At 41.1% G+C, this 288,358-nt stretch overlaps 3 protein-coding genes and 4 non-coding genes across 15 annotated transcripts in view; 3 read left to right on the top strand and 4 right to left on the bottom strand.

The window, feature by feature from the left end:
- POLA1 (DNA polymerase alpha 1, catalytic subunit) overlaps positions 1 to 56,748 on the bottom strand; it is a 293,197-nt gene extending 236,449 nt beyond the window's left edge. For 4 of the 6 annotated variants that reach the window (XR_012504511.1, XM_074358788.1, XM_010961709.3 and 1 more), the window contains exons 1-26: positions 56,604 to 56,748; positions 51,562 to 51,686; positions 49,025 to 49,121; positions 47,652 to 47,732; positions 41,200 to 41,318; positions 40,561 to 40,623; positions 39,612 to 39,704; positions 39,102 to 39,180; positions 38,646 to 38,850; positions 38,378 to 38,556; positions 33,353 to 33,465; positions 32,482 to 32,598; positions 31,002 to 31,076; positions 29,971 to 30,109; positions 29,094 to 29,248; positions 25,553 to 25,637; positions 21,343 to 21,404; positions 19,769 to 19,858; positions 17,719 to 17,835; positions 16,344 to 16,519; positions 14,295 to 14,424; positions 13,687 to 13,806; positions 12,507 to 12,606; positions 10,603 to 10,727; positions 5,326 to 5,475; positions 4,788 to 4,910 (exon numbers count right to left, since the gene is read on the bottom strand). Coding sequence is in view for 5 of the 6 variants with exons in the window: in XM_074358788.1 (XP_074214889.1) it covers positions 4,788 to 4,910; positions 5,326 to 5,475; positions 10,603 to 10,727; positions 12,507 to 12,606; positions 13,687 to 13,806; positions 14,295 to 14,424; positions 16,344 to 16,519; positions 17,719 to 17,835; positions 19,769 to 19,858; positions 21,343 to 21,404; positions 25,553 to 25,637; positions 29,094 to 29,248; positions 29,971 to 30,109; positions 31,002 to 31,076; positions 32,482 to 32,598; positions 33,353 to 33,465; positions 38,378 to 38,556; positions 38,646 to 38,850; positions 39,102 to 39,180; positions 39,612 to 39,704; positions 40,561 to 40,623; positions 41,200 to 41,318; positions 47,652 to 47,732; positions 49,025 to 49,121; positions 51,562 to 51,686; positions 56,604 to 56,646 (2,961 nt within the window). In the remaining variant the exon portion in view is untranslated. The remainder of the gene's footprint in view (positions 1 to 4,787; positions 4,911 to 5,325; positions 5,476 to 10,602; positions 10,728 to 12,506; positions 12,607 to 13,686; positions 13,807 to 14,294; positions 14,425 to 16,343; positions 16,520 to 17,718; positions 17,836 to 19,768; positions 19,859 to 21,342; positions 21,405 to 25,552; positions 25,638 to 29,093; positions 29,249 to 29,970; positions 30,110 to 31,001; positions 31,077 to 32,481; positions 32,599 to 33,352; positions 33,466 to 38,377; positions 38,557 to 38,645; positions 38,851 to 39,101; positions 39,181 to 39,611; positions 39,705 to 40,560; positions 40,624 to 41,199; positions 41,319 to 47,651; positions 47,733 to 49,024; positions 49,122 to 51,561; positions 51,687 to 56,603) is intronic. The other 2 variants (XM_010961710.3, XM_045521715.2) reach the window with 2 other exon arrangements.
- LOC123618728 (small Cajal body-specific RNA 24) lies at positions 11,224 to 11,353 on the bottom strand. Its single transcript, XR_006727194.1, has one exon.
- Positions 56,749 to 72,414: 15,666 nt separating the features above from the next.
- On the bottom strand, positions 72,415 to 72,561 carry LOC123618729 (small nucleolar RNA SNORA12). The gene has a single exon (XR_006727195.1). It is a non-coding gene; the product is annotated as a small nucleolar RNA SNORA12 (small nucleolar RNA).
- A 19,523-nt stretch (positions 72,562 to 92,084) lies between these two features.
- On the top strand, positions 92,085 to 208,868 carry PCYT1B (phosphate cytidylyltransferase 1B, choline). Of its 2 annotated transcripts, none has more exons than XM_074359604.1 (8): positions 92,085 to 92,325; positions 118,140 to 118,239; positions 126,173 to 126,289; positions 144,370 to 144,521; positions 147,036 to 147,114; positions 156,168 to 156,310; positions 158,949 to 159,137; positions 204,992 to 208,868. In XM_074359604.1, exons 1-8 carry the CDS (start codon positions 92,209 to 92,211, stop codon positions 205,202 to 205,204), a joined length of 1,110 nt encoding a protein of 369 aa, XP_074215705.1. In that variant the 5' UTR covers positions 92,085 to 92,208; the 3' UTR covers positions 205,205 to 208,868. The 2 variants fall into 2 exon arrangements, with proteins under 2 accessions (XP_074215705.1, XP_074215704.1); XM_074359603.1 differs by lacking the exon at positions 92,085 to 92,325 and adding an exon at positions 117,118 to 117,646.
- Positions 96,888 to 96,959, top strand: TRNAT-GGU (transfer RNA threonine (anticodon GGU)). The gene has a single exon. It is a non-coding gene; the product is annotated as a tRNA-Thr (tRNA).
- Positions 208,869 to 215,371: 6,503 nt separating the features above from the next.
- Positions 215,372 to 284,665, bottom strand: PDK3 (pyruvate dehydrogenase kinase 3). Of its 3 annotated transcripts, none has more exons than XM_074359601.1 (12): positions 284,348 to 284,665; positions 264,291 to 264,432; positions 260,593 to 260,664; positions 256,645 to 256,829; positions 254,831 to 254,920; positions 243,935 to 244,012; positions 236,152 to 236,228; positions 234,730 to 234,831; positions 234,175 to 234,285; positions 231,220 to 231,333; positions 229,809 to 229,948; positions 215,372 to 225,951 (listed from the first exon to the last, which is right to left on the bottom strand). In XM_074359601.1, exons 1-12 carry the CDS (start codon positions 284,451 to 284,453, stop codon positions 225,921 to 225,923), a joined length of 1,248 nt encoding a protein of 415 aa, XP_074215702.1. In that variant the 5' UTR covers positions 284,454 to 284,665; the 3' UTR covers positions 215,372 to 225,920. The 3 variants fall into 3 exon arrangements, with proteins under 3 accessions (XP_074215702.1, XP_010966788.1, XP_010966787.1); XM_010968486.3 differs by lacking the exon at positions 284,348 to 284,665 and adding an exon at positions 266,682 to 266,962; XM_010968485.3 differs by lacking the exon at positions 284,348 to 284,665 and adding an exon at positions 266,022 to 266,049.
- On the top strand, positions 242,078 to 242,150 carry TRNAT-AGU (transfer RNA threonine (anticodon AGU)). The gene has a single exon. It is a non-coding gene; the product is annotated as a tRNA-Thr (tRNA).
- Positions 284,666 to 288,358: the final 3,693 nt, after the last annotated feature.

The raw sequence follows: 288,358 nt of genomic DNA, 5'->3' as shown, positions 1-288,358 counted from the left end.
CTTGGGCAAAAAGGACAAAACCAACCTTGAGAAAGCAGTTTCCTCTGAGGAAGAGAAAGAAATGAGAACGGGTGGGAAGGAAAGGGTCTTTAGTTGTCTCTACAATATTTTGTGCATTTAATTTTTTAAAATCACACTTTTTAAAGAAAAAAATTGAAAAAGTGAAATTTGTCCTTATTTCCGGATAAAGGTGAAAGTCTCCTTTAGCGCTTAATTCTGCATATTCATTCATTCTCTTTTGCCACTGACATCAACAAAGGGGAAAGCTCTCCGTCCCAGGGCCACTCTGAAGGGCTCCTGACAGCTGCTAGCACATCGCCAAGACTCCCAGGAAAGCTTGCCCAGATTGCAATGTTTTCATGCAATGATTTGGATAAATTTTCTAAATGCACAAATTTCAGTTCCAAACACAACTGAAAGCTAGGCAGTCTACAACAGGTTGGCAAGCAGGCTGGCAAAGACTCATTTCAACCTACTGGGTAAGAAAATGAAAACGCATGGGCTCTACACCCAAACATTAGAGCATACATTCACTTTAAAACGCAATCAGAAATCCAGACCAAAAATTGTTTTCTCAAGGGCACAGAAATAACAGAGTGCAGAAATAAAACAATACCAACGTCAATAAGTACTAATTATTCCATAAAGACAAATATTACCATTATACTAAGGATTATGCAATGAGTATGCTTCTAAGTATAGAGTAAGTCTAAAATCCCTCAAAAACAACCCCAACAAATTCAAAGAGGCAAAATTACATATCAAAATAATTTCAATTCTCTTTAGATTAGCCTGATACTGTGACCAAGGGAGTCATGTATTGTAGCCCCATGGCCAGGAGTGTGAATTTAGCTATTTGATAGAAGAATTAGCTTGCTACGGTATGTTAGATGATTGTTCTTATCAATAAAACTTATTATTCAAGAATCACCATTATTTAAACACTAAACAGATTAGACAATTGCAATCTTTTGGTCCAGAGGTAGTCTTTCTTTAATAGTTTCAAAATTAATAAAAGTCAGAAATTTGGACAGATTTGTGTCACTAAATGGCCTTCACTATTGTTCATAGAATAAAACCCTTAATTGATTAATGAACTCAGGGTGTCTATCGCCATCTAGTGAACGATTACTTCCATTACCACACCAATCGCTTGACAACCGAGTCTGTTTTCTCTGTAGTTTAACATATATGTTCACTTAGTGCTATCAGCTCGCCCAGTACCTTTTTATGTCTCTCTACACATACATTGAGAACAAACACAAATGGAGATGGTTATTTATACAAATTCACTTCTCAGTATCTGTCAACTAAGTTCACATATTACTTCTCTGGAAACACTGAGTTCATTATTTTTAAATAACTTGCACACTATGAGGTCCTTCATACAATTTCTTAACCATTAACTAATTCCTCTACCACCGAGCAATTAAAAATCATTGAACAGTTTAAGTGTGAAAGATCACACCTGGGAAAAGACAATATTGATGTCCATTTGACACAACTATTAGCATTTTTATTATAAACCTGTTTTTAAAAGTACAATTAGTAATTACTCTGAGTACTCTAGCAGCCATAATACATTTGATTACAGAAATTATTAGGTCACCAGAGCCAAACCTGCATGATTCCAAGAAACTGAGCACAGACAAAATAGGCTTAAAAATAAAAAGGGAGGGGGGCTTAAAGCGTTCCCGGACTGTGTATTAATCCATATTCAAATGTAAAATTTTAGACTCTTTTTAGATGACATGCTACCAGGTTTCCTTCTCATTAATTTCCACTTGAACCTTAATCTAATTTCTCCTACAAGGACTTTAAAAGCAAACAACTTCTAGGATTTTCAGGTTATATTACTTTGTCTACTCTATCTTAATACAAAACAGACAAGTTTGAAGTTACAAAGGTATTTCAAAATCTCAGCACGCTCTCATTTTACACTTTGCTCCTACCTCTTTAATAATCAAGAGATGCCTGAGTTCACAGACCTAACAGTATATATGGAAAATGCTAGTAAACCAAAAGTCAGATTATCATATAAAATACTTCCATCTGCCAGTGCTAATAATTATCACCAATATGTTAACAATCATTTTTATTATAGGAAATAATTTCTGTACATGGCTTTGAATCCTCTTCTAGAAAAAGATTTCCAGGAAGCAACTGAGTAATTATTATTTCTCATTAACCTCACATTACTTTAAAGGCCCATTTCCCACAGTTGTTATACATGTTTTTTTTTATTTGTAGGAAGCAGCAAAGGCGTAAGAGACAAGGGGAAAGTAGAAGCCAAGAAATTAAATCACATATGATTATTCCTAGACTTGTATGAAATTCTTTTTTAGTGGAGAGTAGGGTTTTTAAAAATAGTTTAAGATCTGTTATTGTTATATTTTATGTAACTAAAAAAAGTGAGTTTAAATTTCCTATTAAAAATCCAGCTAAACAAAAATATTGCCCTTCAAGTACAATGGATTAGAAGAGTAGGGGAGATCTTTGGACAAATTTGGGGCTTATCATTATCAACAGTGCCCTTTTAAGCTTGTGGATTTCTGAGCCAATGCAGAAAATGTAACAACAGGGATTTCCCAACAGCAAGAGGCACTCTCCAAGGGAGTAAATTGTCAACTATTGCCTCTCCTGAGAAACTTAAGAGTAACCTTGATCCAATCTCAATAGTCAACCCATGTATTATCACCCAGTTGGGGCATAGTGAGTGCATTTCCTAATACAAAAATAAGACGGTATTCTATCAGAAGCCACTGGATACATTCACAGAAATAAAATTTAAATATTTTTAAGGTAAACTTAGCCTAAGAAACTGAAAACATCCTTCCCTCATTTCAGGGAGCCCCTAAAACACTTCTATCTTCTCAGGTAAAAAGAGCCTATGTCTTCACATGAGTATCGAGAAAGACTTCCAGGAATAAGAGGTAGAACAGAAAGCAGAGGCAGTCAGGAGAGAGCCTGAGATAGAGCTGACAACCCTCATGTAGCAAAGGCCTTACAAGCAGGAAGGCCTGGGTTCCCATTCAAAAAAGTCACTTGTTATACTTCACCTCTTTGAGTCTATTAGCCTCCTCACCTGCAAAATGGGAACACTATTAACCTCTATCAACTGATTCTTGTGGGGTTTTAATGAAATGACATATCTGAAAGCTTCCCACATTAACACTGGTCTCCCTCCATACATGTTTTGCCTTCCCCCACTGGGCCGTGAGCCGAGTCTGTGAGATCGGGCTACCAACAGAACAGCTCTGAACATCCTGTTTGTTTCATGCCAGCTAGATCTGCACTGTCCAATACGGTAGCTACATGTGGATATTTGAAGTTAAACTTATTTTAATTATAATTAAGTAAAACTCAAAACCCACTTCCTCAGTTGGTCAACACTAGCCAGTGATCAAGTGCTCACCGGCCACTTGTGACCAGTGGCCACTGCATTGGATAATGCAGATGGAGAACGTTTTCATCATCTCAAAGTTCTATTAGACAGTCCTTGTTTAGACTCCAAAGCAGAGGTTAGCAAACATTTTTTCTGAAAAGGGCCAGATAGTAAATATTTTAGGCTTCGTATTCATGCACATCTCTATCCTGACTACTGAACTCTGCTTTTGTAGCGCAAAAGCAGCTACAGACAATACTTAAACGAATGAGCATGGCTGTGTGCCAATAAAACTTCTTCAATTAAAAAAAAAAAATAGATGGCAGGCTGGATTGGGCCCATGGGCTGTAGTTTGCTGACCTCTACTCTAGAATATTCTGATACCGGCCCCCAACATGAGCATTCTGACCATAACCACTCCTGCCTTAAGACCAAGTTGTCCTAAATCCACTGGCAGAAATCAATAGTTCATTGGAGTTAAGTGGAATTTAATATTTAATGTAACTATTTTTTACAAATTAAGGAAAACCCATGCACGTGGTACTAAAGTAGATGAAGCTTGTAGTGTTTACAAAGGGAAAGGACCTCAAATCCGGCCCATCTTTCTAAAACCAATAACTCTCAATCCATAACTCCAGTCCTGATATATTCCTGAAATTGGGGACTTGTACAGCCAAATGCCTACTTAACATGCCTATAGATCTATTATAAGTCTCAAAGGGAACATATCCAAGATAAAACTCTTAATCCCTCTCCCCCAGATTTCTCCATCTGAATACATGGTTCCACTAGCTAACCAGTTCTAAGACAAAAATGGAGGCATCCTCCTTGATTTCTTCCTTTCCCTCACACTCCACCATCAGCAAAAATACTAGCTCCCTCATGTCACTTAAGTCTCATTCATGTTACCTCCTAAAGCAGCCTTTCCCGAGCAATCAAAACTAGCCAGCCATCTTAACAATCTCTAGCCCACCACCCTGTCTCAACTATCTTCACAGAATTTACTTCTGTCACATTCTCTTACTTTTTGTGTTTGCTTATTCCCTTATTTACAGTCTCTTTTCCCAAACAATCCTCTCCCCACCCCCTACCCTAGGTGGAGTATGAGCCTCAGGACACAGGGGCTTTTCATGTCTTGCTTGATACTCTATCCCCATTGCCTAGAACAATGCCTGCCACATAGTAGATGCTCAATAAATACACACACACACACACACACACACACACACAAAATGGACAAATGAATGAATCCTTACTTAAAAGTCTACCTGTCTCAAATTTGTCCTAAGAAAGGGGTATTTGAAGCTGTATAACTTAGTAACATTTTTTGGCTCTCCCATACCGTAACATGTACAGTTAAAAATACTCTCATTTTTACAGATGGGAATGTTACACCATTTACCTCCCTTCCTTTGTATGTCACCAAAGCAGCCAGTGGTTTGGCGTAAAATCTGCTGTAGGAAAATCCCAGGCAGCCGTACATACTGTTTGCTGTGAGCTTCAAAGCCTTTTGTCGAATGTCATACTGCAGGCCACACAAGGACAAAAGACAAACAAGAGAATTTGCAGACGCTTAGATGTTTTCTAGCTCACCAATAAGAAGTGGAAAACCTCAACAGCCCCGGAAAAAGAACTCTTAACAGTCAACCCATCCTCCCTGACCCATAATTCCCTGACCCATAATTCCCTGACCTCCTAGAAGCAAGTAAACACGGGCTCCACAGCTCCCGGAAATCAGAAGGATCTTGGTCAGATACAGCTTTGCAAATAGAGGGGTATTGTATTTTGAGGCATTCTAGTGTTTTTTTAATGGTTTCCTACCCACAAACTTAAACTAAGCACATGCATTTGCCCACAGCATCATGTTTAAATCACCCCCAGATAATCAAATTTTAAAAGGCAAGACTGTCGCTCAGACGTTGCTCAGTGGAAAGGTCTACCTGAAGAACAAGGTCTGGATTTAAATCTTGCTGTTTCATTAGTTGTTTGACTTGTCTTCTCCGCTCCACCAGTTTCCAGATCTCTCTGGGCAAAATGCCCATTTCTAAGCCTGGGTCTGGCAGCTCAGGAATCTGTTCTTGTTCTCCATCCTGATGAACACACGACAGGAATTTTAGAGAAACCAAGCTTTTGAGAAATGAATTTCAAATATCATATCTTGCAGGAGCTTAACCCCATGATCACATCTTGAAAAGCTACTTTCTTGTCTAAGTAAAGGTCACCAATGCATGAGAGGGTGGCAGAACAAGTCAACACTGCCCTCTTTTCACGCAATTCTATCAGTCCATCTACCTCCCATCCCTGTAGGTACTGACAAATGTAGGTATCATTTAAAGAAATAAATTTTTACACATGCTCCTTTCCTTCCTTCAACAAGACTGGGGAGCAGCATGTCTGGGGAAATTGTTTTTAAAATAAAAACACTAAGAGAGACTACTAAGATTTAAAAAGAAATTAAAAAAACAGGAACTAAACTACTGGTTTAAGTCATGTGTACTACCAAACAAAATGCTATAAAAATTTCTTTGAAACTATGGAGACTCACAGCAATTACTGTAAATGTTTTAGACTGAAAAATAAAAGTCTAAATACTAAATCAGCAAATTTCTTTTAGGAATTTGGAGCCCATGTTTAAATAGGCCATGACATTTCTAAAAATTAATACATATATAGATCCCTTAGTATTTATGTAATATCTTTTATCTATAAATTGCTTTGCAATCAGTAGAATAACAACATTTTAAGAAAGCAACCAGCAGTCTTCTTATATTACAATTTACAACAGGAAAAAGCAGGCAAAGCATTAGACCATTTTTCTTAAGCCTCTATTAATTCTATTAACAGACTGCAAAGAAAAGCCAGGCACATTTGCCCTTTCAGAGGTTCAGAATTAAAAATAAACCTCTTGGCTTAAAGTATGTCGAGTCAATGCCATTTGATAACCGAGTCTTTACAAAGTATCTGATTTTACAAAGATCAATAATTTCAAATGAAAAATCTCACAATAGTAATAGGGACCTATTGTTTTCCAATACAGCAGATGATGATAGCAAACCTATTAAAGAGATCTTGGTACACGTTCCAATTTATTTACAGCAACTACGGAGGTCAGATAAAAAGTAAACTGAAAGGATCGGTCAATTTACAATCCATGCCTGGCCCTACCAGCATTAGCTGTGTGGCACTAGCTGTTCTGAAGACCAAATGAGGTGCTGCACAGGAAAATGACACAGAACCTACAAACTGCTTCATGTGTAGTATTTGCTTAGATGACGTCTAAGGTCCCTTCTAACTCTGAAATGATTCTATTATATATCCAGAATCCAATGTGGAAAGCTCAAATAAACAAAATGGTGGCGGGGGGGGGGGGCAGAGGGGTAGAGGGAGTCAGATAATGTTAATTATCATAACACTGACACAGTAGCAAGATAGAGCCCAAAGAATATTATTAATCAAATGTGGTTACTACTTTTTGGGGATGTCAACCCATTATCTTCCCTGTAAATTTATCCTCTAGTCCCACAGAAAGGCCCATTCCTAGCAGCCACATTTGTATTGTGTGAACCTACACCTGTGGTCACAGTTGATGGACACCTGTGCTCACCAAGAGCCTAGGCAAGCCTCTTAAGATTCACTCTTCTGGGAAAATTGGGATGGAAAAACAGCCCCCAAGCATGTGGTTAGAACTAAAAGACATAAATTCAGGAGCTAGAGGGCAAAGAGACATACTCTGCCACATGTACAAAGAAGCAGAGAAAAACAATATACAGAGATAATATGTTAATTTACATTTTTTACTGCTGGAGAACCAAATCTAATCAAATCCCCACTGACAGTCAATTGTCTAAGCTTTACATATGAAGAACCACGCATTAAGTTATTAAGCCCTACATGAAACTGCTGACTGAATGGTCACTGGTTAGATTAAAATCCATGTGAGATAATTCAAAAAGATTCTTTTAAAAGGCTGTTTAGTGAGTAGGTTAAGAAATGCTTTCATAGCCAAAATTTAAAAGTCTAAAAATAGCAAGTGCTGAAGGAGATGGGGAACAATTCAGATACATGGCTAGTGAGAGCATAAAATGGTACAACTGCTTAGGAAACCAATATGACAGCTTCTTATCAAGTCACTGCCCATAAGACTCAGCAAATTCACTCCCTAGGTATTTACCCCCCAAAAAATGAAGGCACACATCCGCAAAAAGATCTGCACCAGAATGTTCACAGCAGCTTTAATTATAATAGTGAAAAACTAAAAACAAGCCCAATGCTCATCTCAGGAGAATAAAGTATGGAATACTTCTCAACAGTAAAAAGGAAAGAACTACTGATAATGCAACTACATGAACAAATCTCAAAAACATTACACTGAACAAAAAAGCCAGATACAAAGAATATATACTACATCACTCCATTTATATGAAGCTCTAGAACAGGCAAAATTCAGCTATAGTGATAGAAGTCAGATCAATGACTGACTGATGGGGGAGGGGACGGACTATAAAAAGGCAAGTCTGACATATCAAACTTCATGGGATGAAGCCAAAGCACTGTTACTAGGGAAATTTCTAGTTGTAAAAATCCATATTAAAAGAGATCTCAAATCAATAACCTAATCTTCCACCTTAAGAAACTAGAAAAAAAGGACAAATTAAATCAAAGAGACCAAAAAGAAGGAAGTGATAAAGATTAGCACAGAAGTAAATAAGAGAAAAAAATCAAGAGAGAGAAAAAAAGCAAGGCAACCAAAGTTCCTTCTTTGAAAATATCAACAAAACTGACAAACTTTTAGATATACTGACAAAGAAAAAAAGATGACTCAAATTACTATAATCAGAAGTAAAAGAGGGGACATCACTACTGACCTTAAAGAAATAACAGTGATTAAAAGGGAATCCTATGAACAATTTTATGCCAACAAATTAGGCAACTTACATGAAACGGACAAATTCCTAGAAAGACAGAAACTACCAAAACAGAACCAAAGAGAAATAGAAAATCTGAATAGACCTATGACAAGAGACCGAATTAGAAATCAAAAAAAGAAGCCTAAGACCAAATAATTTCACTGGTGAAAATTAAAGAAGAATTAAAATGAATTTCTCACAAACTCTCCCCAAAAAATAGAAAAGGGAATACTTTCCAACTTATTCTATGAGGCCAATATTATTCTAATACCAAAACCATACAGAGACATAAAAAAAAAAAAAGACAACTGCACATCAACAGCCCTTATGAATACAGAAAAAAACTTTCCAACACAACACTTGCAAATTGAATCCAGTAACATATAAAAAGGATTATACACCAAAACCAAGTGGGCTTTATCTCTGGAACACAGGTTGGTTCTACACACATGGATCAATGTAACACACCATATTAAAAGTTTTAAAGGACAAAAATCACATACTCATCCCAATACATGCAGAAAAGGTACCTGGCAAAATCAAACGCTCTTGCATGATTTAGAAAAAAAACACTCAACAAACTAGGACTAGAAGGGAACTTCCTCATACTGATAAAGCCAGCTATGGAAAACCCACCATTATCATCATATTTAATGCTGAAAGATTAGATGCTTTCCCCTAATGTTAGGAAAAGACAAAGGTGCCTGCTCTTGCCACTTCTATTCAACACTGGAGGTTCTAGACAGGGGAGTTAAGCAAGAAAAAGAAATATAAGGCATCCAGATAGAAAAGGGAGAATTAAAACTAACTAGTCACAGATGACATGATCCTGTATATAGAAAATCCTAAGGAATTCACAAAACTATTAGAACTAAAAATGAGTTCAGCAAAGTTGCAGGATACAAGATCAATACAGTTATTTTTCTGTACACTAGCAATGAACAATTCAGAAATGAAATTAAGAAAATAATTCCATGTACAGTAACACTAAAAAGAATGAAATACTTAGGAATAAATTTAATAAAAGAAGTGTAAGACTTGTACACTAAATACTAGAAAACATCTGATTTTTGGGGTTTTTTTAATTTTCAATTAATTTGGGGGGCAGGTAATTAGGTTTACGTATTTATTTACTTTTAGAGGAGGTACTAGGGATTGAAGCCAAGAGCAGGACCTTGTATATGCTGAGCACATGCTCTCTACCACTTGATCTATACCCTCCCCCTAGAAAACATCTTTAAAAGACATTAAAGATCTAAATAAATGGAAAAACCCAGATTTCATGGACTAGAAGACTTAATACTGTTAAGATGGCAATATTCCCCAAATTGATTGACAAGTTCGATGCAATTCCCATCAAAATCCCAGCAGGCATTTCTGCACAAATTGACAAGATGATTCCAAAATAAACAAAATGTGACACATATCCATACAATGGAATATTATTCAGCAACAAAAAAGAATGAAGTACTGGAGGTAGGGGTGGGTATAGTTCAGTGGCAGAGCACATACTTAGCATGCACGAAGTCCTGGGTTCAATCCCCAGTACCTCCATTAAAAAATAAAAATAACAGACAACAAGTTCATACTGTATAGCACAGGGAACTATAGTCAATATCTTGTAGTAACCTATGATGAAAAAGAATATGGAAACAAATATATGTATGTTCATGTATGAATGAAGAATTATGCTGTACACCAGAAACTGACACACTGTAAACTGACTGTATTTCAATAAATTAATATACACAAAAAATAAATATAAATAATTTTTAAAAAAGAATGAAGTACTAATATATACTACAACACAGGTGAATCTTGAAAACAGTGTAGGTGAAATAAGCCAGACACAAAAGTCACGATTCCAATTACATGAAATGCACAAAAATACACAAATCTATACAGGCAGAAAGATTAGTGATTGCCTAGATCTACTAGGGATGAAGGGGATAAGGGAGAGTATGGCTAAAAGGGAGGGAGTATCTTTGGGGAATAATGAAAATGTCCTAAAAATTGATTGTGGTGAAGTTGGCAAACTGTGTGAATACACTAACAGCCATTAAATTGTACATTTTAGATGTGTGACTTGTATGGTAAATGAATTACATCTCAATAAAGCTGTTAAACAAAAAAGACACAGAACCAATCTGATTGTCCTTCTACTCAACCCTCCCCCATTCTTGACCACTAAGAAAGGACATAACATTATTTTTTAAGAGGAAAAATTAGAATGCTGAGCCCTTTGATTATATTCCTTCTTCAAGCACCACTTTTAATGTCAATTTCAAGAGCCCCTAGTTAAATACAAACCTCTGTAACTTTCTGTGCCTCTGAAGCAATTCTTTGCACTGTTGTAAAACAAATGTTGAATTCCTGAATGATGGAAGGATATAAACTGTTGAAGTCCAGAAGCAAAATGAACTTATCATAAAAACCTGCAAGAAAACAGCCCCACGTTACAAAAAGACTTTAAAGTAGATTTGGCAAAACAGCACATTACAAGCACTATAATATGAAATGATCTACTACCCAGAACTCTGAGGTAGACAAAAAGAAAAAAGCAGTGGATGACAACTCCATAAAAATAACTTGGGATAGAGTAAAAATGTCACAGAAGAAAAGAAAAGCGATCCTGTCTTACCTTGAACCCCAGTAGTCCCCAACGTACACCATTATTATAGGCAAACACCTTCCCATATTAACTACTTTAGACAGGTGTCACATCCGTTTCAAAAAAATGTTGTTAAATAAATTCTCCTTTAGGAAAGCATTCTCTCCCATCTACCCTCCCCACCCCCACTCCTCAAATGTTTAGTGATCTGAACCAGCAAGTGGTTCTATATTGTTTTATAATCACACCTTCAAAGGATAAAATGGGCAGCCCATTTATCTGTACACAAACAGCTCAGATGAGACAAGAGATGTATATATAAATGTCAGTAGTGGAACGATCCACCTCTTTTACCTGCGAAGGGTGAACAGAAAGCTACTATATTTCTCTAGGACATTTACAAAGAGTTATCTTCATCTTGAGAAGAAACTGAATGCAAATAAATGTCCACAATTAAGATAATAGTAACAACAGCAAGCATATATTGATAGCTTACTGTGTCTGGTACTATAGTAAACAATCATCTTTATTCCTTAGATCCCTGTGTGGTAGGTATTTTTCTTATCACCATTTTAAAGAACAGGAAACTGAGGCTTACAGAGAGGCAGCTCAAGGTCACACAGCAGCCCAAGATCACACAGCCAGAATTCAAGGCCAGATCTACCTAACACCAAAGGACAACTGATCTGTCTCATTACAACTAATAATAAAATCACTTTTATCAAAAATGTCTTCTACTCAGAGTTCAAGTTACTTGATAAAATTCACATCAATTCCTGTACAACAATGTGAATATACTTAACATTCCTCGACTACACTCAGAAATGGTTAAGATGGTAAAAAAAAAAAAATTTCTTTTTAAGATCCGTTCAGGGGAGGGTATAGCTTAGTGGTAGAGCATGTGCTTAGCATGCATGAGGTCTTGGGTTCAATCCCCATTACCTCCACTAAATATAAATAAACCTAAATAACTCCTCCCCCACCCAAAAAAAAGTTACAAAAAGATCCTTTCTAGCTCTGTGTACCATGAAACATCTTCTTTGCCATTCATGACCACAGGGAAAAGTTATTCTTCTGTTAAAGTTCAATTTGGTAGTTACTGCCTGGACTTTCTTACCTTGCTGTCCAACTGAACTGGCCCTGGTACACTGGGCAGAGCCCAAGAGTGGATGGGAGAATAAAGAGGTGCTCTTACCCCAGGACAAATAGCCATATACTGGACCACAGGTTGGCAAACTCTGCACAGACCAAATCCAGCCTACCCCATTTTTGTACCACTCATGAGCTAAGAATAGTTTCTACATCTTTAAATAGTCAAAAAAAATTTAAAACAGACTTTCATGATATGTGAAAATTACACAAAATTTAAATTTCAATATCCATAAATAAACTTTCTTGGAACACAGCAAAGAAAAAAAATCACATTAATTCCATGTTCGGTGACTGGCAGAAAGATTTTCACATGAACATAAGAAAAATAAGGTCATTATGAAACCTATTCACTAACCTACAAAATACAATTCAATTCTTCTACTTCAAGCCTAGCTCTGCATTAAGAAATGCCTTAACACGAGGGGCAAACCAATTCGCCATCCAGCCTTACCAACTTTGGGGTCCAATACCAAGCCTCCAGAATAAGCTGCTTTCTTACGTCCTTTTTTGTGTTTACTGGTATCTCCATCAATGTCTTCATCTTCATCTCCCTAATATCAATTGGAAAGATAACTTTACCAGCCAGCAACTAATGAATCAATTTAGAAATGTTATGATTTTCCCCTTTCCAACTGAAGTACAGTTCTAACAAACATTCTTTACTTTTAGTTAGTGGTCCTACCTGTGAGGAAAGACAGTGATTGTAGTATGTTCACGAAATCGAAATGAATGCCAAGCATGGTAGTTACCGAAACAAATTACTGCATCTCTGAGCTGATAAATATGTAAATTCTACTTTAAAATGTCTCTAAATTCATAAAACTTCATATTTTTAAATGGACACTACAAATTCATATTATGTAAAATTTGAGGTTGTTAAGAATCCTCTTAAATTCATTACTCTAACATGCATGATGTAAAAATATAAAACATTTTATAGATATTATTATTATTCTCATTATTAATATGCACACCTTAAAATATGTCCACATACTGAAAATTCATTCCCAAGTAGTTTGTTAATGGCAAATTCAATACCTCAGAAGTCAAAATCCTCTAAGTTAATATTTCCTTTACAAATTTTGATAATGTGCATAAAACAAGCAAATGTAAGAGCACGAGACATTTTAACATAAACTCTCATTCTGAATCAACTACTATTAGCACAGATAAAACAGTAGCTAAGTATTACTTCCAGTGTGATGGAGGCCACTTCAGAAACCTCACTGTGGTGATCTTAATCCTACTAGAATATACAAATCCAACAACACAACACAGAGATAAAGGCTCATGGATTCAAGGAAATAAAAGGTTTTATCTGTCATCTAACTTTGGGTGGGGCTAAGGTGGCAAAACAGTTTCCCTGTGTGGTCACCCATCAGAGAGGCCTAATGTCTTCCTCAAAGAATTTCATACTTCACAATTAATTTTTATCTGTCCAGAGGAAGGTAGAGAAGAAAATGGCCACAAAAACACAATGGAACTAACGTGATACAGTTTCTACAGTATACAGGGAATTAATGATTTTGGGAGCAGATGTTATCACAGCAAAACAATAAATAAATAAAGCTATCTAGGTAATAAAAGGCAGGGATAAGAAAAAGCAAAGCACTATACAATTTTGGACCCACCAGTTTTTGCTGAGGCTTTCTGAAAATCTGCTTGTCAGGCACAATATAGTTGTTTTCATAAAATGCATGAAGCAACAAGAACTCATTACGCTCGGATCGTCCACCCATCAGCGTCCTAGACTATTAAATACAATATCTTTTTAAAACCTGAGCTCAAAATCACAATAAACAAAAGCAACTTTGAGTTGGTAAATTTAATCATAGCACCGCCTTCAAAATCACTTCTCATAACAAAGGCTGTTTTAAAAAAAAAAGTACTGAATTATTTCTAGCATTTTCTTTAAGCATTATAGTTAAAAGGAGACAAAGAGAGCTGAAAATACTGACAACTTGGACTATTTCTTTACTCCCAAATGGACCACTCCACAAATCACACATCCAGATGTTAGAGATGATCCTTATGTTCACCCAAATTTCAACAGACTGCACCTGGCTTTCCTCCCCTTCTCCCAAGCAGTTCTTCATTTTACAAAAGCAGCCCAGCTTTCAGAATACAAGTTACTCATTTTATAAGCATGCATTTAGACTCATTATCATATAACAACTACCCCAAGAAAATACTGGATCCAACAGGAAATGCTTTTTCCCCCTTTCTAAGTTAAATTTACCATAATGTTCCCAGCGATGTTAGTGATCTGCAATGCTAATGGAAGAACATTTAGCTCACACATGATCTGCAAAATGAACCTGGCATCTTTCCAGGTGTGTTCCAACAGGTACAACAGATGAGATGATTCACTGTACAGAAAAGTAAGAATAAAACAGAATCAAGTAATTAAAAGAAACAATGACTATAATCAGAACTTCATAAAATATTACAAAAAAAACTTTGGTGTAAGTAACTTCAGAGCAATGGCACCTCAGCTTTGGAAACAATTTAAAATAAGGTCAGTATGAAATTAGGAATTCATTCATACCACTGATTCCCACCGCCCTTCTCTAAAACACAAAAAAATTCCACAAAGAGAAAGTGAAGGTATGTGTTAACTACAACCTGAAAACTACCTAAATCCTTTCATTCCTTCCATCCATTAAGGATGTATTACATACCTACTATGTGCCAGGCATTATTCTAGATGCTGGTTGTGACCAAAACAGACCAAAATTCCTGTCCTCATGGGAGACAGAAAGAAAATAAATAATTTAACATATGATATGTTATATAATTCTAAGTGTTAAGAAGGAAAATTAAGAAGCAACGGGACTATTCAGTGTCAGGAGCAGAGACTGATATTTTAGTTGGGGAACCGGGGAAGAGTTCAGTGAGAATGAAGACCTGGAAGAAGTGAGGGGCGGTATGTGCGGACAGGATCTGAGGGAAGAGCGCTCCAGGCAGACAGAACAGCACATTCGAAGGCCCTGAGCTGAGCAGAAATCTGGCAGTTCCAGTAGCAAGAAGGAGACCAGTGGCTGGAACAGAGAGAATGATGGGGAGTACAGTAGAAGGTAAGGACAGAGTTAATGGTAGAGAGACCCACTGTTTAGGACCTTGTAAATCAAAATAAGCACTTCGGTTTTCACTCTGAATGAAACAGAAAATCACTGGGAGACTAAGCAGAGTGCTGTATCTAACTTAACTTTAGCACAGTTAAGTCTGGTTCCTGGGTTGAGAACAGATAGCAAGGGGTCAAGGGCAAAACCAAGGAGACAGGTAAAGAGGCTAATGTAAGACCCAGTGACCCAGGAGAAAGAGGATGGTGGCTTGGACCAGGGTGGGTCCAATGGAGGGGAAAAGAAGTGGTCGCATACAGACATATTTTGAAGACAGAGCAGACAGGACTTCGCGACATCCAGTAGAACAGGCAGGTGGAGACATGACCCTGGAATTCAGGGGAGATGAAGCTACGCTGGCGGGAGGCATCAGCACCCACAGAGGATTGCAATTCCTGAGACTTGACGGTATCACCCAGGGAGGGAGCGCAGTCCAAAAGAGAAGCAGTCTGAGGACTCAGGAGGAACAGGCAAAGAATGAGAAGTGGCCAGAGGGTAGGAGAAACCTTATTTAAGAAATACCAAGCTCAAAGTTTCAGTTATGCAAAATGAGTAAGTTCCAGAAATCCAATGTACAGCAATGTGACTACAGTTAACAACAATACTGTATTGTATACTTGAAATTCCCAAAGAGGGATAAATCTTAAGTGTTCTCACCACAAAAGAAAAAAAAGTAGCGACTGTGTGAAGTGATGGGTACGTTAATTAGCTTGATTATGTACCAAACTTCAGGTTGTATACCTTACACAAAATACAATTTTTATTTGTCAAATTTGACCTCAATAAAGCTGGACTAAAGAAACAATCTGCAACATCTGCAAGTAACTAAATGATTTCTCAGTTTTTATATTTCTAAAATATTTGCATTAATTTCTAAATTAATGATATTAAGGATGGAAACCTAAATATGACATCAATTTCCAAACTGCTATCAGGAAACATCAAGATGGTGTTAAGTGAGGGAGATATTCCGATAAAATTAGAATAATTCAAAAGGCAAAATAATTCAAATGACTACAGTAATGGAGATGGTGACGCAGACATGAAGACAGACAATTCCCCTCCACAGCACCACAGGCACCTGTCGCTCCAGCCTCAGGATGATTCTGGCATCTTGCTGTTGCTAATTTCAAGACAGACAAATTCTGAAGCATTCAGGATCATACCTGTACATATTTCGTATATTTTCCACCGGGATTACAACCCTTTCTGTTTTCAGAATCTGTTGAACAAGTTCAGACAAATGGTAGCTTTTACAACGAATCAATTCCTTTGCTGAAATTTCCACATCACAGATCATTCGGCCACAGGTAGCATTTCTTTCACCAAATCCACTCCTGCCCTGTAAGAGGAGGACCAAAAGCAAATCCATTGAAGAGCAGAGACTGAGAACATTTCCTTCTAACCTGCTATGAGACTGGCCCCAAAATTAGAAGGATGAAACTCTCACTCTTCCATTCATGCGTTCATTCAGCTGTCAGTCAAACCTTTTTGAACATTCACTATGTATCTGACACTGTTGTAGGCACTCAGAATACAGTGGTGAGCAAAATAGAAAGGATTTCTGATCTCATTTGAAATACACAATAAAAAAAGAAATTATACAGTTTTAGGAGGTAGTAAGTACATGGAAAAGAGAAACTAGAATAAGGTGAGGGGAACAAGGAACTTGGGGGGACTGCATCTTAAATAAGGTGGTCCAGGTAGACCTCCCTGAGAAGATGCCATATGAGGAACCTTGAAGCGGGTAAGGAGTCAGCAAAGCAAGTGTTTGAAGTGTTAACAATGACTCTATCACCTTAAAGACATGAATAGGAAAAGAAGCAAGAGCATCGGCCCCAACTCCAATCAGCGGCAACAGAACCCTCTGGAGAGCATTCTAAAAGGTACAGATTCCAAGGCAGCATGCCATTTTGCTTATAAGCTTTAAGTAAAGTAAGACTCCAAGCACTGAGCAGTCTCAGGTCTAGGAAATGAAGGTGCTTCATACAAAAACCACCAAAACCTCCCTTAAGTGAAGCAAGCAGGTAGGACGAAAAGTACACAAGTTTTCAGAGAGTCAGATGGGGCCTGGGTTCAAAATTTTAGTTCGTCCCTTTACTAGCTCGGAGATCTAGCACGAGTTCAGCCACCCCCGTGAGAACGTGCAATAAACCCGGAGTTGCTGTGAGACAGAATAAACACAGCAGGCACGCAGCCTGTTGCCTTCTTACACACTCAGTGTCTGCCCCCTCCCGTTCCTCCTTCCCACCTCCTTCCTGAATGAGAACAGGATTGCTGAACCCTGCAGCTCTGCTCTGAGGGACTCCGAGTGGAGCTAACACATGTGCTGTCTCTAGATTCTAAGAGTTGACTTTTAAAACTACCAGCACCTTTACCAATAAAATGTTGGAGTCAAAGGAAAAGATGTTTGGTGCCAAAGTTAAAATGTCCTGCCATAAGGTAACCGGTTCCTAGTCAGAGAAGCGCAATGTGCTCCCTGGTAGTTACTCCATATAAAGAAACCAAACAGAGAAGTAAAATTTTCAAAAGTATTATTACCCCAAGCTTTGGCATGTTGGATCGCTTCAGCCGACCTATCTTGGACCAATAAGGAACTTTGCACACGTTAATTCTCTGCAGTAGCACTTCCAGTTCAAATCCATAAATATTATGACCCTAGTCAGAAAAAGAAGGCAGCCAATAACATTATAACAAACACAAATTAGAGGATTTATCTCCATATGCGTAGAATTTCTTTGCCCTTTCTTTTTCTGGTCTCTAATTGAAGGCATCATGAGCTTACCTCCGATTGGGGTCCTTTCTTCTTCAGGAATGTATTCATCAGCGGCGTTCATTAGCCTTGACATTAACAAGGCTGCTAAGCAGATTGCTGGAATAAACTTTATTTTATCCTAATTGATGCAAGGTTCATATGGTGTCTTTTAATTTGCAGCTCATGCCTCACAGTCTCGAAGGCAAATGCAAATTTTAATGTCCCATACTTTTTAGGTGATCAGTAAAAGCTGTATGTGAACAATTCCATTTTACTTCCTAAAAAACCGAGAACCCAGCTGTTTTGCGACAGTTTAGACTCCTTAGAAAACTCGGGAACTGCATCTAGTTTCTTAAAGAATTGAGTTCAAACACTACTGATTTAGACTCAATCAACGTGCAACAAAACAAACATAATACCAACTTGATAGTTCAATAAGAAACTTGTTAAAAACATGGAAACAAAAATTTCCCAAGTAAAAAAAAAATTAAAAAATGCAACCAAATTCTCCATTTCTGTACTGCTAATTCCCATCATGTGAATGATATGGTTCACTGCTTATATCTATTTAAAAAAACTAGATGAAGTTTAAAATGAATCAATAGATTTAGTTGTTATTAATTTTAAATAAAAATACATACCACTATATATTTATGGCAGGTTTGTCTATTAAACTGAGCGATCTAAAGGACATGAGGAAGTCTCATTTCCAAATTATCATGCCCAGGATTAGGGACTCAAATCCGTGTCAGGATTCTGTCTTATATCAGTTTGGATTTCTCACACAGCCTTGGCTTTAACACCCTAAGGCAGGCCAGCTACCTTAGACTTCAAGACATCCCCTTGGGGACCAAGACAGATTGCTAGTGGAGACTGGGTGAGGGCCTGATGCTGAACCTAAGCACCACAGGAGGGCACTGTGGACAGAATCTTCCTGGCACTTTCAAGATGGGTCCTGAAGTATCCTAAGGGAAGTGGGTGCAGAGACACTGAGAACCTACAAGCTCTCAGTACTTTGGCTACACCGTCACCAGTAGAGAAGTCCATGAGCAAAAATGAACACAGAGAAATAGATGGCAAACATTTTCACAAGGTTTCAATGTAACCAAATTACTGAGATCACTTAAAGTACAGGCATTTATATCCTACTTTCCTCCAAAAAAACCCCCAAAGCACAATATAATTTAATTGGTCCATTAACCCAGAAAAAAGATAAAAGGAAGAACTCCTACCAAGGAGTCTACAAAAGAAGGAAGGCCAGAGGCAACAAAGCAAAATGTTGCTTTAGGTAGGATTCTTCCAAACTGGCAAAGACAACACAATGAATTGTTACCACTTACTATTTAGGGCAAACATATTCGGTCATCAAGAGAAAAAAAGATTCCTAGCCATGAGCTCTCAAAGGAGTATGTCATAGAGATCCACTGAGCTCATAAAATTAAAATATTCATACTTTGGGGATTTACACCAAACCAAGAGAATTCACTCCTGTGACCCCTATACAACTGGACCACTAAGCCAAAATTTTGGAGACATTAACAGTTGACATGAGTTTACCTACTTCTGGGCTGCTCTCTCACTGTAAATAACAGGTGTATCCTAAAATTCAACAGTAATTCATGAGTTGCTTTTCTATTAGAGGGGAAAAAACTATCTTGTAGTGGGCTGGGATTTTTTCTCCTTTCTGTAAACAGAAAGTACAGCAATTCTCTACCAGTCCACAGGGTCATTTCACTCTGAAAAGATTCTTTGCCACTCAAAAAGTACCAATCAAGTCACACTGAAAAGAACTAAGGAATGAAGAGCTTCCCCACGACATGATAAACATCTACTCACCACAATGATATCAGGATCTATTTTGTGAACTTTCGCAAGGAAAAAACCTAGCAGTGTTCGTTCTGTTGCAGCAACCTCAACCTTCACATTCTGTTAGATAAAAACATACCAGTCATTTATCTTTACTCTCAAGTACTATACCTCGGCTCCTTGTTCAAACAGGATAAGATTTCTTAGTGTTAAAAGAAACCATCCATTTCAAAACTAAATGCAGCAATGAAATTCCTGATTCCAGATTTTGCAGTAATAATTGCACAAAATCTCTGAAGAGCTCATTCTAGTAATAGCATGTGCATGAAGCAAAATTTTAAGTGCTGAGTACTATCAAGTGCAAAAATGTCCCTCCATAGGGACATGCTTGTGCATCTGGACACCTTTTATAGCATATGAATCAGAGTACCTATCAAAAACATTACTTACTTTCCCATATAATCCCTGACAGACTTCACTGTTTATGTATACACCACATTAAGAGATTCCAAGGATTGTATGAACAAATCCCAAATAGTGGTGTAAAAATCCATAAATAAGAAACTAGACTAAAAACAAACACACATTTAAGAATTCTAAGTATCTTAAGTTATAAATAAAACCTATTTACACACAAAAGGCTTCCACTTGGATTACTCAATATAAACCAGGTATTCAAAAGATCCCCTCTTATTAAGACTCCTAAAATGGAAGTTGATGGCTATGTTTTTGACAACTAGCTCGGCTAAAAAATATCAGTTTGACTCTAATGGAACTTTCCTGGGTCATTTTACTTAGATAGGTATTTCGGGGCACCTCACAAGTAAGAGTCTGATCCAATAGTACCCCAGACTACTCGACTTCTCAAATCAATTTAAAATAAGTGGAACATGGCAAGGTTACTAACTTTTAATTCTGTCAAGTGAGGACATTAAAAAAACAAAGCTACAAATTTACCAGCACAAGCATTTCATGAAAGAAAAAGCATACTCTTCAAAAAAGAAATGCTTTATACTGAATACATTTATCTTTATGAAAAATTACTACATTATATTACTTCTCCTCGCCATTTTATTAAGAACCCATGAAAACTTCTTCATGGAGTGTACTGGGAGACTAGAGATAACTGATCAGTTATGGCCCAGCCCACATTAACCTTTCCAATATACATCTCCTTTAATATACATAATATCCACAGCATTCCCAACTTCTCCTGACTTCCTTCAAGGAGGCGAGGGGAGGACGGGGAGGTAATTCAACACTTCCCCAAAACCGTAATCACGAGATCACGCAATTTTGGAAAAACTTCCAATTAAGCTATCTGAAGGAGGGTTTGAGAACACCCCATCTATTAATAAGGTGTCAAATCCCATTATTTTCACAGGAGGAAACATGTAAACATTGTTAAATAATGTTTCTAGTTTTATGCTTCTAATACATTTTTAATGGATTAATGCCATAGTCCAATCTAGCAAGAATAGATCTAATAAATTAACATATAAAATAGCCTATTTCTACTAATCCACAAATCCACAACATTCTCCCTTTCTTTTTAAACAAATAGATATTTCATATTTAAAAGGAATAAATAATGAGGTTTTTACCTTTTCCTTAATGCTTTCTTTGAAATCATATGGAAAAATACAGTCCTTTGGTTTAGATACAACTGTAAAAAAGGAAAAAAAATAAAGATTTCAACATCCATCATAGTCCAATTTCAAGTACACATACACCGCATGTATCTGAATGGAAACCATCTTAAATACAAATAAATTCCCTCTAATCCCTAAAGAGTCACCAAAACAAACTATCCTAAAATTCATATGGAACCACAGAAGACCCTGAATAGCCAAAGCAATCTTGAGAAAGAAGAAAGAAGCAGGAGGCATCACACTCCCTGATTTCAAACTGTACTACAAAGCTACAGGAATCAAAATGGTATGGTATTGGCATAAAAACAGACATACAGATCAATGAAACAGAATAGAGAGCTCAGAAGTAAACCCATGCATAACATGGTCAATTTATGACAAAGGAGCCAAGAATAAACAATGGAGAAAGGATAGTTTCTTCAATAAATGATGCTGACAAAACTGGACAGCCACATAAGATAATGAAACTGGACCACTATCTTATACCATAAACAAAAAACTAACTCAAAAGGAGTTAAAAGCTTGAACATAAGACCTGAAACCATAAAAATCCTAGAAGAAAACATAAGCAGTAAGTTCCTTGACATTGGTCTTTGCAATGACTTTTTGGATTTGACACCAAAAGCAAAAATAAACATGTGGGACTACATCAAGGTACAAAACCTCTGCACAACAAAGGAAATCATTAACAAAATGAACAGGCAATCCACCAAATGGGAGAAAATATTTGCAAGTAATATATCTGATAAGAGATTAATATCCAAAATATATATTTTTAAAAACTCATACAATTCAATAGTAACAACAAAAAAAACCTCACTAAAAAAATGGGCAAAGGAGCTGAACAGACATTTTTCTAAAGACATATAGATGGCCACCAGGTACATGAAAAGGTCACAAATCAGAGAAGCACAAATGAAAACCACAATGAGATATTACCTCACACCTGTTAGAATGGTTATTACCAAAAGACAAAACATAAGTGTTGGTGAGGATGTAGAGAAAAAGGAACCCTTGTGCACTGTCGGTGGGAATGTAAACTGGTACAGTCACTATGGAAAACAGTATGGAGTTTCCTTAGAAACTTAAAAATAGAACAACCATTTAATCCATCAATTCCGCTTCTGAGAATTTATCTGAAGAAAATGAAAACAGTAAATTGAAAAGATATATGCATCCCTATGTTCACTGCAACATTATTTACAATAGCCAACACATGAAAGCAACCACAGTGTCCATCAGCGGATGAATGAAAAAAGAAAATGTGATATATTTATACAATGGAATATTATTCAGCCATTAAAAGAAACCCTTGCTATTTGTAACAACCTGGATGGATTTAGAGGGCATTATGCTAAATAAGACAGACAGAGAAAGACAAATATTGTATAATCTCACTTATATGTGGAATCAAAAAAACAGGAAAGAAAATGAAAGGAGCTCACAGATAGAACACATAGTGACTAAGGGGGGGAGTGGTACGGGGTACAAAGGCAGAAAGTTCTAGCTATAAAATAAATAAGTCTTGGGGATATAAGGCACAGCATGGTGACTATAATTAATAATTCTGTATTGCATATTTGAAACTTGCTAAGATAATAAATCTTAAAAGTTCTTATCACAAGAAGTTTTTTATAACTATAGTGATGGATATTAACTACATATACAAATACAGCATCATTATGTTGTACACCTGAAACTAATACAATGTTACATGTCAATTATACCTCAATTTTTTCAAAGTTTAAAAATTAAATCTAAAAACAAAGAATAGCAAAGCACAGAACACTAAGTCCCCACCATTGTTAAACTGCTTTGATAAAACACTTGCTAGCAATCTAAGTCAGAATGGAGGATATTTAAGTCTTTCCCAAAGGAAATCCTTACCACAACCAAAACCTCAACCAGCATACAATAGAGGAACTCAGTCCAACCTTCTCAAAGCTAGAAAAGATGACCAAAGCTTCCCCCACTACACTCTAAGTTCCAAGCCATTCACAGGAGCTGCTCACAGTGACATACTCAGAGGTAAATGCTGAAATGAGCTAATGACTGCTCTCTTCACATATTCTCCAAGCTATCCCCATCATTTTGTCCTGCGTACTCCACTCAACTTAAGAGGTAAAACTTCACAATAATAATACATCACCCTCCCTTCTTTGCTCACTTCCCTAGTTTCACTTTCCTAATATCTGGGAAACCAGACAGGAGATGTTGTCCCAGTTAATCTCTGGTTCTGGACTGGAAAAGATACCAGGAAGCATAACAGATCAATAGCGTTATGCCTTTATTGTTTTTTCTTTTAAACAAAAAATGATTACTTAACTGGCCAAGTTCTCAACATGGAATTTTCAGAATCTTCCATGAAGACTGACTCATGGGGGTAGGAGGGTATAGCTCAGTGGTAGAGCATGCATGAGTCCCTGGGTTCAACCTCCAATACCTCCATTAAAAAAATAACTAAATAAATAAACCTAACTACCACCTCCCCCCACCAAGAAAAAACTAAACTAAAACTAATTAAAAACATAAAAGACTGACTCATGGCATGGAGAATTCTGTGGAACAGTTTCACCCACTGAATTTTGTGCCCAGCACAACCCAACTCCAACTTGATATTACTGTAACTCCTCCCAGATAGGTAAACATTCACTTATGCCTTGGCATCTTGTCTCATCACACAGAAAACTTTGGCCAGGCTCCTAATACAGGCTTTTAGAATGACATCATGAAAAGAAAATAGTTACAGCATAATTTTGACCCAGGAAAAAACTACTCCACCACGAGAGTAACCACTGGAACAGAAAAAAAGATACCAAACGTCCGCCTGACTTCTGCTCCTAGAACAAAATTAACCAGCTGAACAGGAGCAACCAATCCAATAAAACTCTGTGTCCACAGCTGACCAAAAGAAACTTCTTTAACAAATAAAAACAAAAACAAACAAATGGAATCTAATCAAACTTAAAAGCTTTTGCACAGCAAAGGAAACCACCAACAAAACGAAAAGACAACCTATGGAATGGGAGAAAACATTTGCAAACAATGTGACCAACAAGAGGTTAATATCCAAAATATACAAACAGTTCATACAACTCAGTATCTAGAAAACAAACAACCGAATCAAAAAATGGACAGAGGACCTAAATAGACATTTCTCCAAAGACATACAGATGGCCAACAGATAACATGAAAAGATGTTAAACATCACTAATTATTAGAGAAAAGCAAATCAAAACCACAAGGAAGTGTCACCTCACACTGGTCAGAATGGCTATCATCAAAAAGTCTACAAATAATAAATGGAGAGGTTGTGGAGAAAAGGGAATCCTCCTACACTGCTGGTGGAAATGTAAATTGGTGCAGCCACTATGGAAAACAGTATGGAGGTTCCTTAAAAAACTAAAAATAGAGGTATCATATGATTCAGCAATCACAATCCTGGGCATATATTCAGAAAAGTTGAAAACTCTAATTTGAAAAGACACATGCATCTCAATGTTCATAGCAGCACTATTTACAGTAGCGAAGACATGGAAACAACCCAAGTGCCCACGGAGAGACAACTGGTTTAAGAAGGTGTGGTACATATATACAATGGAACAGTACTCAACCATAAAAAAGAATGAAATAATGCCATTTGCAGCAACATGGATGGATCCAGAAAATATGGTACAAAGACAGAGAAAGACAAATATATGGTATCACTTATATGTGGAATCTGAAAAACAATACAAATGAATCTACATACAAAACAGAAATAGACTCACCAATGTAGAAAACAAACTTATGGTTACCAAAAGGAAAGAGGGAATAAATTAGGAGTATGAGATTAACAGATGCAAACTACTATACATAAAACAAGATTAGCCACAAAGATTCACTGGATTTATACAGGGAACTATACTTAGTATCTTGTAATAACCTACAATGGAAAATAATCTGAAAAATATATATGTATAAGTGAATCACTTTGCTGTACACCTGAAACTAACACAATATTGTAAATCAACTACAATTCAATTAAAAAAAAACTTCTTTAACAATATACACTAACTGCTCTTGAAAACACTTCCTTTTCAAGTTACTGATCCAACAGCTAGAAAGAAAGTAAGAGAAATTAAAATTAAGCCATTAGTTAACAAGCTAAAAAAATACATACCACAAAAGTGTGACTGAAAGGGAGGCTGCGGGGGGGCTTTATCTAACGCAAAGCTGTGATGCACCAAAGCTGACACAGCAATAATCTACAAAGAAAAGAGAAAACAAATCACTTATCAGACACCACTATGCAGCCGGCATTCTCACCAAAACCACCAAGAACGTAAAGATACAGATTTTAGTCCTTAAGAGTATTTTAACTTTTTATTATGAAAGTATTTAATAAAAAATAATAAAATCACCTCTCATATACCCATCATCCTGCTTCCATTATCAGCTCATCAATAGCCCTGTCTATCCCGCCTTCCCCGCACCGCCCTGTTATTTTGAAGCAAAACCCTTTATCTATCACTTTATCCAGAAATACTTCAGCAGATCTCTCTAAAACAGGGTTTCTCAACCTCAGCACTATGGACACTTAAGGCTGAACAACTCTTCGCTGTAGGGCTGCCCTATGCGCTGTGGAATGTTTAGCAGCATCCCTGGCTGCTTGCAGCACTGCTCCCTATCCCCGCAATCTCCAAGCTGCGACAACTAAAAACGTCCCCAGACATGGCCAGAAGTCCCCTTAAGGGGATTTTGCCCAGCTGAGAACTACTACTTTAAAAGATGAAAAGTTTTTAAAATGCAATATGATCATCTCAGCTAATACAATTAATAGTAATTACTTAAACTCATTAAATATCCAGGCAGAATTCAAATTCTCATGTTTTCCCAACTATCTTAATTTTATTTACCAAATAAATCCATACTTTGCATGTGGTTGACAGGTAAAACTATGAAGTACAATCCCTCCTCACCTATTATTTCTCTGCAGTTTATCTGTTGAAGAAACTGGGTTGTTGTGCCGGTAGAGTACCCCACAGTACAGATTCTACTGCATCTATCCCAGCAATATCATTTAACGTATTTTTTTTCTGTTTCTGTACTGCCTGGATATTCATATGTAAATCTAAAGGCTTGATCAAAATCAGGTTCAAATTTTTGGCAAGAATACTTTGGAGGTATCACTGGTTATCACATCAGGTCGGGTTACCTCTAATTTTAGTGATCAGGGCAGCCACTGAAAATCACTGCCTAGACCCATTATTTCATTAGGGATTGCAAAGTGGTCAGACTCAATTTTTCCTTCATCATTTTTTTTTCCTTCATCATTTATTAACTGGAAACCGTCTATGAAGAGAAACCTCCCTGAATCAACGATTTGGTTACCTGAGGTACAGTATGTGTTCAAAAAAGTCAAGATAAATGCTTGATTCAATTCCTTTATTTACCAGTTTTCAAAGTGAGTTGGTTCCCTAGTTCCCTTCACAGGTAAGCTATGCGGTGCTGTGTTTACACTATCATTATGAACTCCTGTGTTTCAATCTGTTGCAGTTATTCTTACACATGCTCAAATTGTCCCATCTTTGTTGACAGGAAACTCTTCAAGTTGACTCCTGCGTCTTTCTGACATATCTTCAGTGGATTTTAATATTGTCCTTGTTTTCTAGTATAACAAGACATTCCAGGCTTATCTTGGACATTTCCAGCCCCAAATTAGCCATTTCTTCAGAGCTCTATTTCCTTTATTAGGAAATGGTATTTTGAAACCTTACTCTGGCTGCTGGAGGATGGATTTTTTTTTTTAACGAATTAAAATTTTCCCAAACACTTAACTATTAACTGTCTCCTGTATTAGCTATTATTAAAAGATGAAATCACACACTAAAAAAAAATTGCCAAAATGCTGCTGTTAAAAAAGATCCTCAATGTCAAAAGGATTCAGAAGAAAACATAAAGCAGCTCCCAATGACCGAAGAGAGCCAAAGTTAAGCATTAAAAATAGCAATAATTAATGATTGCAATAGATTGAAATATTGACTATATATAAATAAGCCTGAGTTTATAATGAGTCCATAAAAGAGGAAACAAAAATAAGTAACAAAAGTAAATAAACAAATCATTGTTCAACAACACATGTAATGTATGTCCTCAACTTCCTACTCAGAAAACTGGCAAAAGAAGAGAAAGTATGCATTTATTGTTCCCTTCTTATATAAAGTATTGCAGCATAACAAAATAGTGCTGGTTAATAAGGAAAGGGTAACTTTATAGGAAACTTTAACTAATAATCATTCTAATATTTAACACGTTTAATAAACATGGAAGGATGACAGAATTAGAGAACCACATTTTACAACTCCTAATGAAATAACAAATTCAGGCAAAAATCAGATCATTGGGCTCTCAACTGGGAACAATTTTGCCCCCTATGCCCAGGGGACATTTGGAGATGTCTGGAAGCATTTCTGGTTGTCAGAATTAGGGGGCAGGGGTCATGTTTGGCATCAAGTAGAGGCCAGGCATACTGGTAAACATCCCACCATACACAGGACAGCCTCTATAATGAGTTATCCAGCCCAAAACATCAGTGGTTGCGACAGTTAAAAAACTTGAACCTACTAATTAATCATAGCCCCACTAGGAGTGCTTTAACCAGGCATTATGTGCCTGCTGATATGATGCAATATGAATTACACTGTACCACCAATACAGTATTTAGGCCAAAAAAAGGTCAAACCTGAATCTAATCAATTCTGCAGCGCTAACAAGCAGGCGCGGGTGCTTTTTCTGTAAAGGGCCAGGCAGTAAATATTTTAGGCTTTCAGGTCACACGGTCTGTCATGACTAATAACTTTGCTGCCTAGTACAAAAGCAGCTGTAGACAATACATAAACGAATAGATGTACTGTCTTCCAATGAAACTTTATTTACAAAAATGGGTGGTGGGCTAGATTTGCCCACAGGCCATAGTTTGCCTACCCCTGGTATACAGTAAGAAATCTGATGATACAAGGAAGCAAACAAATACAGAAAATGGGTCATTCTTTGAGGCAACCTATAATGATTTTTCATTAAGTGAATGTCACTGAAAAAACTGGAGGGGGTGGAAAGGAGCTGCAGCCACTTAAAAGAGATTCAAGAGACAAAAATTAAACATCATCTGTGGATCTTATACGAATCCTGATTCAAATAAAACAGCCGCTAAAATACATTTCTGAGGAACAGTCATGTGACTATGGACTGGGTATTTTAGATGGTATCAAGGAATCACTGTTAACGTTAATAGGTGTGATAATGGCATTCTATAAGAAAGTGTGCATGTTTTGAGAGATGCGTACCGAAGTACACAGAGGAAAAATGACACAACGTCTGAGATTAGCTTTAAAATACTTCAGGAGGGAAAAAAAGAGAGGGATAAATGAGTGTGACAAAATCTGGCTAACTGGTGAATATGAGTGATTGGTATATAGCAGTTCATTATCCACTTTAAGTTCTCCAAAATTAAAAAAATTTTAAAAACAAAAAAAAATCCAGCAATTTAAGTTTAAAAAAAAACCTCCAACACTAGACAAATTCAATTCATTCTTCAAAATGGAGCTTGGTAGTGAATTAGTTTTCTTTCCCCTCCAAAAAGAACGACTTTCCTTTACAGAAAAGCTGTGCAAGTTCAGGAAGTACCACACCTAAGGCATAAGTACGAAATCTGTCCTATTTACCTCATTCTCATGTGTCTTTGCATTCTGCATTGTCTTCATGCTGAAAGACATGACCACGAGTGGAGGAGGACTGACATCCTTAATTACATTCATCAGGTCTGGTTTCAAGGCCATTGCCTCAACTTTACACCAACTGATTGGCTGACCCAAGAGCTCTGAAAGAGAATAGATACAATAGATCAATAGCTATTTACCGAAAAAGAAAAACTACCAAAATGAAGACATCTGTGATTAACTGAGATGGTCTTCAACCCTATCTTCTCACAAAAATGTCTTGTTACGTCTAAAAATAAGCCACATTATTGGACTGTATGCAAATCTTTGTGTGTGTGTATACATATGTTCACTTCCTTGGGAAAAAGGTCCACAGCCTTCATCTGCCTTCCAAAAAAATCCAGAACCCAAAATAAGTTTTTAAAAACCAAAATAGTGCCTTGGAGGAATCACGAAACAGTTTAAGAGATTCATGAAGACAAACCAGTGTGTGACAGATGACAGTACTGAGAAACATCAGGCAAGAGACCGTGCAAGCACGATCCCCACTGGGCAGTGATGCTTCCCTCCTTCAAAGGTCAGCAGTTCACCATGGAGAAGAGCTGGGCCGCATCAGCCAGGTCGGAAGTCCACACCAACAGCAGCACAATGAAGGATGTACCTGAATGGCCGCCTGGGCTGAGCCCCTCTCCCACTAAAATGCGAAGTATCACAGCAGCAGTCATTCCCCACAAACCCCTCTACACTCACTCAAGGAAGACCTTGAAAAGACCAACATAAAGAAGGAAGCGGACACGCTGAAATAAAGACCAATTCCTTAACTTCTAAAAACCGCATCTATCAGCGATTTACTTAGCACTTTTAAAAGGAAATTTTTCCTTACGTGGATTTTTTACTTCAAGCCAACAAGGTCCTTTGATCTTTCTGTTCATCAAGAACAGTTCCAAGCTGGATGTGTTGGTCCCAAATACATGAGAAAAAGTTTCTCCTTTCAAATCCTGAGGAAGCTGTGGCATTTCAGCCTGGAAAAGGCCCAGAAGAAAAAAAAAATCTTTTTTGTTGAAAACCATTACTTCACATTTCCCAAGTCTGTATTTGAAATAAACAAAAGCCTCTCTGTGAACCACCAGAAGAAACCCCTTTGATATATATGAAATGTAATTTGCCACAAATGAAATCCAAAACAATTCACAGTAGGAAACAAAAACAATTCACAATGACAAAATAATGCATCTTGATGACACCCATTAGAAGAAAAATGGGCCAAGAAGCTCCCCCAAAAGAGGATTTCTGTCCAGAGCTGTACATGCCTTACTGATAAAGAAGGCCAAATAAGTACCACTCCATTAGAAGAAAGAAAGCAAGGGAGTGGAACTCATTCAAAATGCTTCCACGGTATTTTTCATCACCACTGTCAGAAACATTTTCTTAAGTTTCCTTTTTCCAACATCATGAGATAAGAACACTGGAACAGAGGTAAAGAGAGGTTAAGGTCCAGTTAATTAACATCCCGCAGCAATGACCTTGTCTGTCACGGGGGCAAGAGCAGCACTACAACAAGGCTACTGACGCTCTTCCCTCACCTTTCCACTGCTCAGAGGGACACTGTGACAGACTAATGATGTTCAACTCCACCATGTGGCATTCTGTCCACCTGACAAACAGTTGTGCAGTTGTCTCAACTTATTTATTTAAAGATGCATATATGAAAGCAGAGAAAGGTAGTATAACCTGTAGTCTATGTATTTAAATTCATTTTATCCATTGTAATTACTCCTTGCTGTAAGTCCACTTCAACGAACTGGGAGCTTGAGGAGCCCTGCCAGTATTCCTAATTGAAAGCCAGATGAAATTTCAAAAACATAAAAATCCCATTTTCAACCAAAAGCCATTACTCTTCCTTGTTTGACTTACCGAGTATCTAACTTCCAAGTACTCGGATCTTTCTGGAACATCAGGTATCTCAAAAGCATAGTTCTTTTCCACTGCCTGGGTAAGTAGATATTTAAAAATCATTAAGACATCATTAAATCATTAAAAATCATGAAAAACTTCATAAACTAAATTGACAAGCATTACATACATACTGCATGATACGGTATTTAATCATTATGGAACACAAAGGAAAACAGAGCCAAAAAAGCAGCTTTTCCCCCTTTCAACTGGGACTAAAATACCTAGTGACAAAATGTTAAAAAGACTTATTGTGGACACTAGAGAACTTAAGAAATATTTGCATTCAAGAGAGGCAATAAAAGGGGCAGGGTATAGCTCAAGCGGTAGAGTGCGTGCTTAGCATGCACGAGGTCCTGAATTCAGTCCCCAGTACCTCCTCTAAATATAAACAAATAAGTGAACCTAATTACCTACCCCCTCCAAAAATTTAAAAAATAAAAAAAGAGAGGCAATAAAAATTAAAAATTTCTACAATGTTAATGCACTAAAATCCATTTGCTATTCTTTGATACTAAGCAACTCCATCTTGCCAAAAAAAATAATAAACATTGGAATTATAGCTCACAGGTACTGAGTGCTTGCTATATATACATAAGGACTGTTCTAATTACCTAATATGAATTAACCGACTTAACCCTTTCAACAGCTCTTGAAATAAGACCTCATTTATCAGGTGAAGAAATGGGCCCAGAGAAGTCACTCATCACTTCATCACTTGTCCAAGGTCAGACCAGGAAGTGGTGGGGCTAAGACTTAAAGCACAAGCACCTATACTCATCACTATTACACCACATTGCTTCTAGAATTTTAGAGACTTGATCCATCAGCCACAATTCAAAGCTCAAATAGTTAAGACAGTTAGCCTCGTTTTCAGCAACTCAATCCTCCCTTTACTACCATTACTGTTAATAGCCAGTGTGCTGTGTTGAGTTACAGCCCCCACAACGATCCCCAAAGGCATCGATATCTCATTAATATCAAGACAATTGATCAGTATGTATCACATGAATAGAAGAATTTTGTTCAATCAGAAATAGCATCACAGTCCCTGCCCTTTAAAGAAAAAAACTTACTTAACCTTCTGATCAAGACAACTTGGCAATAACTAATACAAACAAGATCAGAACAATTTCTTTTCCATTTGGCATAAAAGCACAAGATACTCTTCAAGTAATGAAAGCAATTACTTTGCTACGAGTTATCTTTTTATTCAAATTAGTGAACATCATTTTATACACAGTTTAAAGAGTAAGAAAAATATTTTTACAAATCTGACATACTGGTTTTATATTCATATCTATGGAATTTCCATTCAATAAATTATAGCCACACACAAGGCATTTTGCACAAAGAAGACATGCAGTAACTTATTGCTAAATCAGCAAATTAACAAACAACTAATAAACAGAGTTAGAAAAAATTATCACCAAATACAAACCTTGGACTTGAATTTCATAATTTTGTATTTTGCTGCTACTTTTTCGTCAAATTCATCATAAACATCCTTCATTGTAACTGGAGTTCCTTTTTCTTTCCCTGTATTTAGATCAATTTTCTGCTTTCCCATGGAGAGGAGAGGGGAGAGGAAAAAAAGGTGTCTGTACATAAGATGTTTTCACCCACCAGAAACCCAAGTCTAAATCAATTTTCATCTTCACTCAAACATTTAATAGAACAAGGTGAATTCAAAGATACAAACAGACCCAAAAATGTACTAAATCCAATGCCCAATTCATCCCAATGGCATCCTAAAAGCAAACCAGAGAGAAAGATGATCGATCCTACATAATGGGAGAATAGTGTTATAAATCCTGACCAAGAGGCTTTACAGTTCAGCTGAAATGGGAAGGGGCTGGGGTCAAGAGGGGAGTGTGGATATTAAGTCCCAGTAAAAAGAAAGAGCAAACAAAACTGATCTTGTTGAAATGACCTTGTTAAATGGCCAGGGAGGACATGGCACTGCTGCCCGTATAGCGAAAGCATGAAAACTGGGCCAAACGCCACGTCGGAATTTAAAGCCATATACTCCCAACCCGGATAATTATGGACATGGGGACTGGAGGGAAAAGATGGCATTATATACTAAAACTCGGGCACTCTGACACTCTTCCTAACAAGTTGAAAAACAGTTTCACTCCATTTCTCTACTTCTCCCAATCTCTAATGGAGCCACTGACAATCAGTGGTCACTAGGCAGACAACAAGACAGAAGCAGCAAGGTTGTAGATAACCCTCAGCCCTGCTAAGGACAGGGTTGGTGGCAGAACACAGAAGGTACTTGGAGTGAGAGGCTAATCATTAAGGTTTACCATTTCACGGGGAAGGAAGTAGAGCGTTCGTTCAATGTTTTTCACCATGACACAACAGCTCACGTGAGTCTTGGCGAAGTCAATCCAAACCTTGCCAAACAGAAATACCACACCTAAAAGAAGAAGGAAAAACTGAGAAAATAAACATTTCAATTATGCCTCACTAAAGGGACAATATAAAAGCTCACTAAATGTGTCCACACATTTATGCTTTCATGGTAAGTCATTTTTTACAGCAAATTTGTACCTGCTGTTCAATCCCCAAGACCAGTCCCTTTACTCAGTACTTATGTCACATGACAATATCACACCAGTAAAACCTGTGACCCCTGGGAGGACAGGGAACAGAATGTTTCTCTAACTTGGGAGAAACATTTTCCCTAGAATTAGAGAGAAACTCCAGGTAAATGGAGACAAACCTCAGTTATTAGGGAGACATTCCAGGCCTGAGTAGACACACCTGGGTAACTACTGAGACACCTCAGGTCAGTGAAGAAATTCTTGGGGAATTAGGGAGCCATCCCAGATCAATGTAGAGATACCTCGAAAATTAGGGAGACATCCTAGATCAGTGTAGGGACAAAAAGAACATTTTCCCTAGAACCAGGATTACCCAGATTAAGAGAAACAAAAAAAGCAAACTATTCTCCAATGAATCTTATTTAAACCTCTTGTGAGTACTCTGAAAATACTAAATTCCTTTTCAGCACCTGTACTTACCAATAAAAATTAATATTCCAGGGTGGGAGTATAGCTTAGTGATAGAGCACATGCTTAGCATGCATAAGGTCCTGGGTCAATCCCCAGTACCTCCACCAAAAAAAAAAAAATTAACATTCATGTGGAAGGATAACTATGCATGATACATCAGTATTCTTCTGTATATAAAATTGTGTTTGAGAAAAAATATAATTCATCTCATATCTTATTCCATGTAACAGTAAATATCTCCTGATAGGGTTCAACTATTATCTCCTATTTCATCCTTTCTAAAACCTCAGAATCCTTAAGACACCTGGCTAAGTAGTGTTTGTCATGTTCCTCTCTCTCTTCTATTTCTGTTTTAACAAACGGTCTAGTAACTAAGTCAGGAGTCAGGCTCCTTTTGAGATCCCTAAGTAATGTATACCACCAAGTAAAACCAAGACTTCCTGGACATCAAGTCATTGTTCATGAAAACTGGCCACCAAGAAAGGACTCCAGAGGTTTGACAGTCAATCTAAGAGACAGTCACTGTGCAAAATCCTGGGCTCTGTGAATAATTAGATGGCAGTAATCAACATAGCCACTCCACAGGGCCACTTGTCTGAGACACTAAGAAAATTCTGGTACATGCAAAGGCTACTGTTCACAAAGCCAATTACTCTAGCTTCACAAGATAGCTCATCAGTGCTTCCTTTTGTCACTCATTCTAGTAGAAACAAGACCATACAGAATTTTCATTTCTGCAGATGATTAAAATTCTTACAAGAGTTGGGTAATTTTCAGCTGGGGTAAGAGACGGGGGTGGGGGGAAGACAGGGGAGAGGGAAGGGAGGCCTGTGGGGATGATTAAAAAAGAAAAAAAAAAATCACAGTAGCTCAGAAAATTAAAAGTCATCCTCACAACAGTTAGAGATGAAAAAATAAATCCCATGCAAAGAAAAATAAAGACCCTAATATTGGATTCAAAGATTCAAATAGCTCATTTTACAGTCAAACTAATATCACACTTCATGCAACACGTTTGACACTGTTTATGCCTCATTTGCCACAAAAAGATCATGGTAAACAAAGATTACATTCCCCTTAAAGTTAGTAGCTGAAACCAGGTGCAGCCAGGATTATTCAACCTTGAAAAAGTCATAATGAAGACAGGATATCTTCCCATATGCAAAGAGTAAGATTCTTTTCATAATTATGGAGCATTCAGCAACAACTGACTGACTTAGAATCTGTAAGAAAGTGAGAAACAATAACAGAGTCTTTGGGAGTACTTCGTTTTTATTAGCACCATTGATTTCACCAAGGCTCAGTGATCATAACCTGCTATCATGATGAAACTGTTTAACCTTCTGAAAATGACAAGACTTTTTTTTTTTTAAAGCCGTCTTATTTAACCCGTTGGCATCAATCACAGAGGACACAACGGAAGAAGTACCATGGAACAGCAGAGCAGACCGAGGGTGAGAAGCCCAGAAGCCTGCCACGGACGAGCTGACCACTGTATCTTTTAGAGCCTCAGCTTCCTCCACCTTAAGTAACTAGAGTAGATCTCTGAGGCCTCCTTCAGTCCTAGAAATTTCCTTTTATTCGAGCAATTAGAAGACAGGCCAATAACAGACTAGTACCTCTTTTGACTGTAAAATACTTCCCAATTGTAGTTGAAAAAGTCCATCATGATGACGGTTAGTAGCAGAATTCAACAATACATGCCATACATCAGTTGCTTAGCAAATATAGACGTGCTTCAACGTGCTTCAATCTTAACCTCCAACATCCACTACTACAGACCAGCAGCAGCCGACAGACAGTTCTGTAACGACAGAATTCTTCTCCATCTGTGTCATCCATGAATACAGTAGCTATTAGCCACATGTGGCTACTGAGTGCTTGAAAAGTGCCTAGTGGCTGAGAAGCTGAACTTTAAATTTTATTCCACTTTAATTAATTTAAATTTAAAGAGCTGCATGTGGCCAGCAGCTACCATAGTGGACGGTGCAGCTCTAGACCCTTGCCCTGCAAAATGATGCTCTGTTTTTTGGTTAGAGTATCAACCAATAAACAATAGATGGAAACAGAAAACTCACTTTCACATAGGAAAGAAAGAGCATTGCTGTTTCCTCAAGTTCCCATTTTCGGCAATCTGATGCTATACATGCAGGTTTACAGGAAGGGGACCATCCTCTTCTGTGTTATCCATTCTTACCTCACATTGCTACAAGGCTTCGAGAGGCAAACTTGCTACCAGCAGCAAGTACTGGTTCTCTGAAACATTCCACATGCATCTACAGGACAGTCACTGTGCAGTTTATTTTAATGAACATTTACTGAACACCTACTGTGTGCCTGGCAGCATGCTGGATGTTGGAAAAAAAGTCCCAGCCCTCCAGGAGTTTAAAGGCTTTGGAGGAAAAGACAACACAGAATCAGATCTTTTCAAAATCATGACAGATGCCACAATGGGTAAGGGTAGGATGGGGTCACAGAAAGGGCTCTTAGGCCATTTTGGAGGACTGGGACAATTCCAGGAGGTAACACTGAGGCCGAGTCAGGCGAGGGCATTCTAGTCAGACAAACACAGTGAGTGAAGGGATACGGTGTAAAGAGCAGCAGGTGCACAGAGTGAACTACTTCTAGGACGCAAAAGTCCTTCACAGAGGGCAACAGAAGACTTACTAAGGAACTGGGACTGTCTGCTGCAGGCAGCAGCCACTGCGGATTTTCTCCAGTGAGGAAATGACACGATCAGTTACCCTCCTGAGCAGCTCAGCAGCAGTGAGGGGATGCCAGCTGAGGGTTCAGTCAGGAGGCTGGTGTCAATCAGCAAAGAGGGCTCAAGGGTGGGAGTTGTGAGAAAGAGAGGATAGCTGGTCTAGTTCAAGAGGAGAAAACTACTAAGCCTTGGTGAGGGAAGGAAGCAAAGGGGGGACCCAAGGCTGGCTTCCAGATTTCTGGTTTTGATAGGACCACTCATCAAGTCAGGGAATAAAACCCAGCGGGGAGCAGGCAGAGCAGAGCAGAGCAGCACTGGGATGCGCGGGCCCACCGCGTCACTCAGCTCCAGCCAGCATAGCCATGCTTCGGGGAGGTCACACAAAGCCCGTGTGCAAACGGTGACCCTAAAGCTGTATGATGGGGCAGCCCTTGGTTTCAGAAATGGATGGGGAACAATCTGCAAGCCTCATGTAATCACACTTGCCGGCCTATCTTGCACCAGTGAGTAACTGGCTTTCTGTGAGTCAGAATTCACCAAATCAGCTCATTCAGAGAAGGACTTGGAAATCAGCCTCGATCCCTCCTTTCCATCAACCCCTACGTCCATCAACAAGTTCACGTTAAAATACATGTTACAGGCGTTCACTTCTCTCCTTCACAGCTGCCCCAAGTGCGTGTAACTGGCGCACCTGTCCTGGACCGACTGATCTCTAGGGCTCCCCAGCTCCTGCCCTGGCCACACACACACACACACACACACACGCATGCTGGTCTCCGCATAAACCAGAGGGTTCCTGTTAAAATGTAAACCCAACCAGGGATCCAACCCCACCCCCTCACCCCTCACCCCACACTGAAAATCCCCAACTGCCCCTACAACTACTCCTGGAAGATCTCAACTCCTTGATATAGCTTTCAAGGCCGTTCATTATCTAGCCTTTGCCTTTATCTCCAACTTCATTTTCAACCAATCTTGTCACTTATTACTCTGCTGCAACCACTCAGGGCCCCTCATTTCTGTCTCCAGGCCTCTGCACTCCCTGGTTCCTCAGGCTGAGATGCTCTCTCCTCAGCTCTTAAAGTGCCTCAAATCTCGCCCAAAGGTCATTTCCTCAGACAGGCCTTCCCTGGCCATCCCCCAAATAACTGCCATTTCACCGTTTATCAACTCACCCTTAGTTACTGCCTCTCTCTCCCACCCCACTAGAACGTAAGCTCCATTAGGACAGGGAATTTGTCCAGCTGGTTCACCCTACCTCAGACCCTGGCACACAACAGGTGTTCAAATTGCTGAAGGAACAAATTAATGACTGATTCCACTTAAAGTCAAGTGCATTTCAGTAAGTTCTAGATACACTGATGGTGAACTACAAAGCACACATTCCAAAACCACATATAACTAGTTTTCAGAATAAGCGTCTGCAAGGACTATTCACACCATAACTCCTCACCATTCGCGTGGCTCACACACTTTACAGTGACTGAGTGTTGCTCTCTTACTATACATGCACATGAGGGCAGAGGCTGTGCCAATTACAATCACTCAAGCACTTGAGGGAAAGGCACTATTCTGTAGTAAAGACGTTCCGTTACCGTATGGATGATTACCTGGTTGGCTATACTGATCTTCATAAGCATCCAGCCAATAAAACTGAAATACTTGTTCATCATCTGCCCCCTTCACCAGTGGGAGGTGATTGGAATCCACTTGAACTTCCGGAGCTGAGAAACTGCTGTCATCCTCCTGCTCAATGTCCCAACAAGAGACATCTGGGAGCAAATTTCCTCTGCAAGAAAAACATGTTTTTCAAAAGCCTTTCAAAATCCAACAGAGTAACGGTAGCATTACTTGCCAGAAGTCATAAAATGCTCTTACAAGTAGGACGTGGTCTCTTTCCCAGGATCGGTCTCCTGCTTCACCCCCTCTGCTGGCTCCCTCTCTTGGTCCCGAGTCTTGGCAGCCACAGGCTCCACATCCATCTCCTCAGCTTCCATGGGCTCATCAAAGTCACCATCTTCAAACTCCATTGCCCCGGACTCCTCGTCATCCGTGCGCAGCGCTGCCAGCTCCCCTGTGGGGGCTGTCACACATTCCCACCACGTGCCGCCGCCGTGAAGCACAGCAGCCCACCCCCTTCCCACACTGTATCTGCAGTTCTCTTCACTCTCCAAATTGGACACCTTTAACTTTTCCTGCTATGGATTCAAATCCTTCCCAAAGAAACTGGCTCTCGCAGTCCCTTCAAATTCACCCATACTTCCTCCTTTGTGGGGCCCCCACCTTTGGATAGCCTTTGCAATTGCTTGCAATTCTGCCTGACATCAGACTTACCGGCACACTGCAGAGGGACAGGAGTTAACGAAGCCTCCTTCCTTGAGACCAGGGAAGCGGTTTTTCCTGAAGGAACTGCCTATAAATGTTTTTAAATGTTTAGTCAGTTAGACCCGCACACTAAAAATACGCGACTGTCCTACCCTGACCAGAGATAATGACAGCTCCCATTATAAAATGACTTTATGTATTGTTAATGTAATAGCTTCAATTATTTTACTGTTACCTAGGTTTACCAAAAAAAACCAACTTGTTTCCAGGAGGAAAATTATTGCATTTAGCACAGCTGTAATACCTATAATAAACACACACTAGTTACTACAAAATTTACTATCAAAAAAGCAGGCACATGCTATTTTTGAAACATAAAACTATATAATGAAATGGAAGTCCTAATTTAAAACAAAATCAAGAACAAATTCAAAGGCATTTCCCTCACATAGAAAAGCAATAAAATAAGTTTTAAGCAATAATATAAATCAAGACTGAAGGTAATTCCACACACTATACCCTGGGGGTGTGTACAGAGAAAGGATTCAGTGAAGCTCCAATGGATCTTTTCTTCTTCGGTATTATTACAGGTGGTGGAGTTATCTGAGATGTCTAAGAGGAGGGATAACAGACATTCACTGCCATGCTTGGTTTACCAGGAGGCAGAAAAAGTACATTTCTTCCCCCACTGAAGCCCAATGAGCAAAGCACTTTTTTCCTTCCCCGCTTCCCCCATAGATCTATGTTCATGCAGTGAGGTTACTATAGCAACAATACCAGACTCACTTGAAAACCAGAATAGATATTGAATCCACCCCTCACTAATTTTTCCTTTTTAAAACTTAACATACTTCTTCCTTCCCCTTCCAGAATATTATGTTTAAAACCTGTCAAGCTCGAGCTACACGGTGTTGGTGTTAGTCATTTTAATCAAGGGTCACTTAGAAATAAATGGGAGCTACGTTTTTCTGTGAAACAGCTCAATTGCAAATTCCAGTACAGCTGAACCTGTCTGCGTTCTCTTAGGGACAGCTCACTGACTCTTCCTTCACCCCCACTCGGAATTCAAGATGAGGCTCTCACGCCTGACTGTGCAGACTGACAGGCTTCAATCTATTTGGGGAATATACACTGCAGCAACTGAGAGCAAGCGGTGTGCCTTCCCAGGACTGAGCGTGTGTGGAGTCTGTTCTTACTACTGCAAGCACAGCCCCATGCAGCCCAACCTACACGATCACAGAGCCTGGAACAGCCGAAAACAACGACTTACCTAAAGTGGTGAGAAGAAACCAATTTGAATGGCTTGGTTTTGGTTTTTGGGGTGTTTTGTTTTGTTTTGTTTTGGTGGTGGTGTTGTCATTGAATTTTTTGTTTTCAATTCTAGCAATAGTCTGTTTTCTATAATCACTGAATTGTTTCTTCAGCCCATGACCCCTGTATATTTAACAACTCCCGGAGGTTCACTTACTTCAGTGTTCAGATCCTGGAGAATGTCACCTAACAGATCATCCTTGGACAAATCAACAGCTTTCTGGAAATTATAAAGGCAAGTAGAATGAGAAAGCTGTGCACTTTGCATTTTCACCCAGACCACTAGTCTGTGAAAGGAAGAACCTATAACCAGTCAGCCCCGCCTCTCCACTCCTCTACTATCCCTAGGTCTTACCAACCAACCGGGTACACCTAACCCCAAAACCCGAGCCCCTGGCCTGTTTTCAGCCTCATTCCGTGATCCTCCTGCTAATCACCAAAATAAACACTCTCAGTCCAGCTTTTCAGTTCAGTTTTCTATCTCCAAGTCACGAGCACTGAGGTGCCTCAATTCACCTAGAAATCGACATCCAACTAAGTGACTGAGAATGGGAAAACATTACTCAAAAATGTGAGTTCAAACATACTGAGCACTTATTATCTGTATAATCAAATGTTAAATATAATCAAATATCAAACACCAATCTAGCCTGGAACCAGGGCACTAGCCTAGCAGCCTTCAAGAGATCACCTTTTTAGAGCTACAGGGAATCTGACAGGAAAGGTGAACTACAAAGAACAGGAATCTTTGCTTCACAAAGGAAGAGACAAAATATGAGAGAACAAGGAGACTCACATCTGCCATCTTCCTCCCAGCACTGGCCATGAACATGGACTTGATATTGTTCGGTTTTGTCACCACGGCCTTCCTGACATTCCTTTTGTCCTTATTGCGTGCTTTATCATCTTTTCCTGCTGGAATAGAAATTATTTAGAAACACGCACCAGCAAAAATCAAAATGGAAAATCAAAAGCCTCATCATCTGCCCTCTGCATATGAGAATTTGACAAGAAAAATGTTAAAAATTCAAAATACACAGCTATGAGATTTTATGCAAGGTACACAGGAAAGAATCTTTAAAATGAGCTGAGTTCAGGAAAACCTGGGCTAAATGTTACGACAAAAACTGACGAAATGCCAGTTTAATATCAAGATGACTTATTAAGTGTGACTGCTTAATTGCTATTGTTAATGTGAATAAAAAGCTTTTTAAAAGGTGCAAGTTTTTTTTTCCCCACAGAAATCAAAGATCAAGCTCATGTGGAACCAGGGGGTGAGCCTCACAGCCTTCATGAGATCATCATTTTAGTGCTATACTGAATCTGACAGGAAACTGGGAAACTGAACTATGGAGAAGTAAGATGACCAGTTACGATATTGTAGAATTCTAATTGCCACTTTATGAGGAAAAGTAACTAGACACACACAGCACATCCTAGCAACACTAGCAGCACAGAGACATTTGCTCAGTAAAGAACAACTTGTGCCATATGTTTTCTCTAACGGCCACGTGGAAACCACCTGCGAACTCCTCTACTGCTGTCAGTTTTACTCTCGCTTTCTTACTCAACCCAGAGCAGTCTCCACCCAAAAAAGGCCTGGAATGAATAGTTAACGTAGTGTGGTAGCAGCATAGAAGTATACAGACCAGATGAAATAGAATATGGAGTCCAAAAAAAGATTCAATTACTTATGGAAATTTAGCAGAAAATAAAGATGACTTCTCCAATCACTGGGGAAAAGATAGACTTTTTAGTAATTAGTTGGTTACCCATTTGTAAAGAAGTAAACTAGTATAAACACCAAACAGATCATAGATCAAAAATTTTTTAATGAATTCATATAGGTACTTTAATAAAAAAGGCAAATTCCTTGTAACTTGGGTACGAGAAAAGTTTAACTATAATTCAAAATCCACCTATAAGAGAAAAAAAAAGGATTTATAAATTCAATTATACCAGAAACAAGGAGAAAAATTTTGCAGTATGTTTTGCAGAGAAAAAAACCAATTCCTTGATATTTAAAAAAAGGCCAAAAACCCAAAAGGAATGTGGGCAATAAACACGAATATACAGCTCAGATTAAAAAATATACATAAACTGCTATTAAGTTTTATGAAAAGATGCCCAACTTCATGTGTAAAAGAAATGCAAATGGAAAACATACTGAGATGTCATTTCTCACATATCAGAGTGGCAAAAATGCAAAAGCTTGTAACACACTGTTGTGAGACCATGGGGTCCAAACAGACACTCATGTTGTTCATGGGAATGTAAAGTGGGGCAACTCCCATGGAGAAGGATTTCGCAGTATCTCATGAAACTTTAAGGTGCATGTACTGTCTGAGCCAGCAATTCTACCTCTAGGAATTTCCCCCGAGGAAAATACCACATATATAGTTATTCAATGCGGTATTATGTGTAATAGCTAATTACTGGAAATCTAAATGTCCATTAAAGAAAACCATTGAATTAACCATGGTACATCCATACAGTGGAATACTATGCAGTGATATGGAAATGAGTAACAAAGAAAGAAGGTTCTCTATGTGCTGATATGAAGTGATTTTCAGGATGTCTTATTAAGTGAAAAAAAAAAAAAACAAAGTACAAAAGTATAGAAAACATCGTTTGTGTAAGAAAGATAAGGAAATAAAAACACACATATATAATTCCATTTCTGGATACATGCTCAAAAGAATTGAAAACAAGTGTTCAAACAAAAATTGGTACACAAACGTTTATAGCACTGTTCACAGTAACCAAAAGGTGGAAACAACTCAAAGGCCCACCAACTAATAAATGAATAAACAGAATGTGGTCTATCCATGCAACAAAATAGTATTCAGTCCTAAAAAGGAATGTACTGAGTCCTGCCACAACATGAATTAACTTTGAAAACACTGTGCTACGTAAACAGGCCAGACACAAATGGTCACATATTGCATGATTCCAACTGTATGAACTATTCAAAATAGGCAAATTCAGAGACAGAAAGCAGATTAGTAGTTGCCAGGGGCTGAGGGAAGGGAGACTGGGGAATGACTGCGAGCTTAATGGGTATGCGTTTCCATCTGGGGTGATAAAATGTTCCACAACTAGATAATGGTCATGGTCGCAAACACTGTTAATGCACTGAATATCACAAATGATAAATTTTCTGTTATGTACTTTTCATGGGCCTAAGACTCTGAAACGATTTGTAGGACATCTGTAAAAAATGTAAGAGAGGAGAATTTAACTTTTCAAAGAGATCATTTGGAGCAGTTTGAAAAGAGAATACAAGTAATGGTCAAAATGCTTCGTAAACAAAATTCAGGTGCCAATAAAGAATATCAAAAGAGAAGGTCAAAGAGGTTTGACTGGAAAGGAGGCTTCATTAAGGGGCTTTAATCTCACCATTGCAGGTTAGTACGATTTAGATAGAAGGACAACAGGAAACAGAGAAAGAACACAGGTTGACATTTATGATGAAATTCTTCCACAATTTCAGTGCTTCTGTTTTTATTTTTTTTAATCCCTTACCACATTTTGGAGGAGGGGGGTCATTAGGTCTATTTATTTACTTATTATTAGTTTTTTGTTTGGTTGGTTTTGATGAAGGTACTGGGGATTGAACTCAGGACCTTGTGCATGCCAAGCATACACTCTACCATTTAAGCTATACCTTCTTCCCATTTTGATTTGTTTTATTCGTTTCCCACTGATTTTTCTTCATTGGGATTTAGTTGGTATTTTTCTGTCTCTGTTCAAAAACAACAGGCCAGAGATTGGATCTACACCGTGAAGGGTTGACCTTTTACTTCTAGGCAGAACTCTACAATTTCTTCTAAGTGTTTAAAGTGGACTGCAGAATTCCATTTCCCTTCCAAAGATCTTGGGACCTGTGGGCTCCTCGGGAAGGACACAGAAACAGTGGGGGCGTGGGCGAATGGTGGCAAAGCATGGAATAGATTTCTCAGACCAGTTCTCCTTCAGAATGTCAAGTCATTCTCATCACTGATGTATTAGTGGGAAGCTATAACATAATGATTATAGAAACACAGAAGAGGGGAGGGTATAGCTCAACTGGTAGAGTGCATACTTGGCATGCACAAGGTCCTGTGTTCAATTCCCCAGTACCTCCTCTAAAAATAAATAAATAAACAAGTCTAACTACCTCCCCCTCCGCAAAAAACAAACAAAAAACATAATGATTATAGAAACAGAGATGGCTCATTTCTTCAATGTAATACTGCATATTTTCTTTGCGCCTGCTATTGTGATCAGCACTGACCAGGACATGGGTCCTTTCCTCAAGAACCTTCCTGTCCAGTCCAGCTTCCTAATTTACAACTGACAAAACTAATATCCAGACAGGTGATGGCACTCAAGATGAGCCAGAACTCGAACACAGGCCTCCTCAGTTCAGGGATGTGAAAAAGCACATAGGCTCATTTCATTCACTTCTTCATGGACTCAGAAAAAGCAGGAATACACAACTAGCCACACTGCTATCAAATGGTAGGTACCAGTGTGTAGAGTCCCTATATAACACAGGTTAGCAGAAACCAGGAAGATGGTCCACATATTCTAATTTAACTAATGAATGAATGAATGAATGAATGAATAACATCCCACATGAAAAAAAATATACATCCTTATTTTCTGTGAAAGGAAACACAGGAAGGATAATCAGAAACTAATAAAAAATGGTCACCTATGGAGACGAGGAGAAATGAAATAGAAAGCATATGGAGGCCAGTAAGGTTTATCTAGTCTGTTTCTTGATAGCATTCTGATTTTTAAGCCATAAAAATGTTGTACAATAGTCAAAAAAGAAAATAAAAACAAAGGGATATTTTTAAAAACCTAAATTTGAATACAAACAAAAACAAATGAACCTGTGCTGTAAACTGACACTGTAGCACACAGAAACGAATGATTTCATGTAGCTTCTGAACACAATACTCTCACAGTACACCCTCAGTAGGATATGTGCCAGGAACAAATAAAACTGCAAAAAAATTGCAAACTTTACTTATAAAGGTTGCTGGGAGAGGTATGGGTTTAGAAAACAATTTTAAAATTTCTAAAATTATTTTGTGCGTATTTTCAGAGACAAGTTTTCACTGGGAGTGAAGACAAACACAAACATAGACTGGGGAAGATGGACAAACACCCTGTGGTGTTACAAGTGAAGCAAGTGTGTCACTGTGAATTCACGGCATACATGTATATGAAATCTGCTAGTTCTGTTCACTGAAAGGGCCGAGAATCCATTATGTCCCAGTAGCAATGAGCACATCCCTCCCCTAGATATGAATACCATTCTCCACTAAAAGGAACTGTGATGCTTAGGAAAAGTGGCTGATTCCAGGTCTGGGACAGGATCATACAGGCAGAACCTAGAACATCTTGCTGGCCCAGAAAGCAAGGAAATGCTCAAACACTGATGGGGCCATATCAAAAGGACACAGGAGTCAGCTCAAAGGGGCTCCCACTGCCAAATTTGGGATAATTTGAACATCAGAAAGAATAAGGATGACAATGGATACAGAACTGTAACAGCAGTTTTGTTTAAACCCATGAGTTTGAAGTGTTAATTTAAAAAAGGAGAAAAAGGATCATCAATAGACGCTGAAAGCACTGAGTAAAAGTTGGTGGGGAAAAGGGATATACACATGGTCTCAAAACATCACCCCTGTGTGCATTAATTACAAAGGCGGAAAGGTAGCTTTCCAAGGAAGAGATCTAACAAACATCATCTTAAACCACATTAAACTTAGCATCACCAGTAATGGGACAAATTGACCTTATGTGCCCCTAAGGCGATCATTGGGAAAGACACGGCTTCATCTAAATTATATTTTTGTCGAACTATTTAACCTGACTCTAAGCACAAAAAAAGCACTCAGGCAAATCCCTGACTGTTACACACTGAACAAAACCACCAGCTTGGTCCCTTTAAAAATGTCCATGTCACAAAAGACACTGGGCCAGAGAGGGAGGAGAAGAGGGATGGTGCTGTTCTACACTAAGTAAGACTAAAGAGACATGTAAACTCAAGGATGAGGCATTTTTTAAAAAATAGCTACAAAAGACATCACTGGGCTAACTGGGGAGATCTTAATGTGGATGATATATTACATGATATCACGAGAACGGTACTGTGGCTAAGCAGACAAGTGTCCTCATTCTTAGGTCACTGCTGAAGCACGCAGAAGGGAAGTGTCATGCTTTCTCACTTTCAACAAATTCACCAAAACCAAAGTCTACGAGTATATGTTTGGGAAGGGGAAAGAGGGAGAAAGTAAACAAATGTTGTAAAATGTTAATAATCTACAAATTAAGGTCCAGACTTTCTGAAAAGGGTTTTAGGCTTTGTGGCCACATACATCTCTCGTTAGCTGCTGCATATTCTTCTTTGCATTTTTTTTCTTTCCTTTTTTTAAATGCTCTTTAAAAATGTAAAAACCATTCTTAGCTTGAGGGCTATACAGTAACAGGTATGATTTCCTTCTGGGGTAATGAAAATGTGAAACTGATCGTAGTGACGGCTCTACCACTGTGACAATACTGAAAGCCACTGAAATGTTCACTTTAAATAGGGGAATTGTATGGTATGTTAATTATATCTCAATAAAGCAGTTCAAAAATAAACGGGCTGTTAGTGGGCCATAGAGTGCTGACCAGTGATCTACCACCTGGTGGCAATAATGAACTAAACCAGAAAAAAAACAAATACTGAAGAGAATTTCCCCCTCTCATTTTCCAGGAACTAAATCAGGCTTGTTTATTCAAAAAACAATTTTTTTGCCAATGATCGTATAGCTAAGAAAATCTGACACATTCATTCACATCATTTTAAATTTTAATTAAACAGCTAGTTGATATCTGCAAGTTCTAAACCTTCTTATTGTACTGTACTTCTATCAAAGAGCTAAAATTCTAAGTACATCACTAATTCTTGCAGCCCTCAAAATCAGCAAGTTTACAATGACCACAGGATTGAAAATTCCAAAGTGAGTAAAAGATTAAACTCTTTGGATAACAGAGAAATGAAACTTCATGTCCTGGTATTGCTTTCGCTTTTCACGTTTAATCTTCTATGTAACTATGCTTCTTCCAATATTAGAACATTTTCTATACTTAAAAACAATTGTTGTTGGTCCTTTTTCCTTAAAGAAACTGTGTCAAAGTACCAAGTCATCTGAAATTCTAGACAATTAAATCTCTAAAAGGGACTCAAAAACAAAATGCAGGTACCTTTCTCATGGGAATCAAGGGCATCGTCTTCAAGGTCATCATCAAAAATCTCTCGGCCATCCTCCACATAGCCAATACCATCTGCAGGAACAAAATTTAATATTGGGATCAAATTTCTGAGAGTGGCAAATAATATTATAGCCATGACAAAAAGATTAAAAAATCCTTTTATATCCACTCAGATGTTCTCCTGGCCCATGCCATTTTTAAGTGCAGCAGAATCCTATTCAAGCAAGAATCAGATGAAACATAGCAACCACATGGGTTTTCTGAGTCACAACCAAAGGATATACAGATGACCCTTGAACAACGCAGGGGTTAATTCACATATAACGTAGAGCCGGTCTTCAGTATTCACAGTCCCCCCGCATATGTGGATATAACAAACCACAGACTGTGTAGCACTGTAGTATTTACTATTGAAAAACAGCCCGTGTAAGTGGACCTGGGCAGTTCAAATCCACATTGTACAAGGATCAACTGTGTACTATGCCTATTTAGGTGAACTATAGGAGTAATTTGGCCTAAAGGATCAAAGTTTGCCATGGTAAGATGCTTTACAGTAGCTTTACTCTACCAGAAGAATAAAAAGTAAAAGAATCAGTATCACCAGAAGTCCAGAAAAGTGCCTTAGTTTACGAGGGAAAGCTAGCAACATACCTGAGTCCAATCATGAACTACTTATTATTTATAACTTATACAACTGATTTCTTGAATATGTGTAAGCACATTTGACTGTCCTTAATGACTGGATTACTGCATTCTGTTCATTCTTATTTTGTGGTTGGCTTTATTCCTTTGATAACTATGTAAGTTTAAAAAGCTAAAGCTCTAAACTGTCTTAGAAACAATAATCAGTACATATATGTTAACTAAAAGAAATGTGTGCAGTATATTATACATACGTATTCACATGCAACATATTGTACATGTGCAAATTTGAACAATTCTACCTAATAAAACTGAAAGAAAAAAAATAAAAATATGGGGACCAGCCTCCACCTGGGGCTTCCCACTGCCCATGGTACTCTTCACAAGTACAGCCACATATAATCCTCACAGCCATTCTGTGAGATAGTTTTTCTTATGCCCACATCACAGGGTACGTGAGTCCTCCCAATTCCTACGGTCATTTCCTGGCGGATTTATACTCCAGCCTGAGGTGTGTGCCCGACTTCTCCAAAATGCCCCTCGATCAACTTTCTACTGTTCTGCTTCCACACTCTCAAATCATGCATTTGAGGAAAACCCAAACCAAAGGGATGATCTTAACAGCGCCTTCCACCTGCCCACACAAAGCAGCAACTCCACTGCATGAGAATCTACGCACAGCAACAGACACGGCGCCTGGCGGGCGGTCTCTTCCCACATACCGTCATCCACAATCCAGTCATCATCCTGGCGGGCCTGAACCAGCTTCGAATACTGTTCTTCATCGACTTCTTCATAAACACTTGTGAAGTCCTCTACCTGCCATCATATAAGTTTGAGAAAGCTTCCAGTGGAGTGAAAGTGTTAAACAATTCTGATGAAAAAACTGTCAAATTCAAAGTGGAATGGCAGCCTGAAGGAGTAGCTGCAACCAAATCATGAGTTCTGACATTCAACACCACTGCAGGGTTTTCCTTAAATAGACATCAATTAACTTAGTATTCCTTTTAGGTGGGTGTTAACATAAGATATTAAATGATTCTATTAGCATAATACACTTGTCACACCATCAATTACTCATCTACTTCATAAAAAAACAAACTGAATTATAGCCAATTCTTCATTAGCTGCTTTGGGGATTATTCACTTGTAATTTTTTGACTGGTTTCTCCTATACTTAGCAAACCTGTAAGACATGCCATCCACCTCTCCACTAGCTGATGGTGCCCTACAAATAGACAACAGTCTTAATAACTGTTCAACCAAACCAAATGGAATTCAAAAGGAAAATCTCCCCCATCCATCACCCTCCAAAAGTCAGCAAAACAAACACACTCTGTTCTACAGGTGCACTAGGAACAGATTTTGAGAGATCCCCATTTGCATTACCACTGATCCCCCATCACTCTCAGGTCTTGAACACTAAGCTATTTAAAGGGCAAGTGCAGAGACAGTGGCAAGGCCTGCAATCACACAGGCTGCCCAACAGCCAGGAGGCCGGAGCACCACGAACTACTGGCACAAAGAGAGCAGACCATCTCAACACAGCGAAAGCAACAAACAGCACACACACCTCTGCCACGGCTGCCGTGGAGACAGGCTTTTACCGTCCCAGAGGGGATCTGGTGGGCTGGGGAGCAAGAACTCAAGAGACTTCGTTAAAAATCCCCTCTTCTCTTGAGAGTTCTGCCTTTTCAAGTAGGGAGTGGAGGAAATGACCAATTCCACCTGAAGAGCTAAGACTCCAGGAAAAAACCCTTGGACTCAGCTTTGAGAGCCTTGTTGGGCAGGGCTGACTGGATTTCTGCCACACTTCCAGAGCTTATGGTAATTACAGGATTAGACTTAGTTTTCGCCTCCTGCTTAATCTACTCTACGGGATCCCTGGCAAATATTGATTTGGCCTTTCAGCACCTGGTAAGAGAAGTTACCTGCCCTACCAAATTAAGTTTTGGGACAACCCAAACAGAAACTAGTCCAATTAATATTACTGTACTGACCAACTCTCTTTTGAGGGGAGAGGGAACTGGCAAGGTTATTTTTGTTGGCTGAAGTCTATAAGACATAACCCGTCTCTCATTTAAGCAACTCACTTATATACTACCAAAAAGACACCAGAAAATTATTTTTTAAAAACATCTTAAGTCATTTTGACTCAATCTCTAAAAACATTGCTACTGCTCAGCATGAACTCTTAGAGCCATGCCATTAACATCAGTGATTAATGGGAAACCAGTCACATTGTGTCAACATCTGAAATGCCCCACCGAACTCCTTTATAGAAGCTTCTACATTAAAAATGGTTTATTCCTGCTTAACTGTAATCCTTTTAGCCACCCTTTATGATCTGGTTGACTCACTTAACTTGAATGAATGGTGCCAAATGATAAAAATCCTCTTCTACTTGCCTAATAGCCCAATACAGAATAGGCCACAGCTAAACATGCACATTCAGAAGCCAGGCTCCGCCACTGTGACCTCAGATACCTCACCTGCAAAATGCTGCTAATCATAGTACCTAACTTTATATGGTTATTGGAAGGATTAAATAAAGGAACATATTTGTAAAAGCACTTAGAACAGTGTCAGCTGAAAAACTGCATCTGTTATGTTTTGTTATTATTATTTTCTGGTATTAATTAATCACTTCCAAGCCCTGAGGCAGTTAAGATTCTCAAGGCACACTGGAAGTGAAGCTAGACAATGTTGTATGGATGGTAACCACTCTGCCTTTCTACTTGCAGGCCATCAACAGTGGGGAGAGGACAAGAGCCAAAAGGGCATCACATTCAATCCCACATGTAGGACACAGCGGAGGGAGGGTCCAAGCCCCCCCCCCACCCCGTGCTTCCCTTGCATATGAGATTAGGAAGAATAATTCTCTCCAAGGAGAAGCAATGTTTAGCTAGACTGCTCAAAACCTTTTGAGTAAAGAAAAAGCATCTCTAAGTTCCCTCAACAAAGCCACGGAACTTAGCAGAGATAGAGTGTGCATAATAACGGGAAAAAGTATACTTACTTTCATTTCAGAATTTTAAAAGCATCTGTAAAGTGCCTTACAGGAACTTTAAGGGTTGAAAAGTCTCCCATAACCTGGAAATCTACCTCAGGCCCAAGTGTGTTCAACATTAAGGAATTACTATAAGAAGCTTGAAACATGCGTATTTCTTAATCAGTAACAAAGTCGACATAAGATTACCTACAGGCTATGAATTAGATAAAGCACAAGAGGAAAAAAAACAGAAAAATGGTTACTTACTTCATATTTATACTTCTCACCAGCTTTAGCCCTTTTCAGTCTTTCTAGAGCTTCCTGTCGCCCTTTCTTTGATTTCTTTTCTCGCCGGGATCGAGAAGCTACAAAACGCCCTGAATCAGACACAGCTGAAAAAAAGCCAAATTTACACAAGACGTTACAAAATTGTCAGCCATCTTTCTTCAAAAACAAAGCAACAGTTTTTAGCCAATAGTAATATACAATTTTAATGTTATACAAATGGATGCTTTTTATAATGTAAATAGTTCACAAACTCATGGCTGAATCTGCGGTTCCTGTGGCTCTTCAGAAATCTTCAGCTTGAAGCAACTGTTATTTTTTTCCTCCAAAAAGAGAACAATTCCAAATTCAACCGATATCCCATGGAGGCACTAAAGAAGGGCGATCTGCCATTAGTCCATAACCTTTCCATTAGAAAGCATAGGCTACAGTAGTTATAAAAGGACAATTCATTTTGTATTCTATTAATCAACATTTGAAAGGCTTTAAGGAGCACCTGCTCTTTGCAAAGTACCAGGCGCTCTGCGAGACTTAAAGGTAAGAAGGGCACGTCCGCAGTCACAGCATTTACAATCTGAGATGAGAGATAACCTGGCATACGTTGGAGAGACTGCCGGCTCGGTTCCAGATCACCACAATAAAGTGGCTTCCCAGTGCATACAAAAGTTCTGTTCACACTAGACTGCAGTCTATTAAGGGTGCAATAGCATTGTGTCTTAGAAAACAATGTACATACCTTAATTAAAAATACGTAATTGCTAAAAAATACTGACCATCATCTGAGCCTTCAGCAAATTGTAGCAGTAACATCAAAGATCACCAAAACAAATAATGAAAAATTTGAAACATTGTGAGAATTACCAAAATGTGACACAGGGACATGAAGCAAATGCTGTTGGGAAAATGGCACCAATAGACTTGCTTAATTCAGGGATGCTACAATCTTCAATATGTTTAAAAAAAAAACCACACAATAAAGCCAAGTGCAGTAAAACAAGGTATGCCTGTAATTAGCAACTAACTCTAAAACTATTTTTAGAATACACGCCCGCCTGAACAGAGCCCGCCTGAATAGAGGTTCAGATACAGTATCTGGAATCTCAAAGGAAAGATAAGTTTGGGGTTGGGAGAATTTCACCAAAATGGCTCTGAGGAGATTCTTGATTCCACCACTGATTTCCAGGCCTCATGCAGTTGGTTATGACATTACAGGATGATGGAGAAAAATGACAAAGATTAAAATGAGTTTTGTGGAAAATTACTGAAATACCAGAGAGCCTCAGTGTTCATTCGTGCAACTTCTGAATTATTCATGCTTTTGGTCATCATAAACTGACCAACTCACACACATCACACATACTGAAAAGATTTTCATCCAGAGAATGAAGACTTTCATTTACTAGCTGTTGAATAACCAAGCCAAGCAAGACAGTACCACCTACCAGCCCGGAGCTGAGGCTTAGCACAATCGCCACCTGTCTTGGGAAATTGAATATTTTATTGTAAATTGAATATTTTTATTTAGTGCTAATTATTTTATAAAAAGGAGTAGACACAGAAAAGGAAAAGTTTTGATAAGAGGCATCCTAAAAACTCTAACCTCAACGGGAACGTCCATAACATTAAGCTGTTTAAGTGTTTGAAATAGAGGATGCATTTTACAGAACATGTACCAAATGCTGGGAATAAACTGTTGAAAACTATATCTTAAAGGTGAGCGATAATTAGAGATCTTACTTTTTTTCTAGCTTTCTGGAAATGGAGTCTCTCTTTATAACATTTCAGTCTATTGTTTGACTTTCACATTTGACTTTTAATTTTAAATCCATTTTCAGAACAGCATTAAGTAAAAATTCAGGAATGCAGGTACTTAATGATGACAGCCACAAAATCTTTGAATATCACTCAAATGATTTCAAAAAAACATGAGCTGGCCTATACGAAAAGGTTTCAGAGATTACTGAACATGACCACTCAGAGTGAAAAGCTGGCCTCAGCGTATTCTCTTTAAGACTCCCTCGTCAGATTATCCTGACAAAATCTATGGGTCCTCAAACAGACTGACTCCACAGGCAACTATGTGCCACTCTAAGGGTTGGGGGTACAATTACAAATAAGACAGAGTTGCCTTTCCTCAAGGGACTCAGTCAACGAAAGCAATAAGACCTGAGGCTCCCACCATCATATAAAGATGGCGCCATATAAGGAAGAACACGGTACTAAGGAAACAGAAAAGAGCTAATTTTGCCTTGAAAATCAGGGAAGGCTTCGCAGGGGAGGTTTCTGAACAGAAAGAGTAGAATTTCACTTTCAGTGGCACAAGCAAAGGAAAAGGCACGAGCCAAATTACAAAGGGATGAAAATGCAAAGTGTATTCAGAAATCGAGAGGAAGTCAACGTGGAAGGTAAATTGAACAGGAGGGCGTAGAGTGCATGGGAGAACGGGAGATTAGGAAAGAGCAGCACAACCAGGCTCTGCCACTTACTGGGGGACATGAGACCACCGGTTAAACTCTCTGAGCTATGGCGGCCAGGTGTCCTGCTGTTGTTTTTTAAGCTGCCCAGCATCTGAATCCATCTGTGAAATCCCACCGCCCTCCCCATGAGTCTTGATGGGACGCTGAGCCCATGTCCCACTGCAGCAGCTGAAAAGGCAGATGATCTTTCCCAGAGACCCTTGCAGCCAGCAGAGGGGCATAGGAAACAGGCCTGCTGATTAGGAACACCTACTCAGACTTTCAATCAGAAGCTATGTAACAAGGAAAGGGGGCGGGCCAAAGGCAGGTTCTAGAAGTAGCAACAGCTTCAGGTTTGAGTACCTAGATCAACAGTGCCAGCAATGTCCCAAGGTACAAGCTCCAACTTCAGATACTTGGCCATGGTTGGCAACAACCTCCTCAATGGACCAGTTTTGTGGCATGATTTTAATTACTATTCCTGGCGAAGCAGCTCTCAGACTGGCTCTCCAATCCTCCTGGAGCTTCTGAACACAGTATCCTTCTAAAGAGTTCCTTTTCTATTTAAATCAACTAGAGTTGGTTCCTGTAGCTTACACCTAAGGACTCTGATTAATGCAGAGCCTTAGGGTCCTCATCTGTGAAATGGGGATAATCATGTGTGCTTCATTAAGTTGTTAAGGATTAAATGAAGATGCCTGACTTACTTTGCACTCAGCAATATAGAAGGGGTGGGGGGGTGCGTGTGGTGTGTGTGGTGGGTGTGGGTGGGTGTGTGTGTGTGTTCATTCATTCACACACACACCCCAACCACCCTCAGCATTAACATTCATTAACATTTGCTTCTAGAAAGCAAAAATAAAGCAAAGCTGTTTTCTCAAAGCCTCAATACAGCACTGCATATAATAATGTTTACCATCTCAACTCCACAAAGACAAAAACCAGTCCAGCCTACCTCCCAATGTAACCCCAGAGCCTGATGGAATGCCCATAACTAGTAGGCACATAATAAATACTTGCTGAATGAACCACTGTACCTGCTTTCTTTTAATCATTAAACTCTCCCTGATCCATCTTCATATACAATAACAGCTAGTTATAGACCATCTTCTAATACTTAAGGGGGAAAAAAGGCCTAAATTCTCCTTTTTGGAGTATGTTTCTAATGCTTCAAGTAGGTAAGTTAGCAAAAAATAAGCATGAATAAAATCCGGTTACCAAAGTTTAAATATTTGGTTCAAAATTACCCTCTGGAGTATCCCCAACCCCTCCCCGCAACAAAGCAGACACTAGCTTGCAATGGCCTTTCAGGTAACAATCTTTCAAAGTCAGCTCTAAAGGAAAAATTTCAGTCACAAGTCCCCAGCCACTACTTAATCAACACCATGACTCAAGAGGGATCTCAAGATTGCACAGTACCCTCTGAAGAGTGATTTCTTGATGTTCACGGATGACGTGTATAGTTTTCAGGGTGAAGAAAGGGCTTAGTGGCACATCACTGATGGAAGGCTGCAAAGACTGTTCACATACTCACATCCTACACTCCATTTGTAATCCAGGCTAGTCGACTCTCCAAAAGAAATTGTCTTAAAGAACCAAAGGCTAGATGAACAAACTGAAATCTGTGATTCACAACTAGGTGAATGCAAAGGAAGCTGATTAGGAAGCAAGTTCTCATTAATGGTGATGTATCTGAGTGACAGGAGATGTGATGCTTGAGCTGTAAGAGTGAAGCATCTGATTGTAAGTTAGAAGTTCACTTAAGTTAAGTCACACTTTAGTAGCACCCTCCTCAAAAATCAGAAATCAGACAAATCTATTTGCATTTTTCTATTCTATTTTTGGAACTAGAAGATTACCACTGAAAATGGAGTAATACAGAGAATCTGAAATGTTGTTGAACTGACGCGTTTTTTTTCAGAAGCTTCACCAGAGATGACTAGATTGTGAACACTATTTCTATGCGGCACTTGAAGAACTTTCCACAGAATTTGAAAGAAATACTGTTAATACATAAAGTAGAAACCCATTACCTAAAAAGACAAAAAACATTTGTATCTTCAGGTGACGGCACTTAGAGCTTGCTTTCCTGCTTAACTACGTTGTGTAACAATCTTCCCGGCAGTTTCTATACAAGGAAGGGCGCACGTCCGTTCTGTCCCAGCCCTCAAGCAGACACCCGGGGCTGGAGTAATAAAATACTTTCAGCCAAGACTGTGCCCCACGGGGGTCAGTCTCAGGAAGGTGTGCCCAGCACGTGGGATGAGACTCACCAAAAGAAATAAAAAGAAAGGCAGGCAAGTGTGGAGACCCACAGTAACAAGAGGCGAAGCAGCCTCCCAAACAAAAAGCCCCGTAGGGGTTGCTCAGGTATGCCAGGACCCAAGGTCCCTGCAAAGAAGCCCTGTCAGATGCCTAGTGCGTCCCAACGCTGGACGCCTGAGGTACGCGCCCAAACGGACCCGCGGGGAAACCCGGGCGAGCGCACCCCTAAGAAGAAATAAAAGAGCCCCCAAAACTCGCATAGCACTCCCAACCCGGGACCCCGCGCGCGAGGACGTCCCTCACCGCTCGACCCCAGCTCGCAGTCATCGCCGTGCACGGGCGCCATGGTCCCGGAGTCTCCCGATTCCGCGCCAAGCAGCCCGAAACTGGCGCCGGGGCCGACACAGGCGCCAGCCTGAAAGCCAATCAGCGGCTCCCGAGCCTGCGGACTTCCGCCCGGAAGGCCACTGACGTGCCGCGCCGCGCCCCGCCCCCGGCCTTCCCGCGGGCGCGCGTTTGGCGCCCCGTGATGACCCTCTCAGGGAAAAGCGCTAGCGAAGGGCGAAGAGAACAGAAAAAAGAAGCGGCCGGGCGCTGGAAAGGAGCCGCCTGGAGACTCAGTGCGCAGGCGCACCCATGCTGATGGGAAACGATTTGGGCGTGTTGGAGTAAGGGCTCTCTGGTTCTGAGGGTTGATTTTCCGAGAAAAAAGGTGCGGGCGGGCATAGGGTAGGCGTGGTTGGAAGGGTTTCCCAGGAGCTTGGGAAAGATACTGCCTCCTGCTGCGCACTCTGAGTCTTGCCGGATACTTTGCTTCTCTGAACACAGTAGCTGTCTGATTTATGGTGACTGCACCAAAAGATCTTAACCAAAAGATCAAAAGTAGCATCACCAATACGGGGCAATCATATACCTCCTGATGTGATGCACTTGGAAAAAGGAACATCACCTACAAGGAACAACATCTTCTTGAAAATAATATTTAACCTGAATCTAACCACGAAGAAACAATCAGATGTATTCAAAACGTAGGACAATCTATAAAACATCTGACTTGAACTCCTGCAAAATGTTAATGTTATGAAAAACAAAAAGGGCGTTAGATTCTTGTGTATGGTACAATGCATACAATGTATGCATCTTATGTATTGCTTAACAATAAAAACAGAGACGTCTGCATGTATATCTTAACTAGAGAGCACTAATTAAACCAAAAACTTAGAATGAGAATTAACCATCTTTGAGTACCATTTTACGTAGAATTAACTTTCACCATCAAGGTCAACGTGTCTGAACCCTTTTCTCAAACCCATTTGTGCGTAATGCTCTTGGTCCCCAAGAGAGCAAAGTTAGATCCATGCCCTCAAGTGATTCAACATGAATTATTGACCAATGGGCAAATCTTTTGTGATAATTGAGCCCTGTCTCATAGCATAAACATGCACTGTCATCATGAATAAAACCTTCCCCCGAAGACAAATAGCTGTACTAACGGTTCAGAATCTTCTCCAGAACCACCTTTGTTGGTTTGGGGCTTTTTTTTTCTTCTTTGTTTTGGTTTTTTTGTTTTGTTTGGTTGTTTGGTTTTTTGTAGTTTGAATATGATGCTCCTACACGTTTTGGGTTTGTTTTTTTTTTAATGCTGGTTTAGCAGCATGAACTAACACTTAGAAATGGTAAACCAGCATTCTTCTGGGAATTATTAGAGGTATTGGAGCAAAGTTAAGAAAAAATTAAGTTAGAACATTGATGTCAGCCAGTCAATAGTGAATTTTAGCAGAGGATGGCAGCATGAGGGTTTCTTAATTTACATACGGCCAGTGCTCTACAAAGCTTAGAGCAGTGGTTCTCAACTTTGGCTGCAAATTAGAATAATCTGAGCAGTTTTTCAGTGTTCCAATGCCCCCAGGACCTATTAAATCAGAATTTCTGAGGATGGGATTCCAAAGTGAGAACAAATTTGAGAGCAAGTGGTCTAGACAAGGCCTTGCTAAACCTTTTAGAGTCACCAGCAGGATGGCTAACCTGGATGCAAATATTCCATCTAATAATATGCAGTCACATATACCTGGACACACCTCTTTCCGTGAGGAAGGAGGGCTTATTTCCCGCCTGTTCTAAAGACTTTTTAGTATTTTATAGCATTTAGTGCCGCGACTTCCTATGAATTGAACAATATCTAGGTTACCTAAAGGACTCTTATGCAAGGCCAGCACGAGGTTTATTAGAAACAATGTGAAACCACCCCCAGTGTTAAGCATCTGCCACCAACAGAAACCATAGTCTGACTGTCTCCGTGGTTTGGGTTTAGGAAATGGAGAATTATTTCGGTTTAAGCAGTTATCTCTTGTTGCTTCATCATTATTACCCTCTGTGTTTCTTCCACAGTAAAGACAGCTTACATTTCATTTCCCTTTAACTACTTATTGAATAATTTCTGCCAATGAGACAAACTTGCCCAAAGAGTCATGAATAGTTCAGGCATAGTCAGTAATTTGTTTTCTAATCACCTGCTTTAAAAGATCATCCTTGAAACACAAAAGGTGTTCAAAAGTGAGACAGGGACATGTCCCCTAATTCAGACATTACTAGCAAGGTAAATCTGCTGAAAAGTTATGTATGTGCATATAAATCTGATACTTTCCAGAGCCATATATCTTATCCTTAGATCAAAAACAAAGGTTATGTCTTGACTGATCTTTATTTTCATTTCCCTCTATGAGCTTAAATAATCAATGGTGAGCTACACCTGACGACTTGCTAGGTTATATCCGTATCTCTTGAAAGCACTGTTTCTAAAAATTCCCATTAATATTCATTTTTTTTACATGTTGTAGTCCACCTTACATTTTTAAATTAAATTTAAATTTTGAGATAGTTGTAAATTCATATGCAGTTATGAGAAATCATACAGAAAAATTCCGTGTATCCTTTACCCAGTGTTTCCCTTTGGTAACATCTTGCAAAACTATATCACAACCAGGATATTGGCATTGATACAGTCAAAATACAGGGCATTTCCATCTCTCAGAACCCCTTACATTGCCCTTACACAGCTCTATCTGCTCCCCTCCCGTTCAACCCCCATCCCATTCTTAGCCATTGGCAACCACTAATCTGTTCTTCATTTCTGTAATTTTGTGTGCAGGTCTTTGTATGGACATGTTCCATTTCTCCTGGGTAAAGACTTAGGAGTGGAATTGCTGAGTCATGAGGTAAGTATATGTTTAACCTTAAAATAAACTACCTAAACTGTGTTTCCAAAGTGGCATTGCGATTTTACATTCCCAACAGCAATGTATGAGAGATTTAGTGGTTCTGCACCCCCAGCAGTACTGTCAGGTTTTATTTTAATTGTCGTTCTAGTGATTATGTATTGGTATCTCATTGTGAGTTTTGACTGGCACTTTCCTGATGACTAATGATGTTGAGTGTCTTTTCATGTGCTTCTTGGCTATTTGCAACTGTTTTCTCCTCGATGCATTTGTTCTTTGTTTCTCTTTGTTCTTTGTTTCTCTTTTCCCCCTTCTTTGGTTTTAATGGAGCATCTTATATGATTCCATTTTATCTCCTCTCTTGGTATATCATTTATACTTCTTTTTTAAAAAACTTTTAGTGGTTGCCCTAAGGTTTACAATATGCATTTTACAGTAAAGTCCACCTTCAAATAACATTGTACTGCTTCACGTGTAGTGCAGGTACCTTAGAAATGAGTATTTCCAAGTCCTCCCTCCCGTTCCTGTGACACGTTGCCAGTGTCCGGGAACTGTTCGTGTGGGAAAATGCCCCACCTACATAGGAAATTGGGTCTCAGAAAACTTATTACGTGGTTTCTGATGAGAAGCCCACTGTAATTCTCATCCTTATTCTTCTATATGTAAAGTTTCCCACCTGCCACCCCCCACCTCTGGCTTCCTTCAAGATTTTCACCTTGTCCTTTGGTTTTTGTTGCTGTTGTTGTTTGGTTAGTGGGTTTTAGGGTTTTTTTCCTTTGTTTGGGGGTTTTTGTTTGTTTGGTTTTTTTTGCAGTTTGAATGTGATGGTCCCATGTGTGGGTTTTTTAATTTGTTTGTTTGTTTATTTATTTATCCTGCTTAGTGTTTTCTGAGCTTCCTGGGTCTGTGGTTTTGTGTCTGTCATATTAATGGTATATCATTTGGAAAGTTCTTGGCCACTGTTACTTCAAATATTTCTTCTGCCCTGTTTTCTCTTTCTTCTCCTACTTTGATTTTGATATTTTCCTCATACTCTTTTCCCTGACTTCAGCAGTGCCAATGTTTCCTCAAAGTCTTGTCCCCTGTTGAATATGGTTGTTTTTATTTTTCCTCAAGTGAAACAGGAAGGCTGGAGAAGGCTAAAATTCCCTTCTCCAAGTTGGGATAATATTGCAACATGGCCCTTTGACAAAGTCTTGCCGTCTGACCAAGTCTTTCCTCAGGAGAGTAAGCCTTTGTGAGAAAGAAGATTCTGGAAGTGTTTCTAAATGGTTATTCTTCCTCTTCCCCTGCCAGGGCCCCCAGGGGATCTTTCTCAGATCCTCAAAATGAGAATCTGGTGGGGTTCTTGGAGAAAAAGCCCAGAGAAGTGTGGGGTCCTCCCTATGATTGCAGCAACTCTCCAGGAATTTCTAAATTTCATGCTAGTCCTTACTCAGCCTTTAGCAATTCATCAAAATTACCATTTAAGTGTTCCCACCAGATTATGGTTCCAGCAGCTTCTATTCCAGATAAGCAGATCTCAGCTGTGATTCTCTGTATGTGCCTGTCTCTCGGATTTGGGGATGCCAATTGGCCCTATTTTCTCAATTCTCTGATGGGTCTAAGAAAAGTCGTTGATTTTCAGTTTATCCATATTTTTCTTGATGTAACAATGGTAGCAACAACGTCCATGCACTTTACATGTTAGAGCAGAAATGAGAAGTCGCTTGGCCATCTCTTGTATACATTCTTTGATGAAGTATTTATTGAAATCTTTTGCCCATTTTTAAAAAATTGAGTTATTTGTCCAATGATTAAATCACAAGAATTTGTATACATCCTTAATAAAAAGTCCTTTATAAATACTTTTTGCTTTTTTTCTCACAGTCTGCAGTTTATTATTTCATTTTCTTAACTGTGTCTTTAAAGACCAAAAGTTTTTTTTTTTGTTTTTGGTGTAATTCAATTTATCCACGTTTTCCCTTTATGGTTTATGTATTTTATGTCCTATCTAAGAAATCTCTGCTTAAACCAAGGTCACAAAGACTTTCTCCTGTTTTATTCTAGGAATTTTACAGTTTCAGGTCTTACATTGAAGTCTTTAATCCATTTTGAGTTGCTCTCATACATTGCTGGAGGGAATGTAAAATAGCACAGCCACTTTTACATCCAGGTCTATGATCCATTTCATGGTTAATTTTTGTATATGGTATGAGATAAGAATAGAGGTTCATTTTTTGCATGTAGTTATTCAGTTGTTCTAGCATCTTTTTAATTTAATACACAATGTAAAATTTACCATCTTAATAATAACCATAATCTTGATAATAACCATTTTAGAGTGTACAGTCCAGAAGTGTTAAGTACATGCACATTGTTGTGCAACCAATCTCCAGAACTTTTTTATCATCTCAAATTGAAATTCTGTGTCCATTAAATATTAACTCCCCGTTCCTCCCTCCCCCTAGCCCCTGATAACTGCCGTTCTACTTTCTGTCTCTATGAATTTGACTACTCTAGGTAGCTCGTATAAGTGGAATCATACAGTATTAGAGGGGACATGACTGGCTTTTTTCACTTAGCATAATGTCCTCAAATTTCATCCATGCTGTCGCATGTCTTAGAATTTCCTTCCCTTTTAAGGCTGAATAATATATACCATATTTTGTTTTTCCATTCATCTAATGATAGACACTTGGGTTGCTTCCAGCTTTTGGCTATTGTTAGCAATGCTGTTATGAATGGCAAGTTTTTCTTAAAAGGCAGGGGTTTGTTTTTGCCTTTGAATTATCTTGGCACTTTTATCAAAAATTGACCTATCGCATATGTGGGCCTATTTTCGGATTTTCTGTTTTGTTCCATTTATTTAAATTTCTGTACTAATGGCAATACCACACTGTCTTGACTACTGTAGCTTTACAGTAAGTCTTAACATCCAGGAGTCTGAGTTCTTCAACACTGTTCTTATTTTTCAAAATTATTTTGACTAATTGAGATAATTTTTAGAATCAGGTAGTCAATTTCTATCAAAAATTTTGCTGGGATTTTGACTGGGATTATATCGAATCTATAGATTAATTTGGAGGAAACAGGTATTTTAACAATTGAGTCTTCTAATCCATGAACATCCCTCCCTTTTTGTAGGTTTTCTTTAATTTTTCTCAGGATTCTTTTATAGTTTTCAGTACACACAAGTACCACAAATTTCATTAAATTTATCCTTAAGTATTTCATGTTTTTTATTCTGTTTTAAACTGGTATATATTTTTTAAATTTCAATCTCCAATTGTCTGTTGCCATCTAAGATTTTAATGCCCAAAACAGATGACCATCTTTCCCTTCCCTCAACTAGGGCAGGTGGCACAACTGTGGGAACAGAATTTTCTTTCTTTGCATTTCTGCTAAAGTGTCTATTTATGCCAGAGAGGAGCTAGAATGCCACTACTAAGCCACTCAACATTTTGTTTCCTTTGGAACCTGGTGTGGAGAGAAGCCAAGCCATTTCTCAATTGGCATCTTGGTTTAGATTCCAAAATGCTGGCACACAGTTTCTTAACTTAAACCTTGATTTATTTCAAGACATTAGAGTTCGTTTTCTTGAATCAAAAGTTTGGAAGTGTTACACTTTCTTCATAGATTTTCGAAGGGTATCTACACATCTTTCTCATATAATCGCCTGTTGCTGCAGTTGCACTGTCCACAGTCAGGAATATTTGGAGGCGGAGTTCTTAGAAATCCTTTGACTTGGTGGCCCCGCCCACAAAATAACTTCTTTAAGGTTCACAGTTGAAATTAAAGACTCCCTTTTGCCTTGGTAGGTGAGAGAATGGAGGCGAAGGAAAAGAAAAGGAGAAAGATACAATAAGCCAGGTTCTCCAGTCAAGCACAGAAATCTTGCGTCATGAAACAGCTGCTGGTAAACAGCAAAAAGCCACGGGGAAGATCAAGGCAATTACAAAATATATCATGTTCTGTTTTTCTCCAGGTCAGTTCTATACCAGGCAGAAAGTCAGTTTTTCCATTAGGAGAAAAATGTCGGCAAAACCTAAGCCATCCATTAAAATAATTATTATGAGGTGAGGGGAAGAAAACAATTTCTGAGTTACTTGGCTTATCACTCTAACATCCTAGGAAAGTTTTATCAATGGCCCAAATGGATCAACAGATACATTTCTTTGCTTGGAGCTCGGTTGTTTCAGCAGGTTACCGCAAATGAAAACTATTATGTGCCTAAAAAGAAAGCTCATAAATTCCAAAAGTCCTGGCTCCCTGCAATTTCTCAATGCATTTCTTTTCTTTGACACAAGCTGTTCTCCAGATCGAAACTCCATCCTCAGGATGATTTATCTGCCTGCAGTCCTTTCAGAAGTACCTCCCACTGTCAAATCAGATTGCTTTGCTTTGTACTCTCTATCCACTCAAAGCCAAATTGTTCAAGAAGAAAATAATGCAACTTTGATGCCAAATGAATTTGTTCATTAACAAAATGTTTACTGAGCACTTTATATGTGCCAGGCCCTCTTCTAGGCACTGAAGATCTCAGCAGTGAAGTCCTGGCCCTCTCATTCTGCTTGGAGAGATAGACAATAAACCAGTACACATAATCTGTCCCTTGGCAATAGGTACCATGAAGCAAAACAAAGCTGGATAGGAGGGAACAGACAATGATGAGTCGAGGGTGGCAAAATCGATTATCTAAGCCATGGAAATGTTCAGTTGAACACACCTTGTATACTGATTTGTAATTCCATGAAGACTGGTACTGCTATAATTGCCTTCATTTTTCACCTGGTTGAGAGCTTGACACAAAGTAGATGCTCAAAAATCCAATGGAGGCAGGGAGGTTATAGCTCAGTGGTAGAGTTTGCATTAGCATGCCCGAGGTCCTGGGTTCAATCTCCAGGACCACTATTAAAATAAATAAATAAACCGAATTACCTCCCTGCCCTAAAAAATAAACAAAATACAATAAAAAATAAATTTAAAAAAGTTTTTTAAAAGTTGAAAAAAGACTTCAAAAAGAAAATAGAAAGAACTCAAATAAATAACCTAACTTTAAAAAAAAATCCAATGGAAAGAGTAATATGCAAAATACCTAAATTTGACACTTGAACATGTCTTGACATCATTGGACTATGTTTTTAGTCCATGCTTTGCATTCCTTCTTTAGAACTGTTGCTAGATAATTCCAGGGCAGCAAGAAAAGCAGCAAGGGAAGGGGCCCCAGGTAGTCACTTTCCTCCAGGGTCAAAGAGGCTGCCATCTCTTCATCTGTTCTCTGGCTTCATCTCAAAACTAAAACCACCCCACCCTCAACACACACACAAAATAGCCTTGGGTGAATTCATCAGTCAAAGAGCTTCTCAGCCTAGTTATCTGGCACACACGCAGCAAAGGATGTCGGTCAGTTACAAAATGCTTCAGGGATTCATTTCTTCATTTAACAATTCTTTTCAAAGCAACTACTATATACCAAGAACTATGCTAGAACTATGCTAGATGGAGCAAATTATTTCACCTCAGTCTAGATTCTAGCCCTCAGCCACTTAGATTCAGGAAATCATATTGTTCACACATTCACAGATGATCAGACTTTTGACAAACTACCTGTAATTAACTGTAATTAAAATAACCAGAAAATGCTAATGAATTCATTAATTTATACAGTGATTTAGAAGACTTCTAGCTGGGCCTGCTCCTAATATTTGTGGGGTTAGGGCAAGACTATAAATGGAGGTCCATATATGCCTAAATATTGAAAAGTTTGAAATCATGCTAACAGATTGTATATATATATGTATACATACACACACACACACACACATACACACACACAAATATACGTATATATGTATATATGTGTGTATATACAGGGAGGGGAAGCCAAGCCCTTCCTCTGTGCCACATCAAAAGGTAGGGCCAGCCCAGACATCCAGATCCTGTTCACGTTTTCCTGCTAAAAACTTGACCACCCCTTGTGCCCAGGGAAATGCAGCTCTGCAGTGAGGTAACCCCCAGGAGGACGGCCCTGAGGAAGAGGCCACTCATGCCCTGGAAGCAGGCTGAGGACATCTTGGCAGAGAACTCCAGAGTGTTCCAGAAGGTGGTTGATGGTCTCCAGGCATGCACCATGTCTCCATGACCACATGGACTTCTCAGAGGAGGAGCGCCAAAGTAGAGCCCTCTTAAACATGGCACCAAAGGCCACAATCCAGGGCACGCCCTGCCCACTAATGAGGTACAAGAAAGCCAACAGAATGCTGCTGGGGAATCCATGCAAAAGGAGGGTGATTTCACCAGCTCTGGAACCAAGGCCCAGTTGACCATCCACGCTTCCTGGTATAAAACACCTCCTGGGCCATGAGGATACTTGTCCCCCAAATTCAGATGTGTATCTCCTGTGATAGGGCAGACACAGTTTTCTTCCCCAACAACATCCTTTTCTCTGAGGGTCAGGGGCTGCAAAGGTTCCCACAGACTGGGAAAATAGGAGCTAGAATTCAGCCCTCTCTCTGCTCACCTTTGGACTGGAGGACACCTCTTTCTAATTCCCACCAGGTGCCCTATAGAGTAGCTGACACCTGTTGCCCACCCATTTCCAACTCTGTGGGCCTGGGCAACTAGGCTCCACCCACTGACACAACTCTCAGAGCTCTGGAGTGCCCCTTGTGGTAGACCATGAGGATGGTTAACAGGGCTCTTCTAAGACCATTTTAGTTGAAGAGACTCTCAAAAGTAGAGAAGACCCCAGAAAGCCACCAATAGGTGTTCAGATAATAGACACCTTCATAATCCAAGGGTAAACGATTTAATTTATTGACCTGACTAGGTCTGTGATAAGAATACAATAAGTAGTTGTGTTGGTAGCCCTGTCTCCATTCTATTGCTTTACAGTCAGAATTAATCAAGCCCTACCCTCTCAACTTTCTCATGCTTATGACAAATAATCACCTACTCTAAGCAGAAATTAACTGAAGGAATAGATTGGCAGTGATTCTTCTTTTGGACGTGAGATAAGAAGCTCGAAAATATAATCAAATGCACTATTATTCAAAGAGATGACAACAAGAGGCAATTTCAAAACTAGCCTCTCTTGTGAACCATTGGGCCTTGATGACACAAGAGTGATTTTTCTGTTATTGAGAAGAGCAAACGAGTGCAAATAGAGGTGGATGGTGTTTTCCTGACAGCTGAACCAGGCTTCAGTTTAGATTCAGGGAAATCTGTTCGAATTGATCTGAGCTGCATAGAGTTGGACCATCATTTCAATGGATCCAGGGAATCACTTGGGAAGAAATAATGTTCCCAGAACTTGTTTTTTTCTTCTTCTTCTTCTTTTAGTTTACTACCTGGAACCCAGCACAGGAATGTAGCTTATCTCTGATTGTCAATCTCAGCCTCTTTGGGGGAGGATCCATGGTGGGTAAGAATGAGGATGAGGGAAACCATAGGAAGGAAGAAGGTAGAGGTATCTGCAAACATGGATCTGAAAAGAAGTGTTGCAAGCTGAGGGCTAAAGGCAACTGGGGGAAGAGATCCAATACAAATGTAACATCTATTTCCTTGGGTTCCCGGTGGCTTCTAGACACAAGTTCCATGGGGTTTTCTCCCTGTTGACCGCTAAACTTCCCCCATGCTGAGGATTCTGTCCTAATAGTCCTTGTATCATTTAGAAAAATAAGTGTATCAGTCCTAGTTCGGTCAGGGAAGCAGAACCACTATTGGCCATGGAGGAAGGGATTTATTATAGAAAATAGACCTGCCCTTTGTGGGAGGGACTGCAGGAGTGGAGGTCTAGGGAAGGTTGGAGGATGGGAGAAGCCATGCTCCTGGCAGTCAGAAGCCCAGGACAACCAGCTGCCAAAGTGAAGAAGGAAGCACATGGGAAGCTCGGGAAAGCTCTGTAGGGCGGCTGCACAGACATCTGATGGTGGTCCAGGGCTGCTGTTGGTCAACAGTGTCAGCAGTTGGGAAGAAGTGGGGAGGGTATAGCTCAGTGGTAGAGTGCATACTTAGCATGCACAAGGTCCTGGGTTCAATAAAAAAATAAATAAACCTTAAATTACCTACCTTGCCATTTAAGAAAAAGACAAACACATACAAAAAACAAAACAACTGGACTCAGAGCGAAGAGAGTGAGGACAAGCTGACACCCACTGTCACCTGCCCTCTGTTCATCACCACACCCAACCACTCTCTGTACCTTCACATTGCTTCGCTCCTGCCTTCCAAACCTTGTGCAAATTCCTCTTCTGGTCAACTCTAACCCAGAGCTGTAAGGGAGGGGATCCTTGGAAATGTGATTCCAGCTCACCAAGTCAGCACAGTATGTACTACCATGCTAGGAAACTAGCAGCAAATTCACTGACCTAGCTCCCCTGCAACCGGCACAGCACCTGGCCAGAGAAAGTGCAGGATGGATGAGTGGGTGGATGGATGGAATGATGGATGGACAGAAAGCTTGAAGGGATCCTTCAACTAATCAGAGCAAGTTTTACCATCCGGAAGATGGAATATGTAAGAAAGTGACTAAGTTTTCCTGCCAGGATGGGACATAGGAAATCTTTATATGATTAAGGGGACTTTAGATGGACAGCAGTTTTTTGGAACTGAATTATAATACTCACATTAACAGTCAGCAGCCAAAGTTCCCATAGCACTTTGCTGCAGCCAGATTTTAAAGGAATTTGTGTTTCAGGGAAAGCCTCAAGCACATGTGCATTTAAAGAGTTCTTGTAACACACAGCTTTATCTGAGGGGAAATTATCTTAACACTCATTGTGAAGATTCAACATTGTTAAAATGCACAAATTCATTGCCAATGGTGCTTAGAATAGCTGCTTGGAAGAGGTAAAATGTTTATTAGACTCTAAGTAAGTTTGAGCGATTTATTTTCTCTATCTTTATTCTCCTATTTAAAGAAAAGTGCTGAGTTGTATATTAACACTTCAAGGTCTTAACCACTTTTTATCTTGCAAAAAAAGAGAGAAAATGTTTGTCATTCCAGGGGCATAATCAGTCGAGCCTGCACACAATGACATAGTTAATTCACCAACGGAATTTGTTGCCATAGCTCCAGTGAGGGACGGGGTAGATTAAACAATGGCCTTTTTCACGAGTGCAGCTTTCACCAACCTGCCTGTCCCCACACAACAGGCTGTCATCGCGCCAGTCCAGAGCACAGCAATTGTCAATGAACAACAGCCCAGAGGGGACAAGAGGAGGCTTGTGGTAAAGAAAGCAAGAGTGCCCGGCGACTGGGATCTCTGCTTATTCAATCACTGGGCTACAACTAGCTCCTCCAAGCTTATCTTTAAGCTTAACCTTTCGGTCAAGTGCTGCCTTAAATCCAGAGAAGGAAAAATTTCACCCAGTGACTCAAGAGAACTCCAGAGTGAAGAGAGAGGACTCTAGATAAGAGGGCCAGCACATTGGGGCAGACATGGTGGGCCACCAGGAATGCACCATGGAAGATGACACCAGGGACAACTGCACTCCCAAATTCTGGCGCGAGGTAATGTCCATGCTTTCTTATTGATTTTTGCCTCTTTGATGATCAAAGTAGGTTCAGAAAGTTAAGTCCTATATATCTGCGAGTGTAACAGACCTGTGATAATTATGAGAATTCACACTCAAAATAGAAATATTATCCTCTCCATCTTAAGGTGATAAAAAAGAAAAACTGTGGCTAATGGTTCTTTATCCCCTTACTGAGGATGCAAGCACCCTGGACAGAGTTGGATGCCAGGAACAAATTCTCTTTCTAAAAAAAAGAAAGGTCAAATCCCTATGAGCAACTGTAGGTAGTTCAAGGCCAAGAATGATGCTATGGGAGCCTGAGGGCATTGGAGAAATGTTTTAACGAAGTGTTCATTATCCTATAAAATGAGAAACTCTTCTAGTGGAGGAGTCACAAAATCCTGATTAGAACATCCATTTCCAGATTCCATGCAATGCAGCTATCATATAAGTCATACTACCTTCTACGGTCTTTTTATTTATTTATTTATTTATTTATTTATTTATTTATTTATTTATTTATTTATTTATTTATTTATTTATTTATTTCAGTAGGGGGTGCCTAGAGGAATGTGCATTTTAGTGGAGCTTTGTTAAACCAAATGAGTCCTAGATGGAAAACGTTCAGGCAGTGGGACAAAATAGTAAGAAGGATTCCAGATGATGTGAAGAAGAGATTAGGACTAGCCATGATGTAATCTCTCTGCTTCATAGTGAAGGTGGTTTCACCCTACTTCTCAGAGAGTGGTGGCTGTGGATGGCTGGTTAAAGCACCATATGCCTCAGGAAATGATCTGGGTCCATATCTACCAGGGACTAGACCTACATGACTGGTAGACCATTTCCCTCCATTGGTCTGTTCCCCTTTCACCTCCGTATTATCTCAGGTTTGGAGAAATTTGTATATTGAAGACTCATGAGTGTTGCCATCTCATTTTATTGAGTTAATGGGGGAATCAGGAGGCATTTTAGTTATTCATTCATTCATTCACTCATTCATGCCTCTTTCTAAAAATAGATTTGAAGTGGTATCAAAACAACCACATTCAGTTCTCAACTGGGGCAGATACGGAAAATTGAATTGATCTTTCTATGTACAATGATGTAGAATTAAATCTGTACAAATATCACTGTGTACTCCCATACCTTTTGTGAGCTGAAAATTAGCCAAAGGCTTCTAACCTCATAGATCTTTTAATAGCATCACTTGTTATCGTAATAGTAGCCGGCATTTTTAGTTCTTAGTAGGTGGCATACCCTGTCCTAAGTACTTTATATGCCTTATTTCACATGATTATATTCAATGAAAGTACTCAAACTCCTAACCGCTAGCCTGTTCTGCTGAGTTGTCCCTCATTTTCTCCTAGTTCAATATTTAATCTCCTTGGGCAAGCAAGATTATTTACATTATTAATTGTAACAATGATAAATAAGTGATCACATTAACATTTTAATCATGCTTTTCTGTTCTCAATGTACTTTTCACACAAAAGCTAATCTCAATTTCTGTAAATTTAACTTTCTGACTGCTAACACTTTTGGGCACTATACATTGATACCCCCAAGCTGACACATGACCATTTCTGGCCATTGCTAATGATGCTGTTTACCAGCTAATAGGTATAAGCATTGTCATTAAATATTATATCTGAACAGAGGGGATAATTATGAATTTGATAACACATTTGACCCTTGACCAATACAGAGGGCCGTCACTCTGCACAGTCAAAAATTCGAGTATAATTTAGCCCTCTGTATCTGAGGATTCAACACAGATGGTGTAGTACTGTGGTATTCACTATTGGAAAAAAAAATCTGTGTGTAAATGGACCTGCACAGTTCAATCCCATGTTATTAAGGGTCAACTATATTTTTAATTGCAGGATGGAAACTCCATTTATATGAAAGAGTTTGTTATTCATTTTCTTTGCATTTAACTTTGCTACTTGATTGAGACTTATTTGGAAATAGGAGAATATCTGAACGTTATCTCAATTTCTCTTACCCCAAATGCTGTGAGGAAGTTTAGTTCCTCAATCACACTAGCCACATTTCAAGTGCTCAATAGTCACACGTAGCTAGTGGCTACCTTCTTTGGACAGTGCAGATAAAGAATATTCCATCATTGCAGAAGGTTCTATTGGATTAATGCTGCTTTAAGCCATAATGTCTCTTTTAGATATGTTGACACGTTTACTCAAAATATATTGCAGTTTTGTTACAAGTAATATGGATTTAAAATTTTACCATAAAATCCCATTCATCTGAAGTTTCTTCATTTGCATAGCACCAAGTTAACTTTGATCTGCAAATTAATAATATAGATAAGAGTCAAGGAGACGTTAAAGCACTTCAGAGACCAGAGATTTTTAAGCACCATCAAATAACTCCAGAAGCACTCACTTAGATGCAAGCAATTGATATGATAATTACACATCACTTTTATTTATTCATTAAAACAGGGATCCCCTCAAGTACCCTGGTAGAAAATAGTGTGGTTAGCCTAGTTCTTTCTAGCAGCCCTTCTGCTATTCCTAAAATCTATGTAAAATCATTTTATACCACTGATTTACTGTCCTCTCTTCCTTTGGTTCATAAAGTAAGTTGGTAGTATAAATCTAATTCCAAAGTCCTTGCTTCTTCCACCATATCTCAATGGTGTGGAGTGCTCCTGTGGGCCCCTCATAGAGCCTGGCACATAGTAGGGGTTCCATAAAAATCTGTTGATTGACTGACAGAGCCAGTTTTTTTCAAGATGTCACACAGTGGAGTCGACTGATTTTCTACAGAGAATTTAAGGCTCAAGATGAAAACTGTATCCCATTTCTTCTTGTCCCTTTACCAGTCTTTGCTGCAAAGTCTTCATGGTGAGAAAAGGGGTTCCTGTTTGCCAGAAAGAGATGTTTTCTGGACATTCAGGCGAGGGGTGGGGGTGGGGAGTGCTATGCAGCCTGAGGATTTGGAAACAAAATCTGCCGGCTCCTTTAGAAGGGACGGCTGTCTTCCCATATATTATGCTGAACACATTTGCCAGGTAACAGGATAGAAGAATAGAATTTTGAGTTATTTAGAGAAGAATGGCACTCGTATTCTTGAATCTTTAGCTGAGGTGGTTTCTTACAACTTCCTTGGTTTTATCATACCAAAAACATCCATCCCTCTTTAGCAAAAATGAAGCTCAATTCCTCAATTTAGCAGTAAGTTGCAAAGAATATGATTTGTCACCTCTTTATCTTCTTGAAGGAAAATGTCTAGTGTGTAGGCCATACGCAAGAAAAAAATGAATAGAAACTATGTAAGTATACGTGGAATATTTAGTCTTTATTTGGAGGGAATTAAACAATTTAGAACCCTCCACATTTCTAAAGTTTAGCTAGCTAAACATTTTGTTTCCTGCCACATGTAGGAGCCAATCTCTGATTCGGGAAAGGCTAGAAAGAGATCTTTTTGTCATTCAGCCTTTGCCAGCTCCTATGTATAACTGTGGCAGAGTCAGGACCATTTGAAAACTTAACAAGTGGGCCAAAAAGAAAACCACCACAACGATCTGAGCATTTTTTAAAGCCACTTAAAAGGAAAGTAGATACTACATTTTTACTTTTTGTTCCAAAATGCAATTAGGCTTTTTTCTTCTCATCCCCTTGTAATTCCTGCACATGAATCCTAATATTACAGGAACACACATTTATTTACACAGCTTTCAACCAACTCAACACAGTCTTTGTCTCCTTTGGAGACTATATGGTAGACAGATCCAAGGGTCATGTGTCCTCCTAACCAATCAGCAGGTGTATAATCACTTTCATACGCTGCTCTGCTGATAGCACGTGCGCCATCCCTGGTACAACTGAATCTGAGTTTCTAGAAGACACTAATATCTCTCCCTAAACTATAGAGCCCCACTCAGTGTGGTCCTCTAAGGCAAGCCCTGACAATCAAGCATCTGGGAACTCTCTCTGGCTCACCAAAATGGCTCAGTGAGCATGCAGAACCCGGGGAGTAAGAGGCTGGACTTGGGAGTGCCTTGTGAAATCTGGGGTTCCCTTGGTCTTTCCAGTGCTGGGAACTCTGGGGAGAAGAGGAATCTTACTGGTTTCTCTTATTTTTGTCCTTTATTCTAAGGGACTTGGAGCCAGCTCTCAAATACCATGGAGTAAAGAATATACAAGAACTGGCATAAAATTAATCTTGTCCATTCTCATGATGAGACCTCATAATGTGAAAACATACTCTTTATTTCAATCTCGCCCCAGATATTAGGACATTTTAGAAGTTCTCTTTGTCTTTCTATGAACTACAAATCCTCTCTCTCTCTTTTTAAAAAAAATGTTTAATTTTGTATTGAAGTGTAGTTGATTTACAGTGTTAGTTTCAGGTTCTCTCTCTCTCTTACACACACACAAACACACACAGAAGGAGAAAAAGAGTTTTAAAAATTGGAAGTATGGCCCAGGACAAAAAGAAAGATAGTATCTGTTTCAAATCTGTCTTCCTCAGTTCCATTAAGTCATAAATAAATTAAAAAAAAAAAACAGAAGCATTTAAATGATAATTCTTTCGAAAGCAAAGACCAGTATGATTTTTAACAGCACCATCATATTTACTAAAAAAAATCAGTCTTTAAGAGTTTGCCCTACATGTATATTTTTGCTCTGTATGTTCTTTGAGAGTGGAGACTATCACATTCATCTTGGATGCTTGGCTTCCTGGCGTATGGTAGGTGCTTCGTAGATGTTTGTTGAATGAGTGAAAGGAATTTAAATCGCTGTTTATTCTATATCCTCTGTGCCCAGAGAGAGTTCTGAGTTTGTCCATTTAAGGTTTTCTCTAGGTCATCTAGGAGAATGGGTGGGTTTCAACTCAGCCTTTGAGACATGGATCAGTGTTGGGTGGACTGACTTCTACTCCAGCCTCTAAACTGATTGACATTATCATAAACACTGGCAACAAAGATGTAATCACTGTTTATAAGGCTCTCCACCCCAAATCCTACCAGACTCCTAGGGTTGCTATAGGTTTGTGAAATCTGAAGGCCAGGTGGAACCTGCTTAGAGATACCAGAGGTGGCAATCTACAACTCTTCCTCAGCCTCCCCTGAGATGGGCAGAGCTACATCAGCCTCCAAGAGAGATGGGTACACAGATCTGTCCCAGAAATTCTTTTCCATGTGGCTACAAAACTTTTCTTTAGGATGGCAATTGAAAGACTTTCTTAAATATCACACAAGGAATTCAAGACAAAAATGGAGCATTAATAAGAGTTTATTAGGGCTTTCTCCATTATGCAAGGTAGGAGAGAGTTATAATCACTAGGAAGCACAGAAGTCTCCTGACCGCATACAATGTGGACCAATAGATCAATTAATTGAAAAATAAAATGGTTATAATGGAGACTTATTTATTTAAATGATACATACATACATTAAACATTATATTTACATTTAAAATAAATATATCATTAATTTGCCAATCCTTTAATTGAGCCGCTGATTAGAACTCTGTTTTCTTTTTCTTCATTAGGCATACACATATGCAATGTTTCTGATTTCCATTTTTGGATTATTCTAAATGAAGTGAAAAGTCAAGATACTTTCAAAACCCTCTGAGTATGCAATCCTAGATTTGGGGGGATTTTGTCCCCTATCTTTTACAGTAGTCTTGTCCTCACCTAATTCAACCGCAATCTTTTTTCAGGCACAATTTTTAAAAGTCACATGACTGCTATATCTTGTCTTTCCAAAACAACTTAGTTACTTTTTAAAAAAACCTCTTTTTGATCATTTGATCAGTTTATATAACATTAAATTATATTATTACAGTCACAAGTGCAATGGGCATAAACAGATTTGGGGAAAAATTCAGTTAACTCTTGGAAAATGTACAACTCAACTGGTGGGAGCAGAAGTGTCCAGGCATTCTCAAGAGTAGCTTATCTACTTAGCCAGAAGCTTTCAGAGTGCTCTTAGAACTCTTAGAGGAAATAGAAAGCATTGCTAAATTCTGTAGGTTGGTTAACTTGCAGCTTTTTAAAAATTACTTCATTTTATTTTAATTATCTTTTTTCGGGGGGAGATAATTAGGTTTACTTACTTATTTATTTTTAGAGGAAGTACTGGGGATTGAACCTGGGTCCCTGTGTATACTAAGCATGTGCTCTACCACTTGAACTATACCCACTTGCCTTAACTTGGAGGTTGTTTAAGGGAATCTCTACTGTTTCTTTTAGGGCATGGAATGTTAATATAATAGTCATCAGAGCAGGAAGGAAATCTTTCTGTCTTCCATGCCTCGGGTGTTTAATTGTTTAATTGCTCATTGTTTAATGAGCACCTACTTTGGGGTAGGCACTCTGGAGACTGAAAGAGACATTCTTTTAAAGACATAACTCACATTTTAAAGTATGTAAGTCAGTGTTTTTAGTATATTCACAGGGTTATGCAACCATCAACATAATTTAATTTTAGAACACTTTCATCATACCCCCAAAGAAACTGCGAACTAATTGGCAGTCACTCTCCCTTCCCTCCCAGTACCCCTGGCACCAGGCAACCACTAATCTACTTTCTGTCATATGGATTTACCTATTTTGGACATTTCATATACATGAAATCACACAATATGTGGTCTTTTGTGCCTGGCTTCTTTTACTTAGCATGTTTTCAAGGTTCAATCATGTTGTAGCATGTATTGAGAATCCATTCTTTATTTGTGGCCAAGTAATATTCCATTGTATGGATATATCACCATTTGTTTCTCCATTCATCAGTCAATGGGCATTTGGGCTGTTTCTACTTCTTGGTTGTTGTGAATGATGCTGCTGTGACATTCATGCACCAATTGTTTTGTGGACATATGTTTTCAATTCTCTTGGATATATACCTAGGCGTGGGATTGCCAGTTCAAATGGCAACTCTACTTTTAACTTTTTTAGGAACTGCCAAATTATTTTCCAAAAAGGCTGCATCATTTTACATTCTCTCGAGCAATGTGTGAAGGTTCCGATTTCTCCATATACTCACCAACACTTATTTCCCATTTTTAAAACATTATAGACATTCTACTGGGTGTGAAGTGGTATTTCATTGTGGTTTTGATTTGCATTTCCCTAATGGCTAATAATGTTGAGCATTTTTTAATGTGTTCATTGGCTATTTGTATGTCTTCTTTGGAGAAATATCTATTCAAATTCTTTACCAACTTTGAATTGTGTTATATGTCCCAAAGACCCATCTTTACCCTAAAGCAAGATTTCTCAACTTTGGCATTACTGACATTTTGGGATGGCTAATTCTTTGTTGTGTGGGGTTTTCCTGTGCATTAGCCATTTGTATATCTTCTTTGGAGAAATGTCTATTCAAATTCTTTGCCCATTTTGGGTTTTTTTGTTTGTTTGTTTGCTTTTAATTTTTTTTAAATGGAGGCACTGGGGATTGAACCCAGGACCTCATGCATGCTAAGCGTGCATTCTACCACTGAACTATACACACTCCTGTTTTTTGTCCATTTTGAATTGTGTTTGTTATGTTTCAAAGACTCATCTTTGCCCTAAAGCAAAGTTTCTCAACCTTGGCATTATTGACATTTTGGGCTGGATAGTTCTTTGTTGTGTGGGGTTTTCTGTGTAGGATGTTTAACAGCATCCCTGGTCTTTACTCACCAGATACCAGTAGCACCCTCCAACTTATGACAATCAAAGCAGTCACTGCAAAATCACAGTGTATGGGAGGGGCACAAAATCTTTCCTAATCAAGAATCAGTGCTCTAAAAGATCCTTCTGTGCATCTAAGAAACACTTACATGGAAATGTAACTCAGGTTTAGTGAAGTGGTGGAGGCAGAATTCAGTGTGAGTGGGTTGAGGATGATGTAGGAAAGTGGATGGACCCTGGGGGCAGGAACTGATCTTACCAAGTCTGGTTGGTGACTTTATTGACAATATAGGAGAGAAATATCAAGGTTACAAATGAGAATTAGGTAACATTATGAGATAAACAATCAGTCAATATAATAGAATAACACAAAATGAGTTGTAAGACTATATATGAAAGTATCAAAAGTGTGGTGTATCTTGAACTACTGATAGGATTTCTGAGAAAGGGAATCGACTGTGAGCTAGTCTCTGGGGCAGAGTGTCATCCCTTGATGCTGCTAGGCATTAGGACTATTAAGCGGCCTTTCCCTGTTAGATAGCTCTCAGCTTCACATCTCATGAGTCTCGTCTCTTGGTGGGGATGTGTACACATCTGTCTCAGACATAGATGGTTGCATTGTAAGGAATAATATGCACTAAAGTTAGCTTTTTCAGTAGGGGGGAAGGCTAAGGGCTGTCTAGTGGAGTCCACAGAAAGCTGAAAAGTAGGCCTCAGCAAGGACAGGAACCAGAGCAGCTTGAGAAGCCCTCAGGAGGGGTCATCTGTGGACAAACTTACTCTACTGTTCTGGCCACGGCTCAGCTCTGGACCCATTGGTTCCCATATCTAAGTTCTAAGTTCTAATTTCTGAAAGAGGGTATCTGAGGATCGGAGAAACCACTGAATGGGCCGTGGCTTGGCTCTCTTCATCGGGTATCCTAACCCAATTCCCTAGGCTACGGGGTGGGGCAGTTTTCCTAGAGTAGATGGGGTGGGGTGAGGGAGAAATGAAGAAATGGGAATCATATCATAGATCCTTAAGCCATCCTACCACCCATACAGATTTCCCCCCACTTTTTACCTTCTATCTTCTTTTTATCCCCACTGCCCCCGCACCCCACAAAAAGACAATGCTACACATCTCACAGAAATGACCTTACCAATGTTTGCCAGTTGAATACACAGCTATCACCGTTTACCTCTTTCCTTCAGTGTCTATGGCACTGTGGTCTTGATCTCAAGTATCCTGATTTTAGAAAGCGGCTGGGAGGAGGCAGATTACCCATAATGTCTTCTGTTTAATAATGACATAGTAGGCAGGTGTCATCTAACCTGAGACGGGCAATTTTAACAAGAGAAATATACCTGTGTGGGGAGCAGTGTCTGAAACCCCTTCGTCCCAGTCCTCCCCCATTGCATAACAGTTGGGAATAAAGACTACCGACCTGTTGGGAGATGGTACATCCTTCCCACTAGTTAATAAAGTAATGCCCTGCCTTCACAGTCTATTAATTAAGAAGGTAATCAGTGCATGCTTCAAGTTTGCTATTTGAAACTCAAAGGCAATAAAATCAGAATACTACTCAGATTTTTGTTTCTCATAAAGAAATGAGTAACAAATTAGGGCCACAGAGATAGAGTAATCACATTTTGAATGATTTCTCCTGAGCATGCCTTTAATAACCTGTATGCGTTGGGTAAAAATAACAAAGAAAGGCAAAGTTAATTATCTAGAAAAAGCTTCATCAAAGAGTTTTAGTCACCCTAGCCCAGGGTTTCTCAGTCTTGGTACTGCTGATATTTGGGGCCAGATAAGTCTTTGTTATGGGGAGCAATCATGTGCATATAGTAGGATTTTTAACAGCATCCCTGGTCCCTAACCAGTAGATGCCAGGAGCAACCCCCTACCCCTACACCCAAGTTGTGACAACCAAAAATTTCTCTAGACATTTTTAAATGTCCCCTGTGGGGCAAAATCACCCTGGATTGAAAACAAATGAATTAACCACATACATTCCTTCTCACCCCTCATCACCTGGATCCCTCCAGGGCTTGCTGTTTTAAACCCTTGGAACCAAACATTTCATACCAGGGCCATCTACATTTTTCAGGGAATTATTTAAAAAGAAACTGACTGGTTCAAAATTACTTGTCCAGATAACAAGAAGGGCTCCTTGCATTTCTGTATTGAAAAGTAGGACACAAAAGGAACAAACGAAGATTTCTAATAAAGGCATTTATTTAAGGCACTCAGCTAAACACTTTACTTACATTTAATCCCTACAAAACCCTCAGGGACATCATTGGCCTTATTTTATTGGTGAGGAAACCGAGGCCTAAAGAGGTAAAGGAATTTGCTGAAAAACAGTTTGTAATTCAGCGGTGGAGCTGGAAGTCTGATGGCAAGTTGGTGCATTTATACATACTGCCTCGGTATAGGCACTTGAAGTGCTAGGCAGCTAATAACGCAGCGACCTAGTTTTATCTTTTCAAAAAATACTTTTATAATGCAGAGCTTCAAACACATGCACAATTAGACAAAACAGACCTTTCCCCTTTGTGCTGTTCATGTACTCCTCACCCCGCTTTAACAATGATCAACTCAGGACCAATCGGGTTTCATCAAGAGCTTCTCAACATCGGCTTTATTGACCTTTTGGGCTGGATAATTGTTTATGTGTGTCCAGTTCACACACAAGACAAGGCAAGACCAAAGCTAATGTTGGACTGTTTCAGTTGGTAAAAATACATGGAGTCGCTTCTGGATTCACACAGTTTATTACTTACGTAGACAGTGAAAGAAACGAAGCCATTTTCCTGTAGTCCTCGTCCCCCACACCAAAAGGACAACTCAGAAACCAAAGAGGCTGGATGACCTTAACTCCCTTTGCCAAGGAGCCCACTGCAGGTCACGACTAACTGGCTTTCTATTTTTCATCTCTGGACCAAAAGAGGCAGGGCAGGAAGCTCCGTATCTCAATAGACCAAGGAGGCGATTAGAAACTGTCTCATGACAGCCTTCAAGAGGACATAGGGAGGCGAGTGGAAGACGGCCTCAGCGCAACTCCTATCAGGCCACCCACCTCTCATGTTCCGGGAAGATCACAGGGCGTTCTGCCAACACTCAGATGAGCTGCAGTTTAAGTCTTTGCTGGGCTGAAATATGTGGTTACGTCAAGGTCGTCTGGGTGCCAGGGCCAAGCCATTCCCCCATAGTAGAGCGCTTTTCCTGTGCACTGTAGGTTGCTCAGCAGCATCCCTGGCCTCCACCGACTAGATGCCTGGACCACCACCTCCCAAGGTGTGGCAACCACAAATGTCTCCAGACATCACTAAATGTACAGTGGGGGCAAACACTGCACCCAGCTAGAGCCCCATCCTCTCCTCACACCCACATAATATAGTTCATCTGCCAATTCTTCAGTATCTATTTCTAAAATAAAGTTTTAAAAAATATAAGCACAGTATCATTTTCCTACCTAAACAAGTTGATAGCAATTCTTTCATCACATCCAGAAAGTGTTCAAAATTCCAACTGTTTCATAAACATTGTAATTTTTTTACAGTGTTTTGAGTCCGCATCCTGATAACAGAGTCTATATACTGCAATTCATTGCTCTGTCTTCTAGATTTCATCTCTCATTTTTTTTGGTTGCAGAAACTAGGTTTGTCCTGTAGAGCTTCCCACAATCCGGATTTTGCTGCCTGCCTCCCTGTGGTGTTGACATACTGCTTTATCCCTTCTGTATTTCCCATGTATTGGTCTTGGATCAAGAGGTGTGGTCAAAGCCAGATTCTGTTTACTTGGTAAACTACTTCACAGGTGGTGCTGTACTTCTGTCAGGAGGCTGTAACATTTGGGGTTGTCTTTTTGTCATGTTAGTAGTTGTTGATGCTCAATGCCTAGATGCAGCCATTCACTAGGCGTTATCAAATAGAGCTAGTCTAATTCATTACTTTCTTCATGCCCTTCACACCTTCATTTCTCATTCTCAGATTCTCGCTTCTTCCTTACTATCTGGTCACCCAGAGGTACAGTCTGTATTGGAAAGGGAAGATAAATGCTTAATTCTTTCCCTCTAGTTCCCAGTTTTCAAATAATGCATTTTGTTCCTTTGCATCTTCCAATGCAGAAACTGAGGTTTTTGGTTTGTGTGGGTTTGGTTTTTTTTTTTTTTTTTTTTGGTAGTTTTATGAACTTATGGATTTAAACATATTGAGTGGATTTCAGTCCATTGCACTTCTTACTCCTGTTGATCTTACCTTTTCAGCTTTGGTTGGCAGGACTCTCTCCAACTTGCCTCCTAAGTCCTTTTGATAATTTCTATCCTTAAAAAAAAAGGATAATAGACTTTATATATGCACATGAGTATTTTTATCTTCACAGTTTTGCTCTACAACAGTGTTAAAGTGCAGGCCTCAGGCAACACCTGTGAGTTGATGGAACATCATGTTGATGGCCCCTACCCTGGCCTACTGAATTAGTATCTCTGGGAACCGGCCCAGCAAACGATAGTTTAACAAGTTCTCCAGGTGATTCTTATGTATATTAACGTTTGAGAATCTCTGCTCTCCAAGAATTGACTTTAGAGTCTTGCTTTGTGTCACTTTCCTCACTTAAGATCTCAAGCCCTTCAGGAATTTTTCACCAGGGTAGACCCCTCCTGTTCTTATTGGGTATCATCAGAGGGCACAATCATCATTGAGGGTTATTTCTGATATTTTTGAAACAACCAAAAGTCAATTAATTGATAGTTTGATAGGTAAATGATAAATCTGGTTAATACCTCTTTGGATCCCAAAATTCCAATATAAGAACTGCTTTTCATAAGTGGCCTTATAAAGTTGCCATGATGTAAATTGCAGAAGAATTACTCCAAAAATGTCTTGAGCAATGATGGTATTATATTGCTAGGGACTGCCGTGGTTTAATGCTGATGGTTTTGCTCCTTTTAAGTTCCTACAGTTGAATGGTGTGATGAGGTTATCTAGACTGTTTTGTAGAAATGAAGGATTATTTTTCTTTGATAGTGCTTATTCCATGCTTGCTTACTTGCTTACTCAGGAGAATTTCTTCTTGAGTGAAGATTGGCTTCTCTGGAAGCACACTGACTCTACATAGTTACTCTCAAGAACCATTAGTGAGTCATTCGACGTAGCCTCTCATCTGACAATTAAGTGGACTAGGTTTAAAATGATTGTTGTTATACATATTGAAGGTTTTTACATAGCCAGCTTCTTGGGACACATGCACTAGTAGGGCTTATTTCTTTCGATGCAAACAAAATAGAGATTCTGGGAAAAAAGAGAGCCTAGAAGTCTGAGGGTCAAAACCCATGTGCTAATAAAGCCTCTCATCATCTCTCCTGCAGCATAACTCTTATTTTGGTTTTATAATTTTTAAAGTTTTGATACTGTGCCCACAACCAATTAGGCCAGAATCTCTAGGGAGTGTGGGTGTGGCCTCAGTGGGTTTGACGGCCCCCCAGGTGATTCTGATGTACAGCCAAGGCTGAGAACCTTAGGAAGCAGAGATAACAAGGGACTTTATTAAGACATGAACTTATACCCCTAAAGTGTTAGGCCTTCTTTTATTCAAGAATAAAATATTTGATAGACTTGGGGACCTTGGGGAAGATCACTTCTCACCCCTTGATGTTATTCATAGGTTGACATTTCACTCACAGAAAAGATATCCTGGTGAGTCCACTTCTGCTTATATTATGAAGAACCATCAGATGATACTTTTTGGAAGATTTATTAGAGGAGGTGGAGACATCATCTTGGATGAGTGTTTCATGATGACATCCTCCATTGGCACCTACTGAATGAGTCAAATATGAGATTTATAGGGGCTTAATAAAAGGTTTTATCTAACTGAATTATAGCATTTAATGTCAAACTAAATGAAAAGCTTTCAGTAAGAAGGCTCTCCAAAGCAAACAAACCGAGCAGAGCATGGGAACTGAGCTACAGCGGCGGCAGACCATGAGCAGGGGCTCTGAAGTCCAGCAGACCTGAATTTGAAACTCAGCTCTGCCACTGACCAGCTCCATGACCTTTTGCAAATGACTTAACCTCTGTAATCACTGATTCTTTCTGCCCAACCTGGTATAAGGCTTGGGCCTGACACAGAGTAGGGTTTCATAAATTACTAAGTATTAAAATGACAGGCAGTGTATTGCTGAATATCTGGAGATGAGAGACCAGGTCCAGCTCATGCTAAGAAAGGTGTTATGGGCAGAATCAGGCCCCCTACCCCCACCCAAGATGTCCACATCCTAATTCCCAGAACCTGGGAGACGAGTTACTTTACATGGCCAAAGGCATTTTACAGAGGTAATTAAACTAAAGATCTTGTGATGGGAGAAAGGAGCCTGGGTTATCCAGGTGGGGCTTATGTAATCACAAGGGTCTTTTCAAGAGGAGGACGCCTGCAGGAGAGTTAGAGAAGATGGGATTACTGAGGCGGGGGCTGGCGTGATGTAATGGCTGGCTTTGAAGGTAGAAGAAAAAGGGGTATGAGCCAAGGAATGCAGGCAGCTTTAGAAGCTGGAAAAAGCAAGGAAACTGATTTTCCTCTAGAGCCTCCAGAAGAAATGCAGCCTTCCTGATACATTGGTTTTAGCCCACTGAGATCCATTTCAGTCTTCTGACCTCCAGAACTTGAAGGTAATAAATTTGTGTTGTTTTAAGCCACTAGGTTTGTGGTACATTGTTACAGCTGCAGTAGGATACTAACACAGAAGATTAAAGCCAAATCTCTCCTTGAGTGTTCAAAGAGCAGAGTATAGATTTTGCAAGATGATTTCAGTTCAGAGTCTGTGCCATTCAAATCAATTATCATGAAGTCCAAGGATTGTAATCATAGTTTCCTTGTGAACAAATTTTTCCACCCTGGCATCGGATGGCCTTGATTACTCACCTGCCAGTCAAGCATGTTGGTAGCACGGTCAGGAGGGCCCCGGCCTGGTCCTCAGGACCCTGCAGTATTTGCTGCAGTGCCGGGAAACTGTGCTTCGTAGGATAGCAAGAAGGAAGGACACTGGTTTATGCCAACTCAGTAACCAAAAAAGAACGCTGGGACTATCAGAAGTGTAGATTTGGTCACCTATTCTGGAGGACAATTTGATAACAGTATCAAAAAACACATATATCAAACCTTAGAAATCCAATTACTCTGACTCAGCAATTTTGCTTGTAGAATTATGTATCCTAGGGGAAAAAACTGGATTAGTATGCCTATCATTCACCTGCTTAAAAAATCCTTTCGTGGTTCCCATAATTGTTTATAGAATCACACTTGGGGAGACTGAAGGGAGACAGCAGTATATCCACTTACATTGGATAATTAAGACTGGCAGGTGTTTGCATGGGCCACAGCTTGGTCTAGACTTGAACCTGGTTAGATTAACCTCAAAGGTCCCCGAGCCACCTTTGCTACATTTGATCTCTTTCATGAAAATCACTGAAATGGTAACTGTGACTCACAGTTCCAGTGTTAAATTGGTGTCTGCCCTTGAACATTTATTATAAACTATCATCCAATTTTGTGACTTAAATAAATTAAAATTTTTATGTCTGTAATTGAGCCATTAAGTGTTGAAAATTACCTATATTCTTACCCACTGACATTCAGATAATATATTTGGCGGGCAAAAGTTGTGAATCCAAATTATGCTCAAATCCAAGTGAGGAATCTTTATTCACTTTAAACATTTTTAATTTTAATTTAATTTGATTTCAGAGTTATTTTTTAAATTGAAGTATAGTCAGTTTAAAATGTGTCAGTTTCTGGTGTACAGCATGTTTCAGTCATACATATACATACATATATTACTTTTCATGTTCTTTTTCATTGTAGGTTACTACAAGATATTGAACATAGTTTCCTGTGCTATACAGTATAAACTTGTTTATTTTTTTATATAGTAGTATCTGCAAATCTCGAACTCCCAATTTATCCCTTCCCACCCCCTTTCCCCCTTCCCCCCCAGTAACCATAAGTTTGTTTTCTATGTCTGTAATCACTTTTGTAAAAAATATACTTTTATAGAAGTATAGTCAGTTTACAATGTTGTCAGTTTCTGGTGCACAAAACAATGCTTCAGTCATACATGAACATACATATATTCGTTTTCATATTCTTTTTCACCATAAGTTACTACAAGATATTGAATATAGTTCCCTGTGCTGTACAGTATATACTTGTTGTATCGAATTTTGTGAGAATCCTCCTATATTTCAAAGTGAGAGACACTCTGCCAGGGTTCAGTAGGTGTTCTGTGCAATTCAGTGGGTTTGTAGATGTAATTCTTGGTGTATTTGTGGGAGAGGGTGAGCTGTGAGTCTTGGCTCAACGCCCCCGTATTCACTTTTTTCTGTTGTATTATCTGTTGCAGTCGTATGTCTGGACCCAAACCCTGTCAAGGAGGGACCAAAATTTACATAACATTCTTTAGTATGATGGCGGCTGCATTCAGAGTTTTGATTAAACTGCTCTACATGTGTGATTATTACTTGTAAACAGATGATTAGATATTAATTAGACAATAAGTGATTGTAAAGCACTTAGAAAATAAAAGTGTTTATAAATACCACCAAGTAATAGCAACAGTAATTCTTTACTGACTACACAGCTGATAATGTCAATAAGAATAATTTATTCTAGCTAAGGGCAACTTTAATTTATGCAAAAAAAGCTGCTATCATATCTGTTTTGCTATAGCAAAACAAAATATATTTACAACTGGTTTTCCATCAGCATTTAGATAAACATGTCTCATTTTGATTGGAAAAAAAAAGACAGCACTTATCCCTTTTAGGACCTTCTCAAACACAGGCACAACCATTACGGTGCGGGGTCTAAGTACTACGACCTGGAGCTCCTTATGGCTCATCTCTCGGACTTATGTCAGATATTTATTTCTTTAAAATATAAGCTGTAAGGTGACATTTTGTCAGTGGCATTTTCATTCACGCAGTAGGTTTGTCATGTCGGGTCTGTGGAGTTGCTCCCCCAGCACCTTAAAACAGTGCTTAATAGACTCAAAAGTTTTGGTGAAATGACTGAGTAAAGGTCAATTCTTTTTTGGTTATGATGGAAGCTGGAAAAAGAAGAAAATCCATGTTAACAAAGTTAACGGCTTTCTTTCTATCTTCCTGATTTTGTTTATCAAAAAAAAGTTCTAAAGCTCTGACTGCTTTTTATGTCCGATCATTATTTTTTTTCCCCTAATGGCCTTTATAGGTTGTAGACCTGTACCAGCCTCATTCTTGACCCACTGGTGAATTTGGCAGTGCATCTGTGTTTATCTTTCTGTCATAAGTAAATTTAAGCACCTACAATGAGTCGAGGTCTGTGGTTTCAGAGATAGGAAATGAACTGAATGCATACAAGTAAGTGTGCTCCGTGTTACATGAATTCAACAGAAAATGGGTGGAGGGGTTATTCTGGATGATGAGACACACATGAGTTAGCTCAACAGCCTTGACAAAGCATATCTAACTATATCAGAATGAGGCAGTGTCGCCTGGTAGAAAACAGAGTTGAACTTCAATTCAGGAGACCTGGATTCAAGTGATACCTCTGCCACTTAATCTGTGACCTTGCTCTAGTCACTTAACCTCTCTGAATCTGTTTATTCATTTGAAAATTTTCAGTTTTAAAACTTGTCAATCCCAGAGTACTATTATAATTCAATGTGTAAAAGAACTAAGTGAGGGGTGAAACGCCTTACACTGAAAAAATTTTTATTACCATCATTTTCCTGGACTGGGTGAAAAGGAATCATTCATGGGTTTTATAACTTAGATGAACTTTTTTTTTCTGGACTATGCCAGTTTTTAGACTCAAACCACCAGCCACACGTAGAAAACTGGGGAACTGGCTCAAAATAGAGCCGTAAAAGTATCAAAATTCCATAGAAGGTTATCATGGTTTCTAGGAAACCTTAAATTCTTCTGTCAACTTTGCCTTGTTCTTTCCATGTCCTTTTCTTCTTTGTAATAAATTCCTTATCTGGTAAATCTGAGGCGATGAGGAAAATTAATAAAAAAGAAAAAGGAATAGATAAACAAGATTACACTGTATAGCACAGGGAAGTACACACAAAATGTTATAACTCACAGAGAAAAAAATGTGACAATGAGTGTGTATATGTCCATGAATGACTGAAAATTTGTGCTGAACACTGGAATTTGACACATTGTAAAATGATTATAAATCAATAAAAAATGTTTGAAAAAAAAAAGAAAAAGGAAACGTGGAAGAAATTGTGGAGTCAGGACTGCTGGTATGAGGGAAGGATTTGGAATAAAGGGGGCTTTACATCTGGCCTTCTTGACCAATAGTAAGAGCAGTATAGTATATGTAGGGGTGTACAAACTGGAGCTAAAAATGTTAAACTTCCAGTATGGTTGACTTAATACTTTTAAACAATAGATATAAAATTTGTAGCAGCATAACGGAAGATTGGAAAATAAAAAGGAAAAGGTATTTTTAAAGAAGAGAAAGTTTAAACGTAATGCCTGCTTTAAAAAAAAAAAGACTAACAGATAGACAATGTTATGGCTCATTTTTAGCCACATGTGATGAGGATATGAATAGCATTTGCCATAAGAGATAGATCATATTTGAACTTTATCACGGGGCACTGAAATAGTATTAGTTGGAGATCCTCTGGAAGCAAACCCTGAGACAAGGATTCAGGTTCAAGTAGTTAATTTGGGAGGTGAGGCTAGGAAACACCCTCAGGTGTGTGGGCAAACGAGACAAGGAAAGGAAGGCAGCCAATGGGGCGCTCTGTCAAGCCAGTTACCACCCTGGGAAATTGATCTGAATCCCACTGGGGAATTCTGGGAGTCGGTGTAGAACATGCGATTCAGTTGGCCCACTTGAGGCCCAAGAGCAGTGCGGTATTTGTACATTCACTCCTCTCAGTCATTGGTTGAGAGCTCTTGGGGTTGTGGGCTGTTACTTGTCTGGCTCTTCAACCCTTTGGGGGTAGGAGGCAGGGGATTCTGATGGCCAGAGAAAGCCCTCAGGCAGAGATGAAGGTGTTGGCCCTTGGCAGCGGGCAGGTGTTGATGACAATGGTAATAAGACCTGAGGGGATGGAGCAAAGCTCGGACAGTTTCTGCTCCGAAGAGATTATTTTAGTTCTTCCCTGCAGATCTTTGGGAATGGTATTTTCAGCGATTTGATGTTGAAGTGAAGACTGCTTGGGGGAAAAATGATGTCACTGGAGGTCTCTTCCAAGCTGAAGCGAATGTCTCTGTGGCTCAGCGTCCTCATCTGCTCAGGTGTTGAGGGGATTACAGGTAGCCCGTGGTAAGCACCTAGCATGGGGCTAAGAACGTACTTGATAAACGGTAGAAAGAAAGCTGATGGTGCTGTGAGGGGCAGCACTGAACTAACAAGTTCTCACCGACGCCATGCCTTACTTGTAGAGGTTACAAGACTCAAGAGCCCTGTCCCCAGAAGTTCCCTGGGGACTTTCGGAACAGCCTGCCTCCATCATGCTCCCTGTGCTTCTGCTAACTGGTAAGGTAGGACTCTCGCAGCTTTGCTCCTCAGTTTCAGCTTTCTTGTTTCTTCTGAGTCCCTGCATCTTTCTATTTGCTCACATGCTAACCTCTGCCTGCCTCACTCCCACCCCAGATCAAGCCCTTGATTCCTTTGGGGAGGAGGGGTAATGTTCATTTTTTCCCCCATCAGGGTAATAGATGCTTCTTTAAAAATACTTGTTAGAGACATGAAAATGTAAAAAAGAAACTAAAACCCCTGTAATCCCACAGTTTAAAGGTGTCACTTAACATCTTGATGTATTTCCTTCCAGTGCTTTGTTTTCTAAGCATGTTCACATCCCATAATTGGGACTGTTTTTTTTGGAATTGTATTTTGTGGCTTGCTTTTCTCACCTGACATAATGTTGACATGTTCCTCTAGGATTAGATTTAGTTAAAAAAATGATACTTAATGCATGTATGACACTATATGACTGTGTTTTATTTTTATTTTAACCATTTCTCCTATTGCTGTAAATTGCTTCCTTTTTTTTTTTCTGGCCTGTTGTAAGTTTGCATTAAGCATCTTTGTATGTAATTGTTTGCAAACTTCTGGTGATTTCTTTGGGGATAAATTTCCAAGGGAATTTATCTGTCAGTAAATCCTGCAGCCTTTAGAGAGTTCATCCCTGGTTCAAAGGGGATGAACTCTAAAGGCTGCAGGATTTACTGACAGGTGTCCTCCATGGAGTTTTTAACAATCTTAACATTGTGTATAGATTTGTGTAACCATTACCATAATCAAGATACAGAAATTTTCTATCACCCCAATAACCTCCCTTCTGCTCTCCCTTTATAGTCATCCTCCCCCCCCACATAACCTCTAGAGGGTTATGAAATACTGAATTCCATATTGTGCCATTAACTGGTCATTCTTAATCATCTTAATAGCACTATGAAGCCCCCAAGTGAAAATAACCCATTCAGGTATTATAAGAAGTTCCTGAATCAGGTTGCAATAGCAGCCGAGACTCTGATCCCCAGAGGGGGTGAGTCTGGTAAAGACTCCTCTCAGAGTGGTGCTGGAAAGTTTATTTCTCCCCATTAGGACTGTGAGATTCAACCACTGGGCTGTGGGGAGAGGGGCAAGAGAAGCCAAGGCAAGGCTGGAGTATGATCAGTGGGAATGGAATTAGGTACAGAGCAGACCCTCAAGGCAGTTAGAAGTCTAAATTTTGAGGTTCAAGGACTTGGGCTGATTATGTGTCAGGTGTGACTTGGATTTAGCCCACAGTGATAGTGATAGCTAGAGGTCTGACTTGGGTGACTCAGCAAAGATACTCATCGTAGGCAAGGCAGCATCTTGTTTCGATGAGACAGGGGAGAATGAAGAAGGGGAAGCAGGAGGCATCTGACCACTCTGACACAGAAGAGGCTGAGGGTGGGGGAGGTAAGGGAATGGTCTAGGCTTTTGGGCAAGAGGGGTTCACAAGGACCACACTAGACATCAGGACGCTGCTAAATCGGCAAGTGCACAGGTGAGCCTCATATTCTAGAAAGGGAATTAGAGGACCAGTTAGGAACCAAGCTGGTAGATCAGACCCAGAACACAGTGGGGGTCAGGGATTAGGTGCTTTCCAATGGGATCATGTGGCTCTAGGTTATGGTTCTCAAAATTTAGCATGTGGCAGAATGCCTCCAAAACCCGGAGGTTTGTTAAAATACAGATTCCTGGTCTCCACCACCAGAGTTTCAGACTTGGTAGGTCTGGGGTGGGGACCAAGACTTTCTGACAAGTTCCCAGGGCTGCTGCCACTGCTATTTTGGGGACTACGCTTTAAGAACCACTATTGTGAAGCAAAGAAAATATTGAGATTAGATGAACAATCTCCCTCTCATATCACCCAGTGCGGATGGGAAAGGGACACCTAAATGTATTGCAGGGCTTGGCTCTTCCAAGTTGAAGGCTTGATAGAGCTAAATTTGCAGTTCAAGGTGTCTTGTGTTTCTAGGAGGGCAGAAAGGTTAGGAAGGTCCCCTTTCAGGTGACCCAATTGTCACTCGAATTCTTGCATCACTGGAGTTCTCTCAAGCATAGATAATAATGGCAATGCCAAGTGATGTCATTCTGATTTAAAGTGGCAGAATCTATAACTGTCAAAGTGTAAATCTCTGCTGCAGAATCCATTTTCTTTTAAGGCTAACCCTCTGCTTATTTGAAGAGTAATAAAAATAATGCTCCGTTACACTAGGATAACACATTCTAATTTACAAAGTGCTTTCATGTGATACCTTATTTGATCTCCCAAATTCTATGAGGGAGGCAGGGCAGGTATTTTTTATCCCATCCTTTGGACTCCTGGTTCTTTAAGTATGGTCCCCCAGCCTGTAGCATCAACATCACCTAGGAACTTGTTAGAAATGCAAATTCCATCCCCACCCCAGACCTACTGAACCAGGTCTTAAGGGGCCAATAATTTACAGTTCCAACAAGTTCTCAGGTGATGGTGATGGTGATGTAGGTGCTGTTGGTCCTCGACCATACTTGGATGAAAACCACTGCTATAGTTTAAAATGAAAGATTTAGAAGCCCAGGGACTTGTCTTAAAAGGACTTGTATCTAGATGCCTTTTCTACCGCTACACCTGCTGCATCCCTACCTGCCCTCCTCCCCACCGTCTTTCCAATCCCAGCTCCACTGCTTATGAGTTTGAGGCCCTGAGCAATTACTCTAGATTGCAATCTTCTCACCTGTAGAATGGGGATAATAATAGGATCGACCTCTGTGGGTTCTTATGAAGATTAAACAAGATCGAGGTAAAGTACTTAGCGCTGTGACCGTGCTTAATAAATGCTAGTAATTACCATGATTTTTATTACTGTTACTTAAAGTGTGATATTTCACTAGAAAGAATAGTTTTGTAAGTTCTTTCCTTTGGGTGTGTGTCTCCAGAACGCCCTCTTAAAATGGTGGTTATTCCTGGGCGATTTAGGCATTAAGGCACATCATCTTTAACACCCCTGCCTGGGATGTTTCTGTGCTTGCCCTGAGCATTTGGCTGAGAGCAGGGTGCTTAGGAAAGGAGAGCAAAGGAAAAATAGACCGGCGTATGGAACAGTGTATATTTATTAAAGGGCAGACAACAGCAAGACTTCACTAAGGAAACTCAGAATAGTTAGAGCGGGGGAGGAGTGGCTGAAGGAGGAAGCAATTGGGGAGGGCAGTGAGAGGTGGGAGGCAGGTGTCGAAGATAATCTACCTCCTTCAAAGTTTCTCCCAGGGCAGCCCCAGTGGTAAGCGCCAGGGCTACCCCGGGCCTCGGGGGATCTGCCAGTGCTCTTGCTGCAGTCAAGGGGGTGGATACTCTGGTGCTCACAATGAATGCCCCGAGAGGCCCTCCGAGGCTAGCTGGTAATTGTGGGCAACAGGGAGTTTGGGCTCAAAAGTGGCTTTGTCTTCGGGGTGACTTCTTTTTAGCAAAATTCTGACTTCAGCACATCAAACACTCCTGTCAGGGACAAAGTCCTTCTTTTAGTGGAGGTCTGCTATGTTCTGTCTCGAGGCGTCCTGGGCCGCTGAGGATGCGGTTTTTTCTTATCTGGGTAGTGCAGCCGGGGACCCTTGCCCAGAACGGACCCAGACCTTTGCAATTGAATTAAACAAGAAACAAAAGCAGCAAGTTCGGGCCCCGTGGGCACGGCCGGCCAGCCAGCCAATGGGGCCCGGCCGCTCCCCGGCGGAGTGGTACTATGATGACAGTAGCCAACCAGAGCGCTCCATGCAAATGAAGTACTGTATCCCGCACCCGCCGCTCCAGTGCCGTCTGGTTGTTATAGTGATAAACTGAGGCCTTGCCTCTTGGCTTCTCGGAGGAGGAAAGGGGCGGGCGGGGGGTGGGGTGGGGGATAACCTCTTCAGTTCCCCCTGGGAAGACAGAAAGAAGGGACGAAGAAGGGGGATGGGTGGGGGAGAGAAAAATACGTGACAAAGAAAACATTCTCTGCCTGGGAGGAGACTCACAGAGGGTGTAGAGCTGAGGGAGCATTCACTGGCCATGCCAGTACTTACCACTGATGCTGAGTCAGAAACAGGTATCCCAAAATCCCTTTCCAATGAGCCTCCCTCAGAAACCATGGAGGAAATAGAGCACACATGCCCACAGCCTCGACTGGTAAGTAAAGACAAAGGATGCAAATGTATGCGTGGCTATGGCACAAAAGAGTTCCTTATGCGCCCGCAGCCAACGATGCTTGGAGGATTTTCATGTAAATGAGAATGGAGCTACCGCCTAATCCTTCTCAGCTGTTTATACTTAGCTTCTATACCGGGTGCTGCTCTCAGCTTACAAAGCATTATTGTATTGGCTGGGTAGGAAACGGGCTGCTTGGGCTATGCTGTGTTTTTGTGCCTTGGGAGGAGGGGATGGTCTTTTTTCTTTTAGGTGTATTCTCATCTAAAGGTAAAGGTCCTACAGTACAATTTAAAAATGGTATTCTTTTCACAAAGCTGGGGACGAGTCCGTTGTGAAGTTCTAAATTTCTAGCTCAGGAATGATTCGGTCTTCAACTAATTTTGGTGCCTAATGCCAGTTCTGGAAAAATGAAGACGACATGGAAGCAAAACTTCCCCATTCGTTTGAAAATTTCAAAATAATAAGCTAAAGGGTCCCTCAGTGATGTATTTAGAAATAACGTGCATCTTAAATGAATTGAAAACATTTCCGGAGCGTGCTTTGAGGGTTTCTCTTCAGGTAGTGGGAAGCTACATTTACTTAGAAAGGGGCTGCATGCCTTTAATAATGAAAGTGTGGAAACGGGGCACTCAGAGCGTCCTTCCATCTCTGTAACTGGTATCCTAAATTTAATCAGCTTCTCTGCCACTGGTCATAATTCCTTAAGTAAATGTGGAAGGTGGTTCTCAACCACCTCAGCATGTATTGTCAAGGAATCAAAAACACCACATGGGTGGTGGGTTTTCCCTGGCCTGAAGTCTTACGGCACTTGGGGGAGACTTCTCTTTGAACCCTCCAATCCAAGCGACCTACTAGTTAGAGCTATCCTCTCTCTGGTGATTTTCCCCAAGTTAAAGGTGCAATATTCTGATTGGCTGTAGCGTTTGACCCTGGGAAGAGGTTTTTTAAAAAAGAATTTTGTTATGTAGCATTTTCTGTGAACTCCCAAAATGAGGGCTCACAGATTCCAAGGCCCATCCCTCATGTAACTGTTACTACTTCGTAAGGGTTAATAAGAGTTCAAAGACTGACTTTTAGGACAATTTTCTAAAACATGAAAACAAAGGAAGTTACATTAGAGCATTGTGGGCTTTTGTTCACTGTGTTTCTATTTTTTAAGATATATTTTCTTAGGGCAGTGTAATAGTAACTGCTCTCCAGTGCTAAAGCCACTTGCTGAATAACATATACAATGTAGTACCTGTGCTCTCAGGGGACCCAAAGCATCCCGCTAAGTTTGTTACTAAGGCATTTCTTTGAGCCACTAACAACTCTTGGTTTAGCACTGCAAACAACGGCAACAACCAAAATCAAAAAACTGACCATTGAAAGCTTGTTACAAGTCACCCAAAATAGATTTTTAAAAGTTAAACTCAGTGTTTACTTTAAAATTTGCATCACACACCTTCTTGACAACTAAAGGTCAGCGGAGAGAGGGGGTCATCCAGTTCCAGTTTGTATCATTTTGGCCTTTCGCGCCCACTTCTTTTCCTTCCCTTTTGCCTTTTAGCAATTGTGCTCCTTGATTGCTTCTGCCTGAGAGGATGGGCAGAGGACATCAAGGGAAGGAAGTTCAAGTGCTTTCCACTTCGACTTGTGACAGCCCATCCTGGAGGTTGACTCACAAGAGCCATGCAAAGCTGGCAATGTTACACCTCCATCTCCCCACCATTTTAGAAATGAAACTGAGGTTCAGAGAGGGTAAGTGACTTCCCCAAAGTCACACTGCTTCCAGGGGCTGCAGAGCTGGGATTTGAACCCAGAGCTCTTCACCCAAAAAGTGGAAGCTCTTTTCTCTACAACACACCTTTAAGTGAGATACATTCTCTTCCCATCTTTTTGGCAGTTGTGGTTTAAAGTGTGTGTGTGTGTGTGTGTGTGTGTGTGTGTGTGTGTGTGTGAAGAATGTACAGAAGTTGAACTGTTAAAGTGATTGATCTACCTTTGATAAAAATTTTCCATGTTATCCGTCATTATTATGTTCTACTGATAATTGGCTCTGTTTAAACATGGACTGCACCCAATTTATAAACCACCACTAAGTTTTTTGAAGCACTTTTCCTCTTATCAAAGTCTGATCATTGTAGGGGTATATTCTAAATTTAGGTTTATACTCCAGAGCCCAACTTTCCTTTGCTACTGATTTTACTTTAATAATTAAGGCACCTGTTAACCACTTAATAACAGTTTGTTGTTGGAGAGTGGCAAGTGGAAATCTTAAATTTGCGTTTCCTTTGATGTGTTTTAGTCATTTCTGTTGATCTTTAGCTTTGCTAATATCTTCCTATTTCAAATGGTACAAATTCTGTTTCTCCCAGTACCCAAAACATATCACCCCAAACTACTCATGGGTCACTGTTGCTACAAGCGTCAGCACATTGAGGCAGTTGAGTTGCTTAGCTAACTTTAAGTGCATGAAAGACTTGAGAGATTCCCCTTCAGAGGACAGGCTCCTTCTCCCACCTGTTACCAATTCAATAAAGTTTAGAGGAAACAGGACTCAATAACAAAACATTATCTTAAAAAAAAAAAAGTAGTTAGCAGAGTCGTTCTCATTGGATTAGCTGAGGCACACACTGATTCCCCAAACTCACTTGAACTGGACCTAGAGATGCGGGAAAGGAAATTTCGGGGTAAAGGACCATAGAGGTTTACTGCAAGTTCTGGAATGTGAGCTTAAGTTCTGAATGTCATTCTCTGTAAATACAAATTTTATTTAAATCAGCAATTATCTAAAATGCCCTTTTTGTAATGAACTGTGCTCTGGGTTTAACATGGCCCTTGAGAAGTTGTGGACAAGTGTTGCTGTCTACATGTGTTTGTCTATATATTACTTACAGTGAAGGTTGTTTATGGTGATCTGGGTTAGCTCTGCCTACCCAGATTGACTGCCTACTTCATGCTGAGCTCTGAGCGCTGCGGTACTTTGTGATCTAGAGATTCTAGAAGAGACCAACCCTCAAAGAGATGGCTTTCATACAGGTTGATAAGGGCACAGCGTGCAAAGCAGGTGTGACCAGGTACAGTGGGGGCAGAAAGGAGAAAGGGGTGAACTCCTTGGGAGCGAGTCCATGTTTGCCAAGGGGATGTTGAGTAGAAACCTGACTTGTCCTCACTTTATCTCTGGTCTCTAACACAAAGCCTGGCATAGCCCTTGAAGGAAAGGACATGGGAAACTTGCATACCTGAACACAGGACTTTAAAGCCGTCTACGCTTTAGATCATTGTAAGGATATTGAGGGTACAATGGAATCATTCAAGTGGGAGTTTTTCTGAAAGGTATACCTGTAGGTTTTCCACCTGCCTTTTTTTTCCCCCATTGGAATAAAATGTAAGAAAGAGGAGTAAATAGAATTAAATAACACTGATAAAGAAATTAGAGAAGAAATTGCAGAAAATTAGCTAGGTTTTATGACAGAGCTTATGTCTTAGGAATGTAATCTTCCTTTGTTACCTTTACTTTTTTACCATGGTGTTTGGGTTTGAGATGTTTCTGAGAATTCATCTTTCAGTTATTACAGTGTTTATTCTTGATCCTTGACTTGTTTTTCGTCCTTTGCTGTTTTCTTGTTTGAACATGATGCTAGGTGACTCATAAAATTGACTGTCAAAAAAGGGAAACTGAATGGCCTTGGGTGATATGGTGTAACAGCCCTCTTTGGAGACCCAACTCTTGAGGGATGCGGACTCCTTGTGGGCAAGGATGTGCCCTCATAAATCCTCAATTCTTAGATGATGCCTAGGCAGACCCTCTGGGCCCAGTAGATACTCCATAAAACCCTTTCTAACAAGGGCCAGCCACCCGGAAAGCTGTCTGCTTAAGTATTTGGTTCATGACCTTGGTCAGGTTCTTCTAGGAGTGCATTCTGCTGTCAGAAGGAAGTTGTAATTCTAGCCCGCAATAGTCACCTCCATGAAGATGGAGGTACCACAGATCAACTGAGAAGGCCTTGGAAACAAAAAAAAAAAGGCTGGTTCAATATGCCTCGTTTGCAGGAGTTCATTTTGGGCTTCACTTCAGAGTGGAGCAGTGCCAAGAGACTGCTGTCTTGCAGAAGGTGCATTATGTCAGTTGGGAGGTAGGGCGCTCATCTGCTAGTGCTTGAAAAGATAACCAGATTTCCGGAGACCTCATTGGCTTTCTTTACTAGCATCACATGTAGTTAGCTACTCACACAGCATACATTTTAAAAGCAAGATACTTACTGTGCTATGTTAGTGGAAATAAACAAACATGAGCTTCCCTGGGCATTTACTGTGGTCAACTGGAATTCTGCCCAAGGTTATTATTAGACATTTTCCCGCTGGTCTTGTTCCAAATGCAACATCCATTTCTTGCAGATTGAAAATAGTCAGGCATATTGAACATGGGATCGATGAACTCGTTTCTTCCATTCTTTTAAGTTTATTTTTTCACTATTCCTTCAACCCCCATTTACCTAATGCTAAACTTTTTATGGAAGCAATTAATGTAAATCAAATATAAGAAGATGGAAGGGGTAGGGGGTATAGCTCAGTGATAGAGTGCGTGCTTGGTATGCACGAGGTCCTGAGTTCAATCCCCAGTACCTCCACTAAGAAACTAACAAAAACGAACAAAGCCTCTTTGCTGTTCTTTGTTTTATTTTGGTATTTGAGTGTATAGAAATGAAAAGGGTGAATGGGTCCTCATTCAGGCAGTGAGGGGGATTTAAAGTATTCAGTGATGCTGGGCTTTAGAAGGTAACTGACAGAAAACTTAGTCCCTGGCCAACATTATCCACAGTTAGCCAGCTGGTTAGCATGTACAGCATGCACAGCAATGCACCAGGTGCTGTGGAGAGAAATAAAAGAAGGAATTCAAAGCCCCTGCCCTTGAAGATCATTTTCATTTAGCAGGAGGCAGTAGTTTGGTTAGTGGAAGCATGCCAGGATGCTGAAATCCCTTAAGAGAGCTGTTTTGCAAGTTTGACTTTAATATATTATACTTTCTACCACTTTTAAGCTATATTTTATCCATTGAGCACAAATACCTCCCAGCAGGGAGAACTCCATTATCCTGATCCCCAAGTTAAGACAAGTCCCTGCATTTGAAGAAAAGATGCAACTTATCCCAAAACATTTTTGGACATGGAAAGGATCAGTTTTTGAGGGGATCTTAAGCCCCTACTGTGAGTGGCACACTCCAGCCTCTAGAGTAGCACTGTCCAGTGGAAATACAGTGTAATTTAAAATTTTCCAGTAGCCACAGTTTAAGAACTTTTCTTTTTAAGAGTGAAATGAATTTTAACACATTTAAGTTAATCTAATATATCTAAAATATTATCATTTAAATGTAATGAATATAAAAATGATTAATGAGGTATTTTATATTCTTTTCTTCCTACCAAGTCTGAAATCCAGTGTGTATATTACACTTGCAACACATGTCAGTTCAGATTAGTCAGTTTCAAGTGCTCAGTAACCACATGTGGCTTTAGAGGGAGCTTAGACACCTGCCCAGCCTGAGCTCTGAGAAGCCACAATGATAAATCCATTTCATGTTGCATAGCACACACATGCATATATTTACTCATAACTAAAAAAAAAAACCTTCCTTCATATTTTGCACTCATATATTCTATGCTCTCCTATTCTGTTTTAGTTAGGCAGCTGTTGCAGTAATCTACATGAGAATTAGTAAGTTTGAAGTTAGGGATGGGATAGTCGAGAAGGAGAGAACTGAATGGATATAGGAGACATTAAGGAGCTAAATGCCCCAGGATTTGTAACTGAGTCTGAGGGTGCAGCAGTATCAGGAAGACTTGAGTTTTCTGGCTCCAGTGTGTACCTTCACTGAGATGGGGGGACCAGGGAATAGCAGTTTGTGAGAATTAACGTTAGGGATACCATGGAGACTTCTATTTGACGGTGTCAATTTTTTTTTATGTTTGTTTTATGAGGAGGAGGTAATTAGGTTTATTTATTTATTTATATGTGGAGGAGGTACTGGGTATTGAACCCAGGACCTCATGCATGCTAAACATGCACCTTACCACTTGAGCTGTACCCTCCCCCTGAAGATGTCTAGTTCATGTTTGGTTTGGGAACTCAGAAGAGAGTTCTGAGCTGGAGCTGCAGATCTGGGAGACATCAGCATGGAAGAGATGGAAGTGAAATTGAGGCAGTGAAATTGATGGGAGCAAAATTGAGTCAGACAGTTTCTGGACTGATGAAAGAAATGGATGGAAATGGTTAACTAGCAAGAGTGCCTCCAGATAATCCTACTACAGGGTAATTCCAGAACATAACTGACCCTGAGCCATCCTATCAGGTTCTTAGAAGGAGTAAAATATTAAGAGCTGTAATTAAAGCTATTAGAAGGCTCCTTATATCTGCCCGTCTCTACATGAAATCTGGTTAAATTAATCTACTCTATCCCAGAATCTTCCTAGGTTGGAGCCCTGAGGAACACCATTTAAAGGGCCAATAGAGGAAGGATCATGAAAAGCCGACAGATACGTTAAATTTCTGGGAGATCGGGGGTGCCAAGGGCAGTGTCTAAGTTCTGTGGAGGGAACATCCAGTAGAACCCAGGGCAGCAGAGAGATCACATGAGATAATAAGGGAAAGTCTCCTTTGGATTTAGAAAGAAGAGGTCAGTGGTGATGTTTCTGTGAAGTGGTGGGAGCAGAGGCCAGATGGCAGTAGGCCTTTGGGAGGCGGGGAAGTAGGTTTGACTGGGAGGAGAAGCATATAGAATGCTTAAGACCCAAAGGTGGATAAATCAGGCTTTAAGATAGAGGCTAGCTTTTCTCTCTTCCTTCTTTCCTTCCATACTTTGCTCCATCCTTCTTTCCTTCCATCCATCCAAAATAAGGCTTCTGGTTGGCTCATTCTTTTAAGATGGTAGCAAATTGCACCTCAATACAAATGAGAAAGAGCCAGTGGGAGGAGGTGAAAGTGATGGGGAAATTGATGAAGGGAACGACTCTTAGACCGGAGAGGTTGGTCTCCAGTGCACAAGTGCAAGAATTGGCTTCAGGTGGGAAAGAGACCCCTCTTCCACTGTGGAGGTGAGGAAGCTGCTCAGAATGTTGTGGATTAAGAGTAAGTTATAAGGGGAAGGCTATGGAAAGTTGAAAGCCCCCCAGGGTATTTCCTCTCCGCAGGCCTCTAGGCGGGGGTGGGGGTGGTAGGGGCAGGTGGAAAGACTGAGTGATTCCTGATGAGATGTGGTATTGATGAGAGGAAATGGATCTGTTCCCTTAAGCCTCTGGGGCTCCACGCCAACCCCACAAATCAAGGCAGATCTAGACCTGTAGCTCCAGGGGAAACTGGACTGGTGCACAGTGAAAGGGCTGGGGGCTGGCAAGACATGTATGCTGCAGCTTAGTCTCTGCTTGCAGGAGCCCACAATCTCAGTCCCACATCAGTTTGTTTTGCCATTCAATTAATTATTGTGTCGTCTTAAGCAAACCACTTCTCCTCTGTGGACCTCAGTTCTATCACCCACTATGAGTTTGATGGATGACTTATGGATGATCTTTTCTGGTTCCAAGACTGTGATTCTAGCTTCCATAGCCATGGAACATGGTTCACCAGTGTGCTCTCTTTGATCTGATGCTCCTATCAAAAATCAGGGCTGCCTTATTCTTCACCTCCTTTTGGTTTTCTCCATTTAGAGTAAAAATAGGTTGAATGATCTTATGGTAAGACACATTGGCTAAACATGCATAACAAACATTCAGAAAATACTTTGAAACTTTATATTAATGTCGTACAAACCACTTTTGTTGACTTCAGCTTTATTCTTCAGATGCTTCTTCAGAAATGCTGAATATATTTGAAATCATATGTTGAATGTTCTAATCATTGTTAAAAGAAACCTGTGTTGAATCTCTTTTCAATGTGAACAGTAGCCTCCTAATTGATCTATTTCATAATGCTGAAGTTCAAAATACTGACTTTTCTTGGAGGCATAGCAGTATGGCGTTGAACTCCAGGGCCCTTTCTCTAAAACGCTGCTGCCCATCTAAGAATGCTATTGGGGGTTCAAGTCCAACAGTGGGTCAGACCATAGTCCTGCAACTCTTGCATCTTTCACTGGTGCCTACGTGAAGCTTCCCAGTGCCCCTTAGTGAACTAAATGCAGAAAGATTTATTCCATCTGATCACTGGAAGCAGGCTGAAAAGGAGAAAGCAAGGAAGAGAGGAACAAACTAAGTCATTGCAAGCTAGGCCTATTTTCTTCCAATAATCTCCCAGGTAACAGCCTCTGCCTTGCTAGGATCTGATTACCCGTTGCTGGCCTCAGACCATAGCATTATTGTTTTAACATTCCTACCTTCCTCTTTATCCCAGCATGAATCAGGTTGTATGGGAGGCTGGGGAAGCTGACCCTGTTTGGGGATAAAGAGACAGTTTAGCACTCAACAATCCTGAAGGCACACTTGATAACACAGTTATTAGAAAATCAAGCAGCAAGCCCTTGTAGTGTGCGACTGTGTAATAATGTGCTGGCCCACACGGGGCTAGCCCATTGAGCGGGATTCATTTTCATATAATCTCCCTCCCGCCCAAGTCTTTGACTTGGCATTTTTTGTTTTCCACTCAGTAATTCATGCACACTGAACCTCATGTCAGTGTAAAAGGATGCTGAGGGCTATTTAAACTGGCATTTAAGAAAAATAACAATAATAATAGGCTAATGGAAACATCATGAATGAGGTGGACAGCCCATTGCCAGCCAAATGTTGTTGAAAGCCCGTTCCTGGTGCTCACAAGCTTCAGTGCTGCATCTCTAGTGGGCCTGAGATCGACTGTGGGTCCAGTCACATAATAATAAATTCCATTGTACCTCCAAATTGTTTAGTTATAAGGTCATTGTTGTATACTGGCTTCAAGGCTAGAGGTCTCACTTATTTTTTCTCATGGGCAAAGGGGGAATTGAACAACTATTGACGAAGCACACTGTGTTCGGCGCTGTGCCAGATGCTTTATATGGGTTATGTCATTTAACCAGGTTGCAGACCTGTGAAATGAAAAGTACTATTCCCCATGCTAGAAATAAACACAGCATTAAGTAATTCCTCAAACTAACGGATAAAGCTGGGATTTCAAATTAGGTTTATCTGACTTCTCACACACCCCCCCCCCCCCGTTTCTACTACACACAATTCTCCCACGTAAGTGAGCAGAGAATCACCTGTTCAAGCTCCCAGGTGAGTCAGAAACAAGATGTGTTGGGATGCACTTTGAGAAGGGCTGTATTTAGCTGTCCCCATGTCACATTTTCTGCTTTTAGGACCAGGAATGGAAACGATCAGATGTCTAGGCTCTTGGTAGTAAATTAAGAAATTCCAAGTAAATATATTTGACCCAGCACTTCTACTCTGAGGAAATTTGTACATCCAGTCACCAAAGACTAGTATTAGGATGTTCTTAGCAGCATTATTCATAGTAACCCCAAAGTGGAAACCACCCAAATGCCCAGCAGAGGCAGAATAAGTAAATTGTAGTATACTCACACAATGTAATAATACACAGCAATGAGAATGAAGAATCTACAACCACCTGCAAAAATAGGAATGAATTGCACAAATGTAATATTGAGTGAAAGAAGCCAGACACAAAATAATATACACTCATGATACCATTTCTATTAAGCATTTTAAAAGTAGGCAAACTAATCTATGATGTTAGAAGTCGGGACAGTGGAAGAAGCACAGGATGTATGCTAGCCTTGGTTGGTTACTTGATGGGGATGTTTTGTGTTTTCAGCTTGTGAAAGTTCACTGTTGCACACTTAGGAGATACGCACGCTTCTGTATGTATATTATTCTTTAATACTAAGTTTAGAGGTTTTCTGACCACTGTAATAGAAAGTACACTCTGAAACATATTTCTCATTTCCAAATAGTTCTGGTGGTCTCTTGGTTACAATCTAAGGAATGGTATCAGATCCTATCTACAATTACAGCTCTTGGCTGCTAAAAGAGCTTCAAATGTGCTTAGTCCTTCCAGGAGTCAGTATACGCAGCCCCAAGGAGAATGTAGACAAACCCTTGAACTAAACTGGCCTTGTTTCTAGGACCATTCCAGCCCTAGTCAGGTAATCTTGTGAATTAAAATCCGTGGGTCCCAGGCTATATGCATTTTCTAACAGTGGTCTACCTTCACAGTTTCTAAACTCAGAAGGAAGTGTATGGAATTGGTTAGTAGCAAGGGTGCCTCAGGATAATTTTGCAAATTGTAGAAAATAACTGACCCTAAGCCAGCCTGCCAGGTTTTTTTTTTTTCCTACCAGGTTTTTAAAGGGAAGAAAACTGAAGAGTTGTAATTAAAGCAATTAGAATCCTCCCTGTATCTGCCTATCTCTATATGAGATCTGGTTTAATTAATCTACTGTACTGTACAGTCTTCCAGGATGTTACCTCGAGAAAAAACATTTAGAAAGTCAATAGAAGACAGGTCATGAAAAGAAGACAGAGAGGTATTTTTCAAATAGATGAGAGATCTGGGTGCAACAGCAAAGCAGTTACCTCATTGGGAGGCACACTTACACAGTTTTTCTGTGTGTGTGTATATATATATATATTTTTTTCTTATTAAAGAAGTCATCCACTTTGCAGAATCAATCTTCCTGGGAACATCTTTGGAAAATCTTTCTTCATTGGAACATCTTTAGTGGCTTAGGGAAAAAAAGGGTTTATTATTGAAACAGAATTTAGTAAATACCTCAAGCTAAGACATGTTAGAAATATCTGTACCTCCATCCAACTGTATAGCAAACCTCCCACACTGCATAATTTGTTCTAATGCTTGTTTCTTCCAGTCTTCAGCAATGTTTTCTATATGTCTTCCAAATATATTTGCTGACAAAGGGATGCATTTTAGTTTGGCATCAATCTTTTCCTACACATTAGAGCAGCCAGTTTTACTGTGGCACGAAGAGCAGGTGCTTCTGCAATGGTATGAGACTTTTGGGTTTTCTCTGAATTGTAGCAACTCGAAAAAGGCTTCTAAACATTTATCGTTACTTGGAGTGGCATTTTGTGAAGGGCGGGATTGAGTATCACGTGTCTTGAAACACTGCTGAAAAAAATCCTAGAGGTTTCTCTTCTTGTTCTGGGTGCTTCATTTTTAAGTATTGTGGGAATTATAATAGCTTCACACCATCATTACCTAATATCTCAAGGTACAATATATGCTCCAGGTGACGTTTAATGCTGCTAGCACATATTTCAAATGGTCTTCTTGTGATCATTTTCTTTTTTAAAAATTTATATATATTTTTCTTATTGAAGTATAGTCAGTTTACAATTTTGTGTCAGTTTCTGGTGTACAGCACAATGCTTCAGCCATATAGGAACATACATATATTCACTGTGATCATTTTCGATTCAGCTGTCTTTTTGTCAACTCTGATTAGGTCGTTATTGTTCACACTTGATAATGCTTCGGATGCAGAACTTATACAAAGGGTCGAAGGAAGGGTCTGCTCTGCCACTTTCTTGTTGTTTGCTGTGCTTCTATTATTTTTGCTTTCCTATTTCACTGCCGGAAATGTTTTAAGCCGCCGGCTGATTTTGTGAGCCTTTGTTGAGTTAAAACTAGGTATCATCCACAAATGTACAGATATGGGCCCAGGTGAACTGTATTATATTTCAGTAAGCTGAAAGTCAATGAAAACGTCGGGGGGCCCAGGCCACCCTTCTCTGTTGGAACAACTTGCATTCTTCCTTTGAATAACCTTGTAGACTTTATGTTGGCAAAGTTGGGGCGCCAGTCTGTTTTCAAATTAGAATTGGGGATTAGCCATCTTTCCTTTCTTGTTTTTTAACATGAAAAGATAAATCTAGGGACAAGTGTTCCTCTCTCATGGATTGTTTTGCCCATCCGACATTAGAAAACCCTGGGCTCCATATTTTAAATCTTGCCTTTGGATCCATCCATGAGGTGGGGAGCTGCATTCTCAGACTGCATATTTGGGCTCTTGTAGAAAGGCTTCTCTGAACTGCTCTTTGGTTCTGGGGCTCCGCCTTGCAGGGAGGGTGTTACAGAGACAAACATCAAAAACAGGATTGTCTTTATCAAGGGACTATCATTGAGTATGTTGGTGTCGCTGTGGCAATGCCCAGCATGCCCATTATAAAGGCACCATGGGAGGAATTTATAAAAACTTGACATCAGGAAATTCTGTGCTTCTCCTCAACTTTTTTTTTTTTTTTTTTTTTTGCTTTAAGACAATATTAACTTTGTCTTCCTCTTTGCTTTGACTCATGGGATCTTAAAGCCATTTTTGTGGCCTGCCCCTCTGAAATGTAGAAGACTGATAGACATTCTTGTGTGCTCATTTCGCCCCTGGCTCTTTTCAAAACCCCTATTTCCACCTTAACCCTACATCTTGCAACTATTATTTTAAACTTTCAATTTCTTAAAAAGTCACTTCAAGTCCTTTAGGGAAGGAAGTGGGTATAAATAAGATATAAGATTATTATTGACATTCACGATAAATTCCTTAAGCTCAATTGCCTAAGAAAAAGATGATTTCGGGTGTGGAACTTTTATCTCTAGGTTAAACTGATTATTTTCTGTTGTTAATAGCATATATGCATTTATTGATTCTAAGACGTCATTAATTGTAAGACTCACCTCCGTTTCAAAGGTGTTAGAATGTTAGAATGTTATAAAATGGCCAACGCGGATTTTAAGACATTTATTGTAAGACCCCTCCTAATCTCAGACATGTTAAAATGTGGAAGGGAAATGGACAGTTTAGAATCAATGTAATGTGGTATTATTTATAGTACTAAGCGTCTTCCAGCTATTGGAAATCCACTGCTGTGGGGTTTGGAAGGTGGCCACATGGGGAGAGTTACAGCTTATGGGTGGTCAGTGTTTTAAGGATGCCCATCTCCCTGGGGCATAATAAAAATTCTAATCCCTGATTGCTGGAAGTGCAGTAATTACTAGCCTGACCTAGATGTGGGTATTCACACATTGGCTTAAAAAATAAAACTCTAGTGAGGGGACTCTAGATAAAGTTGGAAAACATGTTTTTTAAAAGATACTTAACATACTTTTTAAATTGTACTATTGTTTTGCTTATAAGTAACTTCAAAATACTTAATAGAAAAATGAGCCAAGGACAGATTATTCTCAGAAGAAAATACAAATGGCTAATAGACATTTGAAAAATGTTCACTCTTCTTAAATTTTATTTTTATTATTTTTATTTTTTTATTGAGGTATAGTCAGTTTACAATGCTGTGTCAATTTCTGCTGTACAGCACAATGCTTCAGTCATACATGAATATACATATATTCATACTGTTTCTTGTAATCAAAATTCTGTAAATTGAAATAGTGTGATGCCATTTTTGGTCTATAAAATTGATGAAGATAATACTCAGTGCCAGTGAGATGGCAGCAAGATAGGTGCCTTTATACATGTAACGTGAGTGTAAATGATACAGCTTTTATAGAAGGTAATTTACCAATATATGTTAAAATGTTCTTCAAATATTCATCTTTAAAATGTTCATATCCCTGATCTAAGTAATTCAACTCCTAGGTGTCTATTCTAAGGAGACAATCAGAGGTTCACACTTAACGTTTAGAAAATTATTTATATTAGTAAAATATAAACAACTTAATATTAAAGAACAGAAATATTTAAAGAATTTATGGTTTTTCTATTAGCATATTGCTTTATAGCTATCAAAATCAGTGAGAGTTCTACCGGAAATAGCCATGGCTTCTTCTCATTTTACTGTGAACCTAAAACTGCTTTAAAAAAAGTCTATTAATAAAAAAAAATAGGCTGAAGACTATTTAAATGACATGATAAAATAATCATATTGATTGAAAAAAAGATTCCAAAGTTGTTAATATATATATAAAACATATCAGAAAGCTTGAAAAAGAAATGTAGAAAGTGTTAACAATGATTGTATTTGAATTCTTGATAAGTTTTTCTTTCCTCTCTTTATTTTCCCTGAGTTCCCAATAGTATATATGATAAGAAAAAGTTGAGAAACGTGGATAAGTGTATTTATTTTCTTAAGTGAGTTTAATCTTTATCAATAATCATTCTGTCTAATTCTTTCATCAATAATCATTCTCTAGTGACTTTAAATTCCCCCATTCAACAAATATTCATTGAGGACCTTGTATATGCCAGGTACTGCCTTAGGACGTATGGATATAGCAATGAAAAGAACAGACTTAGTGGTCTGTTTCTTGGAGCTTCCATGGTAGTGGGAGAAGACTGGCCATAAATATACATTGTCTCCTCGTCTATCTACCAGGACCTCTCTTCAATTTGCACTCACACCCTCAGCTGAATGAATGAATCTAGTCTAGTGGCTTTAAATATCATTTGTATTCTTACGGCTTTTTAATCTGTATCACTAACTTAGTCCTCTGTACCAAACTCCAGTCTTGTACAATGAAGTGCCTACCTGACATCTCCACTTGGAGATCTAATAGGCATGTCAAACCAAATGTGTGAGAACAGAATTCTTTTTTTTAATTTAATGTAATTTTTCTTCCAGTTTTGTTTGAGATATAATCGATATACAGCACTGTATAAGTTGAAGGTATACAGCATGATGATTTGACTTACATGTTATAAAATGATTCCCACAATAAGTTTAGTGAACATCCATCTTAAATAGATACAAAATTAAGGAAATTAATTTTTTATCTTTTAATTTCAATTTTTTGACTAGTATTCCATTAGATGTATATGGATATATATACCACATCTTCTTTATCCATTCATCTATTGTTGGGGCCTTCAGTTGCTTCCATATCTTGGCTGTTGCAAATAGTGCTGCAGTGAACATAGGGGTGCATGTGTCTTCTCTAATGAGTGTTTTCATTTTCTTTGGCTAGATACCCAGGAGCAGAACTGCTGGATCATATGGTAGTTCTATTTTTAATTTTTTGAGGAACCTCCATACTGTTTTTCACAGTGGCTGCACCAATTTACATCCCCACCAACAGTGTACAAGGGTTCCCTTTTCTCCACATCCTTGCCAACATTTGTTATTTCTTGTCTTTTTGATGATAGCCATTCTGACAGGTGTGAGGTGATATCTCATTGTGGTTTTGTTTTGCATTTCCTTGATAATTAGTGAGGTTGAGCATCTTTTCATGTGCCTGTTGGCCATTTGTATGCCTTCTTTGGAAAAATATCTGTTAGGATCCTTTGCCCATTTTTAAAATGGGTTGTTTGGGGATTTTTTTGCTGTTGAATTGTGTAAGTTCCTTGTGTATTTTGTATATTAACTCCTCATTGGATATATCATTTGCAAATATCTTCTCCCATTCAGTAAGTGACCTTTTCATTTTGTTGATAGTTTCCTTCATTGTGCAAAAGCTTTTTAGTTTGATGTAGTCTCATTTGTTTATTTTTGCTTTGATTTCCCTTGCCTGAGAAGACATAGCCGAAAAAAATATTACTAAGAGCAATGTCAAAGAGCTTACTGCCTCTGTTTTCTACTAGTTTTATGGTTTCAGGTCTTATATATAAGTTGTTAATCCATTTTGAATTTATTTTTGTGTATGGTGTGAGAGTGGTCCAGTTTGATTCTTTTACATGTAGCTGTCTAGTTTTCCCAACACTGTTGAAGAGGCTGTTTTTTCCCCATTTGATATTCTTACCTTCTTTGTTGTAGATTAATTGCCCATATAAGTGTGGGTATGAGAATGGAATTTTTTTTTGCAGTAAAGCTTTTTAATTTACCAATAAACCAAACACTTATTTAATAAAATATCTTAACATTCAAATTTGGTGTTCTATAGAAAATACAATCTGCTTGTGGGAGAATAGAATTTTTTTTTCTAGAGCAGTTTTATTTTATTTTAACATTTTTTATTGATTTATAATTATTTTACACTGTTGTGTCAAATTCCAGTGTAGAGCACAAGTTTTCAGTTATACATGAACATACATATATTCATTGTCACATTTTTTTCTCTGTGAGCTACCATAGATCTTGTATATATTTCCCTGTGCTATACTATACAGTATGAGAATGGAATTCTTAATCTCCCCATCCTATTCCTTCCACCCTCAAACCTCTGCTTCTAATGTCCTCCCCATCCTAGGGAATGGCAATGCCATCTTTCCAGTTCTTCAGGCCAGTAACTTGGGCGTTATCTCGACTCCTTTCATTCTTTCACACTCTACACCCAATCAAATCAAAATTTTATTTATCAAAATCTCTCCAGAATCTGACCACTTCCACTGCCATCACCCTGGCCCCAGCTTCCATCTACTCTGGCTTGGTTATGACACCAGATGCCTCAGGGGTTTTCTTGCTTCTACCTTTGACTTCTTAGAGTTTCTGCTCAATATAGCAGCCAGGCGGTCCTGTTAAAACTAATTAGATCATATCACTCCCTGTTCAAAACTTTCGAATGGCTCTTATCTTCTCAGAGTGAAAGCCAGTCTTTATAGCATCCTAAAACCCCCACACCACTGGGTGCTTCCCATCGCCTTCCTTCTGCCTCACTTCTCTGGCTATATTTCCTACTACTTTTCTTTCTTGCTCACTTCCTCCAGGCATACTGACCTTCTTGTTATTCCTGGAAGAAGCTGGGCATGCTCCTGCCTCAGGGCCTTTGCACTTGGGGTTTTCTCTGCCTGGAGTGTTCTTTCTCCCCATAGCTCAATTGATCCTTTATATATTTACACATATATCAGCTGGCTTAACTATCCTATTTAAAAATATACCGGTAACTCCCTTTCCCTCTTTGTTGCCTAGTTTTTTCTATAGCACTTATCACCTTTTAACGTACTACACATTTTACTATCTTTTTTGTTGCTTATTATTTTTAAGCATCACAAGGGCAGGATTTTTTTATCTGTTTTGTTCCCCAAAGTATCCTCAGAACCTAAAACAGTGCCTGGCATACAGCAAGCACTCACGTAGTATTTGTTGAAAAAAATGAATGGTGGGTGAATACTATGACGGCAATTTAAATTGTTTTTAAAAGGTCAAATGAGTTTTAAACGTTTCACTTACTGGAAATAATGTCATCTAACAGTGAGTTTAGAGATAATGCCTTTTTTTTTTTCAGTACTCTTTTCCTATTACATGCCTTTCCCCTCTCACATTCAGGACCTTTGCTCCTTGATTAAATTTCCTGCATCTCTGAATTCACAGGGGAGGAAATATATCTTTAAATTTATTTTTAAATTAAATACATTCCACGAATGTGTTCTCATTGTAAAAATAAAACAAAATAACAGATATCTATGGCGAAACAATGAAAACATCCTTTCATCTCTTCTCCTAATGCTATCTTCTTCCTCAAAGTTAACCCCCATTAACAGTATGTTTTTTTCTAGGGCAGTGCTGTCCAATAGAACTTTCTGTGCTGATTAGAATGTTCTATATCTGTGATAAGACAGTAGCCACTGTAACATGTGGTTTTTGAGCACTTGAAATGCGGCTAGTGTGACTGAGAAACTGAGTTATGTTATTTAAATTTAACTTATCATAATTTGAATTTAAATTGCCATGTATGGCTAACAGCTACCATATTGGACAGTGCAATTCTAAACTGTTTTGACACAATTACCTATTTCTCTCTTTTATATACATATATATATGTACACACACATATATATATAAATGTGTGTGTTTTTATTGATGTATAGTCAGTTTACAATGTTGTGTCAATTTCTGGTGTACAGCACAATACTTCAGTCATATAGGAACATACATATATTCTTTTTCACTTTAGATTACTGTAAGATATTGAATATAGTTCCCTGTGCTATACAGTATGAACTTGTTTATCAATTTTATATACAGTAGTTAGTATCTGCAAATCTCGAACTCCCAGTTTATCCCTTCACCACCTTCCCCCCAGTAACCATAAATTTGTTTTCTATGTCTGTGAGTCTGTTTCTGTTTTGTAAATAAGTTCGTTTTGACTTTTTTTTTTCAGATTCCACATATGAGTGATATCATATGGTATTTTTCTTTCTTTTTCTGGCTTGCTTCACTTAGATGAGATTGGGCATGTTCAGGATGGTATGGCCGTAGACCTGGCTTACTTCACTTAGAATGACAATCTCCAGGTCCATCCATGTTGCTGCAAATGGCATTATTTTATTCTTTTTTATGGCTGAGTAGTATTCCATTGTATAAATATACCACAACTTCTTTATCAGGTCATCTGTTGATGGACATTTAGGTTGTTTCCTTGTCTTGGCTGTTGTAAATAGTGCTGCTATGAATATTGGGGTGCATGTATCTTTTCAAATTAAGGTTCCCTCTGAATATATGCCCAGGAGTAGGATTGCTGGATCATATGCTAAGTCTATTTTTAGTCTTTTGAGGAATCTCCATATGTTTTCCATACCGGCTGCACCAAACTACATTCCCACCAACAGTGTAGGAGGGTTTCCCTTTTCTCCACAGCCTCTCCAGTATTTATTGTTTGTGGACTTTTGAATGATGCCCATTCTGACTGGTGTGAGGTTATACCTTATTGTAGTTTTGATTTGCATTTCTCTGATAATTAGTGATATTGATAATTTTTTGTGTCTATTGGCCGTTTGTCTTCATTGGAGAACTGCTTGTTTAGGTCTTCTGCCCATTTTTGGACTGGGTTGTTTTTTTCTTAAGTTGCACAAACTGTTTATATACTCTGGAAATGAAGCCCTTGTCAGTCTCATCTTTTGCAAATATATTCTCCCATTTCTTAGGCTGTCTTTTTGTTTTGCTTATGGTTTCCTTTGTTGTACAAAAACTTACAAGTTTAGGTCCCATTTTTTAATTTTTGGTTTAATTTCTATTGCCTGGGTAGACTGCCCTAGGAGAACATTGCTGATATTTATGTTAGATAATGTTTTGCCTGTGTTTTCTTCTAAGAGGTTTATAGTGTCTTGTCTTATGTTTAAGTCTTTAAGCCCTTTTGAGTTTATTTTTCTGTATGGTGTGAGGGAGTATTCCAACTTCATTGATTTATATGCTGCTGTCCAGTTTTCTCAACACTATTTGCTGAAGAGACTGTCTTTACTCCATTGTATGTTCTTGCCTCCTTTGTCGAAGATTAATTGACCAAATGTTTGTGGGTGCATTTCTGGGCTCTCTATTCTGTTCCATTGATCCATATGTCTGTTTTTGTGCCAACACCATGCTGTTTTGATTACTGTAGCTCTAGTATAGTCTGAAGTCTGGGAGAGTTATTCCTCCAGCTTCATTCTTTTTCTTCAGTAATGCTTTGGCAATTCTGGGTCTTTTGTGATTCCATATAAATTTTAGTATTATTTGTTCTAATTATGTGAAAAATGTCCTGGGTAATTTGATAGGGATCACATTAAATCTGTAGATGACTTTGGGCAGTATGGCCATTTTAACGATATTGATTCTTCCAATCCAAGAGCATGAGATATCTTTCCATTTCTTTAAGTCATCTTTAATTTCCTTAGTCAGTGTTTTGTAGTTCTCCACATATAAGTATTTCACTTCCTTGGTCAGATTTCTTTCTTTCTTTCTTTCTTTCTTTTTTTTTTTTAACATTTTTATTGAGTTATAGTCATTTTACAGTGTTGTGTCAAATTCCAGTGTAGAGCACAATTTTTCAGTTATACATGAACATACATATATTCATTGTCACTTTTTTTTGCTGTGCAGATTTATTTCTAAGTATTTTATTTTTTGGTTCCTCTCTCTCTAACCATAAATGATATCTTACTACATAACATGTATACATAGTATACATACTGTTTTGTGACTTGCTTTTTGCATTCACCAAAATGTCTTAGAAATCATTCCCTGTCTGTGCAGATGTATCTGTCTTACTTTTTTTATTGGTGCCTATCATGTCATAATATGTGTGCACCATACTTGGCTAAGTGAAAAGTGGATATTTCTTGGTGCTGAGCTGTGGACTGGGCCTCGTCGTCTTCTGCTCCACTGGCACCTGATCTGAGATTCCACATCATCAGTAACACAGTCCAGGGGTCCAGTGAGTCACATGTGTTGGGCCTACGGTCAGTGCTAAGATCTACTTTTTCTTTGCTGTCTATTTTCAAAAGGCAAAAACATTCTGATCCCACCTAAAATCAGGCCTTAAAAATACGTTTAGTGACAGGTAAATACGACCTAACAGCATGAGACAGAGGGATGAGTTTGGTGCCATCTTTCTGCATTTCTGAATTTGCAGTTCTAAAGCTGCACAGTCCTGAAGCAAAAAGCCTACATTGGTGAAGTCGATTCATTCTGAAGTCCTACTCTTGCCTCTTGCATGTCCTGATGAAAATGTTCTGTCGTTACAAAAGTCTTTCCAACTGGAAGACATTCTTGAGATGGTTATGTATTTATTAACTATGTGAAATTCACTTTTCAAGTGGTTTCTGTGCTCCTAACATGTCTCACCAACACTTGCTAGGTAAATTTATTGAGTCTGCCATCGTACTATTAGGTATACTGTATCAGTCAGAGCCTTGTCGAGATAAAGACAGCTTCCTTGAAAGGGGAAACTTGAAGAGAGCTTAACAAAGGGATGGTTTACAAAGGCATGGGCAGAGTTTAAGGAAACCTCACGGCATAGTATGGTGCCCGAAGCGTAGAAACATTGGGGGGGGGTTGCCACCCCAAGGCATGAAGGGGCAAGGGGAGAATATGGTTGGCAGGACGTCATGGAGCCATGGTTTTCAGTAAAAGGACAGACCAGCATACTGCTTCCCCTCAGGGAGGATGCCGGAGTGATGAATGCCCTGAGCTCACTCTTGTCCTGCCCTCTGCTGCTTTCTGTGCTTCCCTTGGACCCAACTCAACTGGAAGCAGGAGGGCAGCAGGACTCACGGGTTCAGTCCATACAAAAAGCCATCCAGGAAGGAGTAGAGAAGGGTGGGAGAGAGTAGCTTCTGGAGAGGCAGAAGGAAGATAGTAATCACACCTACCGCCTGTCATTTACCCCTCACCGCAGCCTCATGAGGTAGATGATCGGATTATCCTCCTTGCATAGGTGAGGATACTGAAGGTTAGAAAGGTTAAGAATGAGCAATTTTCTGAAGTTCAGTTTTAGAAAATCTAATGGTCAATGATGCATGGAACTAGGATTTGAACTCAGGCTTGTTTGACTGAATAGCCCCACTGCTGTTAAAAACAGCTTAGCTCAAACAAGCAGCCCCGCACTTGGCCATCACCATCAGCAGTCCTGTGCTCAGTTCTGATTGGTTGATTAATTAGCTTGCTGTCTGATTGATCCCATTGTCAGGGGTGCTCATTGCATAAGGAGATGTTCTACTGACCATTTTCCACTCAGGTAATGTGTGTATTGTATATTGTATATAGTGCCTAAAAGCTTTTGGGTTTTGTTGTTGTTTTGTGTTTTTTTAATCAGTTGATTTTTTAAAGTTTTTAAAATTGAAGTATAGTTAACTTACAATGTTGCCTTCATTTCTCATAGCTTTTGTTCTAAGTAAATATTTGACAATGTCCAATTGAACATATTCTGCACGTGAAATGCCCAGTATCTCATCTTCCCCCTGAAAAAGCCCGATGGGAATACGGCTTTGGTGTGGTACTGCCATGCGGTTTACACAACCAGAACTTGCACAAATAGGCAACATGTTCACATTCAATGGCTGGATGTTCTGAAATCTTAAATTAGGTAGAGAGAGGTTTTATTGCTGTCTAGATCCAAGTCTGTGGTCTGGCAAGGCCCTTGCACATGTGAGGTCCAGGGCGCTGGGCCAGGGCTTCTTTACCTTTTAAAATCCTTACTCTATTCTGGTAAACAGGAAACTTTCATGTGTCTTTCTAGCCCCACATTTGGAATATGGCTTCCTAGGTGGGCATTGTCTATCCTCTGATGATCTCTACCAGTCAAAAGGCTTAATTTCCATGACTTGTAAGTTGAAAAGGGTAGAATTTTTCCCCCAAATATAACATTACTGACAATTGAGTATGCCTTTTCAAGCCAACACCTCCTCCCATTCTAAAATGGCTACCCCTTCACCTTTGAAGATTGCTGCTGCAGAGCCAATTCCGTTTTTCCCTTTTTTACTTCCTTCTCCCACCTAATCAACTCTCCAAACAACATCTAGCATCATGTAAAACATATAGCATGTTCTACTAAGCACTTGACTATGTGATCTGATGATTTGGAGTCTAAGCTGAGCCCTGTTTATATGTATCTGACCTACTTCACTAAGTCTAGGTAAACAGGGTCATGTGCTTTTGTTTTTTTCAATTAATTGTTTGCCCCTCACAACTTTTCTAATGAGCAGGGAGTCCTATCTCCTTTTTGAGGCCCCTTGGTCCCAGTTGTCTAAGGATTCTAGTGTTTCCTCAGTTCAAAGGAGCCAAGAAGGTAACTGGGTCTGAGGGATCTACCACTGCTATTGCTTCTTTCTACCACTTGGTGTCACTGTTGGAAACTGGTCCTTTACAGTTCAGTGGAGGCAGCACCTGCCTCACAGAGTTGTGGTACAAATTAAATGAGCGAATACATTTGAGAGACAGATACATGGCACGAAGTAGGCACTTAAAGAATTAGCTATTATGTCATATTATTGGGCCTTGGCTTAATGCCTTATGCAGGGCCTAGACCAGAGGATCCCTGGAACCATCCCAGCTCTGGCAAATGATGAGGAACAGATAGGGGCTGGGCGCCCCCTCCAGGGTGGTAGAGAGCCTGGAGGCTGGGTTGGACCAGTTCCTGCCCCTCTCTGGAGCCTCTGACTATCTTGTTCCCATTGTCCTGAGGTGGGTGTGCCCTTGGTAGGTGGAGGAAACGGAACCTGAATAGCATAGAATTCCCTGTAAATCAAATGACTTATTCTGGCTCAGAGGAGGAGGAGTTCTGGGATGTTTTGGCTGAAGAAATACTGCCTCAGATCACAGGGCTGGTTGGTGGTAGCCGGGCCTTAACCAAGGTCTTCCTGAACGTAGAGCTGGACTCTCTGCCGACGGAGTCTTCCATCTCACTTTGGAAGGCAATGTTCTAGAGAGCAAGGCTGTGGCTCATTTATTTCTGCATTCCTCCCATTCCAAGCACAGTGCCTTATACAGAACAAGAAATACCCCTTTTCCGTGTCAACTGCTGTTAAAGATACTCACAAGCACGCATGTGCACACACAAGCACATGTGGGAATTCTCTCTGCCTTCCATCTCTTTGCTTCTCTTATTTTCCCACCTCTAGGCCGCAATAATTAAGAATAAAATGCACAGTGCATATAAACCTTTTTTTCACCTTTAAGTAACTACTGTTGATTGACAACATTAATTACCAGATTTCACACTCTCTAGAATACACTTTTCTTGGAAAATGGCAATGCCTTGTATCTTTAAACTTTGTGACTAGTACATAAGATTTCCAATGAGTAGTTTGTTTTAGATTCTGTGAAAAAGATTCACTGTCCACGTGTATGAAAGATTCATGGATCATTAATATAAGCTAACTCGATTTGCCAATTCATTTACCTATTTGGGCCGTGTCCTAAAATTTCATTCATGAGTCAGTTTGCTTGTTTCAGTGAGGAACTACACTAGCTATTACTATATCATCATAATGGATATAATTATCATAATCTATAGTATTATAGGTTATGATATGTAACAATACTAATAGCAGTCTAATTGCTACAATTGATTGAATGCCAGGTACTTGACATACATGATCTCTCTTTTCACAACAACCCTGCAAGAAAGTTACCCATTTTACAGATGAAACTGAGATTCAACTGAGTTTAGGAGCTTCCTTTTAAAAACAGGTAAAGGCAGATATTTTTTTTTTCTCCCAAAGAGAGCTCCTGCTAAAGAGGCAATGACAGGCCACCCATGACCTCCCTCGCCACCCCTCCTTCCTTCACGAGGTGCAGCTGGTGGGCCCCAGGGGGCACCTGGCTCCATGTCAGCTATTCCTGGTTGTGGCCTGGTTTGGAAAGATGAGCTTGGCCGATCTGATCCTCCCTTTAGGAATCTGAATTGGGAAACATGGAAAGAAGCAGTATGTTGGTAGGAGCAGGAGCTGGGGCTGAAAGGCTCAACCCAAAGTGGTTGAATGAATGTTGGGAAGGGAGGCTGAGGCAGCCATCCTGGGCCATGTTCAAGCTGAAGTTGATGGCGGGGAAGAAGGAAGAGACTTGAATGTAGTGGAAGGACCTAGAGTCACTTGGAGCAGGACAGAAAGAATCATGTGCAGAGAGCACTCTGGGGGCAGGCGCTGCTGCTCTCCTAGCCCCCCGCCCCCGGCTTCCGTGCCAGGGTGGCTGTAACATAACCTTTCATCTTTTGAACTAACTTTAGTATCAGTTCCTTTCCATCAGGAGAGCCAAATTAGAACACACTGCCTGTAAGGGCTGGAACGGGGATTTGAACCCCCATTTTGTGGTTACAGAGCCTCTGCTCTTGTCACTGCTCCTGCACCTCCTTTGCCACCTCATCTCTGGCCCATCCTGGCCCACAAGGTCACCTTAATGGGTTAGAAAGAGAACCAGTAACAGACTCAAGTTTCCTGGATCCATGTTCCAAATCTTGGTTTGCTTTCAGAGCCCTGAATGGGGTGAGGGCGGGGTTTAAGAAAGTCTCAGGCAACTGAGAGGTCTCCAAACAACTCTAGGGCAGGGCTCCAGCTTCCAGGACGGAAGGTGCTGCAGTGGGGAGGGGGGTGGGGGCAGGGCAGGATGGGTCCTTGGTAGTGCAGAGGAGAATGGGGGCACCTCCAGGAGGTGGACCGATCTTACCTGTGCTTCTGTCCCCAGTTCTAAGATAATGCCGGACTTACTTGAGTGAATGAATGAATACGCAATGTTTACAGTGACTCGTCAGCTGCAGCTCTAAAAATATTGCTGATGATGTAGCGATGACCGTGGTAACAACACAGTTGAAAGACTACACGTGGACAACTCCGGATTGCATTTGCCCTGTTTTCAAAAATACGGCTCGCTTTGCCTTCCTCTGTCTAGAGAGAGTGAGGTTTTCATTTTAAGAGGCTGACTAAAAAATGCAGAGCCACTTCCTGGGCAGACTTCCAAGTGACTACATCTCTCTGACAGCACTCCCCGGAGCCCCAGCCCAAGCGGCCTGGGGCGGGGCCTCCAGCCGTTGGTGGCTGTTGGAGCCCCCACAGGAGCAGTTATCTGCAGCCCGCCAGAAATGCTGTGCTTTTAGGCCCTCCCCGGGTACAGATAACGACTTTGGCCTTTGCGCTGAAGAGACGTCAGAGTTTGTGATTGGCCAGGCCGGTGTGTGTGAAATCCAGATGTCTGCCTCGCTCCTGAGTATGACATTCCTTCCAGCCGAGTACCCCCGGGTGTGGGTAAGTCTCTGCCCTTGTTGATTGGGAAACGTTCCAGGCTGAGCATCGTGCCTTTCCAAGGGCATGACTTAGCATATTTCTTCATCCTGTTAAGCCTCAGTTGCCTTTTCTGTGAAAGAGAGATGGTGGTGTCTTGTGCTGGAGAAGGATGGAAAGCCTATGGGAGGAGAGCAGTCTCTAGCCGTCATCGTAGGGTGCCGTGAGGCCTAGAAGAGAGAATGTGTCCAGAGCATCTCATCTGGTACCTGGCAGATACTGGACACTGAAGAGCTCTTATTTCTGAAGCATCAATCAAAAAAAAAAAAAAAAGATTTCAGTGACTATGTCCCTGTTTTTATTTCCAACAGTACTATATTTCTCTGAAAGACTCCTCAGTGGATCTGTTTTACTTCTTAATCATACCTGCATAGCCAGTAGAAATACAACTTCAGGGGAAGTTAGTGCCAAAGGAAAGTTTGTCCGACTATATTCCCTTTCTCTTTTTCCCTTCTAGACCCTGACTGCACCTGCCCCATTTGCAGACGAAACCAGCTGCCAGTGCCAAGCACCCCATGAAAAACTGACCATTGCTCAGGCCCGCTTAGGAACACCAGGTGAGGCTGTGCTTCTTGTTCTTCGGACGGGCCCTGTCCTGACATCTCAAGGAGCAGAAAGGCCCATCATTGCTTGAGAAGCACTTGCTTTCAATCCGAGAGTTGAATTTAGAGATGTTAGCACAAAGCAAGCCTCACCCCTAGAGTTGCTGATTCAGTCCAACAGGGGTGAGGCTCCAAAATGTGTATCTCTAAGAAGTCCCCGGGTGATGCTGCTGCTGGGGGACCAGGCTTACCCCTGGTAAGTGGTAAAGCTGGGATTTGATCTCAAACCCGTCTGGGCTTGAGCTTGATCTGCCAGCCACGACACTCCACTTCCTCTTTAAGACTAGCTTCAGGAGAGTGAAGTGTGGAAAAGAGCGGGCAGAGTTAATAAGCCTTGTAGTGACTTCTTGTGAGAAAGGCAAAAAGAGGCTTGAGGTGGTAGTTCAGAGCACGTAAACCACTGTGCAAAGGATCGCCTGGTAAGTTTGTGAAAGAGGCAGATGTTTTGTGCGTGTTCCAGCCCCAACATCTGGGGTAGGGCCCAGATACCTGCATTAAAAAAACCAGCCCAGGTGATTCTGAAGTTGATGGTCTACAGACCATACCCTGAGAAATGCTGACCCAGCAATAAATCTAAAAGATGCAGTGAAAGTCCAGGCAGGGGGTTAGGAAGAGAACAGATTTGCTCTCAAGTTAAAGGGTGCCTTTAGGCCTGAGCAGAAAGGACCCTACTTTTCTAGGGAGAGGAAAGGGAAGCAGAACTTACTCTTCCTCTGCTGAGTGCTATGCCCTGTCTGTTCTCTGTTTCATTCAGTCTTTGCAAAAACTGGGTGAGATGGGTATTAATTGTGTCCTTTCTGCCAATGAGGCAAATGAGACTCGGAGAACTTGTCAGATGTCTGCGCTGACTGGATAGAGCTAGGATTCGATCCCAAGTCCCTCTCCCCTCGTGCCCCTGCTGTGTCCACCACAGCGGGCCGCCCTGTGAGCACGCGCCGTGGCAGACCATGGAGCTCAATGAGAGCATGCTCAGACTTTGCACTAGAGAGCGAAGGTGTGTGAACAAGACAGATAGAAGCTGTGATCTTCTGCAGTGGCGGGGCTGTCTGCCTGCCCACTGCTGTCGCATCAGCACCTAGAGAAGTACTGTATGCTCAGTAAATACTTTGTGAGTGAAGGAAGGGAGGAAGGAAAGTTTGGGATAAGAGAAGGAACTTCTCATCTGAAAATAGAATCAGAGAGCATTTGGCCTGATGCTTTGAGCCGGCATCAGGCTAACTGGGGGATACCAGGTGCCTGTATGCTGTCTAACCACCAAGTGGTTTAAGGCCCAAGAATCAGGCTAGAGTAAGATGGTGGTGCATTTTGAGATAGCTATGTGGCGGGCCCTGGGGAACACAGGGCACAACAGTAGAGGTGAGATGGAGCAAAGGTGACCTACAGCTCTCAGACCTTCTCCCCTCTTATCTCAGGTGATGGCACTGGGAAGTTATCCAGGAGAATTTGTGATGTTGGTAGGCGTCTGGCCGGGGGAACTTTTTTATTCAGAACTTCTAACGTCAGTGTTATAATGTGACAAGTTAGCTCTTTGTTTACTTAGAAGGCACATACTCGTCTTAGACCACACTCTAATAATCACTATGATCTTCAAACTTTAGCTTGCCTAGAATTCCTTGAAGGGCTTGCAAAAGCAGACTTCTAGCCCTGCCCCCAGAGGTTCCGATTCAGTCCGTCTGGGTGGGGCTTGAGAAGCTGCACCTCCAACAAGCTCCCAGGTGGCGCTGAGGCTGCCAGTCCTGGGACGGCGCTGCAAGGACCGCTGCTTCAGAGTAACTGTTGGTAGTGGCTGGAGGAGTGTCATGGAGATTAGCTAAATTTAATTGTTGGAGCTTTGTACTGTTACTAGAGAAGCTCACAGAGTTTTAAAAATCTTGCTGTTTGAGTATTATTTAAGATAACAAGAAAAACATTATTTTTTTGAAGTGTTAGTTAATTTGCAAGACTAGGAAGCAATTACTTTTCTGTGGCGCTGTCTTGGGCATTCTATCAAAAAGACAGTAAATCTGTACTGGGGGTTTATAACGTGCTTCAAGGTTATAGTCACACCTGAAGGCTTTCACTGACTCCTTCACTGGCCTATTTTATGACTTCATACAATTGCTTACCTTACGTTCGCCGTCTTAGGTCTATTCACACAGAGCTGGTGTATAAGTTCTAAAAGAGGCAATGACAAACTCTGCTCATAGCTTTTAGCTCCTGGACCTCATCTGTGAGGACACAGGGTGACGAACCTCAAGAGAAGGAACAAGGTAGAGCAATGGGAACTGGCACCTTCGATCTTAGCTCAACCAGTCATTTGCGGAGCTATGAGCCCACAAGGTGGAGTATGTGTCCTGAGACAGGGAGACTTAGTCCTCTGCCTTGAGAGAAAGGAAAACTTCAAGTGATTGTTTTATAGGTTCCTTTTAATTAAGCTGACTCTTTTTCTTAAAGGGAAACTCAGTTCTGCTTTCCTATTTTCCTTCACAAAAAAGGGAATTTGAGTTTTACAAATTCATTTTTCAAGAGCCACCTTAATGAATGTTGCCTTCTGTCTGTGCCACCTGTACTATAATTTACTTAGTTTTTCTTTTTTTTAATTATTTTTTTAAAAAAATCTTGGTTTTTTGGGGGGGAGGGAGATAATCAGTTTTATTTATTTTATTTTGTTTTTAGAGGAGGTACTGGGGATTGAACCCAGGACCCTGTGTATGCTAGGCACACACTCTTCCACTGAGCTATACCCTCCCCACCTCCATAGATTTTAAAAGGTTAATTTTTGTGCCACCTTTTTTGGACATCAGCAGTACACACAAAAAATACTAGTTACCATAATTAATGGGCTTTTAGTAATAGTCTCTCTCTCTTTCTTTCGCTAAGACTCCTTATTGGCATATAGTTTTCTAGAAGGCTGCATGAGTTGAAAGAAAGAGCAATGGGTTTGGTTTGCACACACACTTCATCATAGGTTGATGGTAGGATGTTGGGTAAGCTGCTCAACTTCACTGAGCTTCCATTTGCCCCTCTGTGAGAGGATATTAAGTCCGCTCTCCCCTACCCACCTCACAGAGTTGATGGAAAGATTAAGTGAAATGTATGTGCTTTGTAAATCGTATGTACTTTTAAGGCATTGTTAATGTGCTACATTTAAAGAGCCGTAATCAGAAATAATCACCCTTTTATTGTTGCTTGAATCTGAAACAAAACCAAGAAACAGTACAACATGCCCTACAACAGTGTAAGTTCCGACGTCATGTAGTTGGTGACTGTCGCCTGTCTGGCCGTGTGGTACGTGTATGTGTAACTTTTTAACCAACTGCCAAACTGCTTTCCACTGCGGTTGTACCATTTTACATTCCCATCAGCAGTGTATGAGAGTTCCAGTTGCTCTATATCGTCATCAACCCTTGGTGTGGTCCATCATTTTAAAGCCTTTTTGGCCATTCTTGTGGGTATGAAGTAGTGTCTCAGTGTAGCTTTAATTGTAGTTCCCTAATAACTAATGATATTGAGGATCTTTTCCTGTACTAATTTGCCATCCATATATTTAGTTTCTTTGGTGAAGTGTCTGTTGAACTTTTTTTCTCTGTTAAAAATGAGTTGTTTATCTTATTATTGTGTTTTGAGGGTTCTTTATATATTCCAGATAAAAGTCTTCTATCAGATATCTATTTTGCAAATATTTTCTCCCTAAGAATTGCCTTTTCATTTTTGTAAAAATGTCTTTTGAAGAGTGAAGGTTTTAAATAAGCTTTAATGTATCAATTTTTTTTGTTTTATAGTGTGTCCTATTTGGTTCCAAGAAATTTTTGCCAAACCCAAAGTCACTAAGATTTTTTTCTGTTTTCTTCCAGAAGTTTTTTAGTTCTAGCTTCACATGTAGGTGTGTGATCATTTCAAGTTAATATGCTGTAAGATGTGTGGTAAGCACATCCCCCTTCACTGTTCGATTTACTTTAAAATGCTGAACAATCTACAGAAATTAGGAATGTAAGATCCAGGAAGTTAAAGTATTCAGATTTTACCCACCATAATGTACCATGGTCATTATTTATATCCATGATCTTCGAGCAAATATTAAGCATCATTTTGGTGTTACATGTAGTTTGTTATATTTAAATTATTTGAAGCATGGTAATCCACATGTGGAATACAGACATGCATTTTGTCAAAATATCACATTTATCTGATATATCTTGCTCTGACCTTTCAGGATAAACAGGAATTTACTTGAAATATTTTTTTAAAAAATTTACAATAATCTGTGGGCAAAAAGTCTATATTGCCATTGTATTCATTTTCTATGCTGTATAACATACTGCCACAGGAGCAGATCTACCAATGGTCAAGCTTCTGGATGAGAATGGAGCCCTGGGTGACACGGAAATTATTATTATTTTTTGAGCCTTGTGAAACCCTGAGCAGAGGACTCAGCTAAGCCAGGCTAAAAACAATGCACATTTATTATGTCATAATTTCCATGGATCAGGACTCTGAGCCTGGCTTAGCTGAGTCCTCTGCTCAGGGTTTCACAAGGCTCAAAAAATAATAATAATTTCCGTGTCACCCAGGGCTCCATTCTCATCCAGAAGCTTGACCATTGGTAGATCTGCTTCCGAACTCACTCAGATTGTTGGCAGAATTTATTTCATTATAACTGTAAGACCAAAGATCTAGCTTCTTGATGGTTGTCAGCCAGAGACCACCTTCAGCTTCTAGAGACCACCTGCAGTTCCTTGCCTCGTGGCCCTCTCGAAACAGGGCAGCTTGCTTCTTCAAAGCCACCAAGGGAGAAAGAATGAGTAGGCTAACAAAATGGAGTCTTATATACTATAACATCATCATGGAAGTGACATCTGTCATCTTTGTCATAGTCTCCCAGTTAGAAGCAAGTCACAGGTCCCATTCCCACTTTAAAGGGAGGGGACCGCACAAAGGCATGAACAGTAGGAAGTGGAGATCACTGGAAGCTACCTTAGGGTCTCTCTACTATGGCCATAGGTTAGGTGTCCTCCATCTGTGGTCACTGCCAGACCTCTAGCTTCACAGGCCGGTGGTTCCCAGCATAGACCTTCTGGATAGTCCCTGGATGCCTAAAACGGTGTCCAGAAAAACCTCAAACAAAAGATTAAAACAAATGAACATACAAACTAACTTAAAAAGCCACAGTCTGTTTAAAAAAATCATTAGCAGGGTATAGCTCAGGGGCAGAGTGTGTGCCTAGCATCACAAGGTCCTGGGTTCCATCCCCAGTACTTCTGTTAAAATAAACAAATAAATACATACATACATAATTACTTCCCCCCAAAATAAGAAAATAAATAAAATTATAAAAATTAAGAAGAATTTCAAACATTACCAAAAGTAGAACAATATAGGGAATCTTCATGTGTCCAGCACCCACTCATACCTAACAACCTCCATCCTATGGCCAGTCTTGCCTCATCTACTCTCCCTTCTTGAATTATTTGAAACAAAATCCCAGGCTTCCTGTCATTTCATTCATAAATATTTCTGTATATATTATATGTCTTAATAACTTTTTTTGAAAAAGACATAATCACTATACCATTATCTCACCTAAAAAGTTAACAGTAATTCTTTAATATCATCAAATATCCAGTGTTCCAATTTCCAATTGTCTTATGTCATCATTTAGTTATAGTCTGTATGAACCCAAATCCAAATAATGCCCATACTTTACAGTATGGTGAGATGTTTTAAAAATACCTTTTAATCTGCGAGTCTCCTCTCTATTCTTTTCTCTCTCTCTCTCTCTCTCTTTTTTTTTTTTTTTTGAAGTTTATTTGTTGAGATCAGGGTTTTTTTTTTCCTTTGGTTGATTTTTCTTTCTTTCTTTCTTTCTTTTTTGGTTCTGTAGGGTTTCCCAGTCTGGAAATTGCTGACACACTACAATTTTTTTAAAGTGAGCTTATTGCAAAATCAACTCCACAAATACTCTTCAAAGATTTACTAAATGGCCTTTTTCTCAGTAATTACGACATCTTTCTTCTTTTCTTTCCTCCCTGCTTCCTGAATTTATTTATCTTGATCACCTCTGAGTCAATAACAAAAAGTTCTGCAAAACTGCCATCTGCTTTCCCCTGGGGTTTAGATCTTCAAACAAATTTTCCTCAATTGAATTCAAATTGAATAAAAGCATTGAAACCAAGGATCCCTCATTAGACAGTTTGTTATTTCAAAGTATTTTCTGTTTACTGTGCCTTATTTAGAATACAGCATAATCCTATGAAGGCAATTCTGTTTGTTCAAAATGGTGTATAATTGGGAATAATTGCAATTCCCTATCTGACAAAGTCTCTCGAGTTTTGTTATTAGAGAAATTTAATTTATTGGAAAAATTGTACCAGCTGAATCTATTAATATAATGTTCCTTTTACTTCATGTTCTAAATTAATGAGGTTCTACTACATCAAGAAATAATCACAATTTTAAATTGAAGTCTTAAAGATCTTTCAACAGATGTGTGCATTGATTACTTTTTTAAAAAATTTATAACGTCCATATAATACATGCATGTAGTTTAAAAAGTTAGTAGGACTCAGGCTTATAAAACAAACCAACCAACCAGCAGCGCCTTTCCCTGCCTGGCTCACTCATGATTCTTGTTCCCCGGAGGCACTCAGCACTTGACAATCAACTTTCCAAAACGTTGCTGACATCTGCATCCACTGTCCTTGCCTTTCTTGTTTCCTCTGCCCTTGGGGGGGATTATACCTTTTTCATTCTTTCTCAGTAATTCTTGTGGTGTTTGGGAGGAAGTGGAGATAATTGTGTGTATGTGTGTTCAGTTCATCATACTTAGCTTGTAGTTTGCCATTTTAAAAATTTTCTAGATCCTTTGTCGAGAGTCCAGAAGGGTAGAAAAGTTGAAACCCAAACCCTCTACCTCCCTATGTCTCCCTCTTATTTGAGGGGAGGGATCTCTGGGCTGGCTCAGCCAAAGTGCAGTTTCTAGCTCAGTCTCCTGGCTCCCGGGCAGCTGTACTGAAGTGTGTCCCTCTTCCTCAAGAAATGGCACTTCCCAGAGCACCATATGCCACTGTGAGAGTGTCTGTGGTGGCCCCTTCCCTCTTGACCTTTCTCTCTAGGAAGGACTGTATATGGTGGGTCTCTTGCCTCCAACCCTGAGCACCACCCCCACATGTCACTTTTGCTCCCCGACTCTCCTCCCTTTGGGGCATGAGACCCCACCCACCCACCCCATGTCTCAGGATACCAAAGAAGATAGGGAGTGACCTTTGTGCAGTGATAGGCTGTAGTATGTTTAACACCTGGCCCTCCAGAGGGAAATAAGCCCTGATTTGAGCATTTGCCAATTTTTGTGGTGTAAATCCTCCCACCAAGGCTGATTTCAGACTGCCGTGGTGACTTGGAGTGGGAAGAGGTGCACAGCTGTATCTCTGAGCAGTATGTGCAGACTCCCACGTGGCACAGCGTTTGGGAACCGGACCCGGGGTGAGGGGGTCTTTATTCAGGACTGCCAGATTCAAGGATGAAGCCATTTGTCCTTTTCATCGAACTTCTTAGTCACTCCTGCCTTGATATTTCTGCTGGGCTGACTCTGCCAACCCTTTGGTTGTGCCTGGTCCATCAGAATCTGCCAGCTGAGACACCCGAGACTCTTCTCTGGGTCAAGAAAACTCCCGAGTGTTCTCTGGCTGAAAGTGTGTGTTCGGGTCGATCTTAATTTTGTTGTTTTCACTCTGCTTTGGTGTCCTCAGAAGAACCTCTTGGTTAATTTCATATACTAATATGAAACTCAAGGTACGTAGACATTGTGTCTTCTCCAGGTCAACCTTCTTACAGGGCTATACTGATGGAAGAGTTAGATAACTGGGATTCCTTCCTCTGCACTTCTGTTGATGATGTTTTCTTTCTTCCACAGTTGACAGGCCTGTCAGAGTATACGCAGATGGAATATTTGACCTCTTCCACTCAGGTCATGCGAGGGCACTTATGCAAGCAAAGACACTGTTTCCCAACAGCTACCTGTTGGTAGGAGGTAAGAAGTGCATTTTCTCTTTGTCTAGAAAAATTTTATCATGTGCTTCCTGAAAAGGTCCTCTTTCAGAGTTCTGTCATTAAAACCTCATGCTGTTAATGCTCCCAATTCAGCCCACATTGGGTCACTTGCTCGCTGCCTGAAATTTAAAGTGACATTTAAAAACCCATAGGGGGATTAACACAGTATTGTAAACGGACTATACTTAAGTGAAAAAAACAAAACAAAACAGGGGAAATGGCATCATGAGATGGCACACCACTGATGCCCCGAGAAAGACAGACTAATACCACCAAGGGTAACTGTTCCATGTTTTCCACTAACACCGTTCGTCTTGTGTTTGAGGCATGATCCAATTTCTGTTTCTGAAATTTTCTAGGGTTCCGGGAATATTACTGATTTCAAATCTTGGAGACCTGAGGGGATCCAGGATGATTAATGGGAACCAAGATCATTGTGTATTTCCTTTGTGTGACCCACAGCACTTAGGACAATGTTGTGCTAATAGTAGTGGCTTCCAACAGTCCTCATTACTTGAATTTATGCACAGTGTGTTAAAGAGATGGAGATTTATATACCTAAGTGATCTTGGTTCACAATGTAGGAACTGACTGACTTTGTAACTTGTGGCCAGAGACAGATGGTTAGACATAGACTGAACTTTTCTTCTTCCAGAAGGCCGATAGATTTGAATTTGGGTTAAAAAAAAAAAAAAAGTATCTGACCTGGGAGACTTGTGTCTCATCTTTGTAGCTTCTGGAAGCAGCATTTCCTTTCACCACGATCATTTTTTGGTGGCATTACATGAACTAGACACCATCAACCCTTAGACCTCTACTGTGAGGAAAAAATGTGTTGTAAAAGACTACATATCTGTTTTTTAAAGTACTGTGTTATCTTCCACAAGTTTAAAACTACCTTTTGGATGTTTAAGAGGAGTCTTGCAGATTTTGCTGAGCATGGTGACCATGTGGTTGTTGAATGGCGTTCTTTATCATTATTCTCTTTAAAACAATTGGCAATACTATGAAATATCTTTTAATCACCCTATTCATAAAATTCAGGGTGAGCCTATATTTCATGTATCTCCACTAATTTAATTGTATTCAATTCGTAGTCTGTTAAACAGAATCTCTAACCTCCTGGGTGTAGTCAGATTTCTACAGGGACATGGTATTGGAACTCAAATCCCACGAGTGGCCTGGCTATGGTGAATGCATTTTGGTAAAATTGGCATAAGACAAAGAACAATCTTCCTTTGATGTATATAGCAGCTGCCTTCCTCTAAAATTCAGCATTTATCACAGCTGTTCCTGAAATACTTTGCGAATATATGTAAAACAAAGTTAGGGACTAGATTCAAATAATTTTAAATAATTATGCAGAGACAGTTGGAAATCTTGCAGGATGTTGGAGAATTCTTATGTGGGGTTGCCCCACACATAGCAAGATGTTTAGCATTGTTGCACCCTGCTCGCTAAATGCCAATTGCTGCCTCTAATCGTAGTGACAACTAAAGATGCTCCACAAATTTCCAAAAATGCTTCCTAGGCGATGGTGAAGCCTTTGTTGAAAACCATTGTCTTAGACTAAGGGTCTTCACACTTTGTTCCCCACAATCCATAAAAGAAATTTGAAAAACTATATACCTTCTTACAAATGTTTAAGTTGATATCTAAAATTTTCCATCCTAAATTTAAATAGTTGTAAAAGTTGTAGTTTCTGGAATATTGCAGATATTAACATTTTCCAAAATTATTAAACTTTGTTTTTTTTATTTTTTATTTTTTTATGAGAATAGAAAAGGAGTTTATTAGGGGTGCGCTGCCATAGACCACAGCGGGCTACACAGATGAGAGTTGCCTGTGTGAGCACCAAGGGCCGGTTGTTGGGGTGTTTTAATAAGGTTGGGTCACAAGGTGCCTGATTGGCTTGTACACAAGCCTCTGGATTGGCTGTAGGTTAGGTAAGAAGTTTATGGTCCTTGAAGGGTGGTGGGGTTTCTGACTCTAATAAAGTAGGCTGAAACAAGCCAGCCTGAGCTGTTGCGAGATTAAGTATGACCTAGGGCTATTAGTCTGTTAGGGCAAACATGCCCAGTAAAGAATGTGCTTTATCTGTTGAGGGATCACAGACAGACATTTGAAAGCCCAGAAATGGGGGTCGATGGACTTTGAAGGACGTCAGTGGGCCCCACATTCCCCCCTGACAGATTGGCAGTGACAGATCTTTGGAACAGGGGTGAAGGTCTCATCTTCCGTATCTACTTCCTGCTGAACTGTGGGTGTCACACTGTCCCTGCCTGTTGTGCCAGTCTGTCCGGGGTTGTGGGGCCCTCACATCCCTGCAGCCTTAAAGGTGGGAGTGGAAGGAGACCCCAGCGGCATCCAAGGGCTGCATCACCAGGATGTTGGCTTGGTTCATGGCAGCAGTCTTGGTAGAAGGGGTGTATTGTTCCTAAGTTCACAGATCTTGGACCTCAAAGAGAGACGGTCGTTTTTGTAAGAGGATAACAACATAAAAGTAGGCGGATACCAAGATAAAGAGCTAAACTCAGGAAAAACAAATTTAAGAGTGTCTGAAAAGAAAGACCACATCCCTTCAGGGATCTAGGAAAAGACAATGGAGAACCAGTCGGAGACCTGTTTAGTGACTACTTTTCTGTGAGCATTGACACACCTGACCCACTGGGGATATAAGTACAGCGAATGGGTCCCCTCGGGTGCGACGTTAAGAGCCACGTGGTTTTGTAAGACAGCGCTCCTTAATGGCCGAAGCAGATGTCACCCTTAATGATTTTAGTGCTTTTTTAAATATGAGGAGATGCAAGAATTTGGGCTCATAAAATCTTTTCCTGAAAATATCTATCTGAAGGCCTGTTTTGCCAGTTTTCCCAGAGCACAGAGCGCCTCATTCTAGATCTGCGTCCTGAGCTCCTTTCAGGCTGCGCTGAAGGTCAATGATTTCAGTGGCTTGTGACTTACTCCTTGTAGAGGCAGATGGCAAGTGCCCTCATGATCATAAATTCAACCATGGCTTGGGAGGCATTTCCTGACCATTTCATCCCACAGTGCTAAGGGTGCTCATTCCTAGGTCAGGTGAGGGTTTGTTGACAGGCCACTCAATGTGCTAGTATGGGGCTAGGCCTTATAACCAGTAGCAAAAAGTCTCTGGACCACCTGTCTGACTAGCCTGTTATGGTCCAGGGAAACATTCCCTCTTGTTGCTTCTTCCCATATCTAGAGTTACACTATTACAATCACAAATCTCCTATAGAACTAGGTATCTGGTTAACTGCTTCAAGTTGCTACTTGTTGCTCTAATTGAGGTTGAGTAACTTTAGAAGAAAATTCATATCTATGGCCAGGATCAGAGCAGGTATTAATTGGCCAGGTGAGGGAATCCCACCTACTAATTATCGCTAGAGGCCTGAACAAAATTATAACCTCTTTCCTCTAGAATAAATTTCCTAAAGGCATACCAATTAGACCCTTAGAGTGGAGAGAAAATCCACCAAGGGAACCCCGGAGTACTGGATATAAGTAGTTGACCCTAAACATAACAATTGAATTAACTTTAACTCTGCATAAGATCACGAAATACATTTAGATTACTGAGCTTTAGAAACACACCTAGAGTGTTTTTGTGATAATTCAATTAAACTTTGTAACAATCCCCAGGGGCAGGACAACTTTTTGTTGGCTATGTCTTGTACCCTTTCTCAAAATTTGCATTGTAAAAACATGGATCGTACGTTGAGTATGTTTAGCTTTGTAAGAAATCTCCAAACTCTTCCAAAGTAGCTGTACCATTTTGCATTTCCACCAGCAATGAATGAGAATTGCTTTTGCTCCAAATCTTCACTAGCATCTGGTATTCTCAGTATTTTGTATTTTGCCCATTCTAATTGGTGTATAGACTGTCTGATTGTTGTTTTATTTTATAATTCTGTGATGACATATGATGTTGAACATCTCTTTTTATATGCTTACTTAACATCTGTATATCTTCTTTGGTGAGGTGTCTGTTCAGATCTTTTGTCCATTTTTAAGTCAGGTTGTTCATTTTCTTGCAAGTTTTAAAAACATGGTGAGATAAGGGTTCCTGGAGAAGACTAGGTAGAACATTTGCATCTTATTGTTGAGTTATGAGTTCTTTTATAATTTGGATAATAGGCCTTTATCATTTGTGTCTTTTCAAATATTTTCTCCAAGTCTGTGGTTTGTCTTCACAGTCCATTGACATTGCCTTTTGCAGAGCAGAAGTTTTTAATTTTAATGAAGTCCAGTTTACCAATTGTATCTTTGGTGGATTGTACCTTTGGTGTTGTATCTAAGAAGTCACCGCCATGCCTAAGGTCATCTACGTTTTCTCATATGTTACCTTCTAGGAGTCTTATACTCTTGTGTTTTATGTTTTGATCTCTGATCCATTTTGAGCTAATTTTTGTGAAGGGTATAAGACATGTGTTTAGATTCCTTTTTTTTTTTTTTTGCATGTGGATGTCCAGTTGTTATAGCACCATTTGTTGTAACAACTTTGTTTCATTGTATTGCCTTTGCTCCATTGTCAAAGATCAGTTGACTGTATTTATGTGGATCTATATCTGGGCTCTCTATTCCATTCCATTGATCTATTGGTCCATTCTTTCACCAATGCTACACTTTCTTGATTACTGTAGCTTTATAGGAAGTATTGAAGTTGGGTAGTACCAGTCTTCCAACTTTGTTCTTTTCCTCCAATATTAATTTGGCTCTTCTAGGTTTTTTCTGTCTCCAAATAAACTTTACTATCACTTTATCATTAGCCACAAAATAACTTGCTGGTGTTTTGGTTGGGATTGCATTGAATCTATAGATCAGTTGGGAGGAATTAACATCTTGACAGTATTGAGTCTTCCTGTCTATGACCATGAAACATATTTCTATTTATTTTGTTCTTTGATATCATTCATCAGGATTTTGTGGTTTTTCTCATAAAGATCTTATATGAATTTTATTAGATTTATACCTAGTTATTTCATTTATTGGGGGATGCTAATGTAAATGGTAATGTGTTTTTAATTTCAAAGTCCACTTGTTTGGTGCTGGTATATAGGAAAGTGATTGACTTTTTAATTAACCTTGTTTCCTGTAACCTTATTCTAATTGCTTATTATTTCTAGGAGGTTTTTTGTTGTTGTTGATTCTTTAAAATTTTCTACAGAGATGATCATGTCACCTATAAACAAAAGCAGTTTTATTACTTTCTTCCCAATCTGTATACCTTTTATTTCCTTTTCTTATTTTACTGTGCTAGCCAGGACTTCAAGTACAGTGGTGAGGGGGGCATCCTTGTCTTATCCCTGATCTTAGTGAGAAAGCTTCAAGTTTCTCACCACTAAGTATTATGTTAGCTGTAGGGTTTTTTTTTTAACATTTTTTTAATTGAGTTATAGTCATTTTACAATGTTGTGTCAAATTCCAGTGTAGAGCACAATTTTTCAGTTATACATGAACATACATATATTCATTGTCACATTATTTTTCACTATGAGCTACCACAAGATCTTGTATATATTTCCCTGTGCTATACAGTATGATCTTGTTTATCTATTCTGCATTTTGAAATCCCAGTCTGTCCCTTCCCACCCTCTGCCCCCTTGGCAACCACAAGTTTGTATTCTATGTCTATGAGTCTATTTCTGTTTTGTATTTATGTTTTGTTTTGTTTTTTAGATTCCACATATGAGCGATCTCATATGGTATTTTTCTTTCTCTTTCTGGCTTACTTCACTTAGAATGACATTCTCCAGGAGCATCCATGTTGCTGCAAATGGCGTTATGTTGTTGGTTTTTATGGCTGAATAGTATTCCATTGTATAAATATACCACCTCTTCTTTATCCAGTCATCTGTCGATGGGCATTTAGGCTGTTTCCATGTTTTGGCTATTGTAAATAGTGCTGCTATGAACATTGGGGTGCAGGTGTCATCCTGAAGTAGGGCTCCTTCTGGATAGATGCTCAGGAGTGGGATTCCTGGGTCATATGGTAAGTCCATTCCTAGTCTTTTAAGGAATCTCCATACTGTTTTCCACAGTGGCTGCACCAACCTGCATTCCCACCAGTAGTGAAGGAGGGTTCCCTTTTCTCCACAGCCTCTCCAACATTTATCGTTTGTGGACTTTTGAATGACGGCCATTCTGACTGGTGTGAGGTGATACCTCATTGTAGTTTTGATTTGCATTTCTCTGATAATTAGTGATACTGAGCATTTTTTCATGTGCCTATCGATCATTTGTATTTCTTCCTTGGAGAATTGCTTGTTTAGGTCTTCTGCCCATTTTTGGATTGGGTTGTTTGTTTGTTTCTTATTAAGTCGTATGAGCTGCTTATATATTCTGGAGAAGAAGCCTTTGTCAGTTTCATTTGCAAAAATTTTCTCCCATTCTGTAGGTTGTCTTTTTGTTTTACTTATGGTTTCCTTTGCTATGCTGAAGCTTGTAAGTTTCATTAGGTTCCATTTGTTTATTCTTGCTTTTATTTCTATTGCTTGAGTCGACTGTTCTAGGAGAACATTTTTGAGATGTATGTCAGATAATGTTTTGCTTCTATTTTCTTCTAGGAGGTTTATTGTATCTTGTCTTATGTTTAAGCCTTTGATCCATTTTGAGTTTATTTTTGTGTATGGTGTAAGGGAGTGTTCTAGCTTCATTGCTTTACATGCTGCTGTCCAGTTTTCCCAACACCATTTGCTGAAGAGACTGTCTTTATTCCATTGTATATTCTTGCCTCTTTTGTCGAAGATTAGTTGACCAGAAGTTTGTGGGTTCATTTCTGGGCTCTCTGTTCTGTTCCATTGGTCCTTATGTCTGTTTTTGTACCAATACCATGCTGTCTTGATGACTGTAGCTCTATAGTATAGTCTGAAGTCCGGAAGAGTTATTCCTCCAGCCTCTTTCTTTTTCTTCAGTAATGCTTTGGCAATTCTAGGTCTTTTGTGGTTCCATATAAATTTTATTATGATTTGTTCTAGTTCTGTGAAATATGTCCTGGGTAATTTGATAGGAATTGCCTTAAATCTGTAGATTGCCTTGGGCAGTATGACCATTTTAACAATATTGATTCTTCCAATCCAGGAGCATGGACTATCTTTCCATTTTTTTAAGTCTTTAATTTCCTTAATCAGTGTTTTATAATTTTCCGTGTATAAGTCTTTCACCTCCTTGGTTAGATTTATTCCAAGGTATTTTATTACTTTGGGTGCTATTTTAAAGGGGATTGTTTCTTTACTTTATTTTTCTGTTGATTCATCATTAGTGTAAAGAAATGCAACTGATTTTTGAACATTAATCTTGTAACCTGCTACCTTGCTGAATTCTTCGATTATTTCTAGTAGTTTTTGTGTGGACCTTTTAGGGTTTTCTATATATAGTATCATGTCATCTGCATATAGTGACACTTTAACCTCTTCTTTTCCAATTTGGATCCCTTTTATTTCTCTCTCTCGCCTGATTGCTGTGGCTAGGACTTCCAGGACTATGTTGAATAGGAGTGGTAACAGTGGGCAGCCTTGTCTTGTCCCAGATTTTAGTGGGAAGCTTTTGAGTTTTTCACTGTTGAGTACTATGCTGGCTGTAGGTTTGTCTTATATAGCTTTTATTATGTTGAGATATGTTCCCTCTGTACCCACTTTGGTGAGAGTTTTTGTCATAAATGGTTGTTGAATTTTATCAAATGCTTTTTCTGCATCGATTGAGATGATCATGTGGTTTTTGTCCTTTCTCTTGTTGATGAGATGTATTACATTGATTGATTTGCATATGTTGAACCACCCTTGTGTCCCTGGGATGAACCCCACTTGATCATGATGTATAATCTTTTTTATGTGCTGTTGGATTCCATTTGTTCATATTTTGGTAAGAATTTTTGCATCTATATTCATCAGTGATACTGGTCTGTAATTCTCTTTTTTGGTGGTCTTTGCCTGGTTTTGGTATCAGGGTGATAGTGGCTTCATAGAATGAGTTTGGGAGTATTCCCTCCTTTTCAATCTTCTGGAAGAGTTTGAGAAGGACTGGTATGAGTTCTTATTTGTATGTTTGGTAGAATTCCCTGGACTTTTATTTGTAGGGAGGTTTTTTATTGCTATTTCGATTTCATTTCTAGTGATCGGTTTGTTCAAGTGGTCATTTTCTTCTTGATTCAGTCTTGGTGGACTGTATATTTCCAGAAACTTGTCCATCTCTAGGTTATCCATTTTGATTCCATATAGTTTTTCATAATATTCTCTTATGATATTCTGTATTTCTATGTTATTTGTTGTAATTTCTCCATTTTCCTTTCTTATTTTGCTTATTTGTGCTCTCTCTTTTTTCTTCTTTGTGTTTGGCCAGAGGTTTGTCGATTTTATTTACTCTTTCAAAAAACCTAGCTGTAGGTTTTTTAATAGACACTCTCTACCAAGTCAAGGAAGTTCTTCTCTATTCCTAATTTGCTGAGAGTTTTCATCATAAATGGGTATTGGATTTTATCAAATGCTTCTTCTACATCTATTGATATAGTCATGTGATTTTTCTTCTTTTGCCTGTTGATGTGCTAGATTACATTAATTAATATTTTATTTTTTATTTTTTGGATTTTTAAAAATTTAAGTATAGTTAGTGTACAGTATTATATAAGTTACAGGTGTACAACATAGTGATTCACAGTTTTTAAAGGTTATACTGTTTATAGTTATTATAAAATATTGGCTATATTCCTTGTGTCATACAATATATCCTCATAGCATATTTATTTAATACATAATAGTTTGTATCTCTTAATCCCCTACCTCTGTCTTGCCCCTCCCAACTTCCCTCTCTAAACTTGTAATGACTAGTTTATTTTCTATATCTGTGTGTCTGTTTACCTGGGATAAATCACACTTGGTCACAGTGAAAACATTTTTTATACATTGTTGGATTTGAGTTTTTAATATTTTGTTTAAGAGTTTTATATCTAGGTTCATGAGAGATACTGGTCTGTAGTTTTCCTTTATTGTAAGGTGTTAATTTGGTTTTGGTGTTAGGGTAATGTTAGGGTAATAGAATGAGTTAGGAGGCATTCCCTTTACTTCCATATTCTGATAGAGATTGTAGAGAATTGGTATAATTTCTTCCTTAAAAGGTTGGTGAACTTCTCCAGAGATCCCATTTGGGCTTGGTGCTTTCTCTTTTATTGATTGAATTTCTTTAATAGATAAAGGCCTGTTCATAATGTCTGTTTCTCCTAGTGTTAATTTTGGCAGCTTGTGTCTTTCAAGGAATTGGTCAGTTTCATCTATGTTACCACATTTGTGGCCACAGAGTTGCTCATTTTCCTTTATTATCCTTTTAATGTCCTTGAGATCTGTAGTAATATCCTTTTTCATTTCTGATATTAGTCATTTGTATCTTTTCTCTTTTTGCTTTGTTAGCTTGACTTACCAAGTTTATTGATCTTTTCAAAAAACCAGCTTTTGTTTTTACTGATTTTCTCTATTCATTCCTGTTTTCAGTTTCATGGTTTTCTGCTCTGATTTTTATGATTTATTTTCTTTTGCTTACTTTGAGTTGAATTTGCTCTTCTTTTTCTAGTTTACTAAGATGGAAGCTTAGATTGATTTTAGATATTTATTCTTTTCTAATATATGCATTCAATGCTATAAATCTCCGTCTAAACACTATTTTCACTGTATCCCACAAATTTTGATGAGTTCTGTTTTCATTTTCATTTAGTTCAAAATAGTGAAAAATATTTCTTGATTTATTCTTTGACCCATGTGTTATTTAGAAGTGTATTGTTTAATCTCCAATTATTTGGGGATTATCCAGCTATTTTTCTATTGTCAATTCCTAGTTTAATTCCATTGTGATCTGAGAGCAGACATTGTAAGATTTCTGTTCTTTTAAATTTGCCAAGGTATGTTTAATGGCCCAGATTGTGGTCTACCTTGGTGAATGCTCCATGTGAGCTTAAGAAGGAGTGTATTCTGCTGTGGTTGGATGAAGTCATCTGTAGATGTTAATTACATTCAGTTGATTTATGGTGCTGTTGAGTGCACACACGCACACAGACACATACACATAATAGAATATATTGTTGCTATTATTATTTCGAATATACTGTTACCTGTTAGGTCAATTAAGAGTAAGAGAAATAAAAGTTTTTGTTTTATCTTCACTTGTTCTCTAATGCTCTTCCTTTTTAAAATGTAGATCTGAATTTCTGACCTATATCATTTTCATTCTTTCTGAAGAACTTTTTAAAACATTTCTTGCAAGGCAGGTCTACTGGAAACAATTCCCTCAATTTTTGTTTGTCTGATGAAGTCTTTATTTCTCCTTCCCTTTTAAATGATAATTTTGTATGGTACAGAATTGGAAGTTGGTGGGTTTTTTCTCACAACACTGTAAATATTTTACTCCATTCACTTCTTGCTTGCATTGTTTCCTGTAGTGAAGTCCACTGTAATTTTTTTTTTAATTATGAGTTTGTTTATTGACTATTGGTATTGAGATTAATGTGTTCTTGATACTTTCTGTTCTCTGCATTCTTTTTTTATTGAAGGATAATCAGTTCACAAATATTGTGTCAATTTCTGGTGTACAGCATAATGTTTCAGTCATACATATACATACATATATTTGTATTCATATTCTTTTTCATTATAGGCTACTACCAGATATTGAATATAGTTCCCTGTGATATACAATAGAAACTTACCATTTATCTATTTTATATATAGTAGTTAGTATCTGCAAACAATGTAATTTTTACTCTCGCTCCTCTATAGGTAAAGTGATTTTTTTCGTTTTTTTTTTTTTAACCTCTGGCTTCTTTTGAGATTTTTTTCCTTTCGCATTTATCTTTCTTGGTGTTCTCTAACATTTAAATGAGAAGAGTGAGATGAATTTGTAGATGAATATTTTTGTAGATGAATATGTTACTGCTAGAATGAGATAGGGTTTAACATTGATTTTATTCCTAGTTTTCTTTGTTACAGATGTAAGTGCTGAAATATTTTGTTCACACAAATATTTAGATGGAAATGGAAGAAGTTTGTTATACTGATGCCACTCAATCTTTGAACTCCTGAGTTATTTACCAAATATCACAAAAATAACTTCTTATTGTCATCAAAATAATTGTAATGGTCTATCAAGTGATAATTTATTAAGATCCTCTTTCAAATTTGTTGTTAGCAATAGATCAGAAATTATCTGACTTGCAAATATGTTTCCAAGCTATTAGAATAATTTGTTTTCTCCCTTTCTAGGAAGTATAACATAAAGGCTTTACCAAGACTTTTTAATGACTCTTAATTATAACCCTTAATCTTTTACTTGAAAGCAATCTTTTCAACCAGATACACTTACAAAGGGTTGGGGAAATAGAAATATTGATAACTGCATCGCACCATTGCCAATCCAGTACTTTTTGATAAAATGCATTTGTCATTTTGCTTAAAACTTTAAAAAAACACAAACCTTGGGGCTGCAGTCTTAGCTCACTGAATTTGCAGAAAACAGCATTTAACCTAGAAAGTTGCCATTGTCAAGCCTACTAAAAACCTACGAACTAAAGAAAAGCCTTTTGAATTCAAGTGTATTAATATATTTCAAGAAGCTTTATTAAAAACCACTGAGAAATAAATTAAAGAATCCATAGTATAAAAAAGAATCAGTAAAGGGAGAGGAGGGTACTGTTCAGTGGCAGACCACAGCTTAGCATGCATGAGGTCCTGGGTTCAATCCTCAGTACCATCATTAAAAATAAACAAACAAACCTAATTACCTCTACCTCCCAAAAAACAAACAAAAAAAAGCCCCCAAAATAAAAAAGTATTTAAAAATATTAAATAATCAGTCAAGATTTAAATGATGTAGATCTAATATAACAAGTTACAATCAGGACAAAAAGTTACAAAAATAAAACAATGTCCTTAATTTATAGTAATGCAATATAATTTATTAAAAAATTATATGATATTTATAATAAGAGTAGTGTGATTTTTTTAAAAGGCATTCTTTCTCGAAATACTGGTGTATGTGTGTATTAAACTCTGGTGTTTGGCTTTTGGGAATAATTAATTAAAATCAAATATAAACATTAGAAATAACTTAATTATCTTTATTAGATAATCTGGTTATACTTTTCCTATGAATTTAAGGATAGAAAAATGTATATACTACCAAAAAGTAATTTGGAATAGATATTTATTTTTTGTTATGAGATGGAAAATAATAAACATTTAAAGATGAAATGGGATAAAGATGATCTGTAGGTGAAATAAATGTGAGTTGATACAGTAGATACATAACTTCCTTTTAAAATAATACATATGAAATCTGGAAAAAATTATATAAATGTTTATCCATGTGTTTATTCCAATGTATTTTGAAACATGATAATTCCAGAAAAATATTCCAGTTATATTTCTACAAAGCAGTGGCACCAGCCTATGCAGCTTCGACTTATTGAAGTGATTTTGAAGTGAGCAGCAGGAAAAATGCTTACTCCTTAACTGCAAGAGAAAAGGCATTTTTAGGATTCAATATAAGTATTGAGAATAGCTGGGAAAATGCTTACCCTTCACTACACGAAAAAGCAATTTTTATCATTCAGTATTTCTTTCCAATGCTCCTTTTGCTTTGAATTCCTGGGCCTCATCTGTCAAGATCCTTGTGTCCTTTGATAGTAGTTGGGAGAAGGAAGAGGTAAAGTTGTTAGATAAAAATTTGCATTTCCCCCACTCTACCATATTTAGTTTCTTATGTCCAACTTCACCTGTAACAGAAAGGTGTGCAAGAAAGAAAAAGACAGGAAGCCTTCATTGGTTCATGGTGCTTTGCATAGTCATTAAATGAGAGTCCTGTTTGGTTTGGTCTCAAGATTTAATTCCTTGTCCCTAGCAATGCAGTGTAGTCAGGTTTGGATGATGCCTTTCTTTTGTGAAGTGGAGGAGGGTTGGTTTTGGACACAGAGGCTTTCTTGGATCAATTAATTTTAGAAAAGTGTACCCTTGGAAGTTGAGGATATGGAAATCGATTCCTTTAAAATTACCAGTGCTTGGAAACACTACCTCTTTATGTATCTCCAGGGGTAGTGTACCCGAGTTTGAAGACCATTGCCTTAGACTATCTTTCTTAGGTTTCACAAAAGAACTTACTGGCAGACAATTCCATAGTGAGGAAAGGTAGGGAGCCCTTTAAACTAGGTATTCTGTGTTGTTGGTTGAAAGGCTGGCTCTCGTTATTATGTGTGTAGTGGGCAAATAAAATGCTTACAGAGAGCTGAAAGAACCTGCTGCGCTGACTGTGGACCCCCTTACACCTGCAGGTGGGTTTGTTGTAGGAGTTTCTTTGGGTGGAGCAAGGGCTTTGCTCATGAAACCACCATGGTCGGGGCAAGTGCACGGACAGGTACGGTTGAAATACTTGGTATTTGGCAGAAACAAATGATTCAAAGACCAGAAGCTGTGACAACTGGAGGTGCTACAGTCTACTTCCCAACCTTAGGCAATAACAGATACCAAAACTGCCATAATGACATTGTGCATTATGATTATAACACTTGCATTTTTAATTTTAAAGGATGTAATCAGTAATAACTTAAAAATTTTTTATGCAAGCTTACCCTGTGGGCATTATTTTAGTGAATTGAAACTCTTCAGTTGTAAAGCCCTTTTCCCCCTCTATTTTAATTAAAAAGCTCATGTCATTTAAAAACAAGACAAGAAATTACAATGTATATCAGGGTTTTCCCCCAGAAATTTAAGGATACGAGTCACCACATACTCACTTCTGCCTCACAAGAGGGGAGGAAAAAAATAACAACAATAGAAATGGTATTCCTACTAGAGTAGGCATATATATGTTACTCTGTATGTGTGGGTTTATCCTCTATTGTATTTTAGTTGAAATTAAATATTCCTCTTAGACTCCATTTTGCCTGACTGGTGGGAAGTTCAGTCTCGGTCCTTGCTGGGGTTTCTTCACCTCCTTAGAGTCAAACAAGATTCCAAAATGTTGACAGAAACAGAAGAGGGGCTTGCAGTCTGCCGCCCAGCATCGTTTTTGCACTTCCCTCCTCATCTGAGCCCACAAAATCACTAGGAGGGAGCGAACCCACTGTGCCTGTACAAGGTGAGGCACCTGCGCTCTGTGCCCAGGTGAACCTCAGTGTCCTCAACCCTCCTGAGGCCCTGCTGCTCATGGGATCTGCAGAACTCTGACCTCTTTGTCCTTTGGAGGAATCTTCTGTCTTTATAGAATTCTCCCAAGGAGCTCTAGCTTGGGGAAAACAGCAGCCAGAAAGACAGACAGGCTGCTTCCAGCAGCTTGCACCTCACAGCTTCTGCGGGGGAGTTTGTACCAAGAAGCTGGCCACCTGCTTGGAGTGGGGGCAGGGAAAAGACAGAGCCCAAAACACAAATGAATATCTCCACAAATGGTCCTATATTATTAGGACTATTAATAAGTGGCAAACGTGACTGAGCATGACTCTCTGCTCACACAGATGCTCAAATTTCATTTTTAAAATAATATTTTTTAATCTCTCTTTCTGGGGGGAATTATTTTTTAGTGGAGTTGCTGGGGATTGCATTCAGGACCTCGTGAGCTACAGCCTCCTCCTAGATGATCTAATTCAATTCTCCAAACTTTGTCGTGTTTTAAAGACAGACATCTGAGGCTTAGCTTCAGTAACTTTCCCAGTAATAAGTAGCAGAGCAGGGAGATGAACCCAAGTCTGTAGGGCTCCAAAATTCATCCCCTATGTTATGTTTTCTCTCCTGCGAGGTATTAGTAATATTTCATTTTGAGCACACGGAGCTGCCCACATAGGTTAGCCACAGCGTGGGCTCCCAGACAGCTCAGTGAATTCATCCACGGAATGCCACTGTGCAGAGTTCTCCATCTGGTTGTCGGGGTGCAGTTGCCAAGACTCAAGAACAACAGTGCTGCTTTGGGCGTAATTAATGTTTAGACAATAACTGGCCAGCGTGTTCAGCTGCTTCTTGAGGTCACTCCTGGGATAGGAAAATAGGACCCTGTATTGGCATAAACAGGATGTTTGTTTTCTCTGTGCTCTGAAGGGAGGCCATTATCTCAGTCATCTTGAAGTTATACCAAATTGCTGAGGTGCAGGTTCAAAAGATGGAGTGGGGAGGATATGGCTCGGCCTGGTTTTCTGTTGTTTAAAATAGAAAGTTGATGGATATGAAGTCCATTTTTGCTTAATACAATTCTGGGGGTAGTATTTTAATAAAGTTTTTTAGCCTTTCAAAAATGTAAAGTCTTTTAAGAACACTTAAAAAGCTGTAGATCAATTTTTAAATTGTATAGCTTGGCCCATAAATAATTCCCGTGTATGGAGTCAAAAGCTAATGCAGCCAGTGGATCAATACATCACACAGTCATTATGGTCCTACTACCCACCCTCCCCTAAGCTGGGCATGATGCGTGATTGAAACACAGGCAGGGCTCTTTACTCAAAATGTTCATAATATGCTTCAGGGGCTTTCAAATATTGCATGCCTCAGAATCCTCCCTGAAGCTTTTCAGAAATAGAGCTGCCTGGGACCCACTCCAGACCCACAGTCTTAGTCCATTCGGGCTGCTGTAACAAGATACCACAGTCTGGGTAGCTTACAAACAGCAGAAGTTGATTTCTCTCCACTCTGTCTCCTTCTGGTGAGGGCCCTCTTCCTGACTCATAGCTGGCACCTTCTCACTGTTTTCTTACATGATGAAAGGAGCTAGGAGCTCTCTGGAGCCTCCCTTATAAGGGCACTAATCCCACTCATGAGGGCTCCACCCTCATGACCTGAGCACCTCGCAAAGGCCCACCTCCTAATATCATTATCTTTGGGAGTTAAGATTTCAACATATGAATTTCGGGAGGACACATTCAGACTGTAGCACTGACTGAAGCAAAATCTTGAGGAGAGGGACCTGGACGTGTTTAACAAGCTCCTTAGTTGATTCTGATACTTACCAAGGTTTTTGAGCCGGCAGTGTGGTTGATGGTGTTTTGGTAACATAAACCACTACAATGTTTTCTGTGTCACACTGTATTCTATATGTGTCTATACAACATCACAGGAAGTATGTACAGGAGATATGCAGGCATGCATGTGGGTATTGAGAGGCACACTAGTCTATTCTTTGCATGTATGTGGTTGAAATGTACCTGCAGGTAAATAAACATCTATTATTTTAAATCATAGTAAACGTTTATTGGGCATCTATATGTATCAGGCACTGTAAATTCACTCAACAAATACTTCTTAAGAGCCTACTATGGACCATCAGAAAATGAAACAGACAAACATCCCTGTCCTCAGGGAGCTAATATTTTAATAGAGAAATATCAACTATAAATGAATAAGACAAATGACAGTGAGTGCCATAGCAAGAAGTCAAGTGGGGAGGTGGGGAGGTGATGGGGCCTGCCAGGAGTGGGGGCAGATTCCAGTTTAGAAGAGGAAGGTCGGGGAAGACTTGAGAGGGGAGAGGGAGTGAGCCCTATGGATACTTGGAGCACAAGCGGTCCAGGTTTGGGGAACAGGCAGTGTAAAGTCCTGACCTGAGGAGGAGTATTCCTGGTGGCTTCAGGAAACAGCAAAGAGGCCAAGGGCTGGGACACAATGGGAGATGCAGTCAGAGGCAAGGAATGGGTGGAGGGAGATGTGGGTCTTATAGGGGCCTGTAGGCTGCTGGAGGAGTTTGGCTTTTACTCTGAGGGAGGTGGGAAGTGTTTGGATCCTGGGAATGATATAATCTGACAGGTTTTAATGGGATCATTCTGGCTGATGAGAACAGGCTGCTGGGGACTGGGTGAGGCTGGAATCTGGAGACTAGTGAGGAAGCCACTGCAGTAATCTAAGGTAGACGGTGAATGGGCCGGGAAGGGAGTGTTGAGGCGGTGAGAAGAACGTGGCTTCTGGTGTGCTGGGAAGGAACCAGCAGTTTAGCAATGGTATGGATGCAGAGTGTGAGAGCTGCAGGAGGAGGGTTTGCAAGGATGCTGTGTGTGGCCGTTGCCTGGACTTACTCTGTGGCCAGTTTTGGATCTAGATGTGGCTCATGATTTGGCTCCAAGAAAATGACTCTAGTTTGGTTTTTAAAAGGTATCTTGTACGCTTAAAATTTGTAAGTTTATTGTATGTACATAATACCTTAAAGAAAAAAAACCTCATCTTCAGGAGCAGCCAGGGTAGTCTGACTGGCCGCAGTGAACAGGTAAACTTGGGAAACGGGGACTGTAGCCACAATGACATCTCTTGACATGTAGAAAATCTGCTTTTGCCAACAAAAATATATTCTGAGTATGATATTGAAGAATATTTGTTGCTCACTTTACTTCAAAGCACTTCTATGTAAATCCTCAAATATTTTCTAAGGCCGATAGTGGAGAATATTATCTTACTTGCAGATTGAGCAGCTTGAGAGCTAGAAAGGACAGGATGTGAGAAGGATGAATTCCGCTAGACCAGATCTTCTATTCTGTGACTTTCTCCCCTTGATTGTGTGGTGCAATGTCTAGTGACGACCTCAATCCGGGACCAGAAGTGTGTGTGTGTGTGTGTGCGCGCACGCGCGCACATGCGCGCGTGCATGCATGTGAATCACACTTGAGATACTAAGTACAATGATCTTGTAAAGGAATTGGAATCGATCAAACCTTCTACCATTTCAGGCCTCTCGGTCTCTCTCCTTGCTCTCCCTTTTCTGTCTGTTCATTTTATTTCTGAAGAGTAATTTTCACCGAAGGGTAGGGTAGGGAAATAAAAAGATGGGCAAGTCACATGAAGTAGTGTGGAGAATAATCTTAATAAAAGCCGTAGTGGAGAATGCAGTTGTAATTAGCACGAAAATGAAATTCTCAATTGCCAGTAGATTTCAGCTTGCTTCGCTTTCCTGATCCTTTGTTCCCTTAAAAAACTGAGTTTGATTATGCCTTGCATATAGCAAGGCTGAGCTCTTTGTCTTGCTGAAGAAGCTGTGTCTGTACTGGGATGGCTGTGAGCAGGGTCTGGGCCAGCTAACAGCCTTTAATGCATTTGCTTGCTTCAGTTTGCAGTGACGACCTCACCCACAAATTCAAAGGTTTCACTGTGATGAACGAAGCAGAGAGATACGAAGCTCTGAGACACTGTCGCTATGTGGATGAAGTCATCAGAGATGCTCCGTGGACACTCACGCCAGAGTTTCTGGAAAAACATAAGGTACTCATTCTTCCACATTCTCTAAGTAGCAGAATTAGGGAGTCGTCTGTTTCTACAGCTTATACCCAGAAAGTCCAAAGACATCCAGTTTCTGAAAGAGGTAACTTCAGGGACCGACGTGTGGTGTCATGTGAGGCAGCATCTCTCTTGTGCCCCCGCCTGGGGACTGATAGCCTCCCACTTCCCCGCTGTGGGCTCTGGAGCTTGGCCACTCAGGTCCATGTGCAGCTTCTATCCCTTCTTAACTGGGGGACCTTGAGCAAGATACTGAACTCACTCACCTAAACTGTAAAATGGGTGATATTGCTGCTTTTCTCACTGGGCTGTGTTGAGGATCTAATGAGATCATGTAGTAAAACCCTTGGAACATTGGCTGGCCCATAGCAAGAGCTCCAAAAATGTCATCATCTTCATCATCACCATCGTTATGATTGAGGCTTACAGTTTCTCGGGCATCATTTTTCATGGAACAAATGACCACCCATCTTACCCAGAAGGGCAGGGGCCAGCCTGTAAGGAAAGAACTTTATATCTCTGATTCTGTGACCCTAAGACTCCTACCGATAGAAGATTTTTATTAGTTGAAAACATGAGAAATTCTTTTGATCTGCATCGAATTATGTGCTTTGTATCTCCCTACCAGCCCCACATTAGGAGCTATTCTTTCCTTTTATAACCAGTACAAAAAAATAAGATTAAGCTGTTCTAAGAGTTTTCTTTTCTATTTTTAAATTCACGATACAGAAGAGAATAGAGAATACTGATAAATGTGCATGGGTAATAGCAGAGGAGACAATTTCCCAGCAAGAATAAAAGAAAAAAGGAAAAACTACAATATGATTGACTTCCAGCAATCACTAACACATTTTCACTAAGCACCTATTGTAGCTTCAAGCTGTACGAAGCATTATGGAGATACGGATGATGGTAATGATGCCTGTGGTTTATTGAGTACTTACCATGTGCCCAGCCCGGTGCTAAGTGCTTTGCTCTTAAGGTGAATCACATTCATTCTCATCGTTACCCTGAGACGCTGTTGTTGTTACACATTGGAGAGGAGGGACAACTGAGCTTGAGTACTAAGAATAGAATTGATAATCATAACATTTATTGAGTACTTGCTGTGTACCAGTTATTATTTTTAGCATTTTAAAATAATTATATCACTCAATCCAATGATTCTCAAGTTGGGGGCTCGTTTGCCCCCAAGGGATGTTTAACTGTGTCTGGAAACATTTTTGGCTGTCACAACTAAAGGGATGCTACTGGCATCTAGTGGGTGAAAAGGCCAGGGTTGCCGCTGAGAATCCTACAATGCACCAGAAAGACCTTTCCCCTCCAGCAAAGAATTTTCTAGCTCAAAATGTCGCTAGTACCAGGGCTGAGAAATCTGATATGATCCTTACCACTGATTTGTGAGTTACACAGCTAGTAAGTGATGGGTCAGAAATCTGTACCCAGGAAAAGTGAACTGCTCCTCTAAGCTACCTCTCAAGGTGGAGTGAAGCCTTGTGGTGAAGGGCTCTGAAAGCTAGGCCAGGAGTTTTTTACTTTATGTAGCAGGAAACGGGGAACTGATAAAGATCAGCAGGCTCAAGGATGACCAGAAGAGGACTCTGTTTCGGGAGGTGGCATGTGGCAGAGGGATGGCTGGGAGAGGAAGGAGCCTATAGTGAAGAAGCTCAGGGACTAGTTGGTATTAATAATCCAGGTGACGGAGCCTTGGATTTGGCATAGTAGCAATGGAGAGGAAGTCATGGCCATATGTACGTGTGTGCGCACGCACACACACACAGAAACACAATGGAACCTGTGACACATGTGCTATAGAAGTGAAGGAAGTAGGAAAGATGGCTGATTCCCAGTTGTTTGGTGCCTAGGTAAACTGGGAAGATGGAGGTGCCTTTGAAGGGGCACCAGTTTTCAGGATGAATTAAATTCCAGACAGGTGTTTAAAGTGATAGCTAGGGTGGCAAAAGAGAAAAGGGTGATTTGGGGCAAATTTGACCAGTTTCCTGGTTTCAGCAGCCTTATGCCCCCAAATGAAATCATAATACTTGCCCTATCTGCTTCACAAGGTGGTCGTGAGCATCAAATGAGAGACGTGAATCCATTTCTATGATACACAGTGTGACTTAAGTGTCAGGGAGGACCTCTGGCCACCAGTGGGACAGGAAAATGAGAGTTTTGGTTCCTCATCATAGCAGGGGTGATGAAAATCTGAAGCATCAATGAATTCTCTGAAGGAGACATTTTAGAGGCAGAAGAACAGAGGGCCAAGAAAACCTACTGTCAGAGGTAAGAGAAGAAAGAGGGACCAGCAAGGAGAGAAACCAATCTGGTTCCCATCAGCTCATGGGAACAGAGACAGTTGGGAATACCTTTCCGTCAAGGATTCAGGTCGATATTATAAACTGCTTATTACAACTGCTTTTTTTCAAAAATGTACGTATTTTCAAATCACAGACGTGCACATCTGTCCCAGTGGTGACGTCACTCCTCTCTCTCCAACAGATTGACTTTGTGGCCCACGATGACATCCCATACTCCTCTGCTGGCTCTGATGATGTTTACAAGCATATAAAGGAAGCAGGTGAGGGCTGCTTCTGCGCTTACCTGTCCCTGGCAGCATGACAGTCAGGTTTCATAAGAGACATCTGCCCTGGGTCTGCAGCATATACGTACAGGGCAGAGGGATTTCAGATGTCCCCGAGTAGCCTCTACAAGCCTCTGCTGACATGTGCTAAGCTTCAGCCATGACACTGACGCCAGCTAGGTATTTATATAGAAATTTACCTGAGCACCACAGTACTCAGCTTCCGGTTTGAGGCTTGATTTTAGAGTTCATCACAGGACCCTGTTGTTTAAAGGCCAATCATTTTCCTCGTTCACAATGAAATTACTTTGTACTCCCAAGAAAGTTCCTTCCAGAAGAAGACAGATAATTGGTAACTAACAATCTGGATTCCTTGTCCCCGAAGTCCAGTCCTGCCATATGTCGTCCTATCACATGATAATGATATCCTCAAGTACCAGATGCAGAGGCCAAAACAAAACAAAACAGGATAAATATTTGTGGAATCAGGTAAACTCTTTTCTTCCTGAAACTGTTAACTGCTGTCATGGAAGGCAGATTTGGTGCCTGAGCTTTGGAAGTTGTCTCCTTTGTCACTAAGCATTTCTGTTCAGGTCAGAGACTCTGGTCAGCCCCAAGGATATATTAGGGTGCTGGAAAGAGGGAGGTTTCCTTCCATCGTGGGCTCTGCAGAGTTAATTCCTCCATCAAGTTCTGTTCCTACTCCTGCTATGACTCTAGGGAAATTGCTCTTGGGGCATTATAGTAGGATCTGTGCTTTCTAGCCATAATGGGATTCTCCTTGTAACATTTATTTCCTCCTTTTCCCCTTCCTGCCCGGATTTACCCATAATCCCTTGTGTCCTTGCATCCTTGCCTCGTCTGCATCCTGAGGAAGAGGAGTATGTTTTCCGTCCTAGGCTAATCTCTTATCTGAACCTGCCTTCTCCCTTCCCTGGACAGTGTTTTCTTTCATTCCTCCTCCCTTTGCGAGCCAGGGTTCTCACTCTCTAGTACTTTCTTCTCGGCTTACAAGCATGTGGAAGTCTACAGAAACAAATAAAGCCAAATCCTTCCTTCTGCCCTCCGTCCTGCCTCCTCCTCCACTCACATCTTTGCTTGGTCCTCGTCTTACTGGCCACTGTCATTCCTCAGCCACTTGTGCTCTGACTTCTGTCCCATCTTCCTTCAGTTCAGAGCTGACTTTTGGACCCCCCAATCCAGCGGCCTCAGTTCAGGTCTCTGGGCATAACGACCCTGCTGAACATGTTCTTCCTTTTCTTAGATGCTCTTGTCTTTGCTTCCACTTCTGGGACATTGTATTTTCCCGTTGGTCTCTCTGTCCACTCCTGGGTTTAGTTACCAGGTCTAACTCCTTCGGCCTCACCCAGACTCTTTCTCACCAGCTTCAACTCTGCGCACTGCCTTCCACACGCCCTATGCTCCAGGCATACGGAGTCCATCCTGGTTCCCAGACAGGCCCCTGCTTAGTACCTTTGCTCCAGCTGTTCTCTGGGCTCGGAATGCCCTTCTCCTGAGCATATTTGTCTAGTCGCAGCTGGGGAGCCAGGCTGGACGTGCCCTCTCTCCCTGGGGCCTAATTCATCACAGCCCTTGCCCTCCTCAGATGCAGACACTCTTTGCACGTGGACCTCCTGTGCAGCTCCCTTCTCGTGCCGTCCTGGTTGTGTGTGTGTGTGTGTGTGTCCCTAGCTTGAGTGAAGTGGCACAGGCCACGGCCATATCTCATCCATCTTTGCATCCCCAGCACAGTCCCTGGTACATTCATGGTGCTTGTTAAGTGCTGGCTAAACAAGAGAGTGCATTTATGGACGGTGATGGGGGAGCAGCTTAAGACGGAAGCCTCTTGTCTGCAGGGGTTCTTCCCGCCACACGGGGAATGGAGCCATTTACCTAGGTAGCTTGGGCACAAACTTCTGTCTTGTGGAATTACTCAGATTATTTAGATGTAAGGGTAATGTTTTGGCCTGAATGATAGGGACCTTTATATCCAATTTGTTTGCTTTCCGTTGGTATCTTGGCCTCTGAGTCCCTCGCACACCTCTTTACTGAAAGAGATGTTGGTGACATGGACTAAATTACTCCCAACCAGCCTCACAGCCCAACAAAATCTCATCAGAAGAGGGAAGGGCTTACTATTTGAGTTGTTTCAAAAATGACTATGATTTGAATGAAAGATCTTTGAAATTATACCTATGAATTTGCATTTTTCTTGCTCTACCTTATAGCAGGCGAGAACTCACAAATTGTAGGTGCTGTTTTGGGCGAACGTATAATGGAAAAATAGTCTCTGCTTGACCCAGTACTCATCATTTTCCTGAGCTGAAGTTTTCAGTCAATGTCACAGGGTTTCAAATAATCAGCTAAAAATCAAAATAGTCATTGCTGGGGTTTTTAAAATACCCAGCCTCCCCAGGTTATCGCCATTTGGATTACTAAAAAAGACAAATGGAGCAAAGGTAATTACTTCTATCCTCTTAGAGTCAGGGTTTTTCTGACTCTAGAAATAGAGCTGTCCAAGATGGAAGGTAACCTGAATTCCTTAGCTTTTCCATCCAACTTCCTTCATCAGACCACCTTCCATAAACTTCCCATAAGCCTGTTGCTGCCTGAGAATCTTGGAGCAAAGAAGAGTCTGAGAAGGGATGGGCTGGAATTGGTATTTTAGCTAGAGGTAGGTGCAGAAGTAGATTTTTCATGGCTTAGTTTGTATTCTGCTCTTCTACTTTCTACTGTACATCTCATCTATAGGCACTGTAGGTGTATCCATGCATACCTTCCTACACAAGGTAAAGCATTATCTGGCATCATACAGACACTCTAGTTTACTGAGTTACAATATGCTTTACTAGGGATTTCAAGGAGTCTAACACACACCTCATTATGTTTGAGCTGCCCTCAGTGCTGGCATCCGCCATCAGAGCCATCTTCTCCCATTCCTGAGGGCCACCGGAATTCTACTCATGGTGGTCCCACCATCCCTCATCCTCAGCCTGCTGCCGCCATAGCCATTTCCTGGTACTCATAGACCGTCAGACTCGTGAGGTAGAATGGGCTCTTAAGGGTCACTAACCCAGTCATCTATGCTGTCTTTGGCATCACGCCAGCTCCTGGTAGAACTGATTCTTGTACATCTCCCGTGATCGGGAGCTTCCTATCTCCTAGGGCAGCCCATTCCATCTTTCTATGGGTTTTTTTTAAAACATTTTTTATTGATTTATAATCATTTTACAAAGGTGTGTCAAATTCCAGTGTAGAGCACAATTTTTCAGTTATACATGAACATATATATATTCATTGTCACATTATTTTCGCTGTGAGCTACCACAAGATCTTGTATATATTTCCCTGTGCTATACAGTATGATCTTGTTTATCTATTCTACATTTTGAAATCCCGGTCTATCCCTTCCCACCCTCCGCCCCCTTGGCAACCACAAGTTTGTATTCTATGTCTATGAGTCTGTTTCTGTTTTGTATTTATGCTTTGTTTGTGGGTTTTTTTTTTTTTTTAGATTCCACATATGAGCGATCTCATGTGGTATTTTTCTTTCTCTTTCTGGCTTACCTCACTTAGAATGGCATTCTCCAGGAGCATCCATGTTGCTGCAAATGGCGTTATGTTGTTGGTTTTTATGGCTGAATAGTATTCCATTGTATAAATATACCACCTTTTCTTTATCCAGTCATCCATTGATGGACATTTAGGCTGTTTCCATGTCTTGGCTATTGCAAATAGTGCTTCTATGAACACTGGGGTGCAGGTGTCATCCTGAAGTAGGGTTCCTTCTGGATATATGCTCAGGAGCGGGATTCCTGGGTCATATGGTAAGTCTATTCCTAGTCTTTTGAGGAATCTCCATACTGTTTTCCACAGTGGCTGCACCAACCTGCATTCCCACCAGTAGTGAAGGAGGGTTCCCTTGTCTCCACAGCCTCTCCAGCATTTATTGTTTGTGGACTTTTGAATGACGGCCATTCTGACTGGTGTGAGGTGATACCTCATTGTAGTTTTGATTTGCATTTCTCTGATAATTAGTGATCCTGAGCATTTTTTCATGTGCCTATTGATCATTTGTATTTCTTCCTTGGAGAATTGCTTGTTTAGGTCTTCTGCCCATTTTTGGATTGGGTTGTTGGTTTTTTTCTTATTAAGTTGTATGAGCTGCTTGTATATTCTGGAGAAGAAGCCTTTGTCAGTTTCATTTGAAAAAATTTTCTCCCATTCCTTAGGTTGTCTTTTTGTTTTACTTATGGTTTCCTTTGCTGTGCTGAAGCTTGTAAGTTTCATTAGGTCCCATTTGTTTATTCTTGCTTTTATTTCTATTGCTTGAGTCGACTGTTCTAGGAGAACATTTTTGAGATGTATGTCAGATAATGTTTTGCTTCTATTTTCTTCTAGGAGGTTTATTGTATCTTGTCTTATGTTTAAGCCTTTGATCCATTTTGAGTTTATTTTTGTGTATGGTGTAAGGGAGTGTTCTAGCTTCATTGCTTTACATGCTGCTGTCCAGTTTTCCCAACACCATTTGCTGAAGAGACTGTCTTTATTCCATTGTATATTCTTGCCTCCTTTGTCGAAGATTAGTTGACCAGAAGTTTGTGGGTTCATTTCTGGGCTCTCTATTCTGTTCCACTGGTCCTTATGTCTGTTTTTGTACCAATACCATGCTGTCTTGATGACTGTAGCTCTATAGTATTGTCTGAAGTCTGGGAGAGTTATTCCTTCAGCCTCTTTCTTTTTCTTCAGTAATGCTTTGGCAATTCTAGGTCTTTTGTGGTTCCATATAAATTTTATTATGCTTTTGTTCTAGTTCTGTGAAATATGCCCTGGGTAATTTGATAGGGATTGCATTAAATCTGTAGATTGTCTTGGGCAGTGCATCTTACTATGGTTTTGACTGTCGTTGGTTAACACATGAATCCCCTCCGAGCGCACCCACCAGCCTGGAATTACCCCCAGGGTTAATTGAATCAGGGTTTCCTGCTATGACAGTTCCTCCGCTACCTTGTAGAGTAGGAACAAGCGTTTGCTGGTGGTTTTATTCCTGGATGAGTGTCCTCCAGTGAGCTAAGAAAAAGTTAGTTTCCTGATTTTAGGGCATAAAGCATCAAGTTCTAGTTGTTTAGGTGTAGAAACAGGTCCACTGTTTTTCTAACTCTAAGCAATTTATCATCATATTGTTGTGTAACAAACGACTCCCACAGTTAGTGACTAAAAGAGCCACTTTGTTTTGCTCATGATTTTGTGGGACAGGATTTCAGCCAGGGATTGGCTGCATGGTTCTTGCTTAGGGTCTCTCAAACGGTTGTAGTCAGACGCTGGCTGGGGCAGTGGGTCCCCAATGGTGCACCTAAGTGGCTGGCAGTGGGTGCTGGCTGTCAACAGGGAGGTCAGCTGGAGTTGACACTGGAGCACCTACACGTGGCCTCGCTGAGTTGTGTGGCTTCTCACAGCATGGTGGCTGGGTTCCAAGAGTGTGCGTCCTGAGAGGAGGCTTCTGGAGAGCAAGCAACTGTGATCGATGCCACAGAGCTGCTTCTGACCTAGCCTTGGAAGTCACCCAGCATCACTCATACCACATTCTATTTGTTATAAGCAAGTCACTAAGGCCAGCTCAGATTCCAGGGGGCAGGAATTGTGCCCATCTTTAATCTACCATAATTTCCATCTCCAAATTGAATAGTCAGGTTGTATTTTACTGGCCCTGGGAGCACAGGCATAAGACTTAGGTGTGACTTGTCATTTGCGTGAGGACCCTTTCTTGTGGCCCACTGATCAACTCTGCTGATTCCTCACCAGGCGGGAGAGACAGTAGAAGTCTGTTTGGGGCCCAGGTAGAGAAGGCCAGAGTGTTTATCGTGGGAGAGAAGGATGCTCAGAAACAGCATAAGTGTCCGTATTGGGCTTCTATACTCTAGTCTGGGTTTATTCTGAAAGTCAAAAATCACTTTATATGAAACCAGAGGTAGCGAGAGCATGAATTAAACTTCATAGCCCTCTGCTCTGCTTGTCAGAACTACATGTCAAAACTCTCCGGCAAAGCTGGATGAAAAGATGGAGCTTAAATGAAGTAGACTGGAAGGTCCACATTACTGCTTACCACTCTAATATGACCTACTACTGTGGAAAGTTTCCTTCATTAACATGTGCTTTGCTGCTTCTTAAAATAGTTCCATAGCCCAACACCGCAATTCTGCAAAGCATGATAAAAAAAGGTTCTCTGATCATGCTCATTACTGAATATTTTTAGCAGAGCAATAATTAGGATTTGGAGGAAGCCGGGTGCATCATTATGTCAGCAGAGGGCTTGGCTTCTTTCAGAGACCTACCTCCTAACCAGCCAAAGCAAATCTCTCCCCCATCCCAACTTGCAGCCGCTCGGCCACAGAGGCCTCACCCTGTGGCTTCAAAGAAAGAGTGAGCTCATGTCACTAGCGTCTAAGTGACTTGCTTGCTAAAATCAGTTAGTGGCTAGAGAATCTTCTTAACACTGTAGCAGGCAGAGGCGGGGGTGGACTAGCTGCCTGCTGAGAGATGGGCCACAGTCCTTACCAGAAAGCTCCCTGCTGCTCCCACCAAGGTGAGGATGCTGTTTCAGGCACCCTGGCTTGGGACCCCACAGGGTTCTTGGCCCATCAGAGCCCCCTGGACAATTGGATCAGTTGGTGCTATTTATATCCATCTGTTTAAATGTTTGCATCCTCTGCCTTCTACTTAGTTTTCTGTTTGAGTCCACCTTCTTAGAAGATGCTAAAAGAAGTTTCTGGCCAAGTGGCAAACCCCAATGCTGTCCTCTGAGATACAGAATATTTGAAACTAGAGGCTGGTCTCTAACAGCAGCAGCGCCACCCTGCTGTGGGTACTGTGAATGTGCAGACGGGCAAAAAGAGAGCTCCAAAGGGACACCCTCGTTGGGGCTAGAAGACGGAAACACTCACCAGTGTCCAGAGAAGCAGAGGGAACTGGATTGAGATAGGCACTTAGAGATGAGTATGCATCTCGTCATTCGTTCAGCAAATATTCCTAGTGCCTGCTTGTCACTCGGTGCGGGGAGTCTGGACAAGAACAAGACAGGAGCACTCCCTTCCCTCGTGTAGCGTCTAGTCAAGTGGGGAAAGTGGTTCTTGAACAAGTGGTCTTGGGATATTTGAAGGAAAAGAGCGGTGGACCACGGGAGAGAATAAAAGTAGGAAGACCCGGCTGGGTTTTGAGAGATTTCCTTGAGGAAGTGATGCTAATGGTGAAACCCAACAGGTTAACCATTGGACTAGGTCCTTGGTTAACCCGGTGGAGAGTATGTTTGTGGCAGAGTGAGGGGAGGGGGCCGGTCTTGGCAGACACTGAAGTCCAGCGTGGCGGGGCCGAGGCAGGGTCTGCCTGTTGCTCGGCTCCATAGAAAACAATGAGAATGGTGCTCCCTGCAGCTACGGTGCACAGGGGCCTTGGCTGAGGGAGTGAAGCGGGAAGGAGGGTCTGAGACGAGACTGGGGAGGAGCACAGGGCAGAGAGGAGGCAAGCTGCTTCAGAGTCAAGTCAGAGATTTGAATCTAAATACAGAGGACAGCAGAGAGCCAATGAAGGATGTTGAGCAGGTATGTGACTTATATTTTGGAAGACTGCTCTGTGGCTCTTGCTACCTGGAGAGTGGACTGAGGGGACAAGAAAATGACATCCCTGGAGACTGGTTTGTAGTCTCTGGTAATCTTTGAACAAGGTGGGATTAGATTGGTTTAGATGGAGGCTGGAGAAAAGTGGGTGAATTAGGGAGACATTTAGGAAGTAGGCTGGTGAGTAAGAAGGAAATTGATTGGGCGTAGAGAGTAAGGGAGAGGGAAGTGGTACAGATGAGGCCAAGGTCACCTTGTCCAGCCACCATTTTTCAGCTTTGGAGACTGAGGTTAAGTAACTTGCCTTCTGAGGCTTGAATGACTTGCCCAAGTCTGCCAACCGAGGACCCAGCACCCTGGTCCCCAGGCTTTGTCCATCATGCCGGCTCATGCCTGGTTCTCTGAGGGACCATTATCATATTGGGTAGAAAGATCTCAGTTGCCAACACATCATTTCAGTTGATAACAGAAGTGCAAGCGTGAACCAGATTGTTGTCTTTGACATTTGTGATTTCTTGATAGCCTTTCTTTACAGTGATTTTGTTACATATATGGGTACACACAAATATATCTTTGAGGACTTTAGGAAGTTCTGTGAGAACTTGGCATCTTCTGTGCTTCATTATTTTTACTCCGTCCTACAGAGTCTAGATGAAAGGTCCTTTGAGTGGAGAAACCACCATTCAGAGTAGACTGCTCTTAGAGAAAATCATCTAGCACACCCCCCTCGCCGGGCATGTCTTTAGATCAGAGACAACAGAAATAGTACACTCTCTATCCTTTTCCTTCGCTATAATGTGAAGCAGAACTCCTCGGGGAAGAAGGGGAGTTGCCCTGACTCATTTGTTGACTCACTGTTATGCTCCGTCCACTTACTCATTTTATTTGCATTTATTGAGCACCTTCCATGTGCTAGACACAAACTGGGTGCTTGAGACACAGAAATGATCAGGGCATAATCTGTGCTTCCCGGATGTTCCCTTGCTCCAAGGAGACAGATATCTAAAATAGTTTTGTTAATGGAAGACAAGTTTATGTTCTAAATGTTTTGGCTTCTGCCTGGTGATGTCAGGAAGCATCACCGGAGACATAGCCTTGAAGCTGGACCCTGTAGGATGAGGAACAACTCTGCAGCTGGTGTGGCAGGGAATGGGCATCCGGGGCAGAAAAGAAGGGCTTGGCGTGAGCAAGTGCCAGGAGCCGGGCAACTGCACGGCGCATCCAGGGAACAGGTCCAGGATGACAAACATGCCGTATGCCTGGCAGGGAGGGAGTGCACGGAACTGAGCCTGGCAGAGGCAGCTAGGGCCAGGTGTGAAAGCCTTAATGACACACCTGGGAGCGGCCACTCTGTCCTGGAAAGGAGGGCCATTCAAGACAATGGGACACCTGAGGTCACCTTAGTTGTTCCTGTTTATCTCGTCTTTCCTATTCGGGCAGGAATGTTTGTTCCAACGCAGAGAACGGAGGGCATCTCCACATCAGACATCATCACCAGGATTGTCCGTGACTATGACGTTTATGCCCGACGCAACCTGCAGAGAGGGTACACGGCCAAGGAGCTGAACGTCAGCTTTATAAACGTAAGTGCGCCGCCCCATACCCGCTGAGGACTGGCACGTCACATGACTGCTGCCACCGTTTATTAAGTGTTCTTGATGTTTCCATTTATCGTCTCATTCAGTCAACATGACAACCCAATGATGTATTATTATCCCCATTTTCTAGATGGAGAAACCAAGGTCCAAAGGGGTAACATAAGTTGACCAAGGCATACAGGTAGTGAGCAAGCTTCACATTTTATAAAGGAGCTGCCTTGCCCCCTCCTCACCCCGCCCCCCACCCCCGCCTTGAGAATTCTCAGACTTGGGGGAAAGGTTTCTGGGAGATCTGCTTTCAGGAAAGGCAGGAGTTGTCTTCTGCTCAAAGGAAAGGAAGGAAGGCAGAGGCAATGAGGAGCTAAACCCAGAGAAAATGCTGTCTTGTTTTAACGTTTTTAAATTTTCATTTTATTAAGGCCTTACAGATGCTCATTAGAAACCTTAACAACCAGGTTTTTTTTTAAAATTGTCCAGAGAAATTACAGCTGCTTAAATAAAGCCCAGAGTCTATGGCTTCCTTTTGTATTTCTGCTGTATTGTTCCCACAGAGCTGCTGTTAGTTTAATAATAGAGCAACCGTTCAAACAATCTTTAAAACAAGCAAAACAAGCTGTTAAAAAGCAAAGACGGCAGCCCAGTTGCTGGAGGTGATGTTCGGGAGTCTGGATGGCTGTATTTGCCTGGCCTCCGAGGAGCTGATATACAGAATGTTCACCCCCAAAAAGAGATGGTGGGTTTTCCAAGAGTGATTTGTCTACAAAACTAGATCCTTATAATTACATGCAGCCACAATGATCCAGCAGCTTCCACGAATCGATTGTTGGTGCCTTCAAAATTAGGAGTGGTTCATTCATCGTGATTCATCATGAATCAGTTGTCCTCGCCAGGCAGAGAGGGTTAGGAGCCCGGGCTCTGTGGTTTCGTACAAACTGGGCAACAAAATGGAAAATGCTGGGTTCAAGTGGTACCAGCACAAGTGGCTGAAAAGAATTCAGGCAAAGTGATGATATGGTATCTTATAGAGAATAAAGCCCTGGTTATTTCAATAAATTAAACCGTCTGTTCTTTTAAATTGAATTCAGTCACCCATAAAAGCATGTTGAGCCACTTCCCAAAGTTATTGCTTGTGCTCTGTAAACAGCCTTTAGATAAGCCACTTAGCTCGTGGGATGGTGTAGTCAGTGTGGACACGCCCTCTGCCTTTCTGTGACAGCAAACCCAGCTGCAGCTCTGAGATAAAATCAAATGGGTGGGCGTGTCGGTGACTCCCAGAACCTCCGAGGTGGCAGGAACCTGGTGGGAGTCAGTCACCCAGTCCGAGTCCCTCAACTTAGAAATGAGGAAAGCTGAGCTCAGAGAGGCGACCTGGCTAAGGTCCCTCAAGCAAAGTAGAGGTGGCGGTAGCGGCAGCCTCCCAGCGTCTTGACTTTTGGTCCAGTGCTCATTCCGGTGTTCGGTGCCGCTCTTGAGAGCTGTGTGTGATCAGCGTGTGGTAGGTGGAGCTGGGTGGCAGCACGTACAGCTCACACCTCACCCTGCGGCTGCAGTCAGGTTTGTAAGGTCTAGATCGGGGAATCCGGACCCAGTTTTGTAATAATCTATGTGTCTCAAAAAATTCTGAAATATGAAATGAACTTCAGTTCATATAGTGAAGAAAAATGATCAACCTTATTACCTCTTCAGGAGAAGATGTATTACGATTTCATGGAGGAAAAGACCCTTTGTTTTGTGTTATTTTCATGGTTTTGATACCACTCTGATCAGGTAATGTGATTAAATGCCTATGCCGCTTAATAGTAATGAAACAACGAACACACACTGAACTGTTCCTAAGTGCCAGGCTTCGTGCCAAGCACTTTACATGCTTTATCTAATTGTTACAGCAGCCCTATAGGGTAGGGATAATAATTATCCCCATTTTACAGATGAGAAAACTGAGGTTTAGAGGTGACACGTGGCTTGCCCAACATACGGTGCCTTCCAGGCACGTAGGTAGAGCAATGCTGCGTAAAAGCTATAAGAACAAAATCCCAGGCCATAGAAGCTACCAGAACAAAAGCTTTCTTCGTCACCAAGGAAACTGATGCAGTTCTGTTAGCTTAATGGAAAATATCATGACAATGACAATCTTAGTATAACACATGGGTTCTGAGGCCCAGCCAGTGGTCCACTTATTGCTACCAGTATTGGTTTTAGCAATGTCCCAGTAAAACAGAGAACTCAGGCAGCTTCTGAGTGGCCGTTCTATGTACAATTCACATTTTTGTCTAAACCTTGGCAGAATTGAGGGGATGTATTTGCCAGTATCTGTCCATAATAAAGAGTAAAGATATACTTTTGGTTCTTATATAAGTGAACTCAACTCTGATATATACAAGAAAGAGAATATTAAAACCACTTATATTTCACTGTACACATTCAAGTAGCCTAATGAGAAATGACTTGTCTTACAAGAGATGTGCCTTCCCGTCAATCCAGCTCTGGGGAAATGGCAACATCCTGATTCTTTGGATTAAGGACACACACAAGTTGAAATAAAATATGAGTGTTCTGTGAATGATTGATCTCTCTCATGCCCTCGTGGATAAATCCATTTCTTTCTCCTTTCATTTTTGACCAGGAGAAGAAGTACCGCTTCCAAAACCAGGTAGACAAGATGAAGGAAAAGGTCAAAAATGTGGAGGAAAGATCAAAGGAATTTGTTAACAGAGTGGAAGAAAAGAGTCATGATCTAATTCAAAAGTGGGAAGAGAAGTCAAGAGAATTCATTGGCAACTTCCTAGAACTGTTTGGGCCTGATGGAGCATGGGTATGTAATTCTTCCATTTGGCCCACCAGTGATGGGTGTTTTCAGTTTATCCTCCTTTCCAAGGAACTGCTCAAGGGTGTCCCTTATCTGAGTCCAATATGTGACTTCCATTTTGGGCATTAGCCCTAGTGACTTCAAGTCCATCTCACTTCCTTATTTAGTTTCTGCTTTACCTTTCAATATGGCACCTAGTAGCGCTCAAGGCCAGCTCTGGTCTCTATTTCTATTTCTTGGCCAACGTTTGACACCATTTGGTAATCACCGAGTGTCTGCTACTGCAGAGATTGGCTCCGTAGCCCATCCCAGTCTCCCGGTTGGAGATGATGCGCAGCTTGAGGGTGAGGGTGAAGTGGGTCAGTGGCACCATGGAACTTGTGTTTGCGTTGTAAGACAAAGCTAATGGTGTGTGGATCAACCAGCGGAGGAGGATACAAAAGAAACGTAGCTGCCTTGGTCTGCTTTTGTTGCCAGGAACTCGTCTTTCATTGGTTGGAAGAGAGAGTGAGAGAAGAGGTAGGATTTGCCCTGCGTCTGTGCCAAACACGTCCTGATTTCCCCCATTACTCCATGGCATGTACATGCTGGGGTACGGCCAAAAGGTCTTAGGAGGCTGAGGCCGTGATCTGAATCTTACAACTGAGACAGAAAACATAGATGGGGGTCTCTTGCCTAAATTCTATATAGAATTCTGAGTGAAAATTATGGAAAGGGAAAAGAAAATTCTGGAAACCACCTTGTATTCCATTGGTATTTCTACTGTGCATGCACTTTGAGAGTAAATAACCAGTGTTATCAATGGAGGGAATGAGGGTCCTATGAAAGAGTTTAAAAGCTAACTTTCCTTTTAGAACAGAAAGGAATGATTCCACTTGATTTCCCTGATTTTAAGTAGCCTAGATATCCTATTGTGACATGAGAAGTCTCCGACCAAATCCACTTCGACTTAATTATTTTATTGATGCGTTGTCACTGCTGCCTCTCTGCTCATTTGAGCTGGTTCATTATAGGATTATCCAAACGTAAAACACTCAATTAATAATAGAAAAAGAATAATGTTTGAGAAGTTAGAAGAGATACTTTGCTCAAACTAGCATCCTCTAAGTGATGATAGAGGTGGCAGTCGTAGTCCAACCATGTCCTGTTGGCTAAGTCTGAGAGGGGTGGAGGGTTTGCAGGGGGCTGCTTGAGCCCTCGATGACTTCTAGAAAGAGCTCACAAGAGTGGAGAAGCAAAGGGTTGGGTTCCTTTCCATTTCCCTTGGGTTTCAGCTCAGATCAATTTGATTCATGGGACATTTATTAACATCCCTGTATGTGCACGGTACTCAGGAAGGATGTGAAGATAAAGCACAGTCTGAAATTTCTCATTAATCTGGTGTGTACCTTAAATAGTTCACATTTTCACAACTGATTTTCAGGCTCTGAGGAAAACAGTTAGTGGTTTTTAATGATATGATGTAGGCGTTCATTTGTTTACAGGGATTCAGAAGTACGTCTCTGCTGAGACGCCCTGGTATGGGACCTCAAGGGGGTAGGTGTTTTCCCCACCTCCAGTGAGCAAAGGCAGGGACAACCTGACAGACTCGAGTCGTTTCAGGCTCCCAGTGAAGGTGAAATCGTAGCTGGAATTGTTCTAGGGGAATCCGGTGACAGTGAGCTGAGGTGATTTTTAAGAAATGAAACCCAGCTAAGAGACTGGAGGTTTTTCTTTTTAAAACTTGCTATTAGTGTCAAAACTGTTATTAACATTAATTTACCATATCAGCCAGACTTAAACGTTAACTTTTTTTTTTCTGTTGACATTAAAAGTACAGGAATAGTTACAAGGATGTTAAACGCCAAGATAAGTAATTTGCTTTTCATGAATATGCTATTATTATAATAATTCTTTATTTGTGGATTTGGGACTGGAACTCATTTCTTAAAATAGAGGATCTGTATTAGCTGCCAATACAGTACAGATACAAATAACCCAAACTTGGAAGGGTACAAAATTTGGTACAACAGGTTTAGCATGTAGCTTATAGTAGGTACTCCATAAATATTTCTAGATGAAATGAGTGGATGTGTGATGAAGACCTATTCACAGAACCTTCCGGCATCTGTGAAGGATATGGTGAGGCATAAATCTTCCATGTCTATATTGATCTGTATGACATCTATAGATAGCTGCATTTCTACACTGATAGCAGTAAATACCCTGAGCCTTTCATTGCTTATGGTGTTGGACAGGGCTTGGTTACAACTTAGTGTTTAGTGGATCAAATTTAGTAGGCAGACGTGCTTTGGTTGGCTCTCACCGGAGTTTAAAAATTTTCTTTTAGGGAGGGCATGAACCCTCTAGTTGACAGTATCCATTCCCCACTCTTCCTTGCCGCCACCGCCTCTGACTTGACACCCCTGTGCTGCCCACCTGGCCCCAGGAATGTTTGTGTTTGGTGCTCGTGGTATAGTCTGAGTCTCCCCCCGTGACCTCATGTTTGATATCAAGAACTATGATAGAAAATCCGAAGCCTTCCACTCTGTCTCTGGGTGGAAGGTGGTGGTGGTGACGACACGGTGATGAGGTTCCTGTCTAGAAGTTGGATAGCAGGTTAAACTTTTATTTCCCCCAAAGTCCTTTGATGTCTACCCATTTTAACCACAGAAGAGGGTAGTATTAGAGCTGTGTTATAAAGAAGAAAAGGTCTAGGAAAATTATAAACCTTTCCCGTGGTCTCATAGGAGTTTGGAGGTAGTGGGATGGAGGCTGGAACCACGCCTGTTTCTCCAGGCCAGCACTGTATCCTTCATGACAGGAGTGGCCCCAGGACACAGGCACTTAGCTTCATTCCTCTGTGGTCAGGCTGTGACGTTGTGGAGAAATGGGGGTCGGCCCAAATCCCTCCTCTAAGGCTTTGTGACAAAGGCCGTGGCCAAAACGGCACATGAGGCCAGGTCTTCTAGATTCAGGACAGGAACCGTCGACTTTCTCCCTAAGGAAGCAGAAATCATCGTGTCCAGGGCTGTATTCATTATTAGTGTGTGACAAATAACCCCAAAGCTTAGTGCCTTAAAAACAAACATTTATTATCTCACACAGTATCTGAGGGTCAGAAGGCAGCTTAGCTTGATGGTTGGGACACAGTGTCTTCTTAGGAAGGTGGCGATCAAGATGGCAGCTGGAACGGCATTCATGGGGGGCTGCACAAGCCTCCTCCACACTGGCTGTTGACTGGATGCCTCATTTCCACACTCCGTGGGTCTTTCCACAAGGCTGCCCAAGTGTCCTAACAACATAGCAGCTGGCTTCCTCCAGAGCGAGTGAGGTGGGGGAGAGAGCCCAAGAAAGCAAGCTGTAGTCTTTTATGACCTCCCATCCGAAGTGCCAAAGCATCACTTCTGCCATGTTCCATTGGTCACACAGACTACTCGTGGTGTATTGTGGAAGGCCCCTACCCAAGGCTGTGCATACCAGGGGGTGGGACTGTGCTGGCAGCTGGCTACCATGACTGCTTCTGAGAATCTGAAGCACGCAATCTAATTTGCAGTGGCTGTAAGATTTTCTGTTCCCATTTATTCAGTCTGGTTTGTGGATTGTCAGAGCCCAGTATGTTAATTTTCAGTCTCATCATCTACCTCTCTTACTTGATTAAGTATCTGCTTGATTCTTTTGTTGTTGTTTTTACAATATACTGCACATTAGTTTTAAAATTTACATATATGTACTGTTCATTGTTTTTAAGAACAGTTTAGAGCTTTAACTTTTAAAAGCTACATAGTTATCAAAGGAATAAAGCCAACCACAAAATAAGAATCAACAGAATGCAGTAATCCAATCATAAAGGGCAGTCAAATGTGCTTAACATTCAAGAAATCAGTCAACTAAGTTATAAATAATAAGGAGTTCATTTATGTCATTTTTTTTAGATTCCACATAAGTCATCATATGGCATTTTTCCTTCTCTTTCTGGCTTACTTCACTTAGAATGATGATCTCCAGGTCCATCCATGTTGCTGCAAATGGCATTATTTTATTCTTTATGACAAAGTAGTATTCCATTGTGTGTATGTATGTGTATATATATATATATACATACACACACACACATGCACACACACCACAACTTCTTTGTCCAGTCATCTGTCAGTGGACATCTGGGTTGTTTCCAAGTCTTGGCTAATGTAAATAGTACTGCTATGAACACTAGGGTGTGTATGTCTTTTTGAATTATATTTTTCGCCAGGTATATGCCCAGGAGTGGGATTGCTGGATCAGAGGGTAAGTCTATTTTTAGTTTTTTAAGGAACCTCCATACTGTCCTCCATAGTGGCTGCTCAAATTTACATTCCCACTAACAGTGTAGGATTCCTTTTTCTCCACTCTCTCTCCATTATTTATCGTTTGTAGACATTTTAATAATGGCCACTCTGGCTGGTGTGAGGTGATATCTCATTGTAGTTTTGATTTGCATTTCTCTAACAGTTATGTTGAGCATCTCTTAATGTGCTTGTTGGCCATCTGTCTTCTTTGGAGAGATATCTATTTAGGCCTTCTGCCCATTTTTAATTGGGTTGCTTGTTTTTTGATATAAAGGTGTATGAGCTGTTTGTATATTTTGGAAGTAAGTCCCTTGTTGGTCATGTCATTTGCAAACATTTTCTCCCAATCTGTAGGTTGTCTTTTCATTTTGTTGATGGTATCCTTAGCTGTGCAAAAGCTTTTAACTTTAATTAGATCCCATTTGTTTATTGTTGCTTCTCTTTCCATTACTCCAAGAGCTGGTTCAAAAAATATATTGCTGTGGTCTCATAGGAGTTTGTTTCTCCTTTTTCATTTCTGATTTTGTTAATTTGGGCCCTCTCCCTTTTTTTCTTGATGGGTCTGACTAAAGGTTTATCAATTTTGTTGATCTTTTCAAAGAACTAACTTTTAGTTAGACTGATCTTTTCTACTGTATCTTTTAGTCTCTATTTCATTTATTTCTGCTCTAATCTTTATGATTTCTTTTCTTCTATTAACTCTGGGGTTGGTTTGTGAAGGTTAGGCTGTTTACTTGAGATTCTTCTTGTTTCCTGAGGTCAACTTGTATTGCTATAAACTTCCCTCTGAGAACTGCCTTTGCTGCGTCCCAGAGGTTTTGGGTTGTTGTGTTTTCATTTGTCTCTAAGTATTTTTTGATTCCCTCTTTGATCCATTGGTTGTGCAGTAGCATATTGTGTAGCCTCCATGGGTTTGCAGTTTTTGCAGTTTTTTCTTGTAGTTGCTCTCTAACCTTATATAGAGTTGTGGTCGGAAAAATGCTTGGTACGATTTCAATTTTCTTAAATTTACTGAGGCTAGCTTTGTGGGCCAGCATGTGGTTGATTCCATGTTCCATGTGCACTGGTGAAGAATGTGTATTCTGTTGCTTTCAGAGGGAATGCTCTATAGATACCAATTAAGTCCATCTGGTCTAATGTGTTATTTAGGGCCTCTATTTCCTTATTGACTTTCTGCCTGGATGATCTGTCCATTGATGTAAGTGGGGTGTTAAGTTCCCCCACTATTATTGTGTTATTGTCGATTTCTCCTTTTATGTCTGTTAACAATTAATTGCCTTATATATCACAGTACTCCTATGTCGGGTGCATATGTATTTATAATTGGCATATCCTCTTCCTGGATTGATCCCTTAAGCCTTATAGTGTTCTTCTTTGTCTCTTGTAACAGTTTTAAGATCTATTTTGTCTAATATAAATATTGCTACTCCAGCTTTCTTTTGGTTTCATGGAGTATCTTTTTCCATCCCCTTACTTTGAGCCTGCATGTGTCTTTAGCTCTGAGGTGGGTCTCTTGAAGACAGTATACATAGGGGTCTTTTTGTATCCATTCAGCCAGTCTATGTCTTTTGGTTGGAACATTTAATCCATTTACGTTTAAGGTAATTATCAATACATATGTTCTTATTGCCATTTTGTTAATTGTTTTGGGTTTTTTTTTCATATTTGATAGACTATTTTTTTTTTAGAGCAGTTTCAGGTTTACAGCAGAATTGAGCAGAAAATACAGAGTTCACACATAGCCCTGTCAGTGTGACATATTTGGTACAATCAACGAACCAACATGGACACATTATTTTCAATCAAAGTCCATAGTTCACGTTAGGGTTCACTCCTGATGTTGCACATTCTATGTGTTTTGACAAATGCATAATGACATGTAGCCACCACTGTAGTATCATACAGAATAATTTCATTGCCGTGAAAATCCCTTAGTGCTCCATCTGTTCATCCCGCCCTCCCTCCCTCTCCCCTGGAAACCACAATCTTTTTATGTTTCTGTAGCTGTGCCTTTTCCAGGATGTCATCTGGTTGGAATCGTACAGTTTGTAGCCTTTTCAGACTGGCTTCTTTCATTTAGTAATAGGTCTTTTAAGGTTCTTCCATGTCTTTCATGGCTTGATAGCTCATTTTTTTTTCACTCCACATATATTTTTTAATTTACATATATGTACTGTTCATTGTTTCTAAGAACGTTTAGAGCTTTAGCTTTTTGAATTTACATAGTTATCAAAGGAATAAAGCCAACCACAAAATAAAAATTAATTCAAAAAGATACATACACCTTGTTATTAACAGTAACATTATTTATAATTGTCAAAATATAGAAGCATCCTAAGTGCACATCGATAGTTGAAAAGATAATGCAGATGCAGCATACATATATGTAATGGAATACAGCTCACCATAAGAAAGGATTCGTTGCCATTTGCAGCCCTTCATTTACTTTTTTTCACTTGAAAAACCAGAATTTTATAACTGGCATAAAAATTTCCATTACATCAAAACCAACAAAATACCTAGAAATAAACCTAACCAAGGAGGTTACCTATACTTAGAAAACCGAAATGACACAAAGAAATGGAAAGATTTCTTGTGCTCTTGGATTGGAAGAATCAACACTGTCAAAATGGCCACACTACCCAAAGCAATCCACAGATCCAACACAACCACCATCAAAATACTTGCGACATTCCTCACAGAACTAGAACAAACAATTCCAAAATGTGTAAGGAACCACAAAAGACCCCGAACAGCCAAAGCAATCTTTGTAGGTCTTTTTTTCTCTTCCTTCTTTTTGTTCTCATTTCTTATGGTCTGGAAGTTCCTTTAACATTTGTTGTAAAGCTTTTGATTTCTCCATCAGGTCTGAGCGAGAGCCTTGCTGGATAGAGTATTCTTGGTTGTAAGTTTCCCCCTTGCATCACTTTAAATATATCCATGCCACTCCATTCTGGCCTGTAGAGTTTCTGCTGAAAAATGAGCTGATAACCTTATGGGAGTTCCTTTGTATGTTATTTGTTGCTTTTCTCTTGCTAATTTTAATGTTTTCTCCTTATCCTTAATTGTTGTCAGTTTGATGACTATGTGCCTTGGTGTGTTCCTCTTTGGGTTGATGCTGTGTGGAACTGTCTGCCCTTCCTGGACGTGGGTGACTGTTTCCTTTCCCAAGTTAGGGAAGTTTTTGGTTATTATCTCTTCAAAAATTTTCTCAGGTCCTTTCTCTCTCTCTTCTCTTTCTGGGACCCCTATAATAATGTTCCAGAGTTCTCTTAAATGGTCCTCATTTCTTTTCATTCTTTTTTTTTCTGTTCTGCAGTAGTGATTTCCACCAATCTGTCTTCTAGCTCACTGATTCGTTCTTCTGCCTCAGTCTGTTCTTGATTCCTTCTAGTGTGTTACTCATTTCAGCGATTTTATTCTTCAACTCTGGGAATTCTTTGTATTTTCCAACTCTTCGCTAAAAACTTGACTCTCTGCATCTGTACTCCTCTTGAGTTCTCTGAACATCTTCACCATCATTACTCCGAACTCTTTCTCAGATAAATTACCTACCTCCTCATCACATTTCTTCTGGAAGTTTATCTTGTGGCTTGGCCTGGGAGATATTCCTTTGCCTCCTCATACCATCTATCTTTCTGTGTGTTTGTGAATTCCTTCCACAGGCTTTGGGATAGTTGTTTCCTTATTTCGAGTATCTGCCCCTGGTGGGTGAGGCTGGACTAGAGGCTTATGCAGGTTTCCTGGCAGGAGGAGCCTGCCCATTGCTGGGTGAAGCTTGGTGCTGGACCTCTGGTGGGTAGGGCTGTGTCCAGAGGCCTTTGTGGCTTAGGAAGTCTGCTGATAGGTGGAGCCGTGTTTCCACCCTGCATGTTGTTTGGTCTGAGGCTTCCCTACAGGCTGTTGGGTGGGGCAGGGTCTTGGTACTAATGGTCCAATCAAGATTTCAGCATCCAGGAAAGCCCATTGCAGATGAACACTCCCGGCATGTCCACCACCACCTTTTATGTCCTATGGGTGAGCTACAGCCGTCTCCCACGTCCACAGGAGACCTTCCAAATCCAGCAGGCAGGTCTGGCCCAGGTTCCTATGAAATCACTGCCTCTGCCCTTGGACCTGGCGCACATGAAATTCTGTGTGTGCTTCTCAAGACGGTGAAGTCTCTGTTTGCCCCAGTCCCCGGGGGCTCCCAGAGTTAAGCCCCTCTGGCCTTCAAAACCAGATGTCCTGGGGTCTCCTCCTCCTGGTGCTGGAATCCTGGGCTGGGGAGCCTGACGTGGGGCTCAGCTCTCACTCCTGTGGGAGGGCCTCTGCCACTTAACTATTCAGCGCGTGGGTGGCCCAGCCGGGGAGTATGGGGCCCGATTATAATGTGAGCACGCCCTTCCTCCCGTCCTGCTGTGGTTCCCTCTTTATGTTTCCAGTTGAAGATCTTTTTTGCTAGGTTCCAGTCTTTTCGATGGCTGTTTAGCAGTCAGTTGTGGTTTTGTTGTAGTCACAAGGAGAGGCGAGCTCATGGTCCTGCCACTTCGCCATCTTGACAGGAAATCTACCTGCTTTATTCTTATAAATAGTTGTGACTCATACTCAGAAGAGAGCCCCTAACCTAGTCAGAGCCGCAAACAGAAGCCTTCCCAACCGTATTGGTATTACTTCTCTTTGAGGAGGTGTCTCTGAAAGACAGGCTGTCTCAAGGGAGGGGTTCTAAAGGAGATAAATTTTGAAGCTTTGTTGCTATGTCTGAGGCAATTCTGTTTATTTCCAAAATGCTGAGGGTCAAGAAACCAAGATCGGGTATGCTGACTTCCTAGTGACACTTTGTGTGTGCTCCGGGAATTCAGACATTGCAAACAAAAACAACATTCTATTTTAAACATTAGTACCCAAACCACATATGCTGTTTTTAAAAAAAATGTTTTCAATGATCTGCCACCATATTCCTTCACTGACTCTGAGACCAGAATCATTTCCTATCTGAAGTGAAACTGGATCTATTCTGTTTTTTATCTCATGAACACAGACCCTGTCCTGGAGCAACAGGAGAGAATGACCATAAGTCAGGTGCAAATTTTTGATTCGTTCTGGACCACGAACTCCCATGGCCCCAATCAGTCTAGTGGACCTGTCATTTGCCATCTGATATATGACATTACTTTAAAAAGAAAACACAAAACTTTGATGCTTTTTTCTTTTTAAGAGAAAACAGATTTATGTGATGAGGTCCAATGCTAATTCTCTCAAACTGTACTAAAATAGACAAAATTTACCATTTTAACCATTAAGTGTACAGTTCGCTGGTATTACAGACATTCACATCGTTGTGCAGCCATCATCCCCATCCACTTCCAGAGCTTTTTATCTGTCCATATTAAAACTCTATACCTCTGAACTAGTAACTTCGCACTTACGTGCTCCCCCAGCCAGTCCTCGGGAATCCCCCCTTCACTTGCTGTCTCTGTGAATCTGACTGTTTTAGGCGCCTCAGCGCAGGAGAATCGTACAGTACTTGTCCTTTTCTGTATGGCTTCTTTGACCTACTATAACGTCTTCAAGATTCAATAAAATTGTAGCATGTGTCAGAATTTCACTACTTTTTAAAGCTGAATCATACCCCATTGTGAAAGATTTGCTTATGTTAAAGCAGCAGCCTACACGGCAGCAATCGGATTGAACACGCTTGTAAGAGCCTGCAGGTTACTGTGCAGGGACGTAGACGGCTGGCTGCCATCTTTGCGCGCTCTCTGCCTCACGTCCACTGGCTCGTAACTTCCAGAAAGGATCTTGTACTGTCCGTCGGCAGCCTGATTTTTGTGACTGCCACTCAGAAGATACCTCTAAATCACGTGGATCTGGTGGCCAGTGGGGCTTATGCTCAGGAGTCCCACAGGGCAGCAACCAACGGGCAAATCGTTCTCCATCAGCTGCCAGGCCAGCGTACAGTAATGGGGGACAGCCCCGGGACGCGGCCCCTGAGCTGCTCTCCAGAGTTGCAGCCTGAGGGGCGGGCTTCTAAGTAAAACTACATGTAAGGGCTGACGGATCTTTTCCAGCACACAGGCATGTATGTAAGTTTCTCTCCAGGGGATTCTGGAACTCTGGACTGCAGTAGAGACAGAACACGTAGGTACTCTGTACTCTCAGAAACTCTGCTACCCTGGGTTTGCTTCTGCTGCCCAGGGAAGCCTCTACAGTCCCTCTCTCGGACTCTCTCCCTCCCTCAGTATGCATCCTTCTGTCTGAGAACCTCTCACTGTGACAAGCTAGGAATGGTGGCTTGTGTCTGAGTCCCTCTCTCCCCCTCCCTGCCTCTCACAGAAGGAGTGATGCCCTGTAACCAGGACCTCCTCTGCTTTCTTCTCTCTCCTTCCCTGCGTGAATGCATAAATCTGCGAACCTCCTCTCCCTGCACCTGTCTGTCTCTATCTCTCTCCCTCGGAATAAATGCTTGTGTCTCAGAACCTCTATATTCTCTCCTATCCCCTTTCCTGAATCTCTCTCTCTTGGAATGAATGCTTGTGTCTGAGAACCTCTCTCTCCTGTCTCCTCTCCCCCCTCCCCTCACCTGGTCTCTCTCTCTTGGAATCAATGCTTGTGTCTGAGAACCTCTCTCTCCTCTCCCCTCTCCCCCCTCTCCTCTCCTCAATATCTCTCTCTTGGAATGAATGCTTGTGTCTCAGAATATCTCTCCTCTCTCTCTCTCCTCTCTGTTCTACCCTCTTCCCATGCCCGAAGGTCTCTCTCTCTCTCTTCTCTCTCTCTCCTCTCTCCCCTCACTCCTCTCCCCTCTCTCCACTCTTAACTCTCCACAATCTCTCTCTCTTTGAATGAATGCTTGTGTCTGAGAACTTCTTTCCTGTCTCCTCTCCAGAATGTCTCTCTCTAGGAATCAATGCTTGTGTCTGAGAACCTGTCTCCTCTCTCCTCTGTCCTCTCCTCTCTCCCCTCTCGAAATGAATGCTTGTGTCTGAGACCTCTGTCCTCTCCCCTCTCTCTCCTCTCCCCTCTCTCTCCTCTCCCCTCTCTCTCCTCTCTCTCCTCTCCCATCTCCCAAATCTCTCTCTCTTGGAATGAATGCTTGTGTCTGAGACCTCTCTCCTCTCCCCTCTCTCTCCTCTCCCCTCTCCCCAATCTCTCTCTCTTGGAATGAATGCTTGTATCTGAGATCCTCACTCCTCTCCCCTCTCTCTCCACTCCCCTCTCCCCTGTCTCCTGTCTTCTCTCTCCTCTGCCCAATTTCTGTCTCTTGGATGAATGCTTTTGTCTGAGAACCTCTCCCCTCTCTCCTCTCCCGAATCTCTCTATCTTGGAATGAATGCTTGTGTCTCAGAATCTCTCTGTCCTGTCTCCTGTCTCCTCTCCCCAATCTCCCTATCTTGGAATCAATGCTTGTGTCTGAGAAGCTCTCTCTCCTCTCTGCTCTCTTTTCTCCCCTTTACCCTATCCTGATTCTCTCACTCTTGGATTCAATGCTTGTGTCTGAGAACCTGTCTCCTGTCTCCTGTCTCCTCTCCCCCTCTCCCCCTCTCCCGAAACTCTCTCTGAATGAATTCTTGTGTCTCAGAATATCTCTCCTCTCTCCTCTATTCCTCTCTCCCCTGTCCCCTCACTCCTCTATCTCTCCCTCTTGGTATGAATGTTTGTGTCTGAGATCCTCTCTCCTCTCCCCAATATCTCTCTCTTGGAATAAATGCTTGTGTCTCAGAATATCTCTCCTCTCTCCTCTAATCCTCTCATCCTCTCTCCCCTCACTCCTCTCTCCACTCTCCCCTCTCCCCAGTCTCTCTCTCTCCGAATAAATTCATGTGTTTGAGAACCTCTCTCCTCTCTCCACACTCCACTCTCCCCAGTCTCTGCCTATGAAATGAATGCTTGTGTCTGAGATCCTCCTCTCTCCCCAATATCTCTCTCTTGGAATGAATGCTTGTGTCTCAGAATATCTCTCCTCTCTCCTCTCTCCCCAGTCTCTGCCTCTTGGAATGAATGCTTGTGTCTGAGAACCTCTCTCTCCTCTCTCCTCTCATCTCTCCCGTCTCCCAAATCTCTCTCTCTTGGAATGAATACTTGTGTCACAGTATATCACTGCTCACTGCTCACTCCTCTCTCCCCTCTCCCCAATCTCTCCCCCTTGGAATGAAAGCTTGTATCTGAGATCCTCACTCCTCTCCCCTCCCCTCTCCCCTGTCTCCTGTCTTCTCTCTCCTCTCCCCTCTCTCCTCTGCCCTCTCCCCCCTCTCCTCTCCTCAATATCTCTCTCTTGGAATAAATGCTTGTGCCTCAGAATATCTCTCCTCTCTCTCTCTCCTCTCTGTTCTACCCTCACCCCACGCCCAAAGAACTCTCTCTCTCTCTCTCTGTCTCTCTCTCGCTCTCTCTCTCTCTCTCTCTCTCTCTCTCTCTCGCTCTCTAGCTCTCGGAATGATGCTTGTGTCTGAGAACCTATCTCCTTTCCCCTCTCCACTCTGCCAGAACTCTCTCTCTTGGAATGAATACTTGTGTCTGAGATCCTTTCTTCTCTCCCCAATATTTCTCTCTTGGAATGAATGCTTGTGTCTGAGACCTCTCTCCTCTCCCCTCTCTCTCCTCTCCCCTCTCCCCAATCTCTCTCTCTTGGAATGAATGCTTGTATCTGAGATCCTCACTCCTCTCCCCTCTCTCTCCACTCCCCTCTCCCCTGTCTCCTGTCTTCTCTCTCCTCTGCCCAATTTCTGTCTCTTGGATGAATGCTTTTGTCTGAGAACCTCTCCCCTCTCTCCTCTCCCGAATCTCTCTATCTTGGAATGAATGCTTGTGTCTGAGAACCTGTCTCTCCTCTCTCCTCTCCCGTCAGTCCACTCTCCCATCACTCCACTCCCCCCAATATCTCTCTCTTGGAATGAATGCTTGTGTCTCAGAATATCTCTCCTCTCTCCTCTCTCCCCAGACTCTGCCTCTTGGAATGAATGCTTGTGTCTGAGAACCTGTCTCTCCTCTCTCCTCTCTCCTCTCATCTCTCCCCTCTCCCAAATCTCTCTCTCTTGGAATGAATACTTGTGTCACAGTATATCACTGCTCACTCCTCACTCCTCTCTCCCCTCTCCCCAATCTCTCTCCCTTGGAATGAAAGCTTGTATCTGAGATCCTCACTCCTCTCCCCTCCTCTCTCCCCTGTCTCCTGTCTTCTCTCTCCTCTCCCCTCTCTACTCTGCCCTCTCCCCTCTCTCCTCTCCCCTCTCCCCCCTCTCCTCTCCTCAATATCTCTCTCTTGGAATAAATGCTTTTGTCTCAGAATATCTCTCTCTCTCTCCTCTCTGTTCTACCCTCTCCCCACGCCCGAAGAACTCTCTCTCTCTCTCTCTCTCTGTCTCTCTCTCGCTCTCTCGCTCTCTCGCTCTCGGAATGATGCTTGTGTGTGAGAACCTGTGTCCTCTCTCCCCTCTCCTCTCCCGAATCTCTCTATCTTGGAATGAATGCTTGTGTCTAAGAACCTGTCTCCTGTCTACTCTCCAATCTCCAACAACTCCTCTCCCCTCTCCCCAGTCTCTCTCTCTCGGAATGGATGCTTGTGTCTGAGAAACTCTCCCCTCTTCCCTCTCCCCTCTCTCCTCACACCACACTCCACTCTCCTCTCTCTTCTAACCTCTCCCCTCTCCCCAATCTCTCTCTCTTGGAATGAATGCTTGTGTCTGAGAACCTGTCTTCTATCTCCCCTTCCCCTCTCCGGAATCTGTCTCTCTTGGAATCAATGCTTATGTCTGAGAACCTCTCTCTCCTCTCTCCTCACTCCACTCTCCTCTGTCTTCTATCCTCTCTCCTCTCCCCAATATCTCTCTCTTGGAATAAATACTTGTGTCTCAGAATATCTCTCCTCTCTCCACTAATCCTCTCATCCTCTCTCCCCTCACTCCTCTCTCCACTCTCCCCTCTCCCCAGTCTCTCTCTCTTCGAATAAATTCATGTGTTTGAGAACCTCTCTCCTCTCTCCACACTCCACTCTCCCCAGTCTCTGCCTATGAAATGAATGCTTCTGTCTGAGATCCTCCTCTCTCCCCAATATCTCTCTCTTGGAATGAATGCTTGTGTCTCAGAATATCTCTCCTCTCTCCTCTCTCCCCAGTCTCTGCCTCTTGGAATGAATGCTTGTGTCTGAGAACCTCTCTCTCCTCTCTCCTCACTCTTCTATCCTCTCTCCTCTCATCTCTCCCCTCTCCCAAATCTCTCTCTCTTGGAATGAATACTTGTGTCACAGTATATCACTGCTCACTGCTCACTCCTCTCTCCCCTCTCCCCAATCTCTCTCCCTTGGAATGAAAGCTTGTATCTGAGATCCTCACTCCTCTCCCCTCCCCTCTCCCCTGTCTCCTGTCTTCTCTCTCCTCTCCCCTCTCTCCTCTGCCCTCTCCCTCCTCTCCTCTCCTCAATATCTCTCTCTTGGAATAAATGCTTGTGCCTCAGAATATCTCTCCTCTCTCTCTCTCCTCTCTGTTCTACCCTCTCCCCACGCCCGAAGAACTCTCTCTCTCTCTCTCTCTGTCTCTCTCTCGCTCTCTCTCTCTCTCGCTCTCTCGCTCTATCGCTCTCGGAATGATGCTTGTGTGTGAGAACCTGTGTCCTCTCTCCCCTCTCCTCTCCCGAATCTCTCTATCTTGGAATGAATGCTTGTGTCTAAGAACCTGTCTCCTGTCTACTCTCCAATCTCCAACAACTCCTCTCCCCTCTCCCCAGTCTCTCTCTCTCGGAATGGATGCTTGTGTCTGAGAAACTCTCCCCTCTTCCCTCTCCCCTCTCTCCTCACACCACACTCCACTCTCCTCTCTCTTCTAACCTCTCCCCTCTCCCCAATCTCTCTCTCTTGGAATGAATGCTTGTGTCTGAGAACCTCTCTCTCCTCTCTCCTCTCATCTCTCCCGTCTCCCAAATCTCTCTCTCTTGGAATGAATACTTGTGTCACAGTATATCACTGCTCACTGCTCACTCCTCTCTCCCCTCTCCCCAATCTCTCCCCCTTGGAATGAAAGCTTGTATCTGAGATCCTCACTCCTCTCCCCTCCCCTCTCCCCTGTCTCCTGTCTTCTCTCTCCTCTCCCCTCTCTCCTCTGCCCTCTCCCCCCTCTCCTCTCCTCAATATCTCTCTCTTGGAATAAATGCTTGTGCCTCAGAATATCTCTCCTCTCTCTCTCTCCTCTCTGTTCTACCCTCACCCCACGCCCAAAGAACTCTCTCTCTCTCTCTCTGTCTCTCTCTCGCTCTCTCTCTCTCTCTCTCTCTCTCTCTCTCTCGCTCTCTAGCTCTCGGAATGATGCTTGTGTCTGAGAACCTATCTCCTTTCCCCTCTCCACTCTGCCAGAACTCTCTCTCTTGGAATGAATACTTGTGTCTGAGATCCTTTCTTCTCTCCCCAATATTTCTCTCTTGGAATGAATGCTTGTGTCTGAGACCTCTCTCCTCTCCCCTCTCTCTCCTCTCCCCTCTCCCCAATCTCTCTCTCTTGGAATGAATGCTTGTATCTGAGATCCTCACTCCTCTCCCCTCTCTCTCCACTCCCCTCTCCCCTGTCTCCTGTCTTCTCTCTCCTCTGCCCAATTTCTGTCTCTTGGATGAATGCTTTTGTCTGAGAACCTCTCCCCTCTCTCCTCTCCCGAATCTCTCTATCTTGGAATGAATGCTTGTGTCTGAGAACCTGTCTCTCCTCTCTCCTCTCCCGTCAGTCCACTCTCCCATCACTCCACTCCCCCCAATATCTCTCTCTTGGAATGAATGCTTGTGTCTCAGAATATCTCTCCTCTCTCCTCTCTCCCCAGACTCTGCCTCTTGGAATGAATGCTTGTGTCTGAGAACCTGTCTCTCCTCTCTCCTCTCTCCTCTCATCTCTCCCCTCTCCCAAATCTCTCTCTCTTGGAATGAATACTTGTGTCACAGTATATCACTGCTCACTCCTCACTCCTCTCTCCCCTCTCCCCAATCTCTCTCCCTTGGAATGAAAGCTTGTATCTGAGATCCTCACTCCTCTCCCCTCCTCTCTCCCCTGTCTCCTGTCTTCTCTCTCCTCTCCCCTCTCTACTCTGCCCTCTCCCCTCTCTCCTCTCCCCTCTCCCCCCTCTCCTCTCCTCAATATCTCTCTCTTGGAATAAATGCTTTTGTCTCAGAATATCTCTCTCTCTCTCCTCTCTGTTCTACCCTCTCCCCACGCCCGAAGAACTCTCTCTCTCTCTCTCTCTCTGTCTCTCTCTCGCTCTCTCGCTCTCTCGCTCTCGGAATGATGCTTGTGTGTGAGAACCTGTGTCCTCTCTCCCCTCTCCTCTCCCGAATCTCTCTATCTTGGAATGAATGCTTGTGTCTAAGAACCTGTCTCCTGTCTACTCTCCAATCTCCAACAACTCCTCTCCCCTCTCCCCAGTCTCTCTCTCTCGGAATGGATGCTTGTGTCTGAGAAACTCTCCCCTCTTCCCTCTCCCCTCTCTCCTCACACCACACTCCACTCTCCTCTCTCTTCTAACCTCTCCCCTCTCCCCAATCTCTCTCTCTTGGAATGAATGCTTGTGTCTGAGAACCTGTCTTCTATCTCCCCTTCCCCTCTCCGGAATCTGTCTCTCTTGGAATCAATGCTTATGTCTGAGAACCTCTCTCTCCTCTCTCCTCACTCCACTCTCCTCTGTCTTCTATCCTCTCTCCTCTCCCCAATATCTCTCTCTTGGAATAAATACTTGTGTCTCAGAATATCTCTCCTCTCTCCACTAATCCTCTCATCCTCTCTCCCCTCACTCCTCTCTCCACTCTCCCCTCTCCCCAGTCTCTCTCTCTTCGAATAAATTCATGTGTTTGAGAACCTCTCTCCTCTCTCCACACTCCACTCTCCCCAGTCTCTGCCTATGAAATGAATGCTTCTGTCTGAGATCCTCCTCTCTCCCCAATATCTCTCTCTTGGAATGAATGCTTGTGTCTCAGAATATCTCTCCTCTCTCCTCTCTCCCCAGTCTCTGCCTCTTGGAATGAATGCTTGTGTCTGAGAACCTCTCTCTCCTCTCTCCTCACTCTTCTATCCTCTCTCCTCTCATCTCTCCCCTCTCCCAAATCTCTCTCTCTTGGAATGAATACTTGTGTCACAGTATATCACTGCTCACTGCTCACTCCTCTCTCCCCTCTCCCCAATCTCTCTCCCTTGGAATGAAAGCTTGTATCTGAGATCCTCACTCCTCTCCCCTCCCCTCTCCCCTGTCTCCTGTCTTCTCTCTCCTCTCCCCTCTCTCCTCTGCCCTCTCCCTCCTCTCCTCTCCTCAATATCTCTCTCTTGGAATAAATGCTTGTGCCTCAGAATATCTCTCCTCTCTCTCTCTCCTCTCTGTTCTACCCTCTCCCCACGCCCGAAGAACTCTCTCTCTCTCTCTCTCTGTCTCTCTCTCGCTCTCTCTCTCTCTCGCTCTCGGAATGATGCTTGTGTGTGAGAACCTGTGTCCTCTCTCCCCTCTCCTCTCCCGAATCTCTCTATCTTGGAATGAATGCTTGTGTCTAAGAACCTGTCTCCTGTCTACTCTCCAATCTCCAACAACTCCTCTCCCCTCTCCCCAGTCTCTCTCTCTCGGAATGGATGCTTGTGTCTGAGAAACTCTCCCCTCTTCCCTCTCCCCTCTCTCCTCACACCACACTCCACTCTCCTCTCTCTTCTAACCTCTCCCCTCTCCCCAATCTCTCTCTCTTGGAATGAATGCTTGTGTCTGAGAACCTGTCTTCTATCTCCCCTTCCCCTCTCCGGAATCTGTCTCTCTTGGAATCAATGCTTATGTCTGAGAACCTCTCTCTCCTCTCTCCTCACTCCACTCTCCTCTGTCTTCTATCCTCTCTCCTCTCCCCAATATCTCTCTCTTGGAATAAATACTTGTGTCTCAGAATATCTCTCCTCTCTCCACTAATCCTCTCATCCTCTCTCCCCTCACTCCTCTCTCCACTCTCCCCTCTCCCCAGTCTCTCTCTCTTCGAATAAATTCATGTGTTTGAGAACCTCTCTCCTCTCTCCACACTCCACTCTCCCCAGTCTCTGCCTATGAAATGAATGCTTCTGTCTGAGATCCTCCTCTCTCCCCAATATCTCTCTCTTGGAATGAATGCTTGTGTCTCAGAATATCTCTCCTCTCTCCTCTCTCCCCAGTCTCTGCCTCTTGGAATGAATGCTTGTGTCTGAGAACCTCTCTCTCCTCTCTCCTCACTCTTCTATCCTCTCTCCTCTCATCTCTCCCCTCTCCCAAATCTCTCTCTCTTGGAATGAATACTTGTGTCACAGTATATCACTGCTCACTGCTCACTCCTCTCTCCCCTCTCCCCAATCTCTCTCCCTTGGAATGAAAGCTTGTATCTGAGATCCTCACTCCTCTCCCCTCCCCTCTCCCCTGTCTCCTGTCTTCTCTCTCCTCTCCCCTCTCTCCTCTCCCCTCTCCCCCCTCTCCTCTCCTCAATATCTCTCTCTTGGAATAAATGCTTGTGCCTCAGAATATCTCTCCTCTCTCTCTCTCCTCTCTGTTCTACCCTCTCCCCACGCCCGAAGAACTCTCTCTCTCTCTCTCTCTGTCTCTCTCTCGCTCTCTCTCTCTCTCGCTCTCGGAATGATGCTTGTGTGTGAGAACCTGTGTCCTCTCTCCCCTCTCCTCTCCCGAATCTCTCTATCTTGGAATGAATGCTTGTGTCTAAGAACCTGTCTCCTGTCTACTCTCCAATCTCCAACAACTCCTCTCCCCTCTCCCCAGTCTCTCTCTCTCGGAATGGATGCTTGTGTCTGAGAAACTCTCCCCTCTTCCCTCTCCCCTCTCTCCTCACACCACACTCCACTCTCCTCTCTCTTCTAACCTCTCCCCTCTCCCCAATCTCTCTCTCTTGGAATGAATGCTTGTGTCTGAGAACCTGTCTTCTATCTCCCCTTCCCCTCTCCGGAATCTGTCTCTCTTGGAATCAATGCTTATGTCTGAGAACCTCTCTCTCCTCTCTCCTCACTCCACTCTCCTCTGTCTTCTATCCTCTCTCCTCTCCCCAATATCTCTCTCTTGGAATAAATACTTGTGTCTCAGAATATCTCTCCTCTCTCCACTAATCCTCTCATCCTCTCTCCCCTCACTCCTCTCTCCACTCTCCCCTCTCCCCAGTCTCTCTCTCTTCGAATAAATTCATGTGTTTGAGAACCTCTCTCCTCTCTCCACACTCCACTCTCCCCAGTCTCTGCCTATGAAATGAATGCTTCTGTCTGAGATCCTCCTCTCTCCCCAATATCTCTCTCTTGGAATGAATGCTTGTGTCTCAGAATATCTCTCCTCTCTCCTCTCTCCCCAGTCTCTGCCTCTTGGAATGAATGCTTGTGTCTGAGAACCTCTCTCTCCTCTCTCCTCACTCTTCTATCCTCTCTCCTCTCATCTCTCCCCTCTCCCAAATCTCTCTCTCTTGGAATGAATACTTGTGTCACAGTATATCACTGCTCACTGCTCACTCCTCTCTCCCCTCTCCCCAATCTCTCTCCCTTGGAATGAAAGCTTGTATCTGAGATCCTCACTCCTCTCCCCTCCCCTCTCCCCTGTCTCCTGTCTTCTCTCTCCTCTCCCCTCTCTCCTCTCCCCTCTCCCCCCTCTCCTCTCCTCAATATCTCTCTCTTGGAATAAATGCTTGTGCCTCAGAATATCTCTCCTCTCTCTCTCTCCTCTCTGTTCTACCCTCTCCCCACGCCCGAAGAACTCTCTCTCTCTCTCTCTCTGTCTCTCTCTCGCTCTCTCTCTCTCTCGCTCTCGGAATGATGCTTGTGTGTGAGAACCTGTGTCCTCTCTCCCCTCTCCTCTCCCGAATCTCTCTATCTTGGAATGAATGCTTGTGTCTAAGAACCTGTCTCCTGTCTACTCTCCAATCTCCAACAACTCCTCTCCCCTCTCCCCAGTCTCTCTCTCTCGGAATGGATGCTTGTGTCTGAGAAACTCTCCCCTCTTCCCTCTCCCCTCTCTCCTCACACCACACTCCACTCTCCTCTCTCTTCTAACCTCTCCCCTCTCCCCAATCTCTCTCTCTTGGAATGAATGCTTGTGTCTGAGAACCTGTCTTCTATCTCCCCTTCCCCTCTCCGGAATCTGTCTCTCTTGGAATCAATGCTTATGTCTGAGAACCTCTCTCTCCTCTCTCCTCACTCCACTCTCCTCTGTCTTCTATCCTCTCTCCTCTCCCCAATATCTCTCTCTTGGAATAAATACTTGTGTCTCAGAATATCTCTCCTCTCTCCACTAATCCTCTCATCCTCTCTCCCCTCACTCCTCTCTCCACTCTCCCCTCTCCCCAGTCTCTCTCTCTTCGAATAAATTCATGTGTTTGAGAACCTCTCTCCTCTCTCCACACTCCACTCTCCCCAGTCTCTGCCTATGAAATGAATGCTTCTGTCTGAGATCCTCCTCTCTCCCCAATATCTCTCTCTTGGAATGAATGCTTGTGTCTCAGAATATCTCTCCTCTCTCCTCTCTCCCCAGTCTCTGCCTCTTGGAATGAATGCTTGTGTCTGAGAACCTCTCTCTCCTCTCTCCTCACTCTTCTATCCTCTCTCCTCTCATCTCTCCCCTCTCCCAAATCTCTCTCTCTTGGAATGAATACTTGTGTCACAGTATATCACTGCTCACTGCTCACTCCTCTCTCCCCTCTCCCCAATCTCTCTCCCTTGGAATGAAAGCTTGTATCTGAGATCCTCACTCCTCTCCCCTCCCCTCTCCCCTGTCTCCTGTCTTCTCTCTCCTCTCCCCTCTCTCCTCTCCCCTCTCCCCCCTCTCCTCTCCTCAATATCTCTCTCTTGGAATAAATGCTTGTGCCTCAGAATATCTCTCCTCTCTCTCTCTCCTCTCTGTTCTACCCTCTCCCCACGCCCGAAGAACTCTCTCTCTCTCTCTCTCTGTCTCTCTCTCGCTCTCTCTCTCTCTCGCTCTCTCGCTCTATCGCTCTCGGAATGATGCTTGTGTGTGAGAACCTGTGTCCTCTCTCCCCTCTCCTCTCCCGAATCTCTCTATCTTGGAATGAATGCTTGTGTCTAAGAACCTGTCTCCTGTCTACTCTCCAATCTCCAACAACTCCTCTCCCCTCTCCCCAGTCTCTCTCTCTCGGAATGGATGCTTGTGTCTGAGAAACTCTCCCCTCTTCCCTCTCCCCTCTCTCCTCACACCACACTCCACTCTCCTCTCTCTTCTAACCTCTCCCCTCTCCCCAATCTCTCTCTCTTGGAATGAATGCTTGTGTCTGAGAACCTGTCTTCTATCTCCCCTTCCCCTCTCCGGAATCTGTCTCTCTTGGAATCAATGCTTATGTCTGAGAACCTCTCTCTCCTCTCTCCTCACTCCACTCTCCTCTGTCTTCTATCCTCTCTCCTCTCCCCAATATCTCTCTCTTGGAATAAATACTTGTGTCTCAGAATATCTCTCCTCTCTCCACTAATCCTCTCATCCTCTCTCCCCTCATTCCTGTCTCCACTCTCCCCTCTGCCCAATCTCTCTCTCTTGAAATGAATTCTTGGGTCTGAGACCTCTCTCCTCTCCCCTCTCTCTCCTCTCCCCTCTCCCCAATCTCTCTCTCTTGGAATGAATGCCTGTATCTGAGATCCTCACTCCTCTCCCCTCTCCCTCCACTCCCCTCTCCCCTGTCTCCTGTCTTCTCTCTCCTCTGCCCAATTTCTGTCTCTTGGATGAATGCTTTTGTCTGAGAACCTCTCCCCTCTCTCCTCTCCCGAATCTCTCTATCTTGGAATGAATGCTTGTGTCTCAGAATCTCTCTGTCCTGTCTCCTGTCTCCTCTCCCCAATCTCCCTATCTTGGAATCAATGCTTGTGTCTGAGAAGCTCTCTCTCCTCTCTGCTCTCTTTTCTCCCCTTTACCCTATCCTGATTCTCTCACTCTTGGATTCAATGCTTGTGTCTGAGAACCTGTCTCCTGTCTCCTCTCCCCTCTCCCCAATCTCTGTGTCTTGGAATGAATGCTTGTGTCTGAGAAACTCTCTCTTCTCCCCTCTCCCCTCTCCCCTCTCTCCTCACTCCACTCTCCTCTCTTCCCAATCTCTCTCTCTTGCAATGAATTGTTGTGTCCGAGAACTTCTCTCCTGTCTCCTCTCTCCTCTCCTGAATCTGTCTTGGAATGAATGCTTGTGTCTGAGAACCTCTCTCTCCACTCTCCTCTCCTCTCTCCACTCTTCACTCTCCACTCTCCCCAATATCTCTCTCTTGGAATGAATGCTTGTGTCCCAGAATATCTCTCCTCACTCCTCTCTCCGCTCCCCTCTCTCCTCTCCCCTCTGTCTGCTCCCCTCTCCCCTCTCCTGATTCTCTGTCTCTTGGAATGAATGCTTGTGTCTGAGAACCTCTCTCTCCTCTCTTCTCTCTCCAATCTCTCCCTCTTGGAATGAATGCTTGTGTCTCAAAATATCTCTCCTCACTCCTCTCCACTCTCCACTCTTGTCTCTCCTTTCTCCCCTCTCCCCAATCTCTCTGTCTTCGAATAAATTCATGTGTTTGAGAACCTCTCTCCTGTCTCCACTCTCCACTCACCACTCTCCCCAATCTCTCCGTATGGAATGAATGCTTGTGTCTGAAATCCTCTCTCCTCTTCCCTATCTCTCTCTCTTGGAATGATTGCTTGTGTCTGAGAAACTCTCTCTTCTGCCCTCTCCCCTCTCTCCTCCCTCCACACTGCACTCTCCTCTGTCTTCTAACCTCTCTCCTCTCCCCTCTCCCCAGTCTCGTTCTCTTGGAATGAATGCTTGTGTCTGAGAACCTCTCCCATCTCACCCCTCTTATATCTCTCCTATCACACCTCCCTAATCTCTGTCTTTTGGGATGAATGCTTCTGTCTGAGAATCTCTCTCCTCTCTCCTCTCACCTTTCCCAATCTCTATCTTGGAATGTTACTTGTGTCTGAGAACCTGTCTCCTCTCTCCTCTCCCTTCTCCTGAATCTGTCTTGGAATGAATTCTTGTGTCTCAGAACCTCTCTCCTCTCTCTTCTCCCCTCTCCCCAATCTCTCTCTCTTGGAATGAATGCTTGTGTCTGAGAACCTCTGTCCTCTCGCTTCTCCCTTCTGCCTTATTTCTCTGTCTTGCAATGAATGCTTCTTTCTGAGAACCAGTCTCCTCTCTTCTCTCCACTCTCCCCTCTCCCCTCTCCCCAATCTCTCTCTCTTGGAATCAATGCTTGTGTCTGATAACGTGTCTCTCTCCTCTCAGTCCACCCCCCCCTTCCTCCCTCCCTCCCTCTCTCAGTGAATGCTTGTATCTGCGTACCTCCTCTTCTCTCTCATCTATCTCTGTCTTCCTCCCTCAGAATTAATTCTTGAGTCTGAGGACCTCTCTCCTCTGTCCCCTCTCCTCACTCCTCTCTCTAAGTGAATGGTTTGTGATAATCTACTCTCTTCTCCCCTCTCCCGTCTCCTCTCCCTGTCTCTTCTCACCCTTCTCTGTCTCTATGTCTGTCTCTGTGTCTCTCCTGGAATAAATGCTTGTATCTGAGAACTTCTCTCACCCTCTGAATCTGGAAATGATGGCTTGTGTCTGAGTCCCTCTCTCCCCCTCCCTCCCCTTCTCTCCCTGTCTCTCTCTTGCTAGGAATGATTCCTATATCAGAGAACATCTATCAGTCTCTCCCTCCTGTACCTTAATTTCCCCAAAGACACCTTCATCGTCATCCTCCCCTCCGCGGACGCAGCAGAGACACACGAGGGAAAGAAGTTTATTTCTAGTTAGAGTGTCAAAAGTTAAACACTCTGAGATGATAATCTTAAAAGGATGAATAGAAAACCTTGTTACATTCCAAGGAACCCTCTAGCTCCATTACCAGATTTTTTGTTTTTTTTTTTTTTTACCAGAAATTCTGAAGAGATCACAAAACTCCCTCCTGGTTACCAAGTATGCAAGAAAAAAAATTGCCAACCAAAATGCGCTGTCCATCCAAGTTGTCCCTTAGATTTGAAGGATAGATAAACAGGTTTCCACGCAAGCCAAGCTGAGGCCATCAGCACTAATAGAGCTGCTCCTAGGACGTGTAGAGGGGCCTTCTTTAACGTAAAGAAAAATGTGCTCCTTACTATCAGGAAAACAGTAAAGTTTCAGCATTAAAGTTATATTTTAAAATTTAGATTTGTCTAATGTAATAGTCATGAGCTAATAGCTTATACATCTAAAATGAAGGATAAAAACCAAAATAGTAAAAATGACAAAGGAATTTCTTAATGGATATACAAGGTAAAATGTTGTAAATTGTGACATCAAAAACATCACACACAGGGGGTTACTATCAACCTAAAAATAGACTGTTATAAATATAATTTACTTTACCTAAACCCCACAATAACCACAAAGGAAAAACCTATAGTAAATATACACAGTAGAGAACTATATCTAAGCATAACACTACAATCTTCAAATGACAACGTGAGAGAGCAGTGGAAGACAAGCACAGAGGAACTACAGAAAAGCCACAAAACAATTTTTATAGTGGCAGTAAGCACATAGCTAGCAGAAGTTACAATTGACTGAATTCTCTTATCAAAATATATGGAGTGCTTAAATCTGTTAAAACACAAGACTGACCATTTGCTGCCTGTGATAGACTCACTTCACTTGTAGATAGAGACTGAGACTGAAAGGGGGGAAAGAGATGTTCCATCCAAATGAAAACCAAAAGAAACCTTGGAAAGCTATACTTCTACCAAGCGAAATAGACTATGAACCAAAATAATGAGACAAGAGCATTACATAATGATAAAAAGGTCAAACAGGACTCTGTATCATTTATAAATATTTATGCACCCAACATAGGGACACGTAAATATATAAAGCAAATATTAACAGACCTAAAGGGAGGAGGAGATACATAGCAATACAACAGTAGTGGGGACTTTAATACCACACTCATACCAATGGATAGATTATCCAGGCAGAAAATCGATAAGGAACGTTGCACTTGGACCATGCATTAAGATCACAAACACTTAACAGACATATACAGAACATTCCATCCAAAAGCAACAGAGGACACACTTTTCTCAAATGCACATGGAACATTCTCTAGGATATAGCATATGCTAGGACACAAGACTCCATAAATTTCAAGAATATTTAAATCTTATCGAGCATCTTTTCTGACCACAATATTATGAAACCAGAAATCAATTACAAGAATAAAACTAGAAAATTCTCAAGCATGTGAACATTTAGCAACATACCACTGAACTACCAATGAATTGATGAAAAAAATCAAAAGAAATTTAAAACAATACCTTGAGACAAATGGAAATACCACGTACAAAAGTTATGGGATGCAGCAAAAGCAGTTCTGTGTGGGAAGTTCATGACGATAAATGCCTGCATCACGAAAAAAAAATCTAACTTTGCACTTCAGTGAACTATGAGAAGAGGAGCAAACGAAGGCCAAAATTAATGAAAGAAAAATGTATCAGAGCAGAAATAAGTAAAAGAGATGTGAAACAACGGGAAAGAGCAATGAAACTAAGAACTTGTTTTTTGAAAAGATAAATAGACAAGACTACCTAGACTTGAAAAGGAAAAGGACTCAAAATCAGCAATGAAAGAGGAGATACTACAGCTTACACTACAGAAATGTAAAGAATCCTAAGACTGAAGAATAATTATATGCCAACCAATTGGATAACCTAAAGGAAACGGGTTCATTCATAGAAACATACAGCCTGCCAGGAAAGAATCATGAGGAAATAGAATACCTGAAGAGACCAATGATGAGGAAGGAACTTGAATCCATAATCGGAAGTCTCCCACTAGACAGAAGCCCAGAAGCAGATGGTTTCTCTGGTGAACGCTACCGAACATTGAAAGAACTAACACCAGTCCTTCTCAAACACTTTTTTAAAAATTCAAGAGGAAGTAACACTTGCAAAAGTATTTTACAAGGCCAGCAGTACTTTGATACCAAAGCCAGAGAAGGACACTACAAGAAAACCATACACCAATATCTGATGGATATATAGATGCAAAAATTCTCAACAAAATATTAGCAAACCAAATTTGACAATCTATGAAGAGGATCATACACCGCGACTAAGTGGGATTTGTCCTCCAGTTGCAAGGATGCTTCAGCATATGTAACTCAGTCAGTACGATACACCACATTAACAGAATGAAGATCATCGTCTGATCATCTCAATAGATGCAGAAACACATTTTTTTTTACTTTAACAGCAAAAGCAAAGGCAACAGAACCAAAAATAAATGGGACTCTATCAAACTAAAGTTTCTGCATAGCAAAACAAACTATTAACAAAAGGAAAAAATAACCTGCAAAATAAGAGAAATATTTGCAAATCATGTGACAAGTGATTAATATTCACAATAGACAAAGATCTTGCACAACTCAATAGCATGAAAAAAGTCCGATTTTAAAATGGGCAGGAGATCTGAACAGACATTTTTCCAAACAAGACACACACATGCCCAAAAGGTACACGAACAGGTGCCGAACATCACTAATCACTGGACATGCACATCGGAGCCACCATGAGCTAGCATCGCACACCTGTTAGGGTAACCATCATCAAAAACACAGGCAGTGGGGCTGGGCCAGGAAGACAGCCACGCCCAGAAGCTGTTCTCATGTTCCTGGGTCCCATGGGACTAGAACAAACAGCTCTTGGCTGACTGCTGCCCCCAGGGTGCTGTGCGGACCGCAGGCTGACACATACCCCCGTCCTTCTGTGCAAGAGGCCTATTTGCTTGTCCTGCAACTTCGGCCCGAGGGTCACACTTCTGATTTGGCACCTATCTAGGGCCCTACTGAGCTGTACTCTGAAGACGGAGACCGGGAGGTGCCACCTCTGTGCTCTCCTTCCGCCTCACACTAGGTCTCCAGTATCTATTGGAAAGAACTCATACGCTGGTCTGGTGCCCTGATTTTTCTGACCGCCACCCAGGGGACACACTTAGGTCGCCTGGCTCCGGTGAACAGCCGGACTTACATACAGTCTTGGGGGACTGCAGGGTATCTGCATACCTTAAAAGCTGCTGCCTGATGGTCTTGCTCCGAATCAGCCTGAGTCTAGCTGACGACAGACCCTCCCCTTGGGACACTGACAGGTCTCAGTCACTAAAAATAAAATGGGCCGCTTGGACAATGCCAGAGGTATGAGAGACAACGAAGAGCTAGGGCAGGACCGAACGATAAGTTTCACCTCCTACATGAGGCTCCATCTGCAAGACTGGGAGAGGGAGCTGTTTTATCTCATGCACGGAAACCAACACAGAGCACCAAAGAGAATAAAGAAACCAAGGAGTATGTTCCAAATGAAACAACAACATAAAACCTCAGAAAAAGTCTTTAATGAAAGCCAGAGGTAAGCAATTTACCTGATGAGGAGTTCCCAACAATGGTCATTACGGTGCTTACTGATCTTGGGAGAAGAATGGGTGAACAGCATTAACTTCAATGAGACAGAAAATGTATGACAGTACCAAGTAGAAATCACAGAGCTGAAAAATACACTAGAGGATTCAACCGCAGACTAGATGAAGCAGAGAAAAGGATCAGGGAATGTGAAGACAGGCCAGTGTCCCTCACCCAATCAGAGCAGCAAAAAGAAAAATGAATTTAAAAAGTGAAGATAGTTTAAGGGACTTATGGGACAACAGCAAGCCAACCAAAATTCACATTGTAGTGGTCCCAGAAGCAGCAAGAGAGAAGGGGGCAGAAAATCTATTTGAAGAAATAATGGCTGAAAACTTCCCTAACCTGGGGAAGGAAACAGAGACCCATATGCAAGAGGCCATTAGTGTTCCAAATAAGCTGAGCCAAAAGAGACCTATACCAAGACGTTATAATTAACATGTCAAAAATTAAAGACAAGGCGAGACTCTTAAAAGCAACAAGAGGAAAACAACTTGTCACATACAAGGGAACCCCCATAAAACTAAGATTTTTTTCAGCAGAACTTTGCAGGCCGAAAGAGAATTGCATGATGTATGTAAAGTGCTGAAAGAAAACTTCCAGCCAAGAATAAAGGAATCTAAGCGTACACTAAAGAAAAGAAACCACGAAGAGAGAATAAAGGAACAGAGGAGCTACAAACCAGCCAGAAAACAATTAACAAAATGGCAACGAGCACGTACCTATCAGTCATTACTTACATTATTTACGGTTCCCAATTAAAAGTCAGTGTCTGAATGGATAAAAGGACACATCTACATGCTGCCTACTAGAGACTTATTTCAGAGGTGAGGACAGATAGGGAAGGGATGGAGAAATATATTCCAGACTACTACTCAGCTGTAAAAAAGAATAAAATAATGCCATTGGCAGCAACATGGATGGACATTATTATACTGAGTGAAGTCACCCAGAAAGAAAAAAATATCATATGGTATCACTTATATGTAGAATCTAAAGAAATGACACAAATGAACTTATTTACAAAACAGAAACAGACTCACAGACTTAGAAAACAAACTTACGGTTACCAAGGAGGAAAGCAGGGGCAGGGATAAACTGGGAGGTCAGGATTTGCAGACACACACCACTATATATAAAAATAGATAAACAACAAGGTCCCCCTGTATAGCACAGGGAACTATATTCAACATCTTACAATAACCTATAATGAAAAGGAATATGAAACGGGATATATATAACTGAGTCACTATGCTGCGCACCAGAAACTAACACAACATTGTAAATCGCCTATACTTCAATTTTAAAAAAAACTTAATGATCATTTACATGTCAAAAAATAAAACATATGTTAACCTAAAAAAAAAGAAAAAGAAAAAGATACTCTATGCAAATAGAAACCGGAAGCAAGTTGGGGTACCATACTTAGACAAAATAGACTATAAAATGAAGACTGTAATAAGAGACAAAGGCATTACATAACCATCAAGGGGTCAATTGAACAAGAGGTTATAACATTTGCAAATATTTATTTCCCCAACATAGGAGCACGTACATATATTAACAGACCTACGAAAAGAAAGACGATAATACAATAATAGTAGGGGACTTTACTACCCCTGTCATCGTTGGATAGATCATGCAGACAGAAAGTCAGTAAGGACATTCAGCCTAAAATGACACATCAGATGAGGCTGATACAGAAAAGTCCATCCAACAGCAACAGAATACAGGTTCTTCTCAAGTGCACATGGAACCTTCTCCAGGATAGATCATGTGTTAGGTCACAAAAAAAAGTCTTGATAAATTTAAGACTGAAATCATATCAAAAACTTTTCTAATTACAATGGTATGAAACCAGAAATCAATTAAAACTGGAAAATTCACAAATGCATGGAAATTAAACAGCAGGTTACTGAACGACCAATGAATCAAAAGGAGATCTCCAAAGAAGTCAAAAATACCTTGAGACAAATAAAAATGAACGGCACAGGAAGCCTGAAGGAAGGAAATAAAGATCAGAACAGAAATAAATGACACAGAGGCTAAAAAGACAGTCGATGAGATCAATGAAACTAAGAGCTGGTTCTCTGAAAACAAAGAAAATTGACAAACCTTAAGCTACACTCATCAAGGAAAAAAGAGGACTCAAATCAACAAAGTTAAAAGTCAAAAAGGCGACATGACAACTGATACCACGGAACTACAAAGGATAAGAGACTATTATGAACAATTACACATCAACAAATTTGACCACTTGGAAGAAATGGATACATTCCTAGAAACATACAGCCTACTCAGACTGGATCATGAAGAAATGGAAAATCTCAGCGGACTGATTACTAGTAAGGAGATTGAGTCAGTGAATCAGAAACCTCCCATCAAAAGTCCGGAATCAGATAGATGGCTTTACTGGTGAATTCTCTTAAACATTTAAACAATACCAGTCATCTTCAAAATCTCCCAGAAAAAAACAAAGAGGAAGGAACACCCCCAATCTCATTTTACGAGGCCTGCATTACCCTGACATCAAAGTGAGAAAAATGACAAGAATATTACATGGCAATGTCCCTGATGAACACAGAGGCAAAAGTCCTCAAAATATGAGCAACCAAATTCAACAACACATCAAAGGGATCATACAGCAAGGTCAAGTGCAATTTATTCTTGGGCTGCATGGTTCAACATCCACAAATCAATGTGTTTACATCACTTGAAGAAAATAAACGATAAAAACCATATGCTTGCTTAACAGATGCAGAAAAAGCATTTGACATTTGACATAACTCACCATCCATTTATGATAAAAACTCTCAACAAAATGGGCACAGAGAGAATATACCTCAATGTAATAAAGACGGTATAAGACCTGCTCACAGCTAACCTTATACTTAATGGTGAAAAGCTGAAAGCTTTTCCTCTAAGATCAGGACCACGATAAGGATGCCCACTCTCACCACTTCCTTTAACGTAGTATTGCAAGTCCTAGCCACAGTTAGGCAAGAAAAAAAACAAAAATGCACCCAGAGTGGAAAGGAAAAACTGCCACTATTTGTAGGTGACATATATAGGAAACCCTAAAGATTCCACACACACATAAAAGCTGTTAGAACTAATAAACAAATTCAGTAAAGTTGAAGGATACAAAGTCAATATACAGAAATTGTTGCATTTTTACACAGTATTAAAGACTATCAGGAAGAAAAGAACCCTATTTAGTCATTCTAAGTGAAGTCAGCCAGAAAGAGAAAGAAAAATACCATATGAAATCACTCATATGTGGAATCTAAGAACGAAAAAAAAAAGATGAACTTAAATATAAATCAGAAACAGACTCACAGACACAGAATACAAACTAGTGGTTGCCCCAGGGGAGGGGGATAGGTAGGGACAGACTGGGAGTTAGAAATTTATAGATACTGACAGGTATACATAGAATAGATAAATAAGTTTATAATGTACAGCACAGGGAAATATATTCAAGATCTTGTAGTAGCTCATGGTGAAAAAGAATATGAAAATGAATATATGTACATTCACGTATAACTGGAAAACTGCTGTACACCAGAAATTGACACAACATTGTAAACTGACCGTAACTCAATAAAAAAAAGCCTATTTACAATTGCATCAACAAGAATAAAATACATAGGAATAAATTTTATCAAGCAGGTGAAAGACCTGTACACTGAAAACTGTAAGATGTTGGTGAAAGAAATTGAAGACACAAATAAATAGAAAGATATGCTGTGCCCATGGATTAAAAAAATATTGTCAAAATGTCCACAGCTACCCAAAGCAATCTATAGATTCAGTGCAGTCCCTATCAAGATTCCAATGGCATTTTTCACAGAAATAGAACAGTCCTAAAACTCATACGGAACAACTGAAGATCCCAAATAGCCAAAGAAATCTTGAGAGAAGAAAAAACCAAAGCTGGAGACATCGTGTCCTCTAATTTCACACTATATTTGCAAAGTGATAGTAATCAAAACAGTACGGTGTTGGCATAAAAACAGACACATAGATCAGTGGAACAGAATAGGGAGCCCAGAAATAAACCCATGCGCATATGGTCAATGCTCAATTAATTTGTGACAAAGGATCCAGGAATATACAATGGGGAAAAGACAGTCTCTTCAGTAATGGTGCTAGGAAAACTGAATAGCAACATGCAAAGAGAATGAAACTGGACCACATTTAAACCAGACACAGAAAGCTAACTCAAAATGGATGAAGGAATTTAGCATAATACCTGAAACCATAAAAGTCCTAGAAGAAAACAGCTTGTAAGCTTCTTGACATTGGTCTTGGCAATGAGTTTTTAGATTTGACACCAAAAGCAAAGGCATCAAAAGCAAAAACAAACAAGTGGGGCTGTAGCAAAGTACAAAGCTCCTGTACAGCAAAGGAAACCAACAAAATAAAAAGGCAACCTACCAAATGGGGGAAAACAGTTGTAAATCATATTTCTGATAAACGATTAATATCTACAATATATCTAAAAAACTCACACAACTCCTCAAAAAAAATCATTTATGATCCAGCAAAATGAGTTCACAGATACAGAGGACAGATTGGTGGTTGCCAAAGGCAGAGGGGTGGCGTGGGGTCCAAAATGTGTGAAGGGGGTCAAAGATACAAACTTACAATTGTAAGTCCTGGGAATGTAATGTGGAGTATGGTGGTAACAGTTAATAATACTCCTGCGTATTTGAAAGTTACTGAGAGTAGATCTTGGAAGTTCTCATCACAGAAAAAAGAACTGTAACCATGTACCACGTATGGTCACAGATGTTAACTACACTTACTGTGATCATTTTGCCATCAATATCAAATCATTATGTTGTACACCTGAAACTAATATAGTGTTATATGTCACTTACACCTTAAAAATATACATATGAACAGACTTTTCTCTCTCTTATTTACTGCTGTACCCTCAGGGTTTAGATTAATGCCTGAACCATATATACACAGCGTGCTGTCAGTAAATGTTTGTTGACGCAATGAGTCATTGGTCAGCTTTTAGATTCTCCATGCCAGGAAAGCCTTTCATAATGTTTCATAATAGACAAAACGGTTCTTTTCAACACCAATAATGGAAATACTTTACTCCATGCTAGCCAAAAAGACCCCAAACCCATCATGTACCTATATACACACACAAATAATTATTTATACAGACCACATTTTGTTTATTCATTCATCCACTGATGAGACATTTAGACTGTTTCCACCTTTGGTTATTGTGAATAACACTGCCATGAACACTGCTATACAAGTATCTGTTGAAGTCCCTGCTTTCAAGTCTTTTGGGTATACACCCAGAACGAGAATTGCTAAATCGTATAATTCTCTTTTTAATTTTTTTGAGGGAACTGCCACACTGTCTTCCAAAGTGTCTGCACCATTTTACATCCCCTCCGCCATGCACAGGGTTCTAATTTTCCTACAGCCTCTCCAGCATTTGCTGTTCTCTGTTCTTTTGGTTTTTGTTTTTTTTAAATAATAGCCATCCTAATGGCATTGCTAATTTTTAAGACTTCTGATAGAGGAAAGAAATAAAATTCAGCTTGTGGATCCGAATTAGATTTCCCACCTGTCTTTTTGACAATTTCAACGATTTATCATCCAACAGATGCTCAAGTAAAACATGAAATGCTTTTTCCTATGAAAGTGGCTAATGACAGAGAGCTGGTCATGAGCACGGGCTCACTTCCTCGCTGGGCAGCCTTGGGCACGTTCATTTACCTGTCAGCCACTTGCTGGGGTTGTTGAGAAAATTAAATTGTTTCATAGTTAAAACAGCCCCCTCTTTTTTTTTAAAACCAATGACTGCCACCCAGGCATGTGCCAGGCACTGCTAAAAGGTGCGTTGTTTACGGATTCGCCCAGAACTGAAACCTTCTCGGTGAGTCCCATCTTGATTACCAGGGGTCCAAACCAGTTCTAACTAGGATTTCTTTGTTTAGTTTCTTTGCCAGATTTGCCAGAATATATCTGAAAGACTGAAACCCTTAAACGCACTTGTCAAGACATTTATTGCCTCATTAGATGTTAAGAACTTCTTAAAAGGGAAAATATTGTAGGAGGGGAAATAGAAAATCTCTTTCATATGGACACACAAATAGGATTATTTTCTTGGTAGAAAACTTTATAAATGGAAACTTCTTAATACAGTAGTAAGACTGAATTTAAATACCTTTTCTCCTCGAAAATGCCATGCCATGGTCTTAATTATTTGTTACATTTCTAAAGTGCTTTTCTTCCCAGGAAGCTCATTACAAACTGTCTCCTGACCTGATTCAGTTTAACTCCTTTGCAGGGGAACCACCCTTCAAAACGCACCAGAAACAGATCAGAGAGCTTGCAAATCAAGACCCAGAATTGTTTTGCAAGGGTATCGCATTTTATGAAGTGTGACACCGTTGCTTATCATTCAGGATTCAAATTATTTCAATCCCTTAGGTAAAATATTCACTTTTGGGCTTGAGTCAAACTATAGTGGACAAGTTGTAGATTCCTGAGAAAGTGGGCTTCTAATGGAAATGCTGACAAGCCACGAACAGCAGGAAGGCTAGTGGCTGCCACTGAAAATCCACTTACAGGTTACGGTAATAGAAACACATATTTTCAAGTGCCAGCTAGAAGTTCAAGGATTTATTTTTTATGTTGCTGTTAATAATAGGCTGCCCTATACTTTTGGCGTTTGATTTTGTCTCATAAATGGGCTTAATCCAAGTTAATGCTGTTGCACTACAGCATTTTTCTTCTGCTTGATTTTGAGAGGTTTGGATGTCCCTTGGCAGAATTATCAGTGCCATTCATTAAAGGTGAATAATCGGTGTATTTGTAATATCGTGCAATTTTGAATCTAGAAAGGATGACAGCGATCAGCAGATCGTCTCCACTCTATCTGCTGGAGGGGGGTTGAGATCTCAAAAGTCACGAGCTAGAGTTTAAAACGGGAAACTGAGCATCAGGGGGAAGTGACGGTGTGCCTGAGGCCTCAGTGTTTTCTTACCTGTGCTATTACGACGCCCTTTGGCCTCATTTCCTTGCCTGTCATCTTTCCTTCTTCCTACCATGTTTTTTTATGATAAAAGTAATAGGTTCATGACAGAACTATTAGAAAGTAAATCATAAAAGGAAACTAAAAATCACCTGTAGCCTCATCACCCGGAGTCGTCACTGGTACTGTTTTGGGGGTACTGCCTGCCTTTTTTCCATCTACATGTACACACTTCCTTTCATAAAACTGGGTCATGCAGAACAGACTATCTTAAAATCATTTTTGGTTTGCGATAGCTCTTGAACATTTTCTCACATTATTGAGCGTTCTTTAAGGACTTGATTTTCAGCAGCTACTCACTTTATCATCTCAGAGTTGTTCAAGCTTTCTTTAACCAACTTAGGGAGTTGGCGTTTTGTCAGGTGACACTGCTGTGACTATCCAGGTACACCGATTTACATCTGATTATCTTAGGAAGACGAGTTTTGGGACCTACTGCCCAGGTACCCCTCCGAAAGGCACTATCCATTTTACCCTTGCACCAGCAGTAACAGCAGTGTGGTCTTTTTCCTGAGACTTCGCCAACACCAGCCATTACAAATTTTAAAAAAAAAAATGGGAGAGTGACGTCACCAAGATGACAACATAGGGCATTCCTCACTTCATTCTCTCTCACAAGAAGGACTAACAGCTCTTCAAAGAGAAGACAGCACTGAGAGAATGCAAACACGGGGGCGAGGCTGAAGCACCTCCTGAACCTCGGAGACCAAGGCAGGAGGCATCAGAAGGATAAGGGCGGCGACACGCTCGCCACATGGCGCCTCCCCCCCCCCCCCCCGGGCCAGCGCAGCACCAACGCCAAGCGCTCTCCCGCCGGGGCCTGGGCCCCGCAGTGGGAAGAGCCCCCCGTGAACGTCCAGCTCCCCCAGCGCTGTGGGTTCCCTCCTGGGAGCCCCCACTCCGGTCTCTACCACGGACACTGCAGCAGAAATGTGAAGGGCTTAACCATTGGGCACCTCCTCATGCAGGGGAGGGGGGGAGCTGCCACACCCAGCCCTGTGGTCCGGGCGCCCGGGCTCCCCCCGCAGGGCCCGGCCAGGCGCTCCGCTCACCCGCAGAGCCACGTCACTGGTGCGCTCTGGTCTGGGAGCTCGGTGCGGTCCCGGCCTCACACACATGTCCGGCCCTGGAGCTTGCTCTGTCCCCACTGACGCAGGGGGCTGAGCGGCAGCCCCTCCTCGCTGCTGAGCGACGGCCCAGCTCCGTCTGATCAGAAAGGCTGGCAAGAACATCCAGAAGCGGCACGAGCAGCAGTGCTGGAGCAAAGCGCGCAGGCAGGGCGGGTCCCGGCGAAGCCAGTGCCGCGTGTGGGGCCGGGCCCGCCGCTGCCCAAGCAGGGGCGCGGACGCACAGCTTCCTCTCCCGCCGGCTGCAGCTCCCAGCCCCACCTGAGCAGAGGCCTGACTGGAAGGACCGCCAGCGCGCGTGGAACCGGCCCCGCTGTGCCGCCCAGGCAGGGTACCGAGTCTCAGCCCCACCCACTGCTCAGCCCAGCGCCCAGCACCGCCCAGAGAGCCCGGCTGGGACACCTGGAAAGCTGCACGGCCCGGCAACGCTTGAGCGGAGAGTCCCGCGGGCAGAGCTGACAGGCTGCAGAGCGAAGCCAGTGGCTCTCTTCAGCTAGGGAACGTGGGGTGCCGGTCAGCTTGGATCAAGACCACAAACAAAGAGCCCTTCTGACCTTGAGTCAGGTTCCCTTCCCAGGCACAGCAGGAGAACTCTTTCACAGCCCCGCCCATCGCTGGATACAGCTTCCAGCCCACCTGGACATCTAACCAGAACCCACGGGAAGCCGCATAGCGCATCCAACAGCCCTGCTTACTGCCGCACTTGAACAGAGAACAACGCTGGTGGCCCTGTCTGGCCAGGGAACTCAGTACACAGTCTTGCCTGACTCAGGTCCCCGAACACAGCCATTCAGGCCCTGGGGCCCGTTCTGCTGCCCCACCAGGGAAGAGAAGCTAATTCATAGCTCCACCTACTGCTGAGTATAGGACCCAGTCCCAAGCATCCAGTAAGACTGACCAGAAAATCCAGGAAACTGTGGAACCTAACCTACAGCCTCACTTGGCCAAGGAACCAAACCAGCAGTCCTAGCCAACTGTTTTCAGCCAGCAGCAGCACCCCCAACCTTACAACCTTAGAACTTGGGCAGTGGCTTCACCCCGAAATAAAACCTGACAGCAAACCATGCCAGCGCAATGATGTTACCAGCAAACACATCCAGAAAGCCAAACTGAGCTGACTGGTTTAGAACTCGCTCTGCCAAAGGAAATACTTGAAGTCTGGAAGACAAGACAGCTTACTCAAATGTGCATGTACCAACATAAGGAATCGAGGACCATGAAACATCTGGTTGATAATGACAGCAAAGGAAACTAATAAAGCTTTAACAGCTGACCCTGAAGGAATAGACAACTGTGAACTTTCAGATAAATAATTCAGAATAATCCTCGTAAGTTTAGTGAACTACAAGAACACACAACTCAACAAAATTAGGAAAACCACGCATGAACAAAATGAGAAAAATCAAAGAAATAGAAACCACCAAAAAACAAACAAACAAACAAAAAAAAAACCCCAACACCCAAACAGAAATCCTAGAGCTGAAAATACAATGACTGAACTGAAGAAGTCAACGGAGAGCTCCAAAAGCAGACTCAACTATGCAGAAGAAACAATCAGTGACTTAGAAGTAAAGACATTTGAAATTACCCAGTCAGGGCCCACCCCCCAGAAAAAGAATGAAGAAGAGTAAAGAAAGCCTATGGTACTTACGGGACACACTATGTGCATTATGGGAATATTATGGGAATTCCAGAAGGAGAAGGGAAAGAGACAAAGTATTTAAACCAATCATCACTGGAAAACTTCACACAACTGGGGAGAGAAATGGATATCCAGATCCATAAGGCACAGAGGACCCCAAGTAGGTTAAACCTGAGTAGGGCTACACTGAGACACTTTATAATTAAATTGTCAAAAGTCAAAGGCAAAGAATTTTGAAAGCAGCAAGAGAAAAGAGAAAAAATGATATACACTGGAACCTTTATAAGACTTTTGGTAGATTTCTCAACAGAAACGTTCACACCAGGAGGGAATGGAATACTATATTCACAATATTGGGAAGAAACCCTCAACCAAGAGTTCTGTACCTGGAAAAGCTGTCCTTCAGAAATGAACAAGAGATAAGGACATTCCTGAAGGAACAACACCTGAGGGAGTTCATCGTCACTAGACCTAGACCTGTGTTACAAGAAATGCTAAAGGGACTTCTTTGAGTGAAAGGAACTAATTACCATCATAGAAACATGGGAAGGTAACATAAAACTCACTGGTAATGGTAAATATGTAATAATGGTAAATATATAGTTAAAGTTAGATTCTGTAGTGTGGTAATGATGGTATATAATTCAGTTACAGCTCTAGGTTAAATGTTAGAAAACATAGTAAAAATAATCATAACTACAATAATCTGATATTGGTTACACAATACTAAAAAAAAAAAAAAATCAACTGTCCAACAACAATAACCTAAAATGTGATGGGGAGGACAAGCAAAAGTTTAGGAATTCTATTGAACTTAAGTTACCATCAGTTTATAATAGGATGTTGTGATTTTAATATAGTCTATGTAAGCCTCATGGTAATGATAAGGCAAAAATCTGTACTAATTACATAAAAGAACATGATACAGTTGTCAAAGTACACTGATACCCAAAGATGTCAAAACATACCCAAAAAAGACAGCAGGATAAAACAAGGAATAGTGGATCTACAGAACAGCCAGAAAACAATGAACAAAATGGCAATAGTAAGACTGTATCTATCGATAATTACTTTTAACATAAATGGATTAGGTTCTCAAATCAAAAGACACAGAATGGATAAATGGATAAAAACCAAGATCTAACAATATGTTGCCCTCAATAGACTCACTTTAGCCTTAAAGACACACATAGACTGAGAATGAAGGGATGGGAAAAGCAAGTGGTATGTTTTTAAAAGGCAGGGGTAGCTGTACTTACATGAGACAAAACAGACTTTATACTAAAAGTGGTAGAAAGAGACAAAGAATGTCATCATATAATGACAAAGGGGTTAATCCAAAGACAGAACAATTGTAAATATGTATGCATCCAACATCAGAGCACCCAAATACATAAAATGGAGCTAAAATGAGACATAAACAGCAGAACAATAGTTGGGGACTTGAATATCCCTCTCTCAACAATGGATAGGTCATCCAGACAGAATCAATAAGGAAATAGTGGATCTGAACAACATTATAGATCGACTGAACCTAACAGACACATACAGAATATTCTATCCAACAGCAGCAGAATACACACTCTTGAGTGCATATGGAACATTGTATAGAATAGACCATACGTTAGGCCACAAAAACAAATCTAAGCAAACTGAAGAATATTGAAATCATACCAAGTATCTTTTCTGACCACAATGATATGAAACTAGGTATAAGTAACAGGAAGAAAACTAGAAAAATTCACAAACACATGAAATTAAACAACACCCTGAACAACCTATAGATCAAAGAAGAAATGAAATGAGAAATAAAGTATCTAGAGACAAATGAAAATGGAAATAAAACATACTAAAACTTATGAGATACAGCAAAAGCAATTCTAAGAAGGAAGTTCATAGCAATAATTGCCTCCATTAAGAAACAAAACAGGTCTCAAACAACCTAACTCTATACCTTAAGGAGCCAGAAAGAGAAGAACGAACTGAGCCCAAAGTTAGCAGCAGGGAGGAGATAATAAAGATTAAAGCAGAAATAAATGAGACAGAAACAGACAATGGAAAAGTTTAACAAAATTTAAGAGTTGTTCTTAGAAAAGAAACAAGATTGTCAGACCTTTAGCTAGACTCGCTAAGAAACAAAGAGAGAAGACTCAAATAAAAAAAAAAAAATTGGGGTGGGGGGTGGGAAGGAACAGACTGGGATTTCAAAATTTGTAGATACTGACAGGCATATGCAGAATAGATAAACAAGATTATACTGTATAGCACAGGGAAATATATACAAGATCTAGTGGTAGCTCACAGTGAAAAAGAATGTGACAATGAATATGTGTATGTTCGTGTATAACTGAAAAATTGTGCTCTACACTGGAATTTGACACAACATTGTAAAATGACTATAACTCAATAAAAAGTGTTATAAAAAATTACAAATGAAAAAGGAGACATTACAGGTGATACCACAGAAATACAAAAGGATCATAAGAGGCTACTATGGACAACAATACACCAACAAACTGGACAACCTAGAATAAATGGAATCGTTCCTAGAAACATATAACCTAACAATGCTGAATCAAGAAGAAATAGAAAATGTGAACAGACCACTTACTATTAATGAGATAGAATCATTAATCAAAAATCTCCCAGTGAAGAAAAGCCCAGGACTAGATGGCTTCACTGGAGAATTTTAACAAACATTTAAAAAAGAATTAATGCCAATCCTTCTCAAACTCTTCCAACAAATTGAGGAGGAGGGAAAGCTTCCAAACTCGTTTTACAAGGCCAGCATTAAGCTGGTACCAGACAGAAAAGGACACTATCAGAAAAGAAAACTACAAGCCAATATCCCTGATGAATATAGATGCAAAAATTCTCAGTAAAATGCTAGCAAATTGAATTCAGCAGCACATAAAAAAGATCATTCACCATGATCAAGTGGGATTTATTCTTGGGATACAAGGATAGTCAAGACATAAATCCATCGATGTGATATATCACATTTAATAGAATAAAAGAAAAAATAGATCATCCCAGTAGATGCAGAAAAAGGATTTGACAAAATTTAACAACTATATATGATAAAACCTCTTAACAAACGAGGTATAGAAGGAATGTACCACAACATAATAAAGGCCAAATATGACAATCCCACAGCTAACATCATACTCAATGGTAAAAGGTTAAAAGCTGAAAGCTCTAGAATAGGCAATTCATAGAGATACCAAATAGAAGAGAGGTAACCAGGGGCTGGGAGAGCGGGAAGTGGTGCATTATCACTTAATGGGTACAGAGTTACTGTTTGGGGTGATGAAAACGTTTTAGAAACAGACAGTGGTAATGGTTGCACAACATCATAAATGTCATTAATGCTACTGATTTGTACACTCTAAAAATGGTTAAAATGGCCGATTTTATGTTACATATATTTTACCACAACAAAAAAAGTTCTGAAAAGAGAAAAAAAAAAAAAAAAAGATCCTCTAAGATCCGGAACAAGACAAGGCTGCCCACTCTCATCTTTCCTATTCACCATAGTATTGAAAATCCTAGCCAGACCAAGCAGGAAAAAAAAAGGAAATAAAAAGTATTAGAATTGGAAAGGAAGAAGTAAAATAGTCTTCATTTGCAGGTGACATGATTTTATATATAGAAAATTCTAGAACTCCATCAATAAACTGTTAGATCTAATTAATTCAGTAAAGTTGAGGATACAAAATTAACATACAAAACTCAGTAGCATTTCTGCACACTGAGAATGAATTATCTGAAAACAAAATTGAAATTATCCTACCTACAACAGCATCAAAAACAATACAATACTTAATAAATGTAACCAAGGAGGTGAAAGATCTCTATACTGAAAATTACAAGACATTGATGAAAGAAATCAAAGATACCAATAAATGGAAAAATATCCCATGTTCATGGATTATAAGAATATTGTTAAAATGTCCATACTACCCAAAGCCATCTATAGATTCAGTGCAATTCCCATCAAGATTCCAATGGCATTTTTTTACATAAATAGAAAAAAAACAGTCCAAAAATTTATATCAAACCACATAAGACCCTGGACAGCCAAAGCAATCTTGAGAAAAAAGAACAAAGTGGGAGGCATCACATTTCTTGCTTTCAAGCTATACTACAAGGCTATAGTAGTCAAGATAGTATGGTAGTGACAATAAAAACAGACACGTAGGCCAACTGAACAGAATTGAGAGCCCACAAGTAAACTCATGCAAAGGAGCCAAGAATACTCAATGGAGCAAAGAGTGTATCTTCAATAAATGGTGCTGGAAAATTGGATATTCACATGTCAAAGAATGGAAGTAGACACCTATCCTACTCCACCCACAAAAATTAACTCGAAATGGATGAAAGATTTCAATGTGACCACAAACCATAAAATTCCTAATAGAGAACATAGGAGAAAAGCTCTTTGACAGGGGTCTTGGAAATGATTTTTTGGGTATGACACCTAAAGCACAAGCAACAAAATAAATCAGACTATGTCAAACTAAAAAGCTTCTGTAGCAACAGAAAACAGTCCACAAAATTAAAAGGCAGCCTACAAAAAAGGGAAAAAATATTTGCAAACCATATGTCTGATAAAGGGTTAACATCCAAAATATATAAAGAACTCATACAACTGAATAGTTGAAAACCAAATAATCCAATTTTAAAAGGAGCAAAGTACCTGCATAAACATTTTTCCAAAGAAGATAGTTTTTTTTTTTTACACAAATAGAAAAATAAGTCCTAAAATTTATATGGAACAACAGAAGACCCCAGACAGCCAAAGCAATCTTGAGAAAGAAGAACAAAGTGGGAGATATCACACTTCACAAGTATATGAAAAGATGTTCAACATCACTAGTCAACAGGGAAATGCAAATCAAAGCTACTGTGAGATAGTACCTCATGCCTGTTAGAATGGCTAGCATTTAAAAGACAAGAGATAACAAATGCTGGCAAGTATATAGAGAAAATTGAACCTTTGTGCACTGTTGGTGGGAATGTCAACTGGTACAGCCACTATGGAAAACATGAAGGTTTCTTAAAAAATTCAAAATGTGATTCAGCAATTCCATTTCAGTTGACCCTTGAACAACACGAGTTTGAACTACACGGGTCCACTTATACTTGGATTTTTTTTCAGTAGTAAATACTAAAGTACTGTATGATCCACAGTTGGCTGGATCCACAGATGTGGAACCAGGAATACAGAGGGAGGGCCAACTATAACATTATACACGGATGTTCAACTGCACAGACTGTCAGCACCCCTAACCCCTGCATTGTTCAAGGCTCAACTCTATATCTGAAGAAAATGAAAACACTTTGTTCAAGAGATATCTACACACTCATGTTTATAGCAGCATTATTAATAGCCAAGACATGGAAACAACCAAAGTGTCCATCGATGGATGAATGGATTAAGTTGTGGTGTACACATATAGTGGTATATTACTTATCCATATAAAAGGGGGAAATCCTGCCACCTGTGATGGCACGGATGGACCTTGAGGGCATTATTCTAATAAGTCAGAGACAGACGAATACTGTATGATCTCACTTATACAAATTTGTGGTTACCAGAAGTAGGGAGTCTGGGGTGGGGGGAATTGGAGGAAGACGGTCAAGAGGTACAAATTTCCAGTTAGAAGATAAATAAGTACTAGGGATGTAACATACAACACGGTCACTACAGTTAACATGGCTGTGTGGTGTGTATCGGAGGTTTTGAGAGTACATCCTAAGAGCTCACGTCATAAGGAAAAAAATTTTTTGAATCCATGAGATGATGGGTATCAATTAACTTTACTGAGGTAGGCATTTCTTGATATATTTAAGTGAAATAATTATGCTATAGACCTTAAATGTATACAGTGCTCTGTCAATTATATCTCAGAACTAGAAAAAGTTTTAAAAGGTTGGGAAGATTAAAAAATCTTTAGCAATTTGATATATAGAAAAGATATTTCATGTCAATCATTTTGCATTTGTTTGATTATTAGTGATGCCAATTTCTATAATTCACTTGTAAGTTTTCTGTGAGTTGTCTGTATGTGCCAGATGCTCATTTCCTTCTTTTTAATTTGTTAAGGTCTGTTTATATACTAAGATCCATAATTTACATTTAAACGTTACACAAATTTCCCTTTTCCCCATTTGCCTTGTACTTTATTTCATAGTTTTTTTTTTTTTTGAGGTATGGAAGTTTTAAATTTTCATATAGCCAAACATCAATCTTTTCCTTTATGGTTTCTTTGTTTGCTTTTATGCTTACACCCAAAGGTGTTTCTAAAACCCTGATCTTACCATATCCCTGTATTGATTCAAATCTCCCAGGGGCTCTTGGGGAGAAATCCAGCCTCAGCTGCTGTCACCCTCTAGGCACCTGGGGTCCAGTCAGGCCAAGCAATTGTCCTTAATACTCTCCACTTAGCACCTTCTGCTGGGGAAGCCAGCCCTCATCCAGCCCCACGGGCTCACTGCCCATCTCCACCCGCTCTGCCCGCATGTCACTGAGGCCCAGTTTGGCCATGACCACCATCTTTACCCTCTTCTTCCCCTCCTTATATAGCACCTGGTCCCCAGGGGTCTCAGTAGCAGTTTGTAAAATCAACAAGGACAAGCAAAATCTGAAGTGGCTAGTAGAGAACTGGCTCTCCGGGCCAGTTTAGGATCAGAAGACTGGGCCAAGCTGCTGGGGGCTGAGGCTCTCCAAGGAGCACCGGCGGCAGCTGGAGCACAGGGCCCAGGCCACGCGGGAGGGTGCTGTGAAGTGGGGAGCGGGGCGCGTGGGGGCCGAGTGGCCGGCGAAGGGCAGCCAGGGAGACCGGCAGCGCCTGCAGGCCGAAGGCCAGTGTCACGGAAGGGCTCGGCTGTGAGAACAGCAAGCAGCAGTCACCTGAGGCCTCAAATGAGATGACCCCTCTTACCACCCCGACCTCCTGCATCTCCACGGTGCCCCACGCCGGCCCAGGGCGTGGCCGGCCTTCTAGTTTCCCAGGCCAGAAACCGGAGTCACTTCATTCCTCTCCCTCCCACCGCCTGCATCCCATCTGTCAGAGACTCGATTGGTTCTACCTTCAAAATGTAGCTGGACCATAGAGTGCATAATTCCATTTAGATGACATTCTGGAAAAGGCAAAACTTGGGACAGAAAACAGATCTGTTGCCAGAGGCTGGGGGAGGGGGCGTCCGCAAAGGGTCCTGAGAGAACCAGGCAGCTGACGGAATTCTCTGTTAACTCCATGGTACTGGCCATCACACAACTTTAGGCATTTAGCAAAACTCACAGGATTGTACGCTAAAAAGCCAAACTTTAAATTGTACCTCAATAAAACTATGGGAAAAAAACACATACCAGAACTCCGGCCGTTTCTCGCCATCCTAACGGCCATCGCCCCGGCCCGGGCGCCATCGTCAGTGGGATCTTGACTGTGCCCCCTGCTCCTGCCCTTGCTTCCCTGCAGTCTGCTCCCAGCACAGCGGCCAGAGGGGTCCCTTTTAAAACCAAAATCAGAGTTGGTTACTCTTGGGCTCAGAACTCCAGAGATAGAGAACCCTCCAGGGCTTTTTCTTCTCCTCAGAGTCAAGGCCGAAGTTATCACATGGCCAGCCTTCTGTTACTCCTCTGGTGACCGCCTCCTAACCCCTACCCCCCGCCCCTCCTCACCCAGGTGACTCCACTCCCACCTCCATGGCCTCCTTGCCCCTCTTGGGGACAGGCCCTGATTTCCATCCGTGTGGTCCCTTCCCTCATCAATTTCAGGGCTCTGCTCAAGTAACATCTCCACGAGGCCTTCCCTGAACATCCTACTTAGACCTGCAGCCCCCTGCCCTGCCAGCCACACTCCCAGTGGCTATCCTCTTTTTTCTTGTCCTCACAAACCATAGTTCCATCTGACAAACCTCATCTTTTTTTGGCTTATTGTGTGATGCCTTGTGCCACGAGGATAGGGATTTTTGTTTTATTTCCTGCTGCCCTTCCAGCACCAAGGACATTACCATTTGCCTGGCAAATCAGAGTCAGCAGTTGATTTCTGTGGTTGGAGGAGAGGGCAGCAAGAATGAGTCCCCAGAACCACCAGTGATGATAATCTGATGTGTCGACATCTTCCTGCCCCTGAATCTCAACTCAGCTCCTCTCTGGAGACCGTTTGGGGAACCCGGGCTCTAATGCAAGTCTGTGGGGTGGGGGTGGGGGTGGAAATCCAGCCTTTGAGTAGGGGCTGTCCTCCCTGCCTTTTTTGTTTTTTGGTTTTTTTTGGTTTCTCTGCCACCTTGGATAACTCATTGAACAGACGCCTTCTCTCCCATTTCTCTCCAGAAGCAGATGTTCCAGGAGAGGAGTAGCCGGATGCTGCAGGCCTTGTCCCCAAAGCAGAGCCCCGTGAGCAGCCCGACCCGGAGCCGGTCCCCTTCCCGCTCCCCATCGCCCACCTTCTCCTGGCTCCCGAACAAAACCTCACCCCCGTCTTCACCCAAAGCAGCTTCAGCCTCCATTAGCAGCATGAGCGAGGGGGATGAGGATGAGAAGTAGAAGCTGCTAGTAGACAGGAGCCGCACCACACAGGCCAGGGAGGAAGGCCGGGGCACTGGGGGTGCCTGGGTGGTGTCAAGGCTAATAGTCACAGGAGCTGCAGCGCAGCAGGGAGACTCTGAGCCCTGCTAAGGGACGGCGTTGGGACCAGCTCTCCCTCAGTCTCCACTCAGCCCAACACTTGGGCTCTGCATGGAGGTTTCCAGCCGGACAGACCTACACGAAACCTCTTATCATCTAGAATCACTCCACCCTTGCTAAGGAAAGGTGCAGAGCACCCCCAGGAGACTTGCACTGAGCGGGGTGCCCTCCGTCTTGGTTCTCACCCCCACCCCCACCAGGTATGCCGCCTGTGGAAGTGGCTGTTTCCTCAGCGTGCTCCTTCCAGCTCCTAAGGGCCTTGCACGTTGCCTCCTGCCACCCAAGCTCTGCCAGAATAAAGTTGTTTCCAGTAGAGGTGGCAAAGTGCTTCTGAGATAGTTAAAGACAAACGCTAACCTTCTAAGTTTAGCCACTGGGACCTGATGTCACAACATATCAATTCTTTCCAGTTCCAGGAACGTGGAGCCTAAACGAAGCCTGCTTTAGGCCAGCTACATACAGGGTCACCTAGCGTGCACCTGAACTTCTTATTCAAAGGATAGTTTTGTCACGGAGAAGGCCACCTAAGGCCTCCTGTGCTCCTGGCTCTACTCTTTCATCATTGGTTTGACTTCATTGTTTTCCAGAAATTACCTTAATCTATGGGAAATGCAACAAAACATCCTATATAAATATATATATAAAGGAGCTGCCTTGCTTTGGCTCCAAGTTTAGCAGATGGTAGATGTTTCCTGAAGCTTCTCCTTAAAAGGATGCTATTACGGAATGGCTTTCCCCATTTCTGACCAGTTAACAGTTTCATAGACCTCAAATAACAGTTTGATGTACCAGACCACATAGTAGACCCCTAGGGGCGCTACCTGCACGTGTCTGTTCTGTGTATGCGCCCAGCACGCCGCCCAGGGCGCACACTGTATGCGCCACGAATACATGGCGGTGGCGCTTTACACTCTGCTCCTCTCGCCCTCACACTCCACTAAAATCCTCGGTCTTAAGAACTACCTGGTTCCCTGAGACTTGGGCACTTTGCTCAAAGCTGCTTTGTCCAAAGCTCAGCCTGCCTTCCGGTAGCAATGTCTTGTCCCAGCCAAGAAGTGAGCACGTTCTCATGGCCTCCCGTCAGCTTTTTGGGTGGAGGGAGGCTCTGAAGAGTCTCCCAGAGCACGGTGGGAGCCTCGGTATCTGAATGCTACAGGTGGGACTGCAGATCCCCCGGCCCTAGGTTTCAAATGGGACGAAGACGCTAAGCACCCCCTCCCCCCGGCTTGTCTCTGCTGTCACTGTCCCCACGTGCGCAAGTGGGCCATGAGCAGGCGGAGGCGAGGTGTAAGGCCTCCCTCTTGGGCAGAAGAGGCGCTGCCTGGCCGATTCCCAGTGAGGCCAGAGCCCAGCATCCCTTTTGAGAGAAAGTCCTCCGTTTCAGAGGCCTTGGGACCCAGCCTTCTGGGTGATGAGTGGGGCAATCAGTGAAGGATGGTGGTGTGTCTTTCCCCCTTGTGCTGGGGTTGAACTACCTCCCTGCCCACCTAGAGATAAGTGGGGTTTGTTGCGAAGCAAAACCATGAGGCTACGCTGGCTCGGAAACCCCTCGTTCCTGGCACTTTCGCCAGAACTCTGTCGAGCACTCGTGTGGGACAGAGAGCCAGTGGGAGCATGGTGCGGGAGAAGAAAACTGCTCGTTGCCATCAAGGCCCAGAGCTTTTCTCTGCCGAGAGAGGCAGAGGCCCCATTCGTCCACAGTGCCCACTTCGGTCTCTCCCGTCCTCTACCGCGGGCACATGGGGACATAGGCCCACCATTTCTGGCAGTTGACACTTGTCACAGTGACAGGGCAAGGAGAGCAGCTGGGCAAGGCCAGACAGTGAGGACAAGGGAAGCGAAAAGGAGAAAGAGGGGCCTGGAGAGGAAAGGAAGGAAGGAAGGAAGGAAGTCTGCACTCTCAAGCCACTTCGGCACCTTCCTTTGTAGGGAAACTCTCAGGAATGCCTTTTCTGAGCTTACACCATGGCCCAGAGCAGATGAATCCACTTTACCTGAATCCTGCTCTGGCGCCAATAGCTTGGGCTTGACCTATCAGGCAGATGCTAAGTTTGCAGGCCTTACGCATCTTACCCACAGGTGCCGCTTACTCAGATTCAGTGCCATCATAGCTACCAATTATGGGAAATGACTAATGCCTGGGCTCTTCCAGGGATGGCTGTAACTACCCGCAAGTCCATTCTAAATCTCGCCTGATGTCCCCCTCCCCGACCTCTAACAGTACCTCCCCATCCTAAGATGACTGTGAAGGAATGGGGTATTCTGTGACCCAACTTTTGATGTTTCCTGGCCATCAGTTTCCCCTTGCCCCTCCTCCCTTGCCTAGGAGGAGATGGGGTTGCTCTTTGTTTGGGCCTCCAGTCAATAGCCAAGAGCGGGTTAAGGCTGGAATGAGATGTGGATAAAGTGTGATGCAAGCTCTGAGAGGTAAGCACAAGTGAGAAAAAGCAAGGCAAGATTCTTCTGCTCTAGAAAGGGAAGGAAGCTCCAGACTGAGGGTGAGAGAAGAGCAATTTAGGTTGTGGAAGGAGGCAGGTCACAAGAAGGTGGGCAGAAGTGAGAGAGGGGTTCCTTTCCGCTTCCTTACCACTCACCTAACAGGTGAAGGTAGCAGACTTCATTTCGTAGATACCCAAGGTTAGGAGGTACCCGTGCAGGATGTGGGTTCCCCCTGCCCAGCTTCCCCATTTTGCCACTTCTCCCTCCTGGGGACCCTAAAGTCAAATGGTCACCAGCTAACAACATGGGGCAGCTGTCATGTCATAGTCACATTTGAGTGGCTCAGATCCGGCAAGCCAGCTCCCGTGGGCCAGGACTTAACAAAGGCAAAGGAAACCAACCTCAAGAGGAGTGATCCTGAGACCTAAGTCCGCCTTCTGACCTGCTCTGCAGGGAAGAGACACAGCTGTGGGATGGCCAGCTCGCTCCAAGCCTTAGGCTGTAGTCACTGAGAGCCCATCCTTGGAGGGAGGGATGGGAGGAGCGTGGGTTTGTTCTCTCCATCTTCCGGACGTATCTTAGCCCCCTGGACATGCCCTAGGGAGAGACGCGAGATGGCCTCATAGACTCAGCTGAATCAGATGAGCCCAAAAGGAACAGAGATGTTCCTGTTCCTCAGGCATCTGTTCAGCACTAGTCTCGACCATCAGATTTTTCTTTCTCTTTTCTTTTTTTTTCTTTTTTAAAGAATGAGCTCATGAGGCATTTGCAACTTCTACTCTCTAGACTTGAGTTTTTTGTTGTGTCACTGCGATGCGTCCCGGGACAAAGCCATAAGAAGAGCATACATACTTAAAACTATGCTGTACATATAAGACAAAAAGGCGATGACTCGTCTAGGTTAAAGCACGACCTTATGCCCAAGCGTTTGCTCTGGTGCTGAAAAACGCGAACTTTGGAATCAGCCCCCAACCCTACCCACCCCCAACCCTGCTCCTCCCCTCCCCGTTCCAAACCCACTCCTGCTCCCCAACAGAACACAGCATTCCCAACTTGTTTATAAATAAAGGGATGCAGAATTGCACTTTTGCCTGGCGTGTTTCTGAAAAGCGTGCTGCTGTGTGTTCTGTTTGTAGCTCAACTTCGCGGCGGAAATGGATGAGTGTAGCCGCTGCCCCGGCTCCGCCCAGTGCTTCAGAAGGATGGGACGCCACGCTGTGCAGCACTGGGCCAAGCCTGGACGTGCCCAAGGGCTCACAGCCGACTTACAAGCTGGTTAGGAGCAGACTCACCTAGAGGGGAAGTCACGGAGGAAGCCCAGTCCGGGCCCTGAGCTGTGGGCTCCACAGCTAACTTGCTTTCTGACCTTGACCAAACCACTTCACTCCTGGCCTCAGTGCCTGCTTTTGTAAAATCAGGGGCTTGGAGGAAACCGTTTCTGAGGTCTCCTTGCCGGTAAAGGTCTTTGAATTTATGAGGCAGCCTGCATGGCCCCTAAACTTCTCCAGCTAGGATGCTGTCACTGAGCGACCATGGGAAGGCGCTTACCCCGGGGTGGAGAGGTGGCCTGAGGCATCCACAGGTCACAGCGTCGGCGGCCGGACTGACGCCTCCACCTCCACTGGCTCCCGGCGTCTCCACACCGCTTCTATCTAGTCTCCTGGAGGAATGCTTTTCACCTGGACCTAAGCGTTGGGGCGTGGCTATTTCAACCACTTTTCCATCTTTGGGGAAAGCTCTTTTGATCAGCTGGAAGCAGATAGATGGGGGTGGAGGCGCTAACTCAGGATCCCGAATGTCAACAATTAAGGCAGATGTTAATGTTCTGAGAATTGTGCTCCACTAGGTGAATTTAGTTGCTTCTATTGACTCCACCTGGAGAGGTCTAGCTCTTTGAAACAACAACAGTTCTAACATTGCCTAGGCCCCAGAAGAAATAAAGCCTGGCCTGCAGGCAGCAAGGGAATTCATTTAAAAACAAAATAACTATTATTCGTAGACCATATCACTTGGCTTTGCCACACAGATCAAACACATTCTTGACAGGTTGTATTTCGAGTAACGGGTACAGGTTTCTTCTTGACTTCCTTGATCCCCCAGAATGTTCTCAAGGGAAAATCAGTTCTAAGGCATAATAAAACTCACGTGTGAGAGCTCTAATATTGGCCCCCAAAGAGGATTAGGCTTTGTTAGTAAGCAGAACCCCTGGCATTAAAAGGTTCACTAGCAATAATATTTACACACACACGCACACACGCACGGTCCTCTTGTACTGGAGTCCTCATTGGCCATTGGAGTTGACTGTTTAAGCAACCTCTCCAAGTATTCAGCACAGCCTATTAGACAAAAAGACTCGTACAGAGATGCTTTTCAGCCAGAGTGACAATTCATAAGCACCAATGTAAACCCAGTGATCAAATTCTTTAAAAAAAAAATGAACTAAAAACCAATCAATAACCAGTAAAATCTGAAAACATCATTAAAAGCATAAATATCCACGGGTGCTAAGTGGTTGTTAAATGCTTGGCCCTTCTGTACTAACATAACTTACATTCAAGAAAACACACCATACTGGTTGCATGTCAGCTGCAGTTGACCACGTGTGGGAAACTTGAGGAGAAATGTTCAGAGTAGGGTTGACTTGTCTGGTATAAGCGATTTTTATTCCCCTTGCCTTCACTGTTTTCTTGCGGGGCAGGAAAAGGAATTGATCTGCAAGATTACTGTGCTCTATTCATAAAAGCAGAGTTCTAATGGAGGGGTTAGACAAAATTTAAATATTTGACATTTGATATGTAACCTTCCGTTTTAAAAGTTAATGAATCCATACCTGGAAAAGCTGGGATACTCTACCCTTTCCACAGGGAGCTTTCAACTCCTTATACTTGCAAATGAACTTGTCACTCTACAGTTTCTAAGTTCAAAGAAAACCTGTCATCTTCTGCCATGCACATGGCAGGACAGGACTCACTACATAGCTTGAGGAGACAACCAGACTTGCTTGTCTGATAATCATGTTCCACTGGACGGATGCTAACAAGATGCCATTTACTGGCCTGACCACACAAACCGACATGGACACAACTGAGTCACTGATTCTTTTCCGATTTTTCTCCATGTCTGGTACCCAGGGATTAATGATACATGAAAGAAGATGAAGAGGTGTGTACTGGTTTCCTCTTGCTGAAACAAATTCAGTGGCGTAAAACAAAACAGATGTATTATTTTACAGTTCTGGAGGTCAGAAGTCAAAAATGGATCTTACTGAGCTACTGTTAAGGTTTTGGCATTCCTGTCTGGAGGCTCTAGGGGAGACTCTGTTTTCTTGCATTTTAGCCTGCATTCCTTAGCTTGTGGCCCCCTTCCGACTTCAAAGCTGGCAATGGCCAGTCTGGTCTTCCTCACATCACATCCCATCACTTGGACACTTCTGCTGCCTCTCTCTTCTCAGTATAAGGGCCCTTATGATTATACTGGGCCCACTTGGATCATCCAGGACCCTCCCCCTATTTTAAGGTCACCAGCAACTTTAATTCCTTCTTGCCATGTAATAGAACACATTCCCAGGTTCTGAGGATTGGGATGTGGACATCTTTGGGCAGCCATAATTCTGTCTACCACAAAGTGACTGAAGACAGTGATCATAAACCCGTGAACCCTTCCCTAGGTTCTAACAGAGTAGAGGAGCTGTAATTCTCATGCAGATAGAGAGATTCATGTTCCTCTTTTTAACATTCCTACATCTACTCGTGATGAACTGGTTAAAATGTTTCTCTTGAGTTTTGACATCCACAAGGGAAGCGTTATATAGTTATAACGGGAGAAGTCTGACCTCAGTGAACATGCTAATTGGTCCATGAGGAGAGGACCTGTTGGATCCTCAACTCATAAACATGGGCTTGGCCATGGCCACCCATTCTCTGGGCAGTACGTACCCTCCTGTTCATACTTGGCTGTACCGAGAAGACAAGAGGGGAAAGGGTAGCTAACCAACGTCTTTGATCACCAGACACATTCCTGCTGAAACAAGCCCAGGAATAGAGCTTCTGGCTATCAGGCAGAATCTGTTACCTGCCTGTTCTCCCCCTGGTTTGTTTTTTGTTTCTCCGATCCTTGAATGTTGACTGCACCCAGCTGAAGCTGGGACTCATGTCTAGCCATCCAGGATTAAGGTACACCATACTCCTTTCTAGAGTAACTTCTTTTCCCATTGTGGCCTTTGATCTGCATTTTAACTTAAGGGCTCCCACACATTCCTGTCTGAAGCATTCAATAAACATTTGAGTGAGCCGCAATCCCTGCCCCCAACCCAATTTCAGTTCAGTACCTTGAGTCTCAACTCTGGCCTCTCCTGACTGGCCCAATCTCTGACTTGAATGAGCTCTTGAAGAACAGTCCATGTTTTGAACTCTGCCAAACAGAATTTTACAATGAGTTTACTACCTTACCAATTTCACATTATTTTTACTAATCTCTTTGGGGTAGAGCGCTCTAACTCTCCCGGGGTGCTAAGATTGCTAACTCTTACTCAGAGTGGAGGGAAATAGAAAATCTTCTTTGTGAAATCTACTTTTGCTATTTATTAGAAACCACTTGTCGAGAATGCTGAGTGTAAGAGGCTGGTGATGTTACCCCTTAGCTGGCCCATCGACAGTAAGGCTCTGGGTGAGCTACCAAAGGCATCAGGCGTCAACACACTCTCCTTAAGGCCTCACCAAGCATATGGGGGCCTGGTCTGGAATAAGATCTCCTATTTGGACAGAGCTGTTCTCTGGATGAGATGGTCATTCAAAGTCTCACCATAGGTTCTTTGATTGCAGAGTGGCTGACAGACTTCTCTCATCTGAATAATGGGGCAGTATTTACTCTCATAAACGATTATTTTGTTACCAGTTGAAGCCCTAAGAAAAGAGCAGTTTTCATGTAAGAAGCTCCATTCGAATTGTGCTAAGGTGACAATAATTATCTCCAACTTTAGAAATAATTACACTGTTATATTAAGCTGTCACTAGGGACGTGTCGAAGGCTTCTGTATCCATCGCCGTGTTGCCGTCATTAACATGTTTATTTTGTTTGAGGTCTAGCAAATTCTGTTTGGACAAGAATGCCAGGAACAATAAAAGTAGCATTGGCTTAACTTAGAGTTTCTTACACAGACGCAAACAGCAAAACTGCTCAGTTGCCCCAAACCCAAATTGACGAGGCCTTTTCTCTCTTGTATTTTCCAATTACCTGTTAAATAGAGCATCAGTGTAACTGCAAGGTGCCTAGGCCTGCTCTGTGCCAGGGGGTAGGATTCGCTGTTGCCAGCATTCTAGCCGTTCTCAAAGGCTGCTCTGTGATTTGGACTCGATCAGTGGTTTTCAATCCTGTCACACATCTCCTAGGGAACTCTTTAAAAAAGACTTCCCAGACATCAGCTGACGGAATGGAACTGAAATGGGACTCAGAACTTGGAGATTCTGATGTGGCCAGGTTGAGACTCCCTGGGCTATTGTTCATACTCAACTCAAGGAACAGAGTGAGCCTTTGAGAGAACTGGATTCAAAGAGGTTGACAATCAATGCCTTTTGTAGCAAAGGTGAGAACTGGTGTGCCAAGCAGCTTTGACAGGGAAAAGGTCTAGATATTATTTTGTTATGTTCTTATCCAAAGAGAGACGATTATGTTGATGGCAGTGTCATCGGTGGGCAGAGGGCAAAGGATTCATTTTAAGACTACCAGTGAGAAATGACGAGGGTACCGTCAAGCACCCAGCCCAGTGACTGGTGAAAATGGGCATTTGATGTTAGTTAAAAAAAAATTCAACAGCTATTGCTGTCCGATACAGTCACCACAGCCACAGATGGCTATTTAAATTTAAGTGAATACAAATCAAAAATTCAGTTCCTCAGTTGAACTAGCCACAGTTTAAGGGCATAGGTGGCTAGTGGTGACCATACTGGACAACAAAGATAGACCACATTCCCGCTGTCAGAGTTCCCGTGGTGGGCGGTGGTCTCCAGAAACCCTTCCCGGAGGCAGCCCTCCTACGGGACGCTTTATGATACACTCATGTGATCAGAGAGGACGCCTCTGGGTTATTATGAAGTGAACACCTGAAAATATCAGCAGAGAATAGCTGTGAACATGCACTGTTAAGTCATGGGAAAGAATTTTGAAATGAAGGACAAGGAAGTAAAAACAGACACCAGAGTAAGTGCTCTGTAGCAGCCTCACGGAACCACACTCTTGAGTGAGGGGCTCTTTGTGAGTCTAAACTGTACTTACTTTCTGAGTTTCCAAACAGGGCAGGAGTGGCTGCTACGAGAATGTTCTTCCCCAGTTGTGAATGATGCGTTAGCACAGTGACTGACTGTTGGTAAAATACAGATGGACAATTAAAAAATTGTCACTTTCAAGAGTCGCTGATTTGGTATTATTTGGGCAAAATACATCACAACATGAAAGCAGCTGATTAGTAACTGCTTCCCATTTCAGGTTTTAAGACGTGCCCTAAAACATCAGACCTGGAAAGAACCTTGGAACCATGCAGGCCAACTCCCTAATTTAATAAATGAGGAAACTTAAGCACCATTAACAGCTAGCTGGTAGCAGAACCAAGGCAGATGTGCTGATTTCCTGACATTAACACTCTCCAGGAATCATTCAAACCCAAGTTTTTTGCCTCAAATATTTCAGAAGTTTTGTTTTTTCGTGATAAGTACACAAGACAGCAGTTAGGGGCTCTCAAATTTTTAAAAAAGCACACCTTCCCCACTGAATGTTTAGTAAAAGAATGACACATCGGTAAATAATATGAAGACTCCATCTCTTATTCAGGAAGTTTCTAACTGCACTCAAGTGTCTTTGGAGGCACTGGGTTCTGGTGCAGGTGCTGCACCAGCTCCTCAGAAAAGACCATGGGAACCAATAGCCCTTGAATTGAAAATGTCGTTTTTTATCTTCTGCATATTCCATATGACAGCAGATCCCAACATAGATTTTTTTAAAGGACTGCCCTGGAGCATTTGTTAAAATAAAGATTCCGAGGCCTCCACCCCAGAGTATCTGAATCAGCAGAGCTGAGGCAGAGACCAGGAATCTGCATTTAACCAGCATCTCAGGTAATTCTGGTGTAGGTGGTCCACCGCCAGTCAAGCCCGGTTTGCCTGGGACAGTCCCGGTTTACACCTGTTTATGTGGTTTACAGCATAATTATTAATAGTGCTCTTTCTCCCTGTCAAAGTGTGCTGGCTTGGACAATACATTATATGGTCCCCATTCCTCGATCCATGGATCGTGTTTTGAAATAATACCATTTTAACAGTTTACTGTTAAGCAGTTCCTTTATGTTGCCAATAGGCTATTCCCCCAAAAGATGAGCTCAATGTTCCCTGCCACCGAGAAGCCAAAGAACCTGTTTTCGCTTTGATCAATCATAAGAATTTTGAAAAGTACCCTTGTCCATTCCCAGCAACTTGCAAAGGTGCTTGGTGCAGTTCATGTACTGAATTTTAGAAACTGAGCAAGCGGAAGGCGAAGCTTACAGGTGGGAGGGATGAGACTACAGACAAGAACTCAGGAAAAGACCACACTGACGCCCAGTGAAACACAACTACCACTTTATTGTTTGACGGTTGTGGTACAGAATTGTCCACGTGCTTCAGGACTACTTTGGCTATGACACACACCACAGATGGCTCCACGACTGATGGAGAACATTATCTGAGCCACACACTTCCCTGGTTGTTTTTCCAACAATCACAAAAATACTTTTCTCCACGGAATGCAGAGCGACAAATGACCTCAAACCAAAGTCATCCTTCACTTGTGACAGTGTGCACCAGTCAGGCCACAGAACAGCACAGAACACGCAGGGCCGGGCTTCACTCTATGAACCACAAGGCAGCTTGTGAACGCTGGACACGCGTGTACATTTCACTGTAACTAAGCTGACAGCTGCCCAAAGTGAAATCAGGTCAGATTTGGACTTAGGGTTACAAACACTGTAATGAACTTTCATTTCATATATAAGTTAGTCTTTTTCTCTTGTTAAATCAGCTATCATTTCCGGTTGAGACACTGCTTTTATGAGTCTAGGAGTTACAATGAAAAATCAGCCAAGTGACTTTACATTTAAATGCAACATTAAATATGTCCGCAATGGCATATTTCACTCCGCGCTGATTTTTCTTATTTGGTTTAAGCATTTCTTAAGTATTCACAGCTTGTGTTCTATATCTGGAAAATATTGAAGTTACAAGCACTCATGTACTTTTGTGAGGATGCATATAAACCTGAAGCAGCAATTACAACCTCAAATGACTTTATCACCAAGGAACTCTGCAGGGACCAGGGTTAGCCAGAATGCTGAAGTGGTAGGTTCTACACTCCCAAACCGTGTGTCACGTTGTCCAGGACGGACTCAAGCCCAGCCCAGGTGTTAAATCAGAGTGCAGCGCTCAGTTCCAGTGCAACGCAGCAAGAGGAGCGAATAATAACGATGAACGTATCGGAAACAAAGGAAGACGCAACAGAACTCAATTCCTCTGACACTGAATACAGCCAACTTGCATTTTTTAAAGTACATAATAATACTTTATACTTTCTAGGTAAATCTTGACTTTCTGGGTAAACCTTAGCTGTCTACTCAGAGCCAAGATGCATTTAGTTTGGTCTAGTCTGAAAAAGAATTGTAAGTACAAGCACAACTTACAGACTCACGTGCCAGCTCTAACAGGAACTTTTAAAATTGAAAAGCAAGATATCAAAGGACTTTATGTGATGTTGTCCCCAGGAAGTTACACAGGCAGCTAGAGAAAAAAGGGAGCAAATACAGGATCTGGCAAGCCCCTTCTTTTTGACATTTTATGCTGGTTATGACAGCCGGACACAACCTGCCTCCTGACGGCGCTCGGCGAGCCCAGGTGTCAGGCCTGTAGTCCGGCCTGCTCCCTCTCTGATGGCGGGCAGTTTCCAGGGTTTCAGACCCCTACAGTGACAGGCTTTAGCTGTAATTATTCTAAAACATTTGTTCAAATGAAACACGGGGGATAGTAACCTCAGCAGTTTTAGATAAAGGCACAAGCCAGTTCTTCATGTAAATACAGTGCCTTTTAAAATACTGATTGCGGTTTCCCATGGATATAAGCGTTCAAATGAGAAAAGAAAATGGAATTTGGAAGAAAGAGGTGCCATGATGTAGTCTAAACAGCAATGTAACATTTTATGCCCACCCTGCCTGTTTCCGCCAACTGCTCGGTTCACTCCTCTTATCCATCGAGCGCGGCTAAACGGCAAATGCCTGTGACTTCCAATCAGATGTAACTTCTGTCATTGCCTTTTTAATGTCGAGCATATATGAAGAGCCAAAACAGTTAGAACTGGATGTTAAGATTCTTGTTATTATCTTGCAAAAGGAATCTCAAGGTAAGACTATTTTAAAACATTAAGTGGTTCTGTTATTAGTAAGAATTCCACTCTAAAGTTGCCATTTTCAACCCATTTGGAAGGCAAAGATGAACTGAAGAGCCATTAGAATTAGACATGTCTTTCGTTTGCTAACAGCAGGGCAAACATACTGCTTACAGTATATGTGATCTTTGACAATTTGTGCTGTTTTGGCCCATCTGCAAAAGTTATGCACAGAATTCAAATTAGCAGGCCACTTTTAGGTTGGCCAAAGTTAGAATTATTTAATAGAATGTTCTTTTAAGTGAAATTTTATCATCCCCCAAGGATTCAATTCCAATGGAAAACAGAATCCTCACTGAGAAGCCAAGAAGCAAAATCATCAAACAAAATCAAATTGCAGGGTTTTTCTATGAAAATCTCAGGTAAGCATGATGAAGAGACCTTGGTACACCCACTAAACAAAGGACTTTTAGGTGGTATTTATCATGAAAAAGCCTAAAGCACAGAGTCTGAGTGGTGACAAGGGCGAGGCTCAAGTTTCTCGGGTAATCTTGTATTCCCGAGGTAACAATACTTGTGAAACTCTAGCTCTAGAAATTTTGACAAGAATGATCAGATCTGAGCATACCAGGATAGACCTTCAGAGATTTCCATGGGGATTCTTACCAAAGGGTATTCCCTGAGACATGGAAGGGTCGTGAAAATGTAATTCTCTGAGTACAGAAAAATATAACTTCTACAATCAATTCAATCTCTTCACTTCTTCCTTTAAAGAAATTACTAAAATAAAAAGATATATCATCATCGTCTAAACTCTCCTGTTTTACCTTTTCTTAAAAAAAAAGTCATTTTATTTATGGAGACGCCAGGCATGGGCGGGATGCTTTCATATACATTCTCTATCCTAATACCTCTCTTAAAATATCACTCCTTTAAAGGTACAGAAATAAAGATATGGTTTTTAGAATTGGAACAAACTTAGTGGAATCCTCAAATAATTAGCTGCATTTTACAGAAAGCAATCATAATTCTTCACTTTTGGAAACTGTCACATGAAAAAGGTAAGCAAACTTACTGGAATCTGAAAGTGATGAGAACTTTTAAAGAATGCAATCGCAATTTTGCACGTGTGGAAAACATGATGTGAAAAACAAATCTGAAATACCTCTCTATGTAAATTAAAGCCCAAACCATGGTATTCAAAATTAAAATGATTTACATAATCTACTATACTTTGTGTTTTTTTAGTAATTAACCTTCCTGAGGCTGATTTTGTTCTCCTTAGTGTTTGCTTAACTAAAGTGCTTAATAAAATTTCTACAGAATATATTACCCTCTCCATAGATGAATTTTATTTTGAACTACAATCTGACAAAAACCTAACTACATTTAATTATGCTTGATTAATCCAAATGTCACTGAGAGATTTATAGAACAGAGAAAAACTTTTCAGGTTAAGTTCGTACTCTTTTCCCCGCAAGATTCCTGGATCCGCTATTACCACAAAATCTCCTCAGTTCTCTAACCTTTAAAAAAAAATCCCACAGAAAGTTTTCCCAATTGTCCACACTGGATTATGGGACTCCAAGCATCAAGCCCTACCACTTATCCTCTTCAACAGATATGCAGACTCCATCAAGGTTGGAAATCACCATTTTAAATTGGGATGGGAACCGCCCCTGCAGAGTCGGCAGTGCTGGAGGGAAGAGGATACAGAGACAGGAAGGCAAAAACTATTACTGATTTATTAAACACTGCGAGGATATTAATGAGACATAAGGGGTGGGCTTTCTTTTAATGCAGGCACTTAACAGTATCAGACATTTGTTCAGAGGCTTTCAGTAGTGATGCCCTAAGGTGCTTTCATTTATATGGAAATAAGTCAATTTAAAGAATGACAAATTGGCTCTACCCATGGGAATCATTCAAAGCATCCCATCTCTTGCTCTGGCAGTCTACCCTCCCTGGGGTAGACAGGCATGTGTCAGAGAACCAAAGTGTCCTCCCCGGCTTTGCTGCTCCCTCCGAGGGAGTGAGACTGCCACCAAGAACCACCCATGTCACAATATGAGTAGCTCTCCTTGTCCCAGCTGCACTGACCCCATCACCGGGATCATGGGCAATTCAAGTCCAGGTTTTAGAGACAGAGGGAAAGGCAGAAACAAAGGTTTCTCAAGGATTCTGTGACTACAATATTGCTGTCATTTGATCTTGTTCACCTTGGTGAGAAGGGACCGTGAACACAGCTAACGCCAACCTACAGACATGAGAGGCAAAGTTTTCTTGGAGAATCCTTTCCTCCACCTCCCCAACCAGTTTGCAAGCGCTAAAGAGGGTCTTTCCTCCTGACAAGCAGCTATTTTCACTCCAGCACCATCAGTCAGATGCTGGAAGTGGGAAGAATTGGTTTAAATACTGATTTCTGAAGTTCTAAAAAGACACATCCAGAACCTGCTGTAATTGCATCTTTGTTATGAGGAAACAGCAGCCCACATCATTCAGTGCAATTTGACGGGAAAAGCTGGCTCCTCTCATCTGACCGCGGCTCCCCGCGGGTCGGTGAGACAACGAAGCACAATGAGCTCAGTCCGCTCATGGACCCAGCGTCGCAGCGCGGCCCGCGGCAGGGCCGGTGCAGAGCCCCGCGGAGCCCCTCCGGGAAGACGGGCTCTCCAGATGCAGAGGAACACAGACAAAGGACAGAAGAACTCAGGACTCACCAGTGCTTCCTCACCTAAGGAACACACCCGTCCACGGTGAAAACAACATTCACAGGGTTTGCCCCCGCCCCCTACTCCCCCCTTGCAACCCCCTTCCTGCCTTTTTCTCCCAACTGTACTAAAAACTGCCCTTGGTGAGTGTCTCATCTGACTCCCCCACCAGCTCCGTGAGTCAGGGGGGTCCGTCGCTGTGATCAACACCCCGCACCCAGCCCCGTGCGGTTTCTAGTGCATTGGAGACAGTCGCTATTATTGAAAGCGAGGAACACATGTGGCTTTCCTTTCCACGACTCCTCCATCTACCCTCTTCCCTTCATTCGTCCTGTACGGGTGGTGCCTCTTTCATTCTGCATCTCACGACAGGGCAGACCCAGGGCAAAGACTGACCTGAGGGAAAGGCACTGCGCAGAGTGGAGTGTGGGGCACACAGGGAGGCTGTCACTCGCACTCCCTGATCAGGGCACTCAGCTCTGAAGGTGAGAAAAGTGTGCCCAGTGGGACACACTGGCCACTGAGGACAGGAGGCTTCTATCCTACAATGAGGCCAAATAAAACCCCTAAGCTGTGATCCCCTGTAAATGAAACTACGATGTGTTCGCTTCTATAGTCAGTCCCAGACCCAGAAACCATCTCAGTGTGTATTCATGAATATCAAACAGAATCCTGATGAGGACTTAACGCCTTTCTATTTTTTGATGAACCAAATTTGAAAATGGGTTGACTGAAAAGACCGGTAAGAAAACCTGTGTCCCAGAACAGCTCTCACAGGGTTACCACCCTCAGGGGGGGGCAGCTCAACTAGAAACCTGTTAACACAAAATAATTCATACTTCTCTTGATAACTCTGATTATGTGCTAGCTTGAAATATCCCATCATATTTAATTAACTAATAAATCATTGTCGGTGCCTGGTAACTTCTTAAGTTCATTAAAATGTCACATCTTCCATTTTCAAACCAGAAGGTCCAGATTTCTCTAATCAATGGAACAGGATCTCAAGTTAAAAGTTATCTTTCCAAGGAGAACAATAAACAAAAATCCTGTATTAAGTTATTAACGGTTCTTTCCTGCAAGTGATATTGGTTTCATCTATTTACGAGCACATAGCTGCTGATTAGGAAGGACATTATCTTCAAAGTCAATGTTTAAGCACCTGGACTGCGGGGAAGATGGCAGAATGAGTGCATGTTTATACAAGTGCTCCTGCCCTTCAACACACACATCCACAAGCTGAAAAAGAAGCTGCCTACGATGAAACTAATAAAAGCCACCACCCCATAGTGAGGACTCCAGGGGAGTGTCTGACAACCAAGTGGAGGACTAATGAAAAGAGGATTCGCAGGTGTCTAGTGGGCCACAGTTGCTGGGCAGCTGTGGTGGAGACGGTTCCAAAGGATGCTACCAATTATGTCTTAATTTGGAGAAACAAAGCCCAGCGGCAGTCAGGATGAGCTGAGGGTACACTGCGTGGTCACATTTCCAGAAGCAAAACCTAGGAGGAAAGGTTGGCATCTCAGGTGGTCCCTTTTTGCGCAGAGGAGAGCAAAAGTCACTCGGAGCCAAACACACAGACTACATAGAATCCAGCAGAGCAGAAGGACAAACTCACCACACGCCTGCTAGGGAGACCTCTAATGGACGTGGGGAAACTCAAGGGACGTCCCTCTCCCTCAGTGGGACCCCAGGGCAGAGGAATCAACAGTGTCCACAGAAGGCACTCGGAGGAGGCTTTGCTTCACTCCTTCAGCCAGGTCCAGAGAACAGAATGAAAAAGAGCCTCTGCCATTATAACCTATCGATATCCAGCCTTATGGTTCAAGGGCTCAGGTGATCAAACACTTACCACTTGAAAGAGGAGGCATCAAGGAGGATTTATCCACACCCTTCTTGGTAGATAGAACTGGTCCCATGCAAAGACCAGACAATAAGCCGAAAAAGCCATTGCGATGCTTGTGCAACAATAAAAGAACAAAACAACACGGAAAGAAAGGGGTGAAAGAAGCAAAAGACAGATATACACACCCTGGAAACAGGATGATTTCAGAGACCACGAAAATGGTAGGCAACAGTTCAGCCTTCCAGGAAACGCAATGAGTCAAAGAGGACAACGCAATGAGAGGAAAAGCTGGCGGAGCTAAGGACAGAAAGAGAAAAAATAAAACTGTAACAGAAGTGAAAGCCACACTGCACACTACAGCAAACAGTGTCAGCACAATGGAAGGGTAAGATCTGAGGAGCAAATCACACAGTGGGAAGGAGGACCAGGAGACCAATGCGGTCAAAGGCTAGATGAATGTGAAGGACAGAGGACAGACAGCCAATAGAGGGGCAAACTGTTAAACTAGAGAACCAATAAACCAGTAAGAAATGTGGTAAGGTGCCGATGTCAATGTTGGATGCTCCTTGTGTACCTGAAAAAGCCGACAGGTAACTGTCAGCTCTGAGATATAGTTGAATGAAGTTAGTGCATTTCAAGGATAACCAGGAAATCACAAGCACTCAGGGCAAACAGGAAGGTCACCTACAAAAAGGGAGGAAAAATCTGGTTGGACTGAGCCCTCTCAGTACCAACAGATGCTAGAAGATAGTAGAGTGATGTCACCAAAGAACTGAGGGAAAAAAGATGTACCCTCAGAATCTGATCGCCAGCCAAGTTACTGTTCATAAGGGACAGCAGTAGAAAAACATTTGCAACTATGTGAGAAAATCCAACTGAAACTGTAATCCAGTCCACCAAAAGATAAAAGCATTGACTCTCAAATATGGAGTCTTTGTATGAGGGAGCTGGCAGTGAGCTGTGAGTTCATTCAAACATAGAATTAAGTCTCAATAACTCTAGTAATTATCTACAGTCAGACATTTTATAAAGCTGCCTATCTTTCTAGGTAAAAGCCACCAAATCTATTTGATTATCTCCTCTAACTAACTATGCCAAAATGAAAACACACAGAAGGCAACCTCTCCTGAATGGAATTCTCTGACACTATAGACAAAATTTGGTTTGTATCTTACCCTTGAGGGTTAACATAACCAAGAAATTCCTCAAAAGAGATAATGCTAATTACCTGGTTCACTGTTGAGAGCTCGGGCTGAAGAACAAGACGACCCAATTACTCACTTTGGTTCCTCCATGCCACCTTGGCAAACGACTGAACTGCTTTGGAACTCAAATGAAAAACAGAAAACTGCATGGTCCACTTCTTGGCATCCTAAGGCTCAAATAGGATGCTGCGTGTGAAAGTTCTTTGGAATCTATAAGCAAGGGTATAAAATCACGTCACCTGATTGGATGGAAAGAACCTACTATATTAAGGAGTCCAAATCAGATATTCAGAGACAAAGAAAGGGTCAGATGGCTCCTGTGGAACCATCACTACTGCCTTTCTTTCGTTTCTCTCCATGTGCAAGTCACCTCTTACCACGATAAAAAGGAAATGCAGTATTTCCACAGCTCCTGACCTGAGTTATTTTTAATTTGGAAAGATAGTTTAAGAATTTAGAAAGGTGTTGCCCACCACCCAAGGTAAACATCTGTCAATTTCCATTCATTGATTCAGTTAATACTTATTAGGCACCTACTATGTGCCAGGTACTACTTCAAAGAGTAGATGCCATCCCCAAATACTTAAAATAAAATCAAGTAAATGAGAGGAAAACACAGAAGAATTGGGAGAACTAAACAAATTTAGCTGAAAAACAGTTAATGGCTATTTATATTTCAACTGATATGTAGAAATGTGACTGTCTGCTTAGAGACAAAACCCAGCAAATAGCCAGACGGTTACACCTAAGTCCAGAAGAGTCACATACAGTCAAAAAAGAAGCATAAATGAATACCTGGGGCAGCCAAACTGGGAACACAGACTGTTGCTGAAATTCTTCTTATGGTTTCTTCGGAAGCAAAGTTAAATTCTTAATGCAGAAAGCAAAGACAGGAGAGGCAAGATTGTACTGGGGTCAGATGGATATGAATAATCTAGAAAGTGTGTCAGTAAAGAGCTACCAAGTCAGTCATTAAAACATTGAAAGAAATCTTTACTTTTGAAAAAGATCTGGAAAGGGAGGAACGTGCTAGGATTTTCCCTATCAGCTTTGCCAGCTTCAACCTTTACAGGGAGCCTGCTGTGAGCGCATCATGATCATGGGGCACTCCGCAGGCGCACACTAAAACGCTGCCAGAACAAGGCAGGAGGGAGCGCTCCTGAAGCTGCTGCCTCCGCCCCCTCCAGTGTGTTGTACTTGAAAGTGTAGAGGGCTATGGTTGGAAATGGAGGCCAAGTCAGATACTGATAGGCGATCTGACATTTATAAGAAAGCCGGGCTCTTTAAACACAAAGGGCTGTCATTTTTACATCTTTACACCACAAGGAAATCATCAGAGGAATCAGCCCCACTCCCAAGACACTGACTCAGTCCTCAAAAAACGGGCCTCCATGGGGACCAGCTCCTCCCCCATATCTTGGAAGCATGTTGGTCTTTTTCTTACCCAACTAATAAATATGAGTTCCCTCATGAGAGCCTTCTGAGGATGGAAGAGATGAGATCTTTCTAAAGATGAAGGAAGGACCATGAGCTCAGGTAACGTCATAAAATGAAACAATATCAGATTCAGTGGAACTAAGAGCAACAGAGCTGTCACCTACCCAAGCGCAGCTGGTCAGAGCCCAGCTCCATCTGGGGGAAAAGCCCCACTGTGATGGCAGCGGGGACAAGTGCATTGGTACTGTCGTAGGACTGAAGGAAGAGGACCACTGTACAAGTTACAGCTTCTCAATCATTGGGCTCAATACTTAAACACTGGATGGAAACATTTACATGGATGTTAAAAAAGGGCAGAAGTCAAAGTAGATGATATATATGAAAAAATACAGAGAAGATAAATGCATCCTGTGTAGCTCTACAGGTTGTGGATTTCCATCCGGACTCTCCAATAGCTTCCATTTCTCAGAGTAAATATAACACAGGCCCTCCTTCCTTACCCCAAGTCCTCTGCCAATTCCATCTTTCAGCAAAAAGTAAAGGATGGTGAAAATCAGCTTGACAATTCTAAGACTGGCTAAAATTCATGAAAATGTGAATTATGAAGCCCTAGGGTATTTTTCAAAATAAACCAGAAAGAACTTTTCTCTTCAACAGTCTATTTGACAACTAGTAAAGTGCATCACACAGGGGCTTAGAAAACTGCAAAGGAGTACAGTATGACAAAGGGACAGTATTTGGTGGTAAAAATTTTTACATAAGGATAAACATGCCACTTCCCCCTCTTTGCAAACTTGATAATGACCAGAAGGTAGTTTTTCACTTAAGATCTTTGAAACCAAGCAGTTAAGTGTAAAATTCCAAGACAACTTTTGGAACGCTTTAATCAATAGAATGGAAGTATACAAATGAATTTCAAAATGAAATCAATGCATCCAAGAGGAAGATCTAACACAAAAGTACCCACGCCTCACAATGAGAATCCGATCGGATGGAAGAAGGCCAAAGTCTAAATCAGAGAGCAAGGAGGGATGCGCAAGAGAGAGGAAGGGCCCTGGGACCCGATTATCAAGACACGCTCAGCTGCTGTCTCCAACGTGCAGACTCCCAGGCCTTAGTTGGTGATTTGGGACAAACATGGTATTTGGTCACAAAGAGCAACAGCAGAGACCTGCTGTACCTGGAATGGGGTGCGGGAGCTTAGGAATCTGGGGAGACCGCAGACACTCAACTCCCTGGTAATGAGGAGAGAGGTCTGAGGACGCGAGCGCGCTGGCGGGCTCTGCGCCTGCCCACGACAGGCGCCCACCAGAGCAGGGCATCACACTACAAAAAATGACTCAGGTTACTACTTTAGTGGAAGATCTGCAGTTGCTACAGGAAACATCTGTGGAAAAGGTCCAGCTCATACGGAGAAAATACACATTCAAGCACTGGATTAAGTATGGTGTCACACTCAGAGTTGGTGGAGGAAAGTTCTTTCTGGTTGACTTGCAGAAGACAATCTCTTCTTCACAGAGAGGACTGAAGCATCCGGTTCTTTACAAAGTTCTGTTAGTCTTGATTTTGTCCCTACAAAGAAAATAACGGAAATATCCAGAGTGAGTTTATGAGGACAACCTTCTCTATTTTAACCGAGACTTACTCAGAGCATTTAGTTACAATGATAATTCAAAATCCCATGTCTTATCTCAGAATCATTCTCTAGGGTTACTACAGGAAAAGAATGACCATTTAATGACTTAGATCTACTTTAAAACAGTTTTTTACTCTCAGTTAAAAACCTGATTAGAAATGAGGAATCACTGCTAACGGGTATGGGGTTTCTCTTTGGGATGGTGAATAGGTTCTAAAATTAGACACTGGCGAGGGTCACACAACTCTGTGAATATACTAAAAACCACTGAATTGTACACTTTAAAGGGGTGGATTTTATGGTATGTGATTATATCTCAATAAAGCTGTTGTTAAAAATCTGCTTAGAAAATAAATTTTAGAATTTCTCATTCACTCAGTGAATGTACCATACCTACTAAATACTTTCTCAAGGTTGCCACCAATTATCCTCTTTGTATGATTTAACAACTTTAAGCATCAGGCTAACCATTTTAGAGTCTTGGAAACTGCTTTCTGCTTAAATTTGTTTGTCTAATAAGAAATTAGAAATGAAGACTCATACTTAATTAGCATTAACAACCTGCTAAACTATTTGAAGGTTTTAAATAGCCTTTAAAACAATATTCAATTAAAGCCATCTTTCTACAATCCAAATGGATCTTAATATTTATAAAGACTGCTTCTGTACGACCCAAATAACTACCCCTACCGGACCAATGGCTAGAATTCATTGATCACACTGATGCCCAGCATGCTACCTGACTTACATACAGACTGAAAATGGAATCAGAGGAAACTGATCCAGGTGTTTCAAGTTGATTTAGCTTAATCTTGGCTGGGGATGGTGTGTGTGTGTATGTGTGTATATGTACCTGTGTGTACACTCACACTCATATGCACAAACCAAACTTTAAACTTCATCATCAGAGGTGAGTGACCAGTCCAGCAATATTGTACAGAGGTCCATCACAACACTTCTACAGAAAAAAATAAACATCAGTGTAGATACCTTTTACATCATTCATCAGAAAAGACCAATGCTACTATCATGGTACCAAATCACAAAGCTATAGAAACTATTTGCATACAAATACCTTTCTGTTACACTATCTTATAAATCAAGGTTTTCAGGGTAAGAGGAAATGTATACAATTAAAATATATTAGGGAGATACACTGCAGTGTTAAAACAGAATAAAAATATCAATACGAACTTATGATTAAAAACACATATCTTTGTAGGTCTGTCCAGAAAAAGGGGCTAGAAAAGGTGTAATGTACAGCCCCAACTCCCAGATTAGGGTCTCTAATATCTACTAGAAGGAAATGGGAGTCCTTCAGGATCATGGCTTATTGTAGGGAAAGTGTAAGACAAGCCTAGGACATCATCTTGGGCCAGAAAGCAAGGAAGCTTTCAACGAGGAACGGGGCTTTCTCAATGGAACACAGAGGATCTGGCTTGAATTCTCTTCCATTGGCCAAATATGTGCCAATTTTCGCATCAAAAAGATGGCCACTACATGCAGTGACATGGCTGAACCTCACAGAAAGCCAGACACTAGAAGAGCACACACTATGTGTTCCTTTTAAGTTCAAGAAGTGAGAATCAGATACAGCAAAAGCAGATAGAGTTGGAATAAGGGTTATATGGTGGGGAGGGAAGGAGAAGAGTTTGACTAGAAAGCAGCCTTTCTGGGTGCTGGAAATACAGATGTGAAAATTCATCAAGCTGTAAACTCAAGATCTGTGCATTTTATATATATACATACATATTGAGTACTGGCTGAAACATATCAAAGCAATAAAGATCTATAATGTTCATAATAATACTTAAAAACAAGAAAGCCAGAAGCTCATTTGTCACCATTTATGGTGCTTTTTAACTCAACTTCTTACCTTGAAAATTAATAAGTCAAGGGAAAGATTTAAATGCTTGCCCTGCCTTACCAGGAGGAACTGTACTTCAAAAGGTACCTAAATGGCCTTAGCTGATGAAGAACTTCAGAGCAGAATGTCAGCTAATAACTGTCAAAGGAATGATACTTAAAAAAACCCTCTTCATTATATAAATGTTCATAAAATTATTGATTCAGGTCAAATTTATCAACTGGTGCTAAAAATCATTAGGTGGTGGTTGCCTGGCGGCAAAATAACACTACACAGATTACTTGTTAGTTGAGAAGGGAAAATTAACTATACTAAGATAGCCATCATCTGACTTATGGTCAGTCTTACCATTACTAACGGTGGATCAACCAGATATCATGGGTCTTATAGTGTAATTCTGCAATAGTATTTATAAAACATTCTAGCAAAAATTGCTCCTTTGAGCCTTTAGATGAACTTCCAGTTTATAGGAGACACAGGGAAAGGGGGACAAATTAAATGACATGTCGAGGAAGAAATCAAACAAATCAAAGTGGGACATTTTTGCAGGACAACTGGCATGGTTTCAAAAAATTGTTCTAGACTAAAAATAGCTTGAGACCTACTCAGATGTGTTATGTGGTCCTGGAATTGATTTCCCATTTGGACAAATCAGGGGAATTTTCATGATGCAAATTTATTGACACGGAAAGGTGGGGATGGTTAAGTGAAATAAAAGCAGGTTGTACAACAGTATGAAAAGTATGATTGTATTTGGGGAAAAATACATGTACGTATGTTCAAATTGCAAAATATCTGGAAGAACACAAAGCTCTAAGAATGGTCATTTCTGGGTTGTGGGAATATAGGAGTTTCTCTTTTCTTTTTTTCCTTATTTACATTTTCTAATATTTCACAATATACATATACTGCTTTTCTATTACTAAAAAGTTACTTTAAATTAAACAAATAAACAGAATCCTTACTGTTGCTAGTAGAATTGGACCTTAAGGGTAGTCAGAAGAAAAAAAAATTGGAAACTAAAGATTGGATTATTGTCCTTATTACCATAAAGTAGTGAAACTTGTTATTCTGTGATTGATAATTTTCCTCTTTTTCATTTTTTCACTGTGGTAAAGTTTACATAAAATTTACTATCTGGTTAAGATGGTAAAAAAAAAAGGTTTCTTAAAGTGTACAATTCAGTGGCACTAAGTACATTCACAGTGTTGTGCAACCATCACCACCGTCCGTCTCCGGAACTTTTTCATCTTTCTCAACTGCAACTCTAACTTTCTCCACTAAACACTAAGTTCCCTTTCCCCCTGCTCTCTGCCCCTGGCAAACACCATTGTTCTTTCTGTCTCCAGGTACCTTGCATAAATGGAATCATACAGTATTTGTCCTTCGGGGGTCTGGCTTATTTCACTAAGCATAATGACTTCAAGGTTTATCCACATTGTAGTATGTGCCAGAACTTTATTCCCTCTAAAGGCTGAATAATTTTCCGCTATATGGATAAACCACATTTGTTTATCTTGATTGATAATTTTAACTTCTTTATTTTTCCAGTTTCAACCCGCACCTACAGACTTTCTCTAAACACTCTTCTGTCAATCTCTACGGATGATGACAAATTACAGATGTAGTTACTTTTTAAATAAGATTCATGGCAGAATAAACCCTGCTTACTGCTATTAATACCTCCATGGGGCAAGGACTCCTGGAGCATCAGGGCCTCTATTGGAACTGCTACTCTGGCTACCCAATTCTTGCCATCCTTCCTGTCTGGGGTGTAAAGCTACTCCGATCTTTCTTTCTTTAGGGATTGCTTTGCTTTTCCAGGGACAAAACCACAAAGATTTGGCTCAAATTATCAATTGTCTGGATTGTACACTCTGGACAAAAATCAGATCCTTCCTAACAGAAAGAAAAGCGGTAAATTACTGCTTCGCCTTGTATTTGGAGGCATCCCTGGGTTCACTGCTGGGATTGCTCCAATCGTCGGCTTCAGGTGTGGTCTTGTAATGGCGCCATGCTGACTTATTAAAAACTGGAAGTCTCTCAAATGATTCACTTGAAAGAGCCTAAGGGAAAAACAGAAATATACACCAAAGGTCCACAGTGTCATTTTTCTCACGTGAAGTATGAACCCAACTTTTACTATTTAAAGCTCTAGACACCTTGATACATATTTTTGGAGTTATAGTAAAATCACATTTGAGTAGTTTACTTAGACTGGTCAGGGTGAAATTGAAGCTTTTTTTTTTAAAGGAATAAAAACATTCACTCATGAAAACCCAGTACTGATGTACACATGACCAGACAAAAAGTATTTTAGTTCAGTTAATACTGATGTGAGATACTCAGCTGTCTTGACTGTATGGTCTTAGAGCAAACAGTATTGTCCACTGGGCAACTACACCCCCAGAGGGCCCTGAAGAAATAGTTTCATACACAGTGGATTTATTAATATAACCTCATAACGTGATATCAAATAGCACATCATTCATAGGCACTGGCATCTAAGATAAACACTCAAAACAACTGGCTATCTTTATAACATATGACACACTCTGTAGCTGTTAAATAGGGTGGAACTGTTCTATATGAACAGATATGGAAAGACTTCCAAGATCTATTGGAAAGTGTTTTTTTTTTAAAAAGCAAAGTCCCAAAATAATCACTTGTGTGAAAAAATAATAGATTCCCCCTTATATGTTGATCAATGCAGAATCAACTCCTAAGAGGATCCACATGAAACTGGTACCCACGGTCACCTCTGGAAAAGAGAATCAGGTGGTTTGGGGCCAGTAATGGAGAGACTTCGTTTTCCCTTTTGTAGATTATACATTTTGTATTATGTGCCTATAGCACATATTCAAAAAATACTCCAAATATTCTAGAGTTTACAAGTAAATAAAAGTCTGATACCACCAATGAATGAGAAAACTTGTGTTAGAGAACTCTGTTATCTCATCAACCTTTTAGGTAACCATATTATAATCACTGAATTCTTCTAACTTTGGGAAAGCCAACAAGTTGCCAAAGACTAAAAGACTTCAGTTTATGAAAACCAATCTCTTTTTAGAGTAGTCCTTTCAATGGATATGCAACTTTTAAAAAATCACAACTCAGAATTACAGTTTTAAAAATCAATATTTATGTTTTTACATCTCCATGTTTCCTATTTCACTATATCTGAGGATAAAATCAAAGGTAGGAGATAACTTGGTTTTCACATAAAACTGAAGCAAATCTGAGCTGAATATAAGAGATGATACTCTCCGTTAGTTATCAGAACGTACAGCTTTAAAAAGTAAAGACGCCTTCATATAATAGAAATAAAATGCAGTACCTTCAAATAAATGACAGCGTCAGTGCCCACTCCTTCCATGGAATAGAGTTTTAGATCTCCTTGAAAATATCTAGCATACAGACGAGAAATTGGCAAACCATAACCAAATCCAGCCTATCGAGAAAAAACAATAGTCAGACAGGCACAAAATGCTAACACGTTTAGCCTGAGGACTACCCCGAAGATTAAAATAAATTCTTGATCCACACTTAAAGCAAATAAATTATTGATCCAACCTTTACAGTATTTGCTCATCTATGGCAAACAATCTATTTTCACCCTGCAAAAGTACTTCTCATATGTTTGTTTGGAAATAATAGAAATATTCCAATTTTTGACTAATGCTTTCTGAGCATTTTAAAACAAATTTTTAGCCTTGTTAAAGCAAGTCCCAAATCAAGTGGGACTGAATTGAAAACCAAACTAAACCAGATCATTCCAAAGTTCCATTATCTGTTTCCCTTGCTCTTTAAAGTGCAAATTAAATTGAGTAGCACAGGAGTTCAAACCTACCAGTGCCAAGGCTAACACAATGAAAAGAAAGCAATCTCCTAAGGGCTACTTCCTGAGACTCTGGGAATGCTTCAGTGTTGTGACGTATGGCAGCCTGCACATTTTTACAATGTGCAAGAAAACAAGCCCAGTATCCTCTCGGATCTCCAGGTCATAGAACCCTGACTGGCAGTAACAGGTTGTCAGGTGGTAGGAAGGTCTCTGGTATTGACGAAAGCAATAAGAACAAGTGAGGCTGGTTTCAGTACCTCTAGGTGGAGGGGAAGGGGCTGTTTTGTAAGCTTTGGCCCTTCTGATTAAGTCCACAGACAGGCTACCGAAGGAGGTGGGGAAACACACGTGCAGCAGCGGATGCGTGGGTTTTAGGCTCAGACAGACCTAAGGCAAAATCCACTTTTTGTGCCACCATGAGCAGTTTGCTCAATGTCTCTGACGCTGTTTTCTCAACTGAAAGTGTAATAAGAAGCTTATCTCAGAGCTGCTCTTAGAATTAAATGATTTAAGAAGTGGAAAGTCTTGGCACAGTGCCTAAGACACAGCAAAAGTACATAAATGGAAGCTGCAGTTCTGGCTACCGCAGAGCAGCGATTTTACCAAGTTCCATGGCTTTTGACCATTTTGTAACATCTTTCCTGGACACCTTCCTCGGGGTGGGGCTTAACTCAAAGGGCTGGGTGTGACAGAGCACCATTACTGAAGGGCTGTGGGCCTGGCAGAATACAGCCAGTAGTGAAGACGACATAGACACAGCGGGGACTGCGGTCACCACAGCAAAGGACCCAGCGTACTCCAGGAAGGGGCCAAGGAAACCTGCCTCCTCCATTCCAGCAAGGCCCCAAGCCTGCCCTCGGGTCTCTCAGGGAACAGCCGAGAACTCCTGAGCCCAATATGAGTGTGAGGAGACAGGCAAGCCCAGAGGCCCGTGGGAAGCAAAGGCGGGGCCTCCACCTTGGGTTTGGTCAGGTTCAGGCAAGTCTTCCCAGAGTGTCAAAGGATCAATAGGAGATGGCTAGGGGGACATTTCTGAAAAAGAAATGTGTGTGTCACGGCACAGAGCTGTAACACAGTAAGGTGTTTGATGAGGAAATTGTTTTCCAGGAGTTCATAGCCACACTCCCACTGAAAAGCTGAGGAGAGCTGACTAACCAGGAGAGATGCTAGTAGGGGCATTTCTTCCAAAGGAGAGCACGCGGTACACTGGACAGAATGCAGATGTAGCCGTGCCAGCTGTGACGATAATGAGCTCAATGACTCGGGGCAAGGCACTAACCTTACTTCCTCATCTATAAAATGGGAGGTTGGATGCATACTTCTTAAAGGTCTCCTACTTCAATCGCTCAGTTTCATTTTAAAAAAACTATGACATAACAGCTGTCCTCAAGATGCTATTTTGAGACCTGAACCAGATGATCCATATTCCTTTTAAACCACTGGGGAAGGCTCTATTTTTGCTCGCAGTGGGGGTTTTTTTCCCTTGTGACATTTATTTAAGTAGGTACCAGAAACTGGTCAAGGCAATGCCTTTCAAAATTGATCTTTCAAGAATTTTCTTGACTCCTATAGAAATGAGTTTCTCTCTGCTTTCAACATGCTGTGTTAACAAACTCTGTCCTGAATAAATGATGCTAAGTGTTGGATTTTATTCATACAAAGAAAATATAATCTTATGTGATTATCAGTCAGGTAGGACTTGAAAATGAAAACGTAGATCCTGAACCGTTTTGCAGACTGATAGCTATGTTGCTGTGTTTAATGACAAAGGGTTCAATTGTTGTTTGTCAATTAGAAACACTCAGTGGGGAAAGAAAGTGTGGCCCTACCAGGATCTAAATGCTGCCATGGTAACCAGAGGCTTTCCTCGCTGCCTTAATAGGGCTGAAGGTTATTTCCACAGTGAGACAGAAAGGGCTCTGGAAATGCAGACCCCACCTATAGGTTTCCTGCTTATGTTATTTCATATGAAAAATTTAATGTGTTCATAATTTAACATTTTAATTATATACACAAATTTGGCGGGGGAAGCTCAAAGGCCCTGGGTGATATGGTGCTCTACGGAATGCAGCGCCCAAGTGCCCAGGGCCAGCTGCAGCCATCCCCGCTGTGCTGCTCCCCGCTCACCTGCTTTCACGCTTCCACCCGCTTCGAGGGGAGCGCCGGGCAGTAAATGGCACCCTGGTAGGAGTCTTATCCACAGGGAAATGCTTTTTCTCTGTACTGGGGAGGTAGGCACTCACCTCTGACTGTTTCTTAGACACAAATTAAGAAAGAAATCTGCGTCCAAACGATTTATATAGAAAGTAGTAGTGGCATAAAATCCCCCCTCCTTCAAACCATGCAGAACACATTCAAGTTTAACACGGCTAACGTGCCAACCCAGGGAGACAGCCAGCTCTGTCCCTTCTCCTAATGGTCTTTCCTGAAGCAGCAGTTTCAGATACTTACCAGAGGGGCAGCTCTTGTGGGCTCCAGGCTAGGTCTTGGAGCAGTTGAATACATGTAGTTAAAAAGACGATCTATTTTTCGTAGCGGGACCCCACCACCTAGGTCACTTATCTGTAATGTATAAAATGTTAAAGTAAGAAAAAGGAGAAGGAGAAGGAAAAGAAGGAGAAGTCATCAATCTACACTTAGAAGGGGGCAAGGAGTTCATTAAATAAATAAAGCACGTACCAGGTTACTCTAAACCATGCAAGGGCTTGAACCCCCAATGTAATACGGTCCCTTAGTGAACAGTGCAAAACAAAGAAGGCAGTGGAGTGCATTTAGGATCCTACTTAGGATCCAATAGGCTTGGGTTTGAGACCCTTATTCAGCTCCCTAAAAAATGGGGTTCTAATGAAATTTAAATGAGGTAACTTAAGCCAAAGATCTAATGCAGTACTTACGTACGAACAAGACACTCAGGGTCAGTTCTCTTCCCTTCCCTTTCATTCCTCAATGCTTACACACTATTAAATTAACTGATAACACAAGTATACATACGAATAGAGCAGATACCTTAATGGATAAGTCTTCTTTACCCAGAGTAACAAGGGTTTTAACAGATGGGTAGCCCTCTTTCTTATCTTCATACAGTTCGACTGTTGCTCTCATTGAGTTCTGAAATCACAAGACCTTTTTTTTTTAGCATACCACCAACTCACAAACTACAACTTTAAAAAAAGAAACTAGCACAAGATTACCTCTACTGGACCGTTCTTTTGTGGGGCAACTATGAGTTGGATTTCTACGGCACCTCTTCCCCCCTCTAAAGAACTTAACCAAATGTGTGTTCAGATCAAGGAAAAATTTCTTGATGCTTTATTTTGTTTTTCATCTCATTTTAGTTTCATCTGCCATACTAAATACTCATTTTTCTTTCCTTCTTTTTTTTCTTTTTGTCTTTCCTTTGGGGTATTTAAATGATTCAACTCTTAACCAAGAGGAATGTTTTTTATCACATGTAATGGGGCTGCAAAGGCTTACTGATGCGCTTTAAATCCCATTTATCAGTCTGCATTTACGGAGCACCCTTCCTCTAAAGAAGACAGAAAACCTGAGAGGATTCATGCTTCCCACAAAAATTAATCATTCGGCTTAAAAAAAAAAAGTAGATGAAATGTCAGGTAAAAAGAAATTCTGAAAAAGCCACAGCTGCTGAAGAGAAAGTCCACAATTGGATGCCCATTTCAACCTTGAGTGTCACATCAGTAACATGGTAATTTTGGGAAGCAAATCAGCATAACTGATTTTTCAGGTGTTCAATTTAGGGTTTTACACATTGGAAGAAATGAAATTTTATCTCCAACTCCTTGTGCCAAAATACTGCCACTTCATGCCATTAGCTACTGGCTAATGAAAGCAACAGCTTAAGCTGTAGAGTCTGAAGAGTTTTTTTCTTTTTTCTTTTTTTTGGGGGTAGTCTTTTTGGGTCCAGCCCTTCCCCATCTTTCCCCTCTGCCTCTGTCAGATATTCTGAATTTTCTGAACTGATTCAAATATGTAAAAGTCCTAGTGTGTCTTTCAGGACTAGAACAAGTGCTAATGGACCTACATGGTTAGTGTTCAGAAGCACAGATGCATAAACATGTTTTTATTTTGACCTGGCTACCACCAAGAAAGCCTTTGCCAGGTTTGGAAACTAAAAAGCATCTCTAATCTCATAGCTGAAGAAAAAACTGTATGGATTTTACAGAAAGTCACTAAAGTACAATTAAGCTTCAAAATCAACATGTACTAATATTCACAAAAACTATACCGTACACAGCAATTTTTCATCTCACAGTGTACAAATTATAAAACCCACAGGATATCAGAAATAGAATTTTAAAAATGGTTATGCAAAACCTTTTTCTTATGCTAATCTAATGAATCCATTATGCCCTGAATCAAAGTAATTTAAAATGAAGACTTCTTTCCATGTTTTTAAATTCCACTTACCTTGAACAACTCAAATAGCATGTGAAACAGATGTGAGGGCACATAAACTACCTGAATAGGTTTGTCTGGAGCTTTGGCTGAAAACAGAGACAAAATCGTCAATGATTAAGGACCAAAACTAGAAGAAAGTCAAGAATGCTGTTTCAATCCTATTTTCCAAGTACATAAAAAAGAACTCTACAAAAGGCTAGTTTAGGCTTCCATCTCTAAAGGCAGGGTTGAGCAAAAGCATGTGCTGTGAAGTCCAACAAACTTGGGTTGAAATCCAGCTCCTTCACTTACCAGCTATGTGATCTGGGGCAAAGTTCTCTCTTTGGAACTCAGCTGAGCAAAACTGGAATATCATCACCTTTGTCATGTTCTGAGCATTACATACGTTCATCCAAATATCGCTTGGTGTTTTTCAAAATGGGGTCCCCCCCACTGACCACAATGGTCAGCCAGGGAAATGTGAAGCCACAGAGGAAAGGGGGCACATCTTCTTGGTGAACTGGACTAAACAGCAATGTTAAATTCTATTAAATTATGAGAAAAAGGCACACTACTGACAGCTAGCAGAACTGCCCCCCCAGAGACCTACAGCCCTTTCTCCTCGCATCAGCAATCTTCTGAGGAAAATACAAGAAACCTCGAATCCTGAGACCTTTAAGAGACCGAAACTACGGAAACTTTCTCAAGCAAAACACCCATGTTGTAATTTCAACCTTACCACTTCCTCTAATAAAGTAATTAACAGTAACATAAAGGAGAGTGAACATTTGTTTGTTTCTTAGCAGTTTACAAAGAGCTTGCACACACATTATCCAATTGAACCCTCATGATGATACTGGGTGGCTCACAGGGTGGCTGGCTGGGGACACAGGCTTTGCAGAGGCCTGAAACTGGATGCCTGAACCAAGAGCTTTTGATTCTAAGTCCTGATCCTTTTGATGATCAGTTGTTTTTAAAGTTATTACGTAATATAAGCAACAGTCTCCCCTTGTCCCTGGTTTAGCTTGCTGCAGTTTCTGTTACCCATGGTCAAACGAGGTTTGAAAATATTAAATGTTAACTTCTAGAAACAAACAATCCATAAGTTCTGAGTAGTGTGAGGAAATCTCGTGCCTTCTCGATCCGTCCTGCTCGGGACGTCAATCATCCCTTTGTCCAATATATCCCTCCCATTACGTAGTAGCCACCTCAGTTAGCAGATCTCTGTTGCAATACAGTAGTGCTCGTGTTCAAGTAGCGTTTATTTTATAATGGTCCCAAAGCACAAGTAGAGTGATGCTGTGAAGTGTTTCCTTTAATTGAAAGGGTGAAAGTTCTCTCCTTTATAAGGAACAAAACTGTACGCTGACATTGCTAAGATCTACAGTAAGAATGAATCTTCTATCCCTGAAATTGTGAAGGAGGAAAAAGAAATATGTGCTAGTTTTGTTGTCACACCTCAAACTGCAAAACTATCACATGGCTACAGCGTGTGATAAGGGCTTAGCTAAGATGGAAAAGGCCATTAAATCTGTACAAGATATTTTGAGAGACAGAGAGAAACCACATTCACGTAACTTTCATTACAATATATTGCTATAATGATTCTAATTTATTAACAGTTCTTGTTGTTAATCTCTTTCTGTGCCTAATTTATAAATTAAACTTTATCAGAGGCATGTATGCACAGGAAAAAACAGTATATACAGGGTTTGGTACCATCTGTGGCTTTAAGCATCCATTGAGGGTCTTGGAACGTATCCTCCATGGAAAAGGGGGGACTAATGCACAAAAGATTTTCAAAAATTTTTTAAAGAAGGAAAGTCAAAGTCCTTCCATCCTTTACCATCTCACCCCACAGTCCGCACGAAGAGGCAGCCATGCGTTACTACTTCTGCTTCAGTCTTCTGGGTGATGTTATTCACGTCCTGTTCTGTAGCTTTAATGAACTCCTCTGTACTTTGCCTATAGGCTCTTTTTAAAAAGCTGAACATCGACTGTGTTGGTAACATAACTAGGGAAATACTGCTCACTGTGGAGCGGCCGCAGGGGTGTGCCGGGATGATGTTTCCTTCCCTGTGAGACCAATGTGTCGTGATTCATGCGTCACTGGAAGGAGAATCCTTAAGGCAAAACGGATTCACTTTATCCACCTCCAACTGCTCAAAATCATGCTACCCTTTTTAGGTTGCCAAATATTTGGACCGTGTCTTTCTTACACAGTTTTATGTATTTCCTGGAGTTTCTAACTACCTTGCCTCTCAGGGAACTGGACAGAGAAGTATGCGTCCCTCACTGCAGCACTAAGATCTTCCAGCCTCTTTTCTGCCGCGTGGGGTCCATTCCATTCTTCAAGATGTTTCAATTAGAATCGATTGCTTGCCAAACATGCTGCACAGCCATCACCCTCAAATTGCTTTTGATTGAAGATCTAATGTTTTTCACTATTTCTTATATCTACATTATATACACTATCAAGTCAGCCAGGTAACTCATGTCAGAAGGGTGTGCATGGTAGATACATTTCTCAATCCTCATACCTCTGATTCATTTGATTGGAGGTTTAGCTAGGGACAGAATTCTAGGTTCAAAACCATTTTTCCCCCAGCATTTAGAATGGTAGGGGGCGGTGTCTTCTGACCATGACAGCACGGCTGAGAACTTTAATGCCAGGGAGGTTTTCATTCATGTTGCTGGTTTTCACCCGAGGTCTGATACACCTTGCTTGGAACATTCTTGTTGAAGAATGAGGAACTGGATTATTCATTTGAGGGAGTTGGTGGTCACTTCCCCCTGGGGCCCTCCCCCAGGAAGGCTGGCTTGGAGTTCTGTGTACCTGGTCAAGACTTTCCACTGGCTTTAGGCTGGACAGAAAGCAAGCTGGACCCTGACCAGAGGGTCTCCCAAATGCCTGAGTGAAGAGGGCTTAACTTTGGGATAGCGACGCTCACGCCAACAGCCCTAGTTTTTCCCAGGTTGGTCCCAAAGAAACTCCTTTGATTTTGACCTTTGCCTACACGTGGCTGTCTGCAGGCAGACCAGAGTCCAGCCGCACCCCATCACCCATCCTTACTTCACCTCAGACCAGCTTTGAATTATCCGCCATCTTTTGACTTCTCGATCCAGCCCTGTGCACCCCCTGGCTCTGTTTCCAGAGTCCCTCCAGGGTAATCTGGTACCACTGCTGCTGCGGCCTCCTCCTCCATGGCTTCTTCTGCTCTGTCCCACTGACTAGCGTGCTTCTATCTGGTTAGTCTTTGGCAGGAGGTGGGATCAGTGGCACACTGACGAGCACCCCTGCTCCCTTGCTGTTTTTCTCCCGCATTCCTTTGTTCTCCTGTTAACGGGGCCCTAGGAGCATGCTGAATGCTCAGTCTACCTTGTACCAGAAGGCATGATTAGTTATATAAACAGCCTTCTGAATTCAACCTTTTTTTCACTACAAATCTCAGGGAAATTAGAATACCTTTGATAGTTTTGTTTTGTTTGTTTGCTATTCAGTTCAACCAGTATTCTCTAAGAGCCATCTGAAGGCTTGCTCAACTACTTGTACTTTACTTTGAGAACATTATCGTTTAGAGCTCTTCCCTTCCATTAGAGGCCATGTCAGTGTTTCTGTCCATGACTCTTCCCTACTCCTGGGTCCAGTGGCTTTTATGCAGTAGACCCTTAATAGATGCTTGCTGGCTTTCTAAAACAAAACTTAAATGGAACACGACTTTTTCCATCTAAGGGCACATTTTTAAAAGTCAATGGAAAAAATGGTCCAGGCTTTTTGTGCTCAAGACTCAAGAAATAATGAAGTCTATCTGCATAATCATTGCTCCAAATACCATTAGCTGAAATGACATTTAACAAATGCCAACAGAACTCTATATAGGCTATAAAGAATTTTATTTTCAGATAGTTCTATAAAGAGTGGGGAAAAAAACCTGGAAGCTAAGCAGAAAAAATTCTTTTAAGAGAAATGGAAGAGAAACTCAACCTGCAGTTGGTTGAATCCGCGGATGCAGAGGGCTGACTAAACTCTCCCATTTTATTTAAGGGGCTTGAGCATCAACAAATTTTGGTATACGTGGGGGGTCCTGGAACCAATCCCCTGCAGATACCGAGGGAGGGCTGTATACTAACAGGAATTTAACCCATTTGGGCTTCCATCATTCCATTTCTGAAATGGGCACAGTACATATCTCACTGGGTTAATATAAGGATTAAATGAGACAATAGTGATAAACTAGTTTACACAGAGCCTGCCACACAGTAAGCAGTCAATAAATATTAGCTATTACCACAACTGAAAAATTAATTTCTACAGTGTTAACAGAGCTACTAGTAACGATTTTTCGATTCTTGTGTAGAACCACTTGACTGACAATATCCACAAAAGTATCCAATATGGGGAAACCAGAGGTCAAAGATCCCAGGATAGACACATACTTTTCTAAGAACCCTCTTAGAACAAAATATACATGGCATGAATTGAAATTTTTACATTTCCCACCAAACCTAGAACTATGAATCAACCACTCGACAGGAAAAACTAATCTAGAAATGGTGAAGAAATGTAAGTGGTAAGCATAAGTCTTATCTTTCCCAAGTCAACCCTGACTTCTGGTAGCCATCCTTTATTAGATTTCTAGTCTGTGTCTGGTGTTATATCTGCAGCCCCAGAAACACGACCTTTCCATCACCTCACAAGGTGAGCTTACAGATGAGGAAGCTGAGTGTCAGAGGTGAAGTGACTTGTCTCCTAAGTGTCAGAATCCAGATTGCCACTGCCTGGCTGGCTACCGAGTTCACATATTTCCCCTAAGTCACGCTGCCTTATCACACGGATGCAAAAAGGTAAGGTGCAACTGCTGACTGGCTTAATGCTTTGGCAACTTATTTCTCAAGAAAATGAGGATTTTAAAATGATGGTGGAATGGCTACCTGTCTTTGGAGAAACCCACATCGGTTGCCGCAGGTAGCTAATCAGAAATATAAGAAATCTGATATAAGGTAAATAAAATTCTGTGATTTTTAATTGTGTTCCAGAAAAGACAATAAAGGAAGCGCACTCTAGCTAGCCCCCAATATTGAGAATTCTAGTGGTGACTGGTAAATACTGATGGTGTTTGCACAGTGCGTTCTACATAATCCTAGTTACTACTTTCTCAGGGGGTCTCCGTTGGGAAAGAAAAAAATAAAAAATTCAGAAAAAGAGATAACATGTCAAACTAACAGAACTTAAATTCCCAAGTAGCAACAAAGTCTTCTTTTGGGTTGAAGGCGGCCTCACTCCTCTGAAGTGCTGAGCAGAGGGCAGTGAGAGCTATCACTGACTACTGTTAAAGACACCCACTGGGGAACAGAAGCACCCTGAACGGGGATGCTATGCTGGTTCGCACAGGCTCTGAAAATGAATCCACTGAATCTGGCTCTGTCTTGTTACAAAGCCACAGCATCTGCTTAAAATGTTCAGGACCAGCCTCTGACCTATCTCTCACACGGAGCTTGTTAGAGTGCATGTGCAGTCCCTAACTGTGCTCGCAAAGAGCTTTGGCAGTCAAGAAACAGGAAGTATAAATCATAAATACACCACCCAAGCAACAGGAAACTAGAGGCGACCTGTAACCACCAGTATTCACTTCTCTTAGTGATGGGGAAAGGGCCCCCAAAATCATGCATGAGACAGTGCCAAAAATAGGTGGAAAATTTCTCCCCTGGGGGGGTGCACTGCCCAGAGTGACAGCCTCACTGGGAAGGACTGTGCTGACCCAGCTGGCACCCAGGAATCAGCAAGGACAGGCTCACTGCTCTGCCTTCAGAGTGAATGAGGCTGCCATTGAAGCAAAAGAGAAGCTGACCACTACTGGTGAGTTGAGCTCCGTATTTGACAAATAGAAATCTGGACAGTGAGGTCAGGCTCCATCTAGCCATTAGGAAGAAAGAGAATATTAAGATGTTTCTGGGGGAGGGTATAGCTCAAGTGGTAGAGCACATGCTTAGTATGCATGAGGTCCTGGGTTCGATCCCCAGTACCTTCTCTAAAAAAAAATAAATAAGTAAACCTAATTACCTCCCCCCTACCAAAAAAAAAAAAAGATGCTTCACTCAGGAATACATAAACAAAATCCACTTGTGCTGGTGGTGTATTTATTCAAAATACAACTCTTCTCAGAGAACCTAGTGGACTTTGACAGCAGCTTTGGTTCCACACCTCCTAGTAGAATGTAAGGGCAATTGTCCTATAACAGCAGCCTGAAGTCTTCATGCTTTGATCTCATTATAAGAGAAATATATTTTTGGAATATTTTTGAGAGGGAATGTGGTTTATGTTTAATTATAAGTTCCCATATAGTAAGACTCAGTCATTCTACTTCTAAGAATCTAACCTACAAAAATACTTCCACACGTCCACAGATTTTCCCTCCCTTCAAACACACACACCCACACCCTTCATTCCTCATTATATGGAATATGGGAAAATTAGATTGGGAGTTTGGGATTAACAGATACACAGTACTATATATAAAATAGATAAGCAACAAGAACCTACTGTATAGCACAGGGAACTATATTCAATTTCTTGTAACGAGCTGTAATGGAAAAGAATCTAAAAATATATATGTATGTATATGTATAACTGAATCACTTTGTTGTACACCTGAAACTAACATTGTAAATTGACTACATTTCAATAAAAAATAAGAATTAAAAAAAAGAAATCCTAAATGTCCACTCAATGGGAAATTATTAAATAAATAATCTCTAAATGACAATAATACATGCAAAGATCTTTAAGGTGAAGTGAAATACACAAGTAAAAGAACACAAATGGTTTCAACCCCAATTATGTAAAAACCAAAACTCTGTACGGGAGAGAGTAGTGGGGACGTTCCCTTTTACTCTGCATTTATGTTTGTAGTTTTACAAGAAGCATGTCTCTTTCGTAGCTTATGAATAAAAAAAGTAACATGTAAATAATAGTTTCATACTATTAACATAAAAATCAGCTAAAACCCCACTATCCAGAGAGCTGTTGTTTGTATTTTGGTGGGATAAACCTTTCAATATATTTTCCAATGAACTTGCACTATTACAAAATGTTATGGCCTGTGTTTAAAAAAAAAAATTCAACTTTTCCCATACATTAAATATTCCTTAAAGCATTACTTTGAATGGCTGCGTAGTATTCTACCTTATAGGTGTACCACAGTTTATTTAAATAATTGTCTACTATGGAAAGCTTGGATTGTTTTCTTATTTTTCTCTATAAGAAAACCACTGTGATTGTCATTCTTATGTGCATCTGTGCACATCTCTATTTTCTTATAATTTTTTGAGAAAGAATATTGTTAGCCTTTTGTTTTTAGAAAGGCTCTACCAATTTAAACTTACACCAGAAATGTATACGTGTTGGTGAGAGAACATTTTTTCTGGGGACCAATTCAAAGCATTAAAATGTTTTTTTAATCATTGCCATTTTGAAAGACAAACATGGCATTTCTCTGTGCTTTCCTTTGTACTTTGATTAGCAAAGCTTAACACTTTTCCATGTGTTTACTGACTGCACTAGTTATTTTGAGAACTGCTTATTTCTATCTTTGACCAGCTTCTACCTTGATCACTTTTGTTTCAAGAACTTGGGAGTTCTAATAACACAGTCCTGTACAAAAATTCATTGACCAAAGATAAAGAAAAGGTTTCAAAAAGACACAAAAGATGAAAAAGCAGCATAATTTGAACATCTCACTGAAATATAGCTCAGGTATAATCAGTTTTTTAGCCAGCTTCTTTGTATTTAAGGTTAAAATTATTTTTCGTTTACCATTGAATTCTTCAACTTCCAGCTCTGGAGCAACCAGGTAATACTGTTCACACAGCATCTTGGCAGTTTCATATGCATCTGCAAAGAGAGGAAAGAGTTTAGCTGGTGCACTGATAGCATGGACTCAGAGAGAGGGAGAGAGATTTAACAGAATAAACAAACAAGGACAACTTGTAACCTGACAGACTGAGAATTAATCAACTACTGCCTTAAAAAATAGCCTTTTTCACCTATAAAAGAATTACCCTAACTGAACCAAAATCTCTTTCTTTAGTTTTAATGACCACAACAATATCAAAATGCTGCACTAATAATGATACAGCCAGCTCTATACTAAACATGTCTTTGTTTAACTTTCAAATCTTTCCTGAAAGGCATTTTTCATGAATATCTATAAACTCAAGACTATACTTCTGAATAGCATGCAACCTGACTAAACTACTAAAAAGGTATTTGTTGTAATTTCAAAAATAATAATGCTGACAGTCTTAAGATCTGCCAATTACTTATAAATGAAACAGCAACAAGTATTGGCTGAATAAATGAGTTTCCAGGAGCCACACAATATGTTACTGGAGACATTACTCTTGTTTAGAAATCTCCTTTAGGTTAGTTAAAGGGAACGGGTTGGGGCTGTTATTTACCAAAGTCTGAGGAGCAACAGTTTGCTTTTGCAAGGGAAAAAACCGACAAAGGGTAAGACCAAGGCCACTACAGAGGCAGATAGAAAACAGAATTCAGGAAGTTACATCCAAAGGATGGGGAGCAAATTTAGAAAGCTAAGTGCTTTATTTTTTACTGCGTGTGTGCCTTGTCTCTTGAGTTGCAAGCAATCTGAGGTCAGGGTTTGTGGCTTACACTTGTTTGGTAACTCACAGAGAACTCATTCTATGCCTGTTAGATGGTCAATAAATACTCCTTGGTTTGATACATCTTAAACCTTTTGATAATTTACTTTTAAAAATAGCTTTATTGAGATATAATTCTTATACAAGTCATCCATTTAAAATGCACGTACAATTCAATGATTTTTAGTGTATTAGCAGAGTGGTGCATTCATCACCAAAATTAAGTTTACATTTTCATCACCTTCAAAAAGAAACTCCATAACCATTAACAGTCATTACTTCTCGTCCAGCTGGAGGCAAGCACCGATTTGCTCTGTGTTTATAATTTTGCTATTCTGGACATTTCATATAAATGGAATCATACGATATGTGGCCTTTTATGTCTGTTTCTTTTACTTAGCGTGCTTTCGAGGGTCACTTATGTTATAGCATGCATCAATACTTCATTCCTTTTTATTGCTGAGTTAATATTGCATTGTACAAATACATCACATTTTGTTTATTCATGTATCCGTTGATGGACATTTGGATTGTTTCCACTTTTTGGCTATTACAAATGAACATTCATATGTTTATTCACATTGCTATGAACATTCACTCCCACGCTTTTGTGTGTGTGTGTGAAGATACGTTTTCATTTCTTTCGGGTATATACCTAGGAGAGAAAATTGCTTGATCATATGGTAGCTGTATGTTTAAACGTTTGAAGAACAGCCAGACTGTCTTCCAAAGCAAGACGTTTTTTTCATTTCCACCTTTACAATTTCTAAAGCTCAGACATTCAAATTAGTTTAAAATGCTTCGTGGTCACATTTGCAATGTCCTCAACTGGATACCAGCTCTCTGGAGACAGGCTAGTACTCCTTCCAGATTCCCCACATCAATACTTGAATTTAAGATTCAAGAGGTAAGAGATGGGAAGGAAGGAAGGAAGGAAGGGGGGAAAAAATAACCCTGATGGAATTTAAGTATGTTAAAATTTGACATTATCAACCTTAAAAAAAAGTAAGAGAAAGAGAGGAGGAAGGAAAGAAAAAAAGGGGGGAAAATAAGCCATATAGAATTTAAATATATTACAATTTGACAATGTCAACCTGAAATGATACAAAGATAAGATTAGGATATGTTCAGACTATAAGCTGTGGTTCCTACTGCTACCAAATTGAAATTTTATATAATATTTGACCTCAGAGTAAATATTCTTATTTTATTAAACTTTTAGAATTAAACCACTATAAAGAACCACTGTTAGAGACATCAGATTATGTCAGATGAAATAATGAGGGATAGGCAATGGAAATGTTAGCAAGAGGAGAAAAAAATTTTAAAGGAGTTGATCAGTGTGAAAATAGACATTAAAGTAGGACTGAATTTAAACCCTAACAAAGACAATCAAAACTCAGATTTATATGAAATTCACAAGTTTTTTCCTAGGGTATAATAAAACTCACCAAATATCTCTTAAGTACTTTTATAAGAAGAAAAGAAATCAAGACTCACTCTCTGCTGTGGCTACACCACCAAACAATGCTACATCTCCACCTAGTGACACGACAGCACAAAGCCGGTCAACTTCCAACACTCAAACCAACAAACACTGACATCTAAAGACGATGCTTCATTATCCATATACAACGCCAACGCACCTCCACAAAACAACTTCTACAAATATGCAACACCTTTAAAGATGTTTAAACTGCTCTTCCATTCACTATAAAACAGGAAAAGAACCCAACCCCCTGAAATGGGCTAGTTCCTCATGGCATCAGCTTGCCCAATAGTATGAGATTATGACAGCATTATTAAGAAAAAGTATGACACAAATGTAACATGTGGAAGATTAGGTAGAGTCCAGATAGACACAGCCAACTTGAAACTAAAAGCCCCAGCATAGTTCCTAAACCACATGTGACTAAGAATTTTTTAGGCATTACTACAAATTATAGTGATTCAATGCTGTCATTAAGAACTTCATTATGGGGGGAGGGTATAGCTCAGTGGTAGATCGTATACATAGAATGCACGAGGTCCTGGGTTTAATGCCCACTGCCTCCACTAAAAAAAAGAAAAAGAAATTGCATTATGATCCTTGAAAAACTCAAGACAAGACAATGAGACTTAAGCCAGCCAAAAGTATTTTGGGGGCAGTAATGGTTAAATCTATATTCATATGCATTTTAATAAGTTCCCATGGCACATAATAACGCCTTGGACACAATACACATCTAGTAAGCATCTGTTAAATGGAACAATCCTGCCCTGGAGAAAATTCTCCAGGTTCAATCAACTATACCAATAAGAGATGTTCTCTTCGGTCAGACTGGGAACTAGTGGCCTAGAGTGGTTCCCAAAACTGTGTGTGTGTAGAATTCATTGCCAAGTTAAAAAAAAAAAAGAGAGAGAGAGAAAGTAGATTGGGTAACCACTGGCCTAGAAAGTCAAGTCTGGGACACACTAATTCTGTCACTGTTGCTCCCAGGACATGAATGATCATGGGGTCCTGGAGTGTATGAGAGCACATACCTATTCAAATAGGACAGTTCTATTTAAGTAAAGGAACATAAAAATGAAAAAGCTTTTCAAAATCATCAACATGACAACCAAACTTCAACACTGGCTTAAAAATTCATCTCTTTTATATCTAGAGTAAAATGTAAGTCCTACTAATAATAAGCTTTCTAAATAAGACTCTTCTAGTTTTTAAACAGAAACCAAAATTTTAAAACACGATAATTTATCAAATTACTTTTATCTGCAATATATTGGTGCCACTATTTACCACTAATCTTTAAAAGGAAATATTAGGAAATGATTGTTACTGCCACTGAACACAAGTGATTTTAACCTGTTTTCAAGGGAAATAAGGTATTGATGATAAAGTAACTAATAAAACTGTGGGTGTAGCGTATCTTTACTCCCCCAGGTTAGAATATCCAAATGGTAAACACACAAGACTAAAACTAAAAAAGGCCAAGCCATAAAGAGTAGAGTGAAGGTTCACATAGCAACCAGCCCCAGAGATCCACCATAGCCAGGAATCAGTTTTAAGGAAAAGCACACAGGAAAATTTAATAGCATATGGATGTTATTTTTATGAGCTGTTTTTCTTAGAGGATCTTCCTATTCAAAATTCACCACAGGCCTCTGCTATCAAATATTAGCCTCTATCACAAATACAGGCCGTTATTTGCTTATATGTATGTTATAAGAGGCTGGACAAGGATGAGTTTGACTGAGTGCTGAAAAAACAAACATGAAGATGCCACAGTCCCTAACTTGGGTCTAACAGGATACAGAAAACCATCAAGCTCAAGTTTAAGAAGCACTGCCCCAGCATGGTAAATGTAAACGACCGCAAAGCGTTAGGAAGTCACAGATAAGCTGCTTCTTGAAAACGCTTTTAAATTACAATGCAATTCTAATAAGGTCAGTATCTCATCATCCTTCTACCCAAAACGCATTCTGAGTGGGAAGCCCAGGGGCTTTCTTACCACTAGACCCTCTCCTACCCGCCCCAAAGCACAGCCAACTGGAAAAGTGAGGCAGAACATCTACTGCAACGGCAACCAACCTACAGGCTGACCGGAATCCTAAAACCTGTGGTCGTGGGCAAAAAAGCCAATTAAATTCATCTTTTGAGAATTCAGGATCGAGACACTCAGGCAGGGCAGAAGGCAAAAGGATACATTGAAAATTATCACGATCTAGAAGGCCTGGAGTGCCCGTCATTGTCCTAAACAAGCTGCCTCAAAAGTCTGCCAGTCTACAGACAAGAGGGAGGCTTGACGAACCCACTTAAAGACACACACAGAAAAAACTCCTTGCTTCTGTTTCCCAGTTCCAATTTCTATAGCCCGACTCTAAAGTGCTTCCTGCCCTTGGATTACCCTGGGATCTACCAGGTTCTTTTAATAAATCTGTCTTTCAAGCCAGTGAGAACAGGTCTCTGTTACTTGTGACCTGAAGAGCCCAAAGTGAGAGCACAAGACATTATTTCTGAACCAGAATAATGACACGCTCTCAGGATACCGCCCGTATGCTATCACACTAAACAATAATAGCATTTAGGAACAACAGAGGTAAGCTAACATCGCTGTGAGAGCTGACTTCTGTACCAAGTATTTAAGTTTGTACCTTCAAAATGATCTTACCACAGGATTTTCCATTTGATTTCCTGGTTTCTTACAAAGAAAGGAGGGAAAGGGGTCACGCCAGAAGGCACTTCTCAGAGGATAATAAGAGCTGCTCTACAACACTAATTCTAGCACTCACTACCACGAGGCTGTAATTTGCAGATGTGTAAAGGTAGATATTAATGTGCTAAATAAGCAGCCAGGAGGCATGCTTCAGTGTTCCACACATTCAATTAACATGATGCAGGATGCACCCCACTTTTACACATTTATACAACTGTCTAGTCAAAAATAAAAATATTGTCCCTACCCTTCTACATAAAAGTTCCCTGGAGTCTGTCTCAAGAGATCTAAGTATGGAATCACTGTTAGTTCATTGAGGCTTTCCAAGGCTGGAAAACACACATGTGTGCATGCACCGGCAGGCACGGGCTGGACATCTGACTATGCTTAAGCCATGCAGGATTTGCACAGCTGAGAAAACCAACAGCAGAGCTGTCATTACGACTCAGAACCCCTCCTCCCTCTACATCAAGCTTCCTCAAACAAAAGGAAGGGGAAAAATACTAGAGACAGAGGCGCCAAGTGAGAAGATTAACTGAGAAATCTCAGAAGGTACAAGGAGAAGGTGAAAAACCAGTGGAAAATAACCAACTACTTTAAAAGGAAGGGAGCAGTAAGACGTCACTAAGAGTTGAAGGAAGCTGACATGCGTCTCTTCCTTTCCTTGACAGCACTCGGGAGTATCCGGAAGAAGAGCTGGTGATGCCTGGGCCCTTTGGGACTCTCTGTTGCCCCTGGGGCATTTGGGGATGGAGACTCTAGCATTTGATAGAAGACATGGAAGAATTTCCAAGCCTTCTGATTGCTGGTGTTCTCTGCCTCGTTTGTTCTTTCTCAGTCTTATTTTGAGCCCCAAAGAGCTTCTGCTTGGGTATCCAGACACTCCAAGAATTGAGAGTGGGTCCACAGGGAATGAAACAGAAAGTTGACTATTAAAATTTGCTTTAGTCCACAGGGAGGAAAGAGCCCTTTGGGTTTCCTGTTAGGCTGCTGAGCTAATTTTGCCGTGGTAGGAAAGGTAACCGATTTAAGACCAATACCCCAGTGAGGAATAAAGGTTATCTACACCTGGCCGGGAAAACCACTGAATATAGAGATGAGGAGTACAGCAGATCAGCCAGGAAGGGGTGCATGATGGGCATTAGTGTTGGAGATGGGGAAATAGACAAATCACTATGGATTTCATACAAAGAGACTCACGTTACTCACAGTCACATACCAACCTGTAAAGTTGGTATGAATTCAAATGTGTAAAACAATGTTATGTCACTGGGTTATGAAAACAAGTGATTTTTATTCTCGTCTCTCTTTTCCCACATTTTCTAAATTTTCTTCAATGAGCACTTTTGATTACTTTGATAATATGGCATGAGTACTTTTAACTGACCAAACCGGAAATAGGAATTGGATGATTGACAAAAAAGTTGGATAATGGGAAACCATAAAATATGACTACACTTGTAACATTAACTTAAAATACACTTTTAAATATACAATTTATTCCCCTAGCAATCTTCAAATAAGGCCAAAGCCTCTTCTTTGGATTGGCCTGGGGTTCTAGGTCGTATTTCCTAGATAAACAATACCATATACATCTGTGAATTCCAATTCCTATTTCTTTAAGGTAATAAATTTAAAAACACTTGTCAAGCCATCTGAGTGCAGATTCCTTTTAAGAGGTTTACTCAGTGCTGTCCTGTCACTTAATAGTTGTCTTGTTCACAGTCATTTCATTACATTTTTAAGAGACTTCTATCAAGTCTTTCCAAAGCATTCAAACTTGATTTTTATGGAAGTAAGTCTCCTTTTTGTACTCCTATTTCTTCAGTTTATATAACATATATGTATAAATTATGTATATTTATACATATACCTGTGGGATAACTTATACCAACAGTTTGAGGACAAATGAGTGACCCTTAGTAAGTGGAAGAAGCACCAGAGCATTCAAGAAAGTATGTGCAAGCCAAGTGTCCTCAGTGTGCTGTGGGCAGGATCCATGATTTGTGAAGGGAATGAAGGTGGCAGAAAAGTCGATGGTGTGGAAGTTGCTTTATGTGTTGATGAACTTCCAGAATCTAAAACCGCCCTCCACAATTGTTTTACTTAAGGGAAGAGGCTGTTGAGAAGTGAAAAAGATGGTCTGAAAGAAACAGTGGAGAACGAGGAGCATGGTGGTCCTTCCTCCTTGCCCCATGAGTGTGGGGGTAGGAGTGTGCGCACCGTGTGTGTGTTGGGGGAAGTGACATTCCGAGTGGCAGAGGGGCACAGTGAGTGATTTTCACTGGGTATGGCTTCGCCAGGGATCCAGGCTGTGCCAGACAAGCTGTAGAAATGATGAAATGAGAGGATGGAGTCAACTTGGTTCACAGTAAATAGCGGTCTCACAGGGGCAGGAGAGAGCCTGAAGATACAGCTGCGAGTGAGCACAGGAAGAGGGAGTGGACAGGGGGATCTGGCTCAGTGTCAAAACCGTGACTACAAAGACCAAAGAGAGCAGGAGGCCATGAGGTTGGCATAAACTGCAGGCATAAACTTGTAGTTTCTTTCTTTCTAATGTTGATCCAACTGCTTTGCACATTATCTTCAGCTAGTGTCTGGTTCAGAACTTCTGTCCCTGAGAGGAGTGATGCAAGCGTGGATGGGAGTAATTTCAGCCCTTTAGGAATTTACACCCCAGGTAGAGAGACCCACAGAAGTAGGAATAACACCAAGACCAGGCAGGATGTAGTAAGGTTAGTAAGAGCAGTCCTGACAGTCAGTGCTGCAAACGACGAATTCTGCTCACCTGCAGAGTTGGGCTGCGGCCGGTTCCCCTCATCATCTGACTCGCTATCGTGCTGCTTCACCCCTCTGCTCTCCAGGAGCACTGACAACTGCCTGCCAATCCCCATTACTTATCTGGTGGTACTGACTCAGGGTTAAAATCTCTCTAAAACTTAGGGAAAGACATTTTTGGTGAAGAAACAGTGAGATGATAAAAAGGACTATGTTTTTACAACTTTATTCTGCAGAATGGCGGGCGGAGACGGAAGCACACAGCACAGTGTAAGAATTCTTGTGCACACCTCCCCAGCCTCAACAGTTCTCAACACGCCCAATCTTTTTCACTGCCCTCCCTCTGGATAACTCTGAAGCAAAACCCACATGCCATTTCATATCACGTGTAGTATTTCAAAATACCTCACTTGAAGCTAAGATGCCTTTAAAAGAACATAACCACAATATCAATATTACACCTAAAAAAATGAACAATATTTCTTGAATGTCAAATATTCAAGTGTCTCAAAAATGTCCTAAATGATGTTTTAAAAAATATTTTATTTATTACTGTACTATTTAATTATTTTATCTTTGAGGAGGAGGTAATTAGGTTTATTTTTAGAGAAGGTACTGGGGATTGAACCCAGAACCGCATGCATGCTAAGCATGCACTCTACCACTTGAGCTGTACCCTCCCGATAAACGATATTTTTAAATATTTTATAATTGATGCCAGAAACAAAAGCAAAGGTACCAACATATTATGTAATCAATGGTATAAATGAGAAGCCAAATGACTCATGTGATGCCCAAGGACTACTGTTCATGGACTTGTCCACCTACAGCCCTTACTGGGTGCTGGCGCTGCTTCCAGAGCTCTACATATATTAACTCACTTAACATTATGATATAGGTGAATTTCCAAGAGCACCATTTTACTGACGAGGAAACTGAGGCCCAAAGAGTTTATGTAACATGTCCGAGATCACTGAGCTAACCTATATGTCCATCAGCTGATGAATAAATAAACAAAAAGTGATCTATCCATGCAATGGAATATTATTCGGCCATCAAAAGAAATGAACTACTGATTTGTGCTACAACATGGATGACCCTTGAAAATATTATGCTAAGTGAAAGAAACCAATCACAAAAGACCATGTACTGTATGATTTCATTTATATGAAATCTCCAGACTAGGAATATCTATAAAGACAGAAAGCAGATTAGTGGTTGCTGTGGGCTGGGGAGAGGGGTAGTGGGGAGTGACTACTAATGAGTATGAGGTTTTCCTTTTGGGGTGATGAGAATGTACTAAAATTGGATCTTGGTAATGGTTGCAAAACTCTGTGAATATACTAGAAACCATGGAATTGTACACTTTAAATGGGTGAACTGCACGGTATGTGACTTGTATCTTAATAAAGCTTTTTAAAAAAGTAAATTATCAAAAGGTAGAATACTTATCAAGCCAAGGAATATTTATTGACCATCTACACAAGCATATACTAAGTTCTATGCAAGTCACAAAACAAGTGTAAGACACAAACCCTGACATCAAATTGCTTGCAGTTGAAGAGAAAAGGCACACATGCAATATATTGCAATGCACTTTTGCTTTGTGAATTTGTGCCTTTTTTTCTAAGGGCAGTCAACTATCTGAACCAGGTTTTTGGAATCATAAAAGCCATCGGGCGAGGGCCAAATGAACATATGAGCTATGATAAGACCGATCCTGCTTCCCTTCCCCACTGGGGGCCTGCAGAGGTCATGATCAACCACAGGGTTATCTTATGAGAGAGAAACCACCAGGGTTCTTAGGGAGCTGGGGCTGAGCCTATTCACTTATAACTGAAATAACTTGAGTCAATGTTTTCTACCTAAGCAGAGGCCGGGGAATCCTGACAATCCTCGGCTGAGCTAAGACCACAGGGGGATGCCCAGGTTAACCAAATAGCACACATTTTCCTTAGCCTGAGTGGCTGAAGATCTGGTCTGTTTCCCCACTGGGGAGGCTGCACACGCTGGGCCCCTGCCCTTGGCCCCCTAAACTCCAACAGCAAAGATCACTCTGCTTGAGGAAGGCTTGAGAGCTTTACCAAGGAAACAAGGCCCTCTTTTGCCTCCTATTCACTTAGCTACACAGTTCAGAAAAGGTAAGAGCCACAAAGATCCTTGAAGAAGATCGGGAGACCTGTGGTCCTGAAAACTGGTAAGGTGTGTGTTTCAAGGACGGAGAGGAGGGCCATGGTAGGAGATACTGTCTAGGCAAGGGGACAGCTTGGGGTCCTGAAGCTGCAGAGAGTCACCATAATACTGCAGAAAACTGAAGCAGTCCAGGAACCTGGTGGATCACTTACAACCAGGAAGGCTTTCTGGAGCTAGCATTTCTCTTAAACGAACAATGAGGAAACTTCTGTTCAAACTCCAAGTGCCTGGGTACTAGGGACATATGGCTCCAGGGCTCTGTTCTACCCTGAGGCTACTGGAACAGTGTCCAGATCCATGTCCAGTGAACCCAGGAAGCCCAATTGCTACAGAGATTCTAAAACCTGGAGTGCATGTCAGAAAGATGTATACATCGTACAAACATGCGAATTCAGCTGAATTTTACACTGATGGATTTTGGGGGGGTAAATTACATTTAATTAATTAAATTTATATGTTTATTTATTTTTTAATCGAGGTACTTAGAGACTGAGTCCAGGACCTCATGCACTAAGCAGCTGCTCTACCACTGAGCTGTATCCTTCCCCTATTCAGCTGAATTTTATAACAAAGGGTTGCATTCTCTGAAATTTTCAGACAGTGGTGGCCATTGAAACTTAGAATCTTACTTAGGCTAACAAATGTTTACTGCTCAGAGAGAACTACAAGAAAAAACCCTAGTTAATGAAGTAGACACTCCCTTTTTGTACATTACTAATTATGCATCTTTTCCTGAACATATTTGGATCAAGTGACTTGGGCCCAGAGTGGCCTGACCAATCAGCAAACAGTTCCACGATATAACTTTAGAGCCAAGCTGCCTCAATGAAACCACAATCCCATTTGAACTACAATCGCTGACGTTTCATTGGCCTCCTTACCTTTCACAACATCAGCCACATTGCAGGTGGGATCAATACTTCCAATATGTTTAGGATGCGCAGGGTTAGTGTCACCACCAAACAGAAGCGCTAAAGGAACACAAGAGAAAAGGGAGAGGATTAAAAAACAGTAGGCTAGGATGGTCAAGGAGAGAAACATGGGGCTGGTAAGTTTTGGAAAGATTCTCTTCTTTGTGAAAACCATTTTAGCATCCCCAGTGTCTTAAAGCAATAGAACCAGCTGGTGGGTGACCAACTATCGGACAAGGAAGGAGGAAGCACGTGCCCATGAGACCTGCCAGGTGCAGGAAGCAGGTCCTAAAGCAGTGACACGGGCCAGGTAGCCAACACGCTCTCCTCGACCCAACGTGGCTTGGATGGAAAAAAAACTTCCTTTCATCCTTAAGCCAAGTTTACCCACTTTCTCAGCACGATTCCAGACATTTGTTCCAATATTCTCTAAATATTTAGAAAATGCAGTCTGCACAGTTAGGCTTGCCAAGGGTGTTCACTGCGAACACTGCAGATGCCTCCAACGTGGAGATGGTTTTTCACTGTACTACACATGAACAAAATTTGTGTGAGCATTTTAAAAAGTACATTCAACTTTTTTCATCATATGCAAGGTTTGTAAAATTTTACTTCTGAAAAAAAGCCAAAAGGAGCCCCCAAAGAAAAAAGTTTATATGTGTGCCTATTCAAATGTTTATATGTGTACCCATTTTTAAATTAAAAAAAATGGGAATAACTTAGATGCCACAAAAGAAGAATGCTTAAATAAAGTAGGGGAGATTTTAATTATGACAGAACAAACGTGGGCATTAGGACAAAATGTAAAGCGCCAAATGATTATGTGGAAGAAACACGAGAGGTGGGTAAGCTTAATCAATGATCTAAAAACATGCACACCTTTATGTAGACACACAAATTTAGGTCAAAAAGAAATTGTAGTTATCTAAGTAGTTTAGTTAAATAGTATTTGGGCTCTTTTTTTATTCCTATAACTGTAAATTGCCATACATTTATATTTTTAAAAGACACACATTTAGAACACACCCACATTTAATAGCTGCATAACATTTGTTTATCCAAATAAACCAAATTAGTAAAATAAAGATGCTCTGTCCATTTTCTGACTTGGCAAAGATGATGAATTAGACTCTAGACACTTGGATGCTTTTTCATAAAAATTATTAAATCAGACAAAGAGACACACTGAAGATGAGTCAAAAAGTTTTTGTGGAGAGAACCGTAGTTATTTTTTCTTATCTGCTTATCAGCCCAGAGAGTGGACTAAAAGTCTCAACACAGGATTAGGGTTTGACAAGCCTGATTAATCTGATTTCACTAATCACTGTGAAATAAAAGATCAGTTGCTCATATTGGCAACATAACAATTCAATATTCTTAGTATCAATGTTTTTAAAACCAAAAAGGAAAACATGTACCATTCCGGATAAAGACTAGAAAGGACTCTCAGAGACATTCAACGTATTCAGAGATGAACACCAGGCTGCCACTAATGCCATTCCCTCGTCCCCATCAGGAACATAATGGCAGAGGCTTAAAAGGCAGGCAGTGGTCCCGTCTCTAATATGAGCATCTAAAAAGCCTTTCAAGGGTTTCTTTCAACGAAGAATTCTAATGATTAGCTGATTAATAGATAGAGCTCACCTGGGAAAAACAGAACTAGAAATGAAATTTCTACAGACAAAAATTCATGTCAGTAAATTAAAAGTGAAGTAACAGGAAAACATTTGGGAGAAATCACTCTGGTTATCTTTTCAAAACTGGACCAGGAAAACCCAACTTACTATGCTGGTTAATAAGCATGCGGAAAGAGATGCGGTTGGTATAAAACCGATCCAGAAAATACTGGATGTTACTGCTAATGAACGGATCAAACCCAAACTTCTCCTTGTATTCAATCACTCCTTGTGCCATTGTAGGAACCACATCATTGTGTCTATTTCTGACTTTAATCAGAACTTGTAGAAAGCTGTGTGGAAAGGAAACAAAAAAATGGTCAGTCTCTATCTCATGGGCTAATGCATAAACTTCCCAGCTCTGTTTCAGGACTATTTACCTACTGGTATTTTTATAGGCAGAGACATCATTATCATTATAGGCTATAAGTAAGTACTTATGAGAAGCCACAGTATTACCCAAGTTTTTGCTTGAAACTTCCTATAGCAACTCTTCCTTCAGAGATACAAAAAGTGGAAGGTTCTAGTAAAGAAAAACATGCTCGAATACCTTTTAAGGAATCCATTGACCTTTTGGATAAGTGATTACATTTAATACAGACTCTATAAATGTTTACAGAATACATAATTGCAGAACATATTAATATTTTTTCTGACAACAGGAAGATAATCCCAAAAATCTTTAAGGATTTATTATGGAGTCTCAGAGAAATAGCTTCCATGAATAAATAAATAATGTCAAAACTTTTAAGAGTAAAATATTGAAATAAATTCCTCACAAAAGTAAAATACAGTGATGAAATGTATATAGAACAAAGGTGATTAAGACAAACCTATTCAAGTTTTCCAGTACATCACTGTAAAGGTACAGAGGGAAAAATATATTGAGAATGGTAACTAAGAACAGAAAGACAAGTTAATGCAACCAAATAAAAAGCCTGGAACCAGGCCCCAGGGTGACTAAGTATGTGTGTGTAAAAATTTAGCATATTGATAAAGTAACAATGTAAGTCAGTAGGGAAACAAATTGGTTGGGACAGCTGGCTAACAATTTAAGTCACACTCCAATTTTAAGCCTTATGCCTCAAAATGGGTCAAAAGATTTAAATGTACAAGGGTAAAATCATAGAAAAGAAAAAAGAAATTCAGGTGAGTAAATATATAACCTTGGAGTAAGGAAGGCTGCCCTACGCTTAATACCAAAGGCAGTTTGGGACTTGCAGATACACACTACTATATATAAATTAGGTAAACAACAAGGTCCTACTGTACAGCACAGGAAACTATATAGTCAATACCTCGTAAAAGCCTAAAATGAAAAAGAATATGAAAAGGGATATCTATATGTATGTATAACTGAATCAGAATGCCGTACAGCAAAATTAACACATTGTAAACCGAGCATACTTTGATAAAAAAAAAAAACCAAAGGCAGAAACCATGAAGAACCAAATGATAGGATTATGTAAGATTTTAGCAATTTTACAGGGACACACATTATAAACTAAAAAAATGAAGTGAAAACTGGGGAAAATATATTCGTAAGAGTTACTTTCATAGTAAAGGAAAAGACGACCACCCTAACAGAAAACTAGGCAAGAGGCTTGGTATCAGCGGAAAACTTTCCAGAGGAGATACAAACGCCCCCTTGAAAATAATAAAAGAAAAGCAAATTTAAACAACTCAACACTATCCTCCACTTATGAGACTGGCAAGGAACAACCAGTGTCAGCTAGAGCATGGGAGCGTAACTGATGCATTTCTAGGGGCAATTTAGCAGCATGTATCAAAGCCCAGAGAAACTCACTCCACTCCCAAGAACTGATTCCAGGAAAATATCTGGACAAGGCCAACAGCTGTATTTAAGGGCTGTTCTTCAGAGCACTGTTTATAGTAGCAAGAAAACTACAAACTATTCTAAAACCCAAAGGAGGTCAAATCACGACTTGTCTGCAGATGGACCATTATGAAACTACTAATAATGATCTATCATATATTCTCCACATATAAAAATATGTACGGCTAGCTGAAAGTATGGATGGAAGGAAAACGTTAACAGTGGTTGTCCCCTGGTAATGGAAATTTGGAGTGACTTGACTTATTGGAATAGCCTTATTTTTCTCAATGATTAAATATTTCTGTAACAAATACATATGTACAAAGACAGCAAAGATGAAGACATCAACTGGGTAATTAGAAGGTCATAATTTTTCACAAGAAATTTTCTAACAGACCATTTGCCCTTCACATAATGCTCTTCCCAACGTATTTGCAGATTAAATATCACTAAAGTGAAACAATTTATTATAGATGAGAAGTGCCTCAAGTTCTATGTGAAGGGAGGAGACTTGCCTCAGTGGCTCAATTCTCAGAATACTTCCCCGATCTTCTGGGGCTCTTTAAAACTTTATCATTACGATAAACTTCCTCGTCCTCTAAGCTGCTTTCACTTTACTTAAATGACTTTCCTGCATGTGACTCTAAAACCTCTCACTGAACAGAAAAGGCTGCTACTATGAGTAGAACCCCTCGCTCCTTCCTTCCCCACGAGCACCAGGCTTCTAAAACCCCAAGTAGCCTAACTAGCTTCCTGAGCCTGGGTGAGCTACTGAAACTCACTGAGCGAGAGCTATTATCAACACCATCGTGTACACCCTGGATCCAGCACTTGGCAGTTTTCGAAGCAGGCTCATGTCCATAAGTCGCATCTGACTGATAACCCGTTCCAGAAACCAAGACAGGACTCCGGGAAACACACCACAGAAATTTAATATCAGAGACTTCCACAAATCGATATCCCCTAATTTGAAGCTAGAGAGGCCAGTCTTAATTTTGAGGATGTCAGCCAAACAAACTGTCACTAGCTAATGGCTTTGGAGATTCGATTCATTAACTCTGATAACCTTAAATGACAGCAGGGGCTTCTAACAAGGAAAACACTATAGCTGGGACTCTAGTCCAGTGCCTCCCCTGCCGCATTTTGTAGCTCCATTAACAAAACACCTAGCAAAGTGTATAACAGACTAGCACTTATTCCCCTCTTTGTATTTTAATTTACAACTCAAGTTGTGACTCAAACCAGAGGTCTGGCAGCATGGCGCACTGTAAACGACAATGTGCTCAGGGAGAGGAGACATGATTTCCAGATCCAGCTCTGCTCTTAACTACTGTTACAATATCGGGGAAGTCACTTCACATCCTGGACCTCAGTTTCCTTATCTGTGAATTGAGAGAGCCAGGTTAAATGTCTTGAGCTCAGGTCGCTTACATAACGTGGTATTTCTTAGTTCTTTTTTTTTGGAACACTTTCAGGTAAGGTGTTTGGTGTCACAATTATGTGAGCCAGGCTTCTACTTAGGAAGAAATTCTTCTGCACAACAGGCCTGCCCAAAGCATTCGCTGATGTGTACATGAAAGAGGAGGAAAGTAATGTGAAGAGGCTACTTAATTTCTCTTGGGGAGAAGAAATCACACTCCGAGCTAGGGTCAGTGTTTTCCAGTTAAGTGAAAATGAAAAACCAGAAATATCTTCCATCAGCATGAGAATTTAGCCGTCTTCGTGCCTGACTGCAGCCAAGGAATTCAGAATAACTGTTATATTAATAGCACCCCCTTTGATTCTGTTCCAAAATAAAAGCGTTACAGTTTATCTGAGCTCAAATGTAATATCGCATTGAAAATTGAAAAACAACTTGTAAAGGACTAAGCAGATAAATTCCTGTATACGTAGAGGCCAGTGCATTCTTAAAACCACCACTAGGTGGAACAGTCACTGCGATATTGATAGTGAGTTCCCTTGCACCAGTTCACCAGGAAGAGGAGTATTAAGAATTAGATCACAAATCATAACCTGAAGTGTCATCGTTACCTTGGCACTATGTTAAATCCTTAACTCAAATTTTAAAAAAACTGCAATGTTGAGTTGTTACTCATTAAGGAACCTAATGCTTTCGTCTAAATTATACTTCCTGGTTCTGAATGGCGTGAGTTCCATTTACCAAGACATTTTTTAACCTAGCTGTTTTGACTTTCAGCTAAGTTTGGTATCATACTTACTTATCCAAGACCTGGGGATCCTCAGGGCTCTTATTTTCATATTCTAGAAGTTCAAGAAAACTCTGCATGTACCTGAAAAAAAGAGTTATTGTGTTAGTTGCCTACCCAACATTCCTCCCTCCTACTTTCTCTCTTCCTTAAGAGCACCTTTAGTCTCCACTCAGGTATCCATCCAATCCCTTCCACCCTCATGTTGCCCAAGTGCTTCAGGGGAAGCTGATACCATGCAAAACTCCTGGGAGGCCTGGTTTTTTTCCCTAGGTAATCCTATTTTTCTTGTCACTAGTTCCTAATAGCCCAACAGTCCTGCTCTAAGCCTGTCACTGCATCGTATTCCTCTGAACACAGGGATGTGGCTCAGGAATGGACAACACTGCCTCAATTCAGGCCAGTAAAGTAAGAGAGTAGACTTGCTGGTGGTCTTTGGGAGAGAAATCAACTTGCTCTGCTTTTATACAGTGGGGTGTGTGGATGTAAAGCCTGGAACTGCTGCAGCTATTTTGGCACCCAGGACATCCAGCCTGAAAATGAAGCCAAACCCATGGAAAGTGGGGCCTTGATAATCTCGTGAATCTCTGAATCAAACCAACAGCAAAAGCTTGTCCTAGTTACAATTTATTGCTTAAGCCAGGTTTTCTGCTGATTGCTAACAAACATATCCTAACTGATGCACCAAGTCTATAGTATGATTACCAAAAAGGGGGCATATAAATTTTTAAGAAGCACGTGTGTGGCCCTAAAGTGAATGCTAAGAATTTAGAACTAGAAATAAAGAAGGTTCCTTCTCAGAGTTTACTGAATTTCATCAACATGTAATGAAAGAGAAAGAATGCCTCTTAGGGCCTCAGAAACAGCTTCTGGATTAAGAATACCGACGTAGCTCATTCAGGGTCAGTGTAAGAAATAATGTGACCAACATAAAGGTCTGGAGAACAGAAGAAAAATGGGACTCAGAGGAGCACATGACAGGAGCAGCTACACCCAGACAGAACCTGCTGGGTCTTGTGGCGACTCAGAGATTCCAATTACTTAGAGGTGTGCGAGCTCTGCTTTGGGTCTTAACATGTCCTGAAAGAAGTACCCCTTATTCTTATTATTTCTAAAAATTAATTACTACTAATCTTACCATCCTGCTTTGGATAGAGGATGAGGGCACTCTAAAAATGACTGTTAAGCTTATAAATACATAAACAGGAATGACGTTATATTTATCAGCCTCCCCTGAACTTTGTGACAACACATGATACTAAAGTATGTTCATCTCTGGGTATATTTTTTAAAGTTTCTGAGCATATAAAGCTGTGGATTAGACATTGTGAGGATCATTAGGTCAAACCACCCTGAGAGGTCACAGTCAGCCATGCACAGTGATGCCCTCTGCCCTGACACATGTCAGCAGAACCTCAGGCAGGCATCCCATCCTTCTGGAAGGGGATAGTTCATTTACAGAGCAAAGTTATAAATGGAGAGGAATCAAAGGTTATGCTGAGCTTCCTGGCCTGAAAGTCAAGAAAGCTAGAGATCGCACTCTGACCAAGGTGCACTTCTCAGCCATTATACTTAAGATCCGCTTTCAAGAGGAAAAGGAAATGACAAGTAAACATAATGCATGATCCCTGAACTGGATTCCTAAGTCGGGGGTTGGGGGGTTGCTTAAAAAGAAAAGCACTATTAGGACAATTAATGAAATGAGAGCAAGTTCTATACATTAGACAACAGTACTATATCAATGTTAAATTTCCCAAATGTGACAATCATACTGTGATTTTCTAAGAGTTGTTCTAAGGAGACACACATTCAGGCATAAAGGGGCATGGTGCCTACCATTAATCCAATGGTTTAGAAAAAAATAATGTATCTTATATATATAGATATATGTGTGGTGTACCATATATATAGGTATAGTGTACCATACAAAGATATACAGAGAGAGAATATGGATGCAGATGATAAAACAAATATTGCCAAATGTTAACAATTAGTGAATCTGGGCGAAGGTATTTGGAAACTCTTGCTAGTCTTGCAAACCATTCTGTTAAATAGAAAATTATTTCAAAATTCAGTGTTTAAAAAAGGAAGAAATAACATGCATGTGTTTAGAATGGCTATGGAAGGGGAAGGGTAGGAAGACTTAAAAAAAAAAAAAAAGAGTTGACTCAATCATTTGAGTCTGTACTTTACCAGCAATTCACTTTGAAGCCCCTGAAGTGCCTTTTACATAAGTGATAACTGTAAATGTTTGACTATCCCCGCCGCCAGGACCAGGGGACTTGACAGTCATTTAGCCTACCTAGAATCCCCAGTACAGTAGCTGGCCCCTGAGACTGCTTACATACGTTCTGCTGGAAAATCTCTAATCATGGTCTTGGAGCAATAAAGAAGTCTCAGGTAAATAAGTACTTGCTGCCCCCTGAAACAAGCTATGAACTTAGGGTAAAATCCAACTGACTCTGAGATGGAAGCCACGGTCACCACCTCTCTGAGGGGTCTTGGCTTCCGGGGTCCCTTTGCCTGCCACAGTGAGGAGCTGCTGCTTGTCTGGGACAGGGACTGGACGCTGTCATTGCTAAGACCACCCAACAGAGTGTTTCTCAGATGATTCATTCTCAACCTTAAGAATTTCTTTTTCTTTTCCTTAACAATTTCTTATAACAAATATTACTGAGGAATGACTGGTGAATGTCCATTCTCTTTCAGTAGCCCAGCCTCCGTGAACCCTCTAAACTCAAACTAATGAATAGTTTTATTCTCCCCACATCTATCCACATCATTCCCGTCCCCTAAACTGCTCTCCCTGTCCCTGTCAGTTCCAACCACCCCCCCTACCAAGGGGCAGTGCAAACCACAGCTTGCACGCCCCCCTCCCCTGTGCTCCCACGGCACTTCCTCTGCACTGGCTTGAGAGCACTGTTTGCATCTGGCTTCCTGAACCCCTCCAGCTTTCAACATGGGGATGACTTCTTTGTTTGTATGATATAGTGGAGTAGTGCAAGTGTCTCTCAAATCTATGCAAATCCTTTTCTAAAAATATACCACCTGCTCTTCCACCCCACCACGCCCCCATCACGCTCTGCTTACAGAGTGGGTAGTTCAGTCACAAATTCAACTTCCTCAATTAGACAGCACACGCTTTACACATCACAACTACACCTGAATGAAGTTACTTAAACCCTGTTATGATTTTTCAGACTTTTCATGGGGCAGCAGCACACCAGGTAGCTGGTATTTTTCATACAGGAGGTTCCCCTTTATATGACTGATTTTGTCCTAAAATAAGTATTGTCGTCAAGAAACTTCTTTGAAAGGAAAACAGAAGGAGCACGGTGGAGACTGGGCCAAAGCAGCAACATCCCCCTACCCAAAGGATCGTAGACCTGCTCACATGGGCCACTATGGTGCTATTCCTTTACATCTTTCTGTACTTTCCTTTTTTTCAATAAAAATCAGATTTATAACCAGAAAAAATGTGCAAAGTCAAGAAAATGTCTAGTTTAGTTTAGAAGTATTTTCCTTAGGACAATTATACATTGTCGGTTAAAAAAAAACAAAACAAAACTTTTAATTGCCTGGGAAACCCAGCTATCCTGAATGACTCATTCTCACACAAGCAGTATGTGTACTTTTAGGGAGGATGGTCCCAGTGCCAAATGTTCAGAGCACTATGGGGAGACCCATGTGAAGCCACATTATTTACTTACCAACTCTGAACCAATCCCACCGCAGGGCGGTTAAGCAAATTATCTGGCAGAAGATTAACCTCTCTCATTGTGTTAGCCAGTCGCACAGGAAGCTCCTTCCGTAGGAACATATACGAAGTTTTTTCACACGCATTATCTCTCCCTATTAAGAGACGAAAAATAGTCCATGGTTTTATAATCTAACAAGCTGGAACAGTAAAGTGAACTCATGGTAGCCCACTGACTGGTTGGGAAGAGAAAAGTAAGTAATCTGGCAGTCTCTAATTAAATTTTTAGCCTCTGACATGGCAAGTTTAAGGAACTAACTTAATTAGAACCGAAAAAGAACATTTACTCCAAGAGGCAACCTTCAAAGCAGGTTTTTTTTCCCTTAGCACAAATACGTCCCTAGTGTTAACCAGCGGCTTGGTATAAAAGTAACCTGAAATATAATCTGAATTTGTTTTCAAACAAACACTGTGGGGAAACTGCCAAGTACAAAAGTAGGAGAACATGGAAACCCACTCCTGTTCATGGGGGTTTCCAGAAGGCAACAGATGTTTCACAAGTATTCACCTACTGTGGGCCGACTGTGTCCTAAGATTTTCTTCCAGTGTGTTTCTTCCAGGACCATAGCTCTGCCCCTCTAGGAAGCAGCCACAGACCCCAGCTCTGACCAAGACACAGGACTCGGGAGGTGCCAGAGAAACCAGCCAACAGGTGCCCTCGGAAATGGAGTGATGTCCTAGAGCACGTCTAAGAGGGTAAGGCACAGTGGTGGCTATGCAGACAGAGGTCAAGGAGTCTTCTGTTGAGTGACCTGAGCTGGCTGTGAATAACACTTACATAACTAGGGCCGGTGAGAGTAAAGGTATCCAGGCACCTGAAAGAGGAACCCCGAGCCCTTTCCCCAGCTGCCATGTGACCAGAGCAGTTCCTGACTGTTCCTGCCCTCAACCCCAGCCCTGCTGCAAACCTAGTGATGGTTGGGGAATGGAAGATGTGACAGAAAAGACATGAGCTTTGGGGACAGAAATGTGCTTCAGCCTCAACTTCTCCATTTTGGGGATGGGAAACCCTTGGCGAACTTCTCAACCCCTGAGTCTCAGCTGCCTTAATCTGTAAAATGGAGATGAAACTTCCATTTTTTAAATGACTAAATGTGACCACATATATGGAGCCTGCCACAGAGCAAGTGTTCAATGAACATAGTCCTTCTGTCCTCTGTGATACTTATGGGTCCGTCCCACCTCCCTCACACTCGGACAGGCCTTCCCGATGCCCCACGTTCCCTTCAGGCTGTTTGAAAATGGGCAACCTTGGGGCTGGACCCTGAGAGAGGGAAGCGGGGCTCATCGAATGATTTTCTCCTCCAAACTCTCCTCTTTCCTCCACATGTGATGAAGGCAGCAAATTAGACATTCAAAAGTAAATCCGTTCTAACACTTCCAGCCAAATTCTGGTTGATTCCTTTCCTGTCCCCACTGAGTAAGGCTGGAAATAAAAGAACCCACTTTTGAGAGGCATCTGCAGAACCTCTTCCTTCCATTTCCAAAAGGAAAGTTAAAATAAAAGATTAAAGTCTTAACCCACCCATCACTTTCCTCATTCTAAGTGAATTGTATAGTGAAGGCCTTCAGTAAATCTTTAATCAATAATTCTGCCTTTCCCCTTTCTCCTAAGGGAAATACTCCAAAAAAAAAAAAAGGGAAGAGGAGTGTAATGGCTCAGCAACGACCTTCCAACACTTACTCCACACATTCATTTGGCCTTAGATGATTAATGTTTACGACGACTCACGGTGCTCTGCTTCAGGTGATACATCTATCATTCCCAAAATATTCTGCATAAAATTTTTATGGATAAATCATTTAAATGCACTAAAAATGCTATTATTTAAAAACAACTCAGAGTGAACCCCATTATAAAATGAAGGCTCTATTATCTAAGTTAAAATGTGAAACTCCATCTGCACATACCAGGAGAAATATTTTGAATCCTGGTTAAATAGAAAGGACATTTTTTAAAAAGCACAAAAGAAATGTTGAAGTTCTCCCCAGAGGAGAAGGAAGTCAGGGAGTGGGGAAGAAGGAAGAACCCCGTGGTGTTGACTTGGAACAGGGAATATCAGTACTCAGGACTTTAACAAATTATCTTGGTTTTTGGGGTAGTGAAAGTTGATGTGCTTAAACTTCCACATCCACAGCGTAAGAGGAGCAGCAACTTAGCAGTACGGGGAGGGGGATGTGAGGGGCCTGCGGTGAAGGAGGGTCATGAGAAGTGACAGCGGGCTGGCAGGGGCCAGGTGGCAAGGGATGCTCAAGTACCCATCTGTTCTGAAAACCCACAGGGCTAGATGGCTTCAGAATTTAAAGGTGTCCAGATTTTAGGAAGGTCAAAAGGGGTACGTACACCCACTGTGCAGCACAGTCTATTACAGAAACACAATACGGCTGCAGTGCATTCTGTGAATGATGACACCCAGCAGGGAAAGACTACAGCCCCAAATCAGTTCAGGCCAGGTTTTGCCACGGACTGAGTTTTGGCAGCGAAGGTATGAAAAAAAAGAACTTCAATGTTTCAAGCTTTGTGGACTTCAGAATTCAGATAAAAGACTGCAGTCCTGCTGAACAGTAATTCCAAGATCAGGTGCCAGAGTTGGACGAGGGTTTGAATCCTGTCCTGAGCATCCGCAAGCTTCGTGGACGCAGGCAAGTGTCATCACACATCCAAGGAGGGGTGGAGCCATCTATAAAATCAGGACAGGACCTATTTTGGAGAGATGGCGGCGAGGGTTAAAAAGTGCTTAACATTTAACATTAACAGATTCTTAACATTTAGAAGAGGGGGCTCATTAAACACAACCACTAATGATGCCTGATGGTGATAAAGCAGAACAGCCCGAGGCCCCGCGGCGCCAGATCAAACAGCCTGATACTCGCTAAGCCCTGAGAGGCTGACTGCATTCTGGTTCAGCGCCGGCTCCTGTGCTCATTTGATGATTCTACATAATTAAAAAAGGATTAAAGTAGGTTCTGTGTCCCCACCATCCACTTTTATTTATTTTAAAATAAAAGGCCTTGATGCTTACATCGGTCAACTCTGCACTAACTGCAATCAGCCACCAGGCATGGCTTGAAATAACCAAATTCCAGGAAGCATTTATTTGAGCTTTCTTGGATTCTCAGCCTTTTATAAAGTAGTATTGAAAGAAACTTTATTTGTCTCTATATCCCCTATGGTAACTTCTCAGTAATTTACTGGAAGAACAGATAATACTTTCAGAAGTTTGTATTTTTAAAAAAAGAAAAAAGTACCTGCAAAATCTCAGGTTCTGCCTCCCACATTCTAATTTAGCTTTAGAGACGAATTCTTTGTACTCGGATACCTTAATTATACATCAGCTTAAGCAGGGGGATAAGTCTTTTTTAGTTAATTAGTGAACCTAAAAATAAATACTAAATGTCTGATTCTTTTAAACCTTTCTGTGGTTTTTCTCATATAAGTTGAAAGCATTTTATCCTATGTATTAATGTTAAATACTCAGTTTAAATCAAAGGGTTCCAACAATCTTTCTTTTTAGTTAACTTACCAAAAAGAAATTTTTGGTTTTAACTGAATGTCCTCTCAAAACAGTTCTGTTTTTCTAAGGCTTCTGGCATATTGAGTATTTTCCAATTATTCTTCCCAGTTATTTGACTTCATTTTTTCCCCACTTACTTGGCTTTTCCACATTCCTTAATTTTGATTTTCTATTTTTATTCCGCATTTCTCCATCTACTTCATCTTATTCAAATTTACCAATTAAATTTTTCCCTAGTATCAGTTGAGAAAATGTGACAGGCATGGAAAACCGACTTCATGAATGCAAATGAGTCATTGGCTTAAATACACTTATGTATATTTCTTCAGTTTCTCTTCCTCTTTTGATGACCCTTTAATTCTCCTCTGTTTTCTGTTTGCTTTTCATACTTTGCCCTTTCACTGAGAAGTTGGAGACAATTACTATATTTGCAAAAGGTATGATTGGCTTTGTCTAGAAAGGTTCCAAATAGCTTTCCAATTCACCAAGACACAGGATGAGTAGACACAGAAACATGAATGACTTCTTCCCCCCATAAATGACTCTGATTTAACATGGGGAGCTCTCTCAGTGACGGTCACTCATAAGAAAGGAGCCTTTGTCCAGCCTTCTGAGAGCAGGAGCTTTGACTTATTCTTTATACCTGGTTTCCACAGTGGCCCCTACTTCTGGTCAATCTCTAATCCTCTTTTCAACTAGTTTACAGGAAGCAGAAAAAATAATTATTTATTCCATTAATGAAGTGACCTGATAATATATCTTATAATTAAAGCAGAGGGCTGAGCATGTGCTCCCTAAAATGCAGTCTCCTGTCTGGATTACCTGAAGGCTATCTTTGTCCACATCTTTCAGCTTTACACTTGGTGGGGGAGGGTTTGGGAGAGGTAGTAAGGGAATCGGGGAGCAGAAAAGGAGGGCAGTAAATGGAAAAATGACTGGCAAGGCACCAAAACCCAACAAAACGATCAGCTCATCCTGATAAGGCCGCTTTTGCTAAATATTGTCAATTAAATGTTTCAGTTTTACAATGTATTTTTTACCATTAACTGTGTTAAAATTGGTTAAATTTAACTGAGAAAATAATATTTCGGGGCAGCTCTTTGATTTTTCTTCAGTTGTATTTATAAGATTTAAATCTTTTGAAAACATCAAATTTTAGGATAAGATTATTCTTGAACTTCCCAGGGCTATAAACAATGACTAATTGAATAGTCCTTCAAAAGAAACAACAAGAAATGTGAATGGAGAGCTATCAAGTGATTGCCAAAATCCTTCAAAAGAATCCCTTTTTAAAGCTTCACTTATACTGTTGAAATGTTTGTTTTACTCCATGTCCAGAAATACTATTTCACTGCCTAGGAAGTTTACAGTTTTCCTTTGTTTGGGAAAACTTATTCCTATATTTAAAAAGATCAAAACAGGTAGCAGGTTTGGGGTCTACCAAGCTTGAGGCTGCCTCCACTCTAGGCCTGCCCATGTTTGGGTTATTACTAACAGTGAGTCAGAAACTCAGAACCGAAGAGCTAAAGGCTAGGGATTTCACACATACCTCATTCCCTATCAAATTCAATGCCCCCAACAACATCCAGCTCTCTCACTACTTCTTTGAGCCTAGTGCCTACTTTATTATGGTCACAGATTCTATGGGCCAGGAATTCAGACTGGACGCAGGAGGGATGGCTGGTCTGGGACCTTGGCTGGGAAACCTTAAATCTTGGGGACTGACTAGACCAAGGAGGGCTACAAGTATCCCAAGGTTCCCGCCCACAAGTCTGATCCTTGGGCCGATCACTTGCCGACTGGAATTGCCTACTAGAGCATCATCAGGTGGCGTCTCTGCATGCTTCCTCACAGCATGGCGGCCACGGGCGGCTTAGATCCCTTTATGACCAGTAAACAAGGCAGAGGCTGCATGGCCTTTTATGACCCAGCTGCAGAAGTCACACAGCGAGCCCCCTCCTGCCATACTCAATTGGCCTAAGCAGCCATAGCCTGCCCAGACTCCAGCGGGAGGCGATCAGAATCCCCTCCCCTTGATGGGCTGGCAAGGACACACTGTAGAAAAGCACTGTGACAGCCATCTTTGGAAGATGTTTAGGAGGAGGTGTAGAAGATGATTTACTTCTCAAATTACATTTTAAAGCACACTTCTACTACCTGAATTTGTTTTCTTAGGGGTCTTTTTTTTTTTTCCCCTGTTTATTTACCTTAGTATCTCTTTCTCACGTCGATCCCTGCTTGTTCAGTCAGCTTTGCAAGTGAGGCAGCCTAAGGACTAAGTGAGCACCCAAACACCTGACTGCAGAGGGCTTTTTGGTGGGGTCCTAACAGCACTCCAGCTTCCCTTACTCTCCTTCAACAGCTCATTCGATGCCTTTAGAGAAGAGCTCCCTTTTCACCCTTTACTTTGCCTAGGGGTAACTGCCTGCCTAGGAATGTTCTGATGGTCAGGGTGGAGGGTAACCCTTCTGCCTGCAGACTTCCAGGTCATTCTCCAGTTTTCACCCAGCCGCCCTACCTGCCACTCCTGCCCTCTATCTGTGGTGCTGCATTACTGAGATAATATCTAAAAGCCAAAAAGGTGTAAATAGAGAGGGAGGGAGATAGGGATAAGGACGGATGGAAGGGGGAATAGATAAAAGGCAAACATAGCAAAGTAACCTAGACATGGGTGTCAACTGTATTGTTCTTAGAATTTTTCCTCAGGTCCAAAATTTTTCCAAATAAAAGGTTTGGGAGAGACATTGTAAATAACCTAAGTAGACAACAATAAGGGAATAGTAAAATAAATTACAATATTGAATATTTACATGGGGAAATACACAGTCATTAAAAAGTTTTTAAAGAAAAAAAGCAGTCTTCTAAAAAATATCTTCCTATAACTGAAGTCTTTCTATTACCTTCTTAAAAAACCCTACTAGAGCCATTGTATTCTAAAAAAAAAAAAAAAGAAATATGAAAATCTCATACAGAACATGCTCATATATGTAGATCTTCCTAATGGGGTCTGAAGTCCACACCATACTTGGCACATTGTAGGTGTTAACTATTTCCTGATTAGGAATGAAAATTAAAATATCTAGTAAGTTTCAGCATAAACTTACAATAGCAAATAATATTCAGGGGTTCAAGATAACATTTGCTGATGATGGTAAATTCCTCTTACAGATAGATCACTTCATTATATATATATTTATTTAGGGGTATTCCAATCCTTAAAATTAGGGGAAGAAGAGCTGAAAGGCAGATAGGAAGGTGATAAGAAAGTGGCAGAAATTGTCAATATGGTGTGCCAGGCCAAAGAGTGGAGAAAAGGCATGGAAGTGTTCAGAACTGATATCACAAATAAAGCTTTGACCAGCTAGAGCATGTGAGTAACAACTGTAGCCAAAGCCACCACACAGAGCCACATCGACCTAATTCCAGAAGGGAGTTTAGGATCAAGTCCTAACGGTGGATGGGTGAGTTACAGAATGTCTTGTTGTCACAGAAGCAGCAACAGTTAAGTAAAGGTCACGCTGTACTCATCTTTGAGGTTAACTGAGGCAAAATGTTAAGTTAACCATTACAGTGAATGAAGAAGATCCAAAGCCAGACATGCTCGAAACACAAATGAGCTGAAACTGCTATTTCTTGGAAAATGATCAGTTTGTATCACCAGGACCTTCAGCCAACAAACTTGAAGATAATTAACATTCAAGGTTAAGAGCTCCCTATGCAGTTTTTATTCTTAGCAGAAAGCTGATTTCATCCAGGAAATGCTGTGTCACTAACTTCCCATAATAAAAGCATAGCCAGCATCTACTGAGCACCTACCACGCACGTGCTACGCACCGTGCTGCACATTCTCAATTTCATCAGTGCAATAGCACTATGATTTGATGCTATTGATCGTTTCCATTTTGTAGATAGGGACGTTGAAGTGTAGTGGGATTAAGTGACTTGTCCAAGCTTGCACCGGTGGGAGGCACCAGAAATCAAGCCTTGAGTACAAGTTCATGTAGACCAGTTGTCATATTCCCAGAGAGAGACAAAAGGCAGACTGACAAGGGTGGGTCCTCCGAATAAGAATTGTTCCGATGTAAGTAAATGAAGGAGGTAGCAATCTGATAGTTCCGAAATGATAAGACTAGACAAACATTAGATTATGCAATTTCCTGACTGTCTAACAGAACACATTTAGACAAAACCCTCGCATTACTAAAAGAGATGCTGTGTGCTAGAAAGAACTGCACTGGAGCAACGGTATACGTGGAAAGAGATGGTATATTACATTGAAAGAAAAAAGCATATGTTTAAAAGCTGATCAACCTGAATTTTAACTGTGGTTTGCTCCTAACTTTGCTTAGGCAAGATATTTAAATCATCTAAGCTGTAGCGTCTTCGTCCAAGAAATGGAGATATCTATTTCACCTGGATGTTGTGAGAATTAGCTACATCTGCCTCCTGTTGTGTCTGGTAGAGAGTGGTACACAAATGTAAGAGCACTTTGTCTCCTGGAAACAATGATTTCTGGTTCACATTGGAAGAGGCAGCCAAGATGTTATGTCAACAACTAGCTAGTGATTTGGGCAGTCTCTTCATTACTCAGGGCTTCTACTTTCTCATGTGTAAAATTGGGGGGAGATTGGACAGATGATCCCTAAGCTCAAGTTCCCACTAATTGAATCTAAGAAGGTAACATTTTGGTTTATATCTCTACACTTTACAGTTATTTATCCTACACCAACCATCCTTAATACTGTACATTCTGGGACAGCGCTGGTGAGAGCACTGCTAGGACTGAGTAGCCAAGAAAAGGAGCTAGAAATCAAGAAAGAGAGTATACACATTTATATTTGTTCTTCTATGTGAGTTCTCCTTCCAGAAAGCCTCCAAGGATGCTTTGGATAAAGGACAATCGGGTTAACACTCCACACACACCCAGAAACCACCTCGATTACACAAACCTTCAAGGGAAAGGTACAGAAAGCATACCACAAGCCCATAGCATTCATACATTTTGGCTAGCATACAAATATTTACGTATTTGTCCTGGCTTTTCATTTATCTATAAGCCCCTCAAAGGCAGCAACTATGCCTTGACAATTTCCCAAGGCTTCTCAGTTTCTACTTCATTCTGAATCCAAATTTCAACAAATGCTGATGAACTGTTAATTAAACTCCTTAAGTGTTAACCTTTGGCATCTCGCAGACTTTATCCCTTAAAGTGGTTCACAGCTCTTGGGCAAGATTTTTACCAGCTCTAACACAGTTCTTAACTCTGGAAGTACATTCTAATCACCTGGATAAGTAAAAACTACCAGCGCCTAGACTCTACCTTCAGGAACTGATTTAATTGGCTTCTATGGGAGGCAGGCGGCACGAGTTTGAACAGCTCCCCAGGTGATTCTCACCAGCACCCAGGACTGAGATCCGCTGACTAGCATCTAATCACAGAAAATTCAATGAGGGAATAAAAGAACTCCTGAGTCTCAGACAGTGCTATTAGGCAACCCAAACTTTTTCATTACCCATCTATTTTTAGCCTCTGTTTCCATGTTTGAGTTTTGTTTCAGCCTCCTATGAAACTGACCACGAATGACTTGATAATCTTAAGAGACTTTTCAGTGTTATCAACTCTCTTTTCTCCTTCTCTTTTAGATGATCCTAAATGGGGAAGATAAAAACTGATGAACACATTCGTGAAGGAAATGGCTGTCCTTCAGGATGTGGTGACTTCTGACAAGCAGCGACAGTGCACGTGTTGATCCTTCCCCGTGGTGGGTTTTGACCTACACTAGCCCCAATCCACCTACCTTCTCAGCTACAGAGGGGCAGTCAGATGAGCAGGTGGTGGGACCCCTGGCTCAATCAGCTACTGTTCGTGTAGGTAATTTTCTTACTTGCCCTGAACCTCAGTTTCCCAATTTGTTAAACGGACATGACTGTTGTGAGACTTCCACAGCAGCATCTTTTATATCGAATGTTGCTAAGTACTCAGTAAACGAATGCTGGTGGAATCTCTTGACCCTCTTTCGGGTTCCATAAAGTCCATTTTAATGTTCTTCTCGAAGGGCTTTATTGAAGCCAAGCTCAGATTAAAGAAGCAGGGAGATGAGTACTTAGGCCAGAGGTGACAAGGTGGAGAATGTGTGAAGAGCACTAAGCAGAGAAGCGGTTTACCTGTGTCCAAAGGGTAGTTTCTAGAGAAAGGGAAATTCGCTGTGAGCAAGCAGCTTAAGGTTTTATTAGAAATCAAGTGCTCACTTGAGCACATTACATAACCAATATAGGAATGTTAACACAGCAATTATCACTTTGCTTTCTATTTAATCTCAGAAGCAGGAGGAGAAATTAACCAAATTTATACTAAGGCCACAGTCGGGAATTAAGGAATACCTGCTACCAAGCTTAAGGAAACACTGTATTTTTCTAGAACAGATCCGGGGGAAGGTTCAGGTATACCCTGAGTATGCTCTGTCAATGAAAATGTAATAATTTGTTGGGAAAAGATATGCATGTTACACATTTCAAAGGGCCCTACTCTCTTCTGGCCCCAACACATGGGGAATATTTAACATCACGCTGGGAAAATGTTAGATAGACAGATGCAGCAATTTATTCCCAACAGTGAAACTATCATATGCCGACCTCCATGCCCTAGTAAGAAAGAAAGCAACACTGGTACGACTCAAATGGTCCAGTGGAATCAGAGGTCAAGTCTAAGAATGAAAATAAAATCACGACTGCTTGGGTGATGCTTAGGGAAATAATCTACCATTGAGTTAGAACCCCAAATATTCAATCAGAGAGAATATAAATATCGATCTGGGTAATTATAATAGTTTGCTGTAATTTTTGTGCCAGTTATTACAGCAGAAAGAAGAATCTCAGTCAAGATGAGACACTGACTAGGAAAAGGGTTCTCCTGGATGGATATGGACACCACTGTGGGTCACAATCAAACCCAGCTCTGCCCCAAGTACAGGGGTAAACAAGTATGGTGAATTGGGCTAACTGAAGATGCTTCCAGGCTAGTATCAATGAACACCAGATACCCCATCCACAGTCCCCTTAGCACGTTTTCTATAAATTAATGAATTTATTAAGGAGAATAAGTGGGCAAGAACAGCAAGAATTGCTAAAATTCTAAGGTAATAAATAAGGAACTGCCCTCACCAAATGTTAATACAAATTACAAAGCAAAAGTTGGCGTATGATACTTAGTTCAAATCAGAAAAGTTGTCCTTTTGAATAGAATCCACAAATATATGAACTGCTCTGTGAACTTTGGGATAAAACGGCAACAACAGAGAAAGATTTGAGGTCTTAATAAACGCTTCTGTGCAAATGGACAGCAGGATAGAGTAAAAGTGAGTTGGCTGCAAATGTCCCATCGGAGATGGCAATAAATTCCTGAGGGATTTAGTAACAATTTACATCCTGCTCTAGGTGCTAAATCTGACCATGATAAAAAGCACTGTGAATGGCTGGGTAAATAAAAACTCAGACTGTGCACTAAATAAAAAGGAAACCAACATTCAGTGTCAACATATGTAAATATACAGGCAAAAGCTGTAAGGCTGTCACAAAAAATAGAGGGAAGAATTATAGGTGATATTCTTTCCAAACGCCTTTAATGGTATACTTTGATAATTACTTTACCAAAGAAGGGAGCACAATGGGAAACAATATTTACACAGCACAAAAGCTTACTATGCCAAGCAGTCATAGGGAATTCACGCAAATGATTAAAACGCCAGACTCTAGTTACTAAATGGTCAAGGGCACTTTACACACAACAAAATGCACAACATAAACCTACAAGGGGAAAAAATAAAACCTTTAGCTTCTGTGTTAACTATTATACAATTTAAATCATAAAAGCTTATTTTGGCAGGACTGTGGAGAAACTGGCACACTTAAACTTTGATGACAGCCCTGGAGATTAAAGCTATAAAATCCCTCCAAGCCTTTGACATGGTAATTCCAGGCAGGGGCACCCACCCTTACAGGTAAGCCACCTGTTACATGGAAAAGTCTTAGAGATCCCAAAACTCGCACTCCACATAGCCAAGCTTTACTGTTACTAGCACATGGGAGAAACAGAGCTTTATCATTTAAATGCAAATTAAGAGCTATCACTGCACACTTCTTTAACAGGGAGCCGGATTAATCTAGACTAGAGGTCGCAAACTTTCTGTAAAGGGCCAGATAGTAAACATTTTTGGCTTTGTGGGCCAAAAAGTCTTGGTGGCAACTACTCAACTTTGCTGTTGTGGAGGGACAGAAGCCACAGATAATATGTAAGCAACTGGCATGGCTGTGTTCCAATAAAACTGTTTTTTACAAAAACAGGTGTCCCCCAAACCCACAGAGTATACAACACAAAGATTGAACCCTAATGTAAACTATGGACTTGGGGTGATAACAATGGTTCAGTGTTGGCTCATCAGTTGCGACAAATGCCCCACAGTGGTGCAGGATGCTGATGGTGGAGGAGGCTGTACTGGGGAGGTGGGGGGTATCCAGGAGCACCCTGTACTTTCTGCCCAATTTTGCCTGTGAACCTAGAACTACTCTTAAAAATAAAGTCTATTAATTACAAGACAAAAGAGGTAGCTGGCCCTCAGGCTATATATAGTTTGACAACCTATCTTAGATTATGATATTCCCAAAACAAAAGGATCTGCCCAACTCCGAAATCAGATAATCACAAAAGTAAAATAATTGAATGTACATAAAACATATAAAATATAAAGGAAAAGTAAGAGTGGGGATATTTTCTGATTCCATTCCATAATAAGATCAAAGTTTCCCAAATCTTGCCAACAGTCTGATCAATTTCCCGAAGCTTAATAGGAGGAAAGCACTCAGTCCTCAATAGGTCGGTAAGTGTGGCCATGTCTCCTCTTCAGAAGCACACAAAACTCCAAAGGCAACGAACAAACTGGAACTACACCTTGAATGCTCAGAGTCTGATAAACCAGGTCATGTTGAAATTCAACCACATCAGATATTTAGGGCCCCAAAGGCCAATTCTTTCTTTAAATTTAAATACTGATCAAGGTACATTAAGCCAAGTTAGGCATCTTTACCCTAAATGAAATTGTTCTCTTCCCCTTAACTTCTGGATAGTTGGCTTCTGTCTCTGAACAGGTTAGTCTAATTCTTGACAACTTCCCACAGTAGAAAAATCTACTGCTTACAGAAAAGGTGTGTCATGTATATATGTGTAAAGGTACAAAATGAACACACTCAGAAACAGAATGTGACTATTTTTTCCTTTTCCTAACACAACTAAAAAAAACAAAACAAAACTCTTCATCTTCTCCAGAAACAAAACCACTGTTCTCCCCAGTAGCAATCAGGCTTCAAGGAGCATGACTTAAAAACCCAAGACTTTTCAAAGAGCAGTCATTTGGAACCAAAGTCAATTTTTCAGTGGGTACTGGAATCTTAAAATACTTTCTAAAGGAAAACAGAAGGTGGCTGGGCCTTCAAACCTCAAGAATAGTTAAAAAAAAAAAAAAAAAAACAGGGAAACTGGCTGCTGCCTTCTAACAGCTAAAGGCTCCAAGGTTCACAGAACCAGTGTAATTATGGTAGAAATCTTTTCCGTGAAAAGGAGGCAGAGTTGTCAGACAACCTGTCTTCTGGTGGTTTTATTTCAGAGATGCTATATTTAATGTGGGGATATTATAGAAGCTTAAACTTATATAACAACTGATTAAATTAAAGTGACAGGGTGTTTAATCACCTTTAGATAGAGTCAATAATCACCACTCAGGGCAGAAAGCAAACAGCTGAGGAAGCCGTGGAGGTTACCAAGAGGAGGAGAGTGTCCACGTTCTGCAAGGAGGCAGTTTAGAATAAAATAACAGGAGCCAGGAGCAAGCTCTTTAATACGAGTGAGGCTGTGCAAAACACAAGTGCAAAAGAACTGGGAAATAAAACAGATAGGAAGTCAGTCAGTAGTGAGGGGATCAGAATGATTAATGAAGGAACCAGAAGTGGACAAAGTACAGCTGAAAGATGAAAATGTGAATCATTTCCTAGGAACTTATTCAAGATTCAGAAGGTTCTATCTTTAAGTTATATCATACACTCCAAGTTCCCCTGTTCTCATGTAAGAGAACTTTTCATTCCTAATAGCTACTTAAAGAAAGATCTCAAACTTGCAAATATCACGAAGAACCACCATAATATTAACTGCCAGTGAGAGACAATAAATGGGCCCGAACTTCCTGAGAGCAACAGGTTTATAGGGGAAAAAAAAGTAAAAGTTATATTGAGAAATAAAATCAATAAACGTTTATTCTGAACATTAAAATGTGGTATTTCCATTACTCTTAATAAGGAAATATATATATACTGTCTGAAACCTCATTGTCTAATAGAAATATGTGAGCTACACACGTAATTTTAAATTTTCTAGCAGCCACATGAACATAAAAAGAAACAGGTGAAGTTTTTAATATTTTATTTAATCCAGCATACCCCTGAAATTATCATTTCAACATAGAATCAATACAAAAAATATATGGAGACATTTTACTATTTTTTATATTAAGTCTTTGAAATCCAGTGTGTATCTTATATTTACACCTCAATTTAAAGGCTAAATTTCTCTCAGAAATAATCGGCCTATAATTGAATTTCACCAAATTTACAATTAAGGTAGATTCATATATCCCGATTGTTTTAAGCATACTTAAAAGTTTTCCAAACTAACTGAATCAAGTACCAGCTTTAAGCTTAAGTTTAATTTAAATCAGTTTCTCAGTCACACTAGCCACATTTCAAGCGCTCAAGGAGTTGAAGGGGCTAGAGGTGACCACACTGGACAAACAAAGTCTAAATAAATAAAGATAAGGCCTGGAACCAAAAATTCAAACCTAATTATTTAAAAATATATAACAAAACAAAGAAAGATATATAATATGGCAGAAAAATTAAAGCTATTAAAAACAGAAAGTGAAAGAAAGTTATAGATGTTTATCATTACAGATGACAGACCTGTCATATCAACAAATATAAACTGGTTAAATTTAACCACATAAAAGAAAATATTTCACTCAAAAAGCAAAATCCAACTTTATGCTACGTTTCAAGACAATATTTAAAACCAAATAATCCAAAAAGACTGAAAATAAAAGGATGGGAATGCTCTAGCAGAAAATGTAAACAAGAGGAAAGGAAGGATTCAGATCTCGCTGTCAAATAAGGTTGAATCCAGGCCCAAAAGCATTAAACTCATAAAAGGCAGCACGCTGTATCCTACAGGGTACATCTCGCAATGAGGACATGACAGTCCAAGATATTTAAGCAGTAAACATAATATTAACGGGCATAAAGCAAAAACCATACGTGATATCTGGAGAAATAGAATCATATTATTAGGAGACTTGAACTTCTCTTGGGCCATGACAGATCCAGGGGATTAAAAAACAGTAAAGGCAAAGAAATCTCAAATAACATAAGTAAGATGGAAGATGTGATATATCAAGCTCCCTAACCTGAAAAGAGAACGTAAGTAACCTTTCTTTTGCTGCCCAAGGAACAGTGGCAGGAAATGAGCACGGATTGCACTACAAAGCAAGTGTCAATAAATTAATGAGTCAGATTAACATCCTCTGATCACAATGCAACAAAACTAAACATCAATAAAATTAAAATACAGGGTGCACCTACACTGGACATTTAAAAACTCAACTCTTAGCTCATAGAAGAATGAAAATCTGAAGATGCAGAAAGGCTGGGAGGAAAAAGGGTCAAATATTTACATATTTACAAATACATATTAGCTGCTAAAGCAGTGCTCAGAGGAATAAATGTAGCCCTAAATACCAAAATAAAAAAAAATGACTTTTCCCATTCAAAAAAAAAAAAAAGAATAACATCGAGGAGATCAGGGAGGATTAATAAAGTCAAAGTAGACATTAATGAATGAGAAAACAAGTCATAACACTATTAAGTGAACCCAATCATATAAAACACCATCTAATCTAATCAAGAAAGGGGGAGGGGAGAACAAATAAAAAATAAAGTGGAGAAGAGCCACAGAGAAAATCCAGACTAAGAGACTACTATCTCAGCTATGCAAACTGACTTAAAAACCTCCATGACTAGGATAATTTTCTAGAGAAATATACAAAAGCAACTCTAGAAGAGACAGGGATCTATATTGATCAATACCCCAGAACAGAGAAAGCTGTCAGAGAGCAATACCAAGACACACTAGGTTTATTTCATAGGTGGATTCTACCAAATCTTTAAAAAACAATTTGAAAGATAAACTGGTCTTCGTGCAGAAAGAAAATGATTTCTTCTGAATCGAGCATGATACTGACAAGAAAATCTAACAGACTGCACACACACACAAATCCACAAACAGCACATGGTATCAATATAATGAACCCAGGAATTCATCATACTATTCTCTCTAGTTCTGTAGATGCTTAAAAAATTCCAAGCTAAAATTAAAAAAAAATTTACTCTTAAAAATACTGAATCACTATGCTGTATACTTGAAACTAATATAATATTGTGAATCAACCATACTTCAATTAAAAAAAATTTTTTTACTCAAGGAGAAAAAAAATTCTGTCTGGATATACTTTTTCACTTACCAAAAGTTTGACAACAGTGTGGTAAAAGTGTAGGAAAATGGGTACTCAGAAACTTCTAGTGAGAGGATAAACAGGCAGCCTTAATGGAGAGCAATTTGACAATGTTTATCACAATTTGCTATAGAAATCCAACGTTTAGGAATTTGCCCTATATATACACTCACACATGCATGAAATGATGGACACAAGAATTCACTGTTGCACTGGTTGTCATAGCAAAGACTGCAAACAACCTACTAGCCATCACCAGGGAGTTGGCTAATGAATATAGTACACTCATATAAACAAATCCTCAGAAGCCATAAAAAAGAAAAAGGAAATTCTGCAGACAGATATGGAAAGCTGTCTGAGAAATTAAGTTTAAAAAGCCAGGTACAGACAAAAGCATTACAAGTTGCCATTTATTTAAAAATGGGGAGGCCAATGGACAAAAGTAGGAAGTTAACTTTTCTGTCTATGTCCTTTGGCACCTTTTGAATTTGGAACTATGTAACTATAATCTCAAGTCAAAAAGAATACTTTTTTTAAAAAAAAATCCCACCCTTTAGAACTTACTGCCGTTATAAACTCATAATCCATTTAGAACACTTGCTGTTCCTGCTACACTTACCAACCGTGTGGAAGGCCATGTTTCAAGTAAAGAATGAGCTCAAGAAACTCCTCTTATTTTAAAGGGCATAGAGAAATATGGCCCACAGATGAAAGGGGGACAGAACTCTAGATCCAGAGTATCATTCAGTTAGTGGTTCTCAACCCTGGTTATCCTTCAGAATAACCAAAAATACCAATGCCCTGTACCCATTCCCAGAACATTTATATTAAAGGTTGGGGGAGGGGGCCCAAGCATGAAAACCACGCATCCAAATGCTTTACAGCAGTGGTCCTCAACAGAAGGTGATTTATTTTGCTCCCCAGGGGGACATGGTGCTGTCTGGAAACGTGTTTGGTTGCCACAACTCCTAGGTGGAGGGAGTGTGGGGGGAGGGGCGCCACTGGCATTTAGTGGGTAGAGGCCAGGATGCTGCTATAGTAAACCTCCCACGGCGCACAGGTCACCTCCCCAAGGACCTGTCCCAAAATGTCAGATGTGCTGAGACTCAGAAACCCTCCTTTCAAATAAAACCACTGCTTCTGAAGTAACAAGCAGTTTTAGCCTTCCCTCTTGAATAAGGAAGATAACCTCACTTACTAGTGTGGATACATTAGGGTAATAAAGCTATTTCAGTGGCCAGAGGAACTACCATTGGTCGCCATGGCTGTAACAAATACTGAAACATGAAACTCCATGTACATCCTTTCGCTGGTCCCAGTCCAGGTATTCTGGTCAAAAACTTCGGTCCCCTTCGTAAAGGAACCAGGGGGAATGTCATAAAGTTCACAAAGTGGCAGCCTGTGGGTCGGCACAGTCCACACATCTATTCTGTTTGAGCCCCAGGTCTTTTAAAATATACTGAATTGGTGCCAATCAGCTCCCTCTCCTGGAGCCAGCATACACCCAGGAGCTTGCCACAGTCCCTGGGCAGCCTGGCTACATGGAATCATTTGCTGCTCCCCCGTTGGGCCTTTAAGTATGTGAGGGGGCTCACCTCTGTGGTTTCCTCCAATCATTCAGGGGCATAAAGCCTCTTCACTCTCCTTGCTTCTCACCTTAAAAACATCCCGCACACCCATTCTGAATTCTCAAACTCCCACATCACTTGCCAAAATAGACTTCTATCAAGAGCTGGAAGAACCAAGACAAAGGGAGAAGGGACGGCCTTTGTGTGACAACTGTCTTCTAGTTGTTCTCAGTAAAGATAGGCTGCCTGTCACCTGATTCATCCCTGGGCACTACAAATGAGGCTTCAGTTTCTAGCAAATTCCACCACAATTATATATAGCTCTTCTGTGAGCTTCCTTATAAGGAAAAGACTTCAATTATTAGGCTTCTTCCATTCTCCTCGATTAGACTATCCCTCCACTCCTCTCAAAATAGGTCAGAAGCCTTCTACGGGAAATACCTATCAGAAGGTCTGGTAATCTTCATTTTAGAAGCTCATCCCTTTTCCTTTGAAATTAGGATCACACAGTTTTCGAGCTGTGCTTTAGAGATGACCTTATACAACCCACACATTTTATTGATGAGGAAAATGAACCCCAGTTCAGTCACTTAGCTAAGGCCAGGCTTTGAGTCAGTGGCAGAGCAAGAATTAGAACACTTGTTTTCAGATAATGGTCCTATGGGTTTTCCATGACAACACTATCCCCCGCTGTGGTTTTCCGACTCAAGTAACATCCTTGCCAAGACACCTATTAACATGGGTAGATACTAGCTGCTATAGAAATAAAACAACTGAAATTCTGCTGAGCTATGAGAGCTATCACTTCAACTTTCAGGGTGGAAGAAAGGAACTGAGAGTCTGGATTCCTCTTGTTCCTTTTACTGGGAATTCACCTGTCTCAGTTTACCCCCAATGAAAGGTTGATACCTTCAGAATGGTCTCTAAACCATACATTAGGGATGGAAAACATGCTATTTATAGCAACTGCGATATTTTCTTTCTAAACTCTTTAAGTCGGGAGCTGCCTCAAACCTCTAAAATTCTCACAAGTGGCCAGAGATGGGAGAGTAAAACTACTGAAAATTTTGGGGAAGTGAACTTTAAAATACAAAGATCAACATCTCACTGAACTCTGACTTCTCTTGTCCTTCGCTGACAAATTGGTTTCTTAAAATTTAATTTGGTCTCAACTTGAACCTTTTCCTCTCTTCCTATCTCAACCTAAGTATATACAACATCACATTTTGCATATCGGGTATTCCCCGAACGAACGTGCTACCTTCTCTGCACTTAGGTTTTTATGCCCAGACACCATCCCTTGATATTTACATAAAATTCATTAAACGAACAGCCGCCCCATTCTCTTCCCTTGAGAGCTTAGAATACATCTTTGCTGCTCCATTTTCTCTTCCTTCCAGGATGCCGCGTTCCGCTTTGATACCTGAGTGCGCACTTTTGTTTTACTTTCAGGTGTTTCACAACCAGCTCCCTCGCATTCAGCAATTGCGAGTATTCCCTCAGCTGCTGAAACGGCACCACTCTGGGGAAACACGATCCAGTTAACAGAAGGTCGTGGAATCTGTTCCCATCTCAGCTAGGCCTCAGGCAGGCTGGGGGCTGGGTCTTTTGCGCTGCCACCTCAATCCATGTAAACTGCCCACCAGCCCACCCCACAGTGGAGAAGGTGAGTGGCCCATAAAAGGAGAGGCGCGACGAAAGGTGCTGGCACCGAGGCCCGGGTTGTATCAGACCCTGCTATGACGCTAGGAGCCCACACACCCGCTCTTCCCCAGCATCTAAGGCGTTTGCAGTCCAGGCCTCTAACTGCTTTCACATTACACGAAGACAGCAGTTCGAGTCCTGCCGCTCCGGCCACACAGCAGCACCTTAGAGCAGAAAAGGAACAAGATGCCATTGCATAATTTATACGACCTCAAGGTGTTTCTAAAGCGCTCTTACCGAATAAAAAGAAACCTAAAAATAAAAACGTTAAAAAACCACCCACATTCCGCTCCGAAGTTTTAAGGGCGATGAGGGCTGTGTCAAGTAGATTTGAAGCTAACGATGGCAGGTTTGGGGAGTTCTGCCCGGCTCCTCGGATGCGGTTTCTGTGTCTCCGGGTTAGCCCCCGGCCAGTGTGCGGGTGCCAGGCCCTGACCCTCCGCGCCCCGAAATCCGAGCCCCCGGGAGAGCCCCCGGGCATCCCGGAGTCCCGCCCGCGGTTCCCACGGATTTTGCCCGGAGCCTGAGGAGACCCGCGGCGGTGGACCCGGAAGGCAGCGGCCCCGCGCCGGGCGTGAGGACTGTGGCGACCGCGGGGGCCCACGGCCCCGCACTTACCGAAGTCCAGGAACTGCTTGATGGAGAGCGGTGATGGCGAGAAGCGCGAGTAGCGCTCAATCTGCTTGGGCACCGGCTGCTTCAGCAGCCACTGGAACAGCCGCATCCTCGCCGGGGCAGCGCAGAGACCAGCCGAGACGCCCGGGCGGCCGCAGGGGCCGGTGCAGCGGAGCCGCGTGGATCCGGCACGTTCGCCAAGCGCGCACCCCGGTCTCCGCCTCGGCCTCGGCGCCGCGGGTGCAGCCGCCGCAGCAGCAGCAGCAGCAGCTCCGGGGCCGCGGCCGGCCGCCCGCGGCTTCCCCAGGCCCCGCCCACGGGGGCGGAGCCGGCAGCCTCACGTACGCGGCGCGCGAGGGGCGCGGGGGGCACGAGGGGCGCGCGGCCGCACGCGCTGGCTGCTGATTGGCCGCCGCCAGCCACGCTTTCTTCTGCCGGAGTGCCGCCGGGAGCCGGCGCCTCCTTCCTTGGCTCTTGGGACCAAGACGGGCCGGGCAAGTGCAGCTGCCCCGGGTCCCGTCCCCGGCTAGGTCCTCCGCGACCGAAAGGTGGCGAAGGTGCAAGGGAACTGGGAGCAGGCTCGGAGCCCTCGCCTGGAATCCCGATATCCTACGCGCCGCTCAATGCCCCTCTCGACCGAAGGCACGTCTTCCGGGAGGCCTTCCTTGGATCTGCTGACTGTTGCACTTCAGGGTATTCGTTGCACCTTGACACGTTGATTTTCATGTTCTGTTTACCACCTAACTACAGTGGCTGTTTCATGCCCTCCACCACTACCACCACCGTTGGGCAGAAATAAACTCACTGGTTCGGATTCCTTCCGCCCCTCACCATTGGCCAGGATTCATTGTAATGTCACTGACGCTCTGTTTCATTCCCCTCCGTTCCAACCCTTGCGAACACCTTTGGGCAGGACTGTTAGATCACTGACTCTGTTTCGTGGCTCGCCACCTCTGGCTCCCACCAACCCTCCCCACCCCCACGCCCCCGCCCAGGCCAACACCTTTGGGTAAAATTAATTGTTAAGTCACTGACTGCTACGTGCCGCCACCACCACCACCATTGGACAGGATCAATTATAAAGTCACTGACACTTCTTTTAGTGCCTCCCCCCACCCCCCTGTGAGCTCCCCCTAACACCATTGGTCAGGATTAATTGTAAGGGCACTGATTGTTTCATGTCCCTACCACCACGACCATTGGAAAGGATCAAATTTAAGAACTTAGGCCCTATCTTTCATACCCTCTTTCATACCTCCACCACCACCATAGGACAGCCTGTTACATGCCTCACCACCGCCAGCATCACTACTTCTGGGCAGGAGTCTATGTATTACATAAGACTAATATAAGAGGGGACATAAGCTCAGGGCTCAATATATGAAATCATTATTTCCTAATGTGAAGGTATACAGTACAGCTTGCTCTAACCATTTCCACCAACCTTGCTTTATTTTTGGCAACGTGTAAACATCAACTAAAATGAAAGGTATAATGTTTTCTAAGGAAAGGTAAAAATGTAACTGGAAACCACTCCCTTGGTCTCATTAGACTGGTTTTCTCACTGAGTAAGATTATTGGTATGTAGCTATTTAGCTTTTGTGCCTTCCTTGGATTTTTATGCACACAATTCTTTGCTTAATACTATCTCTACTCTGAACTTAAAGAGAAAATACATACACTCAAAGACATCAGTGGTCTTCCCTCACCTGTAGATTTTCAACTACATCTTGGTCATCTTGGTGGTGGTATGGTATGTAGACTACCATGTCTTTTCCATTCAAACCAAAAGCCCAAAGAAGACATAGTAACAACCTCTTTAATCAGGAGCTTTGCCAGCAGAGCTAAGGAACCCTGTTGATCTGGATGGGCAGACAAAAAGACCTGTGGCCTGTGGTTCCTCCAGTGACTTTCTCATGTGCTATCTGGAGGCAGAGTGTACTTGGTTGCAGTTGTGGGAGTCAGTGAGCAGCAAGAAGCTGAATATCAGTGGACAGGGAGTTTTTCCCAGCCTAAGCCACAAATAACTGATGATCTTTCTGAGCTTGAAAAGATTTGTTTCACTCCCTTTTTTACTGAACAAAATGCTACTTTAAATCTACATAGTCTGCTGATTTATTGAATTTTCATGTGCCTCATTTTAATGTTTTCCCAGAAGGTAGTGAAGTCTTAGAAGTTGGGAACAATATGGAAGAGCCTGGTATAATAGAAATTGTGCTGGTCCAGGGCTCAAATGATTCAGTCCTAAGCTTGGTTCTATAACTGACTAGCTGTGTGACCTTAGACAAGTCAATTAGCTTTTCTGTGTCCCCGTTACTTCTTATGTCAGATGGGGATATCCAATTTCTCTCCCTGGCATTTGTGACAATCATAGGAAATAAATGATGTTTAATATAAACACAAGGTATTGTTGTACCTCTTTTATACAGCAACACTTATAATTTTAGCTAATAGTTTCAAGTTAACTAGCAAAATCCAGAAGCTGGTCGTAGTCATAAGAGAAGGATCTTGAGAGAAATAGATCATGATGACATTTTTTTCAATTATTTGTACACATCAAGGTCTTGCCCAGGCCCCGCTCCCAGTGGCTCTTGAAGTGGGACCCCTGGACTAGCAGCAGGAGTGTCACCTGGGAACTTGTTAGAAATGCAAACTCTTGGACCCCACCCCAAACCTACTGAATCAGAAACTTTGGGGGTGGGGCCTGGCAATCTGTGGTTTAATAAGCTATGGGGGTTTTAAAGATATGGCCACGAATTCTTTGATATTCCTCCCCTCAAGAGATAGACTTTAATTCTCCTCCCCTTGCATATGGGCTTGATTTAGTACTTGCTTCTACCAAATAGAGAATGGCCAAAAGTGATGAGATAACACTTCAAAGATTAGGTTATAAAACAATTTCAGTCCTATATGACCAGTAATCCTCAAAATTATCAAGACCATTAAAAAGAAGGAAAATCTGAAAAACTGTCACAGCCAAGAGAAGCCTAAGGAGACATGACAACTAAATATAATGTGCCAACCTGGATGGGATTCTGAAACAGATAAAAAGGACATTAGGTAAAAACTAAGGAATTCTGAATAAAGGATGGACTTTGGACCAATTTTGTTTAATAGTAATGTGTCAACATGTGTTTGTGAATTGTAACAAATGTACCCTACTAATGCAAGATGTTACTAGTAGGGAAAACTGGGAAGAACATGTGGGAACTTTGTGTACTGTCTTCTCAAATTTGTTGTGAATCTGAAACTGTTCTAAAAAAAATAAAGTCAATTGTTACAATACAGAATTGATGACTATAGTCATCACATTATACGTTACATTCCCAGAGCTGATTTATCTTATAATTGGGAGTTTTGAAAGTTGATCAGAAAGCAGATCTTAAAAGTTCTCATCACAAGGGAAAATAATTTTGTAACTATGTGAGTTTATGGATGTGCACTAAATGTATTGTGGTAATCATTTTGCAGTAGATACATGTATCAGTCGTTATCTTGTACACCTTATACAATGTTATACATGTCAATTCTAGCTCAATAAAACTGGGGAAAAAGCAAAAGCAGTATCTTTTGGTTACAAAATGTAATGTAAAATATATTCAGATAATATAAAGAAAATATTTGATAGCAATAAAAATATCTTATAACCATACAATAACTCCTGAACATTTAAAGCACATGAATGACTACTACTACTACTACTAATAATAAAGTCAACATTTTTAAAAAGACTGTGGCTTCTATTTTAAGGTTCCCTCTCTCTCCCTCCCTGTCTGTGTCTGTCCGTGTCTCTCTCTTTCTCTCACTCAGAAACCACCTGCCATGCTGCGAGAGTGAGCTTGCAAGCACATCCCTTTGGAAGCAGCTCCTTTCCCTGCCTGGCATCTTGACTGTAACTTCATGAGAGACCCTGAACCACAACCACTCCGCTAAGCGGCTCCTGGACTCCTGACCCACATGAATGTTCACAGTTTATTCTAATAAATGTTCATTGTTTCCAGCTGTTAACTTTGT

The sequence above is a fragment of the Camelus bactrianus genome, chromosome X, assembly GCF_048773025.1.
Source record: "Camelus bactrianus isolate YW-2024 breed Bactrian camel chromosome X, ASM4877302v1, whole genome shotgun sequence".
Taxonomy (NCBI): domain Eukaryota; kingdom Metazoa; phylum Chordata; class Mammalia; order Artiodactyla; family Camelidae; genus Camelus; species Camelus bactrianus.
Note: the sequence above shows the minus strand (reverse complement) of the source record. Positions and strands in the feature narration are given on the sequence as shown.

What these genes read in the sequence shown, in the direction of transcription:
- PCYT1B (XM_074359603.1), top strand. Translation starts at nt 117,332, where the DNA reads ATGCAGAGCCACTTCCTGGGCAGACTTCCAAGTGACTACATCTCTCTG. An exon ending in CAAGCATATAAAGGAAGCAG is followed by an intron (nt 147,115 to 156,167) that starts GTGAGGGCTGCT and finishes CTATTCGGGCAG; the next exon opens with GAATGTTTGTTCCAACGCAG. An exon ending in TTGGGCCTGATGGAGCATGG is followed by an intron (nt 159,138 to 204,991) that starts GTATGTAATTCT and finishes ATTTCTCTCCAG; the next exon opens with AAGCAGATGTTCCAGGAGAG.
- PDK3 (XM_074359601.1), bottom strand. Translation starts at nt 284,453, where the DNA reads ATGCGGCTGTTCCAGTGGCTGCTGAAGCAGCCGGTGCCCAAGCAGATT. An exon ending in GGAAGTTGAAGAATTCAATG is followed by an intron (nt 236,229 to 243,934) that starts GTAAACGAAAAA and finishes CTCTGTTTTCAG; the next exon opens with CCAAAGCTCCAGACAAACCT. An exon ending in ACGCTGTCATTTATTTGAAG is followed by an intron (nt 229,949 to 231,219) that starts GTACTGCATTTT and finishes TTTTTCCCTTAG; the next exon opens with GCTCTTTCAAGTGAATCATT.